This window comes from Salvelinus namaycush, chromosome 25 (genome assembly GCF_016432855.1).
Source record: "Salvelinus namaycush isolate Seneca chromosome 25, SaNama_1.0, whole genome shotgun sequence".
In the NCBI taxonomy this organism is placed as follows: Eukaryota; Metazoa; Chordata; class Actinopteri; order Salmoniformes; family Salmonidae; genus Salvelinus; species Salvelinus namaycush.
Window position 1 is genome coordinate 32,317,416 of NC_052331.1, and position 278,900 is coordinate 32,596,315.

The 278,900-nt window shown below is 43.6% G+C and overlaps 10 protein-coding genes and 3 non-coding genes across 17 annotated transcripts; 3 read left to right on the forward strand and 10 right to left on the reverse strand.

The window, feature by feature from the left end:
- The first annotated feature begins 44,923 nt into the window (after window positions 1-44,923).
- Window positions 44,924-47,729, forward strand: LOC120020508 (growth arrest and DNA damage-inducible protein GADD45 alpha-like). The gene is made up of 4 exons (XM_038964210.1): window positions 44,924-45,096; window positions 45,798-45,899; window positions 46,239-46,455; window positions 46,847-47,729. Exons 1-4 carry the CDS (start codon window positions 45,047-45,049, stop codon window positions 46,958-46,960), a joined length of 483 nt encoding a protein of 160 aa, XP_038820138.1. The 5' UTR covers window positions 44,924-45,046; the 3' UTR covers window positions 46,961-47,729.
- A 6,037-nt stretch (window positions 47,730-53,766) lies between these two features.
- Window positions 53,767-101,857, reverse strand: LOC120020511 (guanine nucleotide-binding protein G(I)/G(S)/G(O) subunit gamma-12-like). 2 transcript variants are annotated; one of them, XM_038964213.1, is made up of 4 exons: window positions 101,546-101,857; window positions 56,729-56,763; window positions 56,506-56,614; window positions 53,767-55,387 (listed from the first exon to the last, which is right to left on the reverse strand). In XM_038964213.1, the coding sequence occupies exons 3-4, from the start codon at window positions 56,596-56,598 to the stop codon at window positions 55,262-55,264; spliced, it is 219 nt and encodes a 72-aa protein (XP_038820141.1). In that variant the 5' UTR covers window positions 56,599-56,614; window positions 56,729-56,763; window positions 101,546-101,857; the 3' UTR covers window positions 53,767-55,261. The 2 variants fall into 2 exon arrangements, with proteins under 2 accessions (XP_038820141.1, XP_038820142.1); XM_038964214.1 differs by lacking the exon at window positions 101,546-101,857 and adding an exon at window positions 72,442-72,783.
- Window positions 101,858-103,806: 1,949 nt separating this feature from the next.
- Window positions 103,807-134,657, reverse strand: LOC120020513 (protein wntless homolog). Its single transcript, XM_038964215.1, has 12 exons — window positions 134,440-134,657; window positions 131,514-131,786; window positions 122,962-123,086; window positions 122,588-122,749; window positions 122,210-122,346; window positions 119,158-119,326; window positions 116,172-116,269; window positions 115,993-116,056; window positions 110,600-110,743; window positions 109,034-109,117; window positions 108,683-108,836; window positions 103,807-105,004 (listed from the first exon to the last, which is right to left on the reverse strand). The coding sequence occupies exons 1-12, from the start codon at window positions 134,543-134,545 to the stop codon at window positions 104,898-104,900; spliced, it is 1,623 nt and encodes a 540-aa protein (XP_038820143.1). The 5' UTR covers window positions 134,546-134,657; the 3' UTR covers window positions 103,807-104,897.
- Window positions 134,658-140,634: 5,977 nt separating this feature from the next.
- Window positions 140,635-165,190, reverse strand: LOC120020514 (gelsolin-like). 2 transcript variants are annotated; one of them, XM_038964216.1, is made up of 17 exons: window positions 165,084-165,190; window positions 161,634-161,821; window positions 150,924-151,078; window positions 148,810-148,971; window positions 148,253-148,402; window positions 147,020-147,109; window positions 146,580-146,712; window positions 146,222-146,310; window positions 145,704-145,919; window positions 144,710-144,843; window positions 143,892-143,982; window positions 143,013-143,183; window positions 142,675-142,849; window positions 142,153-142,268; window positions 141,878-141,955; window positions 141,696-141,756; window positions 140,635-141,261 (listed from the first exon to the last, which is right to left on the reverse strand). In XM_038964216.1, exons 2-17 carry the CDS (start codon window positions 161,812-161,814, stop codon window positions 141,101-141,103), a joined length of 2,163 nt encoding a protein of 720 aa, XP_038820144.1. In that variant the 5' UTR covers window positions 161,815-161,821; window positions 165,084-165,190; the 3' UTR covers window positions 140,635-141,100. The 2 variants fall into 2 exon arrangements, with proteins under 2 accessions (XP_038820144.1, XP_038820145.1); XM_038964217.1 differs by having other exon boundaries at window positions 161,634-161,852; window positions 165,084-165,189.
- A 22,404-nt stretch (window positions 165,191-187,594) lies between these two features.
- LOC120019896 (coiled-coil domain-containing protein 18-like) lies at window positions 187,595-193,743 on the reverse strand. The gene is made up of 3 exons (XM_038963307.1): window positions 193,433-193,743; window positions 189,851-190,014; window positions 187,595-189,694 (listed from the first exon to the last, which is right to left on the reverse strand). Exons 1-3 carry the CDS (start codon window positions 193,741-193,743, stop codon window positions 189,477-189,479), a joined length of 693 nt encoding a protein of 230 aa, XP_038819235.1. The 3' UTR covers window positions 187,595-189,476.
- Window positions 193,744-211,291: 17,548 nt separating this feature from the next.
- Window positions 211,292-218,612, reverse strand: LOC120020518. 3 transcript variants are annotated; one of them, XR_005472443.1, is made up of 11 exons: window positions 218,465-218,612; window positions 217,425-217,512; window positions 217,212-217,281; window positions 216,949-217,047; window positions 216,665-216,725; window positions 216,205-216,556; window positions 215,791-216,060; window positions 212,936-214,712; window positions 212,716-212,788; window positions 211,852-212,601; window positions 211,292-211,729 (listed from the first exon to the last, which is right to left on the reverse strand). XR_005472443.1 is itself a non-coding variant. In XM_038964221.1 (10 exons), exons 2-10 carry the CDS (start codon window positions 217,493-217,495, stop codon window positions 212,456-212,458), a joined length of 2,919 nt encoding a protein of 972 aa, XP_038820149.1. In that variant the 5' UTR covers window positions 217,496-217,512; window positions 218,465-218,612; the 3' UTR covers window positions 211,620-212,455. The 3 variants fall into 3 exon arrangements, 2 of the variants coding, with proteins under 2 accessions (XP_038820149.1, XP_038820150.1); XM_038964221.1 differs by having other exon boundaries at window positions 211,620-212,601; XM_038964222.1 differs by having other exon boundaries at window positions 211,620-212,601; window positions 217,948-218,612.
- Window positions 218,613-221,508: 2,896 nt separating this feature from the next.
- Window positions 221,509-233,177, reverse strand: LOC120020107 (metal-response element-binding transcription factor 2-like). Its single transcript, XM_038963553.1, has 12 exons — window positions 233,082-233,177; window positions 232,307-232,404; window positions 231,135-231,259; window positions 230,926-231,021; window positions 230,736-230,804; window positions 230,316-230,439; window positions 224,070-224,137; window positions 223,819-223,992; window positions 223,468-223,567; window positions 223,302-223,345; window positions 223,104-223,208; window positions 221,509-222,015 (listed from the first exon to the last, which is right to left on the reverse strand). The coding sequence occupies exons 1-12, from the start codon at window positions 233,155-233,157 to the stop codon at window positions 221,646-221,648; spliced, it is 1,449 nt and encodes a 482-aa protein (XP_038819481.1). The 5' UTR covers window positions 233,158-233,177; the 3' UTR covers window positions 221,509-221,645.
- Window positions 233,178-237,544: 4,367 nt separating this feature from the next.
- On the forward strand, window positions 237,545-249,800 carry LOC120020519 (divergent protein kinase domain 1A-like). Its single transcript, XM_038964223.1, has 6 exons — window positions 237,545-237,622; window positions 237,734-237,817; window positions 244,292-244,426; window positions 245,603-245,710; window positions 247,800-247,976; window positions 248,191-249,800. The coding sequence occupies exons 2-6, from the start codon at window positions 237,764-237,766 to the stop codon at window positions 249,001-249,003; spliced, it is 1,287 nt and encodes a 428-aa protein (XP_038820151.1). The 5' UTR covers window positions 237,545-237,622; window positions 237,734-237,763; the 3' UTR covers window positions 249,004-249,800.
- Window positions 249,801-250,253: 453 nt separating this feature from the next.
- Window positions 250,254-254,650, reverse strand: LOC120020521 (60S ribosomal protein L5-like). The gene is made up of 8 exons (XM_038964224.1): window positions 254,561-254,650; window positions 253,975-254,044; window positions 253,534-253,649; window positions 253,294-253,428; window positions 252,400-252,602; window positions 251,550-251,727; window positions 251,121-251,209; window positions 250,254-250,846 (listed from the first exon to the last, which is right to left on the reverse strand). Exons 1-8 carry the CDS (start codon window positions 254,561-254,563, stop codon window positions 250,744-250,746), a joined length of 897 nt encoding a protein of 298 aa, XP_038820152.1. The 5' UTR covers window positions 254,564-254,650; the 3' UTR covers window positions 250,254-250,743.
- Window positions 251,310-251,409, reverse strand: LOC120020763. The gene has a single exon (XR_005472454.1). It is a non-coding gene; the product is annotated as a small nucleolar RNA SNORD21 (small nucleolar RNA).
- Window positions 251,923-252,046, reverse strand: LOC120020773. Its single transcript, XR_005472461.1, has one exon. It is a non-coding gene; the product is annotated as a small nucleolar RNA SNORA26 (small nucleolar RNA).
- Window positions 253,736-253,835, reverse strand: LOC120020762. The gene has a single exon (XR_005472453.1). It is a non-coding gene; the product is annotated as a small nucleolar RNA SNORD21 (small nucleolar RNA).
- A 21,140-nt stretch (window positions 254,651-275,790) lies between the features above and the next one.
- On the forward strand, window positions 275,791-278,123 carry LOC120019812 (zinc finger protein Gfi-1-like). Its single transcript, XM_038963224.1, has 6 exons — window positions 275,791-275,937; window positions 276,179-276,370; window positions 276,592-276,998; window positions 277,113-277,250; window positions 277,417-277,582; window positions 277,881-278,123. Exons 1-6 carry the CDS (start codon window positions 275,826-275,828, stop codon window positions 278,057-278,059), a joined length of 1,194 nt encoding a protein of 397 aa, XP_038819152.1. The 5' UTR covers window positions 275,791-275,825; the 3' UTR covers window positions 278,060-278,123.
- The last annotated feature ends 777 nt before the right edge of the window (window positions 278,124-278,900 follow it).

The window sequence follows — 278,900 nt, forward strand, 5'->3', positions numbered from 1 at the left end:
TGCCAGCCCTCCCACAAGTACTGTATCAATATCAAAAGCCAAAATAGTTAAAATAGTTAACTTTAACTTTAATACTGTAGCTATTTATTTTGACTTTGTTCATTTATTTTTCCACCAGACCTTAAAGTAGAATTTTCTGCTCCCCTATATTGCACATATGAATAAATATGGTCCACATAAATATTCTCAAGGCTGATATTTGCACTGGAAATCTCTTTATCATGCAAAGAGGGAACATCACAGGCTAAGATGGGAGGGCTCAAATAGGCAGTAGTATTAAAATGGATATTAGAATATCGGAAAATTAAATATCAACAAACCCATTATCCATCGGTATATTCTAAGATGAAAGCTGGAGGAACTCATGAAACTTTAAATGTATCCAAATCATTTGGATAAGTACTAATAGTACTGTATAAAGTAGCTTTGTTCAAGTACATGTCATTCTTTTTTGTTTAGGCATCTGATTATACAAATAGTATTTGGAAGTATTTTAGAGCGACAATAATATTGATAGTCTTGTCATGTATTATTCTTGTATCATTCTGTTATTCAAGTAGGACATGTATGATATTATTCTAAAGTTGTTGTGCATATGCCAGGGTCTCCGTTTCAGCATTAGACAGTGTTTTTCTCCTGCTGCTTTATAATCCCTCTAAACCCTCCCTCAACAATCCGGACTAAACATCTAAGGCCTTGGACTGACTACAACCATATCACTGGTCAGAGAAACATGTTTTTCTTCTTTATTTGACACTGATCATCATCATGATCATAACAGATTTACTCCTAAGTTTCTTCATAATAACAATAAGATGGGTATCTTTCAAGTTGTTTTGGTGGACTTGTCATTCAGACTGCTTCAATCCTGATAATTCCTGATTATATCCTCGACAACATAATTGTTGTTATTTGATGTGGACCAGAAACATTTCTTGATGTAACATGTTATTTCATTGCTCTTTTTCTAATCTCTACTTTGAAACAAATATGTTCATCTCATCCATCCTTATCACAATTCATCTCCACAGAAGGAAGGTATGAACTATGTAAATCACAACCCATTCATATTCTATGAACATTTCGCTTAGAGAGTCCATTGTCATGGCATTCCTATGGAACCTATATGAAAAGGGCTATTTAAGCAATAAGGCCCGAGGAGGTGTGGTATATATATGGCCAATATACCACGGCTAAGGGCTGTTCTTATGTACGACTCAACGCGAAGTGCCTGGACACAGCCCTTAGCCGTGGAACATTGGCTATATACCACAAACCCCCAAGGCGCCTTATTGCTATTGTAAACTGGTTACCAACGTAATTAGAGCAGTAAAAATAAATGTTTTGTCATACGGTCTGATATACCATGGTTGTCAGCCAATCAGCATTCAGGGCTTAAACCACCCAGTTTATAATTCCAGTTATTACATTGTAGATAAGTAGTCATTATACACAAAACACAGAAATGCAGACCAAATGGTACACACAGGAGATAGCATTGACATGTTAGTTTTACTGAGGAGTGATAACAATGTGTAGACATCTTTAATTCTTCTTAACTATGCCTCTCCATTTCCCAGCCACCTGTGAGTGAATAGGGATGTGTCCGTGCGTCATCTATCTCCCCAAAGTTTCTGTGTCCTCCCACAATGCACCTTAGGATGTGGGCTACAGAGCCAAACGTCTCATTCACCTGATGGACCTCCTCTCCGTATGACATCACTGTGGATGAGCTCGTTAACAACTTTACACCTTCGGTTGTCCCCTGGCGATGCAGGGGAGGGATGGACAGCACAGCCCTTCGTTTAACCCTCACTCTCTCCTTTCTTTCCCTCAAACCCCTCACCAGTCATTCCCTCTCCTCCTGTCTCATCCAACCATTCTTCTGTCTCGTTGTGTGTTTTATTTTGTTTCAAACGCTGAGCTCTTCCAGTTTAAGCCTACTGTTTGATCAGTAGCGGGGAGCTTTGTGACTGAATACATTATACACCTTGGCAGATTAGTTTATCAATACCATTTAAATACTCTTCGTGACCCAAGCCTGGGTCTGCATTATTTAGCAGGCCTCTGATCAATTGCACATTATCTGTATAACATTAGCCTGTAAATTATCTAGCTTTGGTATCTGTATAACATTAGCTGGTAAATTATCTAGCCTTGGTATCTCTATTAGCCAGTCAGTGATGATGCTTAGTTGCCTCAGACCTCTTCAGCTATCTCCCCTGGTTCTCTACTTCTGTCTATCCTTCTGTCTCTCCTCCTGTCTCTCTTCCTGTCTCTACTCCTGTCTTTCCCCCTATCTATCCCCCTGTCTATCCTTCTGTCTCTCCTCCTGTCTCTCTTCCTGTCTCTACTCCTGTCTTTCCCCCTATCTATCCCCCTGTCTCTCTTCCTATCTCTCCTCCTGTCTCTCTTCCTGTCTCTCCCCTGTCTCTCCTCCTATCTCTCCTTCTATCTCCCCCTATCTCTCCTCCTGTCTCTCTTCCTGTCTCTCCCCTGTCTCTCCTCCTATCTCTCCTTCTATCTCCCCCTATCTCTCCTCCTGTCTCTCTTCCTGTCTCTCCCCTGTCTCTCCTCCTATCTCTCCTTCTATCTCCCCCTATCTCTCCTCCTGTCTCTCTTCCTGTCTCTCCCCTGTCTCTCCTCCTATCTCTCCTTCTATCTCCCCCTATCTATCCTCCTGTCTCTCTTCCTGTCTCTCTTCCTGTCTCTCTTCCTATCTCTCCTTCTATCTCCCCCTATCTATCCTCCTGTCTCTCTTCCTGTCTCTCCCCTGTCTCTCCTCCTATCTCTCCTTCTATCTCCCCCTATCTATCCTCCTGTCTCTCTTCCTGTCTCTCCCCTGTCTCTCCTCCTATCTCTCCTTCTATCTCCCCCTATCTATCCTCCTGTCTCTCTTCCTGTCTCTCCCCTGTCTCTCCTCCTATCTCTCCTTCTATCTCCCCCTATCTATCCTCCTGTCTCTCTTCCTGTCTCTCCCCTGTCTCTCCTCCTATCTCTCCTTCTATCTCCCCCTATCTCTCCTCCTGTCTCTCTTCCTGTCTCTCCCCTGTCTCTCCTCCTATCTCTCCTTCTATCTCCCCCTATCTATCCTCCTGTCTCTCTTCCTGTCTCTCCCCTGTCTCTCCTCCTATCTCTCCTTCTATCTCCCCCTATCTATCCTCCTGTCTCTCTTCCTGTCTCTCCCCTGTCTCTCCTCCTATCTCTCCTTCTATCTCCCCCTATCTATCCTCCTGTCTCTCTTCCTGTCTATCCTCCTGTCTCTCTTCCTGTCTCTCCTTCTATCTCCCCCTATCTATCCTCCTGTCTCTCTTCCTGTCTCTCCCCTGTCTCTCCTCCTATCTCTCCTTCTATCTCCCCCTATCTATCCTCCTGTCTCTCTTCCTGTCTATCCTCCTGTCTCTCTTCCTGTCTCTCTTCCTGTCTCTCTTCCTGTCTCTCTTCCTGTTTCTCGTCCTGTACAACCTGATATTTACGAATAACGGCAGAGGAAAAGTGTCATACTGAAAGTTGTGCTATAAACAAGTTAGATAATGTGGGTTGCACTTACAGTCGGCTGTTTAGATAGACTTTAGTCAAAGGTTTGCTATGTTTGGAAATCCATGTTGGCATACAGTTCAAGTAGTTTGTTGTACACTCCTTTTGAGTATGTCAAATTGTCATTCACTTGCAATGTGGACAGCTTTGTTGAATCCAAAACAACAATGAAATATCATGTCCCTAAGAATGCTGGTGTGCCAAACATTGTGACAAAACTACTTGGCTGTAAAGCTGGGTCTCATTTAGCAGGAAAATGGTTTCCCATCTTCCGAGTTGAACGGGAAAATATTCATTAAGGAATAAATCATACCAGCCATGACTGCTACAAGGGCGCCATGGAAATTCAATTTGTATTCATAAACAGGGGCGATCATTCTGAGTAGTTGGCTATTGAAGCTGTTGCAATTTCACTTGTTATTTACAAGGCCTAAGTGTGTACCACAGCCTGATGAAATAATGTATTCTGTCTGAAATCTATTAATGGTGATTATTTCCCAAGCATTATTTCAACTCAGTTCTAAACTCAATCACACTAAACAGTAAACAAATACTTGAGTTAATGTTATCATTAATAGAATGTAATATAGTATGTGGACACTTGCTTGTCGAACATCTCATTCCAAAATAATGGGCATTAATGTGGAGTTGGTCCCCCTTTGCTGCTATAACAGCCTCCATTCTTCTGGAAAGGCTTTCCACTAGATGTCGGAACATTTCTGTGGGGTCTTGCTTCCATTCAGCCACAAGAGCATTAGTGAGGTTGGGCACTGATGTTGGGCGATTAGGCCTGGCTCGTAGTCGGCATTCCAATTCATTCCAAAGATGTTCGATAGGGTTGAGGTCAGGGCTCTGTGCAGGCCAGTCAAGTTCTTCCACACCGATCTTGATAAACCATTTCTGTATGGACCTCGCTTTGTTTTCAGCGGCATTGTCATGCTGAAACAGGAAAGGGCCTTACCCAAACTGTTACCACAAAGTTGGAAGCACAGAATAGTCTAGAATGTCATTGTATGCTGCAGCGTTAAGATTTCCCTTCACTGGAACTAAGGGACTTGCTCAAAGCAGGAAAAACAGCCCCAGACCATTATTCCTCCTCCACCGAACTTTGTGTTTCCACTGCTCCAGAATCCAATGGCGGCGAGCTTTACACCACCCCAGCCGACGCTTGGCATTACGCATTGTGATTTTAGGCTTGTGTGCAGCTGCTCGGCCATGGAAACCCATTTCATGAAGCTCACGACGAACAGTTTGGAATTCGGTAGTGAGTGTTGCAACTGAGGACAGGCGATTTTTACGCGCTACACACTTAAGCACTCGGCAGTCCCGTTCTGTGCACTTTTGTGGCCTACCACTTCGTGGTTGAGCCATTGTTGCTCCTAGAAGTTTCCACTTCACAATAACAGAACTTAGTTGTGTTATTGTTGACCGAGGCAGTTGACCGAGGCAGCTCTAGCAGGGCAGAAATTTGACAAACTGACTTGTTGGAAATGTGGCATCCCATGACGGTGCCACGTTGAAAGTCATTGAGCTCTTCAGTATGGGCCGTTCTACTGCCAATGTTTGTCTATGGAGATTGCATGGCTGTGTGCTGAATTATGTACACCTGGCAGCAATGGGTGTGGCTGACATAGCCAAATCAACAAATTTGAAGGGGTGTCCACATGGTAGTGGTTTACATGAAAATTACACATTTATTGGATTTCACATATTTTTTCAACACTAGCATGGAATGGAAGTCTGTATTTTCTCAAATGAAGTCTCTCTAAACTCTGCTCTTGTTTATTTGGTTAAATTGAGATAGAAATGTTATATCTCCCCAAATCCCTTGTGAGGTAGAGGTAGAGGTAGAGGTAGAGGTAGAGGTAGAGGTAGAGGTAGAGGTAGAGGTAGAGAGACTGCTGTACGCAGATGACCTGGTGCTGCTGTCTCCCACTAAAGAGGGGTTACAGCAGCACCTAGATCGTCTTCACAGGTTCTGTCAGACCTGGGCTCTGACCGTTAACCTAAAAAAAACAAATATAAGGATATTCCAAAAAAGGTCGGGAAATAAGGATGACAAATATAAATTCTATTTGGACACAGTTCTATTAGAACACACCAAAAACTACACATATCTAGGACTAAATATCAGCAACACAGGTAGCTTTCACATGGCTGTGAATGAGCTGAGAGACAAAGCAAGAAGAGCATTCTATGCCATTAAAAGGAACATCAAAATTGAAATTCCAATTAGAATCTGGCTCAAAATTTTTCAATCAGTTATAGAACCAATTGCTCTATATGGCAGTGAAGTATGGGTCCACTCTCTAATAATGAATTTACTAAATGGGACAAACATCCAACTGAAATATTGCATGCAGAGTTTTGCAAGACTGTATTGCAAGTACAAAGAAAAACTCCAAATAACGCATGTAGGGCAGAATTGGGCCAATACCCCCTCCTCATTCGAATAGAAAAAAGAGCCATCAAATTTTACAACCATCTAAAAACAAGTGACCCTAAAACATTCCATCACACAGCTCTACAATGTCAAGAGATGAAACCAGAGAAGAGTCCCCTCAGCCAGCTGGTTCTGAGGCTCAGTTCACCAACCCAAACCAACCCCATAGAGCCTCGGGACAGCCCTCAGAAAATCTGGCCCAACCAAATCATCACAAAACAAAAAGAAAAATATATAACCTATTGGAAAGACACCACAAAAAATCAACGTAAACTTCAATGCTATTTGGCTCTAAACAGACAGTACATGGTGGCAGACTATCTGACCACTGTGACTGATAGAAAACTGAGGAAAACATTGACTAGGTACAGACTCAGTGAGCACAGTCTGGCTATAGAGACCGGTCGTCACAGACAAACCTGGCTGCCCAGAGAGGACAGGCTGTGCTCACTCTGCTCCAGGGGAGAGGTAGAGACAGAGGTGCATTTCCTACTACACTGTGACAAATACTCAGACCTAAGAGCATATTTCTTTCCCAAAATTATAACTCAATACAAAGAATTTGAAACTATAAAAGATGAAGAAAAAATCAAATATTTATTGGGTGAAAAGCCAAAATGTGCAGTTTTGGCAGCCAAATATGTGTCCTCCTGCCACAACCTGAGGGACAGCCAGTGAAAATGCAAAGTAATGTTGATAATATTTCCCATTTAGCTTAGTTATGTTTTGTCTTTCATACCAGGTCATATGTCTTCTCAAGTCATATTGACACTGGTCTACTACCATTGATTTAATGTATTGTTGTTCTGATTAATATTGTTGTTGTAGTTGTTGTTAATGGTAATCCCATGTACACTACTACTATTATTGCTGTTGGTCCCACCATTTATTTATATATAAATATATTTTGTATATATATACATATATATTTGATTTTGATTTTTCGATATGTATACTTTGACAATGTAAGTAATAATGAACTTGCCATGTCAATAAAGTCAATTGAATTGAATTGAATTGAGAGAGAGAGAGAGAGAGAGAGAGAGAGAGAGAGAGAGAGAGAGAGAGAGAGAGAGAGAGAGAGAGAGAGAGAGAGAGAGAGAGAGAGAGAGAGAGAGAGAGAGAGAGAGAGAGAGAGAGAGAGAGAGAGAGAGAGAGAGAGAGAGAGAGAGAGAGAGAGAGAGAGAGAGAGAGAGAGGGAAATGTCCTGCAAGGCTAGTGTTTTTGTGCTGTGTTTGTGTGTGTGTTGGTGACAGGTGGGGGGCTTTGTTTTTTTGTGCAATCCTTTAGAAAAAGTGCTTACGAGTTCAGCTGAAGAAAGGCGGGAGCTAAAAGTCCAGATTTAGGCCTTTCTCTGAGGCCTAAGCCCAAGCCCGGTCGAGCCGTTTGACCAAGGCCTCCCTCCTAACAGTAAACTTGGATTAATGATACTCTACATCTATTAATCTATTCATCCATCCCTCCATCCATTCATTCACCCCTCCACCCATCTATACATCCATCCATCCACCACACCTAGGATAGTTCACACACACACACACACACACACACACACACACACACACACACACACACACACACACACACACACACACACACACACACACACACACACACACACACACACAAACAACAAAGCTGTAAGAAGACAAATAAATGTGTTTTTCCGCACTTTGCCTTGCCAAGCCATTTACAGTGTGTGGAGCTTTATTATTGCAGGAATCACCAATTAGCTCTTCATTTGGCCACCCAAGGAAGTCTTTAATGCTCTTTGTTTTCAATTTAGTACATGAAGGGATGGAGCATACCCGCTGGGCAAAGACGTCAATTCAACGTAATTTCATTGAAATGACGTGGAAACAATATTTATTCAACCAGTGTGTAGCTTGAATATTGTTATCACACTGTAAGAATGATTTCCTGGGAGAGGTTAGAAGTGACACATGCAATGTCATTAATGAATTAAAAACAGCTGTTCTATCAGGTCATTTATTATGCATTGTATTTCCTTTTTTAAGTAGATTCATTGCCATCTCTTCAATCTAAGCCTACAGGAAAGTGTGTGCCCTCAGGCCTGGAGGGAAGCAAAAGTAATTCCGCTATCCAAGAATAGGAAAGCATCCTTTACTGGCTCAAACAGCTGACCAATCAGCCTGATACCCACGCTTATTAAACTTTTGGAAAAATGGTGTTTGACCAGATATAATGCTATTTCACTGTAAACAAATTAACAACTGACTTTGGAAAAATGTATGTGTTATGGCTTTACATCCCCTGCTATATCGTGGATTGAGAGTTACCTGTCTAACAAAACACAGAGGGTGTTCTTTAATGGAAGCCTCTCCAACATAATCCAGGTAGAGTCGGGCATTTCCCAGAGCAGTTGTCTAGGCCCCTTACATTTTTCAGTCTCTACTAATGACCTGCCACTGGCACTGAGTAAAGCCTGTGTGTGTCTATGTATGATGATGACTTAGCATTATACACGTCAGCTACCACAGCAAGTAAAATCATTGCAACACTTAACAAAGAGCTGCAATTAGTTTTAGAATGGGTGAAAAGTAATAAACTAGTCCTAAATATATCAAAAACTAAAAGCTTTGTTTTTGGGACAAACTATTAACTAAACACTAAATCTCAACTAAATATTGTAATGAATAATGTGGAAAATAAGCACATTGTGGGGACTAAACTGCTTGGTGTAACCCTGGATTGTAAACTGTCATGGTCAAAACATATTGATGCAACTGTAGCTAAGATGGGGAGAGGTCTGCCCGTAATAAAGTGCTGCTCTGCTTTCTTGACATTGCCATAAACAAAACAAGTCCTACAGGCCCTAGTTTTGTTGCACCTGGACTACTGCCCAGTCATATGGTCAAGTGCCACTAAGAAGGACAGAGGAAAATTACAGTTGGGCCAGAACAGAGCAGCACTGCTCAATGTCTCCTGGCACACAGCTCAGATACCTATGCATACCCCACAAGGCATGCCACAAGGGGTCTCTTCAAATCAAATACAAGTTTATTGGTCACATACACATGGTTAGCAGATGTTAATGCAAGTGTAGCAAAAGGCTTGTGCTTCTAGTTCTGACAGTGCAGTAATATCTAAAAAATCCCCCAACAACTACCTAATACACACAGAGCTAAAATGGGTGAATGAGAATATGTACATATAAATGTATGGATGAGCGATGGCGGAGCGGCATAGGCAAGGTGCAATAGATGGTATAAAATACAGTATACACATATGGTATGAGTAATGTAAGATATGTAAACATTATTAAAGTGGCCTTATTTAAAGTGGCATTGTTTAAAGTGACTAGTGATCCATTTGTTAAAGTGGCCAGTGATTGGGTCTCAATGTAGGCAGCAGCCTCTCTGAGTTAGTGATTGCTGTTTAGCAGTCTGATGGCCTTGAGATAGAAGCTGTTCTTCAGTCTCTCGGCCCCAGCTTTGATGCACCTGTACTACTACTGACCTCACCTTCTGGATGGTAGCAGTGTGAACAGGTAGTGGCTCCTGTGACATCGGGTGCTGTAGGTGTCAAGGTAGTTTGCCCCCGGTGATGCGTTGTGCAGACTGCACCCCACTCTGGAGAGCCTTGCGGTTGAGGGCGGAGCCCAACAGGATGCTCTCGATTGTAGATCTGTAAAAGTTAGTCAGAGTTTTGGGTGACAAGCCACATTTCTTCAGCCTGTAGAGGAAGAGTATTATTAATCCAGGCTTACTGTTAGGAGGGTGTCCTTGGTCAACCAGCTCGACCTCGGAGAAAGGCCTAAATCTTGACTTTTAGCTCTCACCTTTCTTCAGACCATTTCAGTTTGTCGTTGATGTGTACGCAGAGGAACTTAAAACTTTCCACTTTCTCCACTGCTGTCCCTTCGATGTGGATAGGGGGGTGCTCCCTCTGCTGTTTCCTGAAGTCCACAATCATCTCCTTTGTTTTGTTGATGTTGAGTAAGAGGTTGTTTTCCTGACGCCACACTCCGAGTGCCCTCACCTCCTCCCTGTAGGCCGTCTTGTCATTGTTGGTAATCAAGCCCACTACTGTTGTGTCATCTGCAAACTTGATGATTGAGTTGGAGGCGTGCATGGCCACGCAGTCGTGGTTGAACAAGGAGTACAGGAGGGGGCTGAGCACGCACCCTTGTGGGGCCACAGTGTTGAGGGTCAGCGAGGTGGAGATGTTATTTCCTACCTTCACCACCTGGGGGCGGGCCGTCAGGAAGTCCAGGACCCAATTGCACAGGGTGGGGTTGAGGCAAAGGGCCTCCAGCTTGATGATGAGCTTAGATGGTACTAAATGCTGAGCTGTAGTCAATGAACAGCATTCTTACATAGGTATTCCTCTTGTCCAGATGGGATAGGCAGTGTGCAGTGTGATGGCGATTGCATCGTCTGTGGACCTGTAGATAGGGAGCGATTGAATTTGTACGTAAACACCAGCCAGCTGGTCTGCGCATGCTCTGAGGACGTGGCTAGGGATGCCCTCTGGGCCAGCAGCCTTGCGAGGGTTAACACGTTTAAATGTTTTACTCACGTCAGCCAAGGACAAGGAGAGGGGGGGGCAGTTCTTGATAGCGGGCAAAGATTGTGTTAAGTTCGTGAGGAAGCGTGACGTCGGCGTCCCTGACGTGGCTGGTTTTCTTTTTGTAGTTTGTGATTTCCTGTAGACCCTGCCACATACGTCTCGTGTCTGAGCCGTTGAATTGCGACTCCACTTTGTCTCTGTACTGGGATTTCGCTTGTTTGATTGCATTGCGGAGGGAATAACTACACTGTTTATATTCAGCCATATTCGGCGGAAGTCGTGACACATATTCTCAGACCTCTTTCCGTGGTTAAATGCGGTGGTTCGCACTTTCAGTTTTGCGCGAATGCCGCCATCCATTCACGGTTTCTGGTTAGGGTAGGTTTTAATAGTCTCAGTGGGTGCAATATCTCCAATGTACTGCCTTATAAATTCACTCACCGAGTCAGCGTATAGGTCGATGTATTTTCTTAGGCTGACCGGAACATATCCCAGTCCGTGTAATCAAAACAATCTTGAAGAGTGGATTCCGATTGGTCAGACCAGCATTGAATGGTTCTACTCGCTGGTACATCCTGTTTGAGTTTCTGCTATAAAAGACGGTAGGAGCAAGATGGAGTCGTGCCGAAGGGAGTGTGGGGGAGGGCTTTGTATGCATCGCGGAAGTTAGAGTAGCAGTGATCGAGTGTATTACACCCACGCGTAGTGCAATCAATATACTGATAGAATTTAGGTAGCCTTGTTCTCAAATTTGCTTTGTTAAAATCCCCAGCTACAATAAATGCAGCCTCAGGATATATGGTTTCCAGTTTACATAGAGTCCAGTGAAGTTCCTTAAAGGCCATCTTGGTGTCTGCTTAAGGGGGAATATACACAGCTGAGACCGTAACTGACGAGAATTCTCTTGGAAGGTAATATGGCCGTCATTTGATTGTGAGGAATTCTAGGTCGGGTGAGCAGAAGGACTTGAGTTCCTGTATATTGTTATGATTACACCATGAGTCGTTAATCATGAAGCATACACCCCCGCCCTTCCTCTTCCCAGAGAGGTGTTTATCTCTGTCGGCGTGATGCATGGAGAAGCCCGGTGGCTGAACCGATTCCGACAACATATCCATAGACAGCCATGTTTCCGTGAAACAGAAAATGTTACAATCTCTGATGTCTCTCTGGAAGGCAACCCTTGCTCGAATTTCATCTACCTTGTTGTCAAGAGACTGGACATTGATGAGTAGTATACTCAGGAGCGGTGAGCGATGTGCACGTTTACGGAGTCTGACCAGGAGGCCGCTCCGTCTGCCCCTTCTGCGGCGCCGTTGTTTTGGGACGGCTTCTGAGATTAGATCCATTGTCCTGGGCGGTGGTCCAAACAGAGGATCCGCTTCGGGAAAGTCGTATTCCTGGTCGTAATGTTGGTAAGTTGACGTCGCTCTTATATCCAATAGTTCTTCCCGGCTGTATGTAATAATACTTAAGATTTCCTGGGGTAACAATGTAAGAAATAATAAATAAAAAATAAATAAATACTGCAGTTTCCTAAGGACGAAGCGAGGCGACCATCTCTGTCGGCGTCATCTTGCATCTTCACAATCCCCAAGTCCAGAACAGATTCCGGAATGCGCAGTACCACACAGAGCCATGACTACATGGAACTCTATTCCACATCAAGTAACTCATGCAAGCAGTAAAATCACATTTTAAAAAACTACAATTTATGGAACAAGCAGACTGTGAAGAGACACACACACACACCTCCATTGTAATATTGTTGTATGGTGGTGTTATACATATCTAGTGGTGCTATAATTTTATGTACTGTTTTATATTACTAGGCAAGTCAGTTAATAAGAAATTCTTATTTACAATGAAGGCCTACCCCGGTCAAACCCGGAAGACGCTGGGCCAATTGTACACTGCCCTATGGGACTCCCAATCATGGCCAGATGTGATTCAGCCTGGATTCAAACCAAGGACTGTAGTGACGCCTTTTGCATTGAGATGCAGTGCCTTAGACCGCTGTGCCACTCGGGAGCCCAACTATTTGTGTGTGATGTAAGTGCCTTATTGTGTTTGGACCCCAGGAACAGTACTGCTGCATTAGCAACAGCTAATGGGGATCCCTAATAAATACAAATACAAAATACATACAACCTGGACAGAAGTAAGACAGAAGTAAGTTTGATAGCTGGCTCAAACTGCAGGGCAGTCTTCAGGCAGAGATGTGCTACTTTTTATTGCAGTTGTTTTATATACTTCTCCAGAACAACCCCCTAAATATCTTTCAATCCTCCTAGTCCTAAACCTGCCTTCCTTGCCGTGGCTGGCGGAGAAAAAGAATAACAACCATATTTAGAGCAGAGAGAGAAAGAGGATGAGATTTCTGCCGTGCCAAAGAGGCTGTCAAAACCCATTACCTAAGTGTCCTTTAACTCCCCATATGCTTTTGTTGCCTAATCAGCTTTGTATCTCTCCAAATCCCAGATTGAGATAACAAACAAATGGATCAGCCCGTCGTTCACGGCAACGCTCGCCCCTAAGTACCTCAGCACCGCACTGCTGCAGCACTGCCTGGTGGCCAGGGGAGGAAGTGCAGTCTGACATTAATTTAAAAGAAGAGGAAAGGGGGGGCTAAGTTGCTAAGTCCACTTTCCCCTCCGTCGAATGGATCCCCTTCCCTCCCTCTGGCCTACTCGTCCCATGATCCTCTTGGCTTTTTCTTTTTTTCTTCTTTACTCTCGTTTTAAGGAGGATTGGAGTTTATTGCACACAATCCACGCCGGTCGGGAAGTACAGTGGAAGGACCATGGACGGACTTCCGAGGGGAAAATCGCCTCACAATAGCACCAGGACTCTTATCAGATTTAAGTGAAGGGTTTGTGGTTTAGAGCCTGAGCCTGAGCTCTCAGGGGTAAACTTTGAGACGGGGGGGGGGGGGGGGGGATACAGTGATTATAGAAAGGGGTTTTAGCCGATGGCGAGGACATGCTGAGAAGGCCTCTAATCGACTGGATGGCCAAAAGAGGGATATTTCGTTGTGATGCATCATGGCTCAGAATGCCGATTATCGCTTACAGAGGCAGCGGTTAGATACGTACATACTAGATTTGCACATTATTCTGAGGGACGGTACTACAGTAGAGGGTTGGTGATGAATCTGGAAGGTGTTATAACCCAGAGACCACAGGTTTAAGGCAAGTGACACAAGGAAAGCTCAGTCTGTTTTCCATTCGCATCAATGACAGACAAATTACCAATGAAGTGACAAACACACACACACAAACACCCCCTGCCTATGCTTCCCCATTCGTCCACTAATCTATATCAGACAAATTAGGCAAACAGATTGGGGAGAGAAAAGATTGACTTTGGGCAGGCTAATTAGCTCAGACTCATTAGGAGGCTGTGATTAGGGATGTTTGTTCACACGCTGTGCTGTGCTTAATGACTGGGCTAGATCACCAGCCAGGCTGCCCACAGGGAGAGAGGAGACGAGACACAGCCTATTGACAGTCATTAATATTTAGAATGAGGGTATATGGTGGGGGGCTGGGAGGGGATATGCACTCTAACGGAGCGCCACAACTTAAAGAAGAGCAGTCGGTCGATGTAAGTGGCGAGGAAGGTTATTGGTGGGTTCAAACTCCACTTTTGGAGGTATAAAAACAGATACACGGACTGACTGCTAAAGCACATGTTAAAGTTCTTCAACTAAAAAGTGTAAACTTCAGTAGAAAAGACCTCAACAGCCTGCAGCTCAACCTATAGACGGGTTGGTTGTTTAGCAACAAAACCGTGGCGTGCGCAACTATGGGGCAGAACAGACGGGGTTGGCTTAGACTGTTGACAACATGTAAACTATATTTAGTCTCCAATGTTTATTGATAACATAAATACATTTGCACAATGAGCACTTGTTGTCTCTCAAATACATTGTTACAGTTTTTCCGTAGCTATCTAGAGGATTTTTGCCATATTAGCATAGACCTGACAACAGTCAAAACACCTCAAAACAAGACATGCTATCAAGATACAACCAGCTGAAACGAGCCACCTAGAATTCCCCACAAGGCAGCTTCTTGTCATTGTTGCTAGCTATCTGACTGTTCAGAATCACAACAACGCACGCCTTCTGGCCACATCGATGTGCGCGCATCCTTTTCGTGACATTGTCAGCCAACCCATCTATATTGTACTGTTCTCAACCTATACTGTGTTCTCAACTTCTCAACAAACTCTCCACGTACAACCACTCTCTTGCTACTCAAACCCTCCCACACAATATTACATGGATGAGGACAGTGTTCTCTGATGGTGAGTAGGACAGATAGCCAGACCATCTAGAAGTGCGTCTCTTGTCTTGTCTCCATATCGTCATATGGCTAGCTAGCTGTCCTCTGGGACTAACAGCTCGCATTGCCTCCCCCCAACGCCCCCCATACCTATATCCCAACAGTACTCCCACTCCCCACCCTGGGGCGACAAACGATCCACAATGGAGAACAGAGTTGTTGGGGAAATGGGGGCCATTTATAACTACCAGCCCCCCCCCCCCCCCCCCCCCCCCCTCCCCTCGCCCCCTCTGGTTTGGCGAATTGGTGGCGGAGGTGAGACGCGAGACAGAGCAAGAGCGCCCTTCTCCTGGCTAATGTCACACAATTACCTTTAAACCACTCTGACGCGCTGCACAAACATGCCAACAGAGTAACATCAAATCATAACTGTCACAGGTGATCGAGTTGAGCCATCGAGTGAGCCCGCCTGTGCCTACTCTTCTGTCTGTCACACAGATGACTCCATGGTGTGTGTGTGTGTGTGTGTGTGTGTGTGTGTGTGTGTGTGTGTGTGTGTGTGTGTGTGTGTGTGTGTGTGTGTGTGTGTGTGTGTGTGTGTGTGTGTGTGTGTGTGTGTGTGTGTGTGTGTGTGTGTGTGTGGAGGATGCGTGTGTGTAGAATGAGGGGGTGATTTGAATTGATAACAGAACACAAATATCATATCAACACAGCGATGTCATCACTCATGCTGCTCAGCCCTCAGTCAAAGAGAGATGGATCACACCCCTCTTCTGAAGCCTCTCTGTCTCGCTCCCTCTCTCACTCACCTTTTTTTTTGCACTCCCTCTTTCTCTCTCTCACACACACAAGGGATCGGGCATGCAAGCATGGAAAATGGAGTGGACTAATGATATTCCTGAAATGATAGCAACGAAAACTGAAAGAAGTCAACCATATTTACCGTACCACTAAACATACAAAGCATTGACCTTTTAAATTGTTGATTTTTCTCAAAAGAAAGAATTTGATAGATATACAGTAGGAAGAGAGTAGGAACTATTCTTATATGGCATCATGCTCTCGGTACAATTTGCCATTGTTTTCCTCAAGCTAAGTATTAAATTATGCTTTTAAAATCTCAGGGAAAGTGATAATGGAGAATAGAATAAAACTGTCCAGGATGGACATTTTCTTTGGCATCACCTTACATTAAACGATCACATCCACATCCAGTGCCTTCAAAAAGTTAACTCAAAGTTGCCTGGAAGCACCTGGATGATCATCAATACTTTATAAACCTGAAGAACTCGCTCCGATGGGTGTTTTTAAATAATTGATTTAAAATTCCCTGACCTGTCAATGTTTTTAATTTGCTCTTTTATGATTTTCTTATACTCTTGTGAAATCTATGTTTTTTTTACTAGATTACCTGTAGTTTTTCTTGTTGTCTGTCTGTGATTGTGTAATGACTTGTTGCTGCCTATCTTAGCCAGGACACTCTTGAAAAAGAGATTTCAAATCTCAATGAGCCCTTCCTGGTTAAATAAAGGTTAAATAAATTAAAATAAAAAGACTCTTGGAAGAATGTTCTATAGACAGATGACTCAATAGTATAACTTTTCAACGACATGGGTCCCATTACGACTGGTGAAAACCAAACACTGCATTCCACAGTAAGAACCTCATACCAACGGTCAGCATGGTGGTGGTAGTGTGTGTGATGGTTTGAGGATGCTTTGCTCCCTCAGGACCTGGATGACTTGCCTTTTAATAGAAGGAACCATGAATTCTGCTCTGTATCAGAGAATTCTACAGGAGAAAGTCAGGCCCTCATCCGTCTGTGAGCTGAAGCTGAAACGCTGCTGGGTCATGCAACAAGACAATGATCCAGAACACACAATCATGTCTACATGAAAATGGCTAAAAAACAAACAAATTTGAAGATTTGGAATGACCTAGTCAAAATCCAGACCTAATCCCAATTGAGATGTTGTGGCAGGACTTGAAATGAGCAGTTCATGCTTGAAAACCCACAAATGTCGCTGAGTTACAGCAGTTCTGCATGGAAGAGTGGGACAAAGTTCCTCCACAGTGATGTCAGAGACTGATCAACAACTACAGGAAGTGTTTGGTTCCAGTCATTGCAGCTAAAGGAGGCACAACCAGTTATTGAGTGTAAGAGGGAAAATACTTTTTCACACAGGGGAACTGGGTGTTGCATAACTTTGTTTATTATATAAATGAAATAAGTATGTAATTGTTGTTGTCACGTTCCTGACCTGTTTTCCTTTGTCTTGTATTTATTTTAGTTGGTCAGGGCGTGAGTTGGGTGGGTTTGTCTATGGTTGATTTTCTATGTTGGGATGTTTGTGTTCGACCAGGTATGATTCTCAATCAGAGACAGCTGTCAATCGTTGTCCCTGATTGAGAATCATACTTAGGCAGCCGGGGTTTCACGTGTGTTTTTTGTGGGTGTTTGTTTCCGTGTTTGTGTTTTTCACCACACGGTACTGTATCTGTTTTCTGCACTTCGTTTATTTGTTTTGTATTTTCAGTGTTCAGTTTTTCCGTTATAATAAATCATTCATCATGAACACTAACCACTCCGCGTATTGGTCCGATCCTTCTCGCCTCTCCTCGTCCGAGGAGGAGGAATATGACGATAGCCGTTACAGTTGTGTTATTTGTTCACTCAGGTTTCCTTTATCTAATATTAGGTTTTGGTTGAAGATCTTTTTTTTTAAGATACCATCAGTATCCAAAATATGCAAAAGTAGAGAACATTTGAACGGGGACAAATACTTTTTCACGGCACCGATACAATTTCGGCTGCATTTAGTAATCCCACAGCACAAGTAACAAATTAATATTTGAACACGTTCTTCTTGGCCATGGGCATTCTGAAGTGCCGGCCAGAAGGAAGCCTCTCGAACTGAGGGTGTGGAGGGTGGGAGGGGTCGCCAACAACAGCCAGTGTCTTCCTTTTGGTTGCCTTGTGGGACAGACTGCTCAACTGTGCCTATGGTCGACCAATTACTTTGCTGGCCATGTTTACTATTCTGGTCAGTTTGCTTTTACTCCTCACGCTCTGATTGCCATACCAGACTGTCATTTTGAACGTGAGGATGCTCTCCATCAGACTGCTGTACACCCTCTCTAGAACATCTATGCTGAACCCTAACCCCTTCAATTTCCTAATTAGAAACAGGCACTGGCAAATTATTATTGTTGTTATTATTTAAATACAGTCTGCAATCTTTGTAAAGCTCAGCTTGTCATCAATTTGTGTCCATAGGTCTTTGAAACACTCAACCACCTCCACTGGTTGGTCATTCAGAGAGAGTGGTTGGGACATTGGCAGGTTGTTGCCATTGATGATTAGCTCCTTTGTCTTGTCCACGTTGATGTGGGGGCACTTGACCGGTCCGGGACCATTCTGGAAGGTTGTTGGCCTGTTTAAAATAGGTGTCCCCATCTGACATAGTATCTTTAAAAAATTGTCCCACCAGAGCCATGTCATCTGCTTACTTAAAAAGGCTCACATTGTTTCCTGGATGAAGAGAGTGAAGAAGTGAAAGAGAGATTCAGTCAGGTATCTGACCCATGCTGTGCAGCCAGAGGTTGGCCACCCAGCCGCCAGTGTGACTGCTCCTCTCTCCTCTCCCGGGCTTAGCTGTCACTGTTCTAATTGCCTGACTGTGACCCCGCCCCCCTCCATTCACCTGGCTAATTAGTCTTTCTTTAGGGCTCTCCAATTCAGTTCAGTTTAATACAATTATAGCTTTATTGGCATGAAAACTGAGGGGAATTACATTGTCAAAAGTGAATTATGACTCACTCTCTATTTCTACAGGAGTTTTCCTTCAGTATTTTGGATTAGGGTAGAGGACTGGCAATCTGTTTGCTGAGAGGTCTAGAATGTGTGTTGATTGGAGTACTGTACTTACTTTGCGCTCAGTTTTTTACAGTTTCTTAGTGTCTTAGTGTGGACCATAATGTGGAGTGAATGACCGGCAAAAAATACCCCTGGCATACCAAGCACAACCCCCCCACACACAAGCACTCATACATAAACACTCATATTAATATGGACTGTAGCACGTCTTTCCTCCTTTCCTTCAGGTGCCAGGGAATAGTTTAACCAGACGGGGGAAGTTCTTTTTTTTAGAACAGAGGATGTGAGATGTGAGAATTAGAGCAGAGATTGAAGGCATGCAAATTACATGATACTGTTATGCTAATGAGCAGGGTGAGGGAGGGGGGCAGGTGGGGGGGGGTAAAGTTTGGTTAGGGAACGGGCTGGCGAAACAGCGGGCGTATGGGCGCCGCTTGGGCGAGCAGTGAGTACCCACATTGCCATGCTGAGAGAGAGAACATTTAGCAAAGGAGACAGAGAGAGAAAAATCAAGATTGAAGGAGAGAAATAGAGAAAAAGACAAGAGAGATGGCCCCACAGGTTAATGGATGCTGATTGATTCCCAAATTACATTTCACAACTCCACTCCTGTTCTTTTCTCTCACCATTCCACACACCCTCCCTCTCTGTTCCCACCTTTGTTTTGTTGTATTTGTTTCTCTTTAACTTGCACTTTGCAGTCTTTATAGTTCCTGTAGACACAAGCTTAATGAGCAGAGTAGAAATAACAGGCAGTAACTCAAATAAAATCTAATCAAATTTGATTGGTCTCTTACACATATTTGGCAGATGTTATTGCAGATGTAACGAAACACCTAACAATACAAAACAAAACACACAAATGCCCCCCAAAATGTAATGACCGAAATTAAGAAATATCAGAATGAGCAATGTCAGAGTCCGGAATATATATAAACAACAAAACAACAGGAAAATATTCAGACCCATTGACTTTTTCCACATTTTGTTACGTTACAGCCTGATTATGGGGTATTGTGTGTAGATTGATGAGAGAAAAAATGTTTTTGTCAATTTTAGAATAAGGCTGTAATGTAACAAATTGCAGAAAAAGTCAAGGGGTCTGAAAACGTTATATTCTTCATATTACTTTTTTGCTGTAGACATCCTGGAGGGCAGGCAGTTTACCCCCAGTGATGCGTTGGGCTGATCGCAGCACCACCCTCTGGAGAGCCCTTTGACTCAGACTAGAAATCAAGTTTAACCCTGTGTGACAATATTGGCTTCCGCACAGAAGCAATCAAACACCAAATGAAATCAGAATTGATTTCAAACAGTTCAAATGTTCAGAGTATTTTAGGAATCAAGAAGTTACTGACTTGCACCCCTAAATTTTGTTTATTATCTCTTTGGGGAAAATGTGTCTGACAACTCGATAACCTGGCATCCCATTATGGGAAGTTACACAGTAAAAATAATCCTGTCGTTTTGGCGAAAACTAACTGGCAGCCAGTTACCTGTAAATTACTGTAAATAAAGGTACAGTATTTTACCATAAATTCCAAATAAACTTTGGTTTACAGTCCATTACAGTGTATGTACTGTTAAAACCAGTTCTTGGGGGGTATTTACGGTAACATATTGTACCTTTTTTACAGTATCTTGTTGCCAGTAAATTTCCATAAAAACAACAGATTTTCTTTTACAGTGTATGGACAATCCTGTCATCCATGCACTAATGTGATAAATGGCTCTCATTTGATGAGAATGGCCTAGCAACAAAAAACAAGTCTGGCTACCAAGTGTTGGAATCTCAGCCATTCTACCTGCCTATATATGTGTTCTTGGCCTGCCTAAACCAGAGCAGAGTATTTGCCATGAAAGACAGTGTCTATGGGAGTTGGGACTTCCCATCTCTTCTTTAGTCAGACAGATTGAGCAAGACAGAGTGTGACGCTCCTGTGGAACCATGTCAGCTCATACATTCATTCTTCATTCTTTTTTATCAAACACACAGAAAGTCTGTCCGGGTCTGGCAAAGCGCCAACGTCTCCACTCGATCTTCCCTGCCCTGACAGAACCAGAGAGGCCCGTTCAACCGCTGTCTCCATTTGGACATTAAATACATTTTAAGGGACTGAATGGGGAGACCATATTGCGATCGGGTTTTTTAGGTGGTGCGGGTGGGGTGGCAGATCTTTATTGAACAAGACTGCACATATGCGACCTCCGTGCGCCATAACGTGTGATGGAACACTTTACCTCGAGATAAGCACGGGAATGAGAAAAAAACGATATAAAAAAATTGGGCGACGCACGCAATTCAATTTTTTTAAGCAAAATATTAATGATCTTTCATTTGGTTCTCATCAGAAAGGCTGCCGGGGGAAATTGCATTCTATACTGGTGAAAGCAAGTCAAAGCGAGACTGGATAATGGGCAATAGGTGTGTAGTCTAGGAGAAGAAGCGAGAGAGGGAGGGAGAAACGACAAATACCCTGATGGGGTGGGGGTAGAGAGCAGGGGAGAGTGGCTAAGGTTGGAGTGGGGGGAGAGAGAGAAGAAAATGGAGAGATTGGAAATATAAATTTATGACATTGAAAATGACTATGACAGAGTCGGGACAGGTCCCTTTACTCTCTCTTCTCTTTGGTAGCAGTCAACCTTGCAATGAGGGCAGATCACACAGAAATAGGCTGTTGGGGGGTGCTGAGCGCCGCAGATGGGATGAAATGAGGGGAGTGGAAGAGGTATGGATGCTTAGGTGGGGGGGGGGGTAGGCTGGTAGGGGTGAAGAAGGCCATGAGCGGGTGAGATGATGTTGTCAGTGACCGATGTAAATCGCAGCACTAACAGACACAGTCGGCTGGCTGCGCGGGGCGGGGCCTGCCGCCACAGCAATGGCACTGACAAATTGAATATTTTCGGAGGACTTAATCAGAGGAAAATGGGGTTTCATCTGCACGCCTCCCAGCCGCCCGCAAAAAAATAAATGATTGCCTGTCCCTCTCGTTTTCACCCTCTCGTCCCTCTCTCTTTCTTTCTTTTCTCCCTAGCACTCTCTCTCTCTCACTGAGCACAGCTACTGAACCATGGGAAGGTTACCAAAAGGGAGTATCTGTGGCATTTTACAAAAGGAGAGGGAAACACAAGAGCACACACACACACATAGACCTTGCAATAATATGTATTCGATGTTTATGTATTCCTATTGGTTGGTTAAATTTACAAATCAATAAGGTCGTTGGTCATACTTGCAGATTAGGGAGATCGCGACGTACCAGTCTGTATTGACATGCAAGCGGCAGGTCATGTTCTGAAATATAGTATTCTATTTAAGCAATAATACACGAGAGACCATGTGTTATGACATTTTTATCATGGTTGTGACGTGGTCACTGATTTCTGCATGTCTAATGTTAACACTAGACTCAGGTTACTGGTCCACTTGCTCTTCATCTTGTTTAATTTCTTTCATGTCCCCTTCCTCTTCTTGTTGGCACAGTTCTTCAAATGTTAGTGGATAAAACAAATCAAAAGTAACTTTAAAATCATCCATACATGACAAGTTACAGGTGCTAAGGCTAGTAGTTGTAAAAGTAGTGGTAGTGCGTTGTCTCATATATCATTGGCAGGATAGGCTCTAACAATGGGGAATTCCAAACCACCAGTTGTATAATTAAGCAATAAGGCACGGGTTGTGGTATATGGCCAATAAACCATGACTAAGGGCTGTTATTATGCACGACGCAACGCAGCGTGCCTGGATACAGTCCTTAGCCGTGGTATATTGGCTATATACCACAAACCTCCGATGTGCCTTATTGCTGTTATAAACTGGTTTCCAATGTAATAAGAGCAGTAAAAATAAATGTTTTGTCATACCCGTGGTATACGGTCTGATATACCACAGCTGTCAGCCAATCAGCATTCAGGGTTCAAACCACCCAGTTTCTAATTTCAAATTTACAATGTATTTTTTTAAATCTTGATTTAACTAGGCAAGTCAGTTAAGAACAAATTCTTATTTACAATGACGGCCTAGGAACAGTGGGTTAACTGTCTTGTTCAGGGGCAGAACGGCAGATTCTTACCATGTCAGCTTGGGGATTCGATCTAGCAACCTTTCTGTTACTAGTCCAATGCCCAACACTCTAACCACTAGGCTACCTGCCGCCCGTATACGAGTTCACTATGTACTGTACATGTCCTGATATGTGTACTGTATATGTACGGTACCTGTTAGATATTGGGGGCATCCTGGGATGTGTTTAGTGTATGTTATTTCTGTAAGAGATGAGTTAGCTAGCATGCTCTTATTGTAACGGTCACAGTAGCTCCCTGCTAATTCAGTTATTTCCATGACAACAGACAAATCACAAAAGTACAGCCATCAATATACTGTTGTCCTGCACATCTAATGTGCTTCCTTGTGTCTATCATCAGGTACTTGCATTTATTGTATTTTGTAAAATGTTTGTCATTGTTATGACGTTTGATTACAAAATACCGAGTCTGATATGGACATGCAAGCTACAGATCTGCAGCCATCAACATACTGTTGTCCTGAACGTCTAATGTGCTTCCTATGTCTATCGTCAGAATAAACACCAATCAGCTGGGATGGCTGGCTGGACAGTCCTTTCTTTAAAAACACAACGCAAAATAGTTACGAAGTACAATCTCAGCTGTTACACTGTTGCCGTGACCTGTCTTCTTGTCTTCGCTGGACATCTGTTACATACACACCCTCGCTGATGGGCATAGGCCCAATATTATCACAGACTATACACAAATAGATAGACTCATGCCAGACTTTAGTTTAGACCACTGACCAGGGAACCCCTCTCAGGAAAATCAGGGACCCCATTATACGTTAATGAAAAAACAATGTTTTCACATCTTGTCTTATCATCAGGTGAATGACAGGCTAATGCCAAGGAGAAGTAATCAACATCTTAAAATTAATAGATTTGGTAGATCGTTTTTCATTATTTTGACCACCCCACATTATAATTGGAAGAGGGCGAGGTCAAGTTTACCGTTGAAGCTGCTTCACTCAAATCTGCCTCACGCCCCACCTCTCCAGAGTTTAGTTAGCTTATTAGCTAGCTGTGAAAGCATTAGTTTTATTAGCCTTAGCCTATTTAGCTCAAACCAGCTAATCTGCTACTGCCGCTATGGATATAATAATTTGGCTTCGCCAAATTACCCGAATAAAGCCAAAAGGAGAAGGAGAGAAAACCACTGAGTCCGCCGCCAAGCCCAGCATCGATGATGCTGCCGAGCTCCTGCTAACTCCGCATGCAGAGCCTATCCAACCTTCCACGAGCCCCCGCCAGGATAATGGCTCCACAGCCCCCTCCACCTCTGTTCCTGACGATCTTGGAACAGAGGAGCCAGCCCAGGTTAGCCTAGAATCATAGCCTAGCTGCAGATTTTCTGTCCAAAAACGTTCATGTAATAGCAACTGGTTCATAGGAAGAGAGTTGGTTTTATAATCGGTTACTGCAGATGCAGCATTTTGTTTCCCATGTCGAAAGTTCTGTGTTGGCTCCAGTGCTAATGCAGGCAAGGCGTTCACCCAAGTTGGGTATTCTAACAGGAAGCTTGCTATTGATAGTATCAAAGGATTGGCTAGGCACGCATCAAGCAAACAGCATTTGAAATGCACTTAACTGTGGAAAGAAAAACAAGTTTGAAGTGCTATGGGAACATCGGTGTCAACACTTGCTAATGATGGGCAGCGGGCGAGAAATCACATGTATTTGTCAGCGATTGTGGACATCACTGAGTTCCTTGTTTCAAACCAGTAACCACTGAGGGGGACATTGGATGAGATGAAGTCAGGAGGGGAGGGGGACAGTAGACTTTCTCTGTCTATGATGGAATATACTCTCCGGTGTTTAGCCCCAATACAATGCCACACACACATCACACAATATTCAAAATGAAATCACAGGGCTCATGAGTGTGGCGTCCACAGCTATATGCGAGAACTCAATCTCCACTTTGGCAAACGTGTTCAGTCAGCACAGAAGAAGCATGCTACACCCGAGGAAAGTTCAACTAATCCAACTGACATTCGAGGGGCATTTTACAAGAAGATTTCCGGGAGAATGAAATGATTGATTACTCAGGCAGTTTCACAGAGAATCAAGGAGGCTGCAACTCTTCTAAAGAAGTTAAGAAACAATCTAGCTGGTTGCTTTTTATAAAAATTCAATATAATTCCAATTCAAGGGCTCCCGAGTGGCACAGCGGTCTAAGACACTGCATCTCAGTGCTTGAGCCGTCACTACAGACACCCTGGTTCAAATCATAACCGGCTGTGATTGGGTGTCCAATAGGGTGGCGCACAATTGGCCCAGTGTCGTACGGGTTTGGTTGGTGTAGGCTGTCATTGTAAATAAGAATTTGTTCTTAACTGACTTGCCTAGTTAAATAAAAGAACCCAAACGATGCCACTGGGTATAGCTACATATTGGTATGTTTCATCGTAGATAAAATATGATTGTCTTGGTACCCTATTGGTTGTAAATGGAACTGTACGTATTGGAAATGTGTTTATGTTAGGCAGCACTGCTCAATTGATTACGTGGGTTCTGATCCACAGAAGAGTATTATGCCTCGCCTCCCGAGTGGCGCAGTGGTCTACGGCACTGCATCGCAGTTGCTAGCTGTGCCACTAGAGATCCTGATTCGAGTCCAGGCTCTGTCACAACCGGCCGCGACCAGGAGTCCCATGGGGCGGTGCACAATTGGCCCAGCGTCGTCCAGGGGAGGGTTTGGCTGGAAAGCATGTCCTTGTCCCATCACGCTATAGCGACTCCTGTGGCGGGCTGGGCGCATGTACGCTGACACGGTCGCCAGGTGTACGCTATTTCCCCAGACACATTAGTGTGGCTGGTTAAGCAGGGATTGTGTCAAGAAGCAGTGGGGCTTGGTTGGGTCGTGTTCCAGAGAACGCATGACTCTTGACCTTTGCTTCTACCGAATCTGTATGGGAGTTGCAGCGATGAGACAAGACTGTAACTACCAATTGGGGAGAAAAAGTGGTAAAAGGAAGAAAGAAAAGAAGTGTATTATGTCACATCACAACGTATTGCTGTACTCATGAGCTGCATGGTTTTCTATGTTTGAAGCAGGCCTATAGGCCTATTTGTTTGGCAAGACAGCTGTGCATGGCTGCATCTCACTGTAGTCTGTTTTGGTTTTGCTGTTTTGGTTATTTTCGCCTTTCGTTTACTGAGTTCATTTACTGTTAATGTAATTAGTCTAAATATAGATTGTGTCATGCCTTTATCAATCTGATATTTTGTTTATAATGCCTAACTGGTACCGCTGTTTTGTTCTGTTTGCATTCGCAGTTGAGTCGGTATTCTAAGCCAAACTGCAATTCAGTATTTTTTGTTTGCGTGCATGAATAACTAGTCTACTATTTTCAGCATTTAGTTTGCATGATTTTGGTAAGACAGTTGTGTGTACGGCTGCATTCACATAGGCTGTTTGTAATAGATTAATTATTTTATCTTGTAGCCTATATTCATTACCAAGCCGGCCATGCTTCAGTTTGGAGGGCAAAAGGGCGGCGGGGGGGGGGGGCAACTCAATATTATTAGCAAGGTGTTCCTAATGTTTGGTATACTGAATGTACAGTCTGTGATTTAGGGGCATGGAGAATTAACTGCATTTTTTTATTTTACTGTACTTTACATGATGATTTAGGAGTAACCTTATTTGATAGATACCAGAACTATTCTGGAATAGTGATGAAGAAAAACTTGAAAGGCTATTCAGAAAATAAGTGCTCCTGGTTGCAAAGTTTATTTCCAAAGCTTGGAACACGCAACAAAGTTGTTTTGTGTTTCAATTGTTTTCATTTCAGTAAGAATGCAAATATGTACATAGTACAGTACCAGTCAAAAGTTTGGACACACCTACTCATTATTTTTACTATTTTCTACATTGTAGAATAATAGTGAAGCATCAAAACTATGAAATTACACTTATGGAATCATTTAGCAACCAAAAAAGTGTTAAACAAATCAAAATAAATGTTGAGATTCTTCAAAGTAGCTACCCTTTGCCTTGATGACAGCTTTGCACACTCTTGGCATTCTCTCAACCAGCTTCACCTCGAATGCATTTGACTGGTACTGTATGTAGGTACATACTGTATCTATCTATCTATGTATGTACATGTCTGCATATATAAGTATGATCATTTTATTTCGATACCGCAAATACAGTGTCTTATAAGGGGGCTGGGCATCATGAAAATGCAAATTTATCAATCAATAATGCAGTATAGCCTATGTATATTTCAGTGAAGTACATATACTTATGTATTGTATTACCAACCTCACACATAAAAACACACACACCAGCCCAGATTCACAAAACACTTCTTTTACAAAAAAAGAAAAGAAAGACATTTCTTCTTAAGGTTTTGTGCAGTGGTCTAAGCCACTGCATCGCAGTGCTAGCTGTGCCACTAGAGATCCTGGTTCGAGTCCAGGCGCTGTCACAGCAGTCCGCGACCGGGCGACCCATGGGGCGACGCAAAATTGGCCCTGCGTCTTCCGGGTTAGGGAAGGGTTTGGTCGGCAGAGATGTTCTTGTCCCATCGCGCAGTAGCGACTCCTGTGGCAGGCCGGATGCAATGCACGCTGACACGGTCGCCAGGTGCACGGTGTTTCCTCCGACACATTGGTGCAGCTGCCTTCCGGGTTAAGCGGGCACTGTGTCAAGAAGCAGTGAGGCTTGGCTGGGTTGTGTTTCGGAGGACGCACGGCTCTCGACCTTCGCCTCTCCCGAGTCCGTACGGGAGTTGCAGCAATGGGACAAGACTGTAACTACCAATTGGATATCATGAAATTCGGGAGAAAAACGAGTAAAAAATATATAAAATATATATAAGGTTTGTGAATCTGGGCCCAGGTCTCCCAAGTGACCATCGAGTGCTGGATAAACACTAATAAATCTTCCTTCTCACCGCAGCAATCAGTCATCTATCAGCACTGCACTGGGAGTGGGGAGTGTGTGTATGTGTGTGTTGGGTGGATATCGGTGTTTGGTGTAATGAATGATATGTGCGGCATAAAAGGTTTGGTATGCTGCTGAAGGGTAGTGTGGAGAAGGGTTTGTGTATTTTGGTGCGGGGTGGGTGTGTTTAGATGGTGTATGTGGTGTTGCGAGCGAATGCGGTGTTGCAAGCGAATGCTAACAACAACACCGACCGAGCTAGTAGCTCATGCTCAAGATTATGGTGAACATTCCCGTACAAAAATAACATTCTAAACAAGCAGAATTCGAGTCCATGCATACATTAAGATGACAAGGAACATATTACCTTAGTTTTTTGTGGATATAGAGCGATATTTACACACTTCTAATCACAAAATTAGCAGAGAAGAAAAATACAGCTTAACTTGTTCAGGTAGCTCGGAACATAGAACATTTATAATGGCTGATGCAACAGGTTCAGAGGAAAAGGACCGAACCATTCTACAGTTCTCGATTGTACAACTCCGATGAGAGATACTGAGAGATTTGCATCGGTTGTACAAAAGGTACACCAACTTAATTATAGTTAAAGATGAATGGTAAATTAAGCAATACCACAGTAGAACATTAATTCAGAAATTAAATAACCCCAAAAGTGACCTGATTGAACCAGTCCACTCAAAATAAGTGTGAAGAATCAAAGTAGCATACATCTGCTATATCAAAATAAAATATCTCATAACCCAACAAAAATGACCTTGCAAACCAGTTACCTGTAGTTTTCTATATTGCCTTGATACACAATTTAGCGTAGCTGTAATAGATGTGTTAGCATATAGCTGTTCCATCCATAGACCCACATGAGCAGAGAGGGCTTCACAGCTTTGATGACATTATCTATTTATTCCATGATGAATGTAGCAATCTCCCCCTGTTGCCCTGTCTGCCTAATTTGTTATGATGTGACACAGTGGAGGCTGTTGATGGTAGGTCCAGCAGCTAAGTGGGATGAGAACTCCAAAAAGACCACGAGGCTGACAAAATATGTATTTGTTTTGATTTGTTTAGTTCTGGTGTCCGAAAGACACCAGATTTATGGTTTGCAGTAGAACAGTAGGCTACATACTCAACATGATTTCATTCCAGTTTGAGTCTACAATAGTTTAGGTTGAAGTGGAAATTGCTGAAACAAAGTCATAGATGCACATACTTAAGCAATAATACATGAGAGGCCATGTGTTATGACATTTTTATCATGGCTGTAACATGTTCATTGACCACCACAGCCATGATAAAAATGTCATAACACATGGACTTAAGTGTATTATTGCTTTTATACAAAGAGTTACCAGCATTAAAAAGCAAGATTCTTTCCCAATTTTTCAACAAAACGTGATGCTACATTCACTAACAATGGTTGTCAAGTGCAATTTTAGGCGTTCTCTGGTTGTTAGTTCTATTAGTATTGACTGCCATGTAAAGCAAAACTGCCCAAGTGCTGGTTGATAGTTCCAAAACTTTTCAGGTTGCTATGGAAGCTCTAGCCACCTTGCTAGCTTGCCTATTACACAGCGAACACAATCACTTCAGACTGAAGCTGGAAAGACAGCAAACTAGCTGCATTTCGTTTCGTTTGACCTGTTTTTCTATTGACATTTCTTTGTAAATATCAATTTAAAAATTATGCTTATTCATGATTTCGACTGACTGAGAAAAGCTGCCTGTCTGTCTTGTCCCGACTCCTGACACCTTCATTACTAAGGAACACAGTAGAGATCTAAAGTTTATAAATTGCATGGCTGGGCAGTGGATCAGTCTACATAGTTGTAGTAGTAGTAGTAGTAGTAGTAGTAATAGTAGTAGTAGTAGTAGTAGCACATTGCTAGGTAACAATGGCATTTTTCATGAACGTACTGGCAATGTGTGTGTTGTGTAGTATGGGCAGACAGACGAACAATGGGAATTCCAAACCAACCAAGCATAATAGGAAATTAGGCTACAACTGAGATAGGTTGGAAACATACTGCATGACAGACCAGGTATTGGGAACATATATTATCTAGCATTTGTCAATTTAATGTGGACATAATCATGGCCGCAAACCCAAGAGCTATGTCTTAGAGACATATGGGTAGACTATGTAGTCCAAATGCCCCATCAGAATCCTCCCTCTCCTCCCATTGGTTAAAGGTCAAGTTAAAGCTGGGCAGGAAGTATATCTGCAGGAGAACCCAGATCCACCTGGGTGCCACAGTAACAACAGGGCAGCGAACCACAACCAAGCATGAATCACTTAGCGGAGCAACAGTGAAATTTGTCACCTTTTGCAGCAGATTACATCCCTGACACGAGTAGAGTTATTACTTTACAGGATCAGGGACAGGGGGAGGGAGGGCTGGGGAGGGGACCACTGAGCTGGTCGATTCTCTCTGAGATATGGCTACTGCAGGCCCCCAGGCCTGGCCTTATAGCAGCTCAACAAGACATCACCATAGCAACACCCACCCATAGCACGCGCTCCAGTAGGTATATTTCACTGGTCATCCCCAAAGCCAACACCTCCTTTGGCCGCCTTTCCTTCCAGTTCTCTGCTGCCAATGACTGGAACGAATTGCAAAAATCACTGAAGCTAGAGACTTATATCTCCCTCACTAACTTTAAGCATCAGCTGTCAGAGCAGCTTACCGATTACTGCTCCTGTACATAGGCCATCTGTAAATAGCCCACCCAACTACCTCATCCCCATATTGTTATTTATTTTTCTTGCTCTTTTACACCCCAGTATCTCTACTTGCACATCATCATCTGCACATCTATCACTCCAGTGTTAATGCTAAATTGTAATTATTTCGCCACTATGGCCTATTTATTGTCTTACCTCAGTAATCTTACTACATTTGCACACGCTGTACATATATTTTTCTATTGTGTTATTGACTGTACGTTTGTTTATCCCATGTGTAACTCTGTGTTGTTGTTTTTGTCGCACTGCTTTGCTTTATCTTGGCCAGGTCGCAGCTGTAAATGAGAACTTGTTCTCAACTGGCCTACCTGGTTAAGTAAAGGTGAAATAAAAATAAATAAATAAAAATTACTGCCTCCCCTGGTCTGGTATTATAACAGTGTACCAACCAATGGTGTGTGTATTTTGCATTTGAGTAATTTACGCTATCCAGAGCGACTTACAGTTAGTGCATTCATCTTAAGATAGCTAGGTGGGACAATCACATATCTCAGTCATAAACCACATTTCCAACCACAGTTTTTATGTGAGTGAAGTCATGTCGTATTTTTTAAAATCACAACAGCTGTGATGGAAACAGGAAGTTTCGGTGTAATTTTATAAATGCCAACAGATAATTTGTTCGTTCGACATGGTGGGATCTGTTTGTGTCTGTAAAATGTATTATTTGGGAAATGTCGGTGGAAATGCCATTATGTGCAAATATGGGTACTGTGGGATTATTTAAGATACTCTTTGATGAGGGTTTCAGATGTTTTCGGGAATATGGACAGGGACTCTGCTGGATTGCTCAGATCTGTAATGCTCAGGTATTTACTTTACAGGAATAAGAGAGGTAGAGAAGGGAAGCCAGGTAATGTCCTGCTGTGTAGAGTAGGTGGTATACAAGTATTATGTCCGTTTTTCAGTGCCTAAATTTGACTTGAAGCTGTTTGTAACGCATAACACTTTCCATTACTTCATAATGATTAGTGCTATGGCTGTTACACATACATATGATACAATTTAGGAACAGATCCACTGTGGACCAGGGTCAGTCCTCGTTCTCTCGCTTACAAAGAGAGTCTCTTTTAGTAGGAGCCCAGGACAAACTGGCTTCATCTCTCCACCTATCCTCTTGGGTGCTTTTCCACTCGACTTGCGGTGAGAGAGAGCTGGCGCTTGATGGTCGGTAGGCTGCATGGCGGTGGCTCTCGGTCTCCAAGACGGGATTTGGATTGTTCTGCACTGCTGTGAATCAGGGGGGTTAGCGGAGAGAGGCGGTCTGGCCAATCAGAAGGCCCTCCTCTGTAGGAGATAGAGGTCAGAGGTTATATACATAGATCCACTACTGTTATTATACTTGTATAGAGTATCTTTATACAGTAATGTTAATGAAAAGTGCATAGATACATAACCTATTTTACAAATCTATTGCAATTGTATATTGAACAACTTTGTGATTACTCAACTTGGACAAAGTTATCTGTTCAATAGTAAACATACTTAATGACATTTAAAGTAAGTGTCACACCCTGGCCTTTGTTATATTGATTTTCTTTATTAGTTTAGTTAGGTCAGGGTGTGACATGGGGGATGTTTGTGTGTTTTGTCTAGTTTAGGGTGTGTGTATTGTTTAGGGGGTTTTGTAGAATGTATGGGGTTGTGTTCAGTGTAGGTGTTTAGGAAAGTCTATGGTTGCCTGGTTTGGTTCTCAATCAGAGACAGCTGTTTATTGTTGTCTCTGATTGGGAGCCATATTTAAGGCAGCCATAGGCTTTAGGTGTTTGTGGGTAATTGTCTATGTTCTATGTTGCATGTGTGCACTTAGTTCGTTTTAGCTTCACGATCGTTTGTTTTTTGTTTGTTCAGTAAGTGTTTGTTTTTTCTTCATTAAAAGAAGATGTCTTTTTTCCACGCTGCTCCTTGGTCCACTCATTCGTCTCATAACGATCGTGACAGAATTACCCACCAACCCAGGACCAAGCAGCGTGATAAGCAGCAACAGGAGCAGCGCATACAGGATTCTTGGACTTGGGAGGAGATACTGGATGGAAAGGGACCTTGGGCACAACCAGGAGAATATCGCCTCCCTCGTGAAGAGCTGGAGGCAGCTAAAGCCGAGAGGAGGCGATATGAGGAGGCAGCACGGAAGCAAGGCTGGAAGCCCGTGAGTAAAACCCAAAAATGTATTGGGGGGGGGGGGGGGGGGGGGGCTACAAGGGAGTGCGGCGAAGTCAGGTAGGAGACCTGCGCCAACTCCCTATGCTTACCATGGAGTGCGAGAGTACGGGCAGACACCGTGTTATGCGGTAGAGCGCATGGTGTCTCCTGTACGTGTGCATAGCCCGGTGCGGGTTATTCCACCTCCCCGCACTAGCAGTGCCAGATTGAGTATTGAGCCAGGTGCCATGAAGCCGGCTCAACGCGTCTGGTCTCCAGTGCGTCTCCTCGGGCCGGCATACATGGCACCAGCCTTACGCATGGTGTCCCCGGTTCGCCTACACAGCCCAGTGCGGGTTATTCCACCTCCCCGCATTGGTCGGGCGACGGGGAGCATACAACCAGGTAAGGTTGGGCAGGCTCAGTGCTCAAGGGAGCCAGTACGCCTGCATGGTCCGGTTTATCCGGCGCCACCTCCCCGCCCCAGCCCAGTACCACCAGTGCCAACACCACGCACCAGGCTTCCAGTGTGTCTCCAGAGCCCGGTTCCTCCTCCACGCACTCGCCCTATGGTGCGTGTCTCCAGCCCGGTACCACCAGTTCCGGCACCACGCACCAAGCCTCCTGTGCGTCTCCAGAGTCCTGTGCGTCCTGTTGCTGCTCCCCGCACTAGCCTTGAGGTGCGTGTCCTCAGCCCGGTACCTCCAGTTCCGGTACCACGCACCAGGCCTACTGTGCGCCTCAGCCGGCCAGAGTCTGCCGTCTGCCCAGTGCCGCCTGCACTGTCCGTCTGCCCAGAGCCGTCAGAGCTGCCCGTCTGCCCAGAGCCGTCAGAGCTGCCCGTCTGTCCCGAGCCGTCAGAGCTGCCCGTCTGTCCCGAGCCGTCAGAGCTGCCCGTCTGTCCCGAGCCGTCAGAGCTGCCCGTCTGTCCCAAGCCGTCAGAGCTGCCCGTCTGTCCCGAGCCGTCAGTGCTGCCCGTCTGTCCCGAGCCGTCAGAGCTGCCCGTCTGTCCCGAGCCGCTAGAGCCGTCCGCCAGACAGGATCAGCCAGAGCCGTCCGCCAGACAGGATCAGCCAGAGCCGTCCGCCAGACAGGATCAGCCAAAGCCGTCCGCCAGACAGGATCAGCCAGAGCCGTCCGCCAGCCATGACCAGCCAGAGCCGTCAGCCAGCCATGACCAGCCAGAGCCGTCAGCCAGCCATGACCAGCCAGAGCCGTCAGCCAGCCATGACCAGCCAGAGCCGTCAGCCAGCCATGACCAGCCAGAGCCGTCAGCCAGCCATGACCAGCCAGAGCCGTCAGCCAGCCATGACCAGCCAGAGCCGTCAGCCAGCCATGACCAGCAAGAGCCGTCAGCCAGCCATGACCAGCCAGAGCCGTCAGCCAGCCAGCATCTGCCAGAGCCGCCAGCCAGCCAGCATCTGCCAGAGCCGCCAGCCAGCCAGGATCTGACAGAGCCGTCCTCCAGACAGGATCAGCCAGAGCCGTCCGCCAGACAGGATCCGCCAGAGCCGTCCGCCAGACAGGATCCGCCAGAGCCAGCCAGCCAGGATCCGCCAGAGCCAGCCAGCCAGGATCCGCCAGAGCCAGCCAGCCAGGATCCGCCAGAGCCAGCCAGCCAGGATCCGCCAGAGCCAGCCAGCCAGGATCCGCCAGAGCCGTCAGTCAGCCAGGATCCGCCAGAGCCGTCAGCCAGCCATGACCAGCCAGAGCCGTCAGCCAGCCATGACCAGCCAGAGCCGTCAGCCAGCCATGACCAGCCAGAGCCGTCAGCCAGCCATGACCAGCCAGAGCCGTCAGCCAGCCAGCATCTGCCAGAGCCGCCAGCCAGCCAGGATCTGACAGAGCCGTCCGCCAGACAGGATCAGCCAGAGCCGTCCGCCAGACAGGATCCGCCAGAGCCAGCCAGCCAGGATCCGCCAGAGCCAGCCAGCCAGGATCCGCCAGAGCCAGCCAGCCAGGATCCGCCAGAGCCAGCCAGCCAGGATCCGCCAGAGCCGTCAGTCAGCCAGGATCCGCCAGAGCCGTCAGCCAGCCATGACCAGCCAGAGCCGTCAGCCAGCCATGACCAGCCAGAGCCGTCAGCCAGCCATGACCAGCCAGAGCCGTCAGCCAGCCAGCATCTGCCAGAGCCGCCAGCCAGCCAGGATCTGACAGAACCGTCCGCCAGACAGGATCAGCCAGAGCCGTCCGCCAGACAGGATCCGCCAGAGCCAGCCAGCCAGGATCCGCCAGAGCCAGCCAGCCAGGATCCGCCAGAGCCAGCCAGCCAAGATCCGCCAGAGCCAGCCAGCCAGGATCCGCCAGAGCCAGCCAGCCAGGATCCGCCAGAGCCAGCCAGCCAGGATCCGCCAGAGCCAGCCAGCCAGGATCCGCCAGAGCCGTCAGTCAGCCAGGATCCGCCAGAGCCATCTGTCAGTCATGAGCTGCCCCTCAGTCCGGAGCTGCCCCTCAGTCCGGAGCTGCCCCTCAGTCCGGAGCTGCCCCTCAGTCCGGAGCTGCCCCTCCGTCCAGTGGCGCCCTATGGGATGGTATTCAGTCCGGGACTCGCCGTTCCAGAGGCGCCACCAAAGCGGGCAGTGACTATGGTGGAGGGGGGTCCACGTCCCGCACCCGAGCCGCCGCCATAGGAATGCCCACCCGGACCCTCCCCTTCTGTGTCAGGTTTTGCGGCCGGAGTCCGCACCTTTGGGGGGGGTACTGTCACACCCTGGCCTTTGTTATATTGATTTTCTTTATTAGTTTAGTTAGGTCAGGGTGTGACATGGGGGATGTTTGTGTGTTTTGTCTAGTTTAGGGTGTGTGTATTGTTTAGGGGGTTTTGTAGAATGTATGGGGTTGTGTTCAGTGTAGGTGTTTAGGAAAGTCTATGGTTGCCTGGTTTGGTTCTCAATCAGAGACAGCTGTTTATTGTTGTCTCTGATTGGGAGCCATATTTAAGGCAGCCATAGGCTTTAGGTGTTTGTGGGTAATTGTCTATGTTCTATGTTGCATGTGTGCACTTAGTTCGTTTTAGCTTCACGATCGTTTGTTTTTTGTTTGTTCAGTAAGTGTTTGTTTTTTCTTCATTAAAAGAAGATGTCTTTTTTCCACGCTGCTCCTTGGTCCACTCATTCGTCTCATAATGATCGTGACAGTAAGTTTGATTTGAACTTTCATGGCTAGTTATATGGTTGTGCATTATACAACTGTTGTTTATTTGACTGTAGTTTGGAAATCTTACATTTGGAAATCTTACATTTTAAGACTTAAAACTCTAAGACTTGGCTGTGTTGGCCAACTCTGGGCTGAAGTTATTTTCTCTTAAAGTAGTTTAGTTTCTTTGAAAGTCCTACTAATTAAAATTGTCCATCTGTCTCATTCCATTATAATGCAATTGATAAGGGAAGTTATACCTTATCAAAAAAGTAATATACTTTTGGTGAATTTCAGACAATAGAACCTCAATGATATTCTGTACTGTAGTTAGCTACTTATAAAACTACAAACAGTTTGCTGGAATATGCCTATTTCCCGTGGTGTGCACATTTGACTGTAACACATACAAACTAAATGTATTTTACAGACGGGGGATCTGAAAATGAGCGCAGTTATCCATCTTGGAAAGTCCCTCACATTTCCTCTTCTTCTGATACGGAGCTCAGTACTGACGATTTATTTCCCCCCTTCCTTAAACTCTCACAAACACAGTCCCAGATCTGACTCTCCTTCTCTCTTCTCTCTATCCTGATATCTGTCCCCTCTCTCCTCCTCCACACTCGGCCCTTCTCTCACGTCATTAAATGTCCTGTCTGCCTGTGTATACTATCTGTCCCTTGTGGCGCTCTATGCTAAATTCCATCATTAAAACCCATTACCCAGCTATCAAAACCCCCTTGTAATTCCAGCTAATGATCTAATTTCTCTAAGTGTCACCCGTGTCAGTCCAGCAGCAGGGCGCCGGCAAACGTCCAAAGGGGTCTGGTCAGAGTACCCCATACCCCTCCCCTCCATCCATACCCCTCTCCTCCACCCATACCCCTCCCCTCCACCCATACCCCTCCCCTCCACCCATGCCTCTCCCCTCCATCCAAACCCTTCTCCTCCATCCAAACCCCTCTCCTCCACCCATACCCCTCCCCTCCCCTCCACCCATACCTCTCCCCTCCATCCATACCCCTCCCCTCCATCCATCCCTCTCTCCTCCACCCATACCCCTCCCTCCACCCATACCCTTCCCCTCCATCCATCCATACCCCTCCCCTCCATCTATACCCCTCCCCTCCACCCATACCCCTCCCCTCCATCCATCCCTCTCTCCTCCACTCATACCCATACCCTCCACCCAAACCCCTCCCCTCCATCCATCCCTCTCTCCTCCACCCATACCCCTCCCTCCATCCATCCCTCTCTCCTCCACCCATACCCCTCCCCTCCACCCATACCCCTCTCCTCCATCCATACCCCACCCCTCCACCCATACCCCTCCCCTCCATCCCTCCCTCTCTCCTCCATCCATACCCCTCCCCTCCTCCATCCATAACCCTCCCCTCTATCAATCCCTCTCTCCTCCATCCATACCCCTCCCCTCCATCCATACCCCTCCCCTCCATCCATCCCTCTCTCCTCCATCCATACCCCTCCCCTCCATCCATACCCCTCTCCTCCATCCATCCCTCTCTCCTCCAAAAAGAGGTTAGAGAAATCAGTGGCCTACCAAAAATTACACGACAAGGTGGCGAGGGACAGTGTGTACATTTGTGTGTGTGTGTGTGTGTGTGTGCGTGTGTGCGTGCGTGACTGCTCAAATATTCCACTTTAATAGCTAGGCCAGATCAACTAGGGGCCTGATTTTGGTAAAACGAAAAGGTGGGAAAAAGAGAGAGCCAGGTAAGAGGGAGAAATGCCTGCTGTTTGACAAGAGGCCATTCTAAATCCCATACACATCCATCATAAGTGAAGGTTTATGTACTCTGAAGGGGCGATAATAGCATTTAGCATTTTCACACAGCTTCCTGTGGTCTGGATTTGAGTGGAAAGAAAGAGGGGTGAAGAAAGTGGGGTAGAGGACACGGGTCGTTTCTTTTCCCTCCTTCCTCTTCTTCCTCCACCTCACAGGCTCCTTCCTCCTCTTCCTCTTCCTCCTCCTCATAGGCTCCTTCCTCTCCTCTCCCACTCTTCGGGAAATCATTCCCTGAATTGGAAAAGGGGCCCTGGGGCCACCGGGGCGCCCAGTCACTCGTTTTTTCAAAGTGGATAATTGACTACCTTCGCCTGGTAATTCGTCGCCTGCATATGCCAGCTAATACATCAGTGGGAGAGAAGCCCACACACTCTAATCTCACACACACCAAGCATACACACACACACACCAACCTCACACAACCCACTCTCCAACCTCACACACACACACACACACACACACACACACACACACACACACACACACACACACACACACACACACACACACACACACACACACACACACACACACACACACAGAGGGCCCAGGACGCCCCCCCCCCCCCCCCCCCTTACCAAAGAGCCAGGAGCTGGGAATGAGAAGAGGGTTTGAAGTGGTGGAGGAAAAACCTGAGATGATACATGGGCCCATTGTGGCATAATGACTCCCAAATACCTTTAAGCGGAGCAGACTGTAAACCTGTATCTATACTAATCTGGGAGGAAATATGACTGTTTACACATTAAAGGGGACTGCAAAAGAACCAGCTATGAAATTAATTGAGCAATCAGGACATTGGAAAGAAATGTTGTACATGGCCTCTCTTGCCGAGACCACATTTATCATCGCTGAGCTGGCGGTCCCATTCTTTTATGTTTTACCCCCTCCTCTCACTTACTGTTTTAACAATAATCAAATGACTTTAAACACTGTAACTCCATTCACTCCATTGAGCATGATGTGAAAGTTGAAGAGAAAAGGTCTCGGGGACACACATGATAAATACATCAGGTGCTGACACCGCTATTGAAAACACATAAAATACCTTTGTTTTGTCGCAATAATCCTAATCTGTTTGGTGTTGGGGGTACATTAATGCCATACTTGATAAACTTATGTTGAGGTAGTTTTTAGACACATATATATATAACAATATACAAGCTTATATTTTTATTGATTAACATTTACATTTTAGTCATTTAGCAGACACTCTTATCCAGAGCGACTTACAGTAGAGTGCATACATTTTATTACATTTACATACTGAGACAAGGATATCCCTACCGGCCAAACCCTCCCTAACCCGGACGACGCTATGCCAATTGTGAGTCGCCCCACAGACCTCCCGGTTGCGGCCGGCTGCGACAGAGCCTGGGCGTGAACCCAGAGACTCTGGTGGCGCAGCTAGCACTGCGATGCAGTGCCCTAGACCACTGCGCCACCCGGGAGGCTGATTAAGACCTCAATTAATCGTTATTATATTTTTTCATCTTTATGTAGGTATATTTATTAATGTGCTCATAAAGTATACATTTAGCATGTCACCTTTCATTTGTTTTGTGCAAGCTACTGTAGATTTGAAAAATATTTTTTTAATATTTTGTATCTGCCTTTACATTTCTTTCTATGCAATTCCTCAGCTAAAAGTGTTAAGAAGTGTCTTTATTTTTATTTAGTTAAATCATTGTCTCTATTTCTATGATATCCCTTACATAACATTTTCAGTAGTGCTAGCCTACTAATTTGATCACCATGAGAAAGGCAAACTTACCTGCAATACAGGACCTACAGATGTAGGATCTTAATTTGATCACCATGAGACAGGCGAACTTAAATGCAATACAGGACTTGTAAAACGTGTAGTGTATTTGAGGTTTAAAAAGGCTTCTGATGTTTGTAATTTACACTTTGACATTTCAGACTTGATTTTCCCTTACTAAAAATATATCAACCCCTACAAAAATGTCCATTAGTTATAATGCACATAATAATTCACATTTCCTATTGCTGCAGGATTATTTTCCTGCTGTAGCAAACTGGCTCAAATGACGATCCTACATCTGTACCACTAATATAATACAAGTTAAGGTAGAAGTGGTGGTAGTCGTGCTGTACAATGGCGTGATTTATCATCTGATGGTCCTGTGTGGAAGTATATTATTCTCCCTCTGCTGATTCTCTCTCTGGTGTAAAGTGGTGTAGGCTCCAGGCCACAGTTTTTACCTTGCCCTTGTTCCAGGCTGTGGGCTGGAGGAGAGACTAAAGTAAGAATGGGGCCGCTGGCCCCTCAAGGGTACTGTAGCTACTACAGCTCCCTGCTTAGAGCGGAGCTTTGAGCTTTGAGCTTTTGCCCATTACAAAAACTCCCTGAGGTTCATTAGACTCATAATAGCTTTTAGTTTCATATAGCATGCAAGGGTTCCCTTCAGTAATTACATTCATATGACGTACTCTCATATTTTTATTGTATGCATTTCCCATGTAAAGTAAGGGCTGCTCAATATCCCACAACAGTATACATAATATACTGTATACACATGACTCTAGGGTTTTCATTTTAACAATAGAAAATATCACATTTCCATTGTGACGGTATTACAAAATGTTTTATTATAAAAATGATTTTTATAGGTATAGTACTATTCGCCTACACAGTCTACTGGTAATGATTTCATCATTTCCAAATAATGTATTTGTTTTAATAATAAAAAATTACAATAGTATTGTGTAAATGTGTAACCAAATTACCACGTAAATGAAAGTATAGGTAGGCAAGAAGTGGTAAAGCTGAATATTCTCTGAGAAAAAGGAATGGCTTCAAACGACCAAGACTACAGGAAAAGAAGGACCGAGCACGCCCCCATTCTCATCGACGGGGCTGAGGTTGAGAGTTCCTTGGTGTCTACATCAATAACAAAATAACATGGTCCAAGCACACCAAGACAGTCGTGAAGAGGGCACGACAAAACCTATTCCCACTCAGGAGACTGAAAAGATTTGGCATGGGTCCTCAGTATCCTGACTGGTTGCATTACTGCCTGGTATGGCAACGGCTCGACCTCCGACCGCAAGGCACTACAGAGGGTAGTGCGTACGTCCCAGTACATCACTGGGGCCAAGCTTCCTGCCATCCAGGACCTCTATACCAAGCGGTGTCAGAAGAAGGCCCTAAAAATTGTCAAAGACTCCAGCCACCCTAGTCATAGACTGTTCTCTCTGCTACCGCATCGCAAGCTGTACCGGAGCCCCCAAGCATATGTCCAATAGACTTTAATAATTCTACCAACATGTGCATATTACCTCAATTACCTCGACTAACCGGTGCCCACGCACATTGACTCTGTACCAGTACACCCTGTATATACCCTCGCTATTGTTATTTTACTGCTGCTCTTCAATTATTTGTTACTTTTATTTCTTATTCTTATTTTTTTAACTGCATTGTTGGTTAGGGGTTGTAAGTAAGCATTTCGCTGTAAGGTCTACACCTGTTGTATTCGGCACATGTGATAAATACAATTTGATTTGATCAACGTTGTTTTCAGGGACTGAGTTTAATGCTGCTGCTCTCTGATCAATGAAGCTCTAGCTTCCTCTAGTGTATAAAAAGGACGCTACAAGACAAGACATTTAAATACTAAATCAAAAACTCAAAACTATCACAGAGCTGCCAACTCATGCATTGTCCGTGAGACACACGCTTTTCACCCTCTTCTCACGCTCTCAAGGCACACGTCTTATACCTCACACATTGAAAAGTACTGCTTTTGTTTTTCTAATTAGTCCATTGTATAGTCAGCACGTTAACTTTTCAACTGTGCTCCAAATAGTTTTGAAATCGGAGCATCTTCGCCTGATATTGAACATCACGAACCTCCATCATTGTCCTGTCTTGCCACAGCACTGTGAACCGTGGCACATTAAAGCATATGATTGGTCTAGTTATGTAAAGGATCAAGGGGATTGGATGCGTGTTTTAAAGAAACGCCCCTCAAGACTAGAGTGGAGATGAATAGAAAATGTTCTCTTGAGTTTAGTAACCTGCTGTCTAGACCGGGCACGGGCGTGCGTCCTCGTGCGCCATTGCGCGCATGTTGATTTTGTACATCCACACCAGGCGATCCAAGACAGCAGGTTGAAATATCAAAACGAACTCTGAACAAACTATATTAATTTGGGGACTGGTAGAAACACATGAAACATTCATGGACACGTTGCTAGATAATTTGTCCTGAGATACAAACATTGGGTTGTTATTTTACCTGAAATGCACAAGGTCCGTTTTTTCTGGATCTTTGTAGAATTTTGACCCATTTTGCGTCACACAAAATCGGGTGTTCTCTACTCTGACATTTAATCCACAGATAAAAGGGGAACCCTATTTTATTTCTCCTTTAGCAGCCAGCAGCAGAGCCAGCTGCAGCCGGCAGCAGCAGAGCCGGCAGCAGAGCCGGCAGCAGCAGAGCCAGCAGCAGAGCCAGCAGCAGCAGCAGCAGCAGCAGCAGCCGGCAGCAACAGCCTAGTGGTTAGAGTGTTGGGCCAGTAACTGAAAGGCTGCTGGCTCACATCCCTGAGCTGACAAAGTAAAAATCTGTAATTCTGCCCCTGAACAAGGCAGTTAACCCACTGTTCACCAGTAGGCTGTTGTTGTAAAAAAAAACAATGTGTTCTTAACTGATTTGCATAGTTAAAAACGGAAGTAGTAGTAGTCTTCTGTGGACTTGACATGTCGGTTGGCAACCAACTTTAAGGTGCATTACCGACTGGACTGGAGTGTGGACCTCAGTTCATATTTCAATCACCCATGTGGGTATATGCTCCTAAAAATCAATGAGGAGACGGGTGAGGCAGGACTTGCAGTGCATCATGGGTCAAAAATAGAATCAAGTTCTATTTTAGCGCCTGGCTACGCAGACTCTCGTTGACACGCGCTGGCAGTTTAGATGAAATGATTGAATAACATCTATGTGTACATTTATTTTGCACGCAACGTAAGAAGTAAGAAGAGCAGCACCGTAGTACTGTTTTATGTACAATGTTGTCAACAAAATGAGGTTGCTGTTACTTCTGTCCCTATTGCAGAATGCAGCCTTTTGAAGTCGATTTTATCCACATTTAGCATTAGACCCCTCGTTTGTTGATTGTCATTTAGGCTGTGACAACGCAAAGGCAGCATGCAGAAAGACCTACATTATGTTTTAGCAAGGAAGTTAGGTAGGGTGATCTGATTTGTAACTATGACAATAATTTTGTCAAACAGATTGTGAACCCAAAAGTGTACATTTGAATCTAGAGGGGAGAGAATAAATATATAAATAATTTGGTTAGGGTGAACGGGCAGATTTCTGTCATCTTGTCCACAGGACATTTTATAATCTATTTACTTGATTTAGTCTGATCAGTGGAACAATTCTTATTTGTAACAATGGACTGAAATAGCAAGAACACTACTGATATTACCCACATTTATTGTATTATTCCACTTCTTCCCAATTTTGCCGGTGTAATCCGCATATTTGAACTCTGATATGCCTACCTGTGTCCGGAAATGAATGATTTGAGGTCAAGTTTTTTTGTAGCCATTCGTGGACAGTTCTGAATAAGTCATACACATAAGCATTGGATATTAAATGCTCCAGGAATCAAATATAATTGTTGACATTTTAGTATTGTCCACATGCTAGGCAGAGATGGTACGGGGACAGCTCATAAACATGTCATATTTTGTTTATGTAGCGTAAAATGATGGCAAGGATCTTCAACTAGTAGGCATAAACCACCTGAATATTGATATTCATTCTATTTGTCTTGAAGGTACGGTGATTATGAGAAATTAATTGTTATAACAACAAGAACAAACATAGTTCAGGGGTGGTCAACCTTCCTGAAGAACAAGCAGGATTTTCTTTCAGCCCTATTTTAAAGAGAGCGTTCACCTAAATTACAAAATACAAAATGTTTGTGTCATTACCTTGAAAGCAGTCTATGAACAAGCAGACTGCCATCAACCATTAATATTAGAATGTCCTGTGCAGAGCCTTGGTGTAGTGGTGACACTCCCCTGCATGTGCAGCATACAACTTTCCACCTGAGAACAGGGATCAATCCCTGCTTCCAACCTTCCCACTGTTTCTCTCATTTCACTACTGTTTGAATAAAGTGTCAAACCACCCAAAAATCTAGTGGTAAGTTGTTGAATTTTGAAGGCATGTCAAAATACCTAGAATTGCAATAAATTAGCTTTAAAACATAGCAAATCTCCCTCCAAGCTTTCTTCAAACTTTGGCAGTCCTGTTTTCATTATATTACTTTGTACACCAGTTGATCCTAAAGTCCCATAGAAAACCATGAAAGGTTTAACTCTCCTGGCCTCAAGTGCTGTTCAGCCATTGAAGCTTCCTTGGGGGCAATGAAATGAAATGTGATACCACCTGAACTCATTCACCCAGGTATGCATTGACATCAAATAGGCTGTCAAATTCAGATGACAAAAATACAAATGAGTAAAGATGACTATATAGAAGAAAAAGAGCGGGGTTTGAAACAGATAAAATTGGCATAATAGATTGCATGCATTGTAGTAGTAGCATTAACCTCACACGATTCTCACCCGTCTCGCGCAAATATTTTTTTAGGCTACTCTCTCCTCCAGATGTCGCGGTTTCGCAAGCTCTGCCGACTGTCCAATCAGAAACGGGTTGCGTCTCGTTGCTATATCTTCACACCCGGCTCTTTCTCATGACAGGTGAGTTTGCAGAATTTTCCTAGCAAAATACAGGTCATCCTCGCATGTAGACCATTTCAATTTTCAATAACACAATTGCTAAAATATTTGTTTCTTCTGGTTGATGAACTTGACTTCTTGACACATGTCCTCCTATGATGTTTAGCATACAGAGTAGCCTCTTGATACTGCTCCTTACTTTTCATCGTGTCATGTTCTTCACACCCTTTGGATAATACTTACTATACGTGTTTGTGTATGTGGGCATATCATCTGTAGGTTACTGAAGCAAATGTTCACAGACCAGATATAGCACAAGTAGGCTGCTGTCATGCTGTCTTGTGTTCTGTTTCCAAATGCACAAATAAACACTGACAGATAGGAATGCAATAAAGAATTTGCATCAAGCTAACTTTTTAACTTTCGTTTATCTTGAATAACTAAATAACCCTTCACATTTTGACTGGCTTCATAACATGCTGACACCACCTCAGATACAGTTCATGCAACAGCTGGAGGCAGACCACGCCTCTCTAAAATCGTCTTCCAATCAGATTATCTCATTACTGTTGCTACCAGTGGTTGCTACTCATTTTACAGCCATTCCCTATTCAGAACGGTCTTGGTAAATTAGCATGTGGCCAATGATCTTAAGTATGCAAATGTTTGACATTACCCCAAATGATTGCCAATAATATCTGCGTGTAGAGCAGATGAGTTGCTTCATTTTCAACAGCTAACGATAAACGGAGTATAGTGTCAAAAAATCGCTAGCACAAAAAGTGATATACCAGCAAGCAAAATCATTGTTTCTATTTGGATTTTATGTGCAAGATGACATTTGAAGAACTAAGTGGGGAATATTCTACAGAAAGGTAAACTATACTTTTAGGCGCTTTTGCATTTGCCACGGTTGTCAGGACAATTTGTTAGTGAGTGACTGGTCTGTCACTTAACTTGGCCGTCAAGCCATGCATGCATTCAATTTACGAAAAATAATGCGCAAAACTTCAATGTAATTTTATTCAGATATTGAACTACAGTTAACTTTACCTAAACTTTGATATGGTTTACTTTGTTAACTAGATAGGTAACAGTAGCTTGGCTTGGTTGAGCTTTATGCAGTATTTGAATATGTGGCTAGCTAACGCCAGCTTTTCTGTTTAGCTCACGAGACACTGCAGTTTAGCCTACTGTAATGCCGGTGTCAGGTCATTTTAGGGAAGCACACTTTTGACATTAACTAAAAGCTTCAGTGTATTTGACTATCAATGTACTCATCATACAATAATATTAAGTCAATTATGGAGTGACATGCACCGAAAATCAAACGCGATTTCAGAGTTTCAACTTGCAAATCAGTCATTTTTACTCGCAACTAGCACAAGGTAAGTAGCTACCTACAGTAGCTAGCTAGCTAATACCAAAGCCGGCGCTTTTGGCTGTAATTTACCAGGCTGATAGATTAGCCCTGGCATGGCCTCCTTTTCAAGAAGTTGAGCTTTGGCCATGAATATGTGAAAGTTGATGTGAATTTGATGTTAGTTCTAACAATTCGTTACTTTCGCTGTTGTAGGATGGATACAGTGACAAAAGCCTTGGAAGAGGTTCTCTCATCAGCATTACCCCAAGGATGCATAACAGTAGGGGTCTATGAAGCAGCTAAATCATTGAATGTGTAAGTAGGCTTCGCTTCATTAAAATCAATTAAAGTTGCAATGATGTAGTTTTTGTCTATGCATGCCTGTTTTAGAATGTCTGCAATTTGGGGGCAGGTAGTCTAGTGGTTAGAGCATTGGGCCAGTAACCAAAAGGTTGCTGGATTGAATCCCTGAGCTGACAAGGTAAAAAATCTGCCATTCTGCCCCTGAACAAGGCAGTTAACCCACTGTTCCCCGGTAGGCCGTCATTGTAAATAAGAATTTGTTCTTAACTGACTTGCCTAGTTAAAAAAATGTTTTAAATTCATGCGCTATTACTGCGTTACTAACCAATTGTCTGTTACTTTCGTCAACAGAGATCCAGATAATGTGGTTCTGTGCATCCTGGCTACGGATGACGAGGATGTAAAGGACGTGGCCCTTCAGATCCACTTCACCCTGATCCAGGCATTCTGCTGTGAGAATGACATCAACATCCTGCGAGTGAACAACACCAGGCGTCTGGCAGAGATCCTTGGAGGGGGAGGGAAACAAGGGGGAGAGCCCATGGACCTGCACTGTGTCCTGGTCACTGTAAGTATCCATTTCCACTAATATACACTAGAATATGTTAAATGTAGACTTCAAAGTGACTTTCAAACAGTCCAGGGTGCTAAAAATGTCTCCAACGTTTATTTTATTTTACTGATGCACTTGAGACACTCATGCTCTGAACTTGTCAGAACATGCCCACACCCAGTAATTACTCACTCCTTGAGTCCTGTAGCGCACCACTCAGTCTTGACATCTATACTTGCTGCTTGTGGGATTTTCATTTAGGCAAATAACTTAATTGCTCATAGTCTTGAAACCCCCAGGTTTCTATCTATTCCATTGTCATGTTAGGCCTACAGGTCATAAAACCAGGCATTTGGATCCTTGTGCCACTATTGACTCATTCTCTCTTTTTCTCTTGTCTTTGCAGAGCCCACACTCCTCGTCCTGGAAAGACCCAGCCCTGAGCAAAGTGAACCGCTTCTGCAGGGAGAGCCGTTGCATGGACCAGTGGGTGCCCATCATCAACCTCCCAGAGCGCTGAAGGGTCCCCCCCACCCCCCAACAGCAAGGCCTGCAAAGTACTCTCTCTGAACAGGAGTAGTGTAATCCCTGATGGACACACTACCCTGGGGAAATTCCTGATGGAGGAAAAAGAAGATTAACGACCACAAAATAAGGCATTTCGAGAAGAAAAAAAGATCAGACCCAGCCATCTAGATGGGATACAAAAGAGGATGGATTTCCACTGGGCTGGTGGAGTTAAACTCTCGGCTATGGCAGTCGAGGCGAGATGAGGCACATTTTATGTTCGGTCACGAGACCGAAACCGACGTCTGTGCTTTTTAACAGAAGATGGACACACTGTACAGAAGGATAAAATCATGTATGGCAGAGCACTTCACCTTGTGGGGACTTTAAAGAGGGATAGCAACAAAAATAGGCACTGTTGTTAAGAGGACCATGGCCTTGGCGTCTCTCTGCAGAAACAGAGCACTTGTAGAAACACTGGACTTTTGCAATTTCATTTTTTATTCACACTGTTAATGTTGTCGTTACTTTTGTTTTGTAATTATTTAAAAAGGGAAGGGCTAAATATCTAATGAATATTCAAGATACTATGCATTCAGTCAGTGTTTCCAATGCCAACTGTTTTTTACTCAAGTGGAAAGTTCTTTTTTTACAGTTAAGTTATTTCTTATGATATTTAAATGTATTTATATTAGCAATTTTTTACCATTATCTATATGAAATTCTCTGCAAAAGCACAAATATATTATTGTGGTCAATAAAACATATTTTTGGAGCCAGAACTCGATGGTCCTTCTCATTCATTTTTTTTTCAACATTTCTGGAAATGTAACAAAGCTAGTTTAACTTTGACCCCACAACACTTGTATAGGGAATCACATGCGATCATGGAGGTCACACTGGGCTCTGCACTCAGTGACATCCTCGTGCCAGGTGACAATAGCTCCACCCCCACCACGCTTTGTCAGCATGATCGTGCTCATTCATCCATATGCCTTCCCCTTTTCACCGTCCTGAATTCAGCCCACGGTTAAGCTGAGAGCCCTTCCTGCATACCTCTCTGAATGCCTCACACCTACCTGCTGCCTCGCTAGGAAAAGTACTGCACGTGTGCAAAGTGCACCCACAGTGCTCACGTGCACATTTGACAATCCAGGTTTCTGCGTAGTACACACATGCTTTGATTGTTCACTTGCATGCAGAACTATCTACTGAACAAGACAATAGTGAGTGCTCAGGTGAATAAAGGTAGAATGGAAACAGAAACACTTCACTGCTTCAACTAATAGAGCATATCCAGGGGAACATAGTACTTATCAGTTGCGTCAAATAACAAACATATTACAAAACCTCTGCTGAGCGAGGTTATAGCGTAAACTATGCCCCAAGTTATCAAACACATGCTGCTGAGGAGGCTGTTTGAGCCGGTTGCTGTTTATTAGCGTTTCGCACGGAAGGTGTGGTAGAGAGCGCATGACTTTACGCCCTTGGAGAGTTGTGTAAGGTAGGCACTGCCGTGCGTGTAGGTTGTATAACCCGCTCTCCCCATTCCTTCCTCTACATGCTCACAGGTGACGCTGGCGTTGGGTGTGGATGATGTCAGAGCTGATGCAAGGCAGGCTTTCCCCTGGTTAGTCATGATCACAAGAGCTTGTCACCTTTGCACAGGAAAACAACGTTTCTGAGTGACCATCCGACATGAGAATGAACTATTGCTCTCGTGCTCAGATGGCTTTAAGAATCTTCTAGAATGTGTTTAATGATTAACAGCTCCAATAGTGCTAATATTTTTATTGGTGTTTTTTTTAATCGTTTTTCATATTTTCTTACTCTGACTGCAAATAATTTACATGGATTCCATGATATTTTCATCAATAATAATGTATATTATATATTAATAACAGAGGACTGGGTAGACCCTCCCAACAGCACTGTGTTAAAGGTTACCATGTCGTAACTAAGGTGTGTGACGACCAGTTGAGGGTATGACACCGATGTCATGTGGTATTGTGTTAGTGGTGTTTGGGGGAAAGGTTAGATACAAGTAGGGGAGGTGTGATGTAAGGTTTATGTTGGTACTGGAGGAGTCCAAGTCAGTCACAGGGGGAATTTTACATTCCCCAGCCCTTAGTAACTACCCAACCGGCCCCTTGGGTATCCCTGTCTATTCCGGTTATTACCATCGACATACGCAAAAGTTGTATAGGGGGTTTAAGAAGGTTCTATAAGACAATAAATACTCAGGTCATCAAAATAATCTGAATCATATTTTTCACTCAATGTAATACAGGTTACTCAACAGATTACACTCAACATGTTACACTTACTCAACAGATTACACTCAACATGTTATACTTACTCAACAGATTACACTAATAATACAATAAATACTGCAGAATAACAGTGTATATAACTAGAGAAAATAACAAGTCAAATACAATTGCTGAATAAGTTGTGTAACAACAGTGTAACAACATCCTGAGGGAACACTCGGGGTGGTAGACAGTAGATCAGATGTCACGGTTTGGCATGGTCCACTGCACTGCTGAATGGGGGTGAATGAGTGGCTCGGCCTAACCAAGGGGCTGTGCGGGGGTGGGACCGCCAACAGTGCAGAGGACTGTGCTGGGATGGCTTCAACGCTGTCCCCCTCCCTCCCCGTCTCCCCCACATCAGCACATTCCAACACACTTACACTGTGACTGCCAGGCTTTCACCAAGGGAGGCACGCGGTCAGTGGGCCTGCCAGGCCTTAGCAATGTGCCCACCAGGCTCGCGCTGGAACACAATGACATTGTGCTTATCAGGATTACACTGTGTGCTTCACGTCCAATGGGTTCAACGCTGCTTTGCACCGATATCAATACACTGTTACTGGGCAGCCAGGCTCTGCAGGACACGGCGCCTAAAGGCATCTACAGTAAGACTGTACTTACTGTGGCTTTCCCAGCTGCAGAGATGAACCATGTGCAAGAGAGAACAATAGCTAAGATGTGTCATGTATACTCCCTCTCCGGCCTCTAGGTCATCAGGCTGCTGACTATCCCGCACACCTGTCACCATCGTCTCGTGTGCCTCATGACACTCACCTGGACTCCATCACCTCCTTGATTATCTTCCCTATATCTGTCACTCCCCTTGGTTCTTTCCTCAGGTGTTATTGACTCTGTTTCATGTCGGTGCGTTGTTTGTGTTACGTGTTTATTGTTTTATTTATTTATTAAAACACTCCCTCCCTGAACTTGCTTCCCGACTCTCAGCGCACTCGTTACAGAATAACACCTCACCTAAGGGAAGCATCAGGGAGTGTTTTTTATTTTATGTTTGTGTCAGAGTAATGACGGCGGGTCCGGGAACTGCTACAGGCTCTCATGCCTCAACCAGATCGCCAGGCTCCGCTGCCTCAGCCGGCTCATCAGGCTCTCAATCCTCAGCCGGATAGCCAGGCTCCCCTGCCTCAGCCGGCTTATCGGGCTTTCATGCCTCCGCCAGATCACCAGGCTCCCCTGCTTCCACCGGCTCGTCAGGTTCTTATGCCTCAGCCGGGTCGCCAGGCTCCACCTGCTTCCACCGGCGCGTCAGGTTCTTATGCCTCAGCCGGATCGCCAGGTTCCCCTGCCTCAACCGATCTGTCAGGTTCCTGTGCCCCAGCTGACTCGCCAGGTTCTCCTGCCTCAACCGATATGTCAGGTTCCTGTGCCCCAGCTGACTCGCCAGGTTCTCCTGCCTCAACCGATCTGTCAGGTTCCTGCGCCCCAGCTGACTCAACAGGTTCCCGTGCCTCAGCTGGCGTGACCGGTCTGCTCCTGATCCCCGGGTTCGTCCCCTTTGACGACGTCCTGCGGCTGGAGCCGCGCGTCGGGGAGGGGGTACTGTCATGTATACTCCCTCTCCGGCCTCTAGGTCATCAGGCTGCTGATTATCCCACACACCTGTCACCATCGTCAAGCCACCAGCACCTCATGACACTCACTTGGACTCCATCACTTCCTTGATTATCTTCCCTATATCTGTCACTCCCCTTGGTCCTTTCCTCAGGTGTTATTGACTCTGTTTCATGTCGGTGCGTTGTTTGTATTACCTGTTTATTGTTTCCTTTATTTATTAAAACACTCACTCCCTGAACTTGCTTCCCGACTCTCAGCGAACTCGTTAGAAAATGTCTCTTTTGGTTACTATCCAACATTTTCCTCATACAGATTTTTTTTTTTACCCACTAACTGCCCGAAGACAAGGTCAGAAAATAAAGGGGAACAAGCTTCAGGCTGACAAATCCTCAAAATAGCACCTCCTCTCCCGATAAGTGGAAACCAGGGTTTCAGCACCTTCTATTTTTAGCTCTCTCCAGTTCATTGGCCCAGACGGCCATGGGCCGAGGCCTATTCTAGTCTCACCATGGTGAGGTATAAACACATGTTCGCTGGACCCCACGTAATGAGAGGAAACAAGGCTAGGCTATAGATAACTCACAGTAGCTTTTTTTAGGCCACATGGCTGGAGTTGAACCAAACTGTTAAGCTTGGTCTGCATCCCCTTTGTACAGATGTAGGATCTTGTTGCTGGAGAACTTTCCTGCAATGCAAAACTTGTAGTGTATTTTAGCTAGTAATTTCCACTTTGAAATTTGAGACTTGATTTTCCCTTACCAAAAATGTATCAACCGCTACAAAAATGTCAATTAATTATAATCCACATAACCTGTAACTGCAGGATTATTTTCCTGCTGTAGCAAACTGCCTCAAATTAAGATCTGTATTTGTTAATTATTCCCTTTAGATATGAGTGATATTGAATGCTGCATTTTAATAATATGTTTCAATTCATTGTTAGATTGTCTTAACATAATGGGAACAATGGATTCTTGCACGTGGTAGTATAATAACATTTTTGTCATTTAGTAGACGCTCTTATACAGTGTATACATTTTTGTGATTTTTCGCAGTGGTCCCTCAAACCACAACCCTGGCTTTGCTAGTGCCATGATCTACCAACTGAGCCACACCGGACCATATTACCCACCATCAGACTAACAATGAAGTGAGAAAAGTGAGAAAGTAACAAAAGTAAAGACTTCAAAGAAGCAGAGGAGACAAGGTGCAATTATAAATCTATGTTTAATAACATCAGGAAAGACTGTACTGCAGCAGAGAGAGAAACAAAGGCTCCATCACTTGTTATAATGAACAAAACCACATACAGATGTCTTTAATCCACCAGGTTCACACTGTCTTCACAGAGGGTCAGGGAAAGGTCACGTAAGAGTCTCACAAAGGTATATAAAGGCCATTGCTGGTATGCTGGTTGAATCAGAATTGTCTGGTGATGTCACACAAAGTAACAGTAGCCTGATTTAGCATATTAGAGAGATTCACTGTCAGAGAGAAAAGTCATCGAGATACAATTGTCATCGCTCAAGAATTCATAATGGATTACTGGGTCTCCCTGTCTCTGATTTCAAGACCTTTATGATGAATGAAGTACCTTTTGGAGGGAGGCAAACACAAACATTACAAACAGTAGCACCAGGTGTATACAATCAGACATTTTCTTTTCTCTTCTGCTAGTGACAAGACAATGGCACAATTCAGTTAGAAATCACAGGAAATCTGCACAGAAAGATCCATTTAATTTAACAAATAAATAAAACAAATCTTCACACCACAATGCAAACACTTGTAAGGCTTTGTGTATGCAAACATAATTATACTTTCCAGCCTATCTGTGCTAACCACATCGATACAGCTGGTTCGTTTTATCGAGACATGTTCCCAACAGCTAACCGACAGGGCATACAGGACATTCTATTTTTTACTGTTCAATAGGACAGGGTTTCCCAAACTTGGTCCTGCCCCCCCCCCAAATAGGATACTTAGTACTATCACAGGACATTGGGGTCAGCCTCAAATCAATGTGGTCTCAGAGCATTTCATATTATTCTGTTTGTAAATTGAGACACTCCATTTAGTATGATATGTTACGTTTCATATGATATGTGTTAATTTGTGGATGTCCATCATGAGTTTTGTATGATATGTTACGAATTCCAATTTGTTGTGGCTAACGTCGGTTAGGTGGCTAACATTAGCTAGCTGGCTAACGTTAGCTCTAGGGTTTAGGGGTTAAGGTTAGGAGTTGGGCTAAAAGGGTTCAGGTTAGGGTTAGGGGAAGGGTTAGCTAAAAGGGTTCAGGTTAGGGTTAGGGGAAGGGTTAGCTAAAAGGGTTAGGGTTAGGGAATGGGTTAGCTAACATGCTAAGTAGTTGTAAAATAGCAAAAAAGTTGTAAGTAGTTGCTAAAATGCTAAATTTGTCCGTGATGAGGTTCAAGCATGCAACCTTTGTGTTGCTAGACATTCGCATTATACGCCCATCCCAACCAACCAACCAACCTCCTTTTGTTTTTGCCTTAACTAACTTTCTATCTTATGTAACCATACCAAAGGTAACATATCATATACTATAATGAACAAAAATATAAATGCAACATGCAACAGTTTCTAAGATTTTGTTGAGTTACAGTTCATACAAGTAAATCAGTCAATATGAATAAATTCATTAAGCCATAATCTATGGATTTCATATGATTGGGCAAGCGCGAGGCCATGGGTGGGCCTGGGCGGGCATACGCCCACCCACTTCAAAGTCAGGCCGACCCACTGGGGAGCCAGGCCCAGCCAATCAGAATTAGTTTTTTCCCACAGACAGAAATACTCCCCCCTTTCTCCTCTGACGATCCCGCAGATGAAGAAACCAGATGTGGAGGTTCTGGGCTGATGTGGTTACAAGTGGTCTCCGGTTGTGAGACCGGTTGGACGTACTGCCAAATTCTCCAAAATGATGTGGGAGGTGGCTTATGGTAGGAAACAGCCCTGGTGGACATTCCTGCAGTCAGCATGTCAATTGCACGCTCCCTCAAAACGTGAGAATTTTGCCATTGCGTTGTGTGACCAAACTGCACATTTTAGAGTGACCTTCGATTGTCCCCAGCACAAGGTGTAATTGTGTAATGAGCATGCAGTTTAATGAGCTTCTTGATATGCCACACCTGTCAAGTGGATTGATTATCTTGACAAAGGATACATGCTCACTAACAAGGGTGTAAACAATTTTTTGCACATCATTTAAGAGAAATTCATTTTTTGGGCGTAGGGAAATATTTCAGGGATTTTTTTTCCGGCTCATGAAACATGGGACCAGCACTTCACATGTTGCATTTATATTTTTGTTGAGTGTAATTTGAGTGTCCCGGATGTACGTTTACTATGTTACTTCTAGTCTATGAGACCAGTCTGCTCAAATACATGGTATAGTGCACATAGTTAATAATTTATTACACCATTAATAACAACCCATGTGCCAAGCTGGTGCACCTCCTATGGTCTCTCCCAACATAATACTTGTAACTGAACCCCCTCTTTAAAATACCAACCTATACATTGATTACATGATCACTATCGTAAATATGTTAAGGCGACTTGGCTCACAGTGTTCTGTTATGTAACACCTGGTTTAAATGGCTGGGTGGAGTGCTGTATACTGAGGTTGTGAATGACCTGTCTTAGCTGTACACTGCAGTTTCCCATCCGACAATTGGCATTGAGTTAAAATATCCTCACCACTAATCAAAAACTTATGCTCTTTACATTAATAGAAGGTTGAGGGCTCTGATGATGTCTATTTTAGAAAATATTTGTCCCTGGGTCTACTTCCTCCATTGCTCACTGACAGTCCAGATGCCATCCTGCTGAACCAGGAAGTTATTAATAAACAGCAGGAAGCTGCGTTCACATGCTAGTCAGAACTAGGTTATTCTGACATGTTTGACTTGCTAACTGGTTGTAGTTATACACATGCCCTGTTTAACCAGTTAGCAAGTCAAACATGTCTGAGTTTCCTAGTTCCGACTAGCACGTGAACGCGGCACGAGTCAATGATGAGTCAATGGGAAGAAGACAATACAGCCACATGTCCCAACCATGACTCCAAAGCCTGATATATATTAAATTAGGTCATTATAATACAAATGACAGAAGATACGATTAAAACAGACTTGTTAAAGGGATGGTCGGAAACAACGGCTAAATCCACTGAGCTAAATCAGACACACATTAACAGTCAGTGTCCCAAGGTATATCTGAACGATGTACTGTATCAATGCACTGTATTTTATGTCTGTAAGTATGTTCAACGTGAGTGATAAAATACAACATTTTCATTAAAGGGTAAGGTTATAGGCTTTAAGGCATGATGGGTGGATGAGTAGAAAAAAAAAGACATACAGGAACATTAAAAAGCCAACAGATACATAAAGGGGTCATTACAATATAGCGCAAGGCTTTTTGTCCTTGAAGGGGTTCTCTGAGGCAGGGATGCCCATGAGCAGAGGGTCGTACTTGGCATGTTCGCCACAGTAGTGCATGAGGTCCGCTGAGGCCTTGGATACCTACAGGTGATATAAGAGAGTGTGCATGAGTGTGTGGGCAAGAGGAGTCTATGCTCACACACATACATGTACGGTATGCACACTAGGCTTGGGCTGTATACCATATATACCATGTAGCAAGGTTTTTGGAAATAGCCACAGGATGGTTTTTCAATACCGTTGAAACTATTTATTTGTACCTTTAAAAAAAAACGAAATTGTAATATTTGTCGCTACTTTTTAAGTAAATACCCGCAGTCAACTGGTGCAATACGCTAGGAGATAAAGAAGATTGTGTTCTTAATTTCACCTGTCAAATAATTTTTCATTATGAAGATTACTACCGGTCAAGTGGTGTTTGTATACAAGCACACAATGATGAAAGACCAGAGCCTTGTGAGTCACTCACTGCTGTGCAGCACACACCAGGTGATCTAGTTACAGTGTGGAATTCACAACTAAATGTTTGCCAGTTAGATATCTTATAATTAATACGTTAACTGTCTAAAATGTTCTAAATGCTCTGCAGTTGTGCATTTGGTTTGCTAATTTAGTAACTAGTTAGCTATCTATATCTAGCTAAGTGGTTAGCTTCTTCCAAAATCAAGCTTTGTTTGGTAACAGCTGAGATATCCCTCCTGGATCAAGAGCCTTCCTGTCTAATGTTTGTTTAGTGCATGCAGCAAACTGTGGTTGCATTTTTTGGTTACTTGTATAACTTTATGAGCTGGGATGTCTGTCCTGCAAATACTTTCGGTCAGAGACCGTAGAAGATGTTTGCAATGCTTGTTAGCATTTAGTTAGCATTCTTTATGTGATTTTACATGTACTTGTTAGCATTGCTAACCTTCAGATTACAGAGGAAAAAGCAGCCCTTGTATTCAGTGCCAGTATTACCGAATATCTCGGTATGGCACAAGGTCGGTATGAAGGTATGACAATCTGGATACCGCCCAAGCCTAACGCACACTCACAAGTACCCATACACGTGTATACTGTACACAGACACACACACTAACAACAGATCATTGGGCTATCCTTAGTAGCAAGATGGTGTGCATTTAGGGAGACATTTAGGTAAGGACCAGTAAAATCTACTTTGTTACTCAGCACTCCTTTCTACTTTCAGCATGCCGTACCTTTATCCTCTCAATACTGGCCTCTATCTTTAGCTGTTGTACTGTCCTTCTGGCCTGAGTTACGTTGTTAGAGCTTGGCATCTTCGATGACATCTTGGCCTCCACACCACTGCATGGAGGAAGTACACAAGAGAAAAGCAAATTTTATAGAATTTGTCATGAAACACAACAGATATGGCAAAAATATAGATAGCCTTTTTATAGATAATTTGACAACACTTACCTCGTCAAATATTTTGAAATCTAATCTTATGAAATCTGAAAGAAAAAAAAGTTTTTTTAAACAACTGGCAATCATTGCATTAAAAGCATGACCACTCACTTTAGAACATGTATTGGGACAGAACATTCCCCCCCCTCAATCTTTCCCCAGACATACATCCTGCTATCTGACGGTAAAGACAAACCCATCTTTGACGCATGAGAAGCAGTTAGGCCACTTTGCAAGCCTCTTGACAAATCACGGCGCAGTATGTCTTAACAAACCATTCATATGTCTGCGAAGGGAATGTACAGTAAACAAATAATGGAACGTTGCTGTTGTGTCAACAAAGTGTGATTCAATCAGTTCTCCATTGTGTTTTTGCTTGATATAACCATATGTTTTATTGGAGGCATGTATACTTTAAGAGGCAGTGCAGCTGGTAGCGCTTTGCAACAAGGGTAATATATATATTTTTATATACAGTACCAGTAATTGTTTGGACACACCTACTCATTCATGTTTTTTTTCTTCTCTCAACCAGCTTCATGAGGTAGTCACCTGGAATGCATTTCAATTAACAGGTGTGTCTTGTTAAAAGTTCATTTGTGGAATTTCTTTCCTTCTTAATGCGTTTGAGCAAATCAGTTGTGTTGTGACAAGGTAGGGGTGGTATACAGAAGATAGCCCTATTTGGTAAAAGACCAAGTCCATATTATGGCAAGAACAGCTCAAATAGGCAAAGAAAAACGACAGTCCATCATTACATTAAGACATGAAGGTCAGTCAACATTTCAAGAACTTTGAAAGTTTCTTTGAGTGCAATCGCAAAAACCATCCAGCGCTATGATGAAACTGGCTCTCATGAGGACCGCCACAGGAAAGGAAGACCCAGAGTTACCTCTGCTGCAGATGATAAATTCATTAGTGTTACCAGCCTCAGAAATTGCAGCCCAAATAAATGCTTCACAGAGTTCAAGTAACAGACCCATCTCAACATCAACTGTTCAGAGGAAACTGCGTGAATCAGGCCTTCATGGTCGAATTGCTGCAAAGAAACCACTACTAAAGGACACCAATAATAAGAAGAGACTTGCTTGGGCCAAGAAACACGAGCATTAGACCGGTGGAAATCTGTCCTTTGGTTTGATGAATCCAAAGAATCCAAACCGCTGTGTCTTTGTGAGACAGAGTAGGTGAACGGATGATCTCCGCATGTGTGGTTCCCACCGTGAGGCATGGAGTAGGAGGTGTGATGATGTGGGGGTGCTTTGCTGGTGACACTGTCTGTGATTTATTTAGAATTCAAGACACACTTAACCAGCATGGCTACCACAGCATTCTGCAGCGATACGCCATCCCATCAGCTTTGCGCTTAGTGGGACTATCATTTGTTTTTCCACAGGACAATGACCCAACACACCTCCAGGCTGTGTAAGGGCTATTTGACCAAGAAGGAGAGTGATGGAGTGCTGAATCAGATAACCTGGCCTCCACAATCACCCGACGTTAACCCAATTGAGATGGTTTGGGATGAGTTGGACCGCAGAGTGAAGGAAAAGCAGCCAACAAGTGCTCAGCATATGTGGGAACTCCTTCAAGACTGTTGGAAAAGCATTCTAGGTGAAGCTGGTTGAGAAAATGCCAAGATTGTGCAAAGCTGTCATCAAGACTGGAACGAACTACAAAAATCTCTGAAACTAGAAACACTTATCTCCCTCACTAGCTTTAAGCACCAGCTGTCAGAGCAGCACACAGATTACTGCACATGTACAGAGCCCATCTATAATTTAGCCCAAACAACTACCTCTTCCCCTACTGTATTTATTTATTTATTTTGCTCCTTTGCACCCAGTTATTTCTATTTCTACTTTGCACATTCTTCCACTGCAAATCGGCCATTCCAGTGTTTTACTTGCAATATTGTATTTACTTCGCCCCCATGGCCTTTTTTTGCCTTTACCTCCCTTATCTCACCTCATTTACTCACATTGTATATAGTCTTATTTTTCTACTGTATTATTGACTTTATGTTTGTTTTACTCCATGTGTAACTCTGTGTTGTTGTATGTGTCGAACTGCTTTGCTTTATCTTGGCCAGGTCGCAATTGTAAATGAGAACTTGTTCTCAACTTGTCTACCTGGTTAAATAAAGGTGAAATAAAAATATTTTAAAAATACATTTTAAAAAAGGCGAAAGGGTGGCTACTTTGAGGATACTTTGAAGAGTCTAAAATCTTAAATATACTGTATTTTGATTTGTTAAACACTTTTTTGGTTACTACATGATTCATATGTGTTATTTCATAGTATTGATGTAGACTCCTGAAACAAACATATAAATACGAACAACAACTTACAGACACTAATAATGATTACATCTCATTTGCCCAGACCCTCATGCTCACCCCACCATCCCTAGTGCCTGCATTATTGTTTGCCACTTGTTGTACCAATTTGTTTTTCTCAGTCGCCCATGCTATTTGAATACTTCAATAATATATCATTGCAACAAGGGTAATCATGAGTGTCAACAGCTTCCGTTCACACACTTCCTCCATTCACACACAGACCTTTTCCCTTAAGTGACATCACAAGGTTTTCCTCATCATGCACAAAGTCACAAGATGCTTGAGAACGGTGCAATTGCGCAATTCATGCAGGAACCAATGGGGTGCTCGAGGGCGGGGGGGGGGGGGGGGGGGGGGGTTAATATAAGAACCAATGGAATGCTGGGGGAGGGGGGGGGGGTTTATGAAGGCACTAATGGGATGCTGGAAGAGGAACGCCCTGAATTGCGGACTGCAGTTAGTTGCACCTTATTGAGATGCTTGAGTCAGTATTAAACACAGTTAAGACAAACATACATGCACATCCATGCCTAGAGCAACTTCTACAAAACCAGGCTGTATATAAGAGAGGGTGGCAGGTAGCCTAGCGGTTAAAAGTGTTGGGCCAGTAACCGAAAGGTCTCTGATTTGAATCCCCAGCCGAAAAGGTAAAAAAATACGCAAATATAGTTTAAGTGCACCAACTTATAGCGGAGAGTAGAGTCCTGAGAGTAGAGTCCGGAGTGAAGTAAAGTGGGGTAAAGTTCACAGTCAATTAGAGGAGTCTCTGAGCTCTAATTCCACTTCCTGGTAATCATTTACAGGGATGATGGGAACATGCCTGGACACATCCTCTCCTCTGCTTCCTGGGATCTCTGGTTTCGGTGTCTTTTTCACTCCCTCTCCCTCCCTCTCACACACATATACACACTTCATTTTTTACTGCAAGAGACAGGAAGCTTTGAGCACTTTTCTCAGAACATATTGTGTAATAAACAGAAACACCACATGTGCAACAACGAGGCCCACAATAAGGTAGGCCTTATTAAATCTTCAACTAAGCCAATTAGCATCCAGTGTTAAAAGTCCTATGTTCATGCACACTGCAGAGGAATTAAAGCAGAGTGAAATGTAAGAAACATTGTGTAATATCAGTAAAGAATATGAATGTAATTACACACAACTTAATGATCAAAATACAGAAGTGTGCAGTGTGCACAGGACCAGAGCTAGGATTCAAATGATCCTGTTCCTCCATTAGAGTGATTGGGTTGTTTTGTTTGACCCCTGTGCCCAACAGGATGTGATTCCTTCTAAAGTCTTTGATGCTACGACAGGAGTCCACTGTATTTCTTTTTGTGTCCAGGAAGGAGGGAAGACTGTAATTTCCTGGCCTTTGCTTTGGGATGACTGATTAAAGCACGTTCCAGAGCGAAGCATAGCTGGACAATGATGAAGCTGGAAAGCTTTGTTGCTGCATTTAGACCTGGGTAAAATACATATGTCAGATACTTTCAAAGACTTTCATTTAGACCTGGGTCAAATACATAAGTCAGATACTTTCAAAGACTTTCTTGATTTAGCTTCCCCGGTACAATGTGACCAAAGGAAAATTCTGTCACAAGTGCAATCTCTGCCTACCCTGCATTCCAGTCAAGCCAAATCAACCTGAAACCCAAAATCCCCAATGCAAATATGTATCAAAAATACTTGTCCAGAGACACTTCTAGCCAAGAGTTCTGAGAAAAGCCCCACCCATTTGCCACCATGTCAGATTTTTGGTGGGTCAGTTCCTGGTGTTAAACTAACACAAGGAGTCAAGCTAACAGAGCTGAACAGTCAATGACCCGAAGAAAAAAAGGATGTAACATCATCCTCAGACAGAAGAATGATAACTTTCCAAGTGAACCATAACAATAGAATGAATAAAAGACCATGTTTAAATCAGAAAACTGATTTGCCAATCAAATCAAATCAATCAATCAAATGTATTTATAAAGCCCTTTTTTACATCTTATGGTAATACATCACTAGCTCTTCCTCGTAAAGAATAAATTCCTCCAGCTTCCTTGATTCTCTCTTAACTTCATAAAGAGTAAAGATGTGCGCAATATTCCAGCTTCGCACCATGATGACGTGCCACAATCAAAATAAATCAAGCTGAACTTTACAGTCAACGTGATAGAGAACGTTGTTAGGGTATCACGGACTAAAGTAAAGATCCCTCCTTGGAGCAGTAAACAGCAACCGGATATTTGTTTCCTCTTCTTGGAAAGAAGGAAAGGTAGGCCTGAGGAGCTCATGTGTTCTGCTGTTTCTAGCAGAAGGAAGAGAGTGCTGCATTAGAACCTGGGTCAAACTGGGCTCCGCGGGTTCTGATGGAGCTGCAGTCAGTTGATGTTGGCTGTCACTTGTCAATATATATATTTGAAATTCTACCTGAAATTCTAAGAAGTTAGAGTTGAATAAACATCACAGTGCATGCTTACAAAGAACAGACTATGGTACTAAATGACAGTGTGTAGCAGAGGTAAGCTGGTCCTGGATAACGTAGCCTCGTACACTGATGGTAGGCCTGTATTAACTGTCGCCCCCGAACCATAGAAACCTTTCTGTGGCTTCGAAAGACCAGTTCAACCAGTCTGAAGTGAAAGGGAGTTTTCTGACCTGCTCAACATTAGTGATTTTTTAAACAGCCCAACCCAAGTGAGTCAGGCTAGCAAGTCCTCTGATCTGATGCCAACCATCCCCACCACCATCCGAATTGACTTTGGGAGGGGCACCCCCATCCCCCTGCAGTAACTCCAAGGCGTGGGGCCACACAACCACCATACAGTAGTTCTACCACCTAGGATCAGAGAGAGACCACCCCATAACATAGCCCACCCCATCGTCCCCCGCCACCACTCTCCAGCCCTCACATGTCAACCTCAACAGGACCACCAACAGTATTGAATACAGCAGGCCCACTACTGTATTGTACCTTACACACACTCACCCACACACTATTAATTAACATGACATTCAAAGCACAACGCTGGAGAGTCCTTTGTGAGTCACTAGAATGAATAGAGTTTTCTATGAATAGGGTCTGTGTTAATTAATGTGATATAGTCAGGCTACTGTGAATTCTATTGCCACTGACTAATGCATGTTAAATGCATTGCAAGATAATGGACCGTGTCAACTGGTTGTGTGGTCCTTTAGTGTGAAAGTTAGCAAAAAGTAGGTAGCATGCAATAATACTTGACACCTCTGACAATAAATGTCCCCCTATGGCTGCAGCTGTACATCTTTGCCTGAAGCCAGGACTCATAAACAAACATTTTTGCAGGTCATATAACGTCAGCATGATTATATCTAAAGAAGGCTATGGCTTATTAAAATGTGTTCATATGGGTTGTCTATAGACATTGTCTGAGGCTATGGCCAAAGTCGCCACTCTTGTGTAAAGTGATATTTGGAGTCTAGACAGACGTCTGCCTCTTTGAACTTTCCAGAGTTCAAAGCCCTGGGCTGCGAGCCAGAATTGGTTTCTCTCTCTCTCTCTCTCTCTCTCTCTCTCTCTCTCTCTCTCTCTCTCTCTCTCTCTCTCTCACACACACACACACACACACACACACACACACACACACACACACACACACACACACACACACACACACACACACACACACACACACACACACACACACACACACACACACACACACACACACACACACACACACTACGCTTGCTGCAGGAGTTCTCTTGTCTGCAGGGTGAAAGCTAGAAGTAGCTGTTCACACTGCTGGAGCCATGCTCTTTTGCCAGTATCAGCACTTTCCATCTGAGTCTGTGAATAAAATCAAACAATTTTCTACTACAAGACCCACATTGTGGCTAATTGAATATCAGCCCTGCTAGTGACTTCCTGTTTACAGTAAACACTCGGTTGTGTTCACTTGGTTACCCAGTAAATCGAACCCCCATAACAAAGATGCCATTGGTTTTGCTGAGTAAAGTAGGATACGTTTATGAGTCGGTGAGAGAGAAACAGAGAAGCTGCTGATGGTGGTAGCCTATGTTTGCTAATGTGTGAGAAACATTGAGGCACTGAAGAACTAGAGAGGATGACATCATTCCAATCCCACCAGAAAAGCTGCTCAGAGTTGTTCAGCCCTTACACTCTTAGAAAAAAAGGGTTCCAAAAGGGTTCTTCGGTTGTCCCCATAGGATAAACCTGGTAGAAAGAACCCTTTTAGGTTCCATGTAGAACCCTCTGTGGTAAGAGTTCTATATGAGCCCAAAATAGTTCTACCTGGAAACAAAAACAGTTCTTTAAAGGGTTCTCCTATGGGGACAGCCAAATAACCATTTAAGGTTCTAGATAGATTGGCAAGCAACTGTTGTCATGCACATTGGTTGGGACTGCCAATCTTTCTGTTGAATATATTTTGTAACCTAGGATAATCAGACAGCTTAGACAACTCAAACAGTAGTCAGTGGATGTTGAAACTACAAACATTACATCATAGAGACAACTCAGTGTGTGAGTTTTCAGTAACTTTATAAACCATGGTGCTTATCTGAGCTGTTCCAGTAGTAGGTAGTAGTAGACTTCACGGGAGAAAGCTACAGGGGTGAGAGATATGCCACTTCAGTTCTGGGGTAAGAGGAGAGTGAGAAAAGCAAACCACTCAAAGAAGAGGGCATGGTTACAAAGATAACTTCGCTAGGGTGACCCCACCCAGTCTGGTGTCAGCATTGGTGTCAGACTGGAGAGTTGAATGCTAATTAATTGTTAAGTAAAAATAAAAAATAAATTATCTGCTTGATGCCCCCATCAAAATCCGTCTGTTTCAGCTAGAGATATGTTTTTTTTGCATAGGCTGCATCTCAATCCATCGCATCTGCCGACGTCATCTTTCCGCATCTGCGGTGGAAGGTGGCTAAGCTACAGCTGTGTTTGTCAGACCAGGAGGTGTCGTAGTGTAAGAACCGTTTGGGCTGCACACTAGTATGGAAAGACAAGACTTTCACGAACATGATGGTGTTCTCTGTTTTGCTCTACGACCCGACAAGTGTCACAAAACTTGTCTTAATAACCCGGGTATTGAGCCAACAAATGACTGTAAATGAATAGGGCATTTCCAAGTAAAGGTATACGGGTAATTCCACGGTATTTATATATATACAGTGCATTCAGAAAGTATTCAGACTCCTTCCCCTTTTCAACATTTTGTTATGTTACAGCCTTATTCTAAAATTGATACAATAATTTTTTCCCTCATCAATCTACACACAATACCTCATAATGACGAAGCAAAAAACGTTTTTTTAAAAACATTTTTGCTAATTTATGATAAATAAAAAACAGAAATAACTTATTTACATAAGTATTCAGACCCTTTGCTATGACACTCGAAATTGAGCTCAGGTGCATCCTGTTTCCATTGATCATCCTTGAGATGTTTCTACAACTTTATTGGAGTACACCTGTGGTAAATTGATTGGAAATGATTTGGAAAGGCACACACCTGTCTACAGTCGTGGCCAAAAGCTTTGAGAATGACACAAATATTAATTTCCACAAAGTTTGCTGCTTCAGTGTCTTTAGATATTTTTGTCAGATGTTACTATGGAATACTGAAGTATAATTACAAGCATTTCATAAGTGTCAAAGGCTTTTACTGACAATTACATGAAGTTGATGCAAAGAGTCAATATTTGCAGTGTTGACACTTCTTTTTCAAGACCTCTGCAATCCGCACTGGCATGCTGTCAATTAACTTCTGGGCCACATCCTGATTGATGGCAGCCCATTCTTGCATAATCAATGCTTGGAGTTTGTCAGAATTTGTGGGTTTTTGTTTGTCCATCCGCCTCTTGAGGATTGACCACAAGTTCCCAATGGGATTAAGGTCTGGGGAGTTTCCTGGCCATGGACCCAAAATATCGATGTTTTGTTCCCCGAGCCACTTAGTTATCACTTTTGCCTTTTGGCAAGGTGCTCCATCATGCTGGAAAAGGCATTTTTCGACACCAAACAGTTCCTGGATGGTTGGGAGAAGTTGCTCTCGGAGGATGTGTTGGTACCATTCTTTATTCATGGCTGTGTTCTTAGGCAAAATTGTGAGTGAGCCCACTCCCTTGGCTGAGAAGCAACCCCACACATGAATGGTCTCAGGATGCTTTACTGGCATGAGAGAGTTCAAAGCTGTCATCAAGGCAAAGGGTGGCTATTTGAAGAATCTCAAATATAAAGTATAGTTTGATTTGTTTAACACTTTTTTGGTTACTACATGATTCCATATGTGTTATTTCATAGTGTTGATGTCTTCACTATTATTCTACAATGTAGAAAATAGTAAAAATAAAGAAAAACCCTTGAATGAGTAGGTGTTCTAAAACTTTTGACCGGTATTGTATATTTTATTTGACCTTTATTTAACCAGGTAGCCCAGTTGAGAACAAGTTCTCATTTACAACTGCGACCTGGCCAAGATAAAGCAAAGCAGTGCGACAAAAACAACAACATAGAAGTTACACATGGGATAAACAAACGTACAGTCAATAACACAATAGAAAATCTGTATACAGTGTGTGCAAATTAAGTAAGGAGGTAAGGCAATAAATAGGCCATAGTGGCGAAGTAATTACAATTTAGCAATTAACACTGGAGTGATAGATGTGCAGATGAGGATGTGCAGGTAGAGCAGAAAAAATTATAATATGGGGATGAGGTAGGTAGTAGGTTGGATGGGCTATTTACAGATGGGCTGTGTACAGCTACACCGATCGATAAGCTGCTCTGACAGCCGATGCTTGAAGTTAGTGAGGGAGATATAAGTCTCCAACTTCAGTGATATTTGCAATTCGTTCCAGTCATTGGCAGCAGAGAACTGGAAGGAAAGGCGGTCAAAGTAGGTGTTGGCTTTGGGGATGACCAGTGAAATATACATGCCGGAGCGCGTGCTACGGGTGGGTGTTGCTATGGTGACCAGTGAGCTGAGATAACGCGGAGCTTTACCTAGCAAAGACTTATAGATGACCTGGAGCCAGTGGGTTTGGCGGCTTCGCGTTCCTAGGAAACTATGCAGTATTTTGTTTTTTTTACGTGTTATTTCTTACATTGGTACCCCAGGTAATCTTAGGTTTTATTACATACAGTCGGGAGGAACTACTGAATATAAGAGCAACGTCAACTCACCATCATTACGACCAGGAATATGACTTTCCCAAAGCGGATCCTGTGTTTTGCCTTCCACCCAGGACAATGGATCTGATCCCAGCCGGCGAACCTAAACAACGTCGCCGTAAAAGGGGCAAACGAAGCGGTCTTCTGGTCAGGCTCCGGAGACGGGCACATCGCGCACCACTCCCTAGCATACTACTCGCCAATGTCCAGTCTGTCCAGTCTTGCCTTCCAGAGAGACATCAGAGACTGTAACGTTCTTTGCTTCACGGAAACATGGCTCACTCGAGAGACGCTATCAGAGTCGGTGCAGCCAGCTGGTTTCTTCACGCATCGCCCCGACAGAAACAAGCATCTTTCTGGTAAGAAGAGGGGCGGGGGGGTATGTCTTATGTTTAACGAGACGTGGTGTGATCATAACAACATACAGGAACTCAAGTCCTTCTGGTCACCTGACTTATAATTCCTCACAATCAAATGTCGACCGCATTATCTACCAAGGGAATTCTCTTCGATTATAATCACAGCCGTATATAATCCCCCCCCCAAGCAGACACATCGATGGCCCTGAACGAACTTTATTTGACTCTATGTAAACTGGAAACCACATATCCTGAGGCTGCATTCATTGTAGCTGGGGATTTTAACAAGGCTAATCTGAAAACAAGACTCCCTAAATTCTATCAGCATATCGATTGCGCAACCAGGGCTGGTAAAACCCTGGATCATTGTTATTCTAACTTCCGTGACACATATAAGGCCCTCCCCCGCCCTCCTTTTGGAAAAGCTGAACACAACTCCATTTTGTTGCTTCCAGCCTACAGACAGAAACTAAAACAAGAAGCTCCCGAGCTCAGGTCTGTTCAACGCTGGTCCGACCAATCTGATTCCACGCTTCAAGACTGCTTCGATCACGTGGATTGGGATATGTTCCGCATTGCATCGCATCGGCGTACACATCACCGACAAACTGATTTGGTCCACCCACACAGACAGCGTTGTGAAGAAGCCACAGCAGCGCCTCTTCAACCTCAAGAGGCTGAAGAAATTCGGCTTGTCACCAAAAGCACTCACAAACTTCTACAGATGCACAATCGAGAGCATCCTGTCGGGCTGTATCACCGCCTGGTACGGCAACTGCTCCGCCCACAACCGTAAGGCTCTCCAGAGGGTAGTGAGGTCTGCACAACGCATCACTGGGGGCAAACTACCTGCCCTCCAGGACACCTACACCACCCGATGTCACAGGAAGGCCATAAAGATCATCAAGGACAACAACCACCCGAGCCACTGCCTGTTCACCCCGCTATCATCCAGAAGGCGAGGTCAGTACAGGTGCATCAAAGCAGGGACCGAGAGACTGAAAAACAGCTTCTATCTCAAGGCCATCAGACTGTTAAACAGCCACCACTAACATCGATTGGCTGCTGCCAACATACTGACTCAACTCCAGCTCACTTTAATAATGGAAATGTATGGAAATTGATCAAAAATGTATCACTAGCCACTTTAAACAATGCCACTTAATATAATGTATATGTATATACTGTACTCTATATCATCTACTGCATCTTGCCATCTTTATGTAATACATGTATCACTAGCCACTTTAAACTATGCACTTTTATGTTTACATACCCTTCATTACTCATCTCATATGTATATACTGTACTCGATACCATCTACTGCATCTTGCCTATGCCGTTCTGTACCATTACTCATTCATATATCTTTATGTACATATTTTTTATCCCTTTACACTTTTGTGTATAAGGTAGTAGTTGTGGAATTGTTAGGTTAGATTACTCGTTGGTTATTACTGCATTGTCGGAACTAGAAGCACAAGCATTTCGCTACACTCGCATTAACATCTGCTAACCATGTGTATGTGACAAATAACATTTGATTTGATTTGATTTGAATATGTCGCGAGGACCAGCCAACGAGAGCATACAGGTCGCAATGGTGGGTAGTATATGGGGCTTTGGTGACAAAACGGATGGTACTGTGATAGACTGCATCCAATTTGCTGAGTAGAGTGTTGGAGGCTATTTTGTAAATGGCATCACCGAAGTCAAGGATCGGCAGGATAGTCAGTTTTACGAGGGTGTGCTTAGCAGCATGAGTGAAGGAGGCTTTGTTGCGAAATAGGAAGCTGATTCTAGATTCAATTTTGGATTTGAGATGCTTAATATGAGTCTGGAAGGAGAGTTTACAGTCTAGCTAGACACCTAGGTATTTATAGTTGTTCACATATTCTAAGTCAGAACCGTCCAGAGTAGTGATGCTGGCGGGCGGGTGCGGGCAGCGATCGGTTGAAGAGCTTGGATTTAGTTTTACTAGCGTTTAAGAGCAGTTGGAGGCTGCGGGGAGTGCAGAGCTGTTGGCCGGGGTTGGGTTAGCCAGGTGGAAAGCGTGGCCAGCCGTAGAGAGATGCTTATTGGAATTCTCGATTATCGTGGATTTATCGCTGGTGACAGTGTTTCCTAGCCTCAGTGCAGTGGGCAGCTGAGAGGAGGTGCTCTTATTCTCAATAGACTTTACAGTGTCCCAAAACCTTTTGGAATTAGTGCTGCAGGATGCAAATTTCTGTTTGAAAAAGCTAGCCTTTGCTTTCCTAACTGACTGTATATTGGTTCCGGATTTCCCTGAAAAGTTGCATATCGCAGGGACTATTCGATGCTAGTGCAGTGCGCCACAGGATGTTTTTGTGCTGGTCAAGGGCAGTCAAGTCTGGAGTGAACCAAGGGCTATATCTGTTCTTAGTTCTACATTTTTTGAAAGGGGCATGCTTATTTAAGATGGTGGGGGAGGCACTTTAGAAGAACAACCAGGCATCCTCTACTGATGGGATGAGGTCAATATCCTTCCAGGATACCCGGACCAGGTTGATTAGAAATGCTCGCAGAAGTGTTTTAGGGAGTGTTTGACAGTGATGAGGTGTGGTCGTTTGACCACGAACCCATAACGGACGCAGGCAATGAGGCAGTGATCGCTGAGATCCTGGTTGAAAACAGCAGAGGTGTATTTAGAGAGCAAGTTGGTCAGGATGATATCTATGAGGGTGCTCATGTTTATGGATTTGGGGTTGTACCTGGTAGGTTCCTTGATCATTTGTGTGAGATTGAAGGCATCTAGCTTAGATTGTAGGACAGCCGGGGTGTTAAGCATATCCCAGTTTAGGTCACCTAACGGTACGAACTCTGACAATAGATGGGGGGCAATCAATTCACATATGGTGTCCAGGGCACTGCTGGGAGCTGAGGGGGGTCTATGACAAGCGGCAACAGAGAGAGACTTATTTCTGGAGAGATTCATTTTTTAAATCAGAAGCTTGAACTGTTTGGGCATAGACCTGGAAAGTATGACAGAACTTTGCAGGCTATCTCTGCAGTAGATTGCAACTCTGCCCCCTTTAGCAGTTCTATCTTGACGGAAAATGTTGTAATTGGGGATGGAAATTTCTGCATTTTTGGTGGCCTTCCTAAGCCAGGATTCAGACACGGCTAGGACATCAGGGTTGGCAGAGTGTGCTAAAGCAGTGAATAAAGCAAACTTAGGGAGGAGGCTTCTGATGTTAACATGCATGAACCCAAGGCTTTTCCTGTTACAGAAGTCAACAAATGAGAGCGCCTGGGGGCACACAGGGCCTGCGTTAAACTCTACATCACCAGAGGAACAGAGGAGGAGTAGGATAAGGGTACGGCTAAAGGCTAAAGGCTATAAGAACTGGTCGTCTAGTGCATTCGGAACAGAGAGTAAATGGAGCAGACTTCTGGGCATGGTAGGATAGATTCAGGGCATAATGCACAGACAAGGGCATGGTAGGGTGCGAGTACAGTGGAGGTAAACCTAGGCATTGGGTGACAATGTGAGAGGCTGCATCTCTGGAAGCGGCAGTTAAGCTAGGTGCAGTCTCCGCGTGTGGGGGTGGGGCAAGGGAGCTAACCGAGGCATGTAGAGCGGGACTAGGGGCTCAGCAGTAAAACAAAACAATGAGAGCTACCCTAAACAACAGTATACAAGGCATATTGACATTAGAGGGAGGTATAAAGCCATCACAGGTGTTGATTGGGAGGGCTAAGACAACAACGGGTAAACAGCTAAGACAGCAACAACGGGTAAATGGCGATGAATGGGCAGAGAGGGTCAGTTAGCTACACACAGGGCCTGAGTTAGAGGCTGGGGCCGACAGATAAACAAAATGAAGTACCGTGTTAATGAACAGTCCAGTAGGCATCAGCTGTGTAGCCGAGTGATCATTGGATCCAATAAGCAGCAAATATATACATATACACTACGGTTCAAAAGTTTTGGGTCACTTAGAAATGTCCTTGTTTTTGAAAGAAAAGCACATTTTTTGTCCATTAAAATAATATCAAATTGATCAGAAATTCAGTGTAGACATTTTTAATGTTGTAAATGACTATTGTAGCTGGAAACGGCATATTTTTTATCTACATAGGCGTACAGAGGCCCATTTTCAGCAACCATCACTCCTGTGTTCCAATGGCACGTTGTGTTAGCTAATCCAAGTTTATCATTTGAAAAGGCTAATTGATCATTAGAAAACCCTTTTGCAATTATGTTAGCACAGCTGAAAAATGTTGTACTGATTAAAAAAGCTATTAAACTGGCCTTCTTTAGACTAGTTGAGTATCTGGAGCATCAGCATTTGTGGGTTCGATTACAGGCTCAAAATGGCCAGGAACAAATAGCTTTCTTCTGAAACTCGTCATTCTATTCTTGTTCTGAGAAATGAAGCCTGTTCCATGAGAGAAATTGCCGAGAAACTGAAGATCTCGTACAACGCTGTGTGCTACTCCCTTCATAGAACAGCGCAAACTGGCTCTAACCAGAATAGAAAGAGGAGTGGGAGGCCCCGGTGCACAACTGAGCAAGAGGACAAGTACATTAGAGTGTCTAGTTTGAGAAACAGATGCATCACATGTCCTCAACTGGCAGCTTCATTAAATAGTACCCACAAAACACCAGTCTCAACGTCAACAGTGAAAAGGTGACTCCAGGTTGCTGGCCTTCTAGGCAGAGTTGCAAAGAAAAAGCCATATCTCAGACTGGCCAATAAATAAAAATATTAAGATGGGCAAAAGAACACAGACACTGGACAGAGAAACTCTGCCTAGAAGGCCTGCATCCCGGAGTCGCCTCTTCACTGTTGACGTTGAGACTGGTGTTTTGCGGGTACTATTTAATGAAGCTGCCTCCAAATCACTATGTCCGTCCCTGGGTCTAACCACACCAAGACTATGTTAGCCTCCTGACCCTAAAGGTATACTTCGGCATTTTAGCAATAAGGCCCTTTATCTATTTCCCCGGTGTCAGATTAACTTGTGGATACCATTTTAATGTCTCTGTGTCCAGTATGAAGGAAGTTATAGAGGTAGTTAAGTGAGTCAATGCTAACTAGTGTTAGCACAATGACTGGAAGTCTATGAGTATCTGCTAGCATGCCTGAAGTATCCCTTTAAGTCTTTATGTTATCTATATTATATTACCAGCAACACAAGTCTCCAGGTCTTAAGACCTGTTTGCTCATCAACGCTCGCTCACCATTAAAAATGCATTGTTTTATTAGATACATTTAAAAGACTGACGTTTCGGCCTTCAATGGCCTTCTTCAGAATAATCACAAAAGGAATGGACAAGTTCTCACACAAAATACACTTTTCCAGTACTGTAAACATACAGTCATTCCCTTGTCCACACATACCTTCAGACATGCAGTACATGCACACACACAGGCTTTATTGAAAACGGTCCTGTTGCTTTTACAGGTTTCACTCTGTAAGCTCTGTTTCAGCAGCACAGCACAGCTCTGTCTAGACAGTCGCCTCTACACTGAACTCATTTCTGAGGAATCCACAAATCCTCAAATTCCCATGTAATTACTATAGTCTCATTTCTAACCTTCTCTCCTACCCGTGTTGATTCTATACTGACAGAGCAGCCATAGAGGTTTCCTGTAGAGGTAGAATGCTAGCCTAGATTATTTCTACATTCAGCAATGTCTGCATTCTACATGTTTGGCATGAAAATGTCTCATAGGCTAATGCAGGAAGGGGCTGGCACCCGGTTTCATAAAACGCATTAGGAGTCAATCCAAACTCATCTTGTTCTTGCTTCATATTCAACATGATAAAACTAGGTTTTGATGTTCTCGCATGCAATGATAGCAGCAACCCATGATTGTGTGAGTACAATACCGTGCTGTACATCCAGCAGTAGTGGGCTAGGCAGGTACAGAGTTGAAGAGCACAGGATGTGTTTGGAGTCTGACGGACGGACTGACTTGAAGAGATAACATGTGATAGCACAGGGATATGTGGTATGTGTGGATTAAGCTGAATCCAGTCTGACTCATGACTTAGCCATGTATAAACAGTATCAGACTGGACTCTGCCCATTCCACCTCACTCACCACTACTCTGACTACATACAGAGTAACAAGTCCAGGCCCTGAGGCCTCCCAAGTGGTGCAGTGGTCTAAGGCACTGTCTCAGCCGGCCGCGACCGGGAGACCCATGCGGCGTACAATTGGCCCAGCGGCGTCCGGATTAGGGGAGGGTTTGGCCGGCTGGGATGTCCTTGTCCCATCGCACTCTAGCAACTCCTGTGGGGGGCCAGACGCATGCACGCTGACACGGTCACCAGGTGTACGGTGTTTCCTCTGACACATTGGTGCGGCTGGCTTCCGGGTTAAGCAGGCATTGTGTCAAGAAGCAGTGTGTCTTGGCTGGGTCGTGTTTCGGAGGACATACGGCTCTTGACCTTCGCCTCTCCCAAGTCCGTACAGGAGTTTCACTGATGAGACAAGACTGTAATTAATAAATTGGATACCATGAAAAAAAACAAGTCCAGGCCCTGTTCATAAAATAAACATGTTAGTCCTTTTTTACTTGATGTAGGTCGAAGCATCTGAGAAATGCAAACAGTTTCCACCGTTTCAGCGTTCCAACAAGTGATTTCTTCAAGAAAAGAGGAAGGATGCATTGTTTAAAATATTCTAACAGGGCACTCGAGACTGTACACACAGTGTTGCCCTGGCCTACTAGAAGAACTACATTTCCAGCCAGGATCGTTTTCCCAGACTGTGGAGGAGGGGACTTTTGGGCCATTGAATCATTAAACTAGAATTCTGCTTCAGCGTTCAGGGTAAACAGTACAGAATGTTCCTATTGAACCACTCATGGAATTTAGTTATAAATAGCTTGTGTCAACTGACAGTTTCTTCTCCATGATCTAAGTGAAGGGGAATTCAGGCACCTGCCCCACATCACAAGACTGCAATAACAAGGAGAGAGAGAGAGAGAGAGGGTGAGAAGGAGAGAAAAGGAGAGAGAGAAAGAGAGAGAGAGAAGGATGGAAGGAAGAGAGAGTTAGAGAGAGAGAGCAAGAGAGAGAGAGAGAGAGAGAGAGAGAGAGAGAGAGAGAGAGAGAGAGAGAGAGAGAGAGAGAGAGAGAGAATGAAATAAATTATTGGTGCAACTGTCATCTGAGTTGTTCAGTCTTTCTAGAGAACGGGCTAGGCACCATGGATTAGACCTAGATTAAACAGAAACCTAGTACATGACTGTAAAGTCTCTTCAGAACACCAAATCTTCAGACACATCCCACAGCTTCACACACAGCACGTCAAGTGCTATTACACTGTGAAACACTGATTGAAACACTGATACAAAACCCAGCCAACGCGATGACATCATGAGCACTAACAGCCCCATGCAGCAGGTCCTAAAAATAACCTGGCCAGTGGCTACCTTGGGGTAAGCAGGGAGCAGGAAGCAGGAAGCAGGAAGCAGGGAGCAGTGAGCAGTGAGCAGCGAGCAGGGGGAGTTGCCAGCTGGGTAGGATCCAGATTGTAGACAGTGGGTCTTCCAGCGAACTGCACAGGAGCCCTTATTCTCCAGTAATGGGGCCATTATCAGCCACTGGGCGGCCCAAAACAAACAGAGGCTTATGGAAGATAATATCCCTCAGACGTCACCGCAGACGCAAGGGGGTGACATGCAGGAGCCAAGGCGGCCGAGTAGCACAGGCAGTGCCTCAGCCCTTTGGATAGCAAATGGCATTGTTGTGAGAACTAGGCATATACAGAACTAGGCCTATATACCTGGGGCTCAGAGGAAAGAGTTGATCTGGAAATGGTCTTGGATGTGGTGGATGGGGGTTTTGTGTGAAAATAGGGAAAGTTGAGAGGACTGAGAAAATGAGGGTTAAAAGAGATAAAAAGTATGGGGTTGTGAGATAATGAAATAGACTAGAGACACTGTTAAAATGTGTATAAGAGTGAAGATATTAAGCGAGAGAAGCAGAGAAAGAGAGAGGGAGCGTTAGAAACCGAGGGGGGGGAAGCATGCTCTGCATCTGGGTGCGTGTTGCCATAGGCCCCGTGCCCAAATCTGTTCCAGCAACAGTAGCACCATAAAACTTCAAGCTATTGTATCCTCTTGCTCTCGCCTCCCCTCTACTGAATACTGTTATTCATGATGCATCTCCATCTCTCGCCTCCCCTCTACTGAATACTGTTATTCATGATGCATCTCCATCTCTCGCCTCCCCTCTACTGAATACTGTTATTCATGATGCATCTCCATCTCTCGCCTCCCCTCTACTGAATACTGTTATTCATGATGCATCTCCATCTCTCGCCTCCCCTCTACTGAATACTGTTATTCATGATGCATCTCCATCTCTCGCCTCCCCTCTACTGAATACTGTTATTCATGATGCATCTCCATCTCTCGCCTCCCCTCTACTGAATACTGTTATTCATGATGCATCTCCATCTCTCGCCTCCCCTCTACTGAATACTGTTATTCATGATGCATCTCCATCTCTCGCCCTAACAGAACCCTGCCTGTACGGAACAATAAACAAAGTATTCTTTCTCTCCACTCCCAGAGCAAGTCCAGCTTCGTATACATTACTGCGTTACTGTTTCCAGAGAGAGCATTTATAAGGCTAAAGGTCCACGGTGCACCCTGCATTACGCCCTCTTCGTCCTCTTCCATCCATCCGGGGCAGGACTAGGAGTGAAACAGAGCGAGGCAGCAGGGACAGGAATAATGGCATAAGCACGTCACACCAAGCGGAGGACAACAAAGGGAGCGTCATAGAGGAAGTCGGCTTAGTCGAAAGGTGGAACAGGTTTGAGAGGGGAGGAGAACACAGACAAGAATACAGTAGGAGACTTTAATGCACATCAGCACACCATATGGGTCTTTGATAGCTTGCTCCTGCTTTCTGAGTGGCCAAGGAACATTCAAGCAGTGACAACATTCTACCTGACAACACAACACCAGCCACATTCCCCCAGCCATATTCATGATATACCACGGCATCTCGTGCACTATCATTTTAGCATAGGTTTAAAAAGGAACAATTCAGCCATTAAGAGGGAGAGAGAGAATACCTGACCACTGTGACTGACAGAATACCTGACCACTGTGACTGACCCAGAATTAAGGAAAACTTTGGCTATGTACAGACTCAGTGATCATAGCCTTGCTATTGAGAGAGGCCTCCATAGCCAGACCTGGCTCTCAAGAGAAGACACAAAATGAGGTTGAAACTGAGCTGCACTTCCTAACCTCCTGCCAAATGTATGACCATATTAGAGACACATATTTGCCTCAGATTACACAGACCCACTAAGAATTCGAAAACAAATCCAACTCCCATATCTTTTGGGCCATCACAGTAGCAAGATTTGTGACCTGTTGCCACAAGAAAAGGGCAACCAGTGAAGAACAAACACCATTGTAAATACAACCCATATTTATGTTTATTTATTTTCCCTTTTGTACTTTAACTATTTGCACATCGTTATAACACTGAACATAGTCATAATATGACATTTGAAATGTCTCAATTCCTCTGAAACATTTTTGAGTGTAATGTTTGCTGTTCATTATTTATTGTTTATTTCACTTATGTTTATTATCTATTTTACTTGTTTTGGCAATGTAAACATATGTTTCCCATGCCTATAAAGCCCTTTGAATTGAATTGAGAGAGAGAGGAGATAGAGAGCGAGAAAGAGAGAGAAATTGAAAGCGAGAGAGAGAGAGAAAGAGAGAGAGAGAGAGAAAGAGAGAGATAAAGAGAGAGAAGACAGAGAGAGAGAGAGAGAGAGAGAGAGAGAGAGAGAGAGAGAGAGAGAAAGAGAGAGACAGGGAGAGAGAAAGAGAGAGAAGACAGAGAGAGAGACAGAGAGAGAGAGAAAGAGAGAGAGAGAGAGAGAGGAGAGAGAGCGAGAGAGAGAGAGAGAGACAGAGAGAGAAAGAGAGAGAAGACAGAGAGAGAGAGAAAGAGTGAGATAAAGAGAGAGAAGACAGAGAGAGAGAGAGAGAGAGAGAGAGAGAGAAAGAGAGAGAGAGAGACAGAGAGAGAGAAAGAGAGAGGGAGACAGAGAGAGAGAAAGAGAGAGAGAGAAAGAGAGAGAGGGAGACAGAGAGAGGGAAAGTGTAACCTATCCACATGACTTTTTATAAGACAACGTCAGCTGCAGCCTCTGCCAAGCACAATCATGACAAACATTAAAAGAACAATAGACAAGCACTAAGCACACCGCCGGGCCACTAAACACACAATAAGAAGTGATTCAGTAACAAACCTCACCTCTGTAAACAATCATTTTCCATAACTCTATGAAACAGGGCAATGAAACAGGACAAATTAATTGGTGATCAAAAACAAAAAAGTATGGCACGTTTCCATGCTGGCACCATTTCCTCTGCAAGAGGTAAAGGTCGAGAAGTAAATGAACCAATTTACTAGTGCGGGGGGGGGATCAATACAGGTAAATATCTGAATATAATTTTTGACAACATTATTTTTGCGTTAGTTGTCTGTAATTGCAGCAATACTCGAGTATTTTTCCTTAATAGCTTGATCTCCATCTCCTTCTTAACCTCTACGGGACAGTTGTTGCTAACATGCGCTAAAGTGACTAGAATGAGGTGGTATACAACAGCCAACCTTCTGGGACATAGACATGTCTTATATGGGCAGAAAGCTTAAACTATTGTTAATATAACTGCAGTGTCCAATTAACAGTAGATATTACAGTGAAATAATACCATGCTATTGTTTGAGGAGAGTGCATAACAACAAAACACTTTATCACGGCAACTGGTTTGATACATTCACCTCTGAAGGTAAATAATGTACATACATTCAGTAATCTTGCTCTGATTTGTCATCCTAAGGATCCCAGAAATAAAATGTAGCATAGTTTTGTTTGATAAAATCCTTTTTTATGTTCAAATGTAGGAACTGGGGTCTACAGTTTGACCCCCTGCTGTCTCTGGCTACACACCCATCTAGATGTGTGAAAGTTAGTGTATAAGCTAATGATCCATCATGTATGACATTCCTGGGAGTGTGTAAAGTTTAATTTTGTATTACCATAGTAGTTTTGTATGTTCTCTATAGTTATATAGTTATGTTCTCTATATGTTATGAATCAATTGACCAATTTGGCACATTTGGGCAAACTCCTGGCAGACTTGATACAAAATATTGTGCAGTAATGTAATTCTTCACTGGATCTGTCTGAAACTTTGCATACACACTGCTGCCATCTGGTGGCCAAAATCTAAATAACACTTAGACTCCTATCTGAAAGTTTGGCCTTTCACTTGCATTTCAAAGATGATGGAGAGAAAAAAGCATGTTTTTTTGTTTGTATTATCTTTTACCAGATCTAATGTGTTGTATTCTCCTACATTAATTTCACATTTCCATAAACTTCAAAGTATTTCCTTTCAAATGGTATCAAGAATATTCATATCCTTGCTTCAGGTCCTGAGCTACAGGCAGTTAGATTTGGGTATGTCATTTTAGGCGAAAATTGAAAAAAAGGGTACGATCCTTAAGAGGTTTTTAAATAGGGAGCCAATTTGTTTTCAGCACTTTTATTTCCATGACTGATCAAAACTAATTTTCTTGCCTCCCGAGTGGCACAGCGGTCTAAGGCACTGCATCGCAGTGTGTCACAACAGGCTGTGTCACAACAGGCTGACTTCGGTCGTCAGTTAAATGGTATTTCCTCCGATACATTGGTGCGGCTAGCTTCCGGTTTAAGTGGTGGGTGTTAAGAAGCGCGGTTTGGAGGGTTATGTTTTGGAGGACGCATGACTCGACCTTCGCCTCTCCCGAACCTTTTGGGGAGTTGCAGCGATGAGACAAGATCGTAATTGGATCGCAATTGGATAAATAAAAACATATTATTGTCCTTCTGCAGCATACATATGGTGAACAATATGTTTGGAACATCGAATCGCAAATAAAATCACAGTATCGAATCGCAATACATATTGTATCTTCACCTAAGTATCGTGATAATATCCCAGCACTACAATTTCCAAGTTTGCAGAATGCGTGTGTGCCGTGTATACGTGTGTGTGTGTGTGTGTGTGTGTGTGTGTGTGTGTGTGTGTGTGTGTGTGTGTGTGTGTGTGTGTGTGTGTGTGTGTGTGTGTGTGTGTGTGTGTGTGCGCATAGGAGCATGTGTATGTGAGCACCATATGCGTGTGTGAATGTGTGCACTTGTGTTGTATACATCTAGACTAGAGCACTGCCACCATGATGTAAAGGCATCATTCAATGAAGGGACATTCGAGAAGCTGCACATACTACATCAGTGTCAACTGGGTCAAGTGTTAACAGTCTTTTCACCTTTTGCTTACAGGTCAGTGTTTAACTCTCTCAGCGGACCAGACTGAATATCTGTTTACGCCACCTGCCATGTTCTGACACTGCTAGATGTGGCAACGATCAAATGAGAAAAGACACATGGACACACTCTTTAACTAACTGAACACTGGTTGAAAGTTCGGCATATAACGCTTCTTCCTAGTGATAGTGAGGTGTGTAGTAAAACAGATGACTTGAGCAAGACGGGATGCTTTCAACACACCTTCAAAAACGAGGAAAGTCTCTCCTACACTTTTACAACCGAAACTCACTTTATGACAAAAAGCTGCTCTAAGAAAGGCGATAATTTTAACAAGTGTGATGATAATTGGCAGACAGGGTTTGGCTCTCTGTGCGTACTCAAGTTCTTCAGATAGACAAGGACTTCAGATAGACAAGGACCTCAGATAGACAAGGACTTCAGATAGACAAGGACCTCAGATAGACAAAGACTTCGAATAGACAAGGACTTCAGATAGACAAGGACCTCAGATAGACAAGGACTTCAGATAGACAAGGACTTCAGATAGACAAGGACTTCAGATAGACAAGGACTTCAGATAGACAAGGACTTCAGATAGACAAGGACCTCAGATAGACAAAGACTTCGAATAGACAAGGACTTCAGATAGACAAGGACCTCAGATAGACAAGGACTTCAGATAGACAAGGACTTCAAATAGACAAGGACCTCAGATAGACAAGGACCTCAGATAGACAAGGACCTCAGATAGACAAGGACTTCAGATAGACAAGGACTTCGAATAGACAAGGACTTCAGATAGACAAGGACTTCAGATAGACCAGGACTTCGAATAGACAAGGACTTCAGATAGATAAGGACTTCAAATAGACAAGGACTTCAGATAGACAAGGACCTCAGATAGACAAGGACCTCAGATAGACAAGGACTTCAGATAGACAAGGACTTCAGATAGACAAGGACCTCAGATAGACAAGGACCTCAGATAGACAAGGACTTCAGATAGACAAGGACCTCAGATAGACAAGGACCTCAGATAGACAAGGACTTCAGATAGACAAGGACCTCAGATAGACAAGGACTTCAGATAGACAAGGACCTCAGATAGACAAAGACTTCGAATAGACAAGGACTTCAGATAGACAAGGACCTCAGATAGACAAGGACTTCAGATAGACAAGCACTTCAGATAGACAAGGACTTCAGATAGACAAGGACTTCAGATAGACAAGGACTTCAGATAGACAAGGACCCCAGATAGACAAGGACTTCAGATAGACAAGGACTTCAGATAGACAAGGACCTCAGATAGACAAGGACCTCAGATAGACAAGGACTTCAGATAGACAAGGACCTCAGATAGACAAGGACTTCAGATAGACAAGGACTTCAGATAGACAAGGACCTCAGATAGACAAGGACTTCAGATAGACAAGGACTTCAGATAGACAAGGACCTCAGATAGACAAGGACTTCAGATAGACAAGGACCTCAGATAGACAAGGACCTCAGATAGACAAGGACTTCAGATAGACAAGGACTTCAGATAGACAAGGACCTCAGATAGACAAGGACCTCAGATAGACAAGGACCTCAGATAGACAAGGACTTCAGATAGACAAGGACTTCAGATAGACAAGGACCTCAGATAGACAAGGACCTCAGATAGACAAGGACTTCAGATAGACAAGGACCTCAGATAGACAAGGACTTCAGATAGACAAGGACCTCAGATAGACAAGGACCTCAGATAGACAAGGACCTCAGATAGACAAGGACTTCAGATAGACAAGGACTTCAGATAGACAAGGACCTCAGATAGACAAGAACCTCAGATAGACAAGGACTTCAGATAGACAAGGACTGAATCATCAACCATTATCAATGAGCTGTAACATTTCCAAGAGGGCCTGAACAAAAAACACAGCCATGCTGGGAATGAGGGGCAGGAAAGTTAGTCAGGACTCAGTCGTTTTTATTTATTTTTATTTAGAATTGTATTGGAAAAAAAGTAACTTTGTTTTAGCAGAACTCAAGATTTACTGTATAGGACATGTGTGTGTAACCCATCAATGTAAATCCCCAGTTATTACTGTAACAGGAAGAAAAGTGTCACTCTGAGAAGTGTTTCCCCTCCCATTACGTTTAACCCCACCTTCCCAAGAACAAAACCGGCTTCCTATGATCTTAACGGAAAGTGTTGGACCCGGCAACCATTAATGTTGCTTCAGGGGCCTTTGCACCTCGTCTAAGCAAACATCTAAGGGAAACACTGACAGAGGCAACATACAACGCAGAAAAGGCAAAAGTACAAAAACAGAGAGCAGCCGTATTACATTTGATGCAATATCCTGTCGTCATTGTGTTTGTATTAATTCAAACTATATGGTACCACACAGCTGCTATGCTAAAGGGCATGTTCCATATTGTAAGATTTTATGACTGGTTCAAGGACAAGGACTGTTTGAATCTGAGAGCGGGAATGGGCAGGGACAGGTCATGAGAGTCCAACCCAATAACATCTGACGAAGGGAAAACAGAAAGGAGAAGAATGTAGCAGAACAGGGCTGGGTTTCATCAAACGCATCATAGCACTAAGATCCTCTTTCATTTAGTTTCAATGGAATTAAGATGGTCTTAGTGCTACAATGGTTTTGGGAAACCCAGCCCAGGAGTAGGCCTATAGGACTGCCAACCAATGAACCGAGACTTCAAGCCGTTACGCCTCGATCACACAGACAGCGTCATCGCATTTTGGTACACCAGAAGTACATTATTTTCCAATGTAACGCTACGTTTGCCTTGCAGCATTGCGTTGCAGAAGCAGTTGCAGTGCGTTCTGTGTGGTGCATATGTTGGATTTATCAAACGTGAGTGTAACCGATCTGAAATGGCTAGCTAGTTAGCGGTGGTGCGCGCTAATAGCATTACAATCGGTGACGTCACTCGCTCTGAGACCTGAAGTAGTTGTTCCCCTTGCTCTGCAAGGGCCGCAGCTTTTGTGGAGCGATGGGTAACAATGCTTTGTGGGTGTCAGTTGTTGATGTGTGCAGAGGGTCCCTGGTTCGAGCCCATGTCGGGGCGAGGGGACGGACGAAAGTTAAACTGTTACATATGCATCAAATTGTATGCGTAGACGGCTTGACAGAAATAGATTTTTTTTTGCACACATATCCAGATGATGCTGCATACTATTTTGCGCAATGACCCTATAGGTGTGATCAAGGTGTTAGGGACTTCACACGAAGCTCCAAATAATGTATCACCTGCTCAAAATCCCACAGATCTTACAGAATTATAGAAAGCCCAGTCATTCATGATTTTATTTTTCAGACATTGCGGTGGAGGATAAGAGCCACAGGGGAAGGAATTACCTACAACAACACATGTGGTTTTGCTTTTCAGACACGAGACATTGGTAAAGAAAGAGAAAGAGAGACGAAAAGCATGAGCTAGACAAAGAAAGAGGGACAAGGGGAGAAAACACCATGCTTTCCCTCTCTTGCATCAGCGGTAAATCCTTGACCCCTCTCTGACCCCTGGTTCAGCTGTAGATCCATCAGTGTACAGCCAGCCACAGCCAGCCAGCCAGCCACAGCCAGCCAGCCACAGCCAGCCAGCCAGACACAGCCAGCCAGCCAGACACAGCCAGCCAGCCACAGCCAGCCACAGCCAGCCAGTCACAGCCAGCCAGACACAGCCAGCCAGACACAGCCAGCCACAGCCAGACACAGCCAGATACAGGCGGCCACAGCCAGCTAGCCAGCCAGCCAGACACAGCCAGCCAGCCACAGCCAGCCAGCCACAGCCAGCCAACCAGACACAGCCAAACACAGCCAACCAGACAGACAAGACAGACAGACAGACAGACAGACAGACAGACAGACAGACAGACAGACAGACAGACAGACAGACAGACAGACAGACAGACAGACAGACAGACAGACAGACAGATAGCCAACCAGACAAGTAGGGGCAGACCAGTGTTTCCATTAGCTGGCAATAGCCGGCTTTTGGCCATTAAAATGTTTTAAACGCTGATGAACAAAATTGGCACTGGCCAATTGTCCAGGAGAAGAAAACAAATCCCATCGCAAAATAATGCTTTTTAGCCTATTCATTGATGTAAATACCAGTTGATGGAAATACATTTGACCGGTCATGCTATTCATCTATGGGTTAATTTGCATAACTTTGTGGAATTAAATTGGCTTGTGTGCATATTCGTTATGTATCTTATTTATCACACATGTGCAGCATACAGATACAGAGCCTTTGAGCGGAAAATCTATCAGACAGCACTTTTATATGACCCATCATTGCGCAACGATACTAAATGCAATTGTGTGTTACATTTTTTAGGGGGGCAAAGATTAAAAAGAGCTACTATTTGTATTTCTCAACTGCTAATTGAAGCGCACTTACCATTCACCATTCAAATGCATAACCAACAGAAGGCAGACTTCATCAGCACATCACACACCACTTTGAAATGAGCTGGAGGCAGTATGCATTTTGAAAACATATAGCTACTTAATTGTTTGAAACCTGAACGTTTTACAACATGTTTTACTACATATCCGTGGAGGCAATTATTTTATAAAGACTTCCATATGTCATTGAAACCAGTAGCTTTTTGTTTTATAACGACTTCCATATGTCATTGAAACCAGTAGCTTTTTGTTTTATAAAGACTTCCATATGCCATTGAAACCAGTAGCCTATTTCTCTCAGGTTCTATTGGCTTTAAAATGTCTTTCATTGTCTGATAGGCAAATGCACACTCGCGCATAGCCTACTGCACTAATAATGATAAGAAATTATAGTGTATCAACATTTTACGCTAAACGAAGTTCTAATCCGATGCATCAGATTCATTGCTTTTTAACATTCTTTTTTTTCAATGTAGCCTTGGCCAACTGTTGTATGAATTTGGGATCTATCGTCTCAGGAGTCTGTTTGGAACGTTTCTTTCTCGACAAGCTGACCAATAGAATAGGTCAACTTTTCTAAAATGGGGGATAGTAGATTTACATAGGCTCATAGGCGGCACGTCCATAACAGGCTGACACACCGCTCGCGTCGTGTGTGCGAGCGTTGCAAAATTTATTTCGAAATCTATATTATTCAATTATGGCACCCACACTGCTCGCACGAGCCAACGAGCGTCTGCGTTGTCAAGGGCTAAAATAGAAGTCAGTTCTATTTGTGACACATATCGCGCTGCAAGTACTGCCTCTCCTCATTGGTTTATAGAAGCAGGTACCCACTTACCATCTCCTCATTGGTTATACCCACGTGGGCGACTGAAAGATGAACGAGGTCAGTGGCGGTAATGCACCTAATTTATGAAAGTTGCCAATCGCAATTTGAAGTCAAGAGAAGAAAAAGCCTAGAAGGCTGGGAGATGACTAGAAACGATTCGGTTGACCGTTTTATGTGTGGATGAATTGTCGGAGTAGAGGACCTCGTGCATTTCAGGTAAAATAACAACTTACTGTTTATATTCCAGGACTAATTAGATTAGCAACAGCAAGCTAGCTAAATAGGACAATTTAGCTAGCAAGTGCAAGATAGCTAGCTAAATTGCCATAAATGTTTAATGCATTTCGACTTGTCCCCAAATTAATGTAATTGGTTCAGAGTTTGTTTTGATATTTTAACCTGCGTCTCGTGATCGCGTTTGGTGTGGGGGGGCAAAATAAATGTATGCACGATGGCGCATGCGCGAAGCCGGTTTGGGTTCCGTGTTATTCTACAATGTAGAAAATTGTCGAAAATGTTGAGTTGAGTTGGTGTGTCCAAACTTTTGACTGGTACTGTATGTTATTTTATATTCTCAAACTAACAGCAGTGCCTATATGATGTCTTTCCATTCAGGTGTGACATTCTGCAGTGATTCTTTTATGCAAATGTTGTTGATCAGTAGGCTAATATCAGTCCCACATGGAAGGAAAACAGATTGTTTGTCATCTGTAGCACCATTGACTCCACTGATCAGCCCAAACAAGCTCAATAACTCATTGTGCACACACACTCCTATTGAATATGCATTCACCTGTTATGTGAGTAGGCCTATGCCATCTTAATAGTCCCAGTTTATCAAGAGAGTTACCATTCAAATAAAATGATTACCATTATGTTGTTATGTAGTTAGGTTGGTCAAATGTATTGTTTGATTTAAAAATTCATGCATTAAAGCATACACGGCTGTCTCTGGGAAATGTTGTCATCAACATTTCCTAATTTAATGATATTGAATATCGGCCTAAAATATTGGCCATTGGCCTCCTTGACCCCCAAAATATCGGCATCGGCCATAAAAAATCCATATAGTTTATTCTCTAAACCAGACACACACAGGTAAGCAGCCAGTAACCTAGACACACAGTGGGGTAGGGTAGGTAGAGCCCAGGGGCCCAGATGAATGGTTGTGTGGTTCTCTATCCGGCTCCTCTTCCTCCTCCTGCAGTAACTCCATCTGTCTGAGACGTCAGGGATCCAAGGGACTGGGGACGGATACCGCAGGGTCAAACTGAGGTCACTTCCTGGAGAGGCCACCCTGATATCTGTCAATTATCCTATACCCCTCTTTACATCCCCTCCCTTCAGATTTTCTCTCGTGTCTTATTTTCTCTGCACAGATACATGTCTGGGTCTGGGTCTAGGCTGGCCCATTCACACTACCATAACGATGTGTTGCCAGTTCAGTTTTTTTGTTAAGTTAAAGGTTGCGACCTTTACAGAAAATGAGATTGAGTGAGTGTCTACTCACACAAGTGGCCAACACAAAGAGCTAGTTTACTATTGCACTTTCTCTTTACAAAAAAAGGTTAAAGCAGCAGAATGGATTCCATTAAGCTGTACATTTTGGGTATTTTATTAGGATCCCCATTAGCTGTTGCGAAAGCAGCAGCTACTCTTCCTGGGGTCCACACAAAGCATGAAACATGACATAATACAGAAAATTGATAGAACAGCTCAAGGACAGAACAACATAAATGCAAAACGTCACACATATCCTACATATCAGTACATACACACAGTATCTACGTCTAATAAGGGAGACGTGTATCTCTTTTTTGAAACCAAGTTTGCTGTTCACTTGAGCAAACTTTGATGGGTGGGAGTTCCATGCAGTCATGGCTCTATGTAATACTGTACGTTTTCTTGGAATTTGTTTTGGATTTGTGGACTGTGAAATGAGATGCAAATAAAAGTTTTGTGCACTTTGAATGTGAATGCAGCACCTGAGTTTGGTGTAGGATGAATTGGACAAAGAGTGTGTCTGTGCATCTCTCTGACACCTGTGTGCCTCTTCAACACAGTGGAACAAGAGACAAAAACTTTGGGGCCCAAGGAGCGAGAGAGCATAAAGGGTGGTGTCACTGCTCTCACACACACTCACACACACAACCCTCCATAGTTTTCCAGTTAATTTCTCACCACACAGACACTAAAAACTATCCCAAGACTGAACAAAGACCCACAAATGACCCACAATCTCTCCCTTTGTTTGGGTTGCCAGCCAACTTCCCTGAGGACTCTAAAGAAATGGAATAATCCATCAAACCGACATCAGTTCTGAGCATTCTGAAGCCTGAGCTCCACAAAAAGACAACAGTTAACAGATTACAGAAGATGCCATTTGGAAACACGAGAAACACTTCTATTTACTCTCGTTATTGTATCAAATAAAATGTTATTAGTCACATGCTTCGTAAACAACAGCTGTGGACTAACAGTGAAATGCTTATTTACGACCTCTTACCAACAATGCAGAGAATAAGAAAATATAAGAAAATATAACATAAAACAAGTAATAATACAAATAATAATAGATACACAATGAGTAATGATAACTTGGCTATATACAAGGGGTACCGGTACAGGGGTACAAGGTAGTTGAAGTAGATACTGTATGCACATATAACTAGGAATAAAGTGACAGTAAATAGTAGCAGCAGCATGTGATGAGTCCAAAAAGTTAGTGAAAAAAAGGTAAATGCAGATAGTCCAGGTGGCTATTTGGTTAACTATTTAACTAACTATTTAGCCTTCTTAAGGCTTGGGGATAAAAGCTGTTCAGGGTCCTATTGGTTCCAGACTTGGGGCATCGGTACCGCTTGCAGTGTGGTAGCAGAGAGAACAGGCTATGACTTAGGTGGCTAGAGTCTTTGAACATTTTTAGGGCCTTCCGCTGACACCGCCTGGTATAGAGGTCCTGGATGGCAGGGAGCTCGGTGATGTACTGGGCTGTATGCATTACCCTCTGTAGCGCATTGCGGTTGGATGCCAAGCAGTTGCCATTCCAAGCAGTGATGCAGCCAGTCAAGAGGCCTACTCACTTTTGGAGGATCTGAGGACCCCAAATCTTTTCAGCCTCCTGCGGGGGAAGAGGCATTGTTGTGCCCTCTTCACGACTGTGTTAGTGTGTTTGGACCATGATGTGGACATCAAGGAACTTGAAGCTCTCGACCCGCTCCACTACAGACCCGTCGATCACTTTCATCGCTCATGCTTTTATCGACTTGACTGTGTTTCATGCCCATTTAATTGTTTATTTTACCTTTATTTAAATAGGCAAGTCAGTTAAGAACAAATTCTTATTTACAATGATGGCCTACCCCGGCCAAACCAGGACGACGCTGGACCAATTGTGCGCCGCCCTATGGGACTCCCAATCACGGCCGGATGTGATACAGCCTGGATTCGAACCAGGGACTGTAGTGACGCCTCTTGCACTGAGATGCAATGCCTTAGACCGGTGCTCCACTCGGGAGCACCTTGAGCTTCCTTTGTTTTTGAATGTGAGCTATAAAACATGCATTGTCATTGTTATTATTGATACCACTTCTTCCTGATTGGCTCCACCCAGATGAAGTCATATCTATTGTATAACATTACCTGGATTAGTGCTATCTTGAATCCTTGGGACGTCCCTATTCTAAACCCTAACCTTAACCTGTACCCTTACTCTCACCTCAACCTTAACCCTAACCTTAATCTTACTCTAACCTCAACCCTAACCTTAACCCGTACCCTTACTCTAACTTCAACCTCAACCCTAACCTTAACCCGAACCCTTACTCTAACCTCAACCCTAACCTTAACCCGTACCCTTACTCTAACCTCAACCATAACCTCAACCTTAACCTTACTCTAACCTCAACCATAACCTTACCCTAACCTTAACCATTTAAAATTTGATGTGATGTCAGAGTTGGGACATCCCAAGTATTCCGTTTAGACTTTTCCCCTTTACCCGTCCGGCAGGAAGTTGACGTGGGCTGGTGGAGCCTCCTCTCCTTAGGCCGGGGGATAGCAGTATAGTTATGAAATTCTGTAGAGTATAGGTCAGGGTCAATATTAATATTGGTGCAGGTAAGAGAGAGTTGGCGTCTTTATGAAAGGTGTGTCTTCCTGTGTCGCCCTGACAGGAGTTTTATGGAAAATTACAGAAGCCTAACACATTTCACGTGAACGTTATCATTGGCAATATTATATAGTTCTAAAATAGACAAGAACACCTGCCAGTGTTTTCTCAAGCAAACCACAAAGCTATTGGCCTACTGTTCAATGTACACGTCTGTTATTAGAGTAAACGAAACACCATTTGGTCCACCGGGCAACCCACAGAGCTGTTATCAAAGCTGTTGACAGCATAGTGGGATCAATAAGCGAGACACATATCTCTAGGAGCTTGGGGAATCCTCTGCAAAAAAAACACACACACGTATGACACTATAAACACTCCACACACTCTGTGGAGCTGTTAGAGGATACTTCAATGGGGCCAGGCCACCCGTTAGACACAGACAGGGTACCTTTACCTCAGCGACCCAACTGTTGTTTGCATACAGATACACACACGCACGCACGCACGCACGCACACACACACACACACACACACACACACACACACACACACACACACACACACACACACACACACACAGAGGAGATATACAACGGAAGAGAAAACAATATCAATGGGCTGTGGATAAGTCTACTCACTAAAGGTTGTAGTTAGCCCACCTGGCAAAGCCAAGCTGGCAGAAAGGGGGCGGGGGGGGGGGGGGGGGGGGGGTCATTGTCAGGACACCTGGACCTTGTAGTAAGGCCCCTCGTCCCTATCTCCGTATTAAGACATGACGTGGGGTTAAAGAATTCCACAATGCATCTCTTCCCATCCTGACTGAGTCATTACAGATGTAGTATTTTAATTTGAGCCAGTTTTCTACAGCAAGAAAATAATCCTGCAGCAACAGGACATTTGAATTATTATGTGGATTATAATTAATGGACATTTTTGTAGGGGATGATACATTTTTCATAAAGGATTTAAAAAAAAATGTATTTAACCTTTACGTGGGCTGGTCGGAAATGTCAAAGTGTAAATTACAGACTTCAGAAGCCTTTTTAAACCTCAAATACACTACAAGTTTAAAATGTCCTGCATTGGAGGAAAGTTCTCCTTCAATCTGTAGCTAATGCAGAACTATAATTGCACCTGCAAGTGAGGACCCTATTACCCTACTGACCGAGTACATTGTACCAGCTAACACACATTACCCTAACTTTGTCCTCTACCAAACAAAGCAGCCTTGTTTCAGTAATGGGGGTGTTGGAAACGTTTGCTCATTCAAGTATTTACTTCAGTATTTAGTCTAAGGTTGCGACTTAAGTATATTTACATTCTTTAAACCACATGTAGCACAATACATACTGCAATATGAGATGACACTGCTCTGCCAAGGTGGCAAACCCTCACATACGCACAATATCAGAGTGATGTATGTATTTCAATATTTGGATATGTCACTGTTTGTAAGTAGCCCATTAAAAGCAGGATACAAGCATATGCTCTGCCTCAGGAACGTTTTAGACCGCCTGAGCAAAGACAATGTGAGAGCTGGGAATGTAGTCTAGTGCGCCACTTAGCGTCCATAAAGAGGAATTGCTACTTATTTGAGCCCTTTTCTTCTTTTTTTCTTCCATATGTCATGCCAAACCTAACCTAAACAATCGTGCGCCAATTTCGGGTAATTTTAAGAAAATTGTCATTTCATTATTACCTATGTTTCTCCTAAGTTAATTTCATGTCAGGACAATGTTTAAGGAATTAATAACTTTGAGTAAGTGGCCCTTTCGAGGGCTGTAAACAGGGATGAAATGTCACTGACAAAACCATGGCAACGAAACATTATTTTATAATCCGAGACATTCTTTTATAATCTAACAGTACAGCCACAACAAATGTAAGAAAAGTTTCAGCAACAAAATTCCACAGTAAAAATACAGCTTTTCCATGAGGAGCACAGAGACAGAAACAACCCCTAGCAACCTAGCTACCCCCAACAGAGTCAGAAACAACCCCTAGCAACCTAGCTACTCCTGACAGAGACAGAAACAACCCCTAGCAACCTAGCTACTCCTGACAGAGTCAGAAACAACCCCTAGCAACCTAGCTACCCCCAACAGAGTCAGAAACAACCCCTAGCAACCTAGCTACCCTCAACAGAGTCAGAAACAACCCCTAGCAACCTAGCTACTCCTGACAGAGTCAGAAACAACCCCTAGCAACCTAGCTACCCCCAACAGAGTCAGAAACAACCCCTAGCAACCTAGCTACCCCCAACAGAGACAGAAACAACCCCTAGCAACCTAGCTACCCCCAACAGAGTCAGAAACAACCCCTAGCAACCTAGCTACCCCCAACAGAGACAGAAACAACCCCTAGCAACCTAGCTACCCCCAACAGAGACAGAAACAACCCCTAGCAACCTAGCTACCCCCAACAGAGACAGAAACAACCCCTAGCAACCTAGCTACCCCCAACAGAGACAGAAACAACCCCTAGCAACCTAGCTACCCCCAACAGAGTCAGAAACAACCCCTAGCAACCTAGCTACTCCTGACAGAGACAGAAACAACCCCTAGCAACCTAGCTAACGACAGAGACATAAATAACCCCTAGCTAGCCCTCTGATAGGAATTTCTGCCATATAATATGTTTTTTCTACCCAATGTTTTCAGATGTTTGGTTTCAACAGGAAAATCCAACTTGTGATAATACCTGCATTCCCACCATATCAGCAGCAGGGGACAGCAGAATATTGGATTCTTCTTTATTTGGGGGGGGTGATACCATTATGAGCTCTGTGGACGTACAGTAAGTAGCCTACACACAAACGTGTTCTCTGCATTTTCATAAATTACTACTATAGTTAATAATAGTAAGCGTCAATCTGTCTTTGGTATCTAATTTCAAACATATTAAAGAGCCACTGGACACGTCGATTGGCACATGATTTCAGTCTTGGTGGTGTGTTTCCTGACCGATTCCACGTTTGGTTAATGATTTTTGTCCAAAAAAAGAAAGAAAATGCTGTTTCATGTAAACTGCCTCACTGTATATGCTATTGTATTAAGAGCAATCACCGCAGCTGTTTACCCCATGTTAGTGGGTAAATGGACATCGTCAAATCAAAACCCAACCTTCATTTACAGGTTGTGACGCACGGATGTTCAAAACTCCGTTTTGGGTGAGACTGACTATGACAAAAATGATCCTATTTACATTTTGTAGCCAATTTTGACTAGAATAAATGTTTCTGACACAAATCAATGCCACATAGGCCATTTTCAAAGGGATTGTTTGCTTTTTAAAGGCAGTGGCTCTTTAAGTAATTTAATACAATGAGTAACACGTTGTATTGCACACACATTTAATATATTTAGTTTTACACACATACAGTACATTACATTTGTTCACTGCATGTCTATGATTCAAACAATTACTAGTACTACTAGGCCAAGATTTGCGACCCGGATGTTCGTGGAGATCGCATTAACGGTAAAACGCTAAATGTCAGCTCAAACGTAAATTACCTTTAAAAGTCAAGAGCAATGCGCTACTCTCTAACGTGCCTTGGATTGAATCCCGGCCCTAGTCTTCCCACACGAAGACAAAGCATTAGAACAGAGTGGCCGAGGCCATAGCTTCATATCAACAACGGAAGTTAACGTTAGCTTGAGTCGCTCATCTGAGGAGAGACTCAACAGTTACGACAGGAGCCTCAAATTAAAAAGCTATATTTTATCCCACCCACAGATTGGTTTAGGGAATAAACATCACACTTCCTGAGCTCCCTGGTTTGGATTGGATTCACTGTATCAGCCTCAGGGATTCCAAATCACTACTATAGAAACACTGCCATACATAGCTTACAGTCAATTTACTTATTGTACTATATCATGTCAAACAGCCACCCTCTCCACTCTCAGCTACTACTAGTCCTCTAACAATGCCACAACATGTATGGTGTCAGAGATAATGCTGTTATGTCCTCATGAACCACTTTGTCTTTCTAAATGGATAGGCCAGCTTGGCTGTGATTTCAGTGCTTACTGTATCTTTTAATTTAATATCTAAATCTATAGGCTAACGAAGTGAGCAAACGCAGTTCAATGCATATGTAGGATTTTAATTGGATCACTTTTGTTGCTGAGAATTTTTCTGCATAACAGGAAGTGCAAACATGTAGTGTAATTGAGTTTTAAAAAGGCTTCTAAAGTTTGTAATTTCCAGACTTGATTTGCCCTAAGTAAAACTGTATCAACTTCTACAAAACTTTACATTAATTATAATCCACATTATGATTCACATTTCTTGTTGCTGTAAGATTATTTTCCTGCTATAACAAAATAGCTCAAATTAATATCTGTAGTACTGTATTATAACACTCCTAGATAAAAATGGTTCCAAAAGTTATTCGGCTAGAGAACCCTTTTTGATTTCTGGTAGAACACTTTTAGTTCCAGGTAGAACCCTCTGTAGAAAGTGTTCTACCTGGAACCCAAAAGGGTTCTACCGGCAACCAAAAGTGGTTCTTAAAAGGATTCTTCTATGGGGACAGCTGAAAAACCTTAAAGGTTCTAGATAGCACATTTTTTTCTAAGAGAGTATGATTTACATCCTCCCTGGGTTTGGACAAGCAATCAGTTATCATTGGCATCACCCTCAGTATCAACAGCTGCTAACCTCACTGGGATGGATTCAAAAGGCCAGGCTATGAGTGCCTAGGGCTGGATTTGAGCTTCCCATAAACCGACTTAAATTCAATCATATCAGCTAGGTGTGCATCAGTGCATGTGTAAATTCATGAGAAAACAATCGCTTCACCATAAGAACACAAGTGTGTGTGTGTGTGTGTGTGTGTGTGTGTGTGTGTGTGTGTGTGTGTGTGTGTGTGTGTGTGTGTGTGTGTGTGTGTGTGTGTGTGTGTGTGTGCGTGTGAAAGAGAGAGAGAGACAGAGAGAGAACACCAGGTGGAAGACAAAGCTCGTCCACTGAAGAGGTCTCTGCATATGACAGCTTCTACATGGTAACAACTCACGTGGTCACGACGACGGCATGTGGCACAATGCTGCCTGCATCCAAAAATAAACCATTGTCATATCCCTCCCTTCTTTGTTGTCTTCTCATCCATCCTCTCTTCCTGCCATCCCCCTTACTAATGGACATCTTAGAATTCCTTTTGAAGGGGATTTTAGTTGGAATTCTGCTTGTCATATGGGGAAATCTAGGAATGTTTTAAGGTTGATCGGAAAATCAGGAAATGTTTGGAGATTGACCCTCGATAACCTGAGAGAGAATGAGGATCTGTAGGGTGGTTAAACCACTTGATGGACTCCTCAAGAATACAATGACTATCTATCTATCTATCTTATCCACAGACATACACAGTCCTCTCCACTTCATCTGAATGGGAGTTTTTTCACTACAGCAGTACAACAAAGAGATTGAATGAGCATCCAGGATGCATGACCAAAACAGAGTATTCACCATGTAGCTGATTGAGAAGTAGAGAAAGAAAGGGCTGGAAAGGAAGACTTTACACTAGTGTGTCACACAGGGCTTGTAAGGACGAGACACAACATGTTATACACCGCCAGAGTTTATGACTACACAAATTAGGTGGAAGTCCGCTTCCATCTCAGATAGTTGCTACGACAACCATTCAATTATTGAAGCACACATTTGATCCCCATTCAAATCAGATTAAAATATCGGTCCTAACAGACACACTTCGTGCAGGAAAGCAGAGAGGCACAGATGTTTATCTATTATATGTCATTTCCTGTGAAGTAATATCTAGTTCTTTATAAAAAAAAAGTTGTATTTTTTAGGGGGGGTTTAAGAAGAATCAACTCCCAGGGCACAAAGGTTGTCATAACCCAATTTTGTCTGTTAAATATCACCCTTTTTGTGCATTGTTTTTTTCCAGTTATACAATTAAAAGCATACATTCATCACATGATGCCTAAGGCAAACCTATCGCTGAATCATCAGTTTTGGGTGTGGCTACTGTACATCGTTAATGTCAACACTCCTGTTGGTTAATCAATACTGAACAAAAATATAAACGCAACGTGCAACAATTTCAAAGATTTTAACGAGTTACAGTTCATATGAGGAAATTAGCCAATTGCAATAAATTCATTAGGTCTTAATCTATGGATTGCATATGACTGGGAATACAGATATTCATCTGTTGGTCACAGATACCTTTAAAAAAAAATGGGCCTCACATTGGGCCTCAGGATCTTGACATAGTATTTTTGTGCATTTAAATTGCCAATCGATAAAATGCAATTGTGTTCGTTGTCCGTAGCTTATGCCTGCCCATACCATAACCCCCCTGCCACCATGGGCACTCTGTTCACAATGTTGACATCAGCAAACCGCTGACCCTAACAATGCCATACACATTGTCTGCGGTTGTGAGGCCGGTTGGATGTACTGCCAAATTCTCTAAAACGACTTTAGAGGCCGCTTATGGTAGAGGAAGGAACATTCAATTATCTGACAACAGTTCTGGTGGACATTCCTGTTGTGTGATTAATCTGCACATTTTAGAGTGGCCTTTTATTGTCCCCCGCACAAGGTGCACCTGTGTAATGATAATGCTGTTTAATCAGCTTCTTGATATGCCAACCCTGTCAAGTGGATGAATTATCTTGGCAAAGGAGAAATGCTCAATAACAGTAACACGTAAACAAATTTTGTGCCAAAATTTTTGAGAAATAAGCTTTTTGTGTGTATTGAACATTTCTGGGGTCTTTTATTTCAGCTCATGAAACATGGGACCAACACTTCACATGTTGCATTTATATTTTTGTTCAGTGTATGTTCTTGGGTCAAGTGGACAAACTTTCCTTAACATACGGCTGAACCAACCACCACAAACAACAGGACAAAACATGACTCTGGATTCGCCGGCACTAATAAAGTCATTTTTGCTCGGTGGCACTTTATTTTAAGTACAGAAATTAGCAGGTATTTACTAGCAAACTACACTGTCAAATGATTATTACACAGTTATACTCTATTTTCTGATTTATTGGGATTGTTTGGGGATTCATTTTTAAACTCAAGTCAGACCCCATTTTAGACTAGCGAAGTGCTAGTGAAGATGACAAAGTGTTATTGATGTTGCACTGTTTTGTCAATGCAATTTGGGTGTGATGACAAAGAGCTAATTTCCACATTATGTAAACAATTATGTTTTATGTTGTATTAGTGTATTATGATATTGATCATAGTTGATAGTTGATCAATGTGGAGTGAGCAGTCATATCCTCTGAGTTCATTACTGAGAAGGTTATTCAATCACCCACATAAACATGGACTAGAGGAAACAGAGGAACTGAGTGACTGTGTGTGTGTGCGCGCGTGTGTGTGTGTGTGTGTGTGTGTGTGTGTGTGTGTGTGTGTGTGTGTGTGTGTGTGTGTGTGTGTTTGCACATATTTTAATCACTGGCAAGACAGTTGGTATTAAACTGTATCAACAAGAACGACTTGAAGCCTCACAAGTAGAACACACAGAAAATCACAAGCAAAGATTGCATTGCGTCTAAGCTCTTCCATCCTCATATACAAACCTGAGTTTATTCAAGACTGTAGCCACGGCTACCGAGCAAGTTCTGCAGCCTTCTCTTTCAAAGAAGACACTTGCTTCGGAAATCATTACAAGTTGGCTTCACCTGTGTATCCAAACAGACCGTTGACTCAAAAGTCAAACTGTGTGAGTACCCTGTGGGTTTATTGCTGTCAAGAATGTACAGCTTCCCATGATTTCTTATTATTATATCGGCCCAAAAAGGGAGGAAGGAAGACAGCAGGAATAGTCTAAATTGAAACTACTACAGTTTCCAAATTAAACATCATGTTAAGATGAATGCACTAACTGGAAGTCACTCTGGATTCCTGACGGGCCGCCCCCAGGTGGTGAGGGTAGAAAACAACACCTCCACTTCGCTGATCCTCAACACTGGGGCCCCACAAGGGTGCGTGCTCAGCCCCCTCCTGTACTCTCTGTTCACCCATGACTGTGTGGCAATGCACGCCTCCAATTCAATCATCAAGTTTGCAGACGAAAAACAACAGTAGTTGGAAAATAACCTCTCACTCAACGTCAACAAAACAAAGGAGATGATCGTGGACTTCAGGAAACAGCAGAGGGAGCACCCCCCTTTCCACATCGACGGGACAGCAGTGGAGAAGGTGGAAAGTTATAAGTTCCTCGGAATACACGTCACGGACAAACTAAAATGGTCCACCCACACAGACAGTGTGGTAAAAAAGGCACAACAGAGCCTCTTCAACCTCAGGAGGCTGAAGAAATGTGGCTTGTCACCTAAAACCCTCACAAACTGTTACAGATGCACAATTGAGAGCATCCTGTCAGGCTGTATCACCACCTGGTACGGCAACTGCACCGCCCACAACCGCAAGGCTCTCCAGAGGGTGGTGCGGTCTGCACAACGCATCACCGGGTGCAAACTGCCTGCCCTCCAGGACACCTACAGCACCCGATGTCACAGGAAGGCCAAAAAGATCATCAACCCCGCTACCATCCAGAAGGTGAGGTCAGTATAGGTGCATCAAAGCTGGGACCGAGAGACTGAAAAACAGCTTCTATCTCAAGGCCATCAGACTGTTAAACAGCCATCACTAACAGAAAGGCTGCTACCTACATACAGACTTGAAATCATTGGCCACTTTAATAAATGGATCACTAGTCACTTTAATAATGTCCCTTTAATAATGTTTACATATCTTGCATCACTCATCTCATATGTATATACTGTATTTTATACCATCTATTGCATCTTGCCTATGCCGCTCTGTCATCGCTCATCCATATATTTATATATATACACTGCTCAAAAAAATAAAGGGAACACTTAAACAACACAATGTAACTCCAAGTCAATCACACTTCTGTGAAATCAAACTGTCCACTTAGGAAGCAACACTGATTGACAATAAATTTCACATGCTGTTGTGCAAATGGAATAGACAAAAGGTGGAAATTATAGGCAATTAGCAAGACACCCCCAATAAAGGAGTGGTTCTGCAGGTGGTGACCACAGACCACTTCTCAGTTCCTATGCTTCCTGGCTGATGTTTTGGTCACTTTTGAATGCTGGCGGTGCTTTCACTCTAGTGGTAGCATGAGACGGAGTCTACAACCCACACAAGTGGCTCAGGTAGTGCAGCTCATCCAGGATGGCACATCAATGCGAGCTGTGGCAAGAAGGTTTGCTGTGTCTGTCAGCGTAGTGTCCAGAGCATGGAGGCGCTACCAGTAGACAGGCCAGTACATCAGGAGACGTGGAGGAGGCCGTAGGAGGGCAACAACCCAGCAGCAGGACCGCTACCTCCGCCTTTGTGCAAGGAGGAGCACTGCCAGAGCCCTGCAAAATGACCTCCAGCAGGCCACAATTGTGCATGTGTCTGCTCAAACGGTCAGAAACAGACTCCATGAGGGTGGTATGAGGGCCCGACGTCCACAGGTGGGGGTTGTGCTTACAGCCCAACACCGTGCAGGACGTTTGGCATTTGCCAGAGAACACCAAGATTGGCAAATTCGCCACTGGCGCCCTGTGCTCTTCACAGATGAAAGCAGGTTCACACTGAGCACATGAGCACATGTGACAGACGTGACAGAGTCTGGAGACGCCGTGGAGAACGTTCTGCTGCCTGCAACATCCTCCAGCATGACCGGTTTGGCGGTGGGTCAGTCATGGTGTGGGGTGGCATTTCTTTGTGGGGCCGCACAGCCCTCCATGTGCTCGCCAGAGGTAGCCTGACTGCCATTAGGTACCGAGATGAGATCCTCAGACCCCTTGTGAGACCATATGCTGACACATGCACATTTGTGGCCTGCTGGAGGTCATTTTGCAGGGCTCTGGCAGTGCTCCTCCTTGCACAAAGGCGGAGGTAGCGGTCCTGCTGCTGGGTTGTTGCCCTCCTACGGCCTCCTCCACGTCTCCTGATGTACTGGCCTGTCTACTGGTAGCGCCTCCATGCTCTGGACACTACGCTGACAGACACAGCAAACCTTCTTGCCACAGCTCGCATTGATGTACCATCCTGGATGAGCTGCACTACCTGAGCCACTTGTGTGGGTTGTAGACTCCGTCTCATGCTACCACTAGAGTGAAAGCACCGCCAGCATTCAAAAGTGACCAAAACATCAGCCAGGAAGCATAGGAACTGAGAAGTGGTCTGTGGTCACCACCTGCAGAACCACTCCTTTATTGGGGGTGTCTTGCTAATTGCCTATAATTTCCACCTTTTGTCTATTCCATTTGCACAACAGCATGTGAAATTTATTGTCAATCAGTGTTGCTTCCTAAGTGGACAGTTTGATTTCACAGAAGTGTGATTGACTTGGAGTTACATTGTGTTGTTTAAGTGTTCCCTTTATTTTTTTGAGCAGTGTATATTCTTATCCCATCCCTTTAGATTTGTGTGTATTAGGTAGTTGTTGGGGAATTGTTAGATTACTTGTTAGATATTGCTGCACTGTTGGACCTAGAAGCACAAGCATTTCGCTACACTCGCAATAACATCTGCTAACCATGTGTATGTGACCAAAAAAATTTGATTTGAGAGAGTCTGCTAAATAACTAAAATGTCAAATGTAAATGTACAGTTTCAAAATAAAAGCTAGAACAAAAACTGATGGTGTATGTCGTCATAAAAAGCTGAAATTGGAAGTTACCGGAAATTATTACAACGACAACTCATATAGTAATGTTTTGTTTTAGCGGTAACTGTACCGATATTCCAAGAAACAGGCCGGGGAACCTTATGACAAAATCACACATGTTTTGACAAGACAGCCTTTCATTTTAATGGCCGTCGTATTGTGAGGCTTTGATGAGAGTAAATAAGGGTACTAATGAGTTGGTCTAATCAATGCCTTGCCTGTGTTCACTCTGTGATGGGGCGACAGAACACAGGGCGGCTTATTGTCTGTGTATAAACGCCTTGGCCTAGAGCCTCCCTGGCTGGGCCTCCAAAGCTGGTCGTAATTCTGCTGCATCATCACTCTCTGTCAGCGCTCTTGTTGATGATCACAATGTAAACTGTACTACGCCACACGAGAGGAGGTCCTCGCGACATGTTAAGCACAGGTCTGCTAAATAAATGACATAAACAGAGTTCCGAAGTGCCAAGGTTTATTAACAATCGCAGGGCAATACAAAAGTTCATAAAATTGTGAGTCACAGTATTCCACAGAAGGACACACACTGGCTGGGGCTATTTCTTAGAAGACACACAATGAGTTCACAGCAGGGCAAGAAATAATCACAAGTATTCACACTCTTTGTAAGACAGCACACTCATGATGAAACACTCTTATTTAGATGATAAAACACTTAATAATTAGCATACAAAACACACACGTGGATGAATAAGACTTGCTTCTGCTCTCTAACTAAATAGTTCCCTCCTAAGTAAAGCCAGCTGTGGCGGTATCTAGGAAAGTGGTGACCAAATAAACAGGTACTGTAGACAAACATTTATTTTTTTTAAGTCAGCCCGCCAAGGCATTCCCAAATATTTTGCCTGAAATACCAGCTCATTTGCTAGGGCGGACTAAACAAAATCTGTCAAAGCCGCTTCTCCCAACAGCACTGAACACTTCCCTCCAACTGCGTCGAACACGTCACAAAAGTTCAACAAACATTAGACTTCGACTTCTCCGTCCTCCTCTCCTCCGTGACCCGGAAACCAATAAGTGGTCGAGAAGAGTAAATATGTTTGTATGCGAACGAAGGAGTCTGCTCCCCACCTCGAAAACCTACTTCGGCAGAGGATGCGCAAGAGTATCCTCGCAGCGTCTAGGCAGAAGGGTTTAACAATCCGCAACACCCACTTTGAATCAGCTGTTGAGCTGTTGTTTTTTCAAAGGAGAAAAGAATGCAAACATTTTAAAATGATACGCTACTTATCCTTTTATCTATAAAATGTATTGCACAACTAGCTACATTCGTTTTACCACTTTACACATATACTTTGGGATTCCACACCTGTAAACTCCATTTGCCTGATGACACGCAAGTGGAGGTGGTTCTCATTTCATATAAGTCATTTCCCACTGGGCCAGACGTCAATTCAACATCTATTCAATGCTGGTTCAACGTACTGTTATTGCAATTATGTGGAAACAACGTTGATTCAACCAGTGGGTTGTTTCCACGTTTCCTTTCCTCGCCTCATGTCCTTGATTACCTTTGACATTTTTCAAAAGGAGGCGAGGATGGAGGAGAGGAGGTGAGCAAAACCATTTGAGATACTCCCATGGAGTGAACAGGGAATGTGCACTGTTCCTTGCGCTCCGGGGTGGAACCAACACTCTTTCCCTGAACGTTTCGCTTCAGGTATTTATGCAAATCGTACACCTCATCTCATAGCGGCCAGTAGGTGCCACTGGCTACAATAAGTAACACATTGGACATAGCTGAAGACACAGGTGGGTCAAGCTGACCTTCAGGAGCCAAGAACATGCTATTTCTTCTATCGGGATAAAAATGTGGAATCCGGCCATAGTGCTCTCATATGCCATGTAGCCTAATGGTTGCTAGACTTGTCATTGAAATAGTTGCAATAGAACATCCTCACTTTAACTGGTTTACTACAGTATTGCCATATTTGATTATCTACTGCATGCATGTGGATAACAATATCCTATTCAGATAGGTTTCCATTAAAGGTGGTATTAAAAAAATATTCACACTCCTCGAGCCCAATGTGTGTGCCTGGCCTGTCACATCTAGATGTATGGAGAAGGATTGCTATGAACAGGTAGCCTATGACTTGTTGCACGAACAAGTCGACCAGTCTCTGGAAGGCCTGACGATAAGTAGCCTACACGAATAGAAAGACTGCCACTGTACGTTGTGCTTCAGCTGTTTCACAATAGGCGTATTACAATTCATTCTTGGTCAGAAGGGCGATTACCGTCGACACCCAAAGGCATAGCATGCAATTATCACGGTAATAACTACATAATGCACTTATGTTACGCGCATGACCTATTACGCACTCTACTAATGTGACACGTTCTGTCCCAATGTAAGTAAAATTGATAACAATGTCAATATTTTATGTTATCTGGGTGCCACTGGAGTATCCCACAAAATAAATACATTGTTATAGTAAGTTATCTTTCGAAACGTTTTTTTAAGCGCTAAAACAGAATGTGTTTTATATTGATTAACCTTATGACTTCCTAGGTACACTGACACGACACACTTACCTGGCGCGGGCAATACAGACTGGTCTCCCCGTGTCGCCTACTGTATCCGTCACCAACTAGGAGGAGACCTCACTCAATAACAGTTGACAGCTATGAAAAGCGGATCAAACGACGGTCTTTGGGACTGCCAACTGGTGCCACTTTCACTTTCTCACGGTGTTGGCTGTCGCTTATTGTAAATATCGTTGATTATTATATTTTCTCCACCTACTTGCCCGTATGACTAGGCTACACTCCCTCCTCCGCTTCGTGACGAAAACTAACGATCGCAGCCGGATAGAGAAGTGGAGTCACAGAACAGTGGGAACACTAGCGGGTGTTTTGAGAATTTGTTGTTTTGTAGTCTGCTCCTGTATTTATTGGTGCCTCCCAGGCGCCCTCTTTCTGTGCAAAGCGTTTCAATACAATATGTACTAGGCATCCGAGGGCCGATTCTTTGAGCGGATTTGGCGGGGCGCCGGAACATAATTACAAGAACATTTGTAGACGGCAAATTGACCGCAAGAAGCCCAAACAGATATGTTTGACTAAAACAATCATTTCAAACCTTGATTACATCATGATACGACAACGTTTATCTCCATTATGAGTGGGAATACTTGCAAACAGATTTCTTAAATTAAAATCTCTTGGAGCTGCTTTCCTTATGTTTTTTAGACTATTATGTCAAACAATAAAAACACTTGGGGGGCCAAATAATGGGACACCCATTCGCGTGGGGGCCCCTGTACTGGGCTAATATGAAGTATAGCCCAAAGGCCGGCAGATGGCAATATTGAGTGGTTTCAACTTACCATCCAAAGGCAATGGGCTCGTTCGAGCATATCACTTTTGTCAAGATGGTCACTGCCTTTCAAAGTCAGCCATTATGAGCATAAAAACTGTCCGATTTGCACCTACATGTCGGCTGCATGAACTTTGCAACAACCATGTGATCAAAGGTCATGAAGTATCGGCTGCAATTTTCTGCACTTGCTCCTTACCAGCTACAACTTGCAGCCGCCTGCATTCCAGGCTGTATCACAACTGACCGTAATTGGAAGTCCCATAGGGCGGCGCACAATTGGCCTTAGTGATGTCCGGGGTTAGGGTTTGGCCGGGGCAGGCCATCATTGTAAATAAGAATGTTATTAACCGACTTGCCTAGTTACATAAAGGTTAAATTTAAAAAAAATACAATTGTGGGAGGCTCGATTGTCAACCAATCATTAGGGTGCTTTTGTTTGACCCATGCAAAACGTGACCAAAGATGCCCTTACGAAAAAAGATTGAAGTCAGAGTGCAGTATTAACTGCAGTTAGTGCGAGAGAGACTCAAATATCACATTAATTTGTACATACCCACTGTATACATGAATGGCGAATTTGGTTCCTGTTTCAGTCACACCCTTACAAAAAAAAAGATTGCAGTTTTGAAACTGCAGTAAGTGCTGTAACTGCAGTCGACTGATATTTTCTAAACCTTTCCAACACAGAAAACACCTCCATCTCCCACAGACAGCAGTCAGTGAGCTCTGTGGACCCTGAGAAGGGCATGGTACTAGCTGAGGCTCCACAGCAGCAGCCCATCAGTTATGAGGTGCTGACCACCGGTGGAAACACTATGCTCCTTGAACGGGAGACCAAGGAATCAGAAAAAGAACTGTCCTCTACCAGCCTGTCCACTGCTACAGGCGGGAAGAAGGCTGGAGGAACTAGCTGCTTCGATGGAGCACTGAGGGGACTGAGGAAAGGACAAGAAGCCTGTAGCACTACTAGTCACTCCGTTCTACGTGAATTTCAGTTCTCTAATATTGTATCAACACATTGTCAACACAGAAGTTGAAGATGTCTTTTTCCCCTTCTTCAGGCTCACAGAGCTGCTACGGGAGAAGATGAACTCCTGCAAGCAAAAGAGGAATGATTTCCATTTATTTTGGAACAGAAAATGTTCAGTAAACTTTCCATTTCTTTGCAAATGAGTTCAATACTGTCTAATTTGTTTTTTTATATATATTTAACTAGGCAAGTCAGTTAAGAACAAATACTTATTTACAACGATGGCCTACCCCGGCCAAACCCAGACGACGCCTGGCCAATTGTGCGCCGCCCAATGGGACTCCCAATCACAGCCAGATGTGGTGCATCCTGGATAACAGTAAGCACATAAACAATTAGCCTACAATAGAAATGCTGGTTAAGTTGCATTTTTCTTAGACCTCAAGGAAATTCCCTACAACAACAACTTGTGAATTTCCTTTGAAAATATTCCAAAACTAGGCATAAAGTAAACGTTTTATTTAATTTAGCATAAAAAGCACAAAACTACCACGTCATAGTCATCTTCGAAGCTCAATTATTATCTTTTGTTGCCAACAGACAGTAAGTGATACAGCATATGCAAATATTTCATACAGTTGAAAATAAGCACTTTATAAAATATATATATCTACATCGTAACATAATGAACTTGGTGTTTCCCAAAAAAGGCCCTGTGGTTTGTAATTTTTTTCCCCCACAATACAAAAAGGTATTATCCCCCCCACTTGGGAGAGTGATAGACAAGAGAACACAGTAGTCTAGAAAGTTCCATGGATGTGTACAGCTGAACGTGAGTGCGGACAGAAGTGACAAAAAAAGACAAAGATATTACTGACAACTTGCAGAGATATGCTTTCTTTTGACAGATCTTCAGAAAGTGGTCATCTTGGACCTTGTACCATGAGGCATTGACATACACTTATATGTCCTACTGGTTGTTTCAATCTAAAACTGCAGAGGCGGAGTGCCAAAAACAGCAGTCATCCAAATGTAGTTCTCTCTAAAAACCCAAGTAATGTTGTCTTCAGTGAGGCAACCAGTTACGCCACAATATAGTGCCTTGAAAGCCCACAATGTTTTTCCTGTAGTTGGATGCCGTTGCCACTGGACACTGATCCAATTTCAGATTTGCACTTTACCCCTAATGGGTTTGTTTAGGATTTGAGGGATGGTATGCTGATCCTAGATTTGTGAAGACAACATCTACCTGGAGTGTTTTGTTCCCTCCCCAACTACCTCATGACCAGCAGATGTGTTCTACATCCTTCCACTCCATCGCAAAGCAGATTTTCACAACCTGGACATAAGAGTACAGTTGTTCAACAACAACATTACAAACACTGATAGTTAACAAACTATGTCAAATGTCAAAAATGAATATACAATCTGGCCCCATGTTTGCAATGAAATGAAAGGACTAAAGGGCTACAGATAAAGTTGCTTTTGAACTTTTGGGACAATGTGGGGCACATGGGTAATAGGGTTAAAGGAAGCACAGTCACGGTTTGAGGGAGGGGTGTTTGGAGGTGGTTTGATGTCCAGGGGAGGGTGGTCTACTCTTGGGCCTCCTTGCCCATCATCTTGTAGATCTCGGTGGGTCCGTCCACGTGGGTGATGGTGGTGGTCAGCTGGATGTCCTCGCCACTGGCTCCTGCGTCTCCTGCACAGAGACCAACACACAAGTCAGTATAGTAAACACAGACAGCAGTACATCTGGGTCATCTGCTTTGTGCTCATTAGGCACCAAATGGAAGAAAACAAAACTGAAACAGGGAGGAGCAGGGCCGACTGCAGCCTTTTGGGGGCCCTAAGCGAAATTTGGTTGGGGGGGTCCCTCACCTCACAACATTTTAGTGTCCCCCATCTTGATAGTGGTGAAAAATTGGTAGTTTTAAAGTGAATTCCCTGCTATTTTACACATTTTGCCATGGGGTGGAGATACATTTTTGCGGTTTTAAAACAAATTCCCTGCAATTCTACATATTTTGTCATGACTTATGCAATCTTAATAAGATATCTGAGTGAGAATTACTAACAAATTCACTGGGGCCCCTGGAGGTCAGGGTCTCTGGGAACGTGCCCTGTGTATCGTCCCCGGTCGGTATTTGTCCATGAATACTAGAAGTTTAGATAGCTGGCAATCTAAAAATTGTTAGTTGACATAGCTAATGTAGTGTCTGACAGAGAAAAACTGCTGAGGCACAACCAAATTTCGAAATTGCACCTGATGTACTCTACTATTCTTACTCTCAATACTAGGTTGAGAACACGACTGAGTTCCCCCCCAAAAAATATAAACAGTGCCTTGCCTTCAGAAAGTATTCACACCCCTTGACTTTTTCCACATTTTGTTATAACAGCCGGAATTTAAAATTTATTAAATTGAGATCTTTTGTCACTGGTGTACACACAATACCCCATAATGTCAAAGTGGAATTATGTATTTGAAATGTAAAAAAATACATTAAAAATCAATAGCTGAAATGTCTTGAGTCAGTAAGTTTTTAATCCCTTTGTTATGGCAAGTCTAAATAAGTTCAGGAGTAAAAATGTGCTTAACAAGTCACATAATAAGTTGCATTGACTCACTCTGTGTACAATAATAGTGTTTAACATTATCTTTGAATGACTACCTCATCTCGGTACCCACACTTACAGATAATTGTAAGGTTCCTCAGTTGAGTAGTGAATTTCAAACACAGATTCAACCACAAAGACCAGGGAGGTTTTCCGATGCCTCGCAAAGAATGGCACCTATTGGTAGATGGGTATAAATTTTAAAAAGCAGACATTTAATATCCCTTTGAGCATGGTGACGTTATTAATTACACTTTAGATGGTGTGTCAATACACCCATTCACAACAAATATAGTCGTCCTTCCTAACTCAGTTGCCGGAGAGGAAGGAAACCGCTCAGGGATTTCACCATGAGGCCAATAGTGACTTTAAAACAGTTAGAGTTTAATGGCTGTGATAGGAGAAAACTGAGGATGGGTCAACAACATTGTAGTTACTCCACAATACTAACCTAATTGACAAGAGTGAAAATAAGGAAGCCTGTACAGAATAATACTTTTTCCAAAACATGCATCCTGTTTGCAAAAAGGAACTAAAGTAATACTGCAAAAAATGTGGCAAAGCAAATAACTTTTTGTCCTGAATACAAAGTGTTATGTTTGGGGAAAATCCAATACACCACAATATGGAGAACCACACTCCACATTTTCAAGCACAGTGGTAGCTGCATCATGTTATGGGTATACTTCTAATCGTTAACGACTGGGGAGTTATTCAGTATAAAAAAATTAATGGAATAGAGCTAAACCCTATAACTGCCTATTTATTGCCTTACCTCCCTAATCTTCTACATTTGCACACACTTTACATAGATTTTTTGATTGTGTTATTGACTGTATGTTTATTTATGTGTAACTCTGTGTTGTTGTTTTTGGTCGCACTGCTTTGCTATATCTTGGCCAGGTCGCAGTTGTAAATGAGAACTTGTTCTCAACTGGCTTACCTGGTTAAATAAAAAGGTGAAATATTTTTTTTTAAATAAGCTCAGGCAAAATTCTAGAGGAAAACATGGTTTCCTGCTTTCCACCAGACATTGGGAGATGAATTCACCTTTCAGCAGGATAATAACCTAAAACACAAGGCCAAATCTACACTGGAGTTGCTTACCAAGACGACAGTGAATGTTCCTGAGTGGCCTAGTTACAGTTGACTTTAATCTCCTTGAAAATCTATGGCAAGACTTGAACATGGTTGTCTAGCAATGATCAATAATCAACTTGACAGAGCTTGAAGAATTTTGAAAATAATAAATGGGCAAATATTATACAATCCTGGTGTGCAAAGCTCTTAGACTTACCCAGAAAGACTCACAGGTGTAACTGCTGCTAAATGTGATTCTAACATATATTGGCTCAAAGGGTGTGAATATGTATGTAAATTAGATCTTCCTGTATTTAATTTTTTATAAATTTTCACAAATTTCTAACATGTTGTTTTCACTGTCATTATGGGGTATTGGGTGTAGACGGGTGAGAGAAAAAAAAATCTATTTAGTCCATTTTGAAATCAGACTAACAACAAAATGTGGAATAAGTCAAGGGGTATGAATACTTTCTGAAGGCACTGTATCATATTTTTTTGGGTCAGGGGCTCCTAAGTGAACATTTATGTCGCTTATGTCTGGAGCCAGCCTTGGGGAGAGGCTACCTGAACCTGAAGTCAATAAGAAAACTATTTATGTTGAAACCTTCCCTACCTTCCCAAGTTCTCTCACGTCACCCCGCTCCTCCGCTCTCTCCACTGGCTTCCAGTTGAAGCTCGCATCCGCTACAAGACCATGGTGCTTGCCTATGGAGCTGTGAGGGGAACGGCACCTCCGTACCTTCAGGCTCTGATCAGGCCCTACACCCAAACAAGGGCACTGCGTTCATCCACCTCTGGCCTGCTCGCCTCCCTACCTCTGAGGAAGTACAGTTCCCGCTCAGCCCAGTCAAAACTGTTCGCTGCTCTGGCACCCCAATGGTGGAACAAACTCCCTCACGACGCCAGGTCAGCGGAGTCAATCACCACCTTCCGGAGACACCTGAAACCCCACCTCTTTAAGGAATACCTAGGATAGGATAAAGTAATCCTTCTAACCCCCCCCCCCCCCCCCCCCCCCTTAAAAGATTTAGATGCACTATTGTAAAGTGGCTGTTCCACTGGATATCATAAGGTGAATGCACCAATTTGTAAGTCGCTCTGGATAAGAGCGTCTGCTAAATGACTTAAATGTAAATGTAAATGTAAAAGCATTTTAAATAGTCCAAAACTTTGACATTTTTTGTCTGAATCCGCCGATGTGTGTTATCTTTTTAAGACAGCAGTCATTTAACTTTTTTCTCCTGAACATCTTTTGTAGATCCAATTTTCCTTTCATTTCATGCCTTCTGATTCCAGACAGTATACTTTATCTGCTGAAACTGCAATGCAAAAAGGGAAATCTAAACAAGCCTAAATATCTTACATTGAGTGATAAGTGTTTTTTTTAAATATGTTTTGCTTACCAAGCTAAATTATCTAAAGTCATCGGTCAACTTATTTCAAGACCAAATTAAATAGAACTTTGAAATGTAAGATAACATTTCAAGATAAAAATGTAAGATATTTTTCAAGATATTTGACCTTAACCGTCACAAAAGGAGACACTCTTGCGTGTTATTATTTTTTTCTGTACAGTAAAGTATATCAAGAATATTATGATACACTTAAATAAAATTTGACTTCCTTTTTGACCTACTGACACAGTTGACCATTAGAGGCAGCTGTTAGTTGGACTCACCGCTGGACTGCTCGTCTCCGTAGCGTTTGTGTGAGGGAGCATACAGGAACATGATGGCGAACACGTAGAGGTTCCACATGCCGTAGATTCCCGTGAAGAAGGCACTGTTCACCTGCACCGTGTAGTCTCCCCAGTGCCAGTGGCCCTCGTTCACCTAGACAATATGGGTTGTGTTCAATAGGTACGAAATGTAAGCAAAAACACTACAAAACCCTGTCCAATAAGAAACACTTCATTTTTCCAGTGCAAAACATTTAGCTACAGAGTGCCCTAATGAACATGCTTAAATACCTAATCCTCTCCAGAGGATTCTGGGATACCCCTGCAGTCAAACGCACAGACATAACTCACCTGACTGATGATGAAGAAGATGACAGTCATTGCAGCACAGGTCAGAGTGACCAACATGAGGAACTTGAACCGGAAGATAAGGCCCTGAGAGAGGAAGATTACAGTTACTATTACTATCCATGAAGATGATCCCCTGAGAGAGGAAGATTACAGTTACTATTACTATCCATGAAGATGATCCCCTGAGAGAGGAAGATTACAGTTACTATTACTATCCATGAAGATGATCCCCTGAGAGAGGAAGATTACAGTTACTATTACTATCCATGAAGATGATCCCCTGAGAGAAGAAGATTACAGTTACTATTACTATCCATGAAGATGATCCCCTGAGAGAGGAAGATTACAGTTACTATTACTATCCATGAAGATGATCCCCTGAGAGAGGAAGATTGCAGTTACTATTACTATCCATGAAGATGATCCCCTGAGAGAGGAAGATTACAGTTACTATTACTATCCATGAAGATGATCCCCTGAGAGGAAGATTACAGTTACTATTACTATCCATGAAGATGATCCCCTGAGAGGAAGATTACAGTTACTATTACTATCCATGAAGATGATCCCCTGAGAGGAAGATTACAGTTACTATCCATGAAGATGATCCCCTGAGAGAGGAAGAAACTGGCTCTCATGAGGACCGCCACAGAAAAGGAAGACACAGTTACCTCTGCTGCAGAGGATAAGTTCATTAGTTACCTGCCTCAGAAATTGCAGCCCAAAAAAATGCTTCAGGTTCAAGTAACAGACACTTTTCAACATCAACTGTTTCCTCAGGAGACTGCATGAATCAGGCCTTCATAGTCAAATTGCAAAGAAACCACAACAAAAGGACACCAATAAGAAGAAGAGACTTTCTTGGGCCAAGAAACACGAGCAATGGACATTAGACCGGTGGAAATCTGTCCTTTGGTCTGAGGAGTCCAAATTTTAGATTTTTGGTTCCAACCCACGGTGTCTTTGTGAGACACAGAGTAGGTGAACAGATGATCTCTGCATGTATGGTTCCCACCGTGAAGCATGGAGGAGATGGTGTTTTGCTGGTGACACTATCAGTGATTTATTTTGAATTCAAGGCACACTTAACCAGCATGGCTACCACATTCTGCAGCGATACGCCATCCCATCAGCTTTGCGCTTAGTGGGACTATCATTTGTTTTTCAACAGGACAATGACCCAACACACCGCCAGGCTGTGTAAGGGCTATTTGACCAAGAAGGAGAGTGATGGAGTGCTGCATCAGATGACCAGGTCTCCTCAATCACCCGACCTCAACCCAGTTGAGATGGTTTGGGATGTGTTGGACCGCAGAGTGAAGGAAAAGCAGCCAACAACTACTCTGCATGTGGGAACTCCTTCAAGACTGTTGAACAAGCATACTACATGATTCCATGTGTTACTTCATAGTTTTGATGTCTTCACTATTATTCTATAATGTAGAAAATAGTAAAAATAAAGAAAAACAATTGAATTAGTAGATGTGTCCAAACTTTTGACTGGTACTGTATGAAAACACAATTTTAGGTGCACAAATGTATACTCAAACACACACACACACAGACCTCATAGTGCAGGCGTCTGGCCTTGGACATGGCGGGCAGGGAGGACCTCTTCCCACTGATGTTGCGGAACACTTGGAACACCATGAAGCACAGGAAGAGGAAGTAGAGACAGGCACAGATCCCCGCTACGATGATGAACGCCATCTGTTATCAACCTCAGTCAAGGAGGGAACTAGCATGGTGATGCTAAAAAAGCATAGCTTAATAAATAGTTACAATATTACTCAATAAACTGAAAAGGCTAGACTCCAACTGTACCAGAGAAATAGGACCGACCGTAACTGAAGCACCATTTAGGAATCGCTGCCCTTACTTTACATATGAACCACCAGTCTTAGCTCAATGTACATTTTCCAACAGACTGATAGAAACCCATGGCACGCTTACTTCTAGGAACACTAAATATAAAAAATGGAAACCTCTTCGGCTGAAAGGTTCTAAAAGCTGGCAAATATGCCATGGTCTACTTCTAGGCTTGATAGAGATTGCTGTCTTTTCACAGGCCTTTTTTCTCCCACTAGACTGGAGAGAGAGAGAAAGAGGGAATGCTAGAGGGAGAAAGCAAGAGTGAAGGAGAGCGAGAGACGAACCAAGAGACTCTTGCTGCCACTAGTTTTTGATAGGGGAGGGGGGGGGGGGTTATACTGATGAATCGTGCATCACCTAGGCCTGTGGGATCCCCACTGCAGCTCTCCTCGACACCCACACAGAGAGAGAGAGCAGGCAGAGGGGAGACCCAGAAGAGAGATGGCCCAAGGCAGGAGTAGGCACTGCCAGCAACACTGAATTATTACTCACTGCAGCACAGAACAGTGGAGAGGACCTCAGGGACAGCCTGTGACTGATGGAGGAGAAGTGCTCTGATTAATGTTAGCATGTCTCTGTCAAATATTGATATACAATCTGGCCCTATGTTGCAATGAAATGAGAGAGAGAGAGATCAGAGAAATACTAATACTAGGATAAACTAGTTACAATTGTAATGGCTTAGCAGATAATAAGAAAAGACGATCAGTATTTACCTGGCTAAAAGAGAAGGATTATAATATCTATTGTTTACAGGAAACCCATTCAACAGTTTTAGATGAAGTTTTGTGGAAAAAGAACTGGGGGGGCAAAATATATTTCTCCCATGGGCAAAGAAATTCAAAAGGGGTGATGGTTTTAATTAACAATAATTTTGATCCAAATGTGCAAATTGTCCAAACAGATCCTCAAGGTAGATGGATTATTTTAAATATGTTATTGGACAATAAACAAATATGGCTTGTTAACCTATACGGTCCGAATAATGATGATCCAAGCTTCTTTGAAAATATATATAAGAATTTATCAACTCTACAAGCAACACTAGACTCTATTATTATAGTGGGAGATTTTAATACGGTCTTAAATACCTCTATAGACCGGAAAGGAAATCACACTACAAACTATCACCCTCAGGCACTTAAGGAAATCATGAATGTCATGGATATATTGGAATTAGTGGATATATGGAGACTTAAATACCCTGATTTAGTGAGATATACATGGCGGAGGCTGAATCAAGCTAGTCGTCTTGACTACTTTCTTATACCATTCTCTCTGGCACCAAAAGTTAAAAAAGTGTTGATAGGGGACAGAATGCGGTCGGATCATCACATAATTGGCATATATATTTCTCTTACAGAATTTCCACGTGGGCGAGGATATTGGAAATTTAATCAAAGTCTACTAGATGATAAATTGTTTAGAACTAGGACAGAAGATTTTATAACTGACTTTTTCAGACATAACATAGGTACAGCAGATCCCCTTATTGTATGGGACACTTTTAAGTGTGCCTTTAGAGGCCATGCAATTCAGTACTCATCTATAAAACAAAGGGAATTTAGATCAAAAGAGTCCATATTAACAAAGGAAATTGAAGGACTAACAGTACAGTTAGATAGCAATAAAAACAGTACCATAGAGGCACAGAATAAGTTAGAGGAAAAACAAAAAGAAATGGAGGAACTTATTCAAGAAAGATCCAGTGTAATATATTATAAAAATAAAGCGAACTGGATGGAATATGGGGAAAAATGCACCAAATTCTTTTTCAATCTTCAATATAGAAATGCTACCAAAAAAAATGTATTAAAACTTGTTACAAATGATGGAGTCACGCATGATTCACCAAATGATATTTTGAAAGAGGAAGTAAAGTACTTTAAGAATATGTTTTCGTTTCAGGCTCCTCCATCTCCACTAACTGAAACTAATTGTATGGATTTTTTTCCTATTAATAATGTAAAATTAACATCTGTACAGAAAGACTCATGTGAAGGCCAAATTACAGAGGAGGAACTGCTTGATGCAATTGGGGCCTTTAAGGATGGGAAAACTCCAGGGCTGGATGGCATACCAGTGGAAGTATACAAAACTTTTTTTGATATACTCAAAGGACCATTATTAGCTTGTTTTAACCACTCCTATATAAATGGTAGATTATCAGACACGCAACAAGAAGGTCTGATATCGTTATTACTGAAACAGGACCCAAGTGGTATATATAAAGATCCAGTCCAATTAAAAAATTGGAGACCTCTTACACTTCAGTGTTGTGATGCAAAAATCCTAGCAAAATGCTTGGCGCATAGAATTTAAAAGGTTTTGTCAGATATTATTCATCCTAATCAGACAGGTTTTTTACATGGACGATACATTGGAGATAATATAAGGCAAGTACTGGAAACAATAGAACACTATGAAATATCGGGGACACCAGGTCTGGTTTTCATAGCTGATTTTGAAAAGGCTTTTGATAAAGTACGACTGGAGTTTATATATAAATGCCTAGAATATTTCAATTTTGGGGAATCTCTTATAAAATGGGTTAAAATTATGTATAGTAACCCTAGGTGTAAAATAGTAAATAATGGCTACATCTCAGAAAGTTTTAAACTATCTAGAGGAGTAAAACAAGGTTGTCCACTATCGGCATATCTATTTATTATTGCCATCGAAATGTTAGCTGTTAAAATTAGATCAAACATTAATATTAATGGATTAGAAATCCGTGGCTTAAAAACTAAGGTGTCATTGTACGCTGATGATTCATGTTTTCTTTTAAAACCACAACTAGAGTCTCTCCACGGCCTCATAGAGGATCTAGATACCTTTGCTATCCTCTCTGGATTAAAACCAAATTATGATAAATGTACCATATTACGTATTGGATCACTAAAAAATACACATTTTATATTGCCATGTAGTTTACCAATTAAATGGTCTGACGGAGATGTGGACATACTCGGTATAAAAATCCCAAAAGAAAGGAATGATCTCACTCCAATAAATTTTTATAGAAAGTTAGCAAAAATAGATAAGATCTTGCTACCATGGAAAGGAAAATACTTGTCTATTTGTGGAAAAATCACCCTGATTAACTCTAGTCATATCACAGTTTACCTATTTGCTTATGGTTTTGCCTACACCTAGTGACCTGCTTTTTAAATTATATGAACAAAAAATATTCCATTTTATTTGGAACGGCAAGCCAGATAAAATTAAAAGGGCCTATTTATATAACGAATATGAATTCGGAGGGCAGAAATTATTAAATATTAAAGCATTAGACCTCTCACTAAAGGCATCAGTCATACAAAAGTTATACTTAAATCCAAACTGGTTCTCTAGTAAATTGGTACGAATGTCTCATCCTATGTTCAAGAAGGGCCTTTTTCCCTTTATTCAGATTACACCTGCTCACTTTCGGTTGTTTGAAAAGGAAATAATCTCCAAAATATCCTTATTTTTTAAACAAGCCTTAGAAAGTTGGTTGCAATTTCAGTTTAATCCACCTGAAAGGACGGAACAAATAGTACAACAAATATTGTGGTTAAATTCAAATATAGTAATTGATAAAAAAACTGTATTTATCGAAGAAATGTTTAAAAAAGGTATAATTTTTGTGAATGATATCATAAATAGGACTGGTGGAGTTATGTCACACATGCAGCTAACACAGACATATGGAAATGTCTGCTCTACCCAAAATTACAACCAATTAATTGCAGCATTACCACAAAAATGGAAGAGGCAAGTAGAAGGGGAAAAAAGTAAGGAACTTGTATGTCGGCCCTGTATTAAAGAACATAAATGGTTAAAGAAAAGTGTGATAAATAAAAACATATACCAATTTCATTTAAGGACCAAAAAACTGACAGCTGTGCCATATAAATTGCAAAATAGTTGGGAAGAGATTTTCGATGTACCCATTCCATGGCACATGGTTTATGAATTGATACGCAAAACAACGCCGGATTCAAAACTTCGAATTTTTCAATTTAAATTACTGTACAAAATTCTTGCAACTAATAGAATGTTATATATATGGGGTATACAATCTTCCCAGCTCTGCAGATTCTGTTGTGAGGAGGCAGAGTCATTAGATCATTTATTTTGGTATTGTCCATATGTAGCTCGTTTTTGGTCACAGGTCCAGGAATGGCTGAAGAATTGCAACATTTGCCTAGAACTAACGCTACAGATAGCAATACTGGGGGATTTGAAAAGCCATAGTCAATCAATCAATAATATAATAATTATTTTAGCAAAAATGTTTATTTTTAATTTACAATCTGTAGAAGCTATGAGAATAGGAAGGTTCAAATCTTTTGTGAAGCATCACAGCACAGTTGAAAAATATATGGCAAATAAAAATCCGAAATGGATGATGTTGGAAGATAGATGGGAAGGGTTGAGTGGAACTGAAGGGTGGGACTAATAACAAGATAAACAATGTAGGGCATACGGGATCTGTGAAATGTGTATAGGTGCGGAGCTTTTGTGAAATAGCACAGTTACAAGTGGAAATAAAATTGGATGGACAACAGAAATAGAGGAAGGACTAAGAACAAACGAGAGAACTATTATAAAGTAGTCTGTGTCTGTAAAATAGGTATAAGATGTATAAATTGAAGGTAAAAGCAGAAGTGTTTATTAGTTTACTCCAATTGGGGGAGCGGTGGTAGGGTTGCGGGGAATAATAATAAAGGTATATTCTTTAAAAAAGTATGTATGTTTATATAGGTATGTGTATGTATATATGTATATATGTATGCATGCGTGTATGGATATATATATTTACCCAAAAAAATATGGGGGATTGGAAATGATGCAGACAATTACATTGGAAGCAACATTCTTTCCGCAATATTAAGCTGATCCACCCCAAGAAAAAAAATAAAAAAATAAAAAAAAATTAAAAAAAATAAATACTAGGATAAACTGGGAGCTTAAATTGGAATATACAGTACAATAACATGGACACCTTACTTTCAGACTTACAAGACTTCATCCCTAGTTTAGTCTCCCTTGGTCCGTCAACTTTCTAAGGTAAGGAGTAATCATAGTAATCTAAAGGATACAGCCAACTCAGTCCCCACGTCGGAAGCCCAAATACTGTAGAACGGGTTCTTCAATTGGACTCCCCTGGTGGAAAAAGAAATATTTCAGAAATGGTCCCTGCAGAATTGTGGTGGTAACCTCGAAACAAGTTTTATTTTGACAGTGTGACGAAGGAAGTGTGTGTGTGTTTCAGCCTCACCTCTCACACATGTCGAAGATAAACAGGCAGAAGGAGCCGAAGACAATGGGTCCCACCTGCTTCCAGTAGATTGAGAAATGGTTCCTCTCCATCTGGTCCTGAGGGTAACGATAAAGGTGGGACACAGAACAGAAATACAAGAGAGGAGGGATGAAATAATAAAAGAGTTAGAAAACAGCAGTATCCTGCTCTAAACTAAACCATGTATCTACAACACCTTCAGAAAGGATTCACAACCCTGGACTTTTTACACATTTTGTTGTGTTACAGCCTGAATTTAAAATGACATTGCTTTTAGATTTTGTCACTGGCCTACACACACACACACAACACCCCATAATGTCAAAGTGGAATTATGGTTTTAGAATTTTTTACAAATTAATAAAAAATGTAAAGCCGAAATGACTTGAGTCAATAAGTATTCAACACCTTTGTTATGGCTTAACAAGTTACATAATAAGTGTGCAATAATAGCGTTGAACATGATTTTTGAATAACTACCTCATCTCTATACCCCACACACACAAATATCTATAAGGTCCCTCAGTTGAGCAGTGAATTTCAAACACAGATTCAACCACAAAGACCAGGGAGATTTTCCAATGTCTCACAAATAATGGCACCTACTGGTAGATGAGGCAAAACAAATGTAGACATTGAATATCCCTTTGAGCATAGTGAAGTTATTAATTACACTTTGGATGGTTTATCAATACACCTAGTCACTACAAAGATCGACCTCCTTCCTAACTCAGTTGCCGGAGAGGAAGGAACCTGCTCAGGGATTCCACCATGAGGCCAATGGTAACTTTACAGTTACATAGTTGAATGGCTGTGACAGGAGAAAACAGAGGCTGGATCAAAAACATAGTAGTTACTCCACAATATTAACCTGATTGACAGAGTTAAAAGAAGGAAGCCTGCAAAAAATATAAATATTCCAAAACATGCATCCTGTTTGCAACAAGGCACTAAAGTAATACTGTAAAAAATGTGGCACAGCAATTCACTGTATGTCCTGAATACAAAGTGTTAATGTTGGCGCAAATCCAGTACAACACATTACTGAGTACCACTTCCAATATTTCAAGCATAGTGGTGGCTGACTCATGTTGTCGTTGCTTGTAATCTTTCAGGACTGGGGAATTTGCATGGATAAAAAGAAATGGAGCTAAGCACAGGCAAAATCCTGGAGGAAAACCTGGCTTTCTAACAGACACTGGAAGATTAATTCACCTTTCAGCACAACAATAACCTAATACACAAGGACAAATCTACACTGGAGTTACTTACCAAGAAGACAGTGGAAGTTCCTAAGTGGCCAAGCTACAGTTTTGACTTTAATCTACTTGAAAATCTATGGCAAGACCTGAAAATAATCTAGCGATGATCAGCAACCAACTTGACAGAGCTTGAAGAATTTTGAAAATAATAAAAATGGGCAAATGTTGCGTAATCCAGTGCAAAGCTCTTAGATTTACCCAGAAAGACTAACAGCTGTAATCACTGCCAAAGGTGCTTCTACAAAGTATTGACTCAAGGGTGTGAATACTTATGTAAATTGTAAATTAGATATGTATTTTATTTTCAATAAATTAGCAAAACATTTTTATTCAGGCTGTAACAACCTTTTGAATAAGTCAAGGGGTATGAATACTTTGTGAAGACACTATGTATGTAAATGAAACAAATCTACAATGGCCATATAGCTAACCATTCTTATTTGGTGTATACCACAAAGGGCACAATACTATGACAGACCTTTCCTTCTCTAACCTTTATTTAACATAGCAGATAGCAAGACATTAAGCAGCATTAAAAGGTTTTAGGACTATGGATACAAAGTCATCCTAAGTCCATGGATACTAATTCAAACCGCTCGCCCACACGGTGCCATACACATGGTCTGCGGTTGTGAGGCCGGTTGGACGTAGTGCCAAATTCTCTAAAAACGACATTGGAGGCGGCTTTCTGATTTAAAAAGGGCTTTATAAATCAGTTTGATTGATTAATTATGGTAGAGAAATTAATATTAAATTATCTTGCAACAGCTCTGGTGGACATTCCTGCAGTCAGCATGCCAATTGCACACTCCCTCAAAACTTGACACCTGTGGCATTGTCTTTAGTGACAAAACTGCACATTTTAGAGTGGACTTTTATTGCCCCCAGCACAAGGCACACCTGTGTAATGATCATGCAGTTTATCAGCTTCTTGATATGCCACACCTGTCAGGTGAATGGATTGTCTAAAAGTAGAAAGGCTCACTAACAGGGATGTAAACAAATTTCTGCACAACATTTGAGAGAAAAAAGCTTTTTGTGCATATGGAACATTTCTGGGATCTTTTATTTCAGCTCATGAAACCAGCACTTTACTTTATATTTTTGTTCAGTGTATTTGACCCTGATGGTCATCTATGACCATTTGAACATCTTGAAGAACGATCTGGCCTTAATGGCCATGTACTCTTATACTGTAATCTCTACCAGCACAGCCAGAAGAGGACTGGCCACCTCTCAGAGCCTGGTCCTCTCTAGGTTTCTTCCTAGGTTCCTGCCTTTCTAGGGAGTTTTTCCTAGACACAGTGTGTGCTTCTACATCAGCATTGCTTGATGTTTGGGGTTTTAGGCTGGGTTTCTGTATAAGCACTTTGACATCTGCTGATGAAAAAAACGGGTTTTATAAATACATTTGATTTAATTTGAAAGGCAATGTTACCACTTTCGCGTAGACTTTCACAGTTAACGCTACATATGTCAGCTCAATTGGAAATTACCTTTTAATGTCAACCACGCTACAACGGAGAGCTTCCGCGCTACAGATTTTGGTCAATGGATACCAAGTCACTGGCTCAATGGATACCAAGTCACTGGCTCAATGGATACCAAGTCACTGGCTCAATGGATACCAAGTCACTGGCTCAATGGATACCAAGTCACTGGCTCAATGGATACCAAGTCAGTGAGAAGGTGAAGAGACAGACCATGAGGTGCTCTCCACAGAAGATGATCCAGAAGGAGAGCAGCATGGCGTAGAAGATGCCCTGCCGGATGTCCCCGAACAGCAGCATCCAGGTCCAGTTGAAGCCCACAGAGAACCACTCCACCGGGATGTTGATGAAGGTCATGCACAAGCCCAGGGCAAAGATCACCCTGGAGGACACACCATCAACTGGATCATTATCAAAATCATTATCATCACCACCATCATGATCAACATGATCATCAACATAAATAGAAATAGCAATCATCGTCATTAATAGCATACTGCATTAACATAATGCTCACAATCAATATAAATGACTATGGACATTACTTTCTTATAATTCAGCAGAATTGTTAAATGGTTGGGTTCAGATAATTTAACACGTTATTTCAACTCAACATAGCACGGAAATGTAACCGGAGAACTCATAACATGGGGAGACTCCATAGTCCACCTCCCCAGCCACTGGGGAGACTCCATAGTCCACCTCCCCAGCCACTTTGATAAGTCACTGCTGATAAAATAAATAAATATGAACCTAATAAGGCTTCTCTGTTCAATTGCTGCAAGTCTCTGCATGCTGGGAAAGATGAAAGGATAATTGCAAAGAGGACGGGGGGAAGGGAGGGGTGCGGGTGAGGGATGGAGATATTGCAGGGAGAATGAGGGGTGCAGTGCGGGCTGAGAGGTGGGTGTATTGCAGGGAGAATGAGGGGTGCAGTGCGGGCTGAGAGGTGGGTATATTGCAGGGAGAATGAGGGGTGCAGTGCGGGCTGAGAGGTGGGTATATTGCAGGGAGAATGAGGGGTGCAGTGCGGGCTGAGAGGTGGGTATATTGCAGGGAGAATGAGGGGTGCAGTGCGGGCTGAGAGGTGGGTATATTGCAGGGAGAATGAGGGGTGCAGTGCGGGCTGAGAGGTGGGTATATTGCAGAGAGAATGAGGGGTGCAGTGCGGGCTGAGAGGTGGGTATATTGCAGGGAGAATGAGGGGTGCAGTGCGGGCTGAGAGGTGGGTATATTGCAGGGAGAATGAGGGGTGCAGTGCGGGCTGAGAGGTGGGTATATTGCAGGGAGAATGAGGGGTGCAGTGCGGGCTGAGAGGTGGGTGTATTGCAGGGAGAATGAGGGGTGCAGTGCGGGCTGAGAGGTGGGTGTATTGCAGGGAGAATGAGGGGTGCAGTGCGGGCTGAGAGGTGGGTATATTGCAGGGAGAATGAGGGGTGCAGTGCGGGCTGAGAGGTGGGTGTATTGCAGGGAGAATGAGGGGTGCAGTGCGGGCTGAGAGGTGGGTGTATTGCAGAGAGAATGAGGGGTGCAGTGCGGGCTGAGAGGTGGGTATATTGCAGGGAGAATGAGGGGTGCAGTGCGGGCTGAGAGGTGGGTATATTGCAGGAAGAATGAGGGGTGCAGTGCGGGCTGAGAGGTGGGTGTATTGTGTGTGTGGATGACGGTTTGCAATTGACTCTAAAAACATTAATCACATTCCAGAAGAGTCTGCAGCGAGAACCGTTCCGGCATGTTCTACCGAGTGAACAGTGTGAGACCACATTGGGCTGGTATGCAGGGAATGTCCTGCACTCTGCGAATATAGTCAGGAGCGAGGTGTGTATAAAGAGCACTTCAACTAAACAAGCTGCAGAGAGCCAGATAAGAGGCATCAACCTCCAGTACATCCTGGGGAAATAAAAGTACTAACTCAATAGAATCAAAAATTGCTTTAGTGGAAACAAACTTCAGGAATAGACTTAGTCAGTGTGTGCTGCTGCCATTGATACACTTATTCCTCCAGTGTTTTATATTCTTCCAGGAAACCTTGCCAAGTAGTTCACCAGCAAATAACAGTTAACTACTGACAATGGCATTAATGTACTTTCGGTTTGGAAAGAGAACCATATCCTGGGGCATGGTGGTCATTGAGTTGTTCTGTTTTTAAAAGTTCTAATAAAACCTAACAATCCACCACAAACAGTCAAGTGCTTTAAACAAATCCGGTGTCAACCGCCTTGCGCATTCAGTCAACTGACTTTTCTTACATAGACAATAACGTAACCTTGGCCCAGTTCCCACGAATCCCACCATCAGAGCGACAGCAGGAAGCCTAAGTACCTATGAGAGGCATTTCCCCATTACATCTCTCTTGTTAGCTTTAGAAATAAAAAGATTTCCATCTCGACACCTCTAAGGAAAAGCATGACGGCTTCACCAAAGCTTTTACAGCATGAAATAAATAATCTCCTCTCCACAAATAGAGTTCGAGGGCCATTTCCTGAGAACTCTGCAGTCATTTGGGAAGGAGGGCTCTGAGCCGAAGACCAAGGACAAGATGGAGAGAGCGAGGAAACATTGAGGTGGAAGTGTTAGTTGAGTGCTAAAAGACTGTTACACGCTTTACGCCTCGACGAATGTTCCTGTGGTTTTGAACGCAGCGACATACTGATACGCTCTCCCCTCACTGCAGGGGGTAAACTAAACTGACCGTTTAGCTCTCTGCATAGGGTATCGTTCTACATTACAGTGGTAAATCATTTCAATCTGGTGTTATCATTTTTGCTTGAAAAAGCTACATTTGGTACTAATTTTTATTTAACAGTGTAGCTGCCCAACTGCAGCTCTAGGATCAGTTTAGCCTTTTAGATCATTACGAATGCATGCACAAGGGGGAGCTGATCCTAGATCAGCAATCCTACTCTGAGATGCTTTGTGAATATGTACCCAGGACACTGCACACTGAGATCTGACCTAGATGCACAGTTCATCCATAGTTAATCTAATGACATGTCTCCTCCTGTACTAATGTTACCATAAGCACTAGGCCTAACTGGTATCCACTGGGGTTACTGTGTTTGACCCTGGCTGAAGGTTTGACTTGTGTATCGCTAGGACAAAGACATCCATGCATTTTGGATTAGAGATCAATTCACACACACACACTGTGCGCAAGCCCACAAAGCAACCAATGGACAACTGAACTCTATTTTGACGCCAAATTTGAATAAACAACAAAGAAACATCCCATTTACAGTCCAATAAACAATATGGCCGGCCTTACTTTTCCAACAGCACAGGGGGTCGTGTCATCAGGGTGATGCGTCTCCAGTACCACACCATGATGATGAGGATGCTGGGTGTGAGGAATGTCTTCATGGCGAACCACACCTTGGTGAAACCGCCGTTCTGATGGATACCCTGATAGGATGGGAAATTAAACCGTCAGCCAGTCTTTCACACAGTTCATTTCAACATCTCGTTTGCCCATTTTGACCATCAGTTTGGACAAAATCGAAAAACTAACCAAAGTATTTTCACACTTCGGCCGTATGAAGACTCCATAGTAAAGAATATTTGATAATCAAGGATATATTTTAGTCTCTCCCAACCGAGAGGAGTCGGGGCGATCTGGAAGAGATGTGTAGTAGAGAATGCTCACCACCAGACGGATGTCCTTGATCTCGCCGATGCCCATGTTGATCTTCTTGCGTTCGCTGACAGGCAGGCGGATGTTGAGGAGGTAGTACTTGTGGGCCACGTTGCCCAGCTCCATGAAGGGCAGCAGGTCACACTCATAGTAGCGCCCCTCGTTCTCATACGTCTGCAGGACACAAGATAAATGTTAAGAGATATCCGATTGGACAACTCAACTTATATGGATTTTTTCTTTTACACAAAAATAAATCTGATGAGGTGAAACAATGAGACTTTGAGAGACTGATTAAGACCTGAAAAATCAAGTGTGAGCAATCAGGTGGCAAAATTAAGCAAAAGCCAGAAGCACAACAGATATTGAGGACTGGAATTGTTTACCTTGGTGGTGGTGAAGTTGCAGCTGAGCTTCCTCTGTTCTATGGAGTGGGCCATCTCTGTCCACTCACTGAGCGTGTCATCTCTGTAGGCCAAACCCACGTCAATGGTGGCCAGTGCTCCATCCTCTGTAGGGGGAAAACGTCAACATATCACACTTTAGGGCGATCTGAATGTTCAAAGGTTCACAAATATACCAACTACCAAACTTCACATAGATACCAGTTATGGAGACTTCATTACAAATCTATCCGGTTTTTGATCTATGCAGGTCTTAACAAGCAAGATCAGCATTGAAGGGGGAATTTGCAATGAATCAAATCCGACGCAGCCAAAACACGCCGGATTTTTACAACTTTGTTTCTATTGAACATGCCATACAAATAAAGGCATTTTAATTAATTATATGAAGAGTGCCTTGGTCCTCCTTTCTTTTTGATGACCAATTTACCTCTTTTACCAAAGAGCCCCTTCTGTCTACCAAATGTACTATTGTGTACCTTAGTAGCACTTCGCTTCCTCCTCTTTCTACTAGTTAATCAAATTCTCTATTTACACCTGCTCAATTTAAATTTGTAGCTTTGACATCAATACATCTGTGTAAACCAGCGATGACTGGGATGAAATAAGTCTCTGGTGACAGACAGTCATGGCATTTTGGTAAGAGGCTAGCTCGCAATTATCCAAGGAGGTTTACAGCGGTCCCCGTCCTGGCTTATCAACTGAACATATGGATTGCAGCTGGCTCCATGTGAACTACAATCGAGACACTGTTTTAAAGTTTAAAAAGTTAAGAATCCTTGCTTGTGATACGGTTTTGGAAACTATTTGGATTTGAACTTTCCTACCAGTGAGAAATAATTTTTCAAATACAAAAGATACACTTACTGTACGGAGTTCGGCAAAGTTGCATCTGACTGTTTTCACACAAGGCCTCCAGCCGAGGTAGGACACATCCTCTAACCTTATGCTTGCATTTCCAATGAACCATTCCACTCCACATTCCCGGCTGGATAGCATGAGTTTCTCAAAATACAGCCGGATGCAACTTTACTAAACTGGGTACAGTAAGTGCATATTTTGTATTCAACTATTTTTTCTCGCATATAGGAAAATTACAAATGTTTCAAAAACCGTATAGCGTTGCAAGGCATATTTGCAATTGCGAAAGAGTCTTTGGTTAGAGTCGGACAGCGTCGAGCATTTGCCTAAGGCAGCATATAGCTATGTGGAATGACCCAATGGAACTGGAGTCATGATAAGGGGTAGGGAGAGGCCAGAGGAGGAGCAACTTCTGGAGCTATGAAAAGGACACACATCTCTGCTAAACATAAGATCTGATAATAGCAACACTGGGTAATTTTAAGGCTGTCAAATCAGTTGACACATAATTCACTTTCACTTAGTGTGAATGAAATGTTATAATTTCCCAAGGTGTATGCATCAACAACCATTAAAGACAATGAGTGCAAGTCTAAACTACTCCAAAGGCTACAAATGTGACAATGGGCTCATTGGGCTGATGAAAGGGATAGTTCAACTCATGTGTTATTTTACGCACAGTTTTTTTTTACGTAGCTGCTGTTCACACTCCGCCTCCCTTCACGTTTAGCTCTTTAAAGCCAACTTCTGCTTGCTCAGGCAATGTGAACCGGAGGCTCCGTACAGAGGGTGTGAGGCAATTGCGTTACCGCCAAAGGGCGAGCTCTGTACCGCATCGCCGTGCACTTCAAATGTTCTAACAATACGGAGAGCTCCGTACAGCTCCGCATTGGCATGATTGGTTGACAGTAGGTGGGGGTGGGAGGTCCTGTATAAACAAACTCACAACTTCCTTCACAACAGCTCTTCAATGTGAAGCGCAAGAAGTATGAATTCCCTTAATTCTGCAGAGGCCGTATCACAATAAATGCAGACATCGGATTGACCATGCAGTGGCCGTACAACCTCTTCTGAATCATGATGTAGCCTGTCTCTGCATTATATTTCTGAACAGCTGAAATAAAAACCCTGAGGCGATTTGAACGAACATTCCAAAACATATATATTATGAAGGCTACAACCTTCTCGGTCTGTCTGTTGTCATGTATATTGCAGTTGCTGAAAAATAACACTACTTGACTGCCTGTCTGCCTCCTGCGCAGCTTAGCCAATGTTTGCAATGATGAAAAAATAACATTCAATCGCTAATTGTCTTGCTGCGTTCCAACTCTGCAGCCGAAAGTTCTAGGCAGCCGGGCATGTATCCAGATCGATAAAAAAATAATCTGACAATGGGCAAGTTAGTTTTGCGTCGCCCGGTGACATTTTAAATTTTTTACTTTCACCAGGTAGGCCAGTTGAGAACAAGTTCTCATTTACAACAGCGACCTGGCCAAGATAAAGCAAAGCAGTGGGACAAGAACAACAGAGTTACACATAAACAAACGTACAGTCAATAACACAATAGAAAAAAAATTGAAAAATCTTTGTACAGTGTGTGCAAATGTAGAAGAGGTAGGCAATAAATAGGCCATAGAGGCAAAATAATCACAATTTAGCATTAACACTGATAGATGTGCAAGTAGAGATACAGCGGTGCAAAAGAGCAAGATGGTAAGTAATAATATGGGGATGAGGTAGTTGGGTGTGCAATTTACAGACGTGGGTGTTGCTATGGTGACCAGTGAGCTGAGATAAGGCGGGGCTTTACCTAGTAAAGACTTATAGATGACCTGGAGCCAGTGGGTTTGGCGACAAATATGTAGTGAGGGCCAACCAACGAGAGCATATAGGTCGCAGTGGTGGGTAGTTTATGGGGCTTTGGTGACAAAACAGATGGCACTGTGATAGACTACATCTAGTTTGCTGAGTAGAGTGTTGGGGGCTATTTTGTAATTTACATCGGCGAAGTCAAAGATAGGTAGGATAGTCAGTTTTACAAGAGTATACTGATATCGTGGAGAGAGGAATAACATGAAATCGGCTAGACTACCTGTTTGTGTCTTGCTTATGTTTCAAATACTGACAAAGTTTGTACGATCAAGTTGATAATGCATATTGTGTAAAACATGTAAATAGCTGGATGTAGCCTACTCAGCTCCTGAAAAAAGGACATGAAATCACACTGATGCGTACCAGGGCATGGAATGCAATTGTTAGAACAGTGTCGTGTACAACACTACATTAGTAGGCTACACCAGTGACCAAAGGAGATCAAGGAGGGGCAGCGGAGCACTCGGCACAGCAGCTACGTAGACAGCAGAGTGGGCACCTGGCACAGCAGCTACGTAGACAGCAGAGTGGGCACTCGGCACAGCAGCTACGTAGACAGCAGAGTGGGCACTCGGCACAGCAGCTACGTAGACAGCAGAGTGGGCACTCGGCACAGCAGCTACGTAGACAGCAGAGTGGGCACTCGGCACAGCAGCTACGTAGACAGCAGAGTGGGCACTCGGCACAGCAGCTACGTAGACAGCAGAGTGGGCACTCGGCACAGCAGCTACGTAGACAGCAGAGTGGGCACTCGGCACAGCAGCTACGTAGACAGCAGAGTGGGCACTCGGCACAGCAGCTACGTAGACAGCAGAGTGGGCACTCGGCACAGCAGCTACGTAGACAGCAGAGTGGGCACCTGGCACAGCAGCTACGTAGACAGCAGAGTGGGCACCTGGCACAGCAGCTACGTAGACAGCAGAGTGGGCACCTGGCACAGCAGCTACGTAGACAGCAGAGTGGGCACTCGGCACAGCAGCTACGTAGACAGCAGAGTGGGCACCTGGCACAACAGCTACGTAGACAGCAGAGTGGGAACCTGGCACAGCAGCTACGTAGACAGCAGAGTGGGCACTCGGCACAGCAGCTACGTAGACAGCAGAGTGGGCACTCGGCACAGCAGCTACGTAGACAGCAGAGTGGGCACCTGGCACAGCAGCTACGTAGACAGCAGAGTGGGCACCTGGCACAGCAGCTACGTAGACAGCAGAGTGGGCACTCGGCACAGCAGCTACGTAGACAGCAGAGTGGGCACCTGGCACAGCAGCTACGTAGACAGCAGAGTGGGCACCTGGCACAGCAGCTACGTAGACAGCAGAGTGGGCACCTGGCACAGCAGCTACGTAGACAGCAGAGTGGGCACCTGGCACAGCAGCTACGTAGACAGCAGAGTGGGCACCTGGCACAGCAGCTACGTAGACAGCAGAGTGGGCACCTGGCACAGCAGCTACGTAGACAGCAGAGTGGGCACCCGGCACAGCAGCTACGTAGACAGCAGAGTGGGCACTCGGCTACGTAAAAATGTTTTATCCTGCACATGCGCAGAAATATCCAGATTTCTTTTGCCTTGGGAAATTGGGATACAGAAACTCCATATCCATAGCCACTCCATTTTATGTCCTTAAAGTTACTCATTTGATCGTTTGAAGTATGAAAACAGAGAAACTTTCAAGTTGGGGTGAACTGTTCCATCAACCTTCAAAGTATGCAGGAAAGAAACCATGTCATCAAAAACACTCAGAACAGATGCACCAACAGCTCACATCGGCGTGCTGTTGATCCAGAAACAGTCCAGGGATGATTCCTGATCTGAAACATTTCCCTGTTGAGGGGTTTAAAGCTATGTACGTAAGGCCTCAAGTTCAGTCTACTACACAGTAGGCAATGATACTATAGCGCTGACTTGAAGGTGAAACCTTTCAGAGCTGAACCTGGTTTTAAGTGCTTTGAGAAACGAAATGTCAGTCAGAATGCCAAGACAGGCTTTAGATCACATTGCAAAGGCAAAGTGTTCTGTCCTTCCTCCTTCCAAACAGACTCTTGTGCGGTTATGAAACAAGCTGGAGAGCACCGAAAAAAAACCCGGTGGCTTGACCGGGAGAAGAGAGGAAAGGGGGGGAGGGGGGGGGGGGTTATTGGCAGTCCTCTCTCTCCTCGAACCCCTCTATCCCTCCCATCTCAAGCAAACACTGCCAAAGATTCTGAATGTCAGCTTACCGCACACAAACATTCCACCCCAGTCCACCAGCCATCGCCACAGTGACTAAGCCTTCTCAACAGCTGTGTTATTGCTGGACCCCTGCCAGGGGTGATTGTTGCCGGGTAGAGTGGGGTGGGAAGAAAGGGGGGCAATTCATCTCAGGGACCAGCTTTATAACACCAAGTGGGCAAGGTGCTGTTGGGGGGCTTCCTTACGCATTCCGCAATAGTCATATGACTGAGGAGTAGAATCCCCTTACCTTTGGCGTGGTACTGTCTAAAGAAAGTGGTTCTGGTTGAGTTATAGAGGCCATATTGTCAGACAGAGCTCTGCTTCTTTGCTTACCAGTCAGCCAGAGAGATTTAGATGCCATGAGAAAGTAATAACCTAGGGCTCTTTCAATAGACTGCTGGAACTCATTTTCCTTGATCAAATTAGCACTCCACACCTTATTAATGTAACAGAGGTTGTTTGCAGAGCTAGCCTTGCATGAAGAGTATTCCTGCCTGAGACTATCTGACCTCTGTTTAGACCAAAAAGAGACCTAGAGCTCAGCGAACTAATATGATCTTGAGTTGCAAAGACAACCTGGATTGGATTTGCGATCAGTGACACTACAGCTACACGTTTCAGCACTGAAGTTGAATACGTCGTTTGATATGCAGCTGCTTGACATTTCCGTGCCGGTTGTCTAGCTCTCCTCCGCGGCTCGGTCATAGATGGCTGTTGACATCAGGGTGATCATTAGGCCCTTGCCTCAGGGCCCAGGGCCAGCACATTAACACTGCTGGCAGATGATCAGAGGTAGTCTGCCCGGCCCCAGTGACTCAGAATGGGGTGGATAACAGTCCCATTCCACAACATCTGGTTGGGTGGAATTGTGGGACGGGGTGGTGAAGCAGACTGATCTGGCAGCGCAAGCTGTAAACAACAACAATCATTTCATGCTTGGGACATTCACTTTGTTTTATGACGACATATTGATGAGTACACACTGAAACATGACTATAGTTTATATGAGAAAAAAACAGTATAAACCTCACTCAGAATTTAAGTTTCATTGTCGTAAAATGCAGCTTCACTAATCTCCCTATCTGAGATATCTACTGCAGCCCTCATCCTCCACATACAACGCCCGTTCTGCCAGTCACATTCTGTTAAAGGTCCCCAAAGCACACACATCCCTGGGTCGCACGTCTTTTCAGTTCGCTGCAGCTAGCGACTGGAACGAGCTGCAAAAACACTCAAACTGAACAGTTTAATCTCAATCCCTTCATTCAAAGACTCAATCATGGTCACTCTTACTGACAGTTGTGGCTGCTTTGCGTGATGTAGTGTTGTCTCCACCTTCTTGCTGTTGTCTGTGCCCAATAATGTTTGTACCATGTTTTGTGCTGCTACCATGTTGTGTTGCTACCATGCTGTTGTTTTCTTAGGTCTCTCTTTATGTAGTGTTGTGTTGTCTCTCTTGTTGTGATGTGTGTTTTGTCCTATATTTATATATTTTTTTATTTTTTTTTATTTTTTTTTTAAATCCCAGCCCCCGTCCCCCCAGGAGGCCTTTTGGTAGGCCGTTTCTTTGGTGAGAGGAAGATGTTACAGAGTGCCTCATGCCCTGCTGTACAACAGGGTCCCCCAACCGCGGGGGATTTTATTTGGCATCCCCATGTTCTCTGAACAAAAAAAATAACTATTTTTTATTGTTGGACATAACACCAGCAAATCAGCTCTGTAGATTTAAATTTTGAAAATCTGTTCCAAAGTATTCGCACGCATAAGAGATATTTGTGATCGTATACAAATGTATGCAAGGTTTGAAATTATTATGTTTTAGTCAAATATTATATCCGTTTGGACTTCTTGCAGTCAATTTGCAGTCTACAAATTATTTATAATTATGTTCCAGCCCCCTAACCCCCCACGCAAGAAAAATTAAACGGCCCGCAGCTGAATGGAGTTGATGTACAACCGCTGCTGGGCCAGATAGAAATCTGTTACACAACATAAGAAGCTGGGCTCTGCCTCCCTCCATCCCAAGGGCTCCTGGAGCTTAAAAGAGTCTGTGTTCTGATCACTTTCCCAGGCCGGCCCGGCCCACCGATCCCCCTTCATTAGTTCTCTTTGTTATCCCTCTAATCCCTTCTTTCACAGCCCCAGACCTGGCGCAGCGCCAAGCGCCGATCTGCCCAGTCAGTGTCGCCCCCTCCTTTCCAACCACATACTAAGAGATATTTCACTCGCTACAGTGTTAACAAGTCAAAGAAGGGAGAAGCAAGCCCAAATCCATATAACCTTTCCCTTAATCCCAGGCCAGAAGAGGGTTGCCGTGTCTGAATCCTTTTCTGAATGTGAGAACTATGCACACCTCCAAATCAAACCCTCATCCCTACACCTAGGATGTTCAGGTAGATCTGTGAGAACAGACTGGATTGATGTAAGAACAATGGTGACCGTTTCCCATGTATATAGTACCATATTGTAATAGGTATACAGGAAGTGCATTGGGTTCCAGTTGGAATTGGGAACAGATCTGACTGATACCATGTTCGGATAAGGATGTGGTCTGAACGTAAAGGAATGTTAAGAGGATACAGGGAGGTGCAGTATGTCTGCTATGATGAGCAAAGGGATGGGGGAAAAACTAGCCTTCATCAGATCAGGGAGGCGCACAATTGGCCCAGCGTCGTTAGGGGAGGGTTTGGCCGGAGTAGGCCGTCACCGTAAAATAATAATTTGTTGACTAGTTAAATAAAGGTTAAATAAAAAAATCTAACACCTGCTGCTGAAAATGACTCAATATTTCAGGGCTTTTGTGTTTGTTTTCTAATTTTACATTGACCTCTACAATGGAGAGTGAGACACTCATCCCCAACTCTCACTGAGGGACGAACCATGTACCATGTTACAAATCGTCTTGGGGATAGCCAGGAGAAAAATGGGACAAATTTGCCCAGCAGAGTGTTATTCCACTTCATATTAGGGAATTGCAAAGCTATCAGCTTCCAAATTGAGACAGCCCCCCACAGTTCGAGTTTCCCTAACTAGCTGTTCTATAGAGACTATACGCCTCTGACATGGATCCCTGAGGCTTGTATCACTAGGGAGAACCAGCAGCACATCAGTCATTGTCAGGCCTTCCTCTCAGCGTGAGATACATCCAATCCACTGAGAGGAGAGAAACATTCCTCAGGGGCCTCACGCGGTCAACACAATAGGCAGGACAAAAGCAGCCAACAGCCTGAGGTGACGTAGAGGGAGACTAATATCAACAGCATCTATAGACACATGAATAGTTTAGAATTGGATCCACAGAGAGTGTAGAAGACAAAGGACACATACTTCAGTGGTCATAGAGCTGCTTGGACTGGTGAGTCCTCATGAGTCATGATACAACACAGACAGACAAACCAGGCGGAAAGATAGACAGTATCCAAAGACAACAGACAGACGGACAACAAAAACACACAAGATGGAGACACGACAGCACACAAAAAAAGACAGACAAAGATCAACAAGGTAAAAATGTCAGACTCCTGAAATAACACAATCGACACACAACGAACGGCAGCCATATTGAAATCTAACAAGAAGTGTCGCTCACCTATCTGGTTGTACATCTTGAAGGCAATGTCAAACTGTAGGATGACCAGCATAAACTGGAACCAGGGGCTCATCTCTTTGTTGGGCAGGGGGATATGGACGGCAAATACAATGTTGTTTGCCTCGATCTTCTTGGCCATGGCCTCGTCAAAGTCCCGGATCTTGTCGCACTGATTAGGGCCCCAGGGCATGAACCATTTGGTGCTCTGATGGTGTTTGACCGTGTCCACACATTTGGTAGCCAGGTAGTGGACTGCTGTGGTGGGGCTGGGAGCTACAGGGAGAGGAAAACAGACGTTAGACTGGGTAATTGCTTGCTAGGTTACTGCCCAGTTACATTGGTAGCTACCCTAGATACATAAGTAGTCCTATTCATCTGTCACCTTTTGTGTAGAAAAAAAAAATCTATATTTGATGAAATTAGCAGTAAATTGTATTTGGGGGATTTAAATGGTAATTTTTGGTTGCTGACCACATCGTTCCACAATTTTATTGTGGTTCTTATTTCAATGCTCTATGTGTAACCTTTTATTATTATGCTGAAAAGTGCAATCATATGGAATTTATAAGTCCATTGGTTCCCGAGTGGCGCAGCGGTCTAAGGCACTGCATCTCAATGCAAGGGGCATCAATACAGTCCCTGGTTTGAATCCAGACTATCACATCCGGCCATGGTTGGGAGACCCATAGGGCGGCGCACAATTGGCCCAGCGTCGTCCGTCATTGTAAATAATAATTTGTTCTTAACTGGCTTGCCTAGTTAAATAAAGGTTAAATTTTAAAAATCTATAACGTGTAGCAAAGTGTGTATATTTTCAGTGAATTCATAGTTAAGCTAATGGTAAAGTTGAAAACAACCAATTTCCAAACTCATAATCAAAGCTTTGTTCTGGAGTTTAAGATGTGTCATACAGCTATCAAGCTCAACAAAGTAAACATACATGAAGACATTTTTCTATGGTTTTTGTTTATTGTCAAAAACAGTCAAATAGAATATCACCCCAAAAAATGAAGTTGCGTTTTAGATCAAACCTAGCCAAATCCTGCTTTAACAAAGTGGCAATTATTTCCAACCATGTTGACAGAACACCCTGTAGCAAGGCCCAATCCTTTTGAAGCTAGCTGTCGGGAAATGCCCCAGCACACAATACTGTAATGTATTGGTAATAGGTAAGAACGAGGTCCATGCCCTCAGGGCTAGAGAAAGACGTCAGCCACGGCCAAAAAAGCATGAGTGACTTCTCCCTTCATCAATATATCCCCCTAAATTCAGGGATAATTAACAAATCCCTGCTAGGAATACATCATGCCACTATAATCAATGATTAGCTCAAAGGGAAGTCATTTGAGACACCTACAACAATCCAATGTTTCACATTAGTTACTTACGTGCTCAAATATCATACACCTTTAACGATTTATCCACATACGAAAACAATTAAAACAAGGAAGCATTTCCGATTGCGAGGCCCTGGTCTGTGCAGATGGTCTCCATTACCAGCTGATGTCGAGCCAATTTATTTACTCTCAATAGAGTAACTGAAAAAACATACCACAGCATAAAAGCACCCTTGAGGCTAGGCCTTTGGCACCCGCTTCATAAAACTAATCAGGCCATCAACTATTTCTGTGTGTGTGTGTGTGTGTGTCTTCTTAACTAGGTGTGCCAGTGTCACCTCACAAAGGACTACTCAGGAACAAGCACACAGACACACCAAATTGAATTAAACCAGCTCTACGGAACCCCTCAGAGTTCAATTATCCTGGGACCCTAAGATTCCGGGCACACACCGCTCCTCCAGTTTCTACCCTAGTGTGTCCGCCTCTCTGCCCAGTGACCTGATGCCGTGTCGGAGTTGTCCAATAACGGGGAGACGAACGCCTTTCTACTCAATTACCCTGGCTGGCCCCGGCCACCGAGCAAATACAAAAGCATCAGGCTTCATTAAAACTATCTAAGGCAGAAGTGTCCCAAACAAGCTCATTTTTTATCAGTAGCCATCCAGCTCTGGAGAAGAGACTGACTGAGTGGAGAAAGTTTCCCCCCAAACTAACTAGAGATAGGAATCTGTAACAGGCCTCATAAGACTCAACTATTGTGACTTTGAGCTTGTGTAGGAGTATCTGTGTGAGTGTGTAGGCACATGGGGAAAAAGCTGACAGCAACTCTGATGTAGTACTTGAGGCAGAACACAATTTTGACAGCTGTGTGTGTCAGTGGGGAGTAGAGCCATGCAAATGGAACCAGCAGGAGAAGAGGAAATATGCAATGCTAAGAGGGGTTTGGGATTTGAGGGGGATGCAAGGGGGGAAAGAAAGAGATGGTGCCTGCCTGGGGCCACGGAGGCAGACTTAAATGAGGGAAAGGAGGAGAGCAAACATTCTGTATTGAATCACAGTGAAGTTACAGATACACACCAATTCCTATGGTCTTTTACAGGAATAGAGTTTATTCTTATTGGAAAAACAAACTCATACGCCAATTAAAAGTGAATTAACTCGATACTTTATAATAAGTTCTCTGAAATAGGAAAGTTGTGTGTGTATTAATGGCAAATGTTAAAGTTTCAAGAGCACATTAAAACTTACAACGTCAATACAGAGGAAACAATTGAGTTGGAGGCGAATACTTTGTGTTTCTTAAAACTTTGAAGAGTTCAAAACTTCGTTAAAGGCTACATTGTTAAAGTTATAGGCAAAACTTAAAGGCAAGCCCTACAGTCGCCATACTGTTCCATTTTATAACAAAACATAGCAGTGATTTAAAAAAATTACCATCCTCTCTAAAATGATATTGTCTAAAGAACTAAGTTGTTTTCATTATTTGATACATAAAATATTCGATCTATAAATCGTGGTTATTCAACCGCATAACAAAGCCAAAGGTTGCAACATAAAGGAATACAATTGGGAAAAACCATGCTTACCAATCAAGCCTCCGACCATAAAAGAAAACGCTTGGAATAAAAGCAGAATCACTCCTACGATCACCAACTTTTTGGTGCTCATGTTTTCAATAATTGCCCCGGCCATCTTAAAAAGTTGAAGAAAAATCACAACGAGTAAGAAATCGAGAAGAAAGTCACCGCATCTAGCTAGTACTCCAGCAACCAAGATTGAGGAAGGCTAGCCACGCACTGACTCGCTTGCCTTTCAACTTCGAAGGACTAAAGCAGAATCACATGACGGAATAGCACCCCTGCCTATCGCTGCCGAACACTACACTGAAGGATCTGTGGAGCGCCGCAGCATTGCAATAGAGGTTCATAATGCAGGTTACCGAGTCACTAAATGCCCGAATAATAATAGCCCCCATTGTGTCAGGGCCATGCAAAGGAATGTTTTCAGTGAAGCTCGAAAAGTGTTCTGATCTTAACTTGATTCTTCCCTTCTTTGGAAATGTTAAAAACTATATTAGTTCATAAATGTTCATAGCCTTAATGTGTGACGTTTAATGGATAAGCTTATACAAAATGTTTCCTAAATGAAATGAATATAGGATGAAGATATTTTATGCAAATTAATTGAATGCAAAGTATGGACTCAAGCCCTTTATGCAAATATTAAAGTCTATGCACACTATACAGTTTTGTAGTGTGATCCCATCTCTGTATGCTGTGCCTAAGACAGTCTATGCATTTTTTATACAGTACTGGAGGGAGGCGAGATGCAGCGCGCGCGCAATGAGTGGGTGTATCTGGCACGGGCGCAGTTGGTAAGGCAGAATAATTTAGTGTCCCCATGCCACTTTACTTGGTGAAAAGAGAAGCCTAGTCAAATAAAGATATAGGCTACAGTGAGAGCCCCGTTCACAGTGACAAGGGTGCACAACCTGGTCTCAGAGCATTTCGTATTATTCTGTACTTAAATCCCAGATACTCCTGGGTGCTCCTGGGTGTTTTTTTTTTTGGTGTGTGCCAACTTTACACCTATGGATTTTGTGAGGTCAGAAAGATTCCTAGCTACTGTAGTAGGAAACCTGGGATACATGTCGTTCTAATATATTATGGTGACGTACCCAGGGTTTAATTTTATCCTGCCAGAACAGGACTGGCACCTCTCCATTTTGGACTGTTTTGTTCCGGCACCTATTTGGCCGGATCCGGTACCTCTCCAGGCCTAAAAAAATATTTTCACATTTTGCTATGTAAAAATTCTAACAAAAGCGATCAAAGTTTATTAGATTTGCCTCTTCGTTCGTTAATTATTCTGCCTACACAAAAAAACATTGTGAAAAAGTTGATTTTCAGCCCGGGCTTAATCACCTCTTTAGGCCCATGCTGAAAATCTACTTTTTCACAAAGTTTTTTTGATTCAGGGTTAGGCCAGCCCGGGTTCATGGTTTACAAAACATTGTAACCTATGTTTGAAACCAACATGTGGCCGTGGCTGTGTGAGAAGCGTGCCAGTATCTCTCACATAACTAGAATGAGATTAACTTTATATGATCTCTCTCCCTCTCTGCTCTAATAGACGTGAGCCTGCAACGCTCATCTCTCCAGCGTTGCACTTCATCATTTATTTCCTTCTAGAATCGTGCGAAGGGTTCTGAAGGAACTGCAGCACCACAGATACATTTAAATACATTTACAAAATGTATATAATTACTGCTGTCTGTTCAGAAATAAATTAAATCATTCAGAATAGCCTACTACACCATAAGGCCTATAATTTAGCCACAGAGGATAAATGGCTTATTTTTACAAATAGGCTAGCTGCAGATTGTAGCCCAATAACAAGGAATAGCCTACAGTCTGGGAACACGAGGCAAATCTGTCAGTGAAAAAAGAGCATGCAGACAAAACAGGCCTTTAGCAATATTTCAAATACAATCGAAGGAAAACACAGGTTGGAAAGCAAATGGCTCCTGCTGAAAAGAGAAGATTCTATGCTGTAGGCTACCAAAATATTTGATCAACTTCCAAAAATGGAGATAAGCTTTCGGCATAAGCCCATCAGCCATCACCAGAGAGTGAGCTGAGTATCATTGGGTGAGTCAGCGAAACTGGAAAGCTTTTTTAGGACTATAATTTCCTCCTCATATTGTAGCCTACAATATAATTGTCTCCACACACATAGACCTAGGCTATTGATGGATTCAAGACAAGGTCGTTTTTATTGAACTCAGTGTCAAAGTAGCCTGCCATTTCGATCATTTATTTGTGCGATATTAAAAAAGTTTCTGCCAGCCTCAAATCATGTAAAATTATGTATAATTGCATGAAATGTATTTATTAAAAAGCTACATTTTTTGGGGACCTTAGGATACTAAAAATATTCCCCATGTGTACAACTTCTGTAAGTGCCTCTACTCTATGGCTCTATGCCACTTTTTTCTCATGCGTTCCTGGACCTCAAAACCCCTGAACTCCCCAGGTCACCTGCAGGTCACCTCCTCTCACGGCTCACTTTTTGTTCCGGCACCTCCCGATTTACAAATCAAGCACTGGACGTACCTAAGATTAAAAGCCTACAATAACACATACTTTGGTGTAGGTGGCCTAACCAGAAGCTTTCAGCCTATTTAAAGGCCCTCCTGAATGTCTTGCCTACGTGGGCCTGCGATGGGTCAATCACTCACATAGGGCCTATAGGCCTAGTAATCTCCTGCAGAAATACAGAAAGCTTTCATCTCTTGTTTCTCTATAAAAACCTTTCTCAGTTTCTGTTAATGTCCCTGCGGGCCTGTCCATCTGTGAAAGCTAATGTATAGCCTAAGAAGCTGTCATGTCATTTTTTTTTAGCCAAGATGCAAAAACCACCCAGTTTAACCCCCGAAGATTGGCAGTCAGAAATTCGCTGATGGCAGGGCCAGCAAACATTTAGGTGGGCCAAAATTTGGGCACTCAAATCATCATAAAATTATCATATAAGCATAGCCTACCCTATGCCCTACTGTAATTTATTGCACACAACAAATCATCTAACATATGATTTCACATTACAAACCAAATAGTCTTGTAGGCCTAGGTAAATCCATGACTCTTACATTTAACATGCGACTCACATAGACTTACATATAATAAACCATAGGCCTGTAATTAATAGACTATGAGACTAGAATATAATGCCCTGATATAACAGTAATAATCACAATAGGCTTGGCAACCTCTCACTGGCTCAGTGACCAGGAGATAGTAGGCTAGGCTCAGTGACCAGGAGATAGTAGGCTAGGCTCAGTGACCAGGAGATAGTAGGTTAGGCTCAATGACCAGGAGATAGTAGGCTAGGCTCAGTGACCAGGAGATAGTAGGCTAGGCTCAGTGACCAGGAGATAGTAGGCTAGGCTCAGTGACCAGGAGATAGTAGGTTAGGCTCAATGACCAGGAGATAGAAGGCTAGGCTCAGTGACCAAGAGATAGTAGGCTAGGCTCAGTGACCAGGAGATAGTAGGCTAGGCTCAGTGATCAGGAGATAATAGGCTAGGCTCAACGACCAGGAGATAGTAGGCTAGGCTCAGCGACCAGGAGATAGTAGGCTAGGCTCAGTGACCAGGAGATAGTAGGCTAGGCTCAGTGATCAGGAGATAATAGGCTAGGCTCAACGACCAGGAGATAGTAAGCTAGGCTCAGCGACCAGGAGATAGTAGGCTAGACGGCCACAAATGTAACCATAGGAGAGACAAGAGCGTCATATTGAGTTAAAACACATGTACTTTTTAAATTACTCTGCCATTTTAAAAGTTATGTCCCCCTGTTCTTGACTTTTCATAAATAAGTCTAACACACTATCATTGTTAGAATCTTAATATCACAAACAGAATGTGTTATAAACAGTTTTTTTTCTCTACGTCAGGCCTGTGCAGCTAATGGCCCATCTAAACAACACCTAAACTATATCAAAACTAATTTCACACATATATTAGCCTAAAGACAAGATTACATTGACAATAGTCTGATTAGTAAGAATATTATCAGTTGTGAAATTGTATATGAAGAATCTAATGAACAGTGCAGATTGTCCCGTGTGGCTCAGTTGGTAGAGCATGACACTTGCAATGCCAGGGTTGTGGATTCGATTCCCAAAGGGGACCAGTATGAAAAATGTATGCACTCACTACGGTAAGTTGCTCTGTGTAAGAGTGTTTGCTAAAATACTAAAATGTACTGTAATTTACAGAGGCAAAGAAACATAGTGGTGTGCATCTCGGAAAGCACAACTTGTTTGTCCTTGTCATCAATGGGCTGTTGCAGCAGATGACTTACACTCCTATCAGTTAAGAAGAATCAGTGCAAGTGATCAGCAACACTGGACAATTGAGGAGTGGACAAACATCGCCTGGTCCAACAAATCCCAGTTGCTGATGGCAGAGTCAGGATTTTACATTAGTCCATGGCCCCATCCTGCCTGGTTTCATCAGTACAGGCTGGTGGTGTACCGCTGTCCAATCTGCAGAAACTGCATGATGCCATTACGTCAGCATGGACCAACATCCAACAACGTTTTCCGACTTGTAGAATCCATGCCCCAAATAATTCTGATTGTTCTGGAGGGAAAGAGGGGTCCGACCTAATAAACTGTGTGTATCCCTTTCATTTTCCCACCCCCTCCCTACTGCTTTCTATGAATTCTATCTGATGGTGTATGCATGTTTAGACCAGTGCTTGACTTGGACTGAAATAGGTGCCGGTACTCATTTTGGTTGCCGGTACCGTTTATATTTAGGTGCAGGAACTCCTTAATACTTTTGTGGTAATAATCTATATGAGGTGCAGGAACTCAAGCAGAATAACATATGAGGTGCCGATACTCAGTTCCAGTGAACTCCTGCCCAAGTTAAGCCCTGTGCTTAGGTAAAAATACAAATAATGTCCCATTTGGAACACTGACAAGTAGAGCATAAAAAAAACTATTTTGGTGGGCCCACCGTGCCCACCCGTGCCTATGCCCCTGGTGGCGGGAAAGAGCTGTCCATCAACGCTCCCACAAGACTGTCTGATGAGCTGTTTGATGAAGGGCACATGTCAATCACACCATGCGCACTGCTATCAATGATTTATATATACACTAGATGACCAACAGAGGGCGCTGTTTTGAAGCCACCGCACCTCCATCTTGGCACTCCCCCATCTTTGGAATAATATATTTTGTAAGCTATAAAAATGCATTTATTCATGTCTAAATTTGTTTTTGCCACATTTATTCTATTATAGGCATTTTAATGCATGCCATTCAATTATATTTTCTGAGCTAAAGATAAATATAATTTTGTTACTGTCCCCCATATTTTTTTGTTTACATGTAATTTTTGCCTTGGAAAATGTAATTGAAATACTGTAGAATTCCATTCATTCCTATGGAGGACTGCTTCTTCTGGGGAGTACCAATATGGCCGACCGGTGGCTTCACAGCCAGGAGCATACCACCCTGCATTCCACTGCTGGCTTTCTTCTGAAGCTAAGCAGGGTTGGTCCTGGTTGGTCCCTGGATGGGAGACCAGATGCTGCTGGAAGTGGTGTTGGAGGGCCAGTAGGGATCACCTTTTCTTCTGGTAAAAAAAAAAGAAATCCCAATGCCGCAGGGCAGTGATTGGGGGCATTGTCCTGTGTAGGGTGCCGTCTTTCGGATGGGACGTTAAATGGGTGTCCTGATTCTCTGTGGTCACTAAAGATCCCAAGGCAATTATTGTAGGGGTGTTAACCCTGGTGTTCTGGCTAAATTCCCAATCTGGCCTTCATACCATCACGGCCACCTAATCATCCTCAGCTTACAATTGGCTCATTTCTCCCCTGTAACTATTCCCCAGGTTGTTGCTGTAAATGAGAATGTGTTCTCAGTCAACTTACCTGGTAAAATAAGGGTTAAATAAAAAACAATAAATAGCATTAGCAATCCAGGGTTTATATTAATCATTAACTGCCACTGTATATCTAAAGGTGGGGAGAAGGAAGACAACTCTGCCGAGCCAGGTGGTGTGTAAAAAGATAACATCCTCTTGAGGGATTCTTCTGTTGTTGAAGTACTATGGCTTTCTGTTCTCAGTTTTTTCCACTATTTGACTAACTTCAGAAGAAAGATAAATGTTACATGGAAGAGGTTGTGCTGATGTTAAAAGTATGATACCTTGGTCTGCTGTCGTTCCTATCCACCTGTCAACATAGAAAATGTAGGCTACCAACGTGTTCTAATTTCTAGAGTTTCTCTAGAAATAATAGGAATTTATTGAAAAAGCCACCCATAATACCATTTCAGAATCATCGAAAGTAATGTAAAAAAAAGAGCAGACATATTTCTCCGGCAGGGATATCCTGTTAAAATGCAGCATGCTTCAAATGAGACCTAAGTCTCAATGGTAATCACATATCATGACTTCACAAAGTAAAACAAAATACCAGTTGGATTCAATAGACTACTGGAATAAACAGGCTCCCAAAGATAAGGTTTTTCTTTGCTCCAACAGCAGATAAAAAAGGCATGCTAGGTAAATGTTTCGTATGAGTCTAAAAGCGACAACATTATGCCATAAAAAAAGTAAAAGTGAAATAGCAGTCCAGGGTGTTATACTCATACTCTGATCCAAAGAGTGGGGCGGGGGAATGACATGCGTATGTGTAAGTGCCAGATAGGTAAGGGGGTGGAGTTTGGCATTTAGAAGCGGGCATGGATTATCTTCAGAGGGTCTGTTTCCCACATTTTGGGGTCCCACGCCTGGAACCAGCCAGTGAAGGTTGGGGGTTCAGCCCCCTGTTTGATGGTGGTGATGGACAGCCCTCTGCGTCCAGAGGGGTCTGAGTCCACATAGTCCTTAGCTAGAGAGGGAGGGAGATATTAACATTAACAATGTCTACACTGTATTTCTGATCAATTTGATGTTATTTTAATGGGGAAAAAAATGTGCTTTTCTTTCAAAAACAAGGACATTTCTAAGTGACCCCAAACTTTTGAACGGTAGTTTGTGTATATATATATATATATAAATATATATATATATATATAAATATATATATATATATATATATATGACACACCTACTCATTCAAGGGTTTTACTTTATTTTTACTATTTTCTACATTGTAGAATAATGGTGAAGACATCAAAACTATGAAATAACACATGGAATCATGCAGTAACCATAAAAGTGTTAAACAAATCAAAATATATTTTATATTTGAGATTCTTCAAAGTAGCCACCCTTTGCCTTGATGACAGCTTTGCACACTCTTGGCCTGCGTGTTTGTCCTACCTATTTTGGGTGCTCCAGTTCTCTCTTCTGCATTTGCGTCATTGCCGATCCAGAGGAAGATCTGGCAGGAGTCCAGAAATGCTGTTAGCTTATTGACTTTCAGATTCACTCTGCATTGTTTTTTTAGAGCAGAAGATGAACACGCTTGTGAATTATGATATGGATGGGGGAGCTTCACCCACCTGGTCCCAGGTGTCCAGCAACATGACATCATCAGTGGCCAGGTCAGTTTGTTGGAAGTCTCCAGGAACCTCTTCCACCTGATGATTGCAGGATTACAATATGTTACAGCACTTTGGAACATGGGCACATTTGACTTTTGCATTGTACTTTGTATTACCTATGCCTTTTTCTCTCCTCCTGAGTGACACTGAATTTCCCATTGGGGATGAATTGAGAATATATCTATCCAAGAGAGTTAGTTACGTTAGACACACAACAACGATCCATCACTTACGCTGAGGCATCCGGTCTTGTTGGAGCAGCCAAACAGGCGTGGAGGTTTGACCATGTTCTGCAGACTCTTGGAAGTCTGGTACTCCTTCTTCCCTCCCAGGGCAGACCAGAACCCAGCTAGGACAGAAAAGACCAGCATGGATTAGTCTCGTTGGTTGTTTGGCACTATATAGTGTTTTGTTGTGATTTGTCAGGATGTGTGATGTTCTCTCTTTTCTGTCTTATTTAGGGGTACATTTCAATTGTCTAAAGTTGTTTCCTCTCCATGTAACATTTCCTTCATCAACACTCATCTGAAAAAAAGTAGATAGGCAATCAAATACATTAAAGTACGCAACCACCAAGTTGCTTTCCCATATCCTGTGATTTCAGGCTGTAGATGAAGGATAAGACAAGAAGAGGAAGCCACATTTGACTATTGAGATGCACCCCATGTCATACTATTGAGATCCAGCCAAATTAATAATATTAAGATGCACCCCACTTAATACAATAAACCTGTAACACTAGATGGAATCCTTACCTGGCTCCTTGCCCTCAGACACATTACTGCCACTGCCACCCAGGAAACCCACAACGTGCTTGGCGGCGGCCATTTCCTCCTCGCTGGCACCCACCCCTCTCCACACAAACATGGCGGTGGGAGATTTGAGCACAAACACGTCGTTGGTGTTCAGGAAGGAGGCAGAGGGCTCTACCTGAGAGAGAGAGGAGACAAAGAGGTGCTCAGAAGTTGTTCAGTCATTTTGATGGTTTAGGCTAAGAATTGTTTGACACTTAATCTTCCTCAAGCAATCACACACACAGGTACAAAGTGTGGTCCCACTTTGACATACATATACACACACACTGAGAACTCACCTCTACAGCTCGTGTAGCGCGGGTGGAGGATTGACGAATGTGGAAGAGGCGGGTGCTGCCAGTACCCGACTGTCCTCCTTTACGGGACGTCCCTCCATTATGGACCATCATGGGCTTGCCCTGGAACAGGCTCATCAGGTGGGGGGGTTCCTGACCCTGGGTCACACGCACCTGGAGGGGGAAATGGACACTTAATGATAACTATGTAGAAGAAAAACCATTCTAAAGTGACAGGTAATTCTGGTGATTTAATACAATTTTTAGCAAAGATTGCTTTCCTTATTATAATATAATATACTGTCATGATGGAACATTATGTGTCAATATGGTAACCATTAAAATTGTACACACACTGGAAGTACACTGTGGCCCCGTGTGGCTCAGTTGGTAGAGCATGGCGCTTGCAACGCCAGGGTTGTGGGTTCGATTCCCACGGGGGGCCAGTACAAAAAGTATGAATGTATGTACTTGTAAGTCGCTCTGGATAAGAGCGTCTGCTAAATGACTTAAATGTAAATGTAAATGTAAAAATGTAAAACAAAGTGTGACTGCCCTCTGCTGGACAGTATAAAAAACTTTCCACACAACTATTCAGTCTTTAAAGACAAAATCCACACGTGGTTCAATAATATGACCTCACTTGTGAGAGACTTAAATGACTGGACACCAATGCAGCAGCTGCCCTTGCCAAAAGATCATACATCACGCCATCGGCTTTATAAAGCACGATAAATGCAACAGCTTTGGCCTATTAATGTATAGTGCTTAGTCCAGTGACCTTACGAATCTAAATTTCACACCGTCGTACCTATTGCTCAGGTGCTTTTGGACTGTGAGTGTTGGGGACATGGGGATGAGATGGAGAGGATAGAGACCCACCTGAACAGGGGCTCCTCCCATAGAGTCATCCAGCTTCACCGTGAGGAAGGCAGAGGCTGCCAGCTCATCCTGGGTGCACTTCAGCCCCTGCCTGACACACACACAGATACAGATTAATAAACACAAACACACACACACACGTCAAGCTCACCTTATTGAGACCTTTCTACAGGTATCGAACATGCACTACTACAAGTACTGAGTCAGTTTTGCCATGATTATTTCAGATACATCCTTCTTTATGAACTAAGACTAGGAGAACACATCTAAGGGTTTCAGAATATTCCAGAACAGGTTGGGGTAAGGTAAAATACCCCGTTGGTGTGATTTGTTATTAATGATGTCACGTACACACACTGGGTTTCGATGTAATTTGCACTGACCAGGTGGCAGATGCACAGTAGATGATATGGTGTGGTAGCCTAGTGGTTAGAGCATTGGCCCAGTAACCGCAAGGTTGCTGGATCGAATCCCCAAGCTGACAAGGTAAAAATCTGTCTTTCTGTCCCTGAGTAAGGCAGTTGTTCCCCGGTTGCCGAAGACAGGGATGTAAATTATGGCAGCCCCCGCACCTCTCTGATTCAGAGGGTTTGAGTTAAATGCAGAATATACATTTCAGTTGTATCACTGACTAGGTATCCCCTTTCCTTGTAGAGGATGTCATTTGAACTGTCTAGATGTAAATAAAGATGTCATGTTTACAGCATAGTTGTGGATGATGTCAGGTGTAAAGTAGATGATGTCATTTTAACTGTTTAGGTGTAAATAAATTCTGTCATGTTTATAGCATATTTGTGGATGACGTCATATGTACTGACCAGGTGTAGATGATGTGCTGCTCCCTGCCTCCCAGCCTGTAGCTGTAGAGGATGAGGTAACAGTCTCCTCCATAGAACTGGCCGTAAGAGGAGGGATCCACAGCCACCTTATCACCAACCTCAACACGCCAGATCTGAAACCAATAGTATAATTTTCCACGTGTATGTTGCTGCCCTGATCTGTTTGAAAAAGTGCCCAGCACCCTGATTGACCCTTTGCTTCAAAACCTTGTGTTTACCAGGGCTAGTTTTCCCAAAAGCATCTTAAATGCCCAGTGCAGTCAAAAACGTGATTTTCCTGTGTTTTATATATATATTTCCACACTATGAAGTTGGAGTAATACTGTGAAATTGTGAGAATTATGATAATAATAATGCCCTTTAAGTGTAAAAGCTGTTTCAAAAGACTGCCTGAAATGTATGCCTGTTTTGGTGGGATGGAGTTTTGGCCTGCCTGGTGACTTATAAGAAAGAGAGTTCCAAACCTCTCTGCCAATAAAAGCTAGTTTTCAGTTTTCCCCTCCCCACTCAGACCATTCCCAGAAGGTCCTAGCTAATTTCTTGCTTGAGAAATTGCTCTTTGCTAAGAATCTATTTTAATTGAAAACAATCACTGTAAGGTACTTCATTGTTACACAAAAAAATGTTAATTGTTAGAACCTTAGTAGGAGAACTGTTAAATCTCCGAGCTGTTTCCCAAAACCAGCATTATTAACATTGCACTTCAAAACGCTCGTAATCTAACGCCTGCCTCAGACCACTCTTAGAACAGCGAACTGCGTCGTTAGATTCTTTTTAGCCCTCCCGCGTCACTTTATACAGACGTAGTTCAGCGGTCTGAAACATACGGGCAGTGAGCTACATCTGGTCCCCTAGCCAATTTAGTGCGGCACGTGGTTGTCTTTGTAAACATAAACAGACAGACTCTGGGCAAAATTACTATGAGAACCCTCACTTAGTTATTTCCATTGTAGTCCAGTGTTGTGTGTTTTACCTGGACTTTGCCCTTGCCGTCGTCCACCATGTTGTGCTGGGCGGCCATGTTGTTGTTGGAGTGGAGGGTGGAGGCGTCGAAGGGCACTTGCTCCACCTTGGCGATGCGGCCGATGCTGTAGGCCTTACTGGGGCCCGTGGTCTGGTCCTTGTCCTTCCAGTCACTGAAGAACTGCTTGAACAGAGTGGTCTCGCCTCCTGCTGGTAGTACCTGGATCTGCAAGGTCGAAGAAAAAGTAAGAGTCAGTTGTTCACCATGAACCTCGATTTCCTCTCACATGCATTCCAATTGCCAATTGATCATCTAAACTTAGTTGTATGGTTATGTGAGACTAGTTCACTATCAATATTTTTTTTCAATTCATTATTGTTCAACATTTTAAGTGACTCTAAAAAAAAGTGGACATAGCTAACAACATTTTGAACATAGCCTAGTAGTGACTGAGCAAGACCTAGCAACGGTCGAAATGTTTTCATCCATGCTTAAAAATGTTACTTCACATTATTCCATCAGCGTACCTGTGTCTTATCGGAGTAGCCCTTCTCTTTGATGAACTGCTGGGCTGCTGACATGGCTGCTTTGCGCTCGGCTGCATTGGCCTTGGGTCCTGTGATGGAGGTAAGATAAAGTTGATTAATCATCAACACATCTCAACAATACTCTAAAAACTCACAGCTGTGCACAGGGATTTAGTGAACATTTACTTGACTTCTCATTCTGTATCTTGCACTATCCTACACAGTAGAAGTAGAAAATATTTTTAACGTTTTTCATATATGAATCACTTTGAACTGCATTCTATGTAAGAAATGTGTTGCATAGATAACGTTTGATATCCTGGCAAGTGTTTAAAAACAGTGACGAGGACTAGTCTACCTTTCCATACGAAGACGTTCTTGTCCACTCCGTTGTCCAGGATGTAGCACTCCTCGGCAGTCAGCATGGCCTGTCTGAAGGGGCTGGACGAGGCCACCACCGACGACTTCATAGAGCCAGAGGCATCGGAGATCTACAAAATACACCGAGATGAGATATCAATAAATACATACATTTATACTGTACATATATTCACAGTACTCCCTTGAAAAATCATTTGTTCTTCTCAAATGGATCCTTAAATAATATATAGTAAATGTTATGAACAACTAAACACATAACGTCCTAGATTCACAATGCATGTGAATGAGCTTGAGAGATCAACAACGTGTGAGCACTGACATGGACAACACCATTATCAAGAGAACAATGAGATAGGAACAACAATTACAAATCATTATACTGATGTTGAACAACAAAGGTGCAGTAACATCAGTTACCATGTAGAGGGCACCCTTCTTCCTGTTGGAGGTGTCCACCTTCTCATCATCAGGTGTGCCAGGGGGGATACTGGGTTTGGGCCCCAGAGCCTAGAACAGATCCAAAATGGAGGATTAGCTTCATACAGAGACTGAGCAATGCCAGTCTCTCCCTTTTTATTTTTCTCTCTTATCCTCTTTCACTTTCTCTCACTCTCTTTCTTTCTTTCTCTCATTACATTGTTTTTAGAGCCATTGCCACACACTTGTTTGATGGGCCCAGTTGCAAAAGGCTATGGCACAGAGCTGGCACAGAAAGGACACATAGCACAAAGCGTTTGTGCCCATATATATTCCCACAGTGAGGGGTATTTCAATGTCCAGGGAACTCCTCATCAATGTATAGCACCATTTTATGATATGGTAGCACCATTTTATGATATAATATTTGAATGTTATTTGGATACAGTAGGTGTGTAAGTAAGTGATTTGCTTGCGTGTGTGTGTGTCGCTCTTATATCCAATAGTTCTTCCCGGCTGTATGTAATAAGACTTAAGATTTCCTGGGGTAACACTGTAAGAAATAATACATAAAAAAATAAAATACGGCCTCCCGGGTGGCGCAGGGGTCTAGGGCACTGCATCGCAGCGCTAGCTGCGCCACCAGAGACTCTGGGTTCGCGCCCAGGCTCTGTCGCAGCCGGCCGCGACCGGGAGGTCCGTGGGACGACGCACAATTGGCCTAGCGTCGTCCGGGTTAGGGAGAGATATCCTTGTCTCATCACGCACCAGCGACTCCTGTGGCGGGCCGGGCGCAGTGCGCTCTAGCCAAGGTGGCCAGGTGCACAGTGTTTCCTCCGACACATTGGTGCGGCTGGCTTCCGGGTTGGAGGCGCGCTGTGTTAAGAAGCAGTGCGGCTTGGTTGGGTTGTGTTTCGGAGGACGCATGGCTTTTGACCTTCGTCTCTCCCGAGCCCGTACGGGAGTTGTAGCGATGAGATAAGATAGTAATTACTAACAATTGGATACCACGAAAAGGGGGTAAAATAAAAAAATATATAAAAAATACTGCATAGTTTCCTAAGGACTTGAAGCGAGGCGACCATCTCTGTCGGCGCCATCTTGTACAAATTTGATTTGGATTTGTGTGTGTGTGTGTGTGTGTGTGTGTGTGTGTGTGTGTGTGTGTGTGTGTGTGTGTGTGTGTGTGTGTGTGTGTGCGTTGGTGCAAGCATGTTTGTGTGTATCCCTCACCTCAGTGAGTTCCTGTGGCTCAGCACCATCCTCCACCATGTGGAGCTTGGCCCTGCCGTTCCTCTCATTGTCCCTGATGTCAATGGCCACCTGGGAGGCCTTCAGCCTCTCAAAGCGGTTACTCTCACTGCCACACCACTGGTAGATATCCTGAAGAAGAGGTGGAAAAGAAATACAAGAAATAAAGGGTTTAGGTTTCCAGTGGTACCATGTACGTACAGATATTACTGTCCGTTCGGTGACTACGGGCTCTATGCGTGTATTGATATTCCATTCCAGGTGATTTCTGGTGTAAATCATTTTTACTTTTCATGTTACTTAGTCAAAAGCCCTTCAGGCTTGTAGGGCAAAATCCTAACTTAAGATGCATAGCTTGACATTTTATTCAAATATTCCATTGGCGTCAATACATGACTAAGATGTGAGATACTGCACCTATAAGTGTTCATGTTACTTAGCTCGTAGCCCTGATTCCAGCTTACAGTTTTCCAATACTGTAGCCTACATATACACAGGCCAGATCTACATTTCACCTGTACTCTAGTGTAGAGTTTTACCTTGCCCAGGTCCACGATGAAGCAGTCTCCCTGATTGAAGCTGGCCCAGGACAGTACCACCTCTGTGGCCCGGATGGTCCGCCTCCCCTTGATGTGCAACAGACGCTTCACGCTCATGTCATTGGTCACGACGTGCTGGAAGCCTGAAGCCACGCCCCCTTGCTGTGATAGGAGGCGTCAAATAATGTCAAAGAGTAAAGATGAGCTCAGACGCTTGTTCGGTGGTGCGCAATGTTTGAAACCTTGCAGCTTGAAATGTATTACATAAAACTTACATTATTCCCTATTCGACAAGACCGAGAATAATTTATGTTCTACACTACAGATTTCTACCTTAATGTGCTGTCAGCTGAGCCTTCCTGGTAAGACGCCACACAAAAACATGCATATGGATGTTAGAGGAAAATATTGAATCATGATAAAAAATCAAAAACGGTGATAGTGGCAACATTGCCCGATCTGAATTCGAAACCAGATTTCGGTTTGCAAACCATAGATATCACTGTCCAAACTTCACTTTAACTCAAACAATTTGTCCATTGGTTTGGGGAAAAAACGTTGGCAAATCCTGGTTCTACTTTTCCTCTCAAGGGCATACAAAGTGTGTTCCCATGTTATGTGATTATGAAAATTCCCCAAATGACAAACAGATCTACTCTGAGGGAGAGAGTTCTCCTGAGAAAGACGGATAACTTTCCATGGCAGAGAAGCAGCTATGTTTATTTTCATGGAAAGAATGTTTTATGTCTACAGGGTAATGAAGGTTTCAGATAATGAGCCCTAGCTTGGTACCCTGTTGCCCTCTTCCTCTTTTCTCACCCCTCCCTCTTTCTCCCTCTTACCCTCTCTCTTACTCTCTCTCTCTTTCTCTCTCCCCTCTCTCTCAATGTCCAGATGCTTTTTTATCAGCGTGTGTGTTTTGAGGTGGGGGTGGGGAGGGGGTAAATGTGGTGTTTTAGTGTAATGATGATATCTCATTAAAGTAAGACAAAAGTCTCTCTCTCATCTTACCCTTTTCCCCTCTTCGTTCTGCTCCCTCATAATCCACATCACTTTCTTTCTCCCTCTCGCTCCCTCCCTCTCTCTATTTTTCTCTCTCAAGGACACTGTGTGTAACTCTAAAATAAAAGGAAGACAGTTTCTACAAACCGAACATTTCAAAATGGTAAACAGAACTGTTTACCATTAATTAGTGCTATCTAAACCAAGGTCTGAGGCTTTTCTGGAAACGTAAAACAGATGGTGAGAGAAACAGCAAAGGGAAAAACTCTCAAACCCCACAGTTGTTGTATTTATAAGGATTTCAAAATGGCTGCCGTTGACATGCTGGTTGCAGTGACTATAGTGCCTGTCACACCTTTGGATGTAAACATGACAAAGGCTAAGGGGAATGTCCGTTAATGTCTATGAACTTCAGACTCATTCACTTCATTGCAAAGTTTATGGGATGTCGCTAATGATTAAACCAGTGCTTTAAACCAGTGCTTTAATCATTAGTGACATCCCAGTGATGTCCAAACCGTACCCAGTTTTTCTATCCAGTTTTATCCAGTTTTTCAATATTTTCTATATCTTATTTTTGGATCAGTAATAATGACTTAATCCTTCTGACCTTATACTGACAGAGTACGTCAATGGATGTCCAAAGAGTATTCCTTCCTATTGCCTAACGCATTGCCACAAACAGGAACGATTGTAACAGAGATGTTGCAGATCGCTACGACCAACCCCTCTTGCCCTAACTGTTACCTTTCTTGTGCAACACAAACCCTTACATTTCTAATGCACAATAAACCACTTCCTGACCATCAACTAACCCAGGGTTTCCCAAACTCGGTCCTGCCCCCTAGGTGCACGTTTAGATTTTTGCCCTAGCACTACACAGCTGATTGAAATAATCACAGCTTGATGATGAGTTGGTTATTTGAATCAGCTGTGTAGTGCTAGGGTAAAAAACAAAATGTGCACCCAGAGGGTGCCCCAGGACCGAGCTTGGGAAACCCTGAACTAACCCACTGCTCTTGTTCAAAGTGTCATTAGTGGATGCTTAATTGGAAGAAAAAACGAATCACTTCCCACTCCACATCTTTCAGCTGTTAGCAGAAGAAGCTGACCTTGTACTTGATGCCAGACTTAAAGTAGCCCAAGAAGGTGATGGACTCATTGTTCTGGACCTCTCTGAACTGGACCGGCCCTCCGCCCAGGAAGTCATCCAGCTGGGTGGAAAAGATGGCCGCCGCTCCTCTCTCATCCTGAGAACACTCATCCCCTGGAGGAAAGAGAGCAGAGAAAGTTAGAAATCATCCACAGAGAAATTGCTAAAACTTGTTTTGACCAATAACGGTTAAGTATTGCCTTTCCAAGCCTTTATTCAAACTGTTGAGTATGGTATAGGTGACTGCCTGTTTTGGTTATAGCCAATTTCTTTTGTAATTGCAGTACACCAAGCTAACTAGTGAAAGTCTACACACCGCTTGCACAGTCTTCACATTTTCTTGCCTTAAAATTAAATGGGGAAAAAAGGGACTACATTTGACTTATTTCATACTTATCTTCACTACCTACTCCACATTTTCAAAGTGAAAGCAAAAAATTTAAAACGAACATGTCTTGATTGCATATGTCTTCACACCCCAGAGTAAAAACTTGGGGGAAGCACCTTCGGCAGCCATTACAGCTGTGAATCCTTTTGAATCAGATTCAACCAACTTTGCACAACTCTCAGGGTAACATACTGTGCCTTCAGAAAGTATTCACGCCCCTTGATTTTTTCCACATTTTGACGTGTTACAGCCTGAACTTAAAATTTATTAAATGTAGATGTTGTGTCACTGGCCTACACACAATACGGAATCATGTGAAAGTGGAATAAGGTTTTTAGAAATGTTTATAAATTAATTACAAATGAAAAGCTGAAATGTCTTGACTCAATAAGTATTCAACCCCTTTGTTATGGCAAGCCTAAATAAGTTCAGGAGTAGAAATATGCTTAGCAAGTCACATAAGAAGTTGCAGGGACACACTCTGTGTGCATTAATAGTGTTGAACATGATTTTTGAATGACTACCTCATCTATGTACCCCACACATACAATGGTGTGTCAATACACACAGTCACTACAAAGATAGAGGCATCAGTTGCCGGAGAGGAAGGAAACCGCTCAGGGATTTCACCATGAGGCCAATGGTGACTTTAAAACAGTTACAGAGTTTGATGGCTGTGATAAAAGAAAACAGGATGAATCAACAACCTTGTAGTTAATCAACAATACTAACCTAAATGACAGAGTGAAAAGGAAGCCTGTACAGAATAAAAGTATTCCAAAACATGCATTCTGTTTGCAATAAGGCACTAAAGTAAAACTGCCCTGAAAAAGTCCTGAATAGAAAGAGTTATGTTTGGGCCAAATCCAATACATCACTGAGCACTGTTCATATTTTCAAGCATGGTGGTGGCTGCATCATGTTATGGGTATGCTTTTCATTGGCAAGAACTATGGAGTTATTTAGGATAAAAAATAAACTAATAGAGCTAAGCGCAGGCAAAATTCTAGAGAAAATCCTTGTTCAGTCTGCTATCCAACAGACACTAAGAGACAAATTCTCCTTTCAGCAGGACAATAACCTAAAACGCAAGGCCAAATATGTAACCCATTTCAGGAAGCTAGGCGTATGTCGCACGTCACTACACAGGAATCGAATCAAATGTATTTATAAAGTCCTTTTTACATCAGCAGATGTCACAAAGTGCTTATACAGAAACCCAGCCTAAAACCCCAAACAGCAAGCAATGCAGATGTAGAAGCACGCACAGTGGCTAGGAAAAACTCCCTAGAAAGGCAGGATACTAGGAAGAAACCTAAAGAGGAACCAGGCTCTGAGGGGTGGCCTCTTCTGGCTGTGCCGGGTGGAGATTACATGGCCATTTAGGCCAGATCATTCTTCAAGATATTCAAATGTTCACAGATGACCAGCAGGGTCAAATAATAATCACAGTGGTTGTAGAGGGGGCAACAGGTCAGCACCTCAGGAGTAAATGTCAGTTGACTTTTCATAGCCGAGCATTCAGAGGTCAGGAGAGGCATTTGAACGTTTTGTTCATTCTTTTGCATTTTTTGTAGTTGTTGCAGAAATGCCTTCTTAAACATGAACATTCAAGTGCCCCAATAACAAACTGCCATCTGTAAATACGAATACAATTGTTAAATTACAAGCCTAGTTGGTTTAGCCACGGAAAAAGACAGGAACCTGTGGTTCTAGTCTGCCGTGAAGCGTTCATCCATGTATTACATGGTTACACTAAAACATTAAGTCAAACAAAAAGTAAAAAGTCTTGAAAGAAACAGGAGGTTGTGCTCTTCCTAAACACTTTCAATAGATTGGCGAGTGTTGTCGGTTCAGTTGTTCAATGTGATGTCAGTTACAGTAAGATTTAGTCAGAAAATCGTTTTCATTGCAAGTTAAAGAGTACTGTTAGCTAGCTAGCGAGCGTTAGCTTGCTGGCTCGCTAGCTAACGTTACTTGTATGATCTCTGTAGTCTGTGTAACATTATTTGTATCTCAGAAAGCCATTTACCATGCTAATTATAGCCTAATGTTAGTTAGCTAGATAACATTGAACCTAGTTGGTTAGCTTTAGCTACCTGCAGATTCATATTAATGCATTTCATGCATGGTGGCTAGCTATGACAATCCGTTTGTACTGTATGGGTTGGGATTATGGTTCATATTTTAGCCAGCCAGCTTCATGTCTAAACAAGATACTCCACTTCGCCAGATGATTACATGACCCATCAAGTTAGGCAGGTGTGTCTGTGGGTGATTACGGCCTTCTATTGTATTCATGAACATGTGTACATGTCTAGACAATAGTGATCCATCCACTTAGCTAGACGTGGCTGGGGTGTGGTTATAACATTTCTTTCACATGACCCATCAATTTACACGTGTGTCTGGGTAAGCATCATCTAATAATTTAAACACTTTCTATTTTTAATATTGCTACTATTCAAGAAACCATTTCACTGTACCGTTTACACCTTTTGTATCCTGTGCATGTGACAAATAAACTTTGCTTTTATTTGATATAGTGTGTGTTTACCAGAGATGGTAATGTGAAGAACAACATGACCTGCACCAAAGTCAGACTAGGATATAGGCCAAGGACTAGACCAAGTGTATTTTTACCTGGAGTTTTTCCCTTATTATAGGTTACTATTTTCCTGACTTTTAGTCTTGAAATATTTTGTTGTTTACTACACTACCTTACTCACTCTGTTTAGCACATGGTCTCACATGTGAATCCTTAAAGAGATGGGTGTGGCTAAGGCTTAAGAGCATGTGAACGATGCTGAATAGGTATATTCAAGGGACATTCTCAAAAGTGGGGTTACAAGTTAGAAACTTTCAAGGCAGATTTATTTCCCCATTGTTCCTCAACTGCAGTGTATGATTTTGTAGCTCTGAGTCTCTACTTTTATCCAATGTAAAAAACACTTTCTAATTTTTCAACATAAGACCAAATCTAGGTGGTCGGTCACATATACAATGAATTTGCTTACCAACAACTTTGAATGTTCCTGAGTGGCCTAGTAATGGTAATACTTGAAAATGGCTGTCTACCAATGATCAACAACCAACTTGAAGAATAAAAAAAATAAAAAAAGTGCAAATATTGTACAATCCAGTTGTGCAAAGCTCTTAGAGACTTACCCAGAAAGACTCACAGGTGTCACTGCCAAAGGTGATTCTAACATGTATTGACTCAGTAGTGTGAATACTTATGTAAATGAGATATTTCTGTATTTCATTTTCAATCAATTTGATTAAATTTCTAAAAACATATTTTCACTTTTTCATTATGTGCTATTGTGTGTAGATGGGGGCAAAAACATATCAACATAATCTCTTTTGAATTCAGGCTGTAACACAACAAAATGTTGTTGAAATTTCATTGAAATAACATGATTCAAACAGTCTGTGCCTAGTTGTAACTCCATCCCAGGGTTAGGTTTTCAGAAGACCGAGGCGGGTTTTGCTTTTTACTTGGGCTTTCCTCCATTCATATGTATGTTGATCCAAACAAACTCCCCAGTCCCTGCCAGTGACAAGCATATGTCATGGTTCCTCCGGGCACCAGAGGGCGGTAGACCGCCCTAGAGACTATCTTTGTTACTCAGGTGTTGCTTATCATTTCATTATTATTTTCCTTTTAAAATAGGTGTATTTTCTGTCCTTGTTTGCAGAAGCTTGATTTTGGTTGCCCTGTGTGTTTGTTGCCTGAGTAAGAGGTCTAGTGTTTGTTGGTTGTCAGTGTTACTGTTATCCTTCTTTTACCTTATTTTCAGTCAAGTATTTACGGTTATCCTAAACCATTGATTCCTCGTCTGGTCCAGTCTCTGCACCTGGGTCCAACCCCACCACGTCACAGCAAGCTTCTGCCCCAACATGGACCCAGCAGAGATCAACCAGATGAAAGAGGTCATAACCCAAAGAAGACAGCAAGAACAACTCTCCCAGATCTCAGAGACCCTCCGGGCAATCACCAATTCCTTCCGTCCACAGCACATCCCCCAACCCAGGAGGAGCCAATGCCCAAGTCTCATCACCCAGTGCTACAGGCGTTGCCGTAGTTCCTCCAGGAACCCAAGATCCCAGCCCCTGAGCAGTATGACGGCCACCCAGAAGGATATAAGGGTTTTCTCACTCAGTGCTCTCTGTTGTTCGAGTTACAGTCCTCCTTGTTTCACACAGATCAGGCCATGATCGCCTACATCATCTCTCTGCTCTCGGGCAGGGCCCTGGTGTGGGCAACGGCCGTGTGGGAACAGCAGCCACCATCCTGCAGCTCCATATTAGCCTTCGCTGCCGAGCTGTGTCGAGTCTTTGACCACCCAGTTGGTGGACGGGAAGCAGCAAGCTGACTGTTCAGACTCCGCCAGGGGGCCAGACCAGTGGCTGACTTCACCATTGAGTTCCGTACCCTCGCCACCGAGAGTAGGTGGAATACTAAGGCACTGGTTACCGCTTTCCACCAGGGTCTGTCTAACTCTATCAAGGATGAACTGGCTGCCTGGGAACTGGGAGAGGACCTTGAGTCCCTGATAATGCTGGAAATCAGGCCTTACAACCGCATCCGAGAACGGGTGAGACAGCGTTTTTTTGACACCACCCAGTATCCCGGCTTTCTGAGCACCCCACCTGAACCCAGCATTGAGGAGCCAATACAGCTTGGACACACGTCTGAGCCCACAGGAGCGTGACAGGCACATGTGTGAAGGCTGCTGCCTCTACTGCGGAGGTTGCGGTCATCACCGTGCTACATGTCCAGAGCTGATGGGAAACACCAGGGCTCGCCAGGACAAGGGGAGACCCTGATGAGCTGTGCAGTTACCTCCTGGTTACCCAGTCACTGTCAGTTACTACCCACAACCCTCCACTGGGAAAACCGTCAAAACCAGATTCAACTCTGTGGACTCTGGGGCCGCAGATAACTTAATTGATCCCCTGTGTGAAATGTCCCATCCCTCTGCAGATTCAAGCCCTCGATGGACGCCCCATTGGCTCTGGCCAGGTGGAATATCAGACCAAGCCCATTCTACTGCAGGTTGGGCTGAACCACTCAGACTCTTAGTTTTCTTTTGATCACTGCTCCAGAGAACCCACTGGCTAGTGCTACATAACCCACGATTCTCCTGGTCCACGGGACACCTACTAGACTGGGGTAAGGACTGCCAGACCAAATGTCTATGACCCCCACCAAGGGCCTAGCCATGTCCTCCTGCATCCATTGAAGACCAAGACTTCTCCTCTCTCCCTCCCGAATACTTCGACCTCTGGGAGGCCTTCAGTTAGAGGCCACCCTTCTCCCTCATCATCCATACGACTGTGCCATAACTCCTACCTGGCTCCACACCTCCCCGGGGCCATCTGTACTCTCTCTTGACCCTTGAAGCACCAGTCCTGGACAATTACATCCAGGAGTCGCTGGAGGATGGATTCATTCGACCATCTACATCCCCAGCTGATGCAGGCTTCTTCTTTGTGGGTAAGGATGGAGGCCTGCATCCGTGCATCGATTTAGAGGGCTGAACCGGATTATGATCAAGATAGTCCGCTGCCTTAGAGTTGGCCCACTGGGCCAAATTCTTCACCGACGCTTACAATCTGGTGATAATCAGGGAAGGAGATTAGTGGAAAACTGCCTTTAACACCCCTAGTGGCCACTATGAGTATTTAGTCATGTCTTTCGACTACACAGACTTCCCCAGGACATTGTCTCATATCGGGGCCCCCAGTTCGTCGTACGCTATTGGAAGACCTTCTGCTCTGTTGGGGGCATCGGTAAGTCTCTACTTGGGGTTCCACCCACAGTTGAATGGGCAAATGGAGCATGCCAACCAGGAGCTAGGGAAGTTACTCTGCTGCTTCGTCTACACTCAGGCCAGAAACTGGAGCAGATACCTCGTCTGGGCGGAATATGCTCAGAACACACTGCCGAACTCATCCACTGGACCGTCACCGTCACCTGCCCGACATCAACATCAGGCAAACCGGCACCAAAGACCTATTTGGCTCCTCCGACCGGGTCAATGGGTGTGGGTGTTCACCCATGATCTTCCCTTAAAGGTGAATTTGTGGGAGCTCGCTCCTCGCTACATAGGACCCTTCAAGATCCTGAGTCGCATCAACCTGGATACCTATCGTCTCCAGCTTCCCAGGTCCATGAAGTTCTGTCTGTCCTTCCATGTCTCTGGTCTCAAGCCAGTCCCTTCTCTCCCCCCCACCTGCTCCTCCGCCCCCTCGACTTGTGGATGGCCAACCTGGCCTACACTGTCTGACGTCTGTTGGAGGCTTGCCGGGTCTGAGGGACCCTGCAGTACCTGGTGGACTGGGAGAGCTACGGACCCGAGGAGGGGGCGTGGGTGCCGTCCCGGTACATCCTGAATCCGGGTCTGGTAAGAGACTTCAACCGATTACGTGGTGGTCGTCAGGGCTCCGCAGCTGGAGCCGCTCCTGGGGGTGTACTGTCATGGTTCCTCCAGGCAGCAGATGCCGTCCTAAAGACTTTCTTTGTTACTCAGGTGTTGCTTATCACTTAATTTATGATTTTTCCTTTAAAAAAATGTTTTCTGTCCTTGTTTGCAGAAGCTTGATTTCGGTTGCCTCTGTTTGTTGCCTGAGTAAGTTTTCTAGTCCTAGTGTTTTTTTCAATATTTTCAATATTTCAAAGTATTTAATTTTATAATAAACCATTGATTCTGCGTCTGGTCCATTCTCTGCACCTGGGTCCAACCCCACACATCGCAGCATACCCATAACATGATGCTGCCACCACAATACTTTGTATTTTCAAGGGTTTCACTCTGTGTTGTATTGGATTTGACCCAAAGCCTGTCATTTTTCATTTAGGCCAAAAATATATCTTTGCCGTGTTGTCTTCCAGTATGACTTAACGGCCTTGTTGCAAACAGAATTGATGATTTTGATGGGATTTTTAAACACGGGCTTTCTTTTTCTGTCATTCAGGCCATTAATGTGGAGTGAAAACAATTTTATCCTCTATTTTTAAGTATTGCGGTCGCAGCATCCTGTTATGAGTATGCTTGTCACCGGCAGGGACTAGGGAGTTTGTCAGAATAAAAAAACAAAGGAGCCCAGGTTAAAAGAAACCATGCGTCAGTCTTCTGAATATCTAACCCTGGGATAGTTTGCTTTTCAGCGGAACAATTACACAAATGGTCCTGGTCAGTCCCTGGATGGGAGACCAGATGCTGCTGGAAGTGGTGTTGGAGGGCCAGTAGGAGGCACTCTTTCCTCTGGTCTAAACAAAGATCCCAATGCCCCAGGGCAGTGATTGGGGACACTGCTCTGTGTAGGGTGCCGTCTTTCGGATGGGACGTTAAATGGGTGTCCTGACTCTCTGAGGTCATTAAAGATCCCATGGCACTTGTCGTAAGAGTAGGGGTGTTAACCCCGGTGTCCTGGCTAAATTCCCAATCTGGCCCTCAACCATCACGGTCACCTAATAATCCCCAGTTTACAATTGGCTCATTCATCCCCCTCCTCTCCCCTGTAACTATTCCCCAGGTCGTTGCTGCAAATGAGAACGTGTTCTCAGTCAACTTACCTGGTAAAATAACGGATAAATAAATAAAAATAAAATAAATAAAATGTTTATGCCAAAGACAGACTAGAATGGCTTTCCTATAGGTGTTGAGTGTTCCAGAAGGAGCCGGTCTCAGTCCTGACTTAAATCCATTTGAAAACAAGATATAAGGTTTGAATATTGCTGTCCAATAATTCCTTGCCAAATTTACTGAGCCTGAGAAATGTTTACATAAACAATGGATATGTTGTGCAAAGTTGGTAGAATCTTTGATTTATGGCTGTAAAAAAACAAAAGGTACTTTCACCAAGTATTAACTCTGGGGTGTGAAGACTTACAATCAAGACATGTTTTTGTAAAAAATTATTGAAAAATGTTTCACTTTGAAAATGTTGTAGGTATTGTAAAACGGTAGGAAAAAACAATCCTATTTTATATAAAAAAATGTGACGACTGTTCAAGGAGTGTGTAGACTTTCACTGGGTACTGTATGTACATAAATGCTTATTTTAGAACTGGTTTGATCAGATTCAACAAGAACTCCACCAAGAGCCAGAAAGTTATCTTTACTACAGCTAAATATGGTTTGAGTTTTGCCCAACATGTGGCTGAAAAACTGAAACAATGGGGTGGAGTTGTTTGCAACTGTGCGTGGATCCCTCTCAGATCTCAAACGGGAATGATAGAGAATGTTAGATCAGTAAGGCCGCCACCACAGCAAAGAACTGAAGCCTCGATCAGAGGGAGAGCTAGGCACCACATAAACCCGTCCAGACCCAGGCCTCTCTAATGTGGCTGGGTAATGACTAACAGGCACTGGTATGCTATGTGTGAGAGCCGGCAGCATGCACACTGTGTTCACTCGGGTTTGTCTCAGTGCAAAGTCGAACTGACAAACTAGACAGAGGAGAGTTGGAGGGAAGAGGAGAGAAAGACAGAGAAAGAGAAGAAAGGAAAGAGAGCTAGTGAGGGAGGGAGGGAGGAAAGGAAAAAGAGACAGAGACAGAAAGAAGGAGATGAGGGAGTGTAGTGTAATTACTTGTGGGCTTTCTTTGAAGATGTGCACTTGCATGTACCATGCCCAGAGCTTTTTGCCAATTGAATCAAGCTAATAGACAAGACAGGAAAACAAGAGGGGAAATAGAATTACACAACTTCATTTCACACAAGAGTTTCAACACTCCTGTTATCTCAACACTTAGATACAGTGTCAGGGTGGAAATGCTTTCTCACGTATGTGTGTTGAGAAAGAGGAACATTTCCTGCTAAGCAATATTTGTTATATGCAGATTCAGTGTCTACAATACGTGTATATTTGACCATAGCTATAGGGTATTTATACACATGCGCACTGACAAAAGTAATGTTTTCTATGTGTAGATTAACCACAGCTACCACAGGTATTTCTACATTATTTATACCATGCAAATTCACACAACCTTTCGTGGTAGAAACCGTGTAACAAAATAGCAAGTATTATTTGGTTTGTTCTATTCCACTGTTCCAACCAGCAAAATACATTTCTGAGCCGGTTCAAAGCCCCCAAAAAGTACCGGTTTATATCGTTCCTTTCTGTTCTTTTAAAATCTCTGAAATCGTAATTGTTTTACATTTAGTTCGATGTTAAAATACTTAACCAATCATGCAGTACGAATAGAGCATCTTGCTATGGAGCAGGCAAGCTACAGCTCAGTGAGTTGTTTACAGGCGAGATGAAAAGATAAGTGTCAGGCGTGAGATGCAACTGAAATTTTGCGGGTTGGGAGAGAGCGAGAGAGGGTAGAGGACGAGGCTTGACTTGAAACGCTCGGCATCTTGTAATGACATGTAGTATCTGAATTAGGCCTACATTATTATACCTACGGAGGAGCGGTTTCTAGGGAGGAACTTTGAATGTCTTTGAACTTCAGAGTTGGCTTAACGTTGGACCAGAAAAGCTAGCTAGCTAACAAGCTTGTGTGTGTAGAGCGGCACCAGAATTAAAAACACATCTTACCTTTCAGTAGTTAATAAATCCAGTGTGAAATGTGATAACTATAGTATCCCTAACTAGCATTGAAAAAGTTTATCCATTGTTCTCTAATTAAAAATCTCTCTCCCTATCTTCTGAATCACGTTTATAACGTCAGTAGGCTACAGCTAAGCTTCGGAGGGGGCGGCAGGCAGATGTTCAGCTGGCAGGCAGATTCTCAGCTGACAGGCAGAAGCTGGAAGAAGTTTCTGATTGACAGAGGGAGGGCTTTGCATAGGCGCTTTGTTGCCTTGATGTAAAATAACGTTATTAACCGGTTTCCATGCTTTTAAAATAATGGTTCTGTTCTGGAACAGTATAGTTCACTTTAGTTCCTGGTTCTGATTCTTTCCCTTGAAAATGTTTGTTATTTTCCGGTTTTCTGTTCTGTTCCCTGAACCTGTTCCAACACTTTAAAAGTAGCTCTTCTCTCCCTCTCTTTCTCAAAGTAAACATTGATCTAAGATGACTGGACGAAAGCAAGAAATCTACTACATAGATCTCTCAGATCCAGTCCATGTCCAATCAGTGGTTACTTATAGGAGTCTAGTGTAGTCTGTTTGTCTGTAGGTGTGTACTGTGTGTGTGTGTGTGTGTGTGTGTGTGTGTGTGTGTGTGTGTGTGTGTGTGTGTGTGTGTGTGTGTGTGTGTGTGTGTGTGTGTGTGTGTGTGTGTGTGTGTGTGTGTGTGTGCACGCAAATCTTACCCATCCACATGTGTATGTAGTAGGAGGGAGCTGCAGTTGTGTAGAGGAGCAGATAGGCATCTCCTGTGTAGAAGTTGCCGTGCAGGGCCTTGGGGACAGGCTTCAGGTCCATGTTCTCAATACGCCACACCTGCAGCCCTTTCTCCTTCCCTGCAGTCACAAACTCCTTGTGTGACACCATGACAGCTCTGAGAGAGAGAGACAGAGAGAGAGCTGGAGCTTCAAGAGGCAGACATACCATAAAAGTCATAAACATCTATTATTTTACAACTTCTCTTCTTAATGGTTCAATATGCAGAAATCTCTCCATTTCCTGGTTGCTAAAATTCTAATAGTTCACCTACTTTCAGTTTATGTAACAAAACAAGCAAGTATAGTGTAGCAAATCATTGTACTAACCGCTGTGAAATATATTTTCCATAACCCAAAATATTGTATTTTCAGCTGTTTGAAGCTTGTTTAAAAAAACGAAAGTAAAAGACGCAAAAAACTAAATTTAAGAACGAGAAGCATAGAAATAGCGCACATAGAACAGATCTAACGCTTCTTAGACTTGCTTTCAATGAGAATGACAGATCTATAACCCAAATTTCTAAGTGAATTTGGTCACTCCAAAAAGTGCCATATTGCAGCTTTAAATAAACAAACGCAGAACCAATAGATAGCATTGTCTCATTCCTGTCCATTCTCTTGACTCAGACACTGTGTGCAAGATGATACAATGGAAGCGTTGCAGGTACAGAGGACAAAGAGCCGGATGCCATGTCAGGACCCGGAGAAGGCGAGTGGGCAAGCTGCCGTTACCGTCAATACTACTCGCCAACGTGCAATCATTGGACAATAAATTAGACGAGGTACGATCACGAATATCCTACCAACGGGACATCAAAAACTGTAATATCCTGGCCTCCCGGGTGGCGCAGTGGTCTAAGGCGCTAGCTGTGCCACCAGAGACTCTTGGTTCAAGCCCAGGCTCTGTCGCAGCCGGCCGCGACCGGGAGGTCCATGGGGCAACGCACAATTGGCCTAGCGTCGTCCGGGTTAGGGAGGGTTTGGCCGATAGGGATATCCTTGTCTCATCGCGCACTAGCGACTCCTGTGGCGGGCTGGGCACAGTGCACGCTGACCAGGTCGCTAGGTGTACGGTTTTTCCTGGTGCGGCTGGCTTCCGGGTTGGATGCACGCTGTGTTAAGAAGCAGTGCGGTTGGGTTGTGTTTCGGAGGACGCATGGCTCTCGACCTTCGTCTCTCCCGAGCCCGTACGGGAGTTGTAGCGATGAGACAAGACAGTAACTACTAACAATTGGATACCATGAAATTGGGGAGAAAAAGGGGGGTTAAAAAAAACGATGTTTCACGGAATCATGGCTGAATGACGACATGGATATTCAGCTAGCGGGATATACGCTGCACCAGCAAGATAGAACAGCACACTCCGGGAAGACGAGGGGGGGGGCGGTCTGTGCATATTTGTAAACAACAGCTGGTGCACGAAATCTAAGGAAGTCTCTAGATTTTGCTCGCCTGAAGTAGAGTATATTGCCGAGAGAGGTTTCAGCTATACTTTTCATGGCTGTTTATTTACCACCACAGACAGATGCTGGCACTAAGACCGCACTCCTGTATAAGGAAATAAGCAAACAGGAAACCACTCACCCAGAGGCGGCGCTCCTAGTGACCGGAGACTTTAATGCAGGGAAACTGAAATCAGTTCTACCAAATTTCTATCAACATGTTAAATGTGCAACCAGAGGGAAAAAAATTCTTGATCACCTGTACTCCACACACAGAGACGCGTACAAAGCTCTACCCCGCACTCCATTTGGTAAATCCGACCACAACTCCTATCCTCCTCAATAAAAGATAAACAAATTTATGACCAAATATTAAAATACCTTTCTCTCTCACACAGACAAACACACACGCTTGTCTTTTCAGTTCCACATGGGGATAATCCAATAATGTACAGTGCATTCGGAAAGTATTCAGACTCCCTTGACTTTTTCCACCTTTTGTTACGTTACAGCCTTGGATTAAATTGTTTTTTCACCCTCTTCAATCTACATACAATACCCCATAATGACAAAGCAAAAACAGGTTTTTAGACATTTTTGCACTGTATAAAAGCTGGATTGTTGATGCTATATGTATTGGCCAATGAGAGATGTTTCAGACACCAGTTGGCCATATTGACACTCCCCAGAAGGAGCATAGGAATTAATGGAATTCTGTATTTAAAGCTCCAAGATGTAACTTTTTGGGCAACCCCAACCAGACTCACATAGAAATGTGTTTTATAGATCTGCCATTCTCATTGAAAGCAAGTCTAAGAAGCAGTAGCTCTGTTCTATTTGTGCTATTTCTATGCTTCCTATTCTTAAAATTCGTTTTTTGCATTTTTTACTTTCAGGTTTTGTACACCAGCTTCAAAACCTGAAAAGACAATATTTTTGGTTATGGAAAATATAATTCACAACGGTTTAGATGGTACAATGATTCTCTACACTACACTTGCTTGTTTTGTCACATAAACTGAAATTAAGCAAACTATTATAACTTTTAGCAACCAGGAAATGTCGGAGTGATTTCTGCATAGTGCATCTTTAAGTATTTTTGTTGTTCTAGTGAAAAAAAATTATACTATAAGGAAAATGTTTTTTATATTTCTTTTCATGTTTTATTTTGATGTTTACCTCACATATGACTTAAAAGTATGCATTAAGGTGTCTGTAATAAGGTGTCAGTACATTTTTACAACGGTGGGGGAGTGCCAAAATGCAGGCGGGAGGCTTCAAAACGGTGCCTAATATATATACTATATAACTCATCTAGTGTACTAGTATAGGTCTATAAAATAAATCATTGGCATAATGTGATGCATATAATAATGAATCTGATGCACTTCGAACTCAATGGTGACATTTTTCCATCTTCGCAGGGAACATAACAGAATAGGCTAGCCTGTGCCCCCAAATGGGCTGGCTGTGCTGTGAAATGTTATCAAGCCGAGTAGTATAAATTATCCCATGCACAACTCTCAATATGATAGGCCTATTTACAATTCATTGATACAACTGGTAAAATAAAGGCATTTGTTTGGCTATTAGTCAACTGCGTAAAGAGTTGAAGAGATAATGTTTCAGTCGAGCTCTGTTCAAATTTAAAACAGGAATAGGCCGAATTTACTGTCGGTCACACACATCTGGATATGAAATCATTTGGAACTTTGCGCAAATTTTGGAATAATTCAATCCAAACTTCAACAGTGTCTACGATTGCGCACGATAATTTAGACAAAGCTCGATAAAAGTTTAGGCGTAATAAAGTTTCCATAGAGACCATTGGAGGTTCAAACAAGTCTCGCAACTTTGTAATAAAATGCATTGCAACAAAGAATCAAAGTGCACCAAATTATAATACAAAATTAATTAATATCAAAAAGAAACTCACGGTTTGACAGATGTGTAATGGAAAATGAGAGAATGGGTGCTAAGTGCGCAGAAACAGATGTGGACGCGAATACAACTTCTTAAAACGCCCGTTCATTGCTTGTGGAGTGTTCAGCCCTTATGGGGTTGGCATTGAAGCAACGCATTGATTGGTCGACAATCAAAGCCATGAAAAAAAGAGCTGTATAGAAAATCGAATGAAAGGTAATTCGTCACATGCTTCGTAAACAACAGGTGTGGACAAACAGTGAAACGCTTACTTAAGGGCCGTCCCCAACAATGCAGAGAGAAAGTAAATAATAGAAAAGAAAAACATAATAATACAAGTAATAATAGATACACAATGAGTGACCATAACTTGGCTATATACACGCGGTACCAGTACCGATTCGATGTGCAGGAGTATGAGGTAGACGTGCATATAAGTAAGAATAAAGGGACAGATACTTCTACACCTGCATTGCTTGCTGTTTGGGGTTTTAGGCTGGGTTTCTGTACAGCACTTTGAGATATCAGCTGATGTAAGAAGGGCTATATAAATACATTTGATTTGATTTGAGATAGTAAAGTGTAGTAGCAGCATATTTGATGAGTCAAAAAAGTTGGCGAAAAAAGGTGTCAAAGCAGATACTTAAATAGTTAACCAAATCGCTACCCGAACTAACTATTTAGCGGTCTTATTAAGGCTTGGGGGGGGAGAAGCTGTTCAGGGTTCTGTTGGTTCCAGACTTGGTGCATCGGTACCACTTGCCGTGCGGTAGCAGAGAGAACAGTCTATGATTTGGGTGACTGAAGTGTTTGATCATTTTTAGGGCCTTCCTCTGACACGTACAGTATAGAGGTTGTGGATGGCAGGGATTTCGGCCCCAGTGATGTACTGGGCCATTCGCACTACCCTCTGTAGCGCCGTGTGGTCGGATGACAAGCAGTTAGTTGCCATACCAAGCGGTGATGCAGCCAGTCAAGATGCTCTCAATGGTGCAGCCGCATAACTTTTTGAGGATCTGAGAGCCCATGCCAAATTTTTTCAGCCTCCTGACGGGGAAGGGGCGTTGTCGTGTCCTCTTCACGACTGTGCTATGGTGTTTGGACCATGATAGATCCTTAATGATGTGGACACCAAGGAACTTGACGCTCTCGACCCGTTCCACTACAGCCCCGTCCATGTGAATGAGGGCCGTTTCCTGTAGTCCACGACCAGCTCTTTTGTTTTGCTGACGGAGAGGTTGTAGAAAACTGTACATCAATGACTATAGACAAATTGGTCTCTTGGGTTCGACCATAATGTAACATAATAAGGCAGTGCATACAGTAGCCTACAGTAGGCTGTGTTCATGTCCTGTAGGATTCATAGTCTACTTACTTTCTTGCACACCCACGCACGCACGCAGGCAGGCACACACGCACACACACACACAGAGGCTGCAGCCAATCATTTCCATCGATAAAGGGTCAGGTAAGGTCAGAAATGAATAAGCAAGTCTCTGTAACATTTTGACTTGAGTGACTTGCTGCTCTGTGGTTCCGGCCAGCTGAAACATCACTACAAGCTAAACATTCTTATTTTGAGAGAATAGAAGTATTCATGATGTCATGCGCTACCTCCTGCTCCTGGTCAAATATAATACAATTGTATTGGTTGCTTACACATATTTTGCGAATGTTATCGCCGGTGTAGCGTCATTTTTACAAACATTATTGGGCAGAGACAACTGCACAAAGGGCAAGAAGGTAGAGACAACAATACATCACACAAAGCAGCCACAACTGTCAGTAAGAGTGTCCATGATTGAGTTTTTGAATGAAGAGATTGAGATCAAACTGTCTAGTTTGAGTGTTTATTGCAGCTCGTTCCAGTCGCTAGCTGCAGTGAACTGAAAAGAGGAGCGACCCAGGGATGTGTGTGCTTTGTGGACCTTTAACAGAATGTGACTGCCAGAACGGGTGTTGTATGTGGAGGATGAGGGCTGCAGTAGATATCTCAGATAGGGGGGAGTGAGGCCTAAGAGAGTTTTATAAATAAGCAGTGGGTCTTGGGACGGGTATACAGAGAAGACCAGTTTACAGAGGAGTATAGAGTGCAGTGATGTGTCCTATAAGGAGCATTGGTGGTAAATCTGATGGCCGAATGGTAAAAAACATCTAGTCGCTTGAGAGCACCCTTACCTGCTGATCTATAAATTACGTCTCCATAATCTAGCATGGGTAGGATGGTCATCTGAATCAGGTTTAGTTTGGCAGCTGTGGTGAAAGAGTAGCGATTAGGATAGAGGAAACCAAGTCTAGATTTAACTTTAGCCTGCAGCTTTGATACGTATGTGCTGTGAGAAGGACAGTGTTACCGTCTAGCCATACGCTCTAGTACTTGTATGAGGTGACTACCCCAAGCTCTAAAACCTCAGAGGTAGTAATAACACCTATGGGAAGAGGGGCATTCTTCTTACCAAACCACATTACCTTTTGGAGGTGTTCAGAACAAGGTTAAGGGTAGAGAAAGCTTGTTGGACACTAAGAAATCTTTGTTGTATAGCATTTATCACAAAATCCGGGGAAGGGCCAGCTGAGTATAAGACTGTATCATCTGCATATAAATAGATGAGTTTTCTACTGCCTGAGCTATGTTGTTGATGTAAATTGAGAAGAGCGTGGGGCCTAGGATCAAGCCTTGGGGTACTCTCCTGGTGACAGGCAGTGGCTGAGATAGCAGATTTTCTGACTTTATACAGTGTACAGCAGTAGCTACAGTATATACGATGAGCCTGGACTAGAATACAGTATATACATGTTTAGTGGGTAGAACAGTATGTAAATATTAAAGTGACCAGTGTTCAATGACTATGTACATAGGGCAGCAGTTGCTGCAACCTGGTATCAGAGCATTTTGTATTATTCTGTACATAAATCTGAGATACTCAATTTCGTATGGTATGTATTCATTTGTGGATGTCCATCCCCCATTTCGTATGATATGTTAGGAATTACAAAACGTACTATATGTTGTGAATTTGCAAAACATATGATGTTACGAATTATAGCTAGGTGGCTAACATTAGCTAGGCTAGGAGTTAGGGGTTAGGGTTAAGTTTACGAGTTAGGTTAAAGGGTTAGGGGAAGGGTTAGATAAAAGGGTTAGGGTTAGCTAACATGCTAAGTACTTGCAAAGTAGCTAAAAAGTATTAAGTAGATGAAAAGTTGCTATTTAGCTAAAATGTTAAAGTTGTCCGTGATGAGATTCAAACTCGCAACCTTTGGGTTGCTAGACGTTCGTGTTTTATGCACACCATCCACCCTACTTTCATTTTTGCCTTAAGTAACAATTTGTCTTATGTAAACATACCAAACGTAATATATCATACTAATTTAGGTGTCCCGGATTTACATTTACTATGTTACGTCTAGTCTATTATACCAGGTTGGTCTCTAAGGTGCAGGGTAGAGTACCAGGTGGTAGCCGGCTAGTAACAGTGACTAAAGTTCAGCATTGTCTCCGTCTTCTAGATGGTAGCGGGGTGAACAGGCCGCACTCGGGTGGCTGAGGTCCTTGATAATCTTGTTGGTATCTGTAGACGTTTGTGAGGGTCTTAGGGGCCAAGACACATTTCTTCAGCCTCCTGAGGTTAAAGAGATGCTGCTGCGCCTTCTTCACCACACTGTCTGTGTGGATGGACCATTTCAGCTTGTCAGTGATGTGCACGCCAAGGCTTTTCACCCTCTCCACTTTCGGGCCTGTCGATGCACCACTCTGCCATGGCCCTCCCCTCCTCCCTGCAGGCTGTCTTGTCGTTGTTTGTAATTAGGCAGGCCTACCACACTGGTGTAGTGTTTAGGCTGTGTTTGACTGTCTAAAGGCCTGCAGACTAGAAGTAGCCTAACACATTAGCTGGGACATTTGGAAAATTCTCCACACAATAACCAGTTCAGTTCATTAAACAAAACTCAGCAACCATTACTAAAGCCCAAAGGTATGTTATCAGTTCACACCCACTGACACTCCCTCTCTCACAGTAAAGAGATGTTTACACACTCTAAGATTCCATATGTCCACACTAGAAGTGAGTAATGTGGAATATATGTGCCTTGTGCTGGTTAGAACTACATTGAAGTGTTATATACTTGTGAATGAAGGTATACAACTCACAGGAGAAGCAAACTCATACAAAACCATGTTAAACTGAAACACATGCTATGGGAAAGCAGTTGGTCAATGCCAGTACGAGTGTTTGGTTTCAGTGCCCTCCCACTGGGCACAGACGTCAGTTCAACGTCTAGTTGGGATTTATTGTACATTTGGTTGAGTTGTCAACTAACGTGAATTCAACATGAAATCAACAAAAAAATGTCACCGTGTCATTGGATTTAGGTTAAAAGTTGGGTGGGGGAAAAAATATGAAATTCCCTTACGCTGATGACTTTTTTCAACTAATCAGTTTTCCACAGTTGATTCAACCTCATCACATTTATTTTTTTGATTGAAATGACATGGAAACAATGTTGATTCAAACCATTTTCGCCCCGCGGAGCACAACTTGAAGACTTTCCTGTCAAAAAGGCCTCTGAAGATCCCAACGACACGAGGAGCTGAAGGCCTTACTGTTCCCTTCTTAAAGATCTGATCTGCAGCAATTTACAGTTAGTCTGATAGAAACCCCTCTGAAGTAAAACATGGACCAGACGATGTGACTTTAGAAATGCTGCAAAATAGTAATATGTTTTTATGGATGTTTGAGAGAATGATAACTGGTAAGTATGCAAATGTGATTGTTTAAATGAAGTAAAACAAAACAGTCCCTTTCCATGACTGAATGACAACATGGTTCAACTACATCATAAAATATGCATCTGCTATACACATAGATATTGATAGCAATCTATTATTACCAACCAAGCAAGATGTTGGTATGAAACAAGTGGAATAAGACATGAACAACTAGACAATGAAAGAAGGCACTAAGTGTGTTGTAGTCAACACAAACGACACAAAAGCCGGGAAGACTCCACAGTAGGTCAACATGTGACGACATAACATCTCAAAACATGGCCGACCCAGGAGCACACACACACACACTTCAGTTCGCTCCTCTAGCAGACAGACACCCAATGTATTTGTGACATCTCTACCAAGACCAATAACACACTCTCAGGCATAGCAAACAGGAACCCTTTATGACGTCACAGCATCTGTTGCCACGGTGCCCACAGAGGACCTTTTCCTTACGATGGTCAGTTTGACCAGGAGTGTTGTTTAAAGACCAGAGGGCTGTAGCTAGGAGACTGGTGAACTGGGGGAGAGATAAGGACCTCTACCATCCTACGTTTCCATTGAGTCCCTGTCCCAGACAGTGGGAGAGTTTTGTATGGACGTTGTGGGGACATTGTAAGAGCCTCCATTGTGTGAAGGCTTTGATAACATTTTCAGACAGGCGGGCGCTTGGTCGTACTCTTAGCTGTCAGATATACACTGTGTATATCTCAATTCGTCGGGCATAGAATCTACAAAGTGTCAAAAGCGTTCGACAGGGATGCTGGCCCATGTTGACTCCAATTCTTCTCACACTTGTGTCAAGTTGGCTGGATGTCCTTTGGGTGGTGGACCATTCTTGATACACACGGGAAACTGTTGAGCTTGAAAAACTCAGCAGCTTTGCAGTTCTTGACACACTTCAAACCGGTGCGCCTGACACCTACTACCATACCCCGTTCAAAGGCACTTCAATCTTTTGTCTTACCCATTCACCTTCTGAATGGCCCACATACACAATCCATGTCTCAATTGTCTCAAGGCTTAAAAAGCCTTCTTTAATCTATCTCCTCCCCTTCATCTACACTGATTGAAGTGGATTTAAGTGACATCAATGAGGGATCAGAGCTTTCACCTGGATTTACCTGGTTTGTCTAAGTCATAGAAAGAGTTCTCTCTCTCTCAAATCAAATCAAATTTTATTTGTCACATACACATGGTTAGCAGATGTTAATGCGAGTGTAGCGAAATGCTTGTGTCCCAACTAATCTCTCTCTCTCTCCTACAAAAAAAAACAAGTTAACCAGAATGTTTCCCTCATAAAATAATATATTTTAAGTCACTGGGTTTAGAGTAGTAAAATAATAGAGTGAAGTATTCTTTTAGGGATACCTCTGAAACCTGCGATTCAAACATAGACCTACAGGCTGCATCTGCACCACATGCCAGTACAACCACATCCTCTTCACTGATAGCTGCACACGCACATCATCAACCTCAATGATTCACGATGGTGTGTGAGAGAGAGAACCAACAGTACATTGACACATCACTAAACAGCTTGGTTAGGGATAGCGTGAAGAAAAAAATATGCACAAAAAAACCAACACTTTTCTGCACACCATTTTCCGAACTAAGATGCACCAATTTAAATGCTTTTACATGACTAACATGTTAGTCACTGGAACACATAGTAAAATGGGCCAGTTCTACTGCTTTTGGAGAAGAGTCAACTCAGTCACTTCTGACCTTTTGAAGAAAACAAAACCTACAGAGTGTTTGGATCGTATGGACATGTCCAGAGCCTAAATGCTCTTTCTATGGCCCCTAAATAGTGCTCATCATAGTTCTTATCACTGAAGGGTTTAATACGAGGCTAGTACATTTAGTTTGAAAGGGTATTTTTCTCTTCATGTCACACACATTGTGACATCCATAGTAAGAAGAATACAGATGTATAAAACAACGGTGTCAACAACTGAAGAGGTTCTTCTTGTTTAGAGTTGTTGTTTTCACTGTTGTGCCTCATAACCAGGACAACTGGTGCCAGCTGTGGTGAGATGGCGTGTGGCACAGAAACCACTCACACTTCACACTCTCACTTCTACCTCTACTCACCCAGGTGCCCTGCACTAACATTAACCTAACCTTATCTAAGGTAATATCTTATGTTTTTCTTGTCTATAACTGTTCTGTACTTTGTCATGTATTTGTACTTTTATGTGGGTCCTAGGAAGAGTAGCTGCTGCATGTGCAGTAGCTAATGGGGATCCTAATGAACTATACAAGCTCAAACAAAAGGGCTCATTATTTCCTACAATATATTGCTACATTGGTTCAAACTGTCTCTGAAATGTAACAGATACAGTACATACATAGTCATCCTCAACCTTAGTGATCCCCGATGGTGACAGGGGGGGGACAGAGAGAGAAAGAGAGACACAGAGAGACAGCGCGAGAGAGAGAGAGACACAGAGCGAGAGAGAGAGAGCATCACTGTATACAGTGGGGAGAACAAGTATGATACACTGCTGATTTTGCAGGTTTTCCTACTTACAAAGCATGTAGAGGTCTGTAATTTTTATCATAGGTACACTTCAACTGTGAGAGAAGCATCTCAAGGTCCTGGAGTGGCCTAGCCAGTCTCCAGACCTGAACCCAATAGAAAATCTTTGGAGGGAGTTGAAAGTCCGTATTGCCCAGCGACAGCCCCGAAACCTGAAGGATCTGGAGAAGGTCTGTATGGAGGAGTGGGCCAAAATCCCTGCTGCAGTGTGTGCAAACCTGGTCAAGAACTACAGGAAACGTATGATCTCTGTAATTGCAAACAAAGGTTTCTGTACCAAATATTAAGTTCTGCTTTTCTGATGTATCAAATACTTATGTCATGCAATAAATTGCAAATGAATTACTTAAAAATCATACAATGTGATTTTCTGGATTTTTGTTTTAGATTCAGTCTCTCACAGTTGAAGTGTACCTATGATAAAAATTACAGACCTGTACATGCTTTGTAAGTAGGAAAACCTGCAAAATCGTCAGTGTATCAAATACTTGTTCTCCCCACTGTATATACATAATGACATTTGAAATGTTTGTGGAACTTGTGGAATGTTTACTGTTCATTTTTGTTAATTTCACTTTTGTTTATCTATTTCACTTGCTTTGGCAATGTAAACAAATGCTTCCCATGCCAATAAAGCCCCTTAAATTTAAACTGAATTGAGAGAGAGAAAGAAAAAGAGGGGGAGGATAAGAGAGAGAGAAAGAACGAGACAGAGACAAAAAGAGAGCAATAATATGACATTTAAAATGTCTGTCAGACATTTCTATATAAATACAGTACAAATACACATCACTAAACAGCTTGATTAGGGATAACTTGAAGAAAGAAAACTGCATTTATTTTTGTATAACTTTCAGATAAAATGGTACAGTCAGACAGAGTCTGTGCAAACACATACAGGAAGACACACGCATGCACACACAAACAGTCCCACAGGCATGCAGGCAGACCTTCACACACACACACACACACACACACACACACACACACACACACACACACACACACACACACACACACACACACACACACACACACACACACACACACACACACACACACAATGTACGTTTATTGCTCTCAGTAAGCAGCCAACCCTCAGCAGGCCTGTCTGTTCTTTCCAGACAGCTTTGTGTGTAGCCTACTGTCTCCAAATAGCAAACCCACATTTGTACACCAAGCATTGTGTTCCCTGTAGTGGTAGCCTGCTGTGTGTGTGTGTGTGTGTGTGTGTGTGTGTGTGTGTCAAATAATGTTTGCCTGTCGTGTCATGACACGATAATCCTACTTGATCTGTATTTCATTGTGCTTGTAAACCTAGCTTGGGCTTGTAAACCTAGCTTGGGCTTGTAAACCTTGTAAACCTAGCTTGGGCTTGTAAACCTAGCTTGGGCTTGTAAACCTAGCTTGGGCTTGTTAACCTAGCTTGGGCTTGTTAACCTAGCTTGGGCTTGTTAACCTAGCTTGGGCTTGTTAACCTAGCTTGGGCTTGTTAACCTAGCTTGGGCTTGTTAACCTAGCTTGGGCTTGTTAACCTAGCTTGGGCTTGATAACCTAGCTTGGGCTTGTTAACCTAGCTTGGGCTTGTTAACCTAGCTTGGGCTTGTTACCTAGCTTGAGCTTGTTAACCTAGCTTGGGCTTGTTAACCTAGGGTCATAAATAGCAGGTTTCAACTTTAATTCAGTCAAATCTACCTTTTCCTCAGTAAAAAATAAAGTATGCATATTAATTAAATGAGTGACTATTAGTGACAATCATGCAGCTGATGATCTTTATGAAAATATAAAACTTCACTAGTTTTAACTTACCCTCGTTTCTAACTTGAGTACAGAATATTTGTCCTTACCCCACTGCATTTCATCTGAGTCCTAAAACTATACAAATTCTACACTACTTTGTCCTTGTTATGTAAACCCCTCTCCTAGTGCCAATTCCAAATGAGAAAGTTGGGCTGTCGTTTGGACCACAAATTTCTCCCTAGGGCTGGCAAGTTACCTTCTTCCCCTGGCAACATGACTCCACAGTTCTGCACACAGATGCCAAAATCATCAAAGTGAAGTTCAGGTCAAAAGTTTACTAAAATTGATTTAATTCATTTGAATTGAAAATATAACATAAATATTTAAACTCAGCAAAAAAATTAACTGCCCTTTTTCAAGACCCTGTCTTTCAAAGATATTTCGTAAAAATCCAAATAACTTTACAGATCTTCACTGTAAAGGGTTTAAACACTGTTTCCCATGCTTGTTCAATGAACCATAAACAATGAATGAACATGCACCTGTGGAACGGTCGTTAAGACACTAACAGCTTACAGACGGTAGGCAATTAAGGTCCCAGTTAAGAAAACATAGGACACTAAAAGAGGCCTATCTACTGACTCTGAAAAACACCAAAAGAAAGATTCCCAGGGTCCCTGCTCATCTGCGTGAATGTGCCCTAGGCATGCTGCAAGGAGGCATGAGGACTGCAGATGTGGCCAGGGCAATAAATTGCAATGTCCGTACTGTGAGACGCCTAAGACAGAGTTACAGGGAGACAGGACAGACAGCTGATCGTCCTCGCAGTGGCAGACCACGTGTAACAACACCTGCACAGGATCGGTACATCCGAACATCACACCTGCGGGACAGGTACAGGATGGCAACAACAACTGGCCGAGTTACACCAGGAACGCACAATCCCTCCATCAGTGCTCAGACTGTTCGCGAAATAGGCTGAGAGAGGCTGGACTGAGGGCTTGTAGGCCTGTTGTAAGGCAGGCAATAAACGTGAATCCGACCATCACCCCTAGTAAGACAAACCACGAGTCGTCATTGAAGAGCACTTTTTGCCAGTCCTGTCTGGTCCAGCGACGGTGGGTTTGTGCCCTGCAAGCTCATCCTGACATGACCCTCCAGCATGACAATGCCACCAGCCATACTGCTCGTTCTGTGCGTGATTTCCTGCAAGACAGGAATATCAGTGTTCTGCCATGGCCAGCGAAGAGCCCGGATCTCAATCACATTGAGCACGTCTGGGACCTGTTGGATCGGAGGATGAGGGCTAGGACCATTCCCCCCAGAAATATCCGGGAACTTGCAGGTGCCTTGGTGGAAGAGTAGGGTAACATCTCACAGCAAGAACTGACAAATCTGGTGCAGTCCATGAGGAGGAGATGCACTGCAGTACTTAATGCAGCTACTGACTGTTACCTTTTATTTTGACCCCCCCTTGTTCAGGGACACATTATTCAATTTCTGTTAGTCACATGTCTGTGGAACTTGTTTAGTTGTTGAATCTTGTTTTGTTCATACAAATATTTACACATGTTAAGTTTGCTGAAAATAAACACAGTTGACAGTGAGAGGACGTTTCCTTTTTGCTATACTACCCCAGCATTCCTACTAAACTAGCCACCAACATACCTACTATACTACCCTAAACATATCTACTATACTACCCCAGCATTCCTACTAAACTACCCCCCAACATACCTACTATACTACCCCACCAACATACCTACTATACTACCCCACCAGCATACCTACTATACTACCCCCCACCATACCTACTATACTACCCCCAACATACCTACTGTACTACCCCCCACCATACCTACTATACTACCCCCCACCATACCTACTATACTACCCCCCAACATACCTACTATACTACCCCCCAACATACCTACTATACTACCCCCCACCATACCTACTATACTACCCCCCACCAACATACCTACTATACTACCCCCCACCATACCTACTATACTACCCCACCAACATACCTACTATACTACCCCCCACCATACCTACTATACTACCCCCCACCATACCTACTATACTACCCCACCAACATACCTACTATACTACCCCACCAACATACCTACTATACTACCCCCCACCATACCTACTATACTACCCCCAACATACCTACTGTACTACCCCCCAACATACCTACTATACTACCCCCCACCATACCTACTATACTACCCCCCACCATACCTACTATACTACCCCCCAACATACCTACTATACTACCCCCAACATACCTACTATACTACCCCCCACCATACCTACTATACTACCCCCCAACATACCTACTATACTCCCCCCCCACTATACTACCCCCCAACATACCTACTATACTACCCCCCAACATACCTACTATACTACCCCCCAACATACCTACTATACTACCCCCCAACATACCTACTATACTACCCCCCACCATACCTACTATACTACCCCCAACATACCTACTATACTACCCCCCAACATACCTACTATACTACCCCCCACCATACCTACTATACTACCCCCAACATACCTACTATACTACCCCCCAACATACCTACTATACTACCCCCAACATACCTGCTATACTACCCCCAACATACCTACTATACTACCCCCAACATACCTACTATACTACCCCCCACCATACCTACTATACTACCTCCCACCATACCTACTATACTACCCCCCTACTATACTACCCCCCAACATACCTACTATACTACCCCCCCACCATACCTACTATACTACCCCCCCTACTATACTACCCCCCACCATACCTACTGTACTACCCCCCAACATACCTACTATACTACCCCCCACCATACCTACTATACTAACCCCCACCATACCTACTATACTACCCCCCACCATACCTACTATACTACCCAACATACATACCTACTATACTACCCCCCACCATACCTACTATACTACCCCTTACCATACCTACTATACTACCCCCCACCATACCTACTATACTACCCCCCACCATACCTACTATACTAACCCCACCATACCTACTATACTACCCCCCAACATACCTACTATACTAACCCCAACACACCTACTATACTACCCCCCACCATACCTACTATACTAACCCCAACACACCTACTATACTACCCCCCAACATACCTACTATACTACCCCCCAACATACCTACTATACTACCCCCCTACTATACTACCCCCCACCATACCTACTGTACTACCCCCCACCATACCTACTATACTACCCCCCTACTATACTACCCCCCACCATACCTACTATACTACCCCCCACCATACCTACTATACTACCCCCCACCATACCTACTATACTAACCCCAACACATCTACTATACTACCCCCCAACATACCTACTATACTACCCCCCACCATACCTACTATACTACCCCCTACCATACCTACTATACTAACCCCAACACACATACTATACTACCCCCCAACATACCTACTATACTACCCCCCACCATACCTACTATACTACCCCCCACCATACCTACTATACTACCCCCCACCATACCTACTGTACTACCCCCCCTACTATACTACCCCCACCATACCTACTGTACTACCCCCCCTACTATACTACCCCCCACCATACCTACTGTACTACCCCCCAACATACCTACTATACTACCCCCCACCATACCTACTATACTACCCCCCCTACTATACTACCCCCCACCATACCTACTATACTACCCCCCCTACTATACTACCCCCCACCATACCTACTGTACTACCCCCCAACATACCTACTATACTACCCCCCACCATACCTACTATACTACCCCCCCTACTATACTACCCCCCAACATACCTACTATACTACCCCCCAACATACCTACTATACTACCCCCCACCATACCTACTATACTACCCCCCACCATACCTACTATACTACCCCCCACCATACCTACTATACTACCCCCCCTACTATACTACCCCCCACCATACCTACTGTACTACCCCCCAACATACCTACTATACTACCCCCCACCATACCTACTATACTACCCCCCACCATACCTACTATACTACCCACCAACATACCTACTATACTACCCCCCACCATACCTACTATACTAACCCCCACCATACCTACTATACTACCCAACATACATACCTACTATACTACCCCCCAAGATACCTACTATACTACCCCCACCATACCTACCATACTACCCCCACCATACCTACTATACTACCCCCCACCATACCTACTATACTAACCCCAACATACCTACTATACTACCCCCCACCATACCTACTATACTACCCCCCACCATACCTACTATACTAACCCCAACACACCTACTATACTACCCCCCAACATACCCACTATACTACCCAACATACCTACTATACTACCCCCCACCATACCTACTATACTACCCCCAACATACCTACTATACTACCCCCCAACATACCTACTATACTACCCCCACCATACCTACTGTACTACCCCCCAACATACCTACTGTACTACCCCCCAACATACCTACTATACCACCCCCAAGATACCTACTATACTACCCCCCCAAGATACCTACTATACTAACCCCAACACACCTACTATACTACCCCCCAACATACCTACTATACTACCCCCCAACATACCTACTATACTACCCCCCTACTATACTACCCCCCACCATACCTACTGTACTACCCCCCAACATACCTACTATACTACCCCCCACCATACCTACTATACTACCCCCTACCATACCTACTATACTAACCCCAACACACATACTATACTACCCCCCAACATACCTACTATACTACCCCCCACCATACCTACTATACTACCCCCCACCATACCTACTATACTACCCCCCCTACTATACTACCCCCCACCATACCTACTGTACTACCCCCCCTACTATACTACCCCCCAACATACCTACTATACTACCCCCACCATACCTACTGTACTACCCCCCAACATACCTACTGTACTACCCCCCAACATACCTACTATACCACCCCCAAGATACCTACTATACTACCCCCCCAAGATACCTACTATACTACCCCCCAACATACCTACTATACTACCCCCACCATACCTACTATACTACCCCCAACATACCTACTATACTACCCCCCAACATACCTACTGTACTACCCCCCAACATACCTACTATACTACCCCCAACATACCTACTATACTACCCCCCAACATACCTACTATACTACCCCCAACACACCAACTATACTACCCCCCACCATACCTACTATACTCTCCCCCCTACTATACTACCCCCCAACACACCTACTATACTACCCCCCACCATACCTACTATACTCCCCCCCTACTATACTACCCCCCAACATACCTACTGTACTACCCCCCAACATACCTACTATACTACCCCCCCTACTATACTACTCCCCAACATACATACTATACTACCCCCCCAACATACCTACTACACTACCCCCAACATACCTACTATACTACCCCCCACCATACCTACTATACTACCCAACATACATACTATACTACCCCCCAACATACCTACTATACTACCCCCAACATACCTACTATACTACCCCCCAACACACCTACTATACTACCCAACATACATACTATACTACCCCCCAACATACCTACTATACTACCCCCAACATACCTACTATACTACCCCCCACCATACCTACTATACTACCCAACATACATACTATACTACCCAACATACATACTATACTACCCCCCAACATACCTACTATACTACCCCCCAACATACCTACTATACTACCCCCCAACATACCTACTGTACTACCCCCCAAGATACCTACTATACTACCCCCCAAGATACCTACTATACTACCCCCCAAGATACCTACTATACTACCCCCCAACATACCTACTGTACTACCCCCCAAGATACCTACTATACTACCCCCCAAGATACCTACTATACTACCCCCCAAGATACCTACTATACTACCCCCCAACATACCTAATATACTACCCCCCACCATACCTACTATACTACCCCCCAACCTGCTATACTACCCCCCAACACACCTACTATACTACCCCCAACATACCTACTATACTACCCCCAACATACCTACTATACTACCCCCAACACACCTACTATACTACCCCCCAACATACCTACTATACTACCCCCCAACATACCTACTATACTACCCCCCACCATACCTACTATACTACCCCCCACCATACCTACTATACTACCCCCAACATACCTACTATACTACCCCCAACACACCTACTATACTACCCCCCACCATACCTACTATAATAACCCCCACCATACCTACTATACTACCCCCCCACCATACCTACTATACTACCCCCAACACACCTACTATACTACCCCCCACCATACCTACTATAATAACCCCCACCATACCTACTATACTACCCCCCACCATACCTACTATAATAACCCCCACCATACCTACTATACTACCCCCCAACATACCTACTATACTACCCCCAACACACCTACTATACTACCCCCCACCATACCTACTGTACTACCCAACATACATACCTACTGTACTACCCCCCAAGATACCTACTGTACTACCCCCCAAGATACCTACTATACTACCCCCCAAGATACCTACTATATTACCCCCAACATACCTACTATACTACCCCCAACATACCTACTATACTACCCCCAACATACCTACTATACTACCCCCAACATACCAACTATACTACCCCCCCACCATACCAACTATACTACCCCCCCACCATACCTACTATACTACCCCCCCACCATACCTACTATACTACCCCCCCACCATACCTACTGTACTACCCCCCAACATACCTACTATACTACCCCCAACATACCTACTATACTACCCCCCACCATACCTACTATACTACCCCCCACCATACCTACTATACTACCCCCCAAGATACCTACTATACTACCCCCCAAGATACCTACTATACTACCCCCAACATACCTACTATACTACCCCCCACCATACCTACTATACTACCCCCCACCATACCTACTATACTACCCCCCAACATACCTACTGTACTACCCCCCAACCTGCTATACTACCCCCCAACATACCTGCTATACTACCCCCCAACATACCTACTATACTACCCCCCAACACACCTACTATACTACCCCCCCTACTATACCACCCCCAAGATACCTACTATACTACCCCCCACCATACCTACTGTACTACCCCCCAACATACCTACTATACTACCCCCAACATACCTACTGTACTACCCCCCAAGATACCTACTATACTAACCCCCAACATACCTACTATACTACCCCCAACATACCTACTATACTACCCCCAAACATACCTACAATACTACCCCCCAACATACCTACTGTACTACCCCCCAAGATACCTACTATACTACCCCCAACATACCTACTATACTACCCCCAAACACTACTATACTACCCCCAAACACTACTATACTACCCCCAAACACTACTCTACTACCCCCAAACACTACTCTACTACCCCCAACACTACTATACTACCCCCAACACTACTATACTACCCCCAAACATACCTACTGTACTACCCCCCCACCATACCTACTGTACTACCCCCCAACATACCTACTATACTACCCCCAACATACCTACTATACTACCCCCCACCATACCTACTATACTACCCCCCAACATACCTATACTACCCCCCAAGATACCTACTATACTACCCCCAAGATACCTACTATACTACCCCCAACATACCTACTATACTACCCCCCACCATACCTACTATACTACCCCCCACCATACCTACTATACTACCCCCCAACATACCTACTGTACTACCCCCCAACATACCTACTGTACTACCCCCCAACCTGCTATACTACCCCCCAACATACCTGCTATACTACCCCCCAACATACCTACTATACTACCCCCCAACACACCTACTATACTACCCCCCCTACTATACCACCCCCAAGATACCTACTATACTACCCCCCACCATACCTACTGTACTACCCCCCAACATACCTACTATACTACCCCCAACATACCTACTGTACTACCCCCAACATACCTACTGTACTACCCCCCAAGATACCTACTATACTAACCCCCAACATACCTACTATACTACCCCCAACATACCTACTATACTACCCCCAAACATACCTACAATACTACCCCCCAACATACCTACTGTACTACCCCCCAAGATACCTACTATACTACCCCCAAACACTACTATACTACCCCAAACACTACTATACTACCCCCAAACACTACTCTACTACCCCCAAACACTACTACTACCCCCAAACACTACTATACTACCCCAAACACTACTATACTACCCCCAAACATACCTACTGTACTACCCCCCAACATACCTACTGTACTACCCCCCAAGATACATACTATACTAACCCCCAACATACCTACTATACTACCCCCAACATACCTACTATACTACCCCCAAACATACCTACAATACTACCCCCCAACATACCTACTATAGTTAACCAATAAGGCCCGGATGGGGGTATATGGACTGTATACCATGGCTAAGGGCTGTTCTTATGCACGACGCAACATGGATGCCTGTATACAGCTCTTAGTTGTGGTATATTGGCCATATATCACAAACCCCCGAGGTGCCTTATTGCTATTATAAACTATATTTGCCCACTTTATAATTTTCTCTATTTTAGCATATTTTTTTATACTGAATGTTATCAGATCTTCAACCAAAACTTAATATTAGATAAAGGGAACCTGAGTTTACAAATAACAAAAAATACTTATTTTATTTACTTAAACAACCAATTCCGGTGTGAAAAAGTAATTACCCCCTTACACTCAATAACTGGTTGTGCTATCTTTAGCTGCAATAGTTGCAACCAAATGCTTCCTGTAGTTGTTGATCAGTCTTTCACATCGCTGTGGAGGAATTTTGGCCCACTCTTGCATGCAGAACTGCTTTAACTCAGCAACATTTCTGGGTTTTCAAGCATGAACTGTTCATTTCAAGTCCTACCACAACATCTCAATTGGGATTAGGTCTGACTAGGCCATTTCAAAACTCATTTTTTTTTGCTTTTTAACCATTTTCATGTAGACATGATTGTGTGTTCTGGATCATTGTCTTGTTGCATGACCCAGCAACGTTTCAGCTTCAGCTCACAGACGGATGATGGCCTGACATTCTCCTGTAGAATTCTCTGATACAGAGCAGTATACATGGTTCCTTCTATTAAGGCAAGTTGTCCGTGTCCTGAGGGAGCAAAGCATCCCCAAACCATCACACACACTACCACCACCATGCTGACCGTTGGTATGAGGTTCTTACTGTGGAATATAGTGTTTGGTTTTCACCAGTCGTAATGGGACCCATGTCGTCCAAAAAGTAGACTCAAGTTTGCCAAAAAGCACCTGGAAGCAGGTTCTATGGACAGACGATTCAAAAGTATAACTTTTTGGATGTAAATATGTGTAAAAAAATATATACACTGAACAAAAATATAAACGCAACATGTAACGTGTTGGTCCCTTGTTCCATGAGCTGAAATAAAATATGTACAAAATGCTTAATTCTCTCAAATTTTGTGCACAAATTTGTTTGCATCCCTATTAGTGAGCATTTCTCCTTCGCCAAGATAATCCATCTACCTGACAGGTGTGGTATATCAAGAAGCTGATTAAACCACATGCTCATTACACAGGTGCACCTTGTGCTGGGGATAGTAAAAGGCCACTAAAATGTTCACTTTTGTCACACAACGCCACAGATGTCTCAAGTTGAGGGAGTGTGCAATTGGCACGTTGACTGCAGGAATGTCCACCAGAGCTGTTGCCAGAGAATTGAATGTTCATTCCTCTACCATAAGCTGCCTCCAACGTCGTTTTAGAGAATTTGACAGTACGTCCAATCGGCCTTAAAACCGCAGACCACGTGAGGGCGAGGGGTTTGCTGATGTCAACGTTGTGAACAGAGTGCCCCATGGGGGCGGTGGGGATATGGTATGGGCAGGCATAAGCTACGGACAACGAATACAATTGAATTTTATCGATGGCAATTTGAATGCACAGAGATACAGCCATCACCTCATGTTTCAGCATGATAATGCACAACCCCATGCCGCAAGGATCTGTACACAATTCCTGGAAGCTCAATTCCTGGATGGCCCAGTTCTCCCATGTCCTGCATACTCACCAGATGTGTCACCCATTGACCATGTTTGGGATGCTCTGGATCAATGTGTAGGACAGCGTGTTCCAATTCCCGCCAATATCCAGCAACTTCGCACAGGCATTGAAGAGGAGTGGGACAACATTCCACTGGCCACAATCAACAGCCTCAAGTCTATGCAAAGGAGATGTTGGTGGTCACACCAGATACTGACGGGTTTTCTGATTTAAAATATATTTTTTGTTTAAAATATCTTTGACCAACAGATGCATATCTGTATTCCCATTCATGTTAAGTCCATAGATTAGGGCCTAATGAATTCATTTCAATTGACTGATTTCCTTATATGAACTGTAACTCCGAAAAATGTTTGATATTGTTGCATGTTGAGTTTCTATATTTGTTCAATATTAGTACCAGACAAAAGTTTGGACACACCTACTCATTCAAGGGTTATTCTTTATTTTTACTATTTTCTACATTGTAGAATAATAGTGAAGACATCAAAACTATGAAATAACACATATGGAATCATATAGTAACCAAAAAAGTGTTAAACAAATCTAAATATATTTTAGATTTGAGATTCTTCAAAGTAGCCACCCTTTGCCTTGATGACAGCTTTGTACACTCTTGGCATTCTCTTAACCAGCTTCATGAGGTAGTCACTTGGAATGCATTTCAATTAACAGGTGTGACTTGTTCAAAGTTAATTTGTGTAATTTCATTTCTTCTTAATGTGTTTGAGCCAATCAGTTGTGTTGTGACAAGGTAGAGGTGGTATACAGGAGATATAAGAGAAGTGGTGATTACAGAAATAAAGAGAACAGGTGATTAGGGAAAAAAGGAGAAACAAAGTGAAAGAGGAACTGTGGAAGAGATAGATATCTAAGAGCAGAGCAGTAGAGAGAGAGACAGAGGGAACTGAGGAGAAAGACAAAGATAGTGACTGTGTGTGAGAGACTGACTGACTGACAGACAAAGAAAGAAAACAAAAGAGAGCGAGAGAGACAGCAACAGAGAGAAAGAGAGATGGAAACAAGACAGAGACAGCAACAGAGAGAGAGAGAGAGACGGAGACAGCAACAGAGAGAGAAAGAGAGACGGAGACAGCAACAGAGAGAGAAAGAGAGACGGAGACAGCAACAGAGAGAGAAAGAGAGACGGAGACAGCAACAGAGAGAGAAAGAGAGACGGAGACAGCAACAGAGAGAGAAAGAGAGACGGAGACAGCAACAGAGAGAGAAAGAGAGACGGAGACAGCAACAGAGAGAGAAAGAGACGGAGACAGCAACAGGGAGAGAAAGAGAGACGGAGACAGCAACAGAGAGAGAAAGAGAGACGGAAACAGACAGAGAGAGAAAGGGACAGCAACAGAGAGAAAGAGAGACGGAGACAAAGACAGCAACAGAGAGAGAAAGACAGATGAAGACAGACAGAGACAGCAAGAGAAAGAGAGACAAAGACTGACTGAAACAAAGAGAGAGAGAACGACTGACAGACACTACAAAGACCGTTGTTGGGCCCAGTTGTACCTCCTTGCTGTGCCGTTCTCTCTCCTTCTCCAGCTGCAGAGAGGAGACAGTGGCTTGCAGTCTGGCCTCTACCTGGACCCCGCACCTGCGCCTCCTATAGAAGACAACACACAGTTAATCTTCTAGCCATAGTAAAATTGACAGAAATACCACACTTTGTTGTTATGGATACAACACAGAAAGAATGCATGGTTTCATTTGGGTATGTCCTTTTATAAACAGCAACAAAAGGAAGGTTTCGCCTTGCCCCTGGCAGGTTTCGCCTTGCCCCTGGCAGGTTTCGCCTTGCCCCTGGCAGGTTTCGCCTTGCCCCTGGCAGGTTTCGCCTTGCCCCTGGCAGCTCCCCAGTCGTCCTCTGGAGTTCTTCTGTTGTTCTCTCCCGACACACAGGTGCTGGCTCTGCTGCAGAGTCCTGGAGCAATAGGTCAAAGGTCAGTTAGAGGGTGCCTACTCCTAGATGGTCAATCAGATATCTGAAGCTGATCTGGGACCAGTTTATGGTTTCAGATGGTTCTGAAAGGTAACTGAAGACTGAACACCATTAAATGATGTTATGATGTTACTGGTGGTGTTTTGTCAGAACAATACTTCAGGTACGCAACCCACCTTGCAACCATCCATCTCTCCCTGCATCCATCAGTATAATAATACCAGAACTCATCTCTCCCTGCATCCATCAGTATAATAATACCAGAACTCATCTCTCCCTGCATCCATCAGTATAATAATACCAGAACTCATCTCTCCCTGCATCCATCAGTATAATAATACCAGAACTCATCTCTCCCTGCATCCATCAGTATAATAATACCAGAACTCATCTCTCCCTGCATCCATCAGTATAATAATACCAGAACTCATCTCTCCCTGCATCCATCAGTATAATAATACCAGAACTCATCTCTCCCTGCATCCATCAGTATAATAATACCAGAACTCATCTCTCCCTGCATCCATCAGTATAATAATACCAGAACTCATCTCTCCCTGCATCCATCAGTATAATAATACCAGAACTCATCTCTCCCTCCATCCATCTCTCCCTCTCATACCTTCCTAAGAATCCTCCTTCCCTTGTTGTTGTGCTTTTAGCAGGTCTAACCTGTCACTCAAAAACTCCACCTGTAGAAACAAAACATGAGGTGATAGTCAACATCCCTTCACATTTATCACTATACCAGAATGGAGAGTATGTGTGACAAGAAGATGGTTTCCAGGGCCAACAACAACCCTAAATGAGTGTAATGTGGCCTTTATGATGTCTGTCTCAGTCTTTAACCTCATTCTCTGGTCCAGTCTGCTGTAGGGACTGACCCTTTTTGTCTATCTCCAGGTTATGGTCTGTGATGACCACATCCAGCTGGCCCAGCTGAGGAAGAGGGAGACACACAGAGAGGCCTTATTTCTTATTATTCCATCCATTAAGACTTTGGCCATTCAAATTAAATACACTATAACGCACCACGCAATTAATGTTGCCTCAGTTTTGTATTTGTGTGTGTACCAGCTGTCCTCCCTGTTGGAGCTCCTCCTGTCTCTCCTTCAGTGCTGTGTCTATGTCCAACACCTCATGGTTCCTCTCTTCCAACTCCCTCTGGCTGTGTACACACACACACACACACACACACACACACACACACACACACACACACACACACACACACACACACACACACACACACACACACACACACACACACACACACCACACACACACACACACACACACACACACACACACACAGTGGATCTGAAAACATGTTATGTAGAGCTGGGGAACCTACCCAGAAGCACCGGCACAACTGTGAAATCACACACTCAATTATTCATACATATTTGGGCTGTGAAATCACTGTTCACCAGGGGCATATTCTATTTCAACCAGAAGATCTCATCTGATCACATCTGTGTAAAGGGCATTTTGTTTCACACACACACATACACACGAGGGAATCAAAGGAAAACTACTTGCGACTGTAATGCAGAGATGTTGTGTGCGTTTGAGATTAACTGCATTGCTGTCTGAATCACTGATCTACAAATCATCTTGCATCCTAAATAACTAGTCATTGTGTAATCTCAGTTAACCAATAACAAAAAATCTCACGCAATTTGATCAGATGTTTAGGTAGTTCTGTCCAGGAGAGATGAATCAGTGTGTGACCCAGATAAGTGATTCTGATCCCCTCAGACAGCCTGTGCTCAGTCACAGTACGTAGTCTTTTTGATGCCTTTAGTTTAACTTCAATACTACTGCATCCATGCCTGAGGGGAGGAGTTACAGCACTGTAGCTGTTCAATAGGATTTACAGATCATCAGGTGTTACTGTAGTTGTCATTATGTTTGAATGAGAGACCATCCACATGTATACCTGTCAAAGCTTCACAATAATCCCCATGACATACACCCGGTTAGAGCGTGCCCTTTGACAGTTTGTGACACTGTCAACTTGTCAAGCCATGTTGGCTGGGGGACAACTGTGTATTTGACAAAGACGTTTACCAAAGATGAAGTGGCTGGTTGGTATCAAACAGAGGGCATTAACTCCATACCAGACAGACAAGAGTGATATTGTATTTGGAATGGAGAACAGGATGTAAAATGTAATATCCTGTTCTGTGTATCTATGTACACAAAGAGATCATGTGTATCAAATGATTTATGACTCATCACGGGTGTTTGATATCCGTGTGTGTGTGTCCAAAGCAACTGCTCTTTGTTCTCCGCACTGCGACAAAGCCTCAAAAGAAGACACAATTTATACATTATAAAAACAATACATTATGAAATATATAAACAATAAAAATAGAATGATCCATATTATGAATGACAGAGACCAACTCAGTCTGCCACTGCATAGTACAGTTAGCCTTCTCATCTTGAAACGGAGGCTTTCCCTTGATGATGATGATGATGATGATGATGATGAGCTCACGTCAGGATTCAGTGCAAAGAGGAGCTACGTTTTCAGCATTGCACGTAATTCTCAACAAATAAGTTATGCACAGTACGTAATATGTACTTTTAAAAATAGGATATACATATATTACACATATCATATTTCCTTTTTTATATAGTAAAAAGTCACAGTAAAAGACAAACAAGGTAATCCAAAATCAATGATTATTAAATCTGACCAAAGAATGTTTTCATTGTGTAAAAACCAAATCAAAACGCAGGACTTTGGAATCAGTCTTCCCAAATCCGTCGGTCGACGAAGTCGCAGACACAAATCCACAGCGCTCGGCAGGTCAGCGGTTGCCATGGTTACACTGTCCATAGACAGCACGTACTACTTCCGGTGTGCTGGCAGCGCTTCTTCAATGAAATGTGTAATGAAATAGGTTTTAAAAATGAAATACCTTCACCTTCAAATTGCCATGCAGTCATTTTATTACATTTTCCACTGACCGTACTTGGGGAGGGGGACTTTTGTCTGTTTGGAGATGATTTTGTTAAAGACGCATTTCCTAAAGGTTTGAGGGGAGACCTGTCTTCTTCAATGAAGCAACAAATGGAGACCACCGGTCAAGGGTGTGTGTGTGTGTGTGTGTGTGTGTGTGTGTGTCGGGCGGTTGGCAGAGAGGCTCACCTGAGCTCGGCGGAGAGTTTCTCCAATGAAATGTGTCGTTCATCTGCGCCGAGCTGCATGCGCTGTAACAGGTCTCTCAGTTCCTGTAGTTTCTCTAGGGTGTCATGCATCTCATCTCGCACCTCCTGTAGCTGTCCCTCCAGATCCTTCCCACGCTGCACAGAGTTCCGCCTGTCCTCCTCACAGCATTGGAGCTTCTCCTCCAAGTCCACAACTGCAGGGGGGAGAAGGGGAAGAAAGGGTTTCCACAATGAACGTTCAGTTCAGTTCTAGAATCACAGAAGTCTAAAGGAAATGGGCCCTAATGAATGAAGAAATGAAGAAAAAAGGAAGGAAGGAAGGATCTAAAATAACTCCCCCAGTGTCCTACCAGCGTTGTTCTTCTCCTCCAGTAGGCCCTGGGTCTTCTGCAGGGTCTCCTCCACGTAGCTGAGCTGGGAGGAATTCATACTGGTGTCTCTCCGCAGCCTCTGCAGCTCCTGCTCCATGGATGACAGCTCCCCACGACACGTATTTATCTCAGACGACAGCAGACTGGAATACACACACGTTAGTAGGCATACAAGTATCCTCACACAGATCAAATCAAATACACTGTCACAGACATGCAGAGATCACACCGGGAACTCACACACATTCTAGACACCCTCCATCTGGCGTCCACCTAACAGTGCACAACCGTGCCCCCATTATGCTACTGCACTACCCGCAAAAAAACTCAGGATCTGTAGGACCTGGGACCAAATTAAAGTACTAACTGAGTAACTTAAAACTAGAATACTAACTGACAAGTGTTAGAAATCTGAGCATCTTCCTTCCCCTGTATAGACTACATAGAAGAAGCAATGTCCTAAAGTGGTCCTCTATTCTCCGCTGTTAAACTCCACCCTGAGCACCGAAAACTCACTCTTCCTAGGAAGGATGCTTCAGAGAGCAGAGCGCTGTATATATATACCCCATGAGAGTGAGCGTGGGGGGAGGAGATAGGGTGTGTGGGGGGGGGGGGGGTGAGGGGGTGGAGATGGGGGGTTAGGGGAGGAGATGAGGGGTTAGAGGAGGAGATGGGGGGTTAGGGGAGGAGATGGGACACAATAAGAACACTGGTTGTGGAGGCACTAGAGTCATGGGGCTGTCTCATTCTGTCAGCTCCTCAGGGGATAAGAATATCTCTCCCTCTTTCTCTCTTTGTTATTAGGGTAGGAGCTGCTCTGTCTGGACTGAACTCAAACGACTCCCATTATACAACAGTGAACAGTTGGAGTCTACAAAAATAAATAAATTTGTGGTCTTATCTGATGGTTTCTACAACGCCTTCAAAAAGTATTGACACCTCTTGACTTTTTAGACATTTTATTGTATCACATCCTGAATTTAAAATAGATTATTTTGAGAATATTTTGACACTGGCCTACACACAATACCACCATAATGTCAAAAAAAAGAAAAGCTGAAATGTCTTGAGAAAATAAGTATTCAACCCATTTGTTATAGCAAGCCTAAATATGTTCAGGAAGAAGAATTTTCTTAACAAGTCACATAATAAGTTGCATGGACTCACTATGTGTGCAATAGTGTTTAACATGATTTTGGAATGACAACCTCATCTCTGTACCCCACACATACAATTATCTGTAAGATCCCTCAGTTGAGCAGTGAATTCCGAACACAAATTCAACCGCAAAGACCAGGGAGGTTTTCCAATGCCTCGCAAAGGGCAGTTATTGGTAGATGAGTAAAAAAAAAAAACATTGAACATCCCTTTGAGCATGTTGAAGTTATTAATGACACTTTGGATGGTGTATGAATACATCCAGTCACTGCAAATATACAGGCGTCCTTCCCCACTCAGTTGACGGAGAGAAAGGAAATCACACGACTGCCCTCATTTCACCATGAGGCCAGTTGTGACTTTAAAACACTTAGTTTTCTACTATCACAGCCATTAAACTCGAAGAAAACACCAACATTGTAGATACTCCACAATACTAATCTAATTGACAGAGTGAAAAGAAAGAAGCCTGTACATAATAAAAAATATTCTAAAATATTCCTCCTGTCTGCAACAAGACACCATAACAAAGGGATTGAATACATATTTACTCAAGACATCTCAGCTTTTAATTTTTTATTAATTTGTAAAAATGTCTAAAAACATAATTCCACTTTCACATTAAATCAAATCAAATGTTATTTGTCACATGCGCCGAATACAACACTTTACAGTGAAATGCTTACAAGCCCTTAACCAACAATGCAGTTAAGAAAATACCTAAAAGAAAAATAAGAGATAAGAATAACAAACAATTAAAGAGCAGCAGTAAATAACAATAGCGGGGCTATATACAGGGGGTACCGGTACAGAGTCAATGTGCGGGGGCACTGGTGTCGAGGAAATATGTACATGTAGGTAGAGTTTTTAAAGTGACTATGCATAGATAATAACAGAGTAGCAGCAGCGTAGATGCAAATAGTCTGGGTAGCCATTTGATTAGCTGTTCAGGAGTCTTATGGCTTGGGGGTAGAAGCTGTTAATTAAGAAGCCTCTTGGACCTAGACTTGGCGCTCCGGTATCGCTTGCCATGCGGTAGCAGAGAGAACAATCTATGACTAGGGTGGCTGGAGTCCTTGACAATTTTTAGGGCCTTCCCTCTGACACTGCCTGGTATAGAGGTCCTGGATAGCAGGAAGCTTGGCCCCAGTGATGTACTGGGCCGTATGCACTACCCTCTGTAGTGCCTTGCGGTTGGAGGCCGAGCAGTTGCCATATCAGGCAGTGATGCAACCCGTCAGAATGCTCTCGATGGTGCAGCTGTAAAACCTTTTGAGGATCTGAGGACCCATGCCAAATCTTTTCAGTCTCCTGAGAGGGAATAGGTTTGTCATGCTCTCTTCACGACTGTCTTGGTGTGCTTGGACCAATGGGGTATTGTGTGTAGGCCAGTAACAACAAATCTAAAAAAAAATCTATTTTAAATTTAGGCCCGGAACCACAAAATGTCTAAAAAGTCAAGGGGTGTGAATACTTTCCATATTTTCAAGCATACCGGTGGCTGCATCAGGTTATGGGTATACTTGTAATCGTTAAGGACTGGGGAGTTTTTCAGGATAAAACATTTACAGAATGGAGCTATGCATAGGCAAAATCCTAGAAGAAAACCTTCAGTCTGCTTTCTAACAGACACTGGAAGAAGAATTCACCTTTCAGCAGGACAATAACCTAAAACACAAGTCCAAATCTACACAGGAGTTGCTTACCAAGACAGTGAATGTTCCTGAGTGGCCGAGTTACAGTTTTGACTTAAATCTGCTTGAAAATCTATGGCAAGACTTGAAAATGGTTAACTAGCAATGATCAACAACCAATTTGAAAGAGCTTGAAGAATTTTGAAAATAATAAATGGGCAAATATTGTACAATCCAGGAGCCTGAACCAGAACAACTCACAGCTGTAATCACTACCAAAGCTGATTCTAACATAGAATCAGGGGTATGAATATTTATTTAAATGAGATATTTTTGTATTTAATTTTCAATAAATCTGCAACAATTTATAACGACATGTTTTCACTTTGTTATTATGGGGTAGTGTGTGGATGGGTGTGGGGGGGGGGGGGGAATCCATGAATTCAGGCTGTAACAACAAAATGTGGAATAAGTCAAGGGGTGTGAATGCTTTGTGAAGGCTCTGTAAAGGTAGTGCGGTATGTTTCCGTGTGGCACCAACTACAACTATAGAGGGTTATTGTAAATTAAACTTTCATAGATTAGATATCATAATATCTGTTTTGTTTTGTGCATAAACAAAGAAGCACATTTGACTGGCTTGATTAACGAATCAGCCATTAATGCAATGACTTAATTAAATTAAATTGAGTGAATTGTGTGACTAAAGCGTTCTATAGAAAACTACACATGAAACGTGAATGAATAAAAATCTTCCATCTAGTGTTACCTGACAGAGCCAGAACGCTGTGCAGCCGGGGAGCTGTGCGGCCGGAGAGCTGAGCAGCCGGAGAGCTGTGCAGCCGGGGAGCTGTGCAGCCGGGGAGCTGTGCAGCCGGGGAGCTGTGCAGCCGGGGAGCTGTGCAGCCGGGGAGCTGTGCAGCCGGGGAGCTGTGCAGCCGGGGAGCTGTGCAGCCGGGGAGCTGTGCAGCCAGAGAGCTGTGCAGCTGGGCGTCCTCTTCTCCTGCACCTCCTTGTCAGCTCCTCATCCAGAGACAAGCCCACTCCAGCTCCAACGCAGACACCTGGCACAAATATCATTCACTCTATATATCACATATTCATATTCAATTACTAATAATATGTTTAAGCACAATCCTAAACATACAGTGCATTCGGAAAGTATTCAGACACCTTTACTTTTTCCACATTTTGTTACGTTACAGCCTTATTCTAAAATGGATTGAATAAAAAATGTCCCTCAATCTACACACAATACTCCATAATGACAAAGTGAAAACAGGTTTAGACATTTTTGCAAATGTATATATTTTTTTAAATGATAAATGATTTACATAAGTATTCAGACCCTTTGCTATGATGAGACTCGAAATTGAGCTCAGGTGCATCCATTTTCCAATTGATCGGAGTCCACCTGTGGTAAATTCAATTGATTGAACATGATGTGGAAAGGCACACACCTGTCTATATAAATGTCCCACAGTTGACAATGCATGTCAGAGCAAAAACCAAGCCATGAGGTCGAAAGAATTGTCCGTAGAGCTCCGAGACAGGATTGTGTTGAGGCACAGATCTAGGGAAGGGCAACAAAAATGGCTGCGGTACTAAAGGTCTCCAAGAACACATTGGCCTCCATCATTCTTAAATGGAAGAAGCTCTTCCTAGAGCTGGCCGCTCAACCAAACGGAGCAAGCGGGGGAGAAGGGTCTTAGTCAGGGAGGTGACCAAGAACCTGATGGACACTGACAGAGCTCCAGAGTTCCTCTGTGGAGTTGGGAGAACCTTCTAGCAGCAGCACTCCACCAATCAGGCCTTGTAGTGGCCAGACGGAAACCACTCCTCAGTAAAAGGCACATGACAGCCCACTTGAAGTTTTCCAAAAGGCCCCTAAAGACTCTCAGATAATGAGAAACAAGATTCTCTGGTCTGATGAAACCAATATTGAACACTTTGGCTTGAATAACAAGTGTCATGTCTGGAGGAAACCTGACAACCTACCTATGGCAAAACATGGTGGTGGCAGCATCATGCTGTGGGGATGTTTTTCAGCGGCAGGGACTGGGAGACTAGTCAGGATCGAGAGAAAGATGAACGGAGCAAAGTACAGTGAGATCCTTGATGAAAACCTGCTCCAGAGCACTCAGGACCTCCGACTGGGGGGAAAGTTTACCTTCCAACAGGACAACGACCCTAAGCACACAGCCAAGACAACGCAGGAGTGGCTTCGGGACAAGTCTCTGAACGTCCTTGAGTGACCCAGCCAGAGCATGGACTTGAACCCAATCGAACATCTCTGGAGAGACCTGAAAATAGCTGTGCAGCAACGCTCCCCATCCAACCTGACAGAGCTCGAGACGATCTGCAAAGAATGGGAGAAACACCCCAAATACAGGTGTGCCAAGCTTGTAGCGTCATACCCAAGAAGACTCGAGGCTGTAATCGCTGCCTCGAAAGGTACTTCAATAAAGTACTGAGTAAAGGGTCTGAATACTTACGTAAATGTGATATTTCATTTTCTTTATTTGCAAAAATGTCAAAAAACTATTTTTGCTTTGTTATTATGAGGTAATGTGTGTAGATTGATGAGAAGAAAAAATCTATTTTAGAATAAGCCTTTAACGTAACAAAATGTTGAAAAAGTTTAATTCACATTAAGTTGCTTTCATCCCTGTGTAGTCATGGAAACGAATGTTTTTTGTTATTGTTTTGTTATGTTTTTTTTTACAGTTGTAAATTTTTAACTGAATATCAGATAAGCAAAGTACAGTACACAGATAAATCAACAATAAATATTTATTTCTGTAGGCGATAGTATGTGCGTCAATGGGAGGGATTTCAAGAAGCACAAGTCTTGCATTCAAGTAGATCTCTTTTTCTAGTGCTGCTTCCAGTAGGAAAACAGTGTTATTACTGTCTGTAGCCTAGTATTAGACAGACACAAACCAGGCCACATCAGCAAGTTAGATCAGAGACCCTGTCACCAGAGCTAAATTCAAAACTCATATGATTTTTCACTATGGACCGACCCTGATTTGTGATAATCTGTGGGCGTAACATTAAAGTTGAAACAAATGCAGACCATTATGAATAAGAAATTGCACACGTCTTAAAATGATTTGTCAAGTCAGGAACGAAACTTTGATAATTTCCTGAATTGTGTTGGGATTGACCCACGGCGCTGCATCTCACTATGTCTGAGAGATATGTCCCTTTGGAATTCCCCATGATAGGGAATGTCCACACTGCTTGAAAGACTCCTTTCTACTACCGTAAAATAACCGTCAACATGATTCAGCTTAAAACAACGGAAGACTTGGTGATACCCTAAGATTTCAAATTTTACACAGAAAGAGTGTTGCCTTTGGGAAGTTCAGCTCTCATGTCTCCTGTCAAGCTGCGCTTTGTAAACAGAAATGTTATTCCCCGCAACTGTAGATATTTAGATTGGATTTGGTCAATGGAGTCCTTTATACTGTGTTCTTGGTGAAGAACAAGAAAAAAATAACAGTGACACAAAAATATGGCAAGAGCATGTGACATGATTAGCTAAGACGATTATAACCACATACAGAACCCTGCTATGTCAAATACTAAAATACATGGAATATTATGCAATAGCTTTTGCTTGACAGATGTGTGTTTTACCTTAGGTCTCAATGCAATGTTAGGGTTGTCCCTGTCTGTAAGACACATTCATACCTGGCTTCTAGGTAGACCATTTGTCTTAGTCTCTCTAGTAGGTTTACCTCCCTGTAGCTGGCTCAATGGCCCGTGTTTTGCCAAGTTGGCATTACACCTCGTTATTTGTGACGTCCCTCTATAGGACACATTTACACCCATCTAGGTAGAGTATTTGTCTATTTATCTTGTCTCTCCCATAGGTTTCTCTACATGTCCCTGTAGCTGGCTCTGGCTGTCCTCCAGCTCGGCCAGTGGGTGCTGCTCTCCTGTAACATGTTCTGCTGCAGGGAGTACTGGAGCTGGACACTGAAGTGACTACACACCAGAGTGCTGCTCTCCTGTAACATGTTCTGCTGCAGGGAGTACTGGAGCTGGACACTGAAGTGACTACACACCAGAGTGCAGCTACGCAACTCCTCCTGCAGAGACAACAGCCGGCGACGGAGTAGAGCGGGACAGGTGGTCACACACACACACAAAGGGATACAAACACACATGCACAAACAGTCAAAAGCACACACACGAGCATGGTAGTGGAGACTGTCAAACAGTCACAATGCTGTATAAGTAACAGGGAGGTACCTACATGTAGCACCGCAAAACACACACACCTCGTGGCTCTTGATGTCCAGCTGTCTCTGGTACTGATCCTTGGCCTCCATCTCTACAGGACAGCGCTGTCTCCAGCTGCCTCATTTGACACACAGAAACAAAACATGTTCATGTTATCAGAAATGCTCCTGTTATATGCAATATGTTAAGTATTTATGTCAAACATACATGTTATTGTAATTTCTCCTTTCCATATTGCACATCCTTGTATTGTATGCAATCCTTGATCAATGACCTATGGTATGATAATGGTAAGACATTTGATGAGGGAGAGAAGGGGAGAAGGGAGACGGAAAGCTGAAGGGGAGAAGGGAGACGGAAAGCTGAAGGGGAGAAGGGAGACGGAAAGCTGAAGGGGAGAAGGGAGACGGAAAGCTGAAGGGGAGAAGGGAGACGGAAAGCTGAAGGGGAGAAGGGAGACGGAAAGCTGAAGGGGAGAAGGGAGACGGAAAGCTGAAGGGGAGAAGGGAGACGGAAAGCTGAAGGGGAGAAGGGAGATGGAAAGCTGAAGGGGAGAAGGGAGATGGAAAGATTAGAGCGGCAGGTAGCCTAGTGCAGGTATAGCCCCAGGGGTAAGCGCAATGCAGTCGGGGGTACGCCAAATAAAAATGTAATTTACATTGAAAAAAAAAAATATATATATACTGTATAGTGTCTTTTATTAATTGTTTTTTCCCCCCCACATTTTTAAACAGTCCATTTATATTTTCTAATGGGGCTATACACTTGGGTGAGGTTTTTTTCTTGCTTGTGTAGCCTCGTTTCACTGCCAAAAATAATATTAAAACATCTAGTGTTCAGTGAAATAACAACACAATGTCAAATACAGGTAGCCTAGTCAAATAATGAACATCTAATCACATTAACTGTTAGTCTCTCGCAGAAATTCCACTAACGTTCCGTATGTAGCTGCTGCTCATTTCGTTTGCTCGAAAATGGATAAATGATTAAAAAAAGTACGGCCCGCATCCATAGAGACACATACCAACTCTACAGTTAGTACTGCTACTACCAGCAGTACTACACCTGCACCTGTCGACGACACAAGTTGTTCTGCTTCCACGAGCACATCCAATGCTAGCATCAGTAATTCTACATTTGTTAATAGCCCAGCTATTATGGACACTGACAGCTGTGAATCTGATGTAGTCAAAGAGCTAATGCCCCCTTCCCTGGGAAAGCACCGAACAACAGACAGGGACGTTGGACCATCGAAGAGGCGCAAATATGATGAGAACTACATTGATTTGGGGTTCACTTATATTGGGAGTAGTGCCTTTCCTCAGCCACAGTGTGTTATATGTGCAAAAGTACTATCTCACAACTCGATGAAACCTTCACTCTTGCGCAGACATTGAAAAACAAAACATGCCAATTTGAAAAATAAGCCACGGGAGTTTTTTGAGCGAGAATTAAGACAACTTTCGAGTAGTAAGACATGTATAAAAGCAGGTACCATTAATAAGAAGGGTCTAGAAGGGTCTTATATGGTGAGCTACCGAGTGGCAAGGACAGGCAAGCCCCATACTATTATATGGGGAACAAATCATTGTTCCCTCTCTGACATGGCAGGAGATGTTTTGAAACAATTACTAATTCGCATACAACCCAGTGAATTCTATGCGTTACAGCTGGATGAGTCAACAGAGGTGGCGGGCCTGGCACAGCTCCTGGTATATGACCGTTACGTTTCTGGGGGTCAATTAAGGAAGACATCCTCTTCTGCAAACCACTGGAAACCAGGACAACAGGAGAAGATATCTTTTAAGTACTGGACAGCTTTGTGACATCAAATGGACTTTGGTGGTCAAGATGTGCTGGTATCTGTACTGATGGCATGACAGGGAGACATAGCGGAGTGGTAACGCGCGTGCAAGCAGTTGCTCCCAACGCCACTTGGGTACACTGCAGCATCCACCGAGAGGCTCTTGCTGCCAAAGGAATGCCTGACAGCTTGAAAGACGTTTTGGACCCTACAGTGAAAATGTTTTTTGTTAAAGCAAGGCCCCTGAACTCTCGTGTATTTTCTGCACTATGCAATGATATGTGCAGCGACCATGTAACGTTTTTACAGCATACAAAAGTGCGCTGGTTATCAAGGGGCAAAGTATTGACAAGTTTTTTTAAATTGAGAGACGAGTTTAAAGTTTTCTTTACTGACCATAATTTTCACTTGTCTGACCGCTTGCATGATGACGAGATTCTCACACGACTGGCCTATTTGGGTGATGCTTTTTCTCGCCTGAATGATCTGAATCTAGAATTACAGGCTCTCCGCAACTATATTCAATGTGCGGGACAAAATTGAGGCTGTGATTAAGAAGTTGGAATTCTTCTCTGTCTGCATTAACAAGGACAAAACACAGGTCTTTCCATCATTGTAAGATTTTTTGTGTGCAAATGAACTCAAGCTTACGGACAATGTCAAATGTGATATAGCGAAGCACCTGAGTGAGTTGGGTGCGCAATTACACAGTTACTTTCCTGAAACTGATGACACAAACAACTGGATTCGTTATCCCTCTCATGCCCTGCCTCCAGTCCACTTACCGATATCTGAACAAGAGAGCCTCATCGAAATTGCAACAAGCGGTTCTGGGAAAACTGAATTTAATCAGAAGCTGCTGACAGATTTCTGGATTGGGCTGTGCTCAGAGTATCCTGCCTTGGCAAATCACGCTGTTAAGACACTGATGCCCTTTGCAACCACGTGCCTATGTGAGAGTGGATTCTCGCCCCTCACAAGCATGAAAACTAAATACAGGCACAGACTGTGTGTGGAAAATTATTTAAGACAGACTCTCTCCAATACAACCCAATATTGCAGAGTTATGTGCATCCTTTCAAGCACACCCTTCTCATTAACCTGTGGTGAGTTATTCATAATTTTCGATGAACAAATAAAGTTTTATATGTAAGATGGCTAAATAAAGAGCTAAATTATTGATTATTATATTATTTGTTCCCTGGTCTTATAAGAGCTCTTTGTCACTTCCCACGAGCCAGGTTGTGACAAACTCACACTCATTCTTATGTTTAATAAATGTATTGTATAGTGTGTGTGTGGCAGGCTTACAATGATGTCAAAAAACAACATTTGAGAGTGCGCTGACCCTGGTGCTAGAGGGGGTACGCAGCTGGAGGTTGAACGTTTGAAGGGGTACAGGACTATAAAAAGTTTGGGAACCACTGGCCTGGTGGATAGAGCATTTGGCCAGTAACGAAATGGTTGCTGGTTCAAATACTCGAGCCGACAAGGAACTTAAACCTCATTTGCTCCAGGGGCGTCGTACTACTACCACTCTTCATATTTTCTGCATCATGTTATGGGTATGCTTGTCATCGGCAGGGATTAGGGAGTTGTTTAGGATAAAAAGAAACAGAATAAAGTCAAGCACAGGCAAACTCCTAGAGGAAAACCTGGTTCAGTCTGCTTTCCAACAGACATGGCTTGAAAATCTATGGCAAAACTTGAAAATGGTTGTCCAGCAACAATCAACAACAAATTTGACAGAGCTTGAAGAATTATTTTAATAATCAAGTGCAAATATTGTACAATCCAGGTGTGCAAAGCTCTTACAGTCTTACCCAGAAAGACTCACAGCTGTGAGCCCGGCTCCTCAATTTAAACTTTAGCCCCCCTCAGTTTTATGATCCATATATAAAATAGCAAAAAGTTCAGTGAGTGACAGGTTGGTGAGAAAAAATATATATAGCTCCGCTGCGCTGTGTCAGCACAATGGACAGGGCCCACCACAGTGGCTCCCGAGTGACACAGCGGTCCAAGGCACTGCATCTCAGTGCAAGAGGATACACTACAGTCCCTGGTTTGAATCCAGGCTGAATCACATCCGGCCGTGATTGGGAGTCCCATAGGGCGGTGCACAATTGGCCCAGCCTCGTCCGAGGTGTGGCCGGGGTAGGCCGTCATTGTAAATAAGAATTTGTTCTTAACTGACTTGCCTAGTTAAATAAAGGTTAAATAAATACATCTAAAACATAAAACAGTGTGTGTAAAGGGGCTATGGAAAGCCACTGGACTGTTAGGTATGGTTTCCATAAAAAGCGGGGGAAAACACACTCGTTCCTACAACACAGAAGTAAGACTGGAGCCTACAGGGCTGCTGAAGGCATTGATGGACCCTGGCTTTACGTTTACAGCCACCATGGTGCACAGAATCCTCAGTCTTCTCCAGCCTCCAAACAAATTACTGCAGGCAAAAGCAACAGATCTTTACGCTGGAGTCAAAGTGGTCCGCAATGCTTTGGGAGGGCGTCGAGAAGCTGCAGTGTGACAACGAATTCGAAGTCATCTGGGCACAGTGCCAGTGGCACTGTCTCACCACCACCAAGTAAACAACGATATTATGTAATTACAAATCTCCAGCAATACCTGGTGGCCAGTTCAGTAGGCCAACGGGACAGAGGAGAAGAGAACGCGTAAAAGACTGTTCTTCAGCACATTGGATGTTGTCATTGGTGAAATGTCAGACCGATTCAGCGAACGCAACAGCAAACTGGTGGAGGCCCTGTGTGCCTTTGACTTACTCGATATACAATACTCAAAATGAAATCATAGGGCTCATGAGTGAGATTGTCACTGAGAAATAGTTAAAGAAATCGGATAATCTTGGTACACACTGAAGGTAGATGGGAAAAAAAACCCACTGCTGGATCTGAGCAAAACAGATTTGGTGGAAGCTGAGTTTAGTGTCGCTCGCCAGTTGGAGCGATTGATTGCTGTATTCAGGCTGTAACAACAAAATGTGGAATATTTCAAGGGGTATGAATACTTTCTGAAGGCACTGTACCTGGTTTGAGGCTGAGTAGATCTGCAGTTCCTGTATAATCCACTGGGGGCAGCATACAGGGCCTAACACAGAGCTCCTTGTTGCCCTGTAAGATGTGTTTAGTATCTCTAAACCTTTTTGAGATAGCTGCCAAGTTGTTTGTCTGTGTTTGTGCATGTCTGAGTGTATGTGTGTGTGTGTGTGTGTGTGTGTGTGTGTGTGTGTGTGTGTGTGTGTGTGTGTGTGTGTGTGTGTGTGTGTGTGTGTGTGTGTGTCAGTGTGTGCGTGCACATGTGTGAATATGTGTGCGTGCATATTGTGTGCGTGCACCTGTGTGTCAGTGTGCCCAAATGTATGTGGACACCTGCTCAACGGAGATCTCATTCCAAAATCAAGGGCATTAATATGGAGTTGGTCTCCCCTTTGCTGCTATAACAGCCTCCACTCTTCTGGGAATGCTTTCTATTAGATGTTGGAACATTGCTGCAGGGACTTGCTTCCATTCAGCCACAAGAGCATTAGTGAGGTCGGGCACTGATGTTGGGTGATTAGGCTTGGCTAGCAGTCACCATTCCAATTCATCCCAAAGGTTGAGGTCAGGGCTCTGTGCAGGCTAGTCAAGTTCTTCCACACCGATCTCGACAAACCATTTCTGTACGGACCTCGCTTTGTGCACGGGGGCATTGTCATGCTGAAACAGGAAAGTGTCCTCCCCAAACTGTTGCCACAAAGTTGAAAGCACAGAATAGTCTAGAATGTCATTGTATGCTGTAGCATTAAGATTTCCCTTCACTGGAACTAAGGAGCCTAGCCCGAACCAATCAAAAACAGCCCCAAACCACTATTCCTCCTCCACCAAACAGCACTTAGAGTTGACCGGGGCAGCTCTAGCAGGGCAGTGATTTGACGAACTGACTTGTTGGAAAGGTGGCATCCTATGACGGTGCCATGTTTAAAGTCACTGAACTCTTCAATACGGGCCACTCTAATGACAATGTTTGTCTATGGAGATTGCATGGCTGTGTGCTCGATTGATACACCTGTCAGCAACGGGTGTGGCTGAAATAACCAAATCCACTAATTTTAAGGGGTGTTCACATATTTTTGTATATATAATGTGTGTGAGACTCTTCCATACCTCTCAGACTCAGCAGGGCCAGGATGTTCTCCAGACTAGCTCATTCAACCTGGCTCTGCTGTTCTCTCTCCGGCACCGGGCCAGCCTGTGTTCCTGGCACTGTGCTCCGTCTCCCTGTGGAGAGGCCAGCTCCCTGGCTGCCAAGGCCCACTCGCCCAGCTCCATCTCCAGCCGCGAGGACTGCTGGGCACCCTCCTCCAGACGTCCCTGGAGCTCAGCGGCTTGTGTTCGTGCCTGGGTGACCTCGTCCTTCAGCTCACTGGAGAAACAGACGGGAAGTATAATCAAGATATGCGCTCCATATCAATTTACTCTGCTGTCATTAGCTATCCATTTTAGCCCTGGGTAGTGTCTTACGTTCGGTTTCTAGTGAACAACGGACCAAGACAGTTGCCTGACGACTCATCCTGAATTTAATTCTGCCGTTGTATCGATCTCTCCATACATTCAGTCTGAGTCTGCCATCGTAGAAGTCGAAGTGAGGGCCGTTGTACAAAACCAAGTCATCAGCGATTGGATCGTCTCTAACCAATCAGAGTATCAATGACATAGTTCCGAAACGGTTCTTTACCCACGTGTTCAGGCTCTTGCCCCCGCACCCCCCTTTTTACATACCGCTGCTACTCTCTGTAGTTATCATCTATGCAAAGTCACTCTAATAACTCTATGTACATATTACCTCAACTAACCGGTGCCCCCGCATATTGACTCTGTATCGGTACCCCCCTGTATATAGTCTCCCTATTGTTATTTTACTGCTGCTCTTTAATTACTTGTTACTTTTATTTCTTATTCTTATGTGTATTTTTTTAATTTTTAACTGCATTGTTGGTTAGGGGCTCGTAAGTAAGCATTTCACTGTAAGCATTTCACTGTAAGGTCTACACCTGTTGTATTCGTAGCGTTTGACAAATAACATTTGATATTTGGCTGGAACAATGTGGATGGACAAGTTAAACTTGTCCAATGAGAAAATGTTGCAACGGTTTGCTATAGTCTGTGACCCTAGTTTTCCTGGATCTGGGGCAGAGTCCCACAATATGATGATTTGGCTTGCTCTCCAGCGCCTCTCTCTCTCGGTCACTCACTATAAAAAAATCTCCTTCAGTTTGCTCTCAATCACCTAAACATAGAATCAATATGTTTATCTGTCTCTCTGTGACCACTGATAATTTAACAACGAAGTTAACTACAAATACAAAGTTGTCAATGTATTTGCAGTTGTTACAAACAAGCAAAGGATAAAAAATACGCTTCAAATGAATCTCGAGAAATAAAAATAGGACAAAACACACATCACAACAAGAGACAAAACAACACTACATAAAGAGAGAACTAAGACAACACAACAACACAGCATGGTAGCAACACAACATGACAACAACATGGTAGCAACACAACATGACAACACAGCATGGTGGCAACACAACATGACAACAACATGGTAGCAACACAACATGACCACACAGCATTGTGGCAACACAACATGACAACAACATGGTAGCAACACAACATGGGAGCAGCACGAAACATGGTACAAACATTAATGGACACAGACAGCACAAGAAGGTAGAAACAACAATACAACTGTCAGTAAGAGTGTCCATGATTGAGTCTTTGAACGAAGAGAAGGAGATAAACTGGACAGTTTGAGTGTTTGTTGCAGCTCGTTCCAGTCGCTAGCTGCAGCAAACTGAAAAGAGGAGCGACCCAGGGATGTGTGTGCTTCAGGAACCTTTAACAGAATGTGACTGGCAAAACAGGTGTTGTATGTGGAGGATGAGGGCTGCAGTAGGTATCTCAGAAAGAGGGGAGTGAGGCCTAAGAGGGTTTTATAAATTGCAGGAAAGATGCATCGTTAAAAACACTCGTAAGCCTAAATTCCATCGCTATCGGGAAACTTGGCCCTGGTCTCAATTATTTTTTGACTCAAAGGCAAACTTCTATACTTGTATTTCTATACTTGCAAACATTTTTCTGTTTTCATTCACTAAGACAGGAGCTTCAAACTTGCCACATATTTTCCTTTCCATTTAAATTCACAATAGTTGTCTAAAATGTTACAGTATTAATTGACAGCTGGAGCCATTCTGCAAATGAGGGTGGCTGCTCCTCTTTCCAATGCCTTAAAATGACCCTTTTAGCAATGGTTATAACAGCTGTCAGTGTATCCCCCCTAGTTTCCTATGCTCACAAGAACTATATTGAAATGTATTACAGGCTGTAAACAATGTTATAAAATGGTATGACATTATAGAACTAGTGTTGCATGTGTAAGAAATTGTAATAGATACTGGAAACTTGTTATAACAACTTCTCAACATAAGCTATCTTTTATACAAAATGCACACACCCCCTCTTTTTCTTGGACACATGCTGGTCTCATTAGACACCAACCACAGACACACACAACTCCCCTCCCCCATGAACAGGCCCCTGCTAAAACAACCCCACACACACTATATTCAAGGTTGGAACTCAAGACAAAGAACTATGTTAAGAGCCAATGGAACGTCGACATCAGGCCCGAACAGGACTACCCACGACCCAGAGCGACCAATCAGAAGGCCAGACTACCAGATCAACCTACATCATTGACCGCATATATAATCTGTACAATATGTTTAGCGGCCTCTTCTCCGACGATTCCATATGAATCAGACAGAAAGGGGCCGTGCTGCACGATTTGCCAGATATCTTTACACTTGAATAAACTGCCTTATTATACAATTATACACCTCGTCCTATGTCTCAACTTGATCTCCTGTCTCCAGTAAATGTTTTATCAACACATGGTATACCGTTACCACGGTAATATCACGGTACCAAAACGTCATGATACTAAAATGTTAGAATACAGTTTCATATGATACTACCAACGATCTTAAGAACCAGCTGGCGCGCATTATAAAATGTTTATGGAGTCAGTTAAATTTTTTAAGCAACAGCAACTAATCTTGTATGCGCCAGTCCAATAATTTCTACTTCACTTCATGCGCATATCACGTGTGGCAGCTGTGATCAGCTAGCCGTAATCCCTACAAGCGCTCACTCACCTGCTTCTCTCTGCCCACTCTTCCTGCATATCTATTCCTCCATCAGTGTTTTAAATAGAATTTAGCCTTGATGGTGAAAGCGGGGATGCAGATCCTGATGAGTCTTCCGTTGTTGCATTTTCTACATTGGAGCAGCAAGCAGAGTGAGCAAAGTTGATACATTGTATAATTTCATTGCATGGTATAACCAAGAGCACAGGCCAGTCTGAGTAGGCTTTGCAATTACAAGTTCGCGGTCACGCAGCCTCTGTGTGACAGAGGAAAAATGGAGCAGTTTCGTGACAGGCATACTGACAGGCATACCGACAGCTTTACAGCTAAAAAGTTTGATAAAATATTACCCATATTAGCAGAGCTACATTTTTTTTTCTTTCTGCTCGATTTCATGCACATTTTATAACGTCTCATAAAACCATGTCGCGATCCGTTTTAAACTGATCCTGGGTCAGTAGTTATTGGTTGGATAACAAACAACGTTGTTCAGTCATGTTACCTAGTTAGCTAACAATCTGGTAACTTGACAGTAGGTCAAGGCACATCTGATTGGCCCAGGAAAAAAATAAAGGGCTCTGCTAATCATGAGATGTGCTTCAAAAGGTAGGATTCATGTAGGCCTAATGTAAGCCTAAACTGTCTAAAAAATCTATCTTTCTGGTGCTCCTTAAATTCTGTTTGGTGCCTAATGTTTTTAAAGTTGGGAAATGTTGGTATCGTGACAAAACTAAATAGAACAATACAACATTTTCAGAATTTTAGGGCAAAGGTGTGTGTAGAAGTTCAGGGCTTTATGGTTATGTGAGAAGATGCTTAGTTACAAGATGCTTAGTTACCGGAGTTCTTTGGCTTGGGCCTCTACCTCGGCCTCCAAGCCCAGGATCTGTTATCTCGTGACAGTCACACTGGAGGTCTTAGCCCCTACTGTGGAGCCCAGGAGACAGACCTGAAGGAAGGAAGAGCAGAGAAACAGAGACCATTTAGCATCCCCACCTAGTGAACGTCAACGATCTTCACATTCATGGTTGTTCTCACTAAGTACCTTGGTCTTGGAGCTGCCCAGTTCAATCTGGGCCACCTCCAGGTCCCTAATGAGCTGTCTGTTCTCCAGGGAGTCGTTCTCCTGACGCAGGCAACCCAGCTTCTCCCTGAGGGGGCAACCTCCATCCACACAGCCCTGGATGAGGTAGACTGAGGTGAAAAACTGGCATACATTTAAGAGATGCCATCAGCGACAAAATGGCAATGCATATATAAGACACATATACAAACACACAGAAGCAATGAACGCCTAAATAAATCACAGACAAACCCAACACACACAAAAATCTAAGAAACACACTCATCTCACACATAATGGCTGGTTATACGATGTACTGGCAGGACAGAACAGCGGCGTCTGGTAAGACGAGGCGGCGGTCTATGTATTTTAGTAAATAACAGCTGGGGCTAAATATCGAAGGAAGTCTCAAGCCATTGCTCGCCTGAGGTAGAGTTTCTCATGATAAGCTGCAGACCACATTACCTACTGAGAGAGTTTTAGTCTATATTCTTTGTAGCTGTTTACATACCACCACAGTCAGAGGCTGGCACTAAGATGGCATTGAATGAGCTGTATTCCGCCTTAAAGCAAACAAGAAAACACTCACCCAGAAAGGCGGCGCTCCTAGTAGCTGGGGACTTTAATTCAGGGAAACTTAAATCAGTTTTACCTAATTTCTATCAACATGTTAAATGTGCAACCAGAGGGAAAAGAACTCTGGACCACCTATATCCCACACACAGAGATGCATACAAAGCTCTCCCTCACCCTCCATTTGGCAAATCTGACCATAATTCTATCCTCCTGATTCCTGATTACAAGCAAAAATTAAAGCAGGAAGCACCAGTGACTAGATAAATAAAAAAGTGGTCAGATTAAGCAGATGCTAAGATACAGGACTGTTTTGCTTGCACAGATTGGAATATGTTCCGGGATTCCTCCAATGGCATTGAGGAGTACACCACATCTGTCATTGGCTTCATCAATAAGTGCATTGATGACGTCGTCCCCACAGGGATCGTACGTACATACCCCAACCAAAAACCATGGATTACAGGCAGCATCCGCACTGAGCTAAAGGCTAGAGCTGCCGCTTTCAAGGAGCGGGACTCTAACCCAGAAGCTTATAAGAAATCCCGCTATGCCCTCCGATGAACCATCAAACAGGCAAAGCATCAATACAGGACTAAGATCGAGTCGTACTACACCGGCTCTGACGCTCTTTGGATGTGGCAGAGCCTGCAAACCATTACGTACTACAAAGGGAAGCACAGCCGAGAGCTGCCCAGTGACACAAGCCGACCGGACGAGCTAAACTACTTCTATGCTCGCTTTGAGGCAAATAACACTGAAACATGCATGAGAGCACCAGCTGTACCGGAAGACTGTGTGATCATGCTCTCAGAAGCCGATGTGAATAAGACCTTTAGACTGGTCAACATTCACAAGACCGCAGGGCCAGACGGATTACCAGAATGTGTACTGCCAGCATGCGCTGACCAACTAGCAAGTGTCTTCACTGACATTTTCAACCTCTCCCTGTCCGAGTCTGTAATGCCAACATGTTTTAAGCAGACCACCTTAGTGCATGTGCCCAAGAACACTAAGGTAACCTGCCTAAATGACTACCGACCCGTAGCACTCACGTCTGTAGCCATGAAGTGCTTTGAAAGGCTGGTCATGGCTCACATCAACACCATCATCCCAGAAACCCTAGACCCAGTTAATTTGCATAATGCCCTAACAGATTCACAGATGATGTAGTCTCTATTGCACCTATGTGAGAATGCTATTCATTGACTACAGCTCAGCGTTCAACCATAGTGCCCTCAAAGCTCATCAATAAGCTAAGGACCCTGGGACTAAACACCTCCCTCCGCAACTGGATCCTGGACTTCCTGATGGGCCGCCCCCAGGTGGTAAGGGTAGGTAACAACACCTCTGCCACGCTGATCCTCAACACAGGGGCCCCTCAGGGGTGCGTGCTCAGCCCCCTCCTGTACTCCCTGTTCACTCGTAACTGAACGGCCAGGCACGACTCCAACACCATCATAAAATTTGCAGATGACAACAGTGGTAGGCCTGATCACCGACAACAACGAGACAGCCTATAGGGAGGTGGTCAGAGACCTGGCCGTGTGGTGCTAGGACAACAACCTCTCCCTCAAAGTGATCAAGACTAAGGAGATGATTGTGAACTAGAGGAAAAAGAGGACCGAGCACGCCCCCATTCTCATCGACCGGGGCTGCAGTGGAGCAGGTTGAGAGCTTCAAATTCCTTGGTGTCCACATCACCAACAAATTAACATGGTCCAAGCAGACCATAACAGTCGTGAAGCGGGCACAACAAAACCTATTCCCCCTCAGGAAACTGAAAAGATTTGGCATGGGTCCTCAAATCCTCAAAGTGTTCTACAGCTGCACCATCGAGAGCATTCTGACTGGTTGCATCACTGCCTGGTATGGCAACTGCTCGGCCTCCGACCGCAAGGCACTACAGAGGGTAGTGCGAACGGACCAGTACATCACTGGGGCCAAGGACTCCAGCCACCCTAGTCATGGACTGCTCTCTCTGCTACCACACGGCAAGCGGTACCGGAATGCCAAGTCTAGGTTCAAGAGGCTTCTAAACAGCTTCTACCCCCAAGCCATAAGACTCCTGAACAGCTAGTCAAATGGCTACCCAGACTATTCACATTGCGCCCCCCCCCCCCACTCTAGTTTGGGAACCCCTGCTCTAGAGTCAGACGACGTGGCAACCCACATGTTGTACTCTGCTCAGACCACTCACTGTGACTTCTGTCCTGATTGACTAAGAGGATGGGGAAGAGCCATGTCAAAGTGAGGGCCACACATTTTGGACTTTCAGAGGACTGAACCTTCTGTTAATGTTAGTCAATTAAGCTAGCTATGTGGGTGATGAAATGGCATTTTTCTGGCTTTGGCCAACCTGACCTGCACCAGTAACCATGTCAATTGACAATTATAAGCTAAGTTGCTTACCATAATTGTTCTCCCAAACTTTTCAAACTTATCTCCGTCAATCACAATTGATTCCTTAAAGTGGCCACATCTACAAGATCCTCATCGTTGTTAAACATTGGTGGCTGTTATTTTACACACGCTAGCTAGCTAACGTTAGCCTGCTTACATCAATCAACAGGTTGCTAGGGTTTATGTTGGTTAGCTAACTGAAGCTATAGCAACTGTGATACTCTGGAAAATATGTGGTGCTCTTTTTTACCGCTTGACAGTTCCCTGATTCGCTCACTTCCAAATTAAAAACAACACAACTACACGCTCCAACATCACCTCATCCGATTGGACGAGAGGGAACTGTCTAAAAAGTGATTGGTTGTACAAAGAGGTCGTGAACTGCAAATGCCACGAATGGTGTCACGATTAGACCTCCCAATTGAAAACATTGCCAGAGATTTCTAATGTATCACTATTTTCATTATGGATTTAAATGAATAATATGTTTGCATCTTGGCCTCCTTGATTTTTCTTTTTTGTGTTTGTGTCTTAATTTCTGAAATTCCTGGCAAATTGTTGTTCTTAAATATGCAGAATGACCAAATAATATAATGCATGGAGATTAAGTCACTGGGTCATACATTTTGATTCATGTAGTTGAGAACATATCATGAGTCATATAGCTGAATAAATTCCCTTCAAAATGAGATTGATCTCAGACATTTGATGAGAGAACAAACTTCTTACAGCAGCATTTTCATAAAGAAATACAATTACTTTGAAGGTAATTTAAGAGAGAAGAAATGCCATAAGGGGATAGTATCTACAGGTGAGACATTCAATTGTGTCCCATTATGCCACCATTTGAGTGCCAGATTCGACATACCTATATTTATATCACAAGTGGCTTCATCTGTTAGACATTTAATATACAGATTCCTTGGAACCGACTACTTGGACTATTCGATCAACTCTTGAATATGGATCAAGTGCATTAAACATGAGAGATAGGTGTGTTACACTCTGCTAAGAGCTAACACACATCTCCTGATTTACCTTAACACCCATTGAGACTTCGTGCTCCAGCCTCATGACTCCCACTGGACTCTGATCAACAAGGCACATTCTGATGGGAAGCAGGCTTTAGAGTGTGTTTATATGATAGATGTAGCTACTGTATATTAGCCAATGGGTGGATAGAAGACTGCACCATCAGTATTAGTGACCTTTGGGCGTCTGTGTAACATTTGAGTAATCAATACTGTTTTATCATCTGTTACAACCAACTTAATGAATGTGTGATTGAAGCCAGGATCACAGTATATAATGGAAAGCCTATTTATTTATGGTCAGATTGCCTCATGGTTTGCAATGGTGTATTACTCATAGCAAATATTCTTGTCAGACCATTCGTGTCACACATGAACCTGACTGCCAGGGACTTCATCAATATTTGAGTCCAAAGGGGAGAATAGATTAGAATAGGATCTACAGGCTTGACTGCCAGACCTATATAGTCCGTTTTGAACTCTACCACTGGATTAAGACTCATAGAATGTCATGAAGGATTTCTTTGAACTTTGAATGCCCATTAATTTTCTTCTTTGTCGATCTCTCCACTCTACTTTACTTTTTTAAAATATAAATTTCACTAAAGGACTCATGAATGCATGAAGTGGCAGTTTATTATTGAAGGAAGTGAAAGTACGCTTCATGGGCATCTCCTTCCTCATTGGCGAGCAGGATGCAAGTTCCTCCTCTGGTGGTGGTGTAGACACTATGAACAAGAGGATGTGGTGTTTAAAAAACAGATTATAACAAATACTGATCATGCACAACACTACCTGCATGCTTTATGTCTCACTCTGGATGGTCGGAAGGGGAGTGAGATCCACTTACATTTTTGTTGAGATATTTCTTTGGAAGCTTCGTGAATGAGATGAATAGGTGAAAGGACAGTTTTGAAATGAGTTTTGAAAGAGTTGAAAGGACTGGTTGACAAAAGAGTAACAATTATTGGGCCTCTTCTTCCTTGTTGGGGAATAGGAGGCAAGAGGGTCCTCTGATGTAGTTGCAAAACCCGTGTAGAAGACTGACAACAGCAAATCCCACTGGGCACAGATGTCAGTTCAACATCTAGTTTTGATTTACGTTTGGTTGAGTTGTCAACTAACGTCACTTCAACGTTTAAAAAAAATCTCCATGTCATTGGATTTAGATTAAAAGTTGGCTGAAAAAAAGACGAAATGCTCTGACGTTCGTGACTTGTTGTAAATCCTATCAGTTCATCATGTAGATTTTTTGGGGTGTTGAAATGATGTGGAAGCGATGTTGATTAAACCAGTTTTTGCCCAATGGGATGTCAGTAGGACTGAGTTGAAATGATTGGTTATGGCAGTGAAAATGAACACTTCTTGAGCCTCTCCTTCCTCGTTGTGGAGTAGGTGGCGAGATGGTCCTCTGGTTGTGTTGCCAAATAACCAAAAGGACATTTCTACTGACGCTAGCTGTTGTCATGCCTAGACTTGGCAGAGTATACCCTGATTAAAAATAATTGGTTCTTTGGCCATTCCTTCCTCTGTGAGGAGCAGGAGGCAAGATTTTCCTCTTGTCGTTGTGCATTCTCTGGTGTTGGAGTAGTGCAGAATACTGTGAACAAAGAATGTGGCTTTAGAAAATGGATAACAGAAAACACTGATCATGCATGCACAGTACTACCTGTATGCTTTTGAAAGCAAAGTTAGTAATCTGTTAGCTACATACTACTATAGTCGACATCAGTAGGATCCTTGGTGGTCTCAAGGGGAGCGATATCCCCTTTGTTGACTTTCTTGCTCTGATGGTTTAAACGTGAGGAAAGAAGAATTTCAAAGAATGTCAAACAAGCTTAACATTTATTTTTGATTGCAGTCAAAATACCAATACATTTACTGTCCAAGTTGATCTCAATGCCTTGACCAAAATAATGAAGACTGGGTTTTACCTTTATGAGACTGATCTTTGGGAGCTTAGGAAATGAGAATGTCAAGCTCTTGACTTTGTTTGTTGGTTTGGTCACCAAAGATCTGTTGCACTCACGGTTGATCGGGTGGGCAGATGGGGTTGAATCAGTGGGCAGTGGCGCTATGTTGCTACAAAGCCTTTCATCAATGTTCTCTCCGGGGGGAGACATATCCATTTCACTGGCTGTCTCAACCACCTGTCTTGTGATCGTAAAGACATCTATGATCACACGGCAAATCATTGAAAGAGGGTTGCAGCACCCTGGGCTAACTTCAGAACTCATCACCTGAGAGGGAGTGACTGGTCGGATGTTCTGACATGACCTGGCAACCTCAACCACTGCAGATGGAGGGAGGAGGGCAGTGAGCAGCTGCTCCAAAAGGGTCTTTATCGATCTCTCGGTGATAGTATATGCTATCTCCAGCAAACCCTTCCTTGAGATCTCCCTTTGGAGTTCCCCTGTCATGCTGGACTTCGGCAGAGCAGATTCTGATTTTGACCTGCCAGACACAGATTGTGCTGTAAGTGTGCTGTTCACCATCAAAAGGCTTCGCAGCTGGTCGACTAACTTGTCAGTGTGAGGACGAAGAATGCCAGAGAGGAGGATCTCCAGGCTCTTTGCTGATGCTGCATCCTCACGGCTGAGCACCATCCTCTCCATTAACTCCTTTTTTGCAGAACTTAATCCCTCTGCGTCTGACCAAGTTGCAGGGCTCTTTCTTCCACTTCCAGCCACTCTTCTCTCTGAAGAGACAGGGCTGTCCAGTCCACCTCCCTGGTGGTGCAGACTCTGCTCTGGCATTTCTGGGGTAGTGATAATGCTTCTACCCCTGTCACTTCCAGAAGTGGTCAAAGTAGCAACAGCCTTCTGGATGTCGTCCATGCTGAAAGTGGTGCTGGTTGAAGAAGTTGTCCTGGAACAAGCCTTAGACAAGCCTTCATCAACACGTTCTTCCTGCACCATACTTTCTGGTGTCAACTTTGATGGGACACTGCCGTATAGCTCCACTGAATCCTCTGTATGAGGCATGGATCCAACGTGGAAGAGCATTCCCCCAATGGAGGGAAGTAGAGAATCATCAGATTCCGACTGAAGAACTTCACTGACCTCTGTGATCTCCTTCCTAGAGGGTTCAGAAACTGTACTTGATCCAGCTTCCTCTGCTGCCTCTTGCTCTGTACCCTCGTCAGATGATGCTGGCAGTTCAACAACTAGCTTGTGCTCTTGTTGTGCACTCTCGCCTCTCTGTTTGATCCCCTTGGAGATACTCCTCATTTTTGCTGACAAAACACGAACAAAGCTGTTAAAACAATGTTTCAACGGTCTACTTCCTTCCTTGTTGCCATCCCTGTCTCCCTCTGCTGATGAGGTGATCAAAGGAACTCCTTGGCCCTCAACCGCTGCCAACTCATCTTTGCTATAGAGCTTGGCAGATCCCACTATACTAAGTAATTGTGATCCCGAGCATGTTTGTTGTATAGCCCTGGACAGGGCGGCATTGATCTGCTGCACTACCGCCTTTACAATGGCTCTGGCTTGCCTGTCAAAGACACTCTGGAATAGCTGTTGCTCTAGCTGGTTAGCTGCCGAGTACATGTCCTGCAGCACTTCAATCACTCTATCCTGGACGTCTGTGTATATCATATCCTGAGTGATACCAAAAAGCTCCACCAGAGGGTCCATCAGGATTTGGAGGCTCACTTGTGTGCCTGAGCTGTGTGCAACCTGATCATGTGCCTCAGTGGAGGTAAGGGATCTGTAATAGACAATGAAGGACACCGTTGGGAACATACAAAGAGTTTCATTCCAAATGTTTGTTGCATTGTGAAGAAAATGTCCTGAATGCACTCATGACTCCATTCTATGCACAAAAAAATTACGATCTGGTTCTCTGAATTGCCTTGTGAAAGCCTAAGACTGTAAGATTGTATTTTATAATTTGTTGGCAATAGAAAAAGCTTTGAAATTATGCCCACCTGACTCAAATTGTGATTTATAATGAACCGTTCTTAGGATTGCGTAAACAACAACAGTAATTGTGTTCTAAACAAAAGAACTACAAGTGTGCTTGTTCTAATTCTTCAACGGCACAGCTAGATAAAAAAAAAAAAAAAGCACCTTATAGTTGAAGACTCTTGAGTCATAAAAGTGCATGGAAATTACTTAGGAAGTGTGCACACTTTGGAGAGGTATGTGGCCACTTGGAAACCCCAGTTAGACCTCTCACTCGAACCCGTGTAGTTTTTTTTGTCTTATGTTGCACCAAACCCAAATTTTTCAAGAATATTCGTATTATGTTACTGAATGTATCCAGAGTGTTTTCAGATTTCTTTATCAACAAATGCAGCAAAAAGTTGCCGACAGTAAATTTCAAATGTGCATAATATCAACAGTGTAATGTTTGGATTCAGTCTTGTCAGGTGAACTGTTGTGTCCTCACCTTTAGTCTAATAATTTCCCCATAATCTCCAAATTGCTACCATGGTTATGCATATACTTTCCATATTTCTTCTGTTTGAAACATTTTAATTTAGCCCTATCCATATAGGCCAATTCCCACGAGTGTAAGGGGTTAAACAATGGATATATAGCGTTTAGCAACTAAACACATTTTAAAGCTAAAATCTATTAATTCAAATTCTGAGAACAGTACTATTAATATTAAAATAGTAATCATTTACACACAAATGTGAAAAATGTGTGAATATTGCATTTTGCAACAAAACTCTTACTATCAGATAAGTGATGTCATAGACCACCTGTTTAGGACCTTTTTTCAACTCTTACAAGAATGAGAATGGAATTAATAACATAGTCAAACGAAATGAACATACAATCTTGACTGGTAGGGGGTGGGCGACCGTACACTACTGCAATACGTCTTCAAGCTTCCACTCCTCTCCGGAATTGGGCAGCTTTCAAAGCGAACTGTTCTCGACAGAGAGCGACAATCCATAGTGTCCATGTCCAGCACTCTGTCGTTCTCCTCCTGAAGAATACTGGAGAAGGAAATCCGGTCCAGGGTGAATGAAGATATGTCGATATTGAGCACCTTGGCCTCCACCTCATTTTCAGCCCCATGTGTGTCAATAGATGTAAGGGATCTACAATAGACAATGAACAACAACATTGGGTTTATTCAGATAACTTTCATAGATCTAGGACTTGTTTTCAACTTTCACATTTAAAATTAAAGTAAGAATAAGAAAAGCATAGGCTGTCACAGGATTGGTAAAACAAAGACTTACGGTTTTGAAGCGTAGGGGGTTGCCGAGCGTACACCACTGCAATATGTCTTTGTGCTTCCACTCCTCTCCGGAATGGGGCTGCTTTCAAAGCTAACTGTTCTCGAGAGACAATCCACAGTGTCCATGTCCAGCACTCTGTCCATCTCCTCCTGAAGAGTCCTCAAGGAGGCTATCTGGTCCAGGGTTGTCAAGGAGTCACAGTCAATGACTGTGGGCATCAGGGTGTCATTATCTACAGGCACCTTGACCTCCACCTCATCACATGTATCCACACTCAGGACCCCTTGGTACTGCAGCTGCTCTAGACTCTCCCCTGAGTTGTTATCCGTGTTGACCGTAGATGTAAGGGACACTAGAGGAAAGGAGATCAAATGTCTGACACTTATCTCACACATTGGACATATTGCTGGTGTTATCATAGTGATACAATAAAGTAATCAAGTAAAGATTAAACACTGACCTGAGTCAAAGCTTGGAATACATCCAAGTGAACACCCAGCAGAGGACAAACCTAGGTTTCCCTGTTTCGAGACAATTGTAAACCATGTCAAATATAGTAATATAGGCAATGCAGCAATCATAACATTTGATAGCACATTGAGTTCATGAAGATGATGAAATGCAGCCGTTACACTGGGTAAAAGAGCAAGAGCTAATAGCGTTTGACGAGAGTCCCCTTGGCTTTTGAAGGCAGGTTGGCAGGTTGTGAGAAATGTGCAGACAGTAACAATAGATGATTGCTACCTTTAGTCTCTTCCTCTGACTTTCAGTTGCTTCCACTTGTTCACCATTTTCTTGTGTTTGACTGTCCATCACTTGATCCAGGGAGCTAAGCATCTCATTCTGTGAGCGTAAAAATCTATTGATTAATAGCTTGCTAGGCTAAAGGTACAAGATAACCTATTGTAGATTATAGATTGCTATCATGTTTTTAACTAGACCCAGCAGATTAGAAAAATACATTTATGCTCAAGATTTCTTCAACAATTTCAATATTCATTTTTCACCGTGTGTTCCATTGCTCCAAGGAAGGACACATCTGTCACGGGCAGGACAGCAGGCTCAGGAGACGGGTCCCTGTAGACCACAGCACGTCTGAGTTAACCATTGAGATTTGGTTGTTGAGTCTATTTAGTGGTCGTAAGTGGTTGTTGAGCATCTATCTAGATCCATTTTAGATCTGTCAGTCTGTCGTCTCTGTTTGCTTTAAAAATAGCTACCTGGACTTCTCAGGGGACGCCTCGGACTCCTCGGGACCAGTTCCCTCGATCTTCACAGTGTAGTCAGACATTTTTAGGATGAAGTTGTCTGAAGATAAACATATGTCTTATTCCCACAACTCAATTAAATGCATGTGTTTTCAGGTTTTAAAGGGGCAATCAGCAGTTGTTTCGCAAAAAAGCTTTGGGATGGGGCTGGAGACATGTAACCGCTCTCAAATTCATAGACAGAGCTATGAATGCAAGGACTTACCATCCATTATATCAAAAATATAGTTGGAACCATGTTTTGAGGGCATATAGTGTTTGTTTACATTTACTTTGTTTACACACATTGGAGTTAAACAAGCGTATGACAATTGAACTAAGCTCATGCGGCATTTAAACGTTTTTTCAAGAATCAAATGGGTACATATCATTAATAAGTCCGGAAATGGATGTAGGGCCTAGCAACTGCTCTAACTTTGTTAAATTATTTAGCTATATAACTTTTTGTAAATAACAAAATAAAAGATCAATGTACCTCAAAACCGTTTTGTCGGTGCGACTTACAAAGTTGAGATGAGACAGATGACAATTTTAGTTGAGCAAGACTAGTGGCATCCAGTGAACGTGATGAAATACATGTTGGTGACATATAGTGGTTTATGCGAGAATTACAGGAGGAAGCGTTTAACCCCAAACCACCCTATAGCCTAGTCCCACCACCACATAGCTAATAATCATTATTTTTCTTTGACACCCATAAGGTGTTAATCCTCAGTGCTCTGTTAGCAACACGTTAACCACGTTTATCAAAAATCTAGGAAACTCAGGCGGCAACAAGGTTAAAATTCCTTACTGAAGGGACAGAGAAACATTTCCCTGCGTGTGCCTCGTGTCCGTTTAACATTACATAGAAACCTACGGCAGCATTTCCTTTTCCTAGCCTCAGCCACAGGCTTTCGTCTCCTGAGTGAAGCCTGGAGCCGAGGCTGGCAACGCATTGACGGGTCATCTGCTAGACAGGTCGCTGTGGTCTACAATCAACATACATGTACCTCGTGGATTAGTCTACATTAGCCTCTGTGACAGACTTGACCTCACGAAGTCTGAGCGGGTGTCCTTTCCTAGCTGATGGTAGTTAGGCCTGAAAACTGACTGACTCCTTGATGAAGAACTGACCCAAGAAGTCCTCTCACGCTCATGTTCAAGTGACGTACTCCTGGACGAGATTACGTCATAGGCGAAAGACTAAAACAAATTACCCCACGACAACAATAGGCTACACTTATTATATAGTATACCAATATCATAAGGTGAATGCACCAATTTGTAAGTCGCTCTGGATAAGAGCGTCTGCTAAATGACTTAAATTTAAATGTAAAAATACCATCTTGCTTTGTATCTTGGGACATATGCCGCGTTCAAAACTGGGAACTCGAAAATCTCCGACTTCAGCGCGTTCAAGACCAATGGGAACCCGAACATAACGAGCTCCACACTGTGAACAATCGGAATTCCAAGTCGGAAACTCTGGCATCTTTCTAGATCTCCAACCTGAAGATCACAGTCGTCATGATTTGACCTCATTTCCCCCCCGAGTTTCCAGTTGTCTCGAAACTGCCACTTCAGGGTGGACACATTCATCTTTGGAATAAAACTTATACGAATAAATATAAACTACCCTTGTATCATGTCAATGATGATCGCCAGAGATGACCATAATGACACAGCTGAGATGTAAGCCCACTACTGGAGTGAAATCAGAAACACTAAGAATTATTATTTCTGGGTTAATGTTAACTAGCTAGCTGGTGACAATGTTTGACCTGAATTAATTCTCTACACTCTTACTTCATGGAAATGTAACATGCCATACATACAAATAAATTAAACAGCAAGATGACATACTGGAATCAAAACAAAAGTGCCAATGTGAAGAAAATAAATAAATGACATCAGTAGGCTTTTAGATATTTATTATTCGGCTGAAGAAGCCTGCCCAAAGCCAGTAGAAAACAGAAAGATCCAGGGGTCTAACACTGGAACAACATACACACACAAGCATTTCACTACACCCGCAACAACATCTGCTAAATGTGTATGTGACCAATAAAGTTTGATACAGAAGAAAAGCTTAAAATCACTCTTTAAAAAAAAAAACATGAATAAAGAGGTATCAACGACTTGACCCAACCCCACTGCCTCAAGGGGAAAATGGCATTTTCTGAGAATAACAAAACATAATCCAACAGCAAGAGGCATTAACTGCTTGACCTCTTACAATGAAACAGGGGGGCGGGGGGGGGGGGGGGGGGGTACCTAGTCAGTTATACAACAACACATTCAACTGAAATGTTCTTCTATATTGAACCTAACCCCTCAGAGGTGAAGGGAAATAAAAAGTAAACACTTCATGTGATAAGTGGAAGATAATGTTTTCAGATGAACTAAGAGACACTTGAAGCACAATTGACCCTGAAGCACAATGGACTGAACTGCAGCTTTTTGAAAACAACCAGTCACAGAGGAATGACTAAATGAATGCTACATTTTCTTTAAAATTAACTTCAATGAAATACTGACACCACAGAAAATGTTCCATCAATAACATGTTATATTCCAAATCTTTGAGTACGTCATACATACAATAAAGTTGCTGAGCATATCCTGAGTGGGTTCTAGGTGAGCTTGGTTGTACCAGCAGACATCTGACTAAGTGCACAGTTCTGAGGAGTAAAAGGTGAAATAAATAGCACCTGAAAAAAAAATGGAAAAAAGGCCAGAGTCAGATGTAACCAAAATATTTTTGCGGTTTGTTGCTGATGCCAATCTTGCGGTCAAGTGATTGAAATACAAAAACAATTGTCTTTCGAGACTTAAGTTGCATAGGCGGCTTTAAGAACTGAAATCAGTTTTATTTAAGTGAAAAGGTCCATGAGATTTTTGCATTCAATGTTCGCACTGATCAGTCATAAAATACAACCACACAGAGGGAAGAAAATTAAGGAACAAAGTTCTTTAAGAGGTTCATAAATGTAACTGTAGATATCTAAAAGTACAATGATTGCATATTAAAAAAATGCCGCAAAAATGTATATCTTCAGAACATATATTGTAGAACACAAGTAAAAACGTGGGTACATTACTCAACCTTTCAAATGTAACACAAGGCCTAACGGTACCAGTTACCGCATGACACATGAATTCAGTCACTAACGTTCTTTCGCACAAGCTCAGCCCTCAAAGCAAATTCTACCAGTAATTAATAATGCGTTAGAAAAAGTCTGAGTAAAATCTTGACAGTGTAGATTGGGACTAGAACACAGTGAAATTAATACTATTCATAGTGAGATGATTTGCAGAACATTAAGCAGAGATTAGAGCTAGAGGTTACACGCTTTCAGCTGCCAAAGACTGAAAAGAGAAACTTCATATCTCTAAGTGATTTTATGAGCCTGGGTACAACGGGTTCAGGAGAATTGCTGTATGACAGGCTGAACTTGATACAGTATGTGCAATCAAATCCAAATCGTAAAAAAATGAACTGTGTCTCACTAGACACTCGAGGCATATCAATAAAAATGTAGAAAAGTAAAGATATATATAATAATTCATAATAAACAATAATAATAAAACGGGTTTGCAGCAGCACAACATCATCTCTGTTGTTTGAGTCCCTCTCGAACATCAACTACTCGCAAACAGGCACACTTTCAACATATCAAGTCAGGCGCAAAGACACTCAAACACCATTCACACCCTTTACCTAGCCACTCTAAACACCATTAATTTTACATTCTGCCAAAGCTGATCTCTTAACCTCTTCAGTTTACAAAACCGAAACAGATCTGAAACACAAAAGGCAAGTCACAGAAAGACCATATCACTGGAGCATATCACTAGAAACGCAAGCGCCGTTCCAGACTGGGCAACACGGGGAAGCCCGATCTCAGAAGAAGAGTGCAATTAAGCAATAAGGCCCGAGGAGGTGTGGTGTATGGCCAATATACCACGGCTAAGGGCTGTTCATATACCACAAACCCCTGAGGTGCCTTATTGCTATTATAAACTGGTTACCAATGTAGTTAGAGCAGTAAAAATAAATGTGTCATACCCGTGGTATACGGCCTGATATACCACAGCTTTCAGCCAATCAGCATTCAGAACCACACAGTTTATAATGCTTTATAAACGCTGTGTAAACATGTTAAGCGATACATAAGCGATATGACAAGTTTAGGAGGCAGTGACACCCTCCCACTCCACCAGGTATTGAACCTTGCCGTCCAGGGTGACCCGGCGAGCTAGGATGCGGTACTTCTCCCCGCACTCCAGGCGGCCTGCCACCCCAAAGTAGCTACTGATTGAGCTCTTCAGGTGGGACAGCTGACCACCTTGGCCCAGCCCGTGCACTATGTCCGTGGAGTGGAGCCCCAGCAGGGGGTTGGGGAGCTCTGGGAGGTGGTGGGGGTCTGGCTGGTGAGGGGGGATCTCAGGGTTGGGAGGCTGGAGGGGGGCCCGACGTGGCCGGCCCCGTCTCCTCTTCAGGGGGGGCTGGGCGATGGGCCAGTGGCGACCCGTGAACGTCTTACTGGAGCTACACAAGCTGGGGAGGAATAGGGAAGAGAGAAAGCGAGAGGCAAGAGTGAGAGGCGAGAGAGAATTAGTGAGGTCGTGCACTGATGTTGGGCGATTAGGTCTGGCTCGCAGTCAGCGTTACAATTCATCCCAAAGGTGTTCGATGTGGTTGAGATCAGGGCTCTGTGCAGGGCAGTCAAGTTCTTCCACACCGATAGACAAATAATTTCTGTATGGACCTCGCTTTGTGCACAGGGGCACCGTCATGCTGAAACATGAAAGGGCCTTCCCCAAACTGTTGTCAAAGTTGGAAGTACAGAATCGTCTAGAATGTCACTATGCGGTAGGATTTCCCTTCACTGTAACTAAGGGGCCTAGCCCGAACCATGAAAAAACAGGCCCAGACCATTATTCCTCCTCCACCAAACTTCATAGTTGGCAATATGCATTGGGGCAGGTAGCGTTATCATGGCATCCGCCAAACCCAGATTCAGATGGTGAAGCTTGATTCATCACTCCTGAGAAGGCGTTTCCACTGCTCCAGATTCCAATGGTGGCGAGCTTACGCCACTCCAACCGACGCTTGGCATTGCGCATGGGGATCTTAGGCTTGTGTGAGGCTGCTCGGCCATGGAAACCCATTTCATGAAGCTCCCAACAAACAGTTATTGTGCTGGCGTTGCTTCAAGAGGCAGTACAGAACTCAATAGTGAGTGTTGCAACTGAGGACACACAATTTTTACTCGCTTCTGCACATGGTGGTCCCGTTCTGTGAGAATGTTTGGCCTACTACTTCACAGCTGAGACATTGCTGCGCCAAGACATTTCCACTTCACAATAACAGCACTTACAGTTGACCGGGGCAGCTCTAGCAGGGTAGAAATTTGACAAACTGACTTGTTGGAAAGGTGGCATGCTATGACGGTGCCACGTTGAAAGTCACTGAGCTCTTCAGTACAGGCCATTCTACTGCCAATGTTTGTCTACGGCGATTCCATGGCCGCATGCTCGATTTTATAAACATGTCAGCAGCTGGCATGGCTGAAATAGCCGAATCAACTAATTTGAAGGGATGTCCACATACTTGGTGTACCATAATGCTATTGTAGAATATACCTGGACTGTCTGGAGAGGCTAGTTGAGGTAGTTTCAGTGGTGCGGACGGCACTGATGGATTCCATCTCGGAGGTACTGGAGGAGGGAACAGATCTGTCACTCCTGCTGCTGGGAGTAAAGAAGAACACCACAATTCAACAGTTTCACAAACTGAGCAAAAGTTTCACAAATTACATTTTTTGGGGGGGGATAGCTGACCTCCTTAAGGACTGGGAATCCAGAGGTGGTGGTGGCTTCATATCCTTCAGGAGGGATAAAGAGGTATTACACATGTCAATGGATGAACAACATACCTCTCAAAATGTTTTAACTTTGGGTAAAGGTGTTAACGTTGATCAATACAAGTAGTATTAAACACACACACCTGGGCCAAGAGTTCACTGGAGCGACTTAGCTTGGCCAGAGTCGCCAGGGAGTGACCTCCCTGTTTCTTCATCTTCTTCACCACGCCATTGGTTACTTCACTGGAACAACAAGATTCACACCGTCAAATTGAGTCATCATAGTTCACTGAAAACAAAAGGATAGTTCTCTTTTCTGGTCCCTTATCTTACCAGTCAACTTCTGGCTAACCAAACCCAACCAAAAGTACTGAGATAAAAACCAAAACAGCCTTACCAGGATATCTTGCATGCAAAAAAAATGGGTTTTTAAATTAGTATATATTTTTTTACGAGTGTCTCATAACATAATTTAGTAGAAACTTGAGTTCCACCTTGTGTTAGTAAGAGGCTTGATAGCCTTCCTGCCTTTGATCTTGATCTCGTTGGAGGCCCTCTCTGGCTCCCCTCTGTTGGCCAGCAGGTCAGAGCTCTGGGGACCCGGAGGAAAACGGATCCTCAGCCCAAAGAGGTGCTTCTTCTTCTTGATCTCCTTCCCTGACATGAACCTAAGAGAGATGGACAAATGAGGGTGGATTTGTATGCTAACATTACAGAAATCATAAGGTCATAGAGAGTTACTCACATGCTGTGGTTGCTATTCAGTGCTTCCAAAATACTTTCATATCGGTCCGACTGAGGAGTAGCTGAAAGCTGTATTTGGAAAAACGAAAAAGTCAGATTTATTTAGTGTTAAAATGTCATATACTGCTGTATCAAATAAAATAAACTCAACAAAAATATAAAAACGCAACATGTAAAGTGTTGGTCCCATGTTTCATGAGGTGAAAAAAGATACCAGAAATGTTCCAGATGCACAAAAAGCTTTTCTCTAAAATGTTGTGCAGAAATGTGTTTACATCCCTGTTAATGACCATTTCTCCTTTGCCAAGATAATCCATCCACCTGACAGGTGTGGCATATCAAGAAACTGATTAACAGCATGATCATTACACAGGTGCACCTTGTGCTGGGGACAATAAAATGCCCCTCTAAAATGTTCAGTTTTGTCACAACACAATGCCATAGATGTCTCAAGTTGAGGGAGTGTGCAATTGGCATGCCGACTGCAGGAATGTCCACCAGAGCTGTTGCCAGAGAATTGAATGTTCATTCCTCTACCATAAGCTGCCTCCAACGTCGTTTTAGAGAACTTGGTAGTTTGTCCAACTTGCCTTAAAATCGTAGACCATGTGTAACTCCGCCAGCCCATGACCTCCACATCCGGATCGTCTGAGACAAGCCACCAGGACAGCTGATGAAACTGAGTAGTATTTCTGTTTGCAATAAAGCCCTTTTGTTGGGAAAAAAACTGATTCTGATTGCCTGGGCCTGGCTCCCCATTTATTTATTTTGGTTTTCCATTAAAACAGTAAGAAAAAGTCAGAAAATTAAATTAAAAAAATTATGAGGCTGCGCTGCTACCAGCAATATTTTGGGTCTCACGGTGCGTCCCTTTCAGATGGTTAAGCATTGCACCTGTACTACCATTACTGTACCTCAATTCCAGCTTGCACATTTTTTCCATTTAACTCTCAAAGTACTTCCATACAGGACTTTGCTGCTGTCGCTTGCCTTTGGTCAGAGTGTTGGGCCAGTAACTGGAAGGTTGCTGGATCAAATCCCCGAACTGACAAGGTAAAAATCTGTCGTTCTGCCCCTGAGCAAGGCAGTTAACCCACTGTTCCCCAGGCGCCGAAGACGTGGTTGTCGATTAAGGCAGCCCCCCGCACCTCTCTGATTCAGGGGGGTTGGGTTAAATGCGGAAGACACACTTCAGTTGAATACATTCAGTTGGACAACTGACTAGGTATCCCACTTTCCCCTTTCCAATTGTTAATGACGTAATGGTGGGGAGTCGAATCCCGGTGTCAAATCCCATTTCTTAGTGTCAAGATACCAGAATCGACTCCTAAGATGAAGTGTTTTTTGGATCGGAGGAGACGGATTAGTTGCCGTACTTCCGAGAACACAAACACCTGCATTTTCATACCGAGGGACGGAGTGAGAGGGAAGGGGCACAGTATAGGCAGGTCGGCCACCAGGCAGACAGTCAGAACCATGCACTAGGCCTATCTATCAGCAATCAAAAGCTATATCTTTCAAGTTCTTGGCTTACAATGTCTCACTTCAGTAAAGCAGGGCCTATCATCAATGAATAGGCTAGAATATTCCACATGCAACAGACCAAAGACTGATCACACTCGCATCACTAGAGAAGAGGGGGCAGGCAGAACTGCGCGAGGGAGAGAGAGGGGGCAGGCAGAACAGCGCGAGGGAGCGAGAGGAGGCAGGCAGAACAGCGTGCATATATCTTGGTAATCTGTATCTCGCAATATATTGTATGCCTCGCAAATTCACCAAAGTAACCCAAAGTTTGCCTCTTACTCTCTGGTTTTTATTTAAATTACACAACTTTCCCCAGGCAAAATATCCAAGATGGCGCAGCAGTCAGATGTCTGTTGTCTTGTCCCGTCCCATGTATATATTTTTTTCTTGTTTTATTCTAATATATATAATTTTTAAAATCTCAATTGCCATCTACGAACTGAACATACTCTCCTGCAACCCGCCTCACCCAATGTGGTACGGATCTGCTATTTTTACACTTTAGAACCGGAACCCCCATCAGAAGGTAGCCAGCTAACTAGCTACTAGCCAGTAGTCAGTTAGCCACTGCTAGCAGTCATCACCATTAACACAGACATCAGCCAGCCTCCGCCTGGTCAATTCCTGCCACTCTGCACAGCGCGATATCAACCCAGAGCATATCAGACTGCTTTTTCTCTACCACATCTCAGGATTCCTACCGCAAGCTCTGAACCTTTGCACCGGATCATTGCAGCTAGCTAGCTGCTATCCGAGTGGCTACTCCTGGCTAATGTCTCTGTCCCGAAGCAAGCACCAGTTAGCCTGGAGCTAGCCTGGAGCTAGGCCCATCTCCTGGCTAGCTGAAGAGGTCCATTAACCAATTCTTGTGCTTCAATACATATATTTTGGCCTGAACCCTTTTACTGCCGACACAGAGCCCAGCCGATCCATCACGACTGGTCTGCCAACGTAACCGTCCGAGGGTGTTTCAACAGGCTCCTCCGTTGCGACGTACCACCTGCTTGCCCCGGCCCGCTAGCTGTCTGAATCGCCGTGTCTCCAGCTCGCCTAGCTACTCACTGGACCCTATGATCACTCGGCTAAGCATGCCTCTCCCTAATGTAAATATGCCTTGTCCATTGCTGCTTTTGTTAGTGAAGCTCTTATTTCACTGTAGAGCCTCCAGCCCTGCTCAATATGCCGTAGCTAGCCCTTTTGTTCCACCCCACACACATGCAGTGACCTCACCTGGTCTAAACGATGTCTCTAGAGACAAAACCTCTCTCATCGTCACTCAATGCCTAGGTTTACCTCCACTGTATTCACATCCTACCATACCCTTGTCTGTACATTATGCCTTGAATCTATTCTTCCATGCCCAGAAACCTGCTCCTTTTACTCTCTGTGCCGAACGCACTAGACGACCAGTTCTGATAGCCTTTAGCCGTACCCTTATCCTACTCCTCCTCTGTTCCTCTAGTGATGTAGAGGTTAATCAAGGCCCTGCAGCCCCCAGCACCACTCCCATTCCCCAGGCACTCTTATTTGTTGACTTCTGTAACCATAAAAGACTTGGTTTCATGCATGTTAACATTAGAAGCCACCTCCCTAAGTTTGTTTTATTCACTGCTTTAGCACACTCCGCCAACCCGGATGTCATAGCCGTGTCTGAATCCTGGTTTAGGAAGGCCACCAAAAATCCTGAAATTTCCATCCCTAACTATAACATTTTCCGACAAGATAGAACTGCCAAAGGGGGCAGAGTTGCAATCTACTGCAGAGATAGCCTGCAGAGTTCTGTCTTACTATCCAGGTCTGTGCCCAAACAATTTGAGCTTCTACTTTTAAAAATCCACCTTTCCAGAAACAAGTCTTTCACTGTTGCCGCTTGTTATAGACCCCCTTCAGCCCCCAGCTGTGCCCTGGACACCATATGTAAATTGATTTCCCCCCATCTATCTTCAGAGATCGTACTGTTAGGTGACCTAAACTGGGACATGCTTAACACCCCAGCCATCCTACAATCTAAACTAGATGCCCTCAATCTCACACAAATTATCAAGGAACCTACCAGGTACAACCCTAAATCCGTAACCATGGGCACCCTCTTAGATATCATCCTGACCAACTTGCCCTCTAAATACACCTCTGCTGTCTTCAACCAGGATCTCAGTGATCATTGCCTCATTGACTGCATGCGTAATGGGTCTGCGGTCAAACCACCACCCCTCATCACTGTCAAAAGCTCCCTAAAACACTTCAGCAAGCAGGCCTTTCTAATCGACCTGGCACGGGGATCCTGGAAGGATATTGGCCTCATCCCGTCAGTAGAGGATGTCTGGTTGCTCTTTAAAAAGTGCTTTCCTCTCCATCTTAAATAAGCATGCCCCATTCAAAAAATGTAGAACTAAGAACAGATAAAGCCATTGGTTCACTCCAGACTTGACTGCTCTTGACCAACACAAAAACATCCTGTCGCGTTATACATTAGCATCGAATAGCCCCCGCGATATGCAACTTTTCAGGGCAGTCAGGAACCAATATACTCAGTCAGTTAGGAAAGCCAAGGCTAGCTTTTTCAAACAGAAATTTGCATCCTGTAGCACTAATTCCAAAAGGTTTTGGGACACTAAAGTCCATGGAGAATAAGAGCACCTCCTCCCAGCTGCCCACTGCACTGAGGATAGGAAACATTGTCACCACTGATAAATCTACGATAATCGATCATTTCAGTAAGCATTTTTCAACGGCCAACATCTCAGCACCCCCTGCAGCAACTTGCCCAAGCCCCTCCCCCGCTTCTCCTTCACCCAAATCCAGACAGCTGATGTTCTGAAAGAGCTACAAAATCTGGATCCCTATAAAATCAGCCGGGCTAGACAATCTGGACCCTCTCTTTTTAAAATGATCAGCCGAAATTGTTGCAACCCCTATTACTAGCCTATTCAACCTCTTTCGTGTCGTCTGAGATCCCCAAAGATTGAAAAGCTGCCGCGGTCACCCCCCTCTTCAAAGGGGGAAACACTCTAGACCCAAACTGTTATAGTTTATAGTTATAGACCCAAACTGTCTATCCTACCCTGCCTTTCTAAAGTCTTCGAAAGCCAAGTTAAACAGATCCCCGACTATTATCAGCAAACTCAATAGCCTTGGCTTCTCAAATGACTGCCTCGCCTGGTTCACCAACTACTTCTCTGATAGAGTTCAGTGTGTCAAATCGGATGGCCTGTTGTCCGGACCTCTGGCAGTCTCTATGGGGTTGCCACAGGGTTCAATTCTCGGGCCGACTCTTTTCTCTGTATATATCAATGATGTCGCTCTTGCTGCTGGTGATTCCCTGATCCACCTCTACGCAGACGACACCATTCTGTATACATCTGGCCCTTCTTTGGGCACTGTGCTAACAAACCTCCAAACGAGCTTCAATGCCATACAACACTCCTTCTGAGGCCTTCAACTGCTTTTAAATGCAAGTAAAACTAAGTGCATGCTCTTCAACCGATTGCTGCCTGCAACCTCCCGTCTGACTAGCATCACTACTCTGGACGGTACTGACTTAGAATATGTGGACAACTACAACTACCTAGGTGTCTGGTTAGACTAAACTCTCCTTCCAGGCTCACATTAAGCATCTCCAATCCAAAATTAAATCTAGAATTGGCTTCCTATTTCGCAACAAAGCCTCTTTCACTCATGCTGCCAAACATACCCTCGTAAAACTGACTATCCTACTGATCCTTGACTTCGGCGATGTCATTTCCAAATTAGCCTCCAACACTCTACTCAACAAATTGGATGCAGTCTATCACAGTGCCATCCGTTTTGTCACCAAAGCCCGATATACTACCCACCACTGCGACCTGTATGCTCTCGTTGGCTGTATGCTCTCACTACATATCCGTCGCCAAACCCACTGGCTCCAGGGCATCTATAAGTCTATGCTAGGTAAAGCCCAGCCTTATCTCAGCTCACTGGTCACCATAGCAACACCCACCCGAAGCACTCGCTACAGCAGGTATATTTCACTGGTCACCTCCTAAGCCAACACTTCCTTCGGCCGCCTTTCCTTACAGTTCTCTGCTGCCAATGACTGGAACGAATTTCAGAAATCACTGAAGCTGGAGTCTTATATCTCCCTCTCTAACTTTAAGCATCAGCTGTCAGAGCAGCTGTTACCTGTACACAGCCAATCTGTAAATAGCACACCCAACTATCTCATCCCCATATTGTTACTTATCCTCTTGCTCTTTTGCAGTATCCCAGTATCTCTACTTGCACATCATCATCTGTACATCTATCACTCCAGTGTTAATGCTAAATTGTAATTATTTCACATACATAGCCTATTTATTGCCTTACCTCCCCACTCTTCTACATTTGCACGCACTGTACATAGATTTTTCTATTGTGTTATTGACTGTATGTTTGTTTGTGTAACTCTGTTGTTTTTGTCGCACTGCTTTGCTTCATCTTGGCCAGGTCGCAGTTGTAAATGAGAACTTGTTCTCAACTGTCCTACCAAGGGTGAAATACATTTTTTTTTTTTTACTTCTTTATAGCCTATCATCTAGTTATGCTATAACACAGAAAATAATATGTTTTGTGATAACGGCACTGTGATAATTTGTTGGGGGGGGGAAACTATTTTTTTCTTTCCGTCAAGGATCACAATTTTGTTTAAACGTTTTAATGTTTAAACATTCAAACCCATATTCCCGAACGGGGTCAAGCTTCGTCCTACCTCCCCGAGCTGCAGTTGCTCCCAGTTGTCGTTGATGTAAGTCATCAGCTCCATCTCAGAATCAAAGTACTTCTTCTTGTGAATCACACTCATGTTGTAGAGGCTCAGGTGTGCAACGTCCACCCTATTGGACAGAAACAAGGAAGGAAGCACAGAACAGCCACAAGTCAATGATTCAGTACGGGGATTGACGTGGAATAGAATAGCTTTATTTTTCCTAGAGGGAACTATGATAGACTGCTACTCCAGTTTCATCAAATATATAATATATATATATATATACACACACACTGTTAAACTGATTCAGTGTCATTGGGGTATCTTGTTTGCTTCAACAGATGGAAACAATAGATCAACAGCTCGAGTGAATAACATCAATCCTTCTCGTACACCAATCAATTCGACACAAATTTCTCTCACCATCTAAGAGGCAGTCGTTTGAGGTACTCTGGTTCACTACTGCAAACTGAGCAAATAAATAGATAGAACCTGGTGAGAAAGAAGCACAAGAGTAGATTTATTTTCTTGCATGCCATAGGTAGTCACTCAGCACATGCTTCCTGAGAGATGACTTATCAAACGAGGCTTTAAAGGTGCGGTTGTTTAGTACCTGTCTCCATAGAGCATGGGCGTCTTAAAACACTGGATACATGCCTCGTGGAACCACTGCTTACACCTGTTGCACTGCAGCATCTTCAGGTACCAGCTAAAGGAGAGAGGGGTTAAAACAGAGGGTGTGTGTGTGTGTGTGTGTGTGTGTGTGTGTGTGTGTGTGTGTGTGTGTGTGTGTGTGTGTGTGTGTGTGAGAGAGAGACTCACTCTCCAGGCCCTCCACAGTAGCAGTAGCATTGCTGGATGTTGGTCTTGTGGCCCTGGTCCCACACCAGGTCCTCCAGGGAATAAGGCAGAGACTGCTTCAGCTCCTGCAGGGCTTTGGGACCCTTCTGTCAGAGAACACATACACCGGACTGTGAGCTCAATTTGGTTGGAGTGTTCCCTTACTATTACTACGACCTTTTCACACAGTGGTTCTGTAATATGAATATTATGTGTGGGTTCATTTCCAGTGTTTTCATATTGCATTATGTTGTATTGTATTACAAACTGGGTGGTTCGAGCCCTGAATGCTGATTGTCTGAAAACAGTGGTACATCAGACTGTATACCACGGGTATGACAAAACATGTATTTTTACTGCTCTAATTACATTGGTAAACAGTTAATAATAGCAATAAGGCACATCAGGTATTTGTGGTATATGGCCAATATACCACGGCTAAGTGCTTTATCCAGGCACTCAGCGTTGCGTCGTGCTGAGAACAGCCCTTAGCCGTGGTATACTGGCCATATACCACACCCCCTCGGACCTTATTGCTTAATTACTGTATTTCTTTTTGGGTGCCTTGCATGCTGAACTCACTAAATGTAAATGGACAATATACACAGACAAAACATTAGGAACCCAGTCCTAATATTGCGTTGCACCCCGCCCTTTTTTACCCTCAGAACAGCCTCAATTCGTCGGGGAATGGACTCTACAAGGTGTCGAAAGCATTCCACAGGGATGCTGGCCCACGTTGACTCCAATGCATTCCACAGTTGTGTCAAGTTGGCTGGATGTCCTTTGGGTGGCGGACCATTCTTGATACACATGGGAAACTGTTGAGTGAAAAACCCAGCAGCGTTGCAGTTCTTGACAACCCGGTGCACCTGGCACCTACAACCACACCCCATTCAAAGGAACTTAAATATTTTGTCTTACCCATTCACCCTTTGAATGGTACACATACACAATCCATGTCTCAATTGTCTCAAGGCTTAAAAATACTTCCTTAACCTGTCTCCGCCCCTTCATCTACACTGATTAAAGTGTATTTAACAAGTGACATCAATAAGGGCTCATAGCTTTCACCTGGTCTGTCTCATGGAAAGAGCAGGTGTTCCTAATGTTTTGTACACTCAGTGTTAGTAATAATATAGTATCGTAAGTACCTCTGTTGTGGCGAACACACACTCCCTACAGAGCCACTTCTCATCGGTGTCGATCAGGCTGGAGTCGATGATGGGGGAGTGGCAGAGCTGGTGGTATCCTGAAAGGAAAAGACGGGTCACAGTTAAGAGAGAATTACTATTGTATCAATACATTTTTCCAGAGGTGGGACCTCTAATGACTAGATAGCAAACAAGGAATCCTTAAATGGGATATAAACCTACAAACAGCTGGCCCAAAGCATAATTTCCCAACCTTGTCTTTGCGCTACAGGACGAAGAAGTTACATTGGGTTTTTACCAGAGGCGGAACCCTCTTGAAAACACATCGCTACACTTGAAATTTGAATAAAGTTTTTCCACCCCTCTGCTAGCAGGGCTCACCCTCCCAAAATTTCTCTGCATGTCCTCATTGAAAATTAACGGGGACGGAACATCTCTTGCCAAATTCGTTGTTGGTGAAAATCCACTCTTAGGATGGTGATTAAGCCATGTCCACATTGTTTGGAAGGTGATTAAGCCCTACCTTGTCTACATTGTTTGGAAGGTGATTAAGCTCTACCTTGTCTACATTGTTTGGAAGGTGATTAAGCCCTACCTTGTCTACATTGTTTGGAAGGTGATTAAGCCCTACCTTGTCTACATTGTTTGGAAGGTGATTAAGCCCTACCTTGTCTACATTGTTATGATGGTGATTAAGCCCTACCTTGTCCACATTGTTATGATGGTGATTAAGCCCTACCTTGTCTACATTGTTATGATGGTGATTAAGCCCTACCTTGTCCACACTTGTCGCAGATGACAATCTCGTTGGGATCCTCTGAGCACTCATCCTGGCATATTGTGCAGACCATGTCCTCTCCTCCCTCGTCCCCTAAAAAAAAACACAGGTGGGATGGGTCATTCCTCTAGATCAGGGTTTCCCAAACTCCGTCCTGAGGCCCCTCCTAGGTGCACGTTTAGATTTTTGCCCTAGCACTACACAGCTGATTCAAATAATCAAAGCTTGATGATGAATTGGTTATTTGAGTCAGGGTGTAGTGCTAGGGGGAAAAAAATAAACGTGCACACGTGGGGGGGGACCAAGTTTCAACAACGCATAACAGTTAACTTTTGTACATTATAACTGACAAACAAAGGTGCGAGACCATGGTGGGAAGTCTCCATTTCACCAATGTGATGTGTGCACAGTGCTATATGCAGTCCTATCTCCACAAACCTATCCCCATGTGCTACCAATCCAACATAATCAAACAAGATATGCTACTTTCACCCAAAGTTGACTGAGTTGACTGAAATAGGAATCTGTCATTCATATCCAGTCCAACGAGAGAGGGACCCTTTTTGAAGTGGATGTCATTTAATATATTAGTTAAACACTTTTATTTATTTTTTGCAACACCTGCAACCGCACAAAATAAAATGGCGTAGTCTAGCATGCTGACCACACCACTCGCATCACGTGCGCTGCAAAATAATGCATGTTATTCAATCATTGCACCCACACTGCTCGCGCGTGTCTGCATAGCAAGGTGCTAAAATATAACTTGGTTCTATTTGTGACGCTTGACGCACTGCAAGTCCCACCTCCTCATTGGTTTTTAGGAGCATATACCCACGTGGGTGATTGAAAGATGAACTGAGGTCTACACTCCAGTCCAGTCGGTAGTGCACCTTAAAGTTGGTTGCCAACCGCCATATAAAGTCCAAAGAAGAAGAAGCCTGAAGGAGGAGAGATTACTAGAAACAAACTTTTACCCATTTATCTGTAGATTAATTGTCGGAGTAGAGGACCTTGTGGTAAAATAACAACCCAATGTTTATATCCAAGGACAAATTAGCTAGCAACAGCAAGCTAGCTAGCTAAATTGCCATAAATGTTTAATGCTTTTCGACCTGTCCCCAAATTAATATAGTTGGTTCAGAGTTTGTTTTGATTTTTCAACCTGCGTGTCCTGATCGTGTCTGGTGTAGGTGGACAAAATGGCGATGGCGGACGCACAGTCTGGTCAGAGTGTAAGCATAAGTGCAAAGGCCATAGAATATGAACATTTTAACTTTAGGTGACTTTAGTTGAGAGGCCCAACTTAAATTAATTCCTACTCAAATACAACTGGGGGTGCCATTTGAGGTTCAACATAACAATGACATTTTCTGCCACTTAGACCAAATACGATTGTGCAATTCCAATACGTCAAACATCAGTCATGAGTAATCTAACTAAAATCGGTGCTAATAGATGACAATTAATTTCTAGGCCCCTCCCTGAAGTGTGACTCATTAACATGTATAAAATTAACATGTATGAACACAGTAGTAACACAGGCTGAGGAGTGCCTTCCCTATGCTTGTCTGTGGGGAATTTACAGTTGGTGTAGGAAATTCTGTGGTCTGTTAACTGTCAGGGACAAATTACAAAAGATAAACCAGGAGGAGATGGAAGAAATCTCAACCAAGGATATGAAGACAACCGAAGATAGAATGAATGAGGGCAAGCCTAACGGAATGAATACACACATTTAACTGAAAAACTGTACATCCTGGAGAAGAAATTATACTTTCTGAAAGCAAAATTCTAAGGATTCTGCCCACGGTCTATTGGCAATATCTGTGGAGAAAATAGAAAGGCATGTATTTTTACTAGCAGATGGCTTTTTTCTTTAGAGTGTAATACACACATGGCAAATATCCAACAAGATGAAAGTTCAACATACTATCAAGTAAGCATAAAACGGTCCATCACATTGACTATCAAAAATATGACTGGAACTTGACATGGCAGCATGTCTTGTGCAGAAGAACTACTTGCCTGTCTGAATGTCCTTCCACAGAACCCAGGACTTGGACCGATCTTCAAAGACAACAAAGCAGCGGTGCTTGTCCTTATTTATCTGAGGGAGAAAGAAATATCAAGATCCTTTACTGCAAAATGACATAAGATGTCTGAAATTGCATTTACACCAAATTGAAACTTTCCACCTAGTAACTACAGCTGCTTACCTTCGTGATAGTCCCTAAATAAAACAGCCCATCCGACCATCGGGCTAGGACCTCTTGTCCCTCTTCAAACTTGTTGCCGAGCTTGGTGTCCGTGTCCCCTCCATGTCTATCCTCGGTAGAGTGGACGCTGGTCAGGGACACTGGCGTCTTGCACTGCTGCCGAAGGGAATGTGCTTTCTGCTGGTGGACCGGCAAGCGCTCTAATGCCGTTGAGTCTCTGTCATATTGGAAGAGAGAGGTGAATTAATTCCTACATCGTCCCCCCCAAAAAAATAGGTGTCACTGTCAAGCGTTGTCATTGTATTGAAGCTACAGGCCAGTTGAGTCTCACCATAGCAGCATATGTGAGACACAGAATAAAAGGAGATTATTTCAATGGGAACACTGGAAAGCCAAATCACATTTTTTAAGTAACAGAAGCAAGCCATGCACGCTACTCAATAGAGAATTGTCTAGAATTTGACAGGTTGCGTCAACTCAGCTGTCAAGTAACTCAGCATGCTAGATATCTGTGAGAAAATGAGTAGTCTTGGGGTATTAGAGCCCTATCCCACTCTCTGCACCGTCACTTTTTCCTTTTGTTCGTGGGCTAGTTAGCTAGCTAGCTGTCTGGACATTTGCATCCAGGATGAAATAATGAATTGATACAATTAACGGTATATACGTTTTCAGTTCAATGGCTAGCTGGATACATCATGTATGCAATTTGTCTTAGCAGTTGTCTACAGGCACATGTCTCGAGCTATAACAGACGGAATGATTCTGGAGCGCACCCACAGCTAATAACATGTTATTTTGATGAGTTTGCGAGCTACCTCATTCGGTCAGTTAGGAGGGTCAAAATGCCACATATATTGAAATACTCGGTCGTAACCGGTGATTGGCGTCTTGTCCGAATATCGGTAAATCTCTTTGAAATGCTCCTCTCAAAATATGACACAATACAAATGTTGTTTAGAAAATAACAAACGGGTCATTCTCCCCTAATACATTCGCCATTTTTATTTCCCGCTGATATGGGAGTGCATTGTGGGAAGCGCTCGGTCAACCATGGCAGAAAGGGAGGTCCTACTCGGCGGGAAATTTGTTTCCCTCCAGCAGTTAGTGTTGTTTCGCACACCAAGCAAGGAGGTTTTGTATGGAGGTCAATGAGAGTGTCGCATTTGGTCAACAAAAAAATGTATCTTATTTGCTACGTGAGGTTTATTTGATCCAATAGAAGTTTCATAATGCTGATATAATTAGGGAAGGTGACATCCCGGAAACTTAAAGAAAAAACACTTATATCGGAGATGTCTCGAGATGACTATGCATGTTCATTAAATTAGGCTAGTAGCATAGCGTCTCTCTCCACTGAATACAGGCAGTTGATGTCAACAACCCTCATCGAATATTTAAAAAAGGACAACAATAATGAGATGTATCCACCAATCCAAAGAAAGGATAAGGCGGGAGCGAGACAGCCAGCAATGCCGCTTTGTGGACAACGACTCCCATTGTAAAGGCGGAGAGACATGTATCTTGGCACTATATCAATCATCTTTGACCCACTAGATACATTTGAAAATGAAGGCAGGACACTTTTCCACCCACGACCCACTTAAAAATATATATGTTTTACTGTCAGAACCAGTCCAATTATTATTATCTACACTTATTGTTTCGTCCCACCTAGACTGCATATCCAGCTTGTGAGCCCACAACTAAATTATAGGGTGCATAGTGGACATGGCAACCTACTATTCTGGGATACTTCTGAAGTTTTGGAAAATGTATAGCTGTAGTAGACTAGCCTATAGTTATTCATATTTGTAATATTATTTGAATTCCAATCAAATATATGAATTAATCAACCGTCCACTTGTCGGCGCTAGAGAACCATACACCATCTTCACCTCTGTTACTATTAGTAGTCCTGTAACATTGTGTATTGTTACATTGTGTAACATTTACATATTTGTTACAATGAAAGGCTGAAACCTTGTTGCTTTTTATGACTGCGAGCTGCTGTAACAGTTACATTTTATGGCAAATCCAAGCATTCATGAAATTCAGAATTAGTGAGAGAGAAGAGTTATAATCTATAAATGTATAATGATTTCATAGAAATTCTCATTATTTCATAGGGAAATTTTCATAGGAAATGTGATGGTTATGCATCGCTTGCACAGAGGAGATCAAAGCTTTTGCGTCGCCAAAAAATCGTCCCAGCGCCTTTATTTTCTGTGGTCTTTCTTGTGAGGTGGTGATCAGCAGCTGCACGGACAAGACAGCAGCGCTGCGTTCAGAGACAGGCTTCGGCTGTAACTACACGAAAGGGTAACTAAGAATAACTCTGCAACGGATATATTCAGTGTTAATAGAATCTGCTTCGAACGCATAGGAATGCACTGAAATGCATTCTCCATTTATTTGGATTCTCTTTCGCAGCTCCGCGTATGGAGATCATCTATTTTTGTGATGGCGAGGCGTCTGTTTCCACGTGCCTGGATAAATAAATCGTTATATTTCCAGGTAACAGTTCTACACCGTTTTACAATTTATATTGATTGAGCTCAGTCTACAATCAACCGCGCCACAAGCGAATTGACGTCGTGTGGCCACTGTCATCGACAGCTGTAGTGTGCTTTTTGTCGAGTAATATTACGCACGCGGGACACAGTGCACCCTCTTAAAATGCTGAAGGGACTCAAATGTTGGTTTTATAGTAGCCTATACAGTAAGGCCATGTATGCGAGGACAGCCACGAGCTAGACATTTAGAGATTGAAAAGATTGTTTTGCTGCAATGCATATTCTTGCATGCTGAAATTGTTGATGCTGCCATGAAGTGCGTCAATTTGGTTTGGAAAAATAGGCTACCCCAAAGAACTGGCAGAAATAAATTATGCCAGACTCTTTAATATGATTTTTTAGACTATGGCTATAGGCTACACTTTATTGCATATATCTTTATACACTCTTGTTGAATGTAGGCTAATTCATTGGCTCAATGTAGTCCTGCGATCCTTTTTTCATAATATTGTTTTATATTTCATTACAAATTGGTGATGGCGTAATAACAGGTCACGTCCAACAGTAAGGGGTGGATGTGGGTCACCTTTGTCCCTGCCTGAGGCCACCAGCGGCATATTTGATTTACGTGTATCCAGTGCGACAGCAAGAATAATCCGCTGTGCTGGATAATATGGCTGAACTAAGGGTTTTGGGCACTCGGGGCCTGCAATTCCACTATACCATAAAACGCTTAGTGGAAAGAGGGAGAGAGGGGCCACACAGTGTGTGTATGTGTGTTTCTGTCTGTTAGTTTGTTTTGTGTTGGATAGTATAAAAGTTTATCTCACTTGGATGTGATAGAGTTGCTTGTGTACTCAGGCTTTGCATCACTGCCCTATCACGATGGTTCCCAATCCATCACTGTGGTAATGTTGACATTGCTCTCAATGTCTGACAGGCTTGCTTTGCTTTTGTTAAATATGTCATGGAGACTTAGCTAATATGTAACTTATTCAAGCTCCTGAATACATTTCTGACCACTGGCTGTAGGGGTGTGTTGAGGGCATTCAATAGCACATTATAATATTATATTTCCATGTTTAGCTATACTTAACAGTTGTTCCACCATCTGTTGAAACACAGCATGTGTTGTATTCAGTGAGGGGAAATGTTCTGAACATTGCAGATATAATCAGAACGAGTAGAGCACACACTGTTCGATCTGACAGATAATCATATCTGTTCTACAAACCACATTTCTATCTGAACGTTCTGTAACATTAAATCCTCCTGAACAGACCACTGTTAGAACAAGATTACTACTCTCTGTAGAATGTGGCCTCTTGGCAGGACGGTCAACAGAATACGCCTGCTACAGTGATTCATGAGGCGACCATAAATCCAAACAGCCTTGACCGGACCAGACACCGGAAATGTAAACGTGGCTCAGCAAATCCATTTATTTATTTATATTTCTTTCCATAGTTGAGCAGATACATTGTTTCAACCTCTTGTCTGTACTTTCATAGGATTGCAGACACTTTAAATGTAGTATAGCTTTTGTTTTTGCTAGTTTAGATATAAAAGGATCCTTGACTACTTATTAATACAAGTGGGTTGAGAGGTTTACAGAGTACTCAGTCCACCACCTATCTGGCACCAAACCCCTTTCTGTGTTGCCAGACTGTCATAGCAACAACGCTATTTGTTGGCAGGCCGTGTAAGTTCTTCACAATGCAAAAGGTTTGGCTGCCATAGGCACAGTACTATTTGATTGCGAAGTGAAATACTGTCTGGCATAGGGTCTTTGTGAAATCTAACAACCTATGAGTTCTCAGCTACATCAAATTATGTTTCACCCTGTGTGAATTCCTGAGCCCCCCCCCCCCCCATCTTTTCCTGAGGTTAACACTACTTGCCAGCATCTGGCTAGTTATTTTGAGCAATGTAAGGTTATAAAAAAGTTTATTGACAACACACTAACACAGCAAGGAAATACTGTATTTACTCAGTAGATAAGAGTTGCCCTTAAGAAGCAGTTATGAGAGAGAGCAACAGAGAAATAGATAGCAAGGAGCAGTGTGGGAGTGAGCAAGGCCAATGGCAAGTGCTATTATTTCCTTCAGTGTAAAGACAGTCTGTGCTATGTACAAGCTGCACAGACTAACCCTCGGCAAAGGAGGTGTTTGAAACAGTAAAAGGTGATATTACTATTTGTACTGTTACTGTATTATTAAACATGCGTTAGTGGATGTGACCTGTGGTGACTTAAGTGGCAGGCCTGGCTTATGCAGTGATGCTTTTACTGTAGAGCTAGCCGTGGCCTGGAGTAGGGGAATGCAGGATATCACGACAGCCTTTATTGCATAATAGTGTCAGGGAATGTGAAAATGGCATACTGTAGACCCTTAGAAGCAAAGAGCAATGGGCTGTAGGATAAATGTTACTCACACATGACAGAGACGCTAACTGTCTATGAGTCAAAGTGCAACCCAGTGGCGTGAAGTGTTTAAACCTATTATATTCATTATTGTTGCATAACACAAACACAATTAGCATTTTGGCACCTCATTGACTGCAACCGTTTTACTTATCAGACGGAAGCTAGTAGATGTGCAATTTTGATCTTACCTGTTTCAACTTGTGAGACTGGAGTATTATTACTGCATGCAAACCAAACACATCGATCAACACACACACGCACACACAGCTCCTCATCGAAACACAAGCACAGGTAGAGGTAGTTACTCTCTGAAACTCACACAATGACTTTTCAGACATCCTCTGTCTGCCTACAGGCAGTTATAAAACCCTCTTTGCCTCACTCACCCCTATCTGAGGTATCTACTGCAGCTCTCATCCTCCACATACAACACATGTTCTGCCAGTCACATTCTGTCCTATATTTTTATTACATTTATTTATATTTTTAATCCCAGCCTCCGTCCCCGCAGGAGGCCTTTTGCCATTTGGTAGGCCGTCATTGTAAATTAAGAATTTGTTCTTAACTGACTTGCCTAGTTAAAGGTTAAATAAAATAAAAAAGTTATCTTGTCAGATGATATGAGACCTGTGACATAGCCTTTAGCCCAGGGCTTAACTTGGGCAGGAGTTCACCGGAGCTGAGTACCGGCACCTCAAATGTTCTTCTGCTTGAGTTCCTGCACCTCCTATAGAATATCAGCTCAAATGTATTGAGGAGTTACTTCACATGAATATAAACAGTAACGGCACCTATTTCAGTCCAAGTCAAGCACTGCTTTAGCCTATTGGTTGTAACTCAATTGATTTTACAACTAGGCCGATGTCTCGAGTCTTCAAACACAGACTCATCATGGAGCCTCATACCTAAGTGACTGCCAGAGCCCTGTATCTTTAAAGTGTGTGTTAGCCCACACACACACACTACAGGGGTCAGATCAGATAGTCTAGCGAGGCTTTTGGGAGGGGAATATCTGATCCCTATCTGTTACCGCCTTTCTGTAAGGACAACACTGAAAGATGTGGGTCAGGTTCATTGGGGCATACAGTGGAAAAACAAAATGGGAACGAGCGTTTCTCATACAAGTTCCATTTCACACCGTTTCAGAGGTCAGACAGCTTTCTTTCATTTCGTGTCTGGTGAACACAACTCAGGACTCTCTCACTCACTCTCTCACACCCCTTTAAGCCATAACTCTGTCACTGTTCAGGCTTATTCTTCTCATCCCAAAACAACACCTCTTTAAGCTCCAGCCCTGGTCATAGTCCTGATTTAGAAATACCAAGTCAGAGAAAGTCGAAGGCGATTGGTCCCTGTCGCCTCATAAGGATCTTATTGGTCGCAGTTGCCTTTCAGACATGCTCTGATTCCAAAATCCACACACTAGCATACCACTTAGTGTGAAGCAATGTATTGTCATGGCAATGGGGCAGCCCTTAACGTCAATTCCTGATTGGGTATGCAACATTAGTATGCTAGTATGGACATTGGAACATAGCCTATGTCTGCATACAGCCTGTTAACCTGTCATGTGATACATGCCACAGCTGAAGTGATAACTCAATTGGTTTACAACTATGTCTCGAGTCTTCTATTACATTAGGACCAATCCAACACTTAACCCCCGAACTCTGTTGTTTAGTCTCAAAGGGACATTGTTGGGCCACTGTGGTTATGAGATCAATAGCTTGAATATGTGTGACCCCACCATCACTGTGGAAACTACAATACGGCAGGTAGCCTAGTGGTTAGAGCGTTGGACCAGTAACCGAAAGGTTTCTAGATCGAATCCCCGAGCTGACAAGGTAAAAATCTGTCATTCTGTCCCTGAACAAATTAAATCAAGTTTATTTTATATAGCCCTTCGTACATCAGCTAATATCTCGAAGTGCTGTACAGAAACCCAGCCTAAAACCCCAATCAGCAAGCAATGCAGGTGTAGAAGCACGGCGGCTAGGAAAAACTCCCTAGAAAGGCCAAAACCTAGGAAGAAACCTAGAGAGGAACCAGGCTATGAGGGGTGACCAGTCCTCTTCTGGCTGTGCCGGGTGGAGATTATAACAGAACATGGCCAAGATGTTCAAATGTTCATAAATGACCAGCATGGTCAAATAATAATCAGGAGTAAATGTCAGTTGGCTTTTCATAGCCGATCATTAAGAGTATCTCTACCGCTCCTGCGGTCTCTAGAGAGTTGAAAACAGCAGGTCTGGGACAGGTAGCACGTCCGGTGGACAGGTCAGGGTTCCATAGCCGCGGGCAGAACAGTTGAAACTGGAACAGCAGCAAGGCCAGGTGGACTGGGGACAGCAAGGAGTCATCATGCCCGGTAGTCCTGACGCATGGTCCTCCGAGAGAGAGAAATAAAGAGAGAAGGAGAGAATTAGAGAGAGCATACTTAAATTCACACAGGACACCGGATAAGACAGGAGAAGTACTCCAGATATAACCAACTGACCCTAGCCCCCCGACACAAACTACTGCAGCATAAATACTGGAGGCTGAGACAGGAGGGGTCAGGAGACACTGTGGCCCCATCCGATGATACCCCCGGACCGGGCCAAACAGGAAGGATATAACCCCACCCACTTTGCCAAAGCACAGCCCCCACACCACTAGAGGGATATCTTCAACCACCAACTTACCATCCTGAGACAAGGCCGAGTATAGCCCACAAAGATCTCCACCACAGCACAAACCAAGGGGGGGCGCCAACCCAGACAGGAAGATCACGTCAGTAACTCAACCCACTCAAGTGACGCACCCCTCCTAGGGACGGCATGAAAGAGCACCAGTAAGCCAGTGACTCAGCCCCTGTAATAGGGTTAGAGGCAGAGAATCCCAGTGGAGAGAGGGGAACCGGCCAGGCAGAGACAGCAAGGGCAGTTCGTTGCTTCAGAGCCTTTCCGTTCACCTTCACACTCCTGGGCCAGACTACACTCAATCATATGACCTACTGAAGAGATAAGTCTTCAGTAAAGACTTGAGGGTTGAGACCGAGTCTGCGTCTCTCACATGGGTAGGCAGACTATTCCATAAAAATGGAGATCTATAGGAGAAAGCCCTGCCTCCAGCTGTTTGCTTAGAAATTATAGGGACAATTAGGAGGCCTGCGTCTTGTGACCGTAGCGCACGTGTAGGTATGTACGGCAGGACCAACTCGGAAAGATAGGTAGGAGCAAGCCCATGTAACGCTTTATAGGTTAACAGTAAAACCTTGAAAACAAGGCAGTTAACCCACTGTTCCTAGGCCGTCATTGTAAATAAGAATTTGTTCTTAACTGACTTGCCCAGTTAAATAAAAGGTTAAAAAATGTAATAAAAATACTGCTGGGCTGTCAGTTGTTGGTCACATGACGGTGTTGATTAGGAAGTGTTAATTAGTATACTGCCATTGACCAGGCTAGCCTCATTTTTCCATCTCATGGCTAAATGGGGCATGTTCTTTATGTTCTCACTCCATTTTTTTGTACTGTAGGTTGTGTGTGTCATATTTAAAGTCAGTGGTTCCCAACCTTTTCCAGTTACTGTTCCACCAACTGAATTGTGCTCTGCCCGGAGTACCTTGAAAGTACCCCCTTGTGTATTTTTCCCATTAGGTCTCATGAGTCTTCTCAACTACCCCCTGTGGATAGGCCAAGTACCCCTGTGGATAGGCCAAGTACCCCTGTGGATAGGCCAAGTACCCCTGTGGATAGGCCAAGTGCCCCTGGAGTCCTAGTACCCCTGGTTGGGAATCACTGTTATAAATCATAACAGAATAGCTCACCTTAACCAGATCATGAAATTAGTGAAAAATCCATTGTTTCTGATGCATTGACAATCAAATAACATCAACCAACTGAACTTAATATATAATTAGTTATATCATATGGTGTGATGTTTACTATGTAGGGTAGGTGCTCGGCACACTGTATAATTTCACAACATGACATGGTAGAACTGCATGCTCATGCATTTAAAGGGAATGAAGCAACCAACCAACCGTCTTTCTCTGTTTGACACCTACAGGCTCGTATCTCCTTTGTGCGGGTGAAATACCTGTTCCTCACCTGGCTGACAGTGTTCGTGGGAGGCTGGGTGATCTACGTCCAGTATTCTAACTACACCGAGCTCTGCCGAGGACATGAGTGCAAGAACGCCATAGTGAGTACAGACACATCTGACATATCATATTCATGACCAACTTTCATATTGTTATGCTTATATTGATAGACAGTCATTAGGGGGAACAGGAATAACAGGAGGAGTGTGTCAAACAGGCTATGGGACAGATTGGAATGACTACATAATATGGGGGTGGCCGATCGGCGGTACTAACTGCTGGACCAGCCAGGTCACGACCCAGTTCTACTGTGATACTGGAACATGTGGCGGTTTCTTAATTCCATTCTTTTACTTTTAGATTTGTGTGTATTGTTGTGAATTGTTAGATATTACTGCACTGTTGGAGCTAGGAACACAAGCATTTCACTACACACACACATATGTAGCAGATGTTATTGCATGTGACTAATAAAATTTGATTAGATTTCTAGTAGTTGTAGTAGCACTGCTGTAGTGTAGAGCAGGAATCATTAACTAGATTCAGTGGCAGGACGATTATGTTTTCTTGAGTGGATGGTCAGGGGGCCAGAGCAAATTGACCTCAAGAAGCCCATAATGTTGAACTAAAACAGCATTTCAAACCTTGCTTACATTGGTATACGATCACGTTTCTATTTTATTGGAATACTTTGGGACAGATTTCCAAAATGTAAATAACTTGCAGCTGATTTGCTGGTGTTTTTATGGTCTTTTATGTCCAAAAATGTAAAAAAAAATACAAATTATACGCGGGCCAAATTCGGCTCGCAGGCCGCCAGTTGGGGAACCCTTGTAAAGAGCATCACCCATACAATATCACCCATTTTTATCCTCCACCATTTTGACATCATCCATCTCATTCAACCGTTGAGGGTTAGAGCACTGAGGCTTATGAAGCTTAGACACAAAGGCTCAAGGACAAGCTATTTGGCATTCGGACCCTTGCTGTTACCAGAACTGCTACCACGAGACTGATTTAATTCGTAACATGCGAGCGTCAAACAGAGAAAGAAGTTAGTGAAAGGTCTTTGGGTAGTCTGTGGCAGTTAACTTTCATCTTGAGTGAAGTGTTGTTGGTTCTGACCATAGAAATAAAACAATAGCGAGGTCACTAAGATTAAAATCTGTCACAAGTGGTTTAAGCGCTATGGTTCTGACTTTGTAATACCTAGCATATTGTTGTATTGAATAAATAAATGGAGAGGAAGAGACTAACACCAACCCTCCACTTGTCAGTGTGATAAATACAGGAGGGGCATCATTGACGGCTCGGCCTGCAGCAGTCTGTGTGACAAAGACACCCTCTACCTGGGAAGATGTCTCTCTACCAGCCCCAACCACCAGGTGAGGTAACAGACCATGCCCCTACCTTTGAGCTGCAGGGGTTACTGTAAATCAAATCAAACTGTATTTGCCACATGCGCCGAATACAAAAACTGTAGACTTTACCATGAAATGCTTACTTACAATCCCTTAACCAACAGTACAGTTCAAGAAGAAGAAAATATTTACCAAGTAGACTAAAATAAAAAGTAATAATAAAAAGTAACACAATAAGAATAACGAGGCTATATACAGGGGGCACCGGTACGAGTCGGTGTGCAGGGGTACAGGCTAGTAATCTGTACATGTAGGTGGGGGCGAAGTGAATATGCATAGGTAACAAACAAACAGCGAGTAGCAGCAGTGTACAAGAGGGGGGGTCAATGTAAATTGCCCGGTGGCAATTTTTATGAATTGTTCAGCAGTCTAATGGCTTGGGGATAGAAGCTGTTGAGGAGCCTTTTGGTCCTAGACTTGGCCCTCCGGTACCGCTTGCCGTGCAGTAGCAGAGAAAACAGTCTATAACTTGGGTGACTGGAGTCTCTGAAAATGTTATGGGCTTTTCTCCGACACCGCCTATTATATAGGTCCTAGATGGCAGGAAGCTTGGCCCCAGTGATGTACTGGGCCGTTCGCACTACACTCTGTAGCGCCTTACAGTCAGATGCTGATCAGTTGCCATACCAGGCGGTGATGCAACCGGTCAGGATGCTCTCGATGGTGCAGCTGTATAACCTTTTGAGGATCTGAGGTCCCATGCCAAATCTTTTCAGTCTCCTGAGGGGAAAAAGGCTTTGTCGTGCCCTCTTCACACCTGTCTTGGTATGTTTGGACCATGATAGTTCGTTAGTGATGTGGACACCAAGGAACTTAACTCTCGACCCACTAACGGGGGCCTGTTCGGCCCGCCTTTTCCTGTAGTCCACGATCAGCTCCTTAGTCTTGCTCACATAAAGGGAGAAGTTGTCATCCTGGCACCACACTGCCAGTTCTCTGACCTCCTCCCTATAGGCCGTCTGTTGTGTTGTCAGCAAACGTAATGATGGTGTTGGAGTCGTGTTTGGCCATGCAGTCGTGGGTGAACAGGGAATACAGGATAGGACTAAGTACACACCCCTGAGGGGCCCCAGTGTTAACGATCAGCGTGGCAACAACACGTCTGCCTACCCTTACCACCTGGGGGCCCGTCAGAAAGTCCAGGATCCAGTTGCAGAGGGAGGTGTTTAGTCCCAGAGTCCTTAGCTAAGTGATCAGCTTCGTGGGCACTATGGTGTTGAACGCTGAGCTGTAGTCGATGAACAGCATTCTCACATAGGTGTTCCTTTTGTCCAGGTGAGAAAGGGCGGTGTGGATTGAGATTGCGTCATCTGTACTGCAGGGCTCTACGCTGACCAGGTTATTGAAAAATGTAGGCGCACACAAAGAAATGTGTGAGCACAATGAAACATATCTGAGATATTAAAACTAGAATCCTTCATTTTTCTAGGCGCACTGGTGCTCCTAAATTAAAATTCCAGGTCACAAAGCAAAATATTTAGGTGGATATGCACTTTAGAGGCGGCAGGTAGCCTAGTGGTTAGAGCATTGGGCCAGTTGGATCGAATCAGTCATAAAAATCTGTCATTCTGCCCCTGAACAAGGCAATTAACCCACTGTTCCCCGGTAGGCCGTCATTATAAATAAGAATTTGTTCTTAACTGACTTGCCAAATTAAATAAAAGTTTTTAAAAAATTGAGCCCTGTACAAGCTGTTGGTAGCACTGTAGAGCCATGTACTGTTCAAGTAGTCTTGGTTTGTTTTAAGTACAGATCCAGGTTTTGTAAAACCAACTTTAGATCAGTGCATCTTGGGACAACCTACTACAACCGGGACCTACAGCCCTAATGTCGACTCAAGAAGGCACTTCGGCAAGTTCCAGTATGTAGCCAATAGTTTTATTGAAGGGTGTGGTGTCTTCAGTAGAAGTTCACTATAGTATTTCCCACGCAGTCAGTCCAGAAGAATAAGTCAGAACCATTGGTCCTTCTTATCGACTGTAGGTGTATAATAATGTAATTCCACTAACTTGGGTCTGGTTGTCCTTCTCGTTCCCCTTGCCTGGGCCCTCAGGTTTACACAGGTGGTTGGGGTGATGTGGACGGGGTGATCCGCTGCCGGGTGGGGGAGGTGCTGCACTATGAGCTGGGAGAAGAGCCAGAGCCCCGGAGGGAGGCTGCAGTCTTCGACAAACCCACCCGTGGCACGTCTGTGAAGAAGTTCAGAGAGATGGTCTTCAATCACTTCAAGGTTCTGGAACTCCTGCTGCTTTGACTTTAGCATATGCTGTGTCACAATGGCAACATCAGCATAGCATTACAACTATCATTTGTCTTTTGTTGAAAGTGATTTTGTTATTTCACCATCAGTTTTACCAAAATCTCCAGATTGAGCATGAGAACATCACCTTAACTTCTTTCTCTTTTCTTCTTACCTCCCCTTCCCTAACTCCTTCCGTCTCCAGTCAAAGCTGGGCGAGCAGGCCAACCTGGCCAGCCTGGTGACCAAGATCCTCACCGTCGCCGACGGCAACAAGGACGGGCACGTCTCCCTCCCTGAGGCCCGTTCAGCCTGGGCTCTTCTCCAGTTGGATGAGGTGCTGCTGGGCCTGCTCCTCCAGGACCGGGGCCACACCCCTCGGCTGCTGGGCTTCTGTGGGGACCTGTACGTGACCGAGAGGGTCCCTTACGGCCCCCTGTACGGTCTCAGCCTCCCCTGGTCCCTTGAGACCTGGGTACCCAGTGAGGCCCGACGCGGCATGGACCAGTGGTTCACGCCCTCTTGGCCCCGCAAAGCCAAGATCTCCATGGGTCTCCTGGAGCTGGTGGAGGACATCTTCCACGGCAACTACGGCAGCTTCCTCATGTGCGACCTGAGCGCCGACCATTTCGGCTACACGGACCGTCACGACCTCCGCCTCACCGACCCCAGGGCCATCGTCTCTGAGGACACGTTCCGGCGAACCATGCGTGCGCTGCACTGCGAGAAGGACGACGACTGTGTGCTGGGGCCGGACTGCCGGACATCGTGCGACATGGCTCAGAGACGATGCAGGGAGGAGGTGACCCAGCCCAACCTGGCCAAGGCATGCAGGGTGCTGAGGGACTACCTTCTGAGAGGGGCGCCGTCAGAGCTGAGGGAGGGGTTAGAGAGGCAGCTGTACGCCTGCATGGCCCTCAGAGGCTCGGCGGGACAGATGGACATGGAGCACTCCCTGATTCTGAACAACCTCAAGGCCCTGCTGTGGAGACAGATATCCCATACTAAAGACTCGTGATGAGGGGACAACACAACCGAGTCCTCAAATACTTAAAAGGAAAGATTCACCCATTTTGAATGTTATCGTTTTTGTGCATCTGAGTGATGTTCTATCGATTCCAGGGGTCATTTCACGTGTCTGAGCTATTGCTGTTCAAGCAGGCAGAAATACAATATAACATTCAAAATGAGTGAAACACAAAAACAACATCATTCATTCAAGACGTACTACATTGTTTTATTTATGTTTTGCTGACTCATTGGAAGAATGATAATTATAATTCCTGTTCAGGATGCTGGAAAATAACTGTAGATCTGCTGTTTATGACAGGGCTCATGGAGTCTTGTTTTCCCCTCAGAAAAAAGATGGAACATTTGATAAGTTATGAACTACACGTTGGAAGTACACTTGCACATTTCGGTTTCTTCAATGTGACCAAGGAATCTATCTGAAGAAACAGTATTATAGAGGTCTAAGGTATTGTTCCAATTCTCTCCTTTCCAGTGTGCACTTGTTCCCTTCTGATTTGAAAGGAAATGACTGGTATAACCAATATGGTGGAAACTTCCTGTAGTCCATACCTCAACCAATCCAATGCTTTTAGATTTATGGGAAATAGTGGATAGTGTACACTTCAGGAGACATTGGAATGTACCCAGCTGTCGTCCTGAATCGGCCTATGACGAGCCATTATTCTTGGTTTGTGTACCATGTACATTTTCTTTTTAAAATTTTTATCCCCAATTTTTCGTGGTATCCAATCGCTAGTAATTACTATCTTGTCTCATCGCTACAACTCCCGTACGGGCTCGGGAGAGACGAAGGTCGAAAGCCACGCGTCCTCCGAAGCACAACCCAACCAAGCCACACTGCTTCTTAACACAGCGCGCCTCCAACCCGGAAGCCAGCCGCACCAATGTGTAGGAGGAAACACCGTGCACCTGGCCCCCTTGGTTAGCGCGCACTGCGCCCGGTCCGCCACAGGAGTCGCTGGAGAGCGATGAGACAAGGATATCCCTACCGGGCAAACCCTCCCTAACCCGGACGACGCTAGACCAGTTGTGCGTCGCCCCATGGACCTCCCGGTCGCGGCCGGCTGCGACAGAGCCTGGGCGCGAACCCAGAGACTCTGGTGGCGCAGCTAGCACTGCGATGCAGTGCCCTAGACCACACCATGTACATTTTCACTTGTAGTTTACCACTAACCGTGTAGCAGATCATGCTGGAAACTATAAAACTTGGAATTAGTCAACCACTTGTGAAGGAGGTACTGTACATGAACTGCTTGCTTTATTCAGCTTCCTGTTTCTACATTCTTTCAAGCGCAACTTTTAAACAGGAAACCCGGTCTGGTTTCTGAAGGAGCTGAAGCACACAGCTGATTTTGAGGGATCAATGTATGTTTTCCTTGAAGTTTGAAACAGCATGATTTTGCACAATAAATCCACATACCACTCACTGTGGTCTCATCTTAATTTCTTTGTCAGCTGAGTTGTGGATTGTCCTGACTGTAGTATGCAGTGACAGTCGGAGGAAATGTAATACCCAATACTAATAAAAAAATTGTTTAAGAGTTCCTAGTATGTTAAATGTTTTCCATCAGGTCTATCATTCAATCACACCAGAATTTCCCCAAAATGTCTCACACGCCACACTGGCAGAATTTCCATAGAGAGCAAAGTGATGAAGTCATTTGCAATAAATTTATTGAGGCAATGTGCAGTGGTGTCTTTGGAACGGGCAGTGATCCCCGTCCCTCTAACCGTCTGCTGCCTCGGCTTCCTGTGCTCGTAGAAAGCTGGCCTTTTTCTGGGCGACGCGGTCCTTTCTCTGTGCCAGCGAAAGTTTGGCACGGTTCCACCTGCGACAGAAAACAATGCCCCCATTAACCATCAGCACAGTAAACAACATTAAATGGCAGACCGCTCAATGTTTTTAATACTACAAGTGGATATACAGTATACAAGTTGCTTCTCTCAGCCCCGTCTTGAAAGGACAATGGACATCAGCCGTTGCAAATGAAGGACCAACTACATTTTGCTCAGCGTACTTCGTATCATCATAAAGAAGCACTACTCCAAAGAACAATTTCAAAGTGTTCCCAAGCGGAAATCCAGCAACGGTGACAAACCCACCTCTTCTTTTTGACGTCTTTTTTGGGTTTCTTTTCGTGGACTGGGTTCTCTCTGATCGCTGCGTGTGCTTTCTTGTACATCTCCTCTACCTGAAAGAATGACATTGTTTAGACAGAGGTAGGGTAGCGGTTTTGGGACGAGAGTCACAGAACACAAACAAATAGCCTTTCAGCACTGGTAATTATTCTCGCTTCTCTCAGCCCCGTCTTGAAAGAACAAAAAAACATCAGCCGTTGCAATTGAAGGACCAACTACATATTGCTCAGAGATCTTGGAATCATCATTAAGAAGCAGCAAATTTACACAGCAAACTGTGAGAAAGGAGTTGCCAAACTAACTGATACCCTCACACACCAGGAGTAACTACCATCAGTCTGGCAGCATTACATTTCTAATATCTAATTCAGTGGGATGTGCAAAAGGACTTACTGTGTCTGGCGTGACTCCGTTCTTTATGAAGCGCGAGAACTGTTTCTTGTAGGCGTCTTCATCCTCTTCCATCAGGTAGCTCATGTAGTCCGACACGTTCATGCCCATGATGTGTTTGCGATGCATCTCTGTGTTGAACTCTTTGCTCTCCATGTCGTAGCCAGGAAATCGTTTTGTGCTGAGGAGAAGAAGATGGTGATGTGGTACAACACTGGATTACTTGGGTTGATTTAGTGACTTTGAATAGTCAAATAAAACAAGTTTTTCCAGAATCACATTGTATAATGACAAAGGCCATGTCTTATTACAGGGCCGATGGTCTGGTCTTGGCCATTCATTATACAAACAAATCCATGGCGAAGAGACATGGACACATTGTATCTCCCGACAGGATCCGCAGTGAGGTGTTCAGCCTTCACTACAGGTTTATGAGAGAACTATCATCCTCTACCCCTCTGTGTTGATCATATAGGACACTTCAAGTCCTAGATGGGCAAAAAAGGGGATACATATTCAGCTTTAAGCTGCACTTAAAGGGATAGTTAGTGATTTTGATCATGAAGTCATTTATCTACTCCCCCCAGAGTCCAATGAACTCATGATACAATTTTGATGTCTCTGCATCCAGTATCAAGGGAGTTAAGAGTTAGTTACCCAGACTAATGTTAACCAGTGTTAGCGCAATGACTGGTGGGCTCAGGAACAGCTGTTCGCATAGACTTTGTCATTGCGCTAACGCTAGTTAAAAAACTTCCTTCATACTGGACGAAGAGACAAAAATGATATCCACGAGTTCATCTGACTCTGGTGGGGTAGATAAAGAAGTTAATTGCCAAAATCTCAAACTAACCTGTGAGGAATTGAGAGCCCACCGTCGACAGCGCCCTTTAGTGCTCCGAACACCTTGTTTCCTGTGGACGTCCTGGCGAGCCCGGCGTCTAGGAAACATGTGAAGGCCCCCGGCTGGCCATCTATACTCTCCACGTTGAACTCGTCTCCCGTCACCTCCACCTGGCCCTCGTACACCTGGTCCAGGCCGAACTTGTTCAGCAGCTGAGGAGACAAAGATGTTTCATTAGAGAAATGCAATCTAAGATTTAGCAGCAACCCCTGTTGACAATTCATATCTAATGAATAGAATCTTGATAAACTGAAAATTCATTGCATTAACTGTGCTGCTGGATATCAGACTCAGTTAAGGAATATCCCCACACCAGCTTACACCCCCCCCCCCCAAAAAAACAAAGAGTTCAGTGTATTAGACAACAAAATTATAAGCATTTGCTAGCATCAAATCTATACACAAAGGGAAGTCCACAAAGGCCGGGTCTGTCTTGCTTTGTCAGCACAATGATATTGGTTCTGGCTATGGTGGAAGGTTTTAGTCAAAAGCCCTCAAACCCAACATCAGCAACAATTCCTCTCCCATAATTTGAAAAAAAGTATCCTTTGCCAGTGCAGAACTGCAGATGAATGGCTACACAGGTGTCATCAACACCCTGACATACAACTTCACTCAAGGGAAAGTCATGCCTGATAAATCACAATGACGTCAACTAGCTACCTCATGAAAACAGAAAAATGTACTGAGAAAAAGCAGGAAATCTTAGCACGAGTGCGCACATCTCTATGGGATTGCACAATGACATGTAGCTATGCATTCTTCTCTGTTTGAGACTTCAGTATGTGTATGCATATAGTATGTGTGTAAGCATGTCATAGGGGGTGTGTGTGTGACCCTTACCCTGCGAGCCAGCAGAAGGCCCGTGCAGTAGGCTGCAGCGTAATTTGTCAGTCCCACGGTGATGCCATACTTGAGCAGCTCATGGGAGTAGGCAGCAGCGACAATCTGGTCTCCCTCGATCTTGGCATAGGCAATCTGAAGCAATTAATAAAAGTGGTGAGGGCCAGGATGTGTTTTTACAAATCTAAATAGTTGTTGAAATCACACCAAGGCTGCACACATCAGCCCTCCAGCAATCACCTGGCAACAGATATCTCTGTTGGAGAACCTCACAATCATCCTGTATTTGGGTGTGTTGTACTTGTTCTTGTCTTGGATGACCAGGCGCTTACGGGCAAAGTAGTCAGTCTTACCCTCTGTCAAAGACAAATCACAACAAACACACAACTGGTTAGTATGCCAGCATTAGCCAATAGGACAATGACAATTACAAGACTATCTTGCTTCTCTCAGCCCCGTCTTGAAAGAACAAAAAAACATCAGCCGTCGCAAATGAAGGACCAACTACATATTGCTCAGAGATCTTGGTATCATCATTAAGAAGCAGCGAATTTAACGCACAAGTTGAAAACTGGTTAGTATTCACCATTAAAATAAGCCAATTAAAACACTGTTCTACAATCTATTGAGTCCGTGGCTCGTAAATGTGCATTACATAAAGAAAATTGTATGATTATTCACCTCGCCTTCTCCTGAATTTCACCTGGTATCTCTTGAAGTAAGCCTTACTTTTCACTACTTTCACGAAGCCCTGTGGAGAAGAGAAGTGAGACAGCTGCCATTGCATATTTCTGGTGACATGGGTGTCACTCACCTAACGTGCAATACATATTACTGCAGTGTAAGTTCTCCATGGCACAGCTAGCTTGGCCGGTTGAAACACTTTTCTTCAGACTGGTGGCCAATTTGCAAACCTAACTTGCTAGGTAACGTTAGGACTTTCAAACAAGAGTATCGACTGACAACTTCTTCACACAATGACCAGTTTCATTCGCATGGAAGATAAGCAGGCCAATATATTAACAACAAACACGTTATGCAATTGGCATGACATTATTTATTAATAGGAATAACTAAGAAATGTCAAAGGCCTTTGAGCGCCATATCACCACGCTGGAACCTAGCATTCAGCTGACCGGTGAAAGTTTATATCACAAATCCAACGTCATCCATTTCAAAAGAAACGAACATCAGACATAGAAATGCACAAGACAAGTAATAGCATTAAATGTTTAATGTTGACAGTATATGACGACAATATATTTACCATTTTTGCAGTTTTTCCAACTTCTCAGTTGACAGCCTTTTCCAGAGCTGGTAAAATATGCTGACGTTGCAGACAGGATGTGTGTTCTTGTGAATAGAAACTGTAATGCACGCCACCTAGTGGATTGGAGGAGAAATTGTATGAATATTAACAAAAAATATCAAATAAAATGTATCTCATATCGCTAGCCTCGGCTTCAGGTGAATGCCTGGGCAGAGGCTACAATATTAGTCTCTGATGTGTCTCCTATCTGTGCAAGGATGCAAGCAAAGTTGCAAAAATATTTACGCTTTTGCAAGAATAATCTATTCTGGCCTCTCAATTATGAATATCACCATAATGAAGGCAAAGACACAATACACATACAACAAGGAACTAACACCCATGAAACTACATTCAAAATCAATTCTGACTAAGTAAAGAATCCCTGTATACTTCTACATGACATTGTGTGGTAAAACTTTATCTGTGTGTGTTTCCCCTCCAGCGCCACTGGATGTTCTTACCATGGGTGAGGATAATAAACCATCACAGAGTTTCAAGTTTTAATGTCAAATGTAACCTTTATTTAACTAGGCAAGTCAGTTAAGAACACATTCTTATTTACAATGACGGCCTACACCGGCCAAAACAAGTGCACAGGTACAGTGAAATGCCTTTCTTGCGAGCTCCAAACCCAACAATGCAGTAATCAATATCAATGTAGCACTAAAAATAAACAGGTAGAATAACAGGTAGTATAAAAACACACCAGAAATAGAAATAAGAAACAAAGGGTCATTGTCCTGGCTGACATTACCAAGACACCAGCAGAGGGCAGCAGCAACCCATTCCAGTGTACAGTAGCCCAGCCCTGCAGTATGTGATCTCGGGAATAAGGTATTTGGGGAGGACAGGCTAGTGGTAATGGCTGGAGCGGAAAGGGTGGAATGGTATCAAATACATCAAACACATGGGTTCCATGCTATTCCATTCGCTCATTTCCAGACCTTATTATGAGCCGTCCTCCCTCAACAGCCTCCACTGCTCACTACTTATGCTAGGCATGGCATTCCTGAAAGTTCAATAACAGTGTTGAAAAAGGATGTAGCTGTGCATCAGAGGAGGCTGGTGAGAGGAGCAATAGGAGGATGGGCTCATTGTAATGGCTGGAATGGAATCCATAAAACGGTATCAAACACATTGAACATATGGAAAGCACATGTTTGACTCCGTTCCATTCATTCCATTCCAGCCGTTACAATGAGCCTGTCCTCCTATAGCTCTTCACACCAGCCTCCTCTACTACTCAGTGGTATTCAACTCTTACCCTACGAGGTCCGAAGCCTGCTGGTTTTCTAATGTACCTGACAAGTAATTACACCCACTGGTGTACCAGGTTCCCCCCTTACTAGAGGGGAACAATGACAAAAAGCAGTGGAAGTGCTTCAAGGTCATGAGTTGAATTTGAGAGGCCAATAGCCTATATACTTTTTACTGTTTCAAAGGAGAGTATTTCTTCCTTTTTGGATAGGTATAGATTAGAACAAGATGGGGAGACAGAGTTGCTGGTCATAGAGCAGGTTTCGAACCCTTGCCCAAAGGGGCTATGTGTAGACCCAACTTGGCAGCACTACCACCAGACCAGACTGCCACTGCTTTACTTTATTTATTTTTATGCTGCCTTCTGAAATGAATTAATTAATATTTTGAAAAAAAAGTTATCTGTTGTTAATGGCATTTTTAAATAGACTGAGTATAAGGGTTCTGAATTGAATAGGATGTTGTGATATTAATCACAACCTCATGCTCCTTTGTAAACTGCATTGTGAAACGTCATGATTTTTAGAACTAACCCAAGATAGACCCCAACCTGTAGTATCCAATGGGAACAAATGAATCCTAGTGGGCAGAACAAGCAAGGAGGTGGGCAGAGCCAAGCAGAGCTAGCGAGAGCCTATTGGCACGTTCTAGCGTGTACAGTATTAGCATATTTGCATATTGGTCACAAGCATTTCACTACACTCGCAATAACATCTGCTAACCATGTGTATGTGACCAATAACATTTGATTTAATTGTATTTCATTAGGGAATGCCAACTCTGTGAAGTGTGAGTGTGCAATAACTCAATTCACCCTTGCACTCCTTCTAAAAAACAACATTTTTAGAAACTTTGGCAAAGGGTAAAGTCAACAAACTTAGTCCACTCTGTTTTTTACAAATTCTAGTTTTGGAAACAGAAAACTGTACTGAGATCAAATGTTTCATCAATGAGAAAATTAGCAGAATGTCGTACAAAATCCATCTCGCTCCGTCTACTCCCACTGCCGGCCACTGGGCTTCCTCTCATCACCATATTTGGTAGTGAGTGGAAACACCAACCGGATGCTTCACATTTATACATTCGGTGAAAAATCTGCTTCATTGTTCTATCTGTGACTGAACTAGCTGGCTAGCTGAATTATGCTAAATTTCATCCTCATAGAGCCCGCCAGTTTGTAGTCTGGCTACTGAACGCTAGCTACTGAACCATTGCTCCATTTGGTTGCCCATCAGTATCTGCTCTGCTGTCCTGGAGCGCGATGGCAGGGACAGCCACAGTATCTGCTCTGCTGTCCTAGAGAGCGATGGCAGGGACAGCCACGGTATCTGCTCTGCTGTCCTGGAGATCGATGCCAGGGACAGAAAAAAAGAAAGATAGAAAATATAAAACATTTAGATTTCTTCATCGCACTATGAGTTTGTTAAAATTTAGCCCTATCTGTAGATCACCCAACCCCTAAAAAGGAACCAATGTCTTCTCCTTTTCTTGATAAAATGACCGATAAGATCTTTCTCTCTCACTCTCAGTGAGAATATCACTGCTGTCATTCAGTCACATTGGGTCCTAGTGAACAGGTCACTGCCATTCCCAAGCTCTGTTCTGCAGAACTGGTTTCGCAAGAGAGAGCAACTGTGAAAGGAGAGCCGGACTACCCCATTTGGGGCCCCAGGGGACCAACCTTTTTTGGGGGGTGAAAACAGATAACTTCATGCATTTCAACAAATTGTGTGTTGAAAAAATGTTTTAGAATGCTATTCTACACGTTTTGTCATGAGGCTATGAGAAAATGTACAGTTTTAAAGCTAATTTCCTGCAATTCTATACTTTTGGCAATGGGTCAGAGAGAAAGAATGTGCTGTTTTATAGCTTATCTCATGATATTGTTCACATTTCCTGCTATTCTACACATTTTTCCATGAGGCTGAGAGATAGTTTAGTAGTTTTAAAGCTAATTTTCATGTCATTCTAAAGATGTTGCTATCCTATGGTATCTGGGGGTCCCCAACCTCAAAAATATTTTGGTTGGTAGCCTTCTTGAAGGTCGAGGGCCCTAGGGCATGTGCCCTGAGTGCCCATCCAGTACAGTCCAGTCATCTTGTAGTGCCTGTAATAGAACTAGGTGGTTGAGTGAGAAACCACCCATGGTTGACTGGTGCTGCAGCAGAACAGACAAATCTTGCATAGGATGACTGTGGATGCAGAACGTCAATTCAGTGGAGTCACGGTATCTGCTCTGCTGTCCTGGAGAGCGATGGCAGGGACGGCCACGGTATCTGCTCTGTTGTCCTGGAGCGCGATGGCAGGGACAGCCACGGTATCTGCTCTGCTGTCCTGGAGTGCGATGGCAGGGACAGTCACGGTATCTGCTCTGCTATCCTGAGAGCGATGGCAGGGACAGTCACGGTATCTGCTCTGCTGTCCTGGAGAGCGATGGCAGGGACAGCCACGGTATCTGCTCTGCTGTCCTGGAGAGCGATGGCAGGGACAGTCACGGTATCTGCTCTGCTGTCCTGGAGAGCGATGGCAGGGACAGCCACGGTATCTGCTCTGCTGTCCTGGAGCGCGATGGCAGGGACGGCCACGGTATCTGCTCTGCTGTCCTGGAGAGCGATGGCAGGGACAGCCACGGTATCTGCTCTGCTGTCCTGGAGAGCGATGGCAGGGACAGCCACGGTATCTGCTCTGCTGTCCTGAAGCGCGATGGCAGGGACGGCCACGGTATCTGCTCTGCTGTCCTGGAGAGCGATGGCAGGGACAGCCACGGTATCTGCTCTGCTGTCCTGGAGCGCGATGGCAGGGACAGCCACGGTATCTGCTCTGCTGTCCTGGAGTGCGATGGCAGGGACAGTCACGGTATCTGCTCTGCTATCCTGAGAGCGATGGCAGGGACAGTCACGGTATCTGCTCTGCTGTCCTGGAGAGCGATGGCAGGGACAGTCACGGTATCTGCTCTGCTGTCCTGGAGAGCGATGGCAGGGACGGCCACGGTATCTGCTCTGCTGTCCTGAAGCGCGATGGCAGGGACGGCCACGGTATCTGCTCTGCTGTCCTGGAGAGCGATGGCAGGGACAGCCACGGTATCTGCTCTGCTGTCCTGGAGCGCGATGGCAGGGACAGCCACGGTATCTGCTCTGCTGTCCTGGAGTGCGATGGCAGGGACAGTCACGGTATCTGCTCTGCTATCCTGAGAGCGATGGCAGGGACAGTCACGGTATCTGCTCTGCTGTCCTGGAGAGCGATGGCAGGGACAGTCACGGTATCTGCTCTGCTGTCCTGGAGAGCGATGGCAGGGACGGCCACGGTATCTGCTCTGCTGTCCTGGAGAGCGATGGCAGGGACAGCCACGGTATCTGCTCTGCTGTCCTGGAGCGCGATGGCAGGGACGGCCACGGTATCTGCTCTGCTGTCCTGGAGAGCGATGGCAGGGACAGCCACGGTATCTGCTCTGCTGTCCTGGAGCGCGATGGCAGGGACAGCCACGGTATCTGCTCTGCTGTCCTGGAGTGCGATGGCAGGGACAGTCACGGTATCTGCTCTGCTGTCCTGAGAGCGATGGCAGGGACAGTCACGGTATCTGCTCTGCTGTCCTGGAGAGCGATGGCAGGGACAGCCACGGTATCTGCTCTGCTGTCCTGGAGAGCGATGGCAGGGACAGTCACGGTATCTGCTCTGCTGTCCTGGAGAGCGATGGCAGGGACAGCCACGGTATCTGCTCTGCTGTCCTGGAGAGCGATGGCAGGGACAGTCACGGTATCAGCTCTGCTGTCCTGGAGAGCGATGGCAGGGACAGCCACACCCAGTTAAGTTAGCAAGGGTAAATTCTAACTGTATAAGAAATTAGTTAAGGTTTGCCAAAATTGGTTACCTATTGGAATGCAGTTTAAAAAATGGCCACATTGCAATACCCATACTAAGTATACCACTTAGAATGCATGTTCAATACATTGCTTCACACTAAATGGTATGCTAGTGTGAATATATTGGGACAGTCTCCCTTGACATTGAAGCAGCCACGCCCAGTCTGCTGATCCAGCTCTTCCCTGGTAGGACCGGTGGTGATGAGTAGAGACCATTGACCTATATGTGGTAACCTCCCCCAATGAGCACTCTGCTTTGATTAATCAGCCTAGTATCATGCAGCAGTCAAGCCTTGGGAAGGTCCTCAGTCACAGGGGTCAACTATAGGACAGGATGCTTGAAATGTTTATGTTAAAAATCACTATTGTGTGTGTACCTCACTCACAAGGTAAAATATTGATGACTCTTTGATAATTCAAAACAAATGTTATTACCATACATATTGAAGTTGTCTATCATTCATTGTTTATTAAATTATGTTAAAATCACATTACCCGTCCGCCTAAAAATGAAACTTTTTCCACCTCCTTGTCATGTTTGTGAAACGGTCTTTGAGATAAGATCCAAAAGGTCTACAGTTCATTTGAAGAACATTCAAAACGTTTTAGAATGTTACGGCATTCTGATTAGCCAAATTATGTTCTCTTTGCACAATTTTGCAAACTTTACAGTGTTTCTCATTTGTAATTATATATATAGACAGAGAGATAACAGTACAGTAGAACATCAATGGCGGATAAACTATTAAATAACGTTCAAGTACATAACAAACAACTGCCTAGCCGGTCGACTCAAACCCCGGTCTCACGATATAGAAAGATAAAACATTTAGATTTCTTCATCGCACTATGAGTTTGTTAAAATGTAGCCCTATCTGTAGATCACCCAACCCCTAAAAAGGAACCAATGTCTTCTCCTTTTCTGGATAAAATGACCGATAAGATCTTTCTCTCTCACTCTCAGTGAGAACATCACTGCTGTCATTCAGTCACATTGGGTCCTAGTGAACAGGTCACTGCCATTCCCAAGCTCTGTTCTGCAGAACTGGTTTCGCAAGAGAGAGCAACTGTGAAAGGAGAGCCGGACTACCCCATTTGGGGCCCCAGGGGACCAACCTTTTTTGGGCGGTGAAAACAGATAACTTCATGCATTTCAACAAATTGTGTGTTGAAAAAAATGTTTTAGAATGCTATTCTACACGTTTTGTCAAGAGGCTATGAGAAAATTTACAGTTTTAAAGCTAATTTCCTGCAATTCTATACTTTTGGCAATGGGTCAGAGAGAAAGAATGTGCTGTTTTATAGCTTATCTCAAATCAAATCAAATCAAATTTATTTATATAGCCCTTCTTACATCAGCTGATATCTCAAAGTGCTGTACAGAAACCCAGCCTAAAACCCCAAACAGCAAGCAATGCAGGTGTAGAAGCACGGTGGCTAGGAAAAACTCCCTAGAAAGGCCAAAACCTAGGAAGAAACCTAGAGAGGAACCAGGCTATGAGGGGTGGCCAGTCCTCTTCTGGCTGTGCCGGGTGGAGATTATAACAGAACATGGCCAAGATGTTCAAATGTTCATAAATTACCAGCATGGTCAAATAATAATAATCACAGTAGTTGTCGAGGGTGCAGCGAGTCAGCACCTCAGGAGTAAATGTCAGTTGGCTTTTCATAGCCGATCATTAAGAGTATCTCTACCGCTCCTGCAGTCTCTAGAGAGTTGAAAACAGCAGGTCTGGGACAGGTAGCACGTCCGGTGAACAGGTCAGGGTTCCATAGCCGCAGGCAGAACAGTTGAAACTGGAGCAGCAGCACGGCCAGGTGGACTGGGGACAGCAAGGAGTCATCATGTCAGGTCGTCCTGAGGCATGGTCCTAGGGCTCAGGTCCTCAGAGAGAGAGAAAGAAAGAGAGAAAGAGAGAATTAGAGAGAGCATACTTAAATTCACACAGGACACCGGATAAGACAGGAGAAGTACTCCAGATATAACAAACTGACCCTAGCCCCCCGACACATAAACTACTGCAGCATAAATACTGGAGGCTGAGACAGGAGGGTTCACATTTCCTGCTATTCTACACATTTTTCCATGAGGCTGAGAGATAATGTAGTAGTTTTAAAGCTAATTTTCTTGCAATTCTAAAGATTTTGCTATCCTATGGTATCTGGGGGTCCCCAACCTCAAATTATTTTGGTTGGTAGCCCCCTTGAATGTCGGGGGCCCTAGGGCATGTGCCCTGAGTGCCCATCCAGTACAGTCCAGTCATCTTGTAGTGCCTGTAATAGGCCTAGGTGGTTGAGTGAGAAGCCACCCATGGTTGACTGGTGCTGCAGCAGAACAGACAAATCTTGCATAGGATGACTGTGGATGCAGAACGTCAATTCAGTGGAGTCCTAGTTTTTTCCATTCAACACAAAAGTGGTTTTAAGCCCTAATTACAATAAAGGCCTACATAAAACCACATTTGTGTCAGTACCTACTATGGGCTGTCTGGCTCGGAAAAGGCAAATTTGTCCTAAATTTACTCATTACGATAGATTACCCTACAAGGAATAAGTAAATTACATGCCAAATATATAGCGGAAATAGTGGAGATGGCACTAAGATCTAGCAACTCCTGTTTGAAAAAGTGTTTTGTTCTCAGTCAGCTATGTGACACTCTGACCAGACTTCTCACACCTTATTTAGAGAAGAAAATCTCTTTGTCAAAACTAGGTCTGCAAAGCTACTGGTAATTTACCAAAGATAACTGAATCTTCTGTAATTTTGGTAATTAGCAGGTAATCTATGGCAATCTATGGTAACTTTGGTAATTTATACTTGAACAACCTTTAAATATATTAATGTAGAGTATTTTTATATCTGTGTCGACTTTCTGGTGGATAGGGAAAGGGAAAGTGGGATACCTAGTCAGTTGTCCAACAATGTATTCAACTGATGTCACAACTTCTGCCGAAGTCGGTCCCTCTACTTGTTCGGGCGGCGTTCGGCGGTCGACGTCACCGGCCTTCTAGCCATCGCCGATCCACTTTTCATTTTCCATTTGTTTTGTCTTTGTTTTACACACCTGGTTTCAATTCCCCAATTACATGTTCATTATTTAACCCTCTGTTTTCCCCATGGTTTTTGTGCGTGATTGTTTTATGTATGTTCGGTCCGTTATTGTGGGCTCGGTATTACGACATGTTATTGGAATATTTGAGTAAAGTTACTTGTGTTACTCATCTCTGCTGTCCTGCGCCTGACTCCTCTGCACCAGCTACACCCAGACCACTACAGAATCACGGAGCAAAAAAATGGAGTCAGCAGGAGCAGTCAACCCCTCTTTGGCGGCCGAGGAGCGTGTCCAGCACCATGCGACCATGTTGCAACGTCTCGGCACCGCCATGGATTGCGTGCTGCAGACGACGGACCGATGGGAGACAGAAGGAGTTCTTCCAGCGCCTCCACCGGCACCACTACAACAGGCACCACTGTTCACCCCTCCTTCACCCGGTCCCAGTGGGATTCGGCTCGCGCTCCCGAGGGAGTATGATGGGACGGCTGCCTGATGCCATGGGTTCCTACTGCAGCTGGAACTCTACCTGGCGACCGTCCACCCGGCTCCTTCGGGACGTGAGAGTGTGTCCGCCCTTGTCTCCTGTCTCTCAGGGAAAGCCCTGGAATGGGCCAACGCCGTATGGGGGCGTTGATCGATCATGCCGCCTGATCGATCACTACCGGTGCAGTCTGCATGAGGACGTCCGTCGGGAGTTGGCCTGCAGGGACACCACTCTCACGTTTGACCAGCTGGTGGTCCTGTCCATCCGGCTGGATAACCTGCTGGCTACCCGTGGACGTCCGGATCGGGGCCAGTCAGTTCCATCCCCCGCTCCAACGCCCATGGAGCTGGGAGGTGCTGCGCTTAGGGCGACCAGAGGAAGGGCCGTTCCCTGTACCATCTGTGGCCGCAGAGGGCACACTGCTGGTCGGTGCTGGGGAGGTTCCTCTGGGAGTCGAGGCAGCAAGCAGGACACTCTTGTGTCACCCCAGGTGAGTCGGCACCAGGCTCACTCAGAGCCCCCTGTTGCTCACATGTTTTGTTTATAAATTTTCCTGAGTTTTCCCCGCATTTCCAGCATAAGGCACTCGTAGATTCCTGTTCCTGTGGATATGCCCTTCCCTGTGCACGCCCTAGATAAATGACCATTAGAGTCAGGGTTAATTAGGGAGGCCACCGCACCACTGGGCATGGTTACGCAGGAGGGTCACAAGGAGAGAATTAGTCTTTTCCTTATTGATTCTCCTGTGTTTCCCGTGGTGCTGGGTCTACCCTGGTTGGCCTGTCATAACCCCACTATTTCGTGGCAACAGAGGGCTCTCAAGGGGTGGTCACAAGAGTGCTCGGGGAGGTGTTTAGGGGTTTCCATCGGTGCTACTACGGTGGAAAGTCCAGAACAGGTCTCCACCGTGCGCATCCCCTCTGAATATGCCGATTTGGCTCTCGCCTTCTGTAAGAAGAAGGCGACTCAATTACCACCCTATCGACGGGGGGATTGTGCGATAAATCTCCTGGTAGACGCAGCACTTCCCAGGAGTCACGTGTATCCCCTGTCACAGGAGGAGACGGCGGCTATGGAAACATATGTCTCCAAATCCCTGGGGCAGGGGTACATTCGGCCCTCCACTTCACCTGCCTCCTCGAGTTTATTTTTTGTGAAGAAGAAGGATGGAGGTCTGCGCCCGTGCATTGACTATCGAGGTATCAACCAAATCACTGTGAGGTACAGCTACCCGCTGCCTCTCATAGCCAGTGCGATAGAGTCAATGCACAGGGCACGCCTCTTCACAAAATTGGATCTCAGGAGCGCTTACAACCTGGTGCGTATCCGGGAGGGGGACGAGTGGAAGACGGCATTTAGTACCACCTCAGGGCACTATGAGTACCTTGTCATGCCGTACGGGTCGATGAATGCTCCATCAGTCTTCCAGGCCTTTGTAGACAAGATTTTCCGGGACCTGCACGGGCAGGGTGTAGTGGTGTATATCGACGACATTCTGATATACTCCGCTACACGCGCCGAGCATGTGTCCCTGGTGCGCAGGGGGCTTGGTCGACTGTTGGAGCATGACCTGTACGTCAAGGCTGAGAAATGTCTGTTCTTCCAACAGTCCGTATCCTTCCTAGGGTACCGCATTTCCACTTCAGGGGTGGAGATGGAGAGTGACCGCATTTCAGCCATGCGTAATTGGCCGACTCCCACCACGGTAAAGGAAGTGCAGCGGTTTCTAGGGCTTGCCAACTACTACCGGAGGTTTATCCGGGGCTTTGGTCAGGTAGCGGCTCCCATTACCTCACTGCTGAAGGGGAGACCGGTGCGACTGCAGTGGTCGGCTGAGGCGGACAGGGCTTTTGGTCACCTGAGGGCTCTGTTTACCTCGGCTCCCGTGCTGCTCATCCGGATCCCTCTTTGGCGTTCATAGTGGAGGTGGACGCGTCCGAGGCTGGGATAGGAGCCGTGCTCTCTCAGCGCTCGGGTACGCCACCAAAGCTCCGCCCCTGTGCTTTCTTTTCGAAGAAGCGCAGCCCGGCGGAGCGAAACTATGATGTGGGGGACCGGGAGCTGTTGGCTGTTGTCAAGGCTCTTAAGGCGTGGAGACATTGGCTTGAGGGGGCTAAACACCCTTTTCTCATCTGGACTGACCACCGCAATCTGGAGTACATCCGGGCGGCGAGGAGACTGAACCCTCGCCAGGCAAGGTGGGCCATGTTCTTTACCCATTTTGTTTTCACCCTGTCCGACAGACCAGGTTCCCAGAGCGCTAAGGCAGACGCACTGTCCCGGATGTATGACACAGAGGTCCATAGATCACACTCCCATACTTCTGGCCTCTTGCCTGGTGACACCGGTGGTGTGGGAGCTGGACACGGACATCGAGAGGGCGTTACGTACAGAGCCCACTCCCCTCCAGTGTCCAGCTGGGCGTCTGTACATTCCGTCTGCTGTTCACGACCGTTTGATTTATTGGGCCCACACGTCACCCTCCTCTGGTCATCCTGGCATCGGCCGGACTGTGCGCTGTCTTAGTGGGAAGTACTGGTGGTCCACCTTGGCCAAGGACATGAGGGTTTATGTTTCCTCCTGATCTGTGTGCGCCCAGTGCAAGGCCCCCAGGCACCTGCTCAGAGGGAAGTTACAGCCCTTACCCGTTCCACAACGGCCGTGGTCACACCTATCGGTGGACTTCCTCACCGATCTTCCTCCCTCACAGGGTAACACCACGATCCTGGTCGTTGTGGATCGGTTCTCTAAGTCCTGCCGTCTCCTTCCTTTGCCCGGTCTCCCTACGGCCCTACAGACTGCGGAGGCCCTGTTAACACACGTCTTCCGGCACTACGGGGTGCCTGAGGATATAGTGTCTGATCGAGGTCCCCAGTTCACGTCAAGGGTCTGGAGGGCGTTCATAGAACGTCTGGGGGTCTCGGTCAGCCTTACCTCGGGTTTTCACCCCGAGAGTAACGGGCAGGTGGAGAGAGTAAACCAGGATGTGGGTAGGTTTCTGCGGTCTTATTGCCAGGACCGGCCGGGGGAGTGGGTGGCATTCATCCCCTGGGCAGAGATGGCCCAAAACTCGCTCCGCCTCTCCTCCACTAACCTCTCCCCCTTCCAGTGCGTACTGGGGTATCAGCCGGTTCTGGCACCTTGGCATCAGAGCCAGATCGAGGCTCCTGCGGTGGATGAGTGATTTAAGCGCTCGGAGGAGACCTGGGACGCCGCTCATGTGCACCTGCAACGGGCCGTGAGGCGTCAGAAGACGAGCGCCGACCGCCACCACAGTGAGGCCCCGGTGCGACTGGGTCTGGCTCTCGACCCGAAACCTGCCCCTCCGCCTGCCCTGCTGAAAGCTGGGCCCGCGGTTTGTGGGGCCATTCAAAGTCCTGAGGAGACTGAACGAGGTTTGCTACAGGTTACAGCTTCCCCCTGATTACCCTATTAACCCCTCGTTCCATGTGTCTCTCCTCAGGCCGGTGGTGGCTGGTCCACTCCAGGAGTCTGAGGTGCGGGAGGTTCCTCCGCCCCCTCTGGACATCGAGGGAGCCCCGGCGTATGAGGTTCGAGCCATACTGGACTCGAGGCGTCACGCGAGGGGCCTTCAGTACCTCGTGGAGTGGGAGGGATCCGGTCCGGAAAGAGATGCTGGGTGCCGGTGGAGGACGTTTTGGACCCTTCGTTGCTGCGGGAGTTCCACCGTCTACATCCGGATCGCCCTGCGCCTCGCCCTCCGGGTCGTCCCCGAGGTCAGTGTCAATGCGCGGGTCAAGGGGGGGGGGGGGTACTGTCACGACTTCCACCGAAGTCGGTCCCTCTCCTTGTTCGGGCGGCGTTCGGCGGTCGACGTCACCGGCCTTCTAGCCATCGCCGATCCACTTTTCATTTTCCATTTTGTTTTGTCTGGTTTCAATTCCCCAATTACACGTTCATTATTTAACCCTCTTTTTCCCCCATGGTTTTTGTGCGTGATTGTTTTATGTATGTTCAGTCCGTTATTGTGGGCTCGGTATTACGACATGTTATTGGAATATTTGAGTAAAGTTACTTGTGTTACTCATCTCTGCTGTCCTGCGAGTCCTCTGCGAGTCCTCTGCACCAGCTACACCCAGACCACTACAACTGAAATGTGTCTTCCGCATTTAACCCAACCAGTCTGAATCAGGGAGGTGCGGCGCCTGGGGAACAGTCTAACAGGTTAGACTATATGGTTCAGCAGAAAATAGCCTAATTAATGAAAAAATTATCTAATCAACAATGCCATTATTTTCAATTAACTCTGAAACTCTTCCTACTATTAACTTTTTTCACAGCTGCCACCAGTTTGGCAGCAAAACATTTGCATCAAAGACATATTGACAAAGTAAAATAAATACAAGTGTGTAAAACATTTTGTAAGGATATTTCATGCTGAAACGCTTATATTAAACATTAGTGGTATTCACTAAGTTGATGGTTTATGCAGTGCCTTAAAGTATTCACACACCTTGACTTTTTCCACATTTTGTTGTGTTACAGCCTGAATTTAAATTGAGATTTTGTGTCACTGGCCTACACACAATACCCCATAATGTCAAAGTGGAAATATGTTTGTAGAAATTTTTACAAATGAATTAAAAATGAAAAGCTGAAATGACTTGAGTCAATAAGTATTCAACCCTTTTGTTATGGCAAGACTAAATAAGTCATTGTAAATAAGAATTTGTTCTTAACTGACTTGCCTAGTTTAAATAAAGCTTACATTTAAAAAATGTAAAAGTTCAGGAGTAAATATTTGCTTAATTAGTCACATAATAAGTTGCATGGACTCACTGTGTGCATGATTTTTCAATGACTACCTCATCTCTGTACCCCACACATAAGGTCCCTCAGTCGAGTAGTGAATTTCAAACACAGATTCAACCATAAGACCAGGGCAGTTTTCTAATGCCTCACAAAGAAGGGCACATATTGGTAGATGGGTAAAAAAAAAACGACATTGAATAACCGTTTGAGCATGGTGAAGTTATTAATTACACTTTGGATGGTGTATCAATACACCCAGTCACTACAAAGATACAGGCGTCCTTCCTAACTCAGTTGCCGGAAAGGAAGGAAACCGCTCAGGGGTTTCACAATGAAGCCAATGGTGACTAAAACAGATAAAAACCTTAATGGCTGTGAGGATGGATCAACAACATTAGAGTTACTCCACAATGCTAACTTAAACGACAGTGAAAAAGGTGAAAAGAAGGAAGCCTGTACAAAATACAAAATATTCCAAAACATGCATCCTGTTTGCAATAAGGCACTAAAGTAAAACTACAAAAAATGTGGCAAATAAATCAACTTAATTTCCTGAATACAAAGCGTTATGTTTGGGGCAAATCCTACACAACACATCAGTGAGTACCGCTCTTCATATTTTCTGCATCGTGTTATGGGTATGCTTGTCATCGGCAAGGACTAGGGAGTTTTTTAGGATAAAATAAACGGAATAGAGCTAAGCACAGGCAAAATCCAAGAGGAAAACCTGGTTCAGTCTGCTTTCCAACAGACACTGGGAAACAAATTCACCTTTCAGAAGGACAATAAGCTAAAACACAAGGCCAAATATATACTAGAGTTACTTTCCAAGACTACATTGAATGTTCCTTAGTGGCCTAGTTACAGTTTTGTCTTAAATCGGCTTGAAAATCTATGGAAAGACTTGAAGATCGCTGTCTAGCAATTATCAACAACCAACTTGACAGATCTTGAAGAATTTTTTAAAGAATATTGTACAAATATTGTACAATTCAGGTGTGCAAAGCTCTTAGAGACTTGCCCAGAAAGACTCACAGCAGTAATCGCTGCCAAAGGTGATTCTACAAAGTATTGACTCAGGGGTGTGAATACTTATGTAAATTAGACATTTCTGTATTTCATTTTCAATAAATTTGCAAACATTTCTAAAAACTTTGTCATTATGGGGTCTGTGTCTATTAAATACAATCCCTTTTTAATTCAGGTTGTAACAAAACCAAGTGTGGAATAAGTCAAGGGGTATGAATACTTTCTGAAGGCACTGTATTTCGGATAACATTTTCCAGCTTTGTCATTTTATTTAGATAGTTACAGATGCCTGTGATAATCCGAAATAGCCAAAAAGGCCACTAGATGTTATTTCATAAAATTCCAAAACAACTTTGAAAGTTATCAAAATCTGGTAGTTTACTGGTAAACTGAGACATTTTCCAATATTATACCCTCCTTTTGCAATCCTAGTCAAAACACAGATTAAAGTACATCAGTGGGGTCATTACTATTTGTGTGTGTGTGTGTGTGTGCGTGCGTGCGTGCATGCGTGTGTGTGTGCGTGCGTGCGTGCATATGGGTTGAAGTAGAAAAAGGGGTCTATTTTGTCCAAACAAGTCAAACATCTTATCAATATCAACAATGAGCTCTGAAGCAGTCCTGTTATGAATATTTAACAAGGGAGATTAAAACTACCAATGTACTGAGAAGACAGTAACCAGTGGCTACCAGGAAGACTTCAATGTTACTATGAATCATAGCTCTTCAACACAGAGCTGTAAATCAATAACCTATCAATAAGCTCTTTGCACTGACCGCTGTCAAGTGTATCAGAAAATCACACAACACGGAGAGCGTGGCTGTGAACCCTGACCTCTCAGCAACAAACTCCAACATGCTCCTGAAGAGGGGCACAATAACCAGGAAGCTCTGAGTAGATTTGCACACGTCTGTTTCCATGAGATTCCTAGTATTTGCCCACTTTGGATGATTTACAACCAGAAATTGGCCTGGCGGCTTGCTAACAAGGGGTCTTGTTGATCAGATTGATGAGGTGCTCCTGTTCTGAGGAGGTGATTTGTAACCTGTTTATAGCATCCAGCAAGTCCAGGAGAGAGTGTTTTCAAGAACTTCATTATTGACAAAATCATGCCAAAATATAGCCAAATAGGCCTACAGTCTGTAGCTGTATATCGTTTAGCTTTCTGTGCAGTCTAAGGAAAATGTACATTCAAGTTGCTGTTTGGTCCACTTTCTTGACTTTCGTAATTCATAATCTTATATAACATACAATACAGGGGGACCCAAACAAAAGAAGCATGCATGACTGATTGATGGAGAAACTGTAAAGATACACACTGATTTGAAGAAGAAATCTTATGATCATACACTCTTAGAAAAAAAGGTGCTACCTGGAACATAAAAAGGCTATTTGGCTGTCCCCATAGGAGAAACCTTTGAGGAACCATTTTTGGTTCCAGGTAGAACGCGATCCACAGAGGGTTCAACATGGAAACCAAAAGGGGTTCTCCTATGGGTACAGCCGAAGAACCCTTTAGGAACCCTTTTTTTTCTAAGTGTAGGACAGTTGGAAAAGAAATGAGACACAGTGTGGACAGAAGGGCACTATAGGGTTTTCTTCCTCATAACCACTGATTTACTAGTTCAGATGACAAGATTTGAAGGGAGAACAAGATGCTATCCCTCTGAGAGAAGAACTGTCTTGTGGTTTTGTTTCGACTGCGACACAGTAAATCATGCATTGTGTTCTCGATTGCAGCCCTATCTGGAGGGAGCAGTTGGCAGCTGGGGGTTCGGTCAGATTTGGCTTGTTGTTCCCATTGGGCTGTGGTTGAATGAGGGGAGGCAGTGGGTGAAGTTAAAGTAAGGTTTGTGTGTGTGTGTGTGTGTGTGTGTGTGTGTGTGTGTGTGTGTGTGTGTGTGTGTGTGTGTGTGTGTGTGTGTGTGTGTGTGTGTGTGTGTGTGTGTGTGTATGTGTGTGTGTGTGTGTGTGTGTGTGTGTGTGTGTGTGTGTGTGTGTGTGTGTGTGTGTGTGTGTGTTTCCTTAGCGCTTCACGTTTGTGTGGTTTGCGTGAGTGGGCCAGAGGAACTTGTGAGGTGATTAGATAGCGGTGTGGTTTTTATAGAGATGTCTCAACACTGATGGAGGCTCCACAACAGACTCCACTCTTACTGGATTCCAACCCCCATGATCTGCCTCTGACTGCTTGATGTACATAGGGGAGACTATTTTGATACACTGTGTAGATTAATATTCTATGGTAAATTTGACAAGAATCCAAACATGCTTGAGTCACATGAGCTACATAATGGACTGTGGAGGCTCACAGTCCACTGAGCTGTTGATAATGTCTGAGAAAACCTGCTCGGCTTTATAAAAGCCACAGATACATAAGATTAGTCTATCAGTGGTATGCTTATTTTGGTACCTTTATTTAACGAGGCAAGTCCGTTAAGAACAAATTCTTATTTACAATGACGGCCTACCCTAACCTGGACCAGACTGGGCCAATTGTGCGGAGCCTTATAGGACTCCTAATCAAGGTCGGTTGTGATACAGCCTGGAATCTAACCTGGGTCTGTAGTGACGCCTCTAGCACTGAGATGCAGTTCCTTAGACTGCTGCGCCACTCAAGAGCTTATCAGACCTTACTTTAAAGTCATTTGCCTTGTTGCAAAAGGTGACCCATCACTTTAGAGTGGAATGCAGTCAAGAAGATTCAGTTTAAACTTTCAGGGCTGGTTTCCCAGACCTAGTTTAAGCCTAGTCCTGGATTTAATAGCACTTTCAATGGAGAATCTCCATTTAGCACAATTTTTTAAGTCCAGGAGTAGCAGACTTAATCGGGGTCTGGAAAGCAACCCTCAAATAACTAACATATTGCACAGCCATGTTTTTTGAACTGCTGAGTTGTCTTCTGAAAGATTCACAGGGACTTTGTGGTGTTTAAGCGACAGCATTGCACAGGTAAAATACTATATATACTTTCCAGGAACAGCAGTCACATACTTTCTCTCTGCGCACATATGGTTTCAAGAACATTAGCTTGAGCTGCAGATATAGACTGGTGGTTCAGAGACAGCAAGTCAAAGCCCACGTTTATTTCTATAGCATGTTTGAGAAAGTTGAAAGAAAAAAACCACAAGCTGTTATCACAGCGACTCTTTGCAGCTATTTCAATCACATATTTGGCTGAGAGACTGTAGCGTTTACCACCAGGGTCTCTGGATGGTGAGAAAAGGAGAGAGAGAAAAAAAGCCCGACTGACGAGATGATGACCTGCCGCAGCATTGATAGCGCCTGCTCTGCACTGTGTTTGGTTTCCTGTTCTGGCTCTGAGTTTACACTCTCCAATTCCTTCAGCTCTGCTCAGATAGATATCACTCTGCAATACTGCACAAGGTCAGTCTGCTTTGCCTTTACCTAAATGCAGTGTGATTGTGATTGACTGCTCAAAAGGATGCAAAGATATTTGCACCCCTTTTCATTTTTTTAATAGCTTATACGGTCGTTATTATAGACAAGACAGAGTGTTGGGCTTGATGCACTTGATGCTCTTAGTCTGCTTGATGCTCTTAGTGCCTCAGACACCATATTAAGTCTGTACAGTACTGTGCATGTCAAGCTATTTGTCTAATCAGTCTCATTCTCAAGACCCTAAAGGGCACATAAAGGTGCATCCTCCACTGAGGTCCCATGGAAATGGGATTTTTCCCTCCAGATATCTTGATGCAGATCAAAACTTCAGGGAACAAAAACTCAAAAGATTATACAGATTTCACCGACCCAGGTTCAAATAGTATTTGATTTGTTATCTTTCAAATCCTCCGAGTGTTTGATTGAGTCTGTCTGATGGAGTCCCAGATGGGAGAGGTTTGCACTTGGGTCTATTGCATTGGTTCAATTTTACCAGGCAAGCTCAATCAAGCCAACTCAATTATTTGAACCCAGATCTGATATCAAATCCATAAAGAGAAACAATGAAGGCCACTATGCCCTGCCCTGTGTGTAAGAGTAGGCATGTGTGCATCAAGTGACAGTACGTCTGGCTTTCAGGTTGGAGGCCTTCTATTCCAGTGAACTCCATCCAGTGACAGTCTGTCTGGTTTTAAGGGTGGAGGCCCTCTATTCCAGTGACTGGAAGATAGCCTAGTGGTTAAAGCGTTGGGCCAGTCACCAAAAAGATACTGGATCGAATCTTCGAGCTGACAAGGTAAAAATCTGTTGTTCTGCCCCTGAACAAGGCAGTTAACCCACGGTTCACCGGTAGGCTGTCATTGTAAATAATAATTTGTTATTTACTGACTTGCCTAGTTAAATAAAGGTTACATTTAAACAATAAATGAAAAACCCCATCCAGTGACAGTCTGTCTGACTTTCAGGGTGGAGGCCCTCTATTCCAGTGAACTCCATCCAGTGACAGTCCGTCTGGCTTTCAGGGTGGAGGCCCTCTATTCCAGTGAACTCCATCCAGTGACAGTCCGTCTGGCTTTAAGGGTGGAGGCCCTCTATTCCAGTGAACTCCATCCAGTGACAGTCCATCTGGCTTTAAGGGTGGAGGCCCTCTATTCCAGTGAACTCCATCCAGTGACAGTCCGTCTGGCTTTAAGGGTGGAGGCCCTCTATTCCAGTGAACTCCATCCAGTGACAGTCCGTCTGGCTTTAAGGGTGGAGGCCCTCTATTCCAGTGAACTTCCACCTGTAGGAAAGTGAAAACCAGGAGAGAAGACAACAATGGGCTATTCATGTCAGTCAAGATGCCTGGTCAGTTCAATACACAAATAGTTCAGATAATGAATGGTTACGAGATCCATTTAAAGGAATGTTTAGGATCTTTCTGAAATTACACAGCTTCTGTGTGGGCATTGGCACTGTCACGACTAAGGATAAGTCTAGCCAGCCCATAACCCATAGGTCTAATATTGGAAACATCATTACAAACTCACAGCCCTACCTTGAGCTGTAAATAGACAAACAGAGTAAAATTGGGATATGAAAAAGCTGCTTTGGAACATGAGTTGTCTGTGGGATTTTTTTTGTTATGATTCATTGGGTGTTGTGTTATTAATGTTTGAGGAGGTATAACTTTGTTATAACATCAAATCAAATTGGTTGAAGTCATTTCATATGACTTGATTGTCAAACAAGGTAGAACAATTGAAATATGCGTACAAATGATAAGAATAGCCCTTTATGTCATTAGCGATCAGGCCTAATCACTGTCTATTTACTGAAAGTTGTGCAAAAAAAATCTGAAGTTCAGGAAGTTGTCAGCTGTTTAAAGGTCATGACAGCCGCACAGCCGCTGTGTTCAGATGAGAGAGGAGGGACGCTGCAAGTTGCGCCTATTACGCATGTGGACACCGTGTACGGGTAGGTCTCAATGCATTAGACTGAAATAACAAAAATTGTAACTGAAACAGTTTTGTTTCTTGACAATTTTAATAATGTAAACTAAATGTTAATGCTTCTATGTGTGGTTGATAGAGTGTCAAATGTTTTAAGGTAAAGAATTAAATACTTTTGGGGGGGGGGGCAATACTTCAGATGTCAAGTGATTTATCAATTACTTACAGTTGCAATGTGTTGGAGGTGTTAGTTGTTAATCAAAAGGCTCTGTAAAAAAAAAATAAGCACGGGTAAGTAACTTCAGCTATGAGTATCGAGCATGTGTTCCAACTTTGCTTATCTCAAGTTGTGCTTGCAGGTTCAACTAACAACGTTCTTTCCCACACCGTCCAGAAATCGATATCACTTTGCTTTCAGACAACTTCGAACACCAACCTTGAACACGAAAATCCTCGCAATGATTTAATTTGAAGCTTAGTGATTTCTGGAATAGGCTAAATGACAGCATCTCAGTTCACTCCAACTTTTTTAAATCAAAGGCGAGCCTACCCCTGGGCACAGACGTCTATTCGATGTCTATTCAACGTTGGTTCAACGTAATTTCATTGAAATGACCTGGAAACAAGGTTGATTAAACCAGTGTGCCCAGTGGGTACTGATACAATAATAGAGCCTTGACATGCTTTTGCATTACGCATTTGGATAAGATACATTTGGAAGAAGTTATTGGGTCTATACGGGTGAATTAGCCAGCATGTTAACTGACGGCGGGTCAGTAAGGGATACCTCAGGTCCGCACTTGGAGACGGTTGCATGGAGAGGGCTAGTCACCTTGCCGTGCATGCGTCATTAATGGGATATCATTGCCGGTGGGTGAGCTCTGAGAAGGTACCGCAGGATCCGTTTACATTGACATGGGCCTAGTTGCATAAGCCATTAATGAAGGGAGGGTTACGGCTTTAAATCGACAAATATTCTAAAGACTCCACATCATAATCAAAGAAATTCCAATAAGATTATGTCCATTTAAACCCAATGCACACACGTTAAAACCAATCACTGTAACAAATTATATTCTGTCATCTGATTCTGAACAAACTCAAATATTACCTGTCATGAAAGGAAACAACTACTATGGCCTCTTAATGACCTTTTTGAAATATGATAAGTTGTGGTATTCAATCACACACTCCGTAGACCGTGGAGGGCAGTAGTTCCTCTGGCCACCTGTCTCACAACACCTGGTGAACGCGCAGGTGCCTTTGGGCAATGCGCATGCTTCATCTCCTGCCAAAAAATCCCTATGCTGGATGAACCTGTCAACCAATGGTATTCAAATCTTTCCAGAGATAAAATAGGTCCGTGTGGACGAAGAGGATTTCATCACAAGTGACCAGGGATCTTGACAGTCACACAGCAGAGAATAACCATGCCGAGGTCATTTTTGGTGAAGAGTAAACGAGCACATAGCTATCACCAACCACGATACCTGGATGATGACTACATTAGAATGGATACTATTTTAGCCCATATATGCGCAGGTATGTCTATATGTGATACTGGTCTCAATGTATGTCATGCCTAGGCCTGGACTTAATTGTAATACATTATGCACGTTACACACAAGTCTGTTTGGATATGGATACGATTCAAATTTCTCTAAATACGCGTGGAATGTTTTATGTTTACTTTTTAGAATTCACAAATAAAATATAAAACTGTGACGAATATTATGAGCTTGAATTAAGTGCCAGTCCTTGCTCTCTTTCTCTATGGCTATAGAAAGCAAATTGCAGGTTGAGTTTGAGGGGAACTGTGACGCGCAGGTTGCTCCTAACCTCTCCCCCGAATCCCGTCTGGTGCACACGGCTGACCACTCCCCCATCTACCCGCTGAGCTGCGAGGGCAGCGTGTGCGACCGCTTCTCGGACTATGACGACTACTGGCGCCCTCCATCTCCATCTGCATCACCAGGTTTGTGTTTATAGTTTGTTGTGATGTCATCATTACGCATATGCGCACTGCATCTCCAAACATGGTTATTTGAGGCTGTCCCTCTGCTTTTCATATTTTAGCACTTTTATCCTTCAATATAGGCTACCAGAATATTAAAGGGTGTATTATTTAATAACTATTACCTATTTTTGTAAATAGTATTTGGAAACGTGACGACTCATATTCCAAATGTTTTCCAGATTCGGAACAATGTTTCACTCCGTCAGCAGACGACGCTCACCCTTTCGCCATTCCATTTCGCCCTTACCCATGGATTACCTACTCTGGCTCCGAGCTCAGGCACCTTGTGCAGCGAACATATCAACACAATCTCCCCACAACCCTGGAGCCCGACATACAGATGGGCCTCTATGGATCCGAGGATGGTGCCACCAACTCCCTCATTTACGCACAGAGGGGCCCACACACTGGATTTTACAGGGACTTTGGGTCTACGGTGTTCCCTACCTATAGAATGCGGGACGCCGACCAGTTATATTCGGACCTCAAGCTGAAGACCAAGGCCTCTGAAATCAAGTCTGAATCCGATCTCATCTGTTCCCGTCTAGAACCAAGTGGATCGTACAAGTGCATCAAGTGTTGCAAGGTGGGCCACACTCCTCTATCACAACGTATGGCAACGATAAACAATTGTTCGGTTTCAATTGGGTGATTGTCACTTATTAACACATAATAACATCTCTTTCATCCTTTCCTAAAGGTATTCTCGACGCCCCACGGGTTAGAGGTTCACGTTCGTCGGTCGCATAGCGGAACTCGCCCCTTTGCCTGTGGATTGTGTGGGAAAACGTTTGGGCACGCAGTGAGCCTCGAACAACACAAGGGCGTTCACTCACAGGTAAGGCCCAAATGCCTATGTCACTTAATATTTGGACCTTTAGGCCTACTTTCTCCTATGCCTATTGGGATTCAATACCACGTGTTATGCATGCGTAAACGACAAACGCAATGGATGAAATAAAAAGGTGCATGTCACATGCACTCACATCTTACCTGGTTCACAGGAGAGGAGCTTCAACTGTAAAATATGTGACAAAAGCTTCAAGCGCTCATCCACGCTGTCCACGCACTTGCTTATCCACTCCGACACGCGGCCCTACCCTTGTCAGTACTGCGGGAAGAGATTCCATCAGAAGTCCGACATGAAGAAACACACCTTTATCCACACAGGTGAGAGATCCCGCATCCACCACAAAAGATAAGTTAATGATTTTAAAATATGATATAAAATATTTTACAAACGCCTGTTATTAAAAGTGTTAACCAAACAAAAATACACTTTTCCCTCTGGGTCAGTTCAATTAAATTACGTTAAACCAACGTGGAATAGACCTTGAATTGACGTCGGTGCCCAGTGGGTATGCATATTATGCTTCTAAAAGTCAGACAATTAGGCACGAGAACAATCACAGCAGATATGGAGAGCTCAAAATGACACTTTCATAATGCAACTTGTTTACATTATCAGGTGAGAAGCCGCACAAGTGCCAGGTATGCGGGAAGGCCTTCAGTCAGAGCTCCAACCTCATCACGCACAGCCGCAAGCACACAGGCTTCAAACCGTTCGGCTGCGACCTCTGCGGCAAAGGATTCCAAAGGAAAGTGGATCTGAGGAGGCACAAGGAAACACAACATGGATTGAAATGAAAAACTGTCAACACCGAAAAACTGTGCTGGAGAATTCGATTATTTTAATACATGTAGCGTAAATATGTCCCTTTCAAAATACGTTTATGTTATTCTATCATTGCTTGGCTATATGCCTAATTGTTTTCATTCTTGAATTCTTGTTTTGAAAATTAAACATGTATTTATTAAATAGGCCTATAGATTTTCATTAGCTACAGGCCAAATTCTGAATATCATTTCACACAAGACAAAAATACAGGATTTAAAAGTTTTGGTTGTGATCCACAAGGATTGTATTTGCGCATAATTCGTTTTAGCCTAGCCTATTTGTTTTCTTCTCGAGAAGAAACCGGCTAGTTAACTTCTATATGCTATAGCTTATTAGTCTATTTATCGGAACATTTTAATATTAATGCCTGTTTAATTAATTAACGCCTTTAATTATCCAACACGGTCGCTTTATAATCTGCTGTGTATACAGAATCCATGGTGAGGAAAGGAGAATTTATGCTCTTTTGTCTGAATATACATTTTAAATGTTCCCTTGTCTTTTGTAAAAAACAATGATAGGCTAATAAGTGAAGACATCTAAACCAAACATGTTCAAATATATATATATATATATAATAATAATAATAGTCCTTCATCCAAAATTGTTGTCAGTGAATTTAATTGTTGTCAGTGAGTGAGTGAATTGATACAGTAGGTTGAATTCGGAATGGGAAGAGTAATCGGGCAAACTTCAGTTTCCTGTAACCTCTTCAGACATCTCTCCAAAATGTTTCATAATCACGCACAAACACACATTTTATCACAGAAGGCAGCACACCCATTTGTGTACACTGAGTCAAAACCCTAT

What these genes read in the sequence shown, in the direction of transcription:
- LOC120020508 (XM_038964210.1), top strand. Translation starts at nt 45,047, where the DNA reads ATGTGCAAGATGACATTTGAAGAACTAAGTGGGGAATATTCTACAGAA. An exon ending in GCAGCTAAATCATTGAATGT is followed by an intron (nt 45,900 to 46,238) that starts GTAAGTAGGCTT and finishes TTTCGTCAACAG; the next exon opens with AGATCCAGATAATGTGGTTC. An exon ending in TGCACTGTGTCCTGGTCACT is followed by an intron (nt 46,456 to 46,846) that starts GTAAGTATCCAT and finishes TTGTCTTTGCAG; the next exon opens with AGCCCACACTCCTCGTCCTG.
- LOC120020511 (XM_038964213.1), bottom strand. Translation starts at nt 56,598, where the DNA reads ATGTCATCGAAGATGCCAAGCTCTAACAACGTAACTCAGGCCAGAAGG. An exon ending in CCAGTATTGAGAGGATAAAG is followed by an intron (nt 55,388 to 56,505) that starts GTACGGCATGCT and finishes TATCACCTGTAG; the next exon opens with GTATCCAAGGCCTCAGCGGA.
- LOC120020513 (XM_038964215.1), bottom strand. Translation starts at nt 134,545, where the DNA reads ATGGCCGGGGCAATTATTGAAAACATGAGCACCAAAAAGTTGGTGATC. An exon ending in TCAAGGACATCCGTCTGGTG is followed by an intron (nt 122,347 to 122,587) that starts GTGAGCATTCTC and finishes CCATCCTATCAG; the next exon opens with GGTATCCATCAGAACGGCGG. An exon ending in ATCTTCGACATGTGTGAGAG is followed by an intron (nt 116,057 to 116,171) that starts GTGAGGCTGAAA and finishes TTTTTCCACCAG; the next exon opens with GGGAGTCCAATTGAAGAACC.
- LOC120020514 (XM_038964216.1), bottom strand. Translation starts at nt 161,814, where the DNA reads ATGGTGTCACACAAGGAGTTTGTGACTGCAGGGAAGGAGAAAGGGCTG. An exon ending in GCGCTACACGAGCTGTAGAG is followed by an intron (nt 142,850 to 143,012) that starts GTGAGTTCTCAG and finishes TCTCTCTCTCAG; the next exon opens with GTAGAGCCCTCTGCCTCCTT. An exon ending in GTCTGAGGGCAAGGAGCCAG is followed by an intron (nt 142,269 to 142,674) that starts GTAAGGATTCCA and finishes TTTCTGTCCTAG; the next exon opens with CTGGGTTCTGGTCTGCCCTG.
- LOC120019896 (XM_038963307.1), bottom strand. Translation starts at nt 193,743, where the DNA reads ATGATATTTGTGCCAGGTGTCTGCGTTGGAGCTGGAGTGGGCTTGTCT. An exon ending in CAGCGTTCTGGCTCTGTCAG is followed by an intron (nt 190,015 to 193,432) that starts GTAACACTAGAT and finishes TGTGTATTCCAG; the next exon opens with TCTGCTGTCGTCTGAGATAA. An exon ending in GGAGGAGAAGAACAACGCTG is followed by an intron (nt 189,695 to 189,850) that starts GTAGGACACTGG and finishes TCCCCCCTGCAG; the next exon opens with TTGTGGACTTGGAGGAGAAG.
- LOC120020518 (XM_038964221.1), bottom strand. Translation starts at nt 217,495, where the DNA reads ATGTCTGACTACACTGTGAAGATCGAGGGAACTGGTCCCGAGGAGTCC. An exon ending in GCGTCCCCTGAGAAGTCCAG is followed by an intron (nt 217,282 to 217,424) that starts GTAGCTATTTTT and finishes TGTGGTCTACAG; the next exon opens with GGACCCGTCTCCTGAGCCTG. An exon ending in ACCCCCTACGCTTCAAAACC is followed by an intron (nt 216,061 to 216,204) that starts GTAAGTCTTTGT and finishes TGTCTATTGTAG; the next exon opens with ATCCCTTACATCTATTGACA.
- LOC120020107 (XM_038963553.1), bottom strand. Translation starts at nt 233,157, where the DNA reads ATGGTCTGCACAATATGCCAGGATGAGTGCTCAGAGGATCCCAACGAG. An exon ending in CCCATGCTCTATGGAGACAG is followed by an intron (nt 230,805 to 230,925) that starts GTACTAAACAAC and finishes CTTTCTCACCAG; the next exon opens with GTTCTATCTATTTATTTGCT. An exon ending in AGCCTCTCCAGACAGTCCAG is followed by an intron (nt 222,016 to 223,103) that starts GTATATTCTACA and finishes ATTCCTCCCCAG; the next exon opens with CTTGTGTAGCTCCAGTAAGA.
- LOC120020519 (XM_038964223.1), top strand. Translation starts at nt 237,764, where the DNA reads ATGGCGAGGCGTCTGTTTCCACGTGCCTGGATAAATAAATCGTTATAT. An exon ending in CTACCAGCCCCAACCACCAG is followed by an intron (nt 245,711 to 247,799) that starts GTGAGGTAACAG and finishes CTGGGCCCTCAG; the next exon opens with GTTTACACAGGTGGTTGGGG. An exon ending in TGGTCTTCAATCACTTCAAG is followed by an intron (nt 247,977 to 248,190) that starts GTTCTGGAACTC and finishes TTCCGTCTCCAG; the next exon opens with TCAAAGCTGGGCGAGCAGGC.
- LOC120020521 (XM_038964224.1), bottom strand. An exon ending in GAAATTCAGGAGAAGGCGAG is followed by an intron (nt 253,650 to 253,974) that starts GTGAATAATCAT and finishes TGTCTTTGACAG; the next exon opens with AGGGTAAGACTGACTACTTT. An exon ending in ACGGAGTCACGCCAGACACA is followed by an intron (nt 251,210 to 251,549) that starts GTAAGTCCTTTT and finishes TCATTCTTTCAG; the next exon opens with GTAGAGGAGATGTACAAGAA.
- LOC120019812 (XM_038963224.1), top strand. Translation starts at nt 275,826, where the DNA reads ATGCCGAGGTCATTTTTGGTGAAGAGTAAACGAGCACATAGCTATCAC. An exon ending in TTTAGCCCATATATGCGCAG is followed by an intron (nt 275,938 to 276,178) that starts GTATGTCTATAT and finishes CTATGGCTATAG; the next exon opens with AAAGCAAATTGCAGGTTGAG. An exon ending in AGTGCATCAAGTGTTGCAAG is followed by an intron (nt 276,999 to 277,112) that starts GTGGGCCACACT and finishes CCTTTCCTAAAG; the next exon opens with GTATTCTCGACGCCCCACGG.